At 40.9% G+C, this 231,394-nt stretch overlaps 3 protein-coding genes and 1 long non-coding RNA gene across 7 annotated transcripts; 3 read left to right on the forward strand and 1 right to left on the reverse strand.

Moving 5' to 3' along the window:
* Window positions 1–8,525: 8,525 nt before the first annotated feature.
* On the forward strand, window positions 8,526–17,714 carry DLL4 (delta like canonical Notch ligand 4). 2 transcript variants are annotated; one of them, XM_073211652.1, is made up of 12 exons: window positions 8,526–8,920; window positions 9,024–9,293; window positions 9,817–9,874; window positions 10,671–10,934; window positions 11,342–11,402; window positions 11,489–11,619; window positions 13,103–13,272; window positions 13,435–13,654; window positions 14,816–15,135; window positions 15,301–15,518; window positions 16,003–16,111; window positions 16,638–17,714. In XM_073211652.1, exons 1-12 carry the CDS (start codon window positions 8,855–8,857, stop codon window positions 16,641–16,643), a joined length of 1,893 nt encoding a protein of 630 aa, XP_073067753.1. In that variant the 5' UTR covers window positions 8,526–8,854; the 3' UTR covers window positions 16,644–17,714. The 2 variants fall into 2 exon arrangements, with proteins under 2 accessions (XP_073067753.1, XP_017508297.2); XM_017652808.3 differs by having other exon boundaries at window positions 8,528–8,920; window positions 14,816–15,518.
* Window positions 17,715–20,538: 2,824 nt separating this feature from the next.
* Window positions 20,539–30,286, forward strand: CHAC1 (ChaC glutathione specific gamma-glutamylcyclotransferase 1). The gene is made up of 4 exons (XM_017652809.3): window positions 20,539–20,659; window positions 26,778–28,335; window positions 28,749–28,784; window positions 29,195–30,286. The coding sequence occupies exons 2-4, from the start codon at window positions 27,676–27,678 to the stop codon at window positions 29,594–29,596; spliced, it is 1,098 nt and encodes a 365-aa protein (XP_017508298.3). The 5' UTR covers window positions 20,539–20,659; window positions 26,778–27,675; the 3' UTR covers window positions 29,597–30,286.
* A 14,599-nt stretch (window positions 30,287–44,885) lies between these two features.
* INO80 (INO80 complex ATPase subunit) lies at window positions 44,886–192,399 on the reverse strand. Of its 3 annotated transcripts, none has more exons than XM_073211654.1 (36): window positions 191,832–192,399; window positions 159,347–159,532; window positions 158,922–159,091; window positions 158,758–158,825; window positions 158,030–158,278; window positions 155,881–156,001; window positions 154,548–154,762; window positions 149,408–149,461; window positions 148,384–148,587; window positions 146,071–146,266; window positions 145,072–145,139; window positions 144,158–144,367; window positions 143,577–143,657; window positions 142,639–142,734; window positions 137,549–137,608; window positions 132,704–132,846; window positions 131,496–131,580; window positions 130,369–130,486; window positions 129,335–129,420; window positions 120,623–120,790; window positions 120,251–120,384; window positions 116,960–117,027; window positions 116,188–116,281; window positions 115,263–115,434; window positions 101,493–101,633; window positions 96,208–96,433; window positions 91,961–92,088; window positions 77,345–77,439; window positions 70,834–70,906; window positions 57,361–57,519; window positions 56,613–56,715; window positions 52,696–52,784; window positions 50,432–50,584; window positions 49,967–50,126; window positions 49,041–49,256; window positions 44,886–46,487 (listed from the first exon to the last, which is right to left on the reverse strand). In XM_073211654.1, the coding sequence occupies exons 2-36, from the start codon at window positions 159,487–159,489 to the stop codon at window positions 46,270–46,272; spliced, it is 4,764 nt and encodes a 1,587-aa protein (XP_073067755.1). In that variant the 5' UTR covers window positions 159,490–159,532; window positions 191,832–192,399; the 3' UTR covers window positions 44,886–46,269. The 3 variants fall into 3 exon arrangements, with proteins under 3 accessions (XP_073067755.1, XP_073067756.1, XP_036874796.2); XM_073211655.1 differs by having other exon boundaries at window positions 49,058–49,256; window positions 50,432–50,587; XM_037018901.2 differs by having other exon boundaries at window positions 50,432–50,587.
* Window positions 192,400–192,522: 123 nt separating this feature from the next.
* LOC118972467 (uncharacterized) lies at window positions 192,523–207,039 on the forward strand. The gene is made up of 3 exons (XR_012120660.1): window positions 192,523–192,606; window positions 198,216–198,401; window positions 200,990–207,039. It is a non-coding gene; the product is annotated as an uncharacterized lncRNA (long non-coding RNA).
* The last annotated feature ends 24,355 nt before the right edge of the window (window positions 207,040–231,394 follow it).

Consider the following 231,394-nt stretch of genomic DNA (forward strand, 5'->3'; position numbering starts at 1 on the left):
GGGCCCTGTAACTCTGGACATCTTTTGTTGCTTCCAGGCCTGAGGTTAGATGAGATCTTTATCCTTTTCCCAGCAAGTCTGAGTTGCCAGGCAGGGCCTCAGGTTTCTGAGGGAAAAAGGAGGATGGGGGAGGACTGGTTGGGAGGGTGGCACGGCCAAAGCGGCCCCCACTCTCAGGGTAAAAATCAGGAAGCTCTGATGCTGGCCATGTTTACAGGACTCCAACTGAAAAGCAGGAGAGAGCAGCTACCCATAACAAAAACGTGGGGCCTGTCCCAGCGGGTCACCAGGGGTCTGGCATTCTTCAGTGCCCAGCCATCTAGGGGCAGGACCCAGGCATCAATGCATGCATGGCTACCAGCCACAGATGTAGAAAGTCTAGCTGCCTCTGGCCTCCCCTTTGCACCTCCTTGCTCCAGACCACTCTGCATACCACTGCCAGATGGCAGCTGAACAGCATCCTCTGCTCAAGAACCCACAGGTTCCCTAATGCCTATTAATCAAGTCCAAATTCATCTGGTGGATCTCCATACCCTAGCTATCTAGCCTCACAACAAGCACCCCACATGACCGAGTCATCTCCAGTTCTACCTACTTCATTTCCCCTCGGATCCTTTTCCTCTCTCCATTCCCTTACTAGGAATGCCCTCTCTTCTCTTTATCTAAGTTCTGCTCTTTTCTCCAGGCCCGGTGTAATCCCCCTCCCCCACACAGCCTCCTTTGACCTTTGGGGCCCTAGTCCCTGTCTCAACCCTGATTCCAAAGGTCACCACATGCCTTTTTCATGGGCCTTACCTTCATCTCCACGTCCCACAGACACCCATCAGGAGCTGAATTTAAAGTTCCTTTTGGCCTCACTGACCTTAGCTGAGTGGTAGGCACATGGTAGGTCTCATCCACAACTGGCTGGCCAAGGGGACCAAACCTTGCGTACAACATGTGTGCATACAGAGGCTCTGGAAAAACTGACGGGCATGCACAGGACTGCACCTCAGAGGGTATGCATCTTTTGCCTACATTCTTTTTGATGGCAGTTTGATGGACCATCCCAAGTCTCCCCAGCTTTCTCCTTACCTGGAGTTGGGCTGTGGAAATGGGGGTAGGGGATCAAGCAACTCAGGAGAGGAGGGGAAGCCAGAGATGGGGAACTGGCCACAGGGCAAAACAAGGATCTTGGTGGCAGAATGACTCCAACAAGGGCAGTCAGTGTTCATGCTGCCCAAACAGGACTTGTGAGATCGGGATGAGTGGAGAGGGTTGACAGCCTATCTATTTCTAAATTTATAGAGTTAGTGATGGCTGTTACTGAAAGCCCTGGTTTTGGAGACACTGTGTATTCACCATTGCCTGGAAATTCTCTATGAGCTCCCAGACCTGAAACCCAGCCTGCCCTGTGCTGCAAAGTTCCCGTAGCTGGACAGCTCCGTAGGGCTTGTTTTTCTGAGAGTGGCAGCCAGAGGGCTGGGGGCAGGAGAGGCAGTGACATTCGCTCACAGTGGTCTAGTGTTGTCCAAAATACTCCTTTGGGCAGAGAGGAAGCCCATGTCGCCTCGTACCTCCCAGGCCTCCCTGGGGACAGTCTAGACAGAAGGAGAATTATTTAGGCTGGAGGTTCATTACTATCACAGGCAAGGCAAGTTACTCATTAGCAAGCCTCAACATGGAATTCTCATCAACTCCAAGGGAGAGTTCAACCTGGATTAACAACAGAGATAAAGAGGATAGACACTGTCACAGGAAGTTCTCCCATATGTCTAACCTCAATCCTTCCTGCCACAACTGAAGCCCATTTTCTCTCAGTCTGGTTGTGGTGGGAGAAGGAGACAGCTGGTCACCATCTTCTGCTTAAGACCCATCACCTACTTAACCACTGCAGTCAGATTTCTCCTCAGCCTTCTCCGGGGAACAGTGATCTGCCTGCTCAGGCAGCTGTTCACAGACTTGGCACCTGTCCCCGATTTCTGTGTATGAGAGTATTTGAGACAAAGCACTTCCTGGTTCAGGCCTGACCTTCCTTTGCAGAGAGGCTGCAGGAGACCATGGCCTCTCTGAGTAACCCTCACTCCCAGGTTCCTGCAGCAGCAGAGAAAGGGAGGTGTACCCCATCCCCCTATCTCTTGCCTGCTTCTAGTCCTGGTGGCAGCTGGGATCAGAGATCAGAGGTTGTGTGGAGAAAGAAGGAGAGGTCAGAGTTTCTTCCAGATGAGCTGTTGTTCAGCAGAGGAAGATGAAGGACACACAAGGACCAAAGGACACCAAGAGGTCAGGGATAATACTGGACCTTGATGCTATTGGAAGGCTGGAGCTAGAAGAAAGGAATGAACACTGAGCAGGTGGATGGAGCTAGGGAGAGAGTGCCACCTCTCAAAGCTTACAGAGAAGAGAGGTTTTGGGGACAGGTGAGCTGTACTCTGGGGAGGGGGCAAGAGGAGAGTGGAGGCTGGCACTGACAGGTCGGGGCGAGTGGGTGAGGAGGCTTCTACAGGCGAAGACAACCTGTGGAGTAGGGAAGCTGGTCCGAGATCTGGGGTGGAAGGGGTGCTGGACCTTTGCCTTCAGCTCAGGCTCTGCTCCCTTATCCCACTCTAACCTTCAGCACAAGTTGGCAGAAGGTTCCCTTTGGACCACATCACTCTCCACAGTGCCACTGTCCTATGCCCTGTTCTCCAGCTCTGTAAGCCCTCTCTCAGAGTCCTCTGTGCTCTGAGGGACCCAGGCAGGAGGCAAGTGCAGGCTGGGGCCAGGCCTGCAGCCTGAGGGTCACCATGCAGGGGCCTCCCTGAGCCTCCCCTCCTTTCCCCTGTGCCTCTCTGCTCCCTTGCTCGGGTGGGGACAGGAAGGAGCTAGGGAAGGGGAAGCCAGGGGCTCTGGGAAAGTTGCTGTGGAGGCTGCCCAACCCCGGACTCCTCCGTCGCTGGAAATACCCGCTGCGTGGCTCCTGGCCCTAGCTTTCCAGGCATCCCCTGAGTTTGGCAAATGAAGCTGGGGCAACTGCCGGGTCACCACTAGTGAGAGCCCTGCCTCCAGCCAGGAGGCCCCACCCTGCCCCTCTTCTCTTTCCTTCTTTCCTCCTGACCAGCATGCAGGAGGCCTGGGGGGAGCTCCCTTCATACACAGTGAAAAGGGGCTTCTCAGGACAGGGCCCTCAGCTTCTCCTCTCTTGGGCCCATTGTCTCTGCAGGCCAAAGCTGTTCTCATCAAAAAGGAGGGCCTGAAAACAAAAATAAGAAATAGACCCATAAATACTGACAACAGAGTGTTGGTTACCATTGGGAGGGGTATGGAGGGATGGGTGAAATAGACGAAGGGGATGAAGAAGCACAAACTGCAAATTATAAAATAAGTTACTCATAGGAATTGAAGTACAACATAGAGAATATAACCAATAATACTGCAATATCTTGGTATGGTAATAGGGTAACTACACTTATGTGGCAAGCATCTGGTAATGTATATAATTATCAATTCACTATGTAATACATCTGAAACCAATATAATATTGTACATCAACTTTATTCCAAAAAGACAGAAAGAAACAGGGCCTGGTCAACACCAGTTAACCCAGCTCCAGCCACCACCTTCCCTGGTCTTCTGAGAAGGCAAGGGGAGACAGAGAATGGGGCTGGCCTAGGCCCCCAGTGTAGGACCTGAATCTGGCAGAGAGAAGGTGGGAGAGCTCCTGGTCTCATGAGCAGAGCAGAGACTCTGATTCAAGTTCAATGGTCTCACCCACTGGGGCATCCTTTCCTTGAGACATCTGGGTCAGTGGTCATGAACCGTCAGTTAGCGGACAGTCCAGCCGAATCTGTGTGCCCTCTTGATCACATGAGGAGAGCGGAGTCCTCTGAGCTGCCAGGAGCCTCAATGACCAGGATGGTTCAGCAGTTGGCTTCTCCTTCTGCCTACACGCCTCTGCTCTGAGACACCACCGTGAAGGAAGAGGGGTGCCAGTGGAGACCTACACTTGGCCCTGGCTGGAGGACATCTCTGAAAGGTTAAGGCCATGGGCAATGACTGGTGCTTTCAAGCCTTCATCCTTTCTCCAAACCCGTTCTTGGAGCTTCAGTCTTCCTCTAGTCAAGAACTTTGTCAGGTCCTCTTCCTGCAAAAGCCATCAGAACAGAGGTTTGCACAGGGTCCATCTTCTTTCCATGCCCCACTTTACTTCCTTCTCTTTTTCCCACCCTCTGCTCTTCTTGCCTCATTCTTTAAAACTATTTGCCTTTGGCTCTCCTTTTTCCTTCCTCTCTTCCTGGAACCCATTTGCTGTCAGGGATCTTCCCTTTACTCCAAGTCTGCCCCTGACTGTGACCTGAGGGAAAGAAAATTAATATTTATTGGGCTCTGCAAATGCATAATCAGATATAGTCCCTTAGTCATCCTCCCAGATCACTATCGTTATTATCCCCATTGCACAGATAAGAAAACTGAGGCATAGAATTAAAGTTAAATTATAAGCCCAAGAACTCATGGTTGGGAAGTGCCAAAAGCTACCACCTCTAAGTTACACTGTTCACCAGATTCAGAGTTTGGGGAGAGGCCCCATTCCATCTTGTCCCTCCCCAACCCTGTCCTGTAGATTCTTCAGAACTCAGCCTCTCTCAGTGCCCATTCTCAAGGTCCTATTCATTCCTCCTTTTCACTGGTGCTTTTACATCTTATCACCAGCCACTGCATCCTGTTCACCCTAGTGACGTGCCCAAATGAGACCTCAAGGCCACCACCAAGTCTAACATCTCCCTCTCTCTTCCACCAGCCTCAGGCCTGTCCTATGGGGACTCCACTCTGTCCCACGGGAAAGACCCGGAGCTGGCAGTTTCTTGTAGGGACTCGAGAGAGAGGTGAATGCGGCCCCGCGGGGCGCCGCCTGCAGAGCGGGAATCCCGGCCCTAACCGCTGGCGCCCCTCGAGGGGAGGGGCGAGGGCGGAGGTAGTTCTGCGGCGGCATCTGTCTCAGACGGGCGGGAAGCTGCTGCATTAAATTGTAAAATCGATTTATTGACCGGCAGGTGCGAGCAGCGGCAGATGGAGAGTAGCGCTGCCGGGCCGCATCTGCGGGGAGCGGCGGCATCGATCCCGGCCCCCCTCCAAAACCCGTCGGTCCTGGTCCTTTCTCGTCGGCTCGCTCCCCAATTGCGGGGCCAAGGTCTGCGAAACTGCGGCGCCTGAGTGGCTGGGGTAACTCGGCCCCCTCCGCCTTCCCCCTCCTGACCCCAGGGCCTGGAATACGCCCCCAAGGCTGGCAGGCCCTGCCAGCCCCACTGCCCCAGTTGGCACGCGGCGGGCCGGGCTGACGCGTGGCAGGGCCCTGCGGCAGATGAGGCACGCGCTGGCCTCATTTCAATGTGAATGGATCGACTGGAGCAGCCATGTGGCAGCAACAGTTTGCAAATCTCTCCGCCTTCTGTGCAGCTCCCTGGCCGCCGCTCCCTGCACGTGGCCTCTTCTCCGCAGCGACCGCAGCGGCGCCCCTCAAGGCTTAAGCGCCCAGCCCAAGCCAGGGCTGCTCCCCGCCCCTGGTCCTCACGGTCAGCGCTTGGCCCAGCCCCCACCGCGCTGCTACCTAGGTGCAGTTTGCCCGGTGGAGAACGCTGTCCTAGGGGTGGCGGGGTGGGGTGGGCACACCGGTCCCGGAGGCCCCGGAGCAGCCCCGCCGGCTGGGAGGGCGCTTGGTTTACCAAGTCGGGGGAGGCTCCACGCTGCCTCCGCCGCACCCCAGTAGGCCAGGGTCAACCTGGGGGCACGGCTGCAAGACAACCTTGGTACCTCCCGGCTCCAAGTGAGGGTTCTGCCCCCTGGGGGGTTATGTGCAGCGGCCCAGCAGAGAGGAAAACATAAGTAGAAGGCCCCTTGGGCGGAGGCTGTGGGCCTTGAGTGAAGCTAGGCCTTGACTCTGCTCCGGATCCGCGTTGGGCAGTGTTGCGGGTTGCAGGTAGGTCTGTGTGAGGAACCGTGGACCCTCAGAGGGCCCACAGTCAGTCCGCCAGGGCCCTTGCTTGCATCCATGCCTCCTCTCCATGGCTTAGCGTAGCGACTGCAGAAGGGCAGGGGCAGCAGACACCCACGGCCACGTGTGTCCAATCCCCCGGTGATTTGCGGCCTCCGATCGCCTCACAAGCCTTCTGCTCCTGAAAGACCCCAGGACAGTGTTGCGTTCTTCTTCCCAAAAGTCACGAGTGGGAGAAAAAGGGAGGAGTCCCAGCTGTAGAGTCTTCGCATTTCGGTTTCCTGCCCGTAGTGCTCCGCAACCCTGTCCTACTTGGCAAATATGGGCAAAGCTGGACCCCCGCAGACTGGAGTACTAGTGGGTACTCAGGGTCTAGGGCTGCGTCCTATTGGCCATAATGAACTTCTGGGATGGCGCCAGACTCGCAAATAGGTGCTTCATAAATGCCTTTTGGTGGTGAGGAAAATTTAACCCTTACCTCCTCAGTCAGATGATTTCTAGGTCTCCGGGATACCTTGCATTTCGTGTGTCTGAGGATAATGATGATACTTTGTTTAGTCCTTGACTGTTTGCAAAGTGATTTTGGGAACATTAGTCCGGATGTGTATGAGGGTAGACAGTGTCCAGGTCTACCAATATTAAGTCACATGTCTCCTGTGGGACTGGATGTCTCCCTTGAGGGTTAGGCAAGTGACAGCGCCAGAAAAGGAGAGTTTTTACTTCCCCTATGCCAGGACTTGGGGGTGGAAGCAGACAGCACTAGGTAGGGCTGGATGCCAGCCAACTCAGAGGAGAGTGAGAGCACTCTTTGGCAACCTGGGCAGGTTTAGGGATCCTTAGAGAAAGGGTGGAAAGAGGATGGGGAATCCACTTGTTGGGATTGCTGGAAGGCAAGCCCCAGGCTCCTCCTCCCTCAGGTCTGGGGACTCGCTTGCCCATAACCTACATTAACTCTAGAGCGCAGCCTGGGCCCATCTGCCGGCCCCTGCCCCACCTCGGTTCCCCACGCCAACCCGCTCGCGCCAGATGGTGGCTGGGAGGGGTGGCCGTGCGTGGGGGACCCCGGAGCCCGTCTCCTAACCTCCCCCCTCCCCCAACCCACGCTCCCAACCTCTTGTTTCTCATCCTTGCCCCCAGACCTTCACCACCAGCCCCAAGTAAAAAAAAAAATCAGACCATGCTCGGCATAGGCAGGTGTTGGACTCCGCGCCCCCATCCCCCGCAAGCCTCCCGGGGGCCCGGCGGCGTCCCTGCTCCCCCCGCGCCGATCTTATCGCCCGACGACAGCCATCGCTGTGCGGGCGGGCTGACAGCTGAAGCCACAGGGCCCCCGCTACCCTCAGCGTCGCAGAGAGAGAGCTCCCCGGCACCCCGGGGACTGGGAGAAACCGGCCTTCCCCGTTCTAAGGTCTCCGGGGATCACGCAGGGTTCCGGGAAAGCAGCTGCACTGCCGCAGCTCGGAGAAGTGGGGCCACCCGGGGGAACCGCGTAGGCAGGACGGGTGAAGCAGCCTGAAACTCAAAGCGAGTCCGCTCTCTTCCAATTCCACCCCACATCTCCCCTATGAGGAGAGGGCCTGGGCCTGCCCGACCTCAGCCCCTCACCTTGGCTCTCTAGTGGCGTAAACCAGCTCTGGAGCCAGGAGAGTTCCTCTCTGCCCCAAGAGAGCGACGGGATGCGGGCGGGTGCCTGGGGCTGCTGGGGTGGGCACAGAAGCTGGAGCTGAACCCAGGTGAGGGGAGGCGCAGAAGGTGGGGCCAGGTCCTCATTACCATACAGCTGAGGACGCGCCCCCCCTTCTTCCACCTCGGGGACCACGCTCCCTTCCCCCACCGCACGGATCACGCGTCGAGGGGCTGGCACGCACTGAGCCCTAGCTTGGGGCTGAAGGGAATTGGCACGCGCTGAACACGCCCCCTCTCCGCTACTAGGGTGGAGGGAGGGAACCCCTGAGTCTTAGACGCTTGGCCCCGCGCCCTGTCCCGAATGCCCACAGAGAAGTTAATGCACCCGCTGGCTTCCCTGCTGCGCCGGGAACGCCTGGTGGGTGGGCTCCCCAGGCTAGGGGCCGAGGAGGCAAGGGCTCCTGAAGCTCTAGGAAAAAGACCTAGTTCGGAGTTCTTTGGTGTTGCTTTCGCTTTCTGGGCTTAAGTTCTTTTTACCTGTTCGAGGGCTGCAGGTAACCAGCGCCGGCTGTGGACACACCACCCTCAGGGACTCTCCAGAGTCTCCACCCCTACGACCATCCGGGAACCACTCGTTCACCTCCCCCCCGGCCCTCCCCCTGACCTCCAACTGTCGGGGTCTCTGCTGGTAACCCCGCAATTGCGAAGAACTGGTCGCCTCGGCAAGAGCATAGCTGGGGGACCCAGGGGTTGAGAGCGGCACGGAGGGGCGGAGACCTGCGCCTGACTGGCTGGCGGGGACAAGGATGGCGGGGGCGGAGGCCCCCTTCGGGCGGCGCTGGGGCTATAGCTGCTAGAGACCCGGAGGGGAGGGGAGAGTGACCATGGGTCTGAGTGACAGGCGGCGAGGAGAGGAGCCAATATATATAAGGAAGGCTCCCCAGCGCACAGGTTTCAGTAGCGGCGCTGAGCGCAGGCTGGGAATAGGAGGCCAAGGGCCGCAGCTCGAGCCGTCTCAGTGCAGTGTACCGGAGCATTAGCCTGCTTGAAGCCCCGGGATTGGCCCGAGGACACGTCCTGAGCGCGGCCACCGCCCAGCCGCCCTCACCTGGATTATCTACCGCAGCAGTTGGAGCGGAGCTAGAGAGCAGACGAGGCCAGAGGAAAGCCCCGAGCAGAGCCTGACTTTTCAGGGACCCCTCCGCGGGGTGGACGCTCGGGAAAGCGAGGTCCTGAACGGAGCCAGCTTCAGAGCCGGCGGGTGGAGAGACGCCCTAGGGGATGGCAGCCGTGTCCCGTAGCCCCTCTGGCTGGGCGCTACTGCTGCTGGTGGCACTTTGGCAGCAGGTAACGTCCCGCGCCCCTCCGCCCCCTTCCACCGCGCCTCAGCCCCGGGCGTCGACCAGGCTGACCGCTCCCCTCTCTCCTTCCCTCGGTCCCTGTGAAACAGCGCGCCGCCGGCTCGGGAGTCTTCCAGCTACAGCTGCAGGAGTTTGCCAACGAGCGCGGCGTATTGGCTAGTGGGCGGCCGTGCGAATCCGGCTGCCGGACCTTCTTCCGCGTCTGCCTTAAGCACTTTCAGGCTGTCGTCTCTCCCGGACCCTGCACCTTCGGCAGTGTTTCTACTCCTGTGCTGGGCACAAACTCCTTCGCCGTCGGGGATAACAGTAGCGGCGGGGGACGCAACCCTCTCCAACTGCCTTTCAATTTTACCTGGCCGGTGAGCACAGCCTGGGCGCACTGGGAGGTCACGGAAGACGAAAGAAGGGGCCCTCTGGGACCAAAGCTCTCGCCTCAGATTTCCTCGCTTCCCTCAAAAAACAAAACAGAACCACCAAACAAAACCAGGGCTCTCTCTTCTGATCCTTTCTTCCCTATTATCTCCTGGGAGCTCATCTTCGGGAAGGTTTTCACCAGTGTCCTTCTTCCCAGTTCCACGCCCTCACTTCTCCCAGCTCTTGGGATACAATTTTCATCACCAACCACCCCGGCCCGACCCCCACCTCCGAATGGCCCTCGCATACATTCCCCCATATCTTAACCCTCCTCCTGCCTGGGGTTCTCTTCTCGCCTTCCTGGCTCGCGCGCGATGGCGGCACGCAGACCCGTTATGTTGACCCGGGCGCCGTAACTGTATCCTGCAATTTAGATTGATAAACGGGCTGCCGCAAGGCACTCCCGCCCCCGCGCCTACTCATCTCGCTATCTTCTGTCTTACCCCGGCCCCTCCTTTCGCTTCCCAGGGTACCTTCTCACTCATCATCGAAGCTTGGCACGCGCCAGGAGACGACCTGCGGCCAGGTGAGTAGCTCGCTCTGCCGCCACAGGGGGGCGACAGGGCACAGCGCCGAAAGAGTTAACCTGTAAAAGGCGGGGGAAGTGCGGGATGGGAGGTGGGGGGCGGGGGGCAGGACGCTTAGCTAGGCCTGGAGCTGCGACCCGCGCTGGACGCTCGGATTCCGCCCGCTGCCTGGACTCTGAGCACAATTGCGTTTCCTGCGGGTTATTTTTGGCGTGGGAACGCGGGGAGCACAGCGGTGAGAAAGGCCGAAGCTGCCAGCGCCGCTGACGGGCCCCTTCCTGTATTTTACACCTTTCGCGAATTCCGCTCCTTTGGAAAGGGAATAATGGCTTTGGGATGTTGTTCTGACACAGAGGAAAAGGATATTTCAGCAGAACAACAATTCTCACTTTGAAAAGGAAAAAAGCATTACCTATCTCCGAGGGAAGAACCCCTGAATGCGCACCAGAGGACCCCTTGCTTTCAGGGTCCCCCCAGGCCCGGAGAGCTTTTCTTTTTCTTTCCCTTTTATTTTTTCCATTTTGACCTCTTTTCCTCTTCCCCCAGCCTATCTGCTTCCAGAACAGTGGGATATCTTAACATCCTTCTATTGTCCCCTTTTTGAATGGTATCAGGCCCCCTGCACATGCATATGTACAGGGCAGCTAACTAGTGGGACCCTTGTGTTCCTCTGGCCTGTGCTTGCTGGCAGGGTTGGGGGGTGGTCATGTGGATAACTACCTAGTTTGATCCAGCAGTTGCTAGGACTCCTGGGGACTGGCTGCCTTTCCTTGACCTGGACCTCTGCCCCTTTAGAGGCCTTGCCACCAGACGCGCTCATCAGCAAGATCGCCATCCAGGGCTCTCTAGCTGTGGGCCAGAATTGGTTACTGGATGAGCAGACCAGCCCCCTCACAAGGCTGCGCTACTCTTACCGGGTCATCTGCAGTGACAACTACTATGGGGACAGCTGCTCACGCCTGTGCAAGAAGCGCAATGACCACTTCGGCCACTACGTATGCCAGCCAGATGGCAGCCTGTCCTGCCTGCCTGGCTGGACTGGGGAGTACTGCGACCAGCGTAAGCAGCCAAGCTCTCACCTGCCTGAAGGGGGGTCCCCTGAGCAAACACGGAGGTGTCTTTTCGGCCACAGCCTGCCTCCCTTAGCACAGGTCTGGGCTGCCCACTGGTTGGGCCTCAGGACCAGCTGGGAATGCTTACAACAGGCTCAGACTCTACCCTCTCTTTGCTCAGCGCTCATCTCTGTTCTGCCAAAGCCCACAGGACCCCATTACTGCATCCCACCCATTCTGCATTCTCCTCCCCTGGGCCATTGTTGCCCTTTAAGACACCCAGGGCTCCTATGGAAGGCCAAGAGTGGGAAGTGAGCCCAGGAAAGCTGGGGTACCCCTCAGTCCAGGAGAGGGAGAGTGGGGCTTCCGGGTTGTTGGCATTCCACCTTACCCAGGCCTGCTTTTTTTCCTCAGCTGTCTGTCTTTCTGGCTGTCATGAGCAGAATGGCTACTGCAGCAAGCCAGCAGAATGCATGTGAGTAGGCGATGGGAAGTGGAGTAGGGGGAGCTGTCCCTTGGCCAGGCCCTCACTTCATCCTCAGCCTCCTTTTTGTTTAACAGCTGCCGCCCAGGCTGGCAGGGCCGCCTCTGCAATGAATGCATCCCCCACAATGGCTGTCGCCATGGTACCTGCAGCACCCCCTGGCAGTGCACCTGTGAGGAGGGCTGGGGAGGCCTGTTCTGTGACCAAGGTGAGTCAGGGCCAAGAGGGGACAGGAGACGGAAGAGATGGGCAGACGCAGGAACCAGAGTTGTCACCGGGACGCTTCTTACTTGGTGACTGCTGAGTTGGTTTTCGCACTAGAACCTTTAAGAGTCATTGTAATTGGCCTAGAGTACGATAGTGGGTCCTTCTTCCTCAGGTGCTGGGGAGGCAGGGTAGCTGGAGAAGCCAGGAGAGTGACAAGTGAGCAGTCTGGAGGTTACATTCACAAATTCCAGCAAGGCCAGAGAGGGATGCCAAGCTCAGTTCCTCTTTCAACCTTGTAGTTACCTATTAACCCCCTAGGTGTTTGCTTACCTGCCAAGGCTGTTTGAGCAGCTCTCCCCTAAACAGCTGTCCTGTAGGGTGTGCCCACCAGCTGCCCGAGGCTGTGGGTGAGCCGGGCCTCTGGGCAGAGTGACATCTAACCGACTCCTCGGTGTGGGCAGAAACGGCCTCCCTTGTTCTTCCCCAGGGCACTTGCCAGGCAGCTGCCTGAGCCCAGCCGGCTCTTCCTGGTGCCTGTGGGGGCGTGGGGGGGCCTGGTCCCTCTTCTGACTATACAGGGATCTGCCAGTCCTAACCATGGGGGAGGGAGCCTTTTCTCCTTCCTCCTGGTAGCCAGCTGCAGCATGTGCCTCCCATTTTTCAGGGTCAAATGGAGTGGCTGCTACCATGGAGACAGCAGCACAGACCTGGGGAGGATGGGCAGGGGCTTGCCAGGATAGACAGAACTTGCCTAGGCCCTGACTCACTGGCACAGAGACTTCAAATTCAGCCCCTGTGTGTGAGTGTGTGTGTGTATGATTCTTCCCTCTCCCTTACAAAGACACACACACACCTGGTTCCTGCCCATTCTCTTTCCTCTCCCCACATTTGTTCCCGTGACACAGTCATATATTCATCATATGCAAACACAGCCCTTACAGTGCCTGTATTTGCTCTGTCTGGCTCTCTCTCCTAGTCCTCCCCAAATAAGAAAACAAATACTGACATTCAGAATGCCCTCATAACACATTCCCCTTTAACAAAAATGCCTGGTCACTACTTGTGGTGGCTCTCGCCTCCCCTCTGCCATTTCCACCTGTTAAAATATCATCCCGCCTCTCAGGCTTATCTCAGCGGCTCCTTCCCCCAGAATGGAGACTTTCTGACTTCCTCCTCAACACCTGCCTTGCCATCCACTTCTCTTCCTTACTTTTATTCTACTCTTGCTGCCAGTGTTTGTGGGCTGACCTGGCAGGCAGCTGTCCAGTTGTGTTTTTCAACTCCGATTGATTGTACTGGTCAGATGTGGTTCAAGAAGCTTCGATATACATGATTTCACTGGGGAAGAAGGAAGGATATTTGGGTCTGGAAGACTTTGAGTTGGAGCCTCTGGGCCAAACATGGGCAGTGAACTTGCATTACAAGGAGCCTAGATGTAGGGACCATTCTTGGCTCTGCTCAGTGGGTGGTTCCTGTCTCCACAGATCTCAACTACTGCACCCATCACTCCCCGTGCAGGAACGGGGCAACGTGCTCCAACAGTGGGCAGCGGAGCTACACCTGCACCTGTCGCCCAGGCTACACTGGTGTTGACTGTGAGCTGGAGCTCAGCGAGTGTGACAGCAACCCCTGTCGCAATGGAGGCAGCTGTAAGGTGAGGCCCAGGCCAGCGCAGGAAGCTCTAACCAGGCACCCCACCCCAAGTGGCCAGTGGATGCACAGCCATGGACAGTGAGCAGGTAGGGCCTAGCCCCTACCTAGCCCTGCATCTTTTCCCCCAGGGTCTGATTTTGGTCCCTTTCTGGTCTCTCTCCAGGACCAGGACGATGGCTACCGCTGCCTTTGTCCCCCTGGCTACTATGGCCTGCACTGTGAACACAGCACTTTGACCTGTACTGACTCCCCCTGCTTCAATGGGGGCTCCTGCCGGGAGCGCAGCCAGGGGGCCAGCTATGCCTGTGAATGCCCCCCCAACTTTACTGGCTCCAACTGTGAGAAGAAAGTAGACAGATGTACCAGCAACCCGTGCGCCAATGGTACGTCCTGTTGCCTTGCTAACCTGGTGGACCAGCCCTGGAGCCAGGAGAGCCTTCTGGTGAGGGAGGGTCAGGAGAGAAGAGGCCTCGTTTGTCACTCTGGGCAGGCTGATGCGGGTTCCCATTCTGCTCTGGACAGTGAAGAGCTTTGCTTGCAGTTGGACGGCTTTGGGAGAGGAACAAAGTAGCAGTGGGTACAGGCCTAGGGAGAAGGGATGGTGCACACCCTGCATGGCTTCCATTCCTATTCCCATGTCAGAGCCCTGACCTGGCCGGAGTGGCCTCTGACCCTCCCCAGGAAGTCCTGGGCTGGAGAGAGGGATTTTGGAGGCGTTATATCTCTGCTTGAGGGAGGCTGGCACAGTCAGAGCCCTGCTCGTGAAGACCTCACCTTGCCCCATGGCCACGTGGAGCCCACCAAAAGGCATCCAAAATGAATGGACAGCATCTTTTGGGGCACAAAACATGCTGGCTCTCTTTGTCTCCTTGCTCCCTGGTGACCCCCCATGAGGCAGGCAGAGAGGAATGTGTAGGAGAGAAGTCTAAGGAGCTGGGGAGGGGTTGGAAGTGCTGAGATGGAGCCTGTTTTCTGGCTAATTTAATTACTTAGTTAACTCTTATTAACTTAGTTAAACCTTGGAGCCAAGGTTTCTTCATCACTGAACAGGAAAATATAATACCTGTCCTCTTTCATGTGGTTGTGAAGATTAAATAAAACACTGATAATTACATTTATTTAAGAATTTACTAAATACCAGGCATGTGCTCCTGCCTTCATGCATTATCCTACCTAACCATTAGAGATTTCCCATGGAAGGGAGAGCATTATACTCTAATTTAACAAATGAGGCTTAAGTATAAGGAAAAGCAACAGGTGCCAGATCCCCAGCTAGAGAGAGCCAGCCAAGATTAAAGCCCAGCACATCTGTCCAGTGCTACCGTAAAGCTCTATAAATGCTCGTACTTTCTACCAGTGAGTCACTGAGGCAAGGAAGACTAGAGTCACCCTCAGCTCTGGGTCTCCTGACTCTTCAGTGCCCTTTGTAAATGCTGGCCGTGTTCATGGAGGCAGAAGGACCCGAGCTTGTTCCTGGGCCTCCAGTCCTATGCATCAGGGGGGTTCCCAGGCCACCGCTGACTTGTGCCCGTGTGTAACCACAGGGGGCCAGTGCCTGAATCGAGGTCCTAACCGCTTGTGCCGCTGCCGTCCTGGATTCACGGGCGCCCACTGTGAGCTCCACATTAGTGACTGTGCCCGCAGCCCTTGTGCCCATGGTGGCACTTGCCATGACCTGGAGAATGGGATTGTGTGCACCTGCCCTGCCGGCTTCTCTGGCCGGCACTGTGAGGTGCGGACACCTAGCGATGCCTGTTCATCGGGACCCTGCTTGAATGGGGCCACCTGCTACACTGGCCTCTCCCTGGACAACTTCATCTGCAACTGCCCCTATGGTTTTGTGGGCAGCCGCTGCGAGTTCCCCGTGAGCATGCCGCCCAGCTTCCCCTGGGTGGCTGTCTCCCTGGGCGTGGGGCTGGTGGTAGTACTGGTGTTGCTGGGCATGGTGGCGGTGGCTGTGCGGCAGCTGCGGCTTCGGCGGCCCGACAATGGCAGTAGGGAAGCCATGAACAACTTGTCGGACTTCCAGAAGGACAACCTGATTCCTGCCACCCAGCTCAAGAACACAAACCAGAAAAAGGAGCTGGAAGTGGACTGTGGCCTGGATAAGTCCAACTGCGGCAAACAGCAAAACCACACATTGGACTATAATCTGGCCCCAGGACCCCTGGGGCGAGGCACCATGCCAGGGAAGTATCCCCACAGTGACAAGAGCTTAGGGGAGAAGGCGCCACTGCGGTTACACAGGTGAGCGGCACCTGGAGGCCTAGGGCCTGGACCCCAGAGCAGGTGGGAGGCTGGCACCAGGTTCCTGACTGCTTTTAAGCAAATGGGGTTTTGCTACTGACAGGAGGATCCACCCACAAGATTCCTGCCATGGGACCTCTGGCCCTCCCTTCCACTCATTCATTCATTCATTCACCAATGCAAGTGTCCACCCTGTGTCTCTTGTGACTCCCATCTTTCCACAGCATGGCTTGCCTTTACTAGCAGTGCTGGCTTTTTCTAGACCTGAGGACCCTTTGATAAGGCTGGGGGTCCTGTGGCTCTCTTAGGGGTCTGTTCCTAACTACCCACCCTCCCCCGTTAGCATTCAGCACCCCAGTCCCATTGTCTTCTCCCAGAGCCACCTCTTCCTGCGCCCTTTGGCTCTCCAGGGTCCAGGTTAGCACCCCCCCTCCCCCAAGTCCTCTCCCCACCTCCCTCACTAGCCTGTCTTGTGTTCCCTCAGTGAAAAGCCAGAGTGTCGGATAGCAGCGATATGCTCCCCAAGGGACTCCATGTACCAGTCGGTGTGTTTGATATCAGAGGAGAGGAATGAATGTGTCATTGCCACAGAGGTGAGTGCTGGACTTGCCTTCTCTTCCAGCACGTCTCCTCCTGTGTTTTGGGGATGGCAAGTGGTCTTGTTACTCTTGACCCTGGGGCAGCTCCTGAAGGGTAGTGGGTCAGAACCCATCCTGAGCAGGCCAGGTTCAATGGCCCTCAGCTCCCTGCTGGTCTCATTGCCACAGGGGGTGTGAAACAGGAGCCGTGGTGGTGAGCTGGGCCTGGTCCCTTCCTGCTGTGTTAGTATTGGGCTGGGCAGGTGGCTGTGGCACCTGGCCAGCTCCCAGGTGCTGCTTCCCAGCTGCTGGTGGGTGAGGGTGGTTGCCTGGGGCCCTTCTGTCCCCTTTTCACTGGCTTCCTCCACTGGCCCACCTGAGCTCAGGCTCCCAGGCATGTGCATGTGTTGGGACAGAAGATCAGGGAGGGCTTCCCCACCTTCCCTTCCCTCCACCTACCCCACTGGCTTCTCCCAGGGAGGCCTGGAGGAGAGCTGTATCCCAGGGTAACCTACCTCCCCATTCTCCACATGCTACCCAGGTATAAGGCAGGAGCCTTCCCAGGACATACCAGCTTTGCCCCAGCAGCTGGACCTTCCTTCTGCACTGTTTACATTGCATCCTGGATGGGACATTTTTAATATGCAACGTGCTGCTCTCAGGAGGAAGAGGGAATGGCATGAACTGGATAGACTATGAACTTGCCAAGAGATGCAGTTCCCTTCCACACCTTTGGGTGTTCGTCTGGCATCCTACTGGCAGCCACACCAGCCAGGGGAACAGAGGAGAGGTGCCACTTGGACCTACCTTTCCAGCAGCGGCCTTCAGAGGGCTCCTTTTGGGTTCTGGCCTGTTTTCCAGAGGGCGGGACAGTGGTCCTGTGAGGCCTGGAGCTGCTGTGACCTCCACTGGCATCTGTGTTTCCAAAAGTGCCTTTGGCCCAGGCTCCATGGCGACAGCTGGGTCCAAATCAGAGAGGAGAGAGGAAGCCAGTAAGGGCAGAGCCGTCTGTGGGCCGGGAGACCATTGGGTGTGGCTCTTGGCAGGAGTTTCCCAGCAGGTGAGGTGAGCACCTGAAATGGGAGGAGCACTTTCTGCTCCCTGCCTCCAACTACTGCACATGGGCCGTGCTCACAACACCTCTGTGGCCTCTCCTTGGCCCAGGCCTCTGGGCAAGGATGTTTGCCAAGCCTCCCCTGGCTTCCACCACTTTTGGCCTCACATGCCTCCTGAGGTGAGTCCTTAGTGGGGTCCTGTGAGCAGACAAGTGGAGCATCTGCCTGGGGCACCAGGCCTACCTGGGGAGCTCAGGGCAGTGATGCTGGAAATCCCAGTGAGGGAGAACTCGGGTGCTGTTGCCACCTAGGCCTTCTCCTCCCTTGGGCCCGTTCCTGTGGCCTCGAGCCTGGGCTCTGCCCACACCCACTACTGCCCCAGACCACCCTTGAAGCTGATCTTCAGAAATCAATAATATGAGTTTTTATTTTGTTTTTTTGTAGTTTATTTTGGAGTCTAGTATTTCGATAATTTAAGAATCAGAAGCACTGACCTTTCTACATTTTATAACATTATTTTGTATATAATGTGTATTTATAATGTGGAACAGATGTGTACAGGAGTTTACTACTTCATGGGTCCTGTCTTTGTGATGGCAGAGTGGGAATCCTCTCCCCCTCTGCCCGGCTCCCCTTCTCATGCTGCTGCCCGCTGCCCCACTGGCACCTGTACGTGCATGCAGATTTGGTCTGCTATGCTCCAGGCCCTACCCCCTTGCAGTGCTTGGCAGACCTGGTCCCCCATCCAGCCCCCAGCCTTGGCCAGCCTTCCTTGCCTCGTGGCTTGAGACTGGCTACAGCTGCCTTTCCCACCATTCCCTGGGCAATATTACCCTTTTCTCTCCTCAAGCCTGAAAAAGTTTATGAGTTCCCTGGTCAGCCTGGGGGTTACAGGACTTTTGGGGAAGGACATAATCTGGCCTGTTTTCCTCTTTTCAAAAAGATTCTCATGTCAGAGATAATGACAAGACGTCCTGCCATTGTAGGGTTTTAGATGGACTGGTACCCTACTCTTTCCTCAGCCCCAGCAGGGCACTGGTCTTGTGGGGCTGTGAGTGCATCACCTTGGATCTGTCCTCCCTGCAGCTGGACAAGAGAACTGAGTCCGACATCTGGTCTGCCCAAAGCTGCAGGAGCTTATTGGACTGCAGGGAGGTTGGGGGTGGAGGAGATAGCCTTCCCTGAGTCCAGGTTTCTCTGGCTGAGACACTAATGAGGGAGTTCCCAGTCTCTACTTAATGCCCAGCTTCCTCTAAGGCACAGGATGGTCCCTAAGGTGCCATAGTCCTCTTTCAGCAGCCACAGACATCCCCCATGGACAGCAAATGATGAAAAAATGAGCCATTGACAAAAAAGCTGACCAGACTCTCCCAGCTCTCAGCCTGTCCACAGTAAAGCAAATAGACCCCTTGATGCTTATGGTGGAATCCAAGGATATGCAATGCCACTTGCCCTCTCTCTTCCTCCTTCTCCCAACACATACAAACAGCACACCTGCCCCTGATCTGGGTGCTTATGCCAGACACAGGAGCAGGAGTCCCAGGTTCACCCACACGCACCCGCATGCACACGCTCCTCGCCCTGGTCGTCGTTCCTTGCTCCTCTTGCTGCACACACAGGGTATCAAACAGGAAAACATTCAGGGAACTGTTCCCACAGCCCAAGCCGGCAGCAGGGGGAAGAACAACACGACCTCACTCTTCCTGCCCAAAATGAAACAGGAAAGCAGCTCCCGGGCCCTGGGGGCGGGGGAAACTGGGCTGGGACACGAAGGCAAGATGACGAGGCTCCCATGTGGGGGACAGGTAGGACACCCGCGAGCCTGCACGTCCACACCACCAAGCCGTGCTAGACTGCGTGGGTGGCCAGGCCCTGCAAGAAGGGCCCTGGACAGGAGCTGGCTGGCTTATCCCACTTGTAGGCTCTAATATCCTAGACAGGGAGCTGAGAGAGTCCACCGTGCAGGTTTTCTGGGGAAAGAAGAGATCCATGCATGGACTTGGTCTGGGCAACTCCAAACTGTGCCTCGTGCCAGGCTCCACCTCTAGTGACATGACAGAAGTTGGGCCGGGCACTTGGAGTGTGAACAGGCCACAGTGGAAGCCCTTCTCTTCCCAGGATTTCCTGGCGGTCACTCCCTGAGGGTTCAGCCCCTTCTCACAGGTCAGGAACCCAAAACTTTCCTGCTGGAGTGGCCAAGTGTATAGCAGTCCCAGACTTGGCAGAAACAAGGGCAGATGATCGCTCTAGATTCACTATGAAGTCCTGTCCACGATTTAGTGAACATCCAAATTTAATCTGCCGAGTACTTCAGAAGAGAATTCAGAGGTTAGCAGTTCCTTAAGTGCCTGGATGCAGTGCCCCGCCTAAAGGATAAGTTTTACCTCATGTGACCTCCAGTTCTGAGGACAGCTGCTTTTCCAGGGTCCAGTGGCCAGTAACCACCTGGATATCTCTGCAGGGAGATGAGTCAGGGAGAGGATATGAAGAAGGGAGAAAGGCCTTTATCCTGCTTATTCAGCCAGGGTTCATGCTCCTGCCTTAGAGCCAAGGTCAGACTGGTCAGGTTCAGAAAAAAAGGGACGGTGGCTCCTACCTCCCCCATCCCAGGCAGATAAGGCCACTAGACTAAACTCAGGTAGAACTGACACTCCACCTCTGACAAGCCCCGAGGGCTCTGCCCGCCATGCAGCTCTCCCAGCTTTTCCCCGTGGGTCCGCACGATCAGCAGAGTCAACCCTCCGTCCCACGTGGCCAGCTGCATTCCGGGAAGGGGATGGAAATGATTCACTCAGGGAACTGTGACTGTCCCTTCCCGGGGAGAGGATGCGTCTGGGAGGTCCCAGCGGCCTTCCCCGGGCAGCCGCACCCTCCCTCGCGCCCAGGGCGCACGGCCCTGCCCCGTGGCTCCGCCGGATCTCGGCGGGACAGGAGCCCCGAGCAGCGGCGGAAGAGGCAGGTGCGGCGCGCTGCCCCGGGTCAGCCCTCCACCTGCGGCCGCCGCCGGCGCCCCGGTGGTAGGTCCGCGGCTCCGCAGCTCCCTGCCCCCCCGCGCTCTTTGTTACAGCCCAACTTCCTGTTTGCGGCCTCCCGACCCCGGCTCACTTCCCGGGCCGGGAAGCCGCCGAAGGCCGCGAGTTTCTCGGAGACTCCCCCGTCCGCTCGGCTCCGCCCCCTGCATCTCCGAATCCCACCCCGGCCTGGGAGCCCGCGCGGGGCCGGGGCCGGGGCCGGGGCCGCGGCCGCGGGAAGCCAGCGTTGCCGGCGGGCCAGTAGGCGGGCCGGCCCGGGTCCTGCTCCCCGGCGCCAGAGGGCGCTGCGCGGCGGTCGGGGCGGCGCGCGGAGGGCGGCCTCCGTCCGCCGCCAAGGTTCGGCGCTCAGCCCTGCCGCGTCTTGGAGGGTGCGAGTTTAGTTTTCGTCCTCGTCGCGCAGTGCTGCTTCCAGGCCCTGAGACCCTAAGCCGAAGGACTAAACTGGAGAGAGATCAGCGTGATGCTTTGCCCCAAAGGTACCTCAGGGTGTCCAGAGAAGCAGGGCCCTCCGTTTCCCGTACTCTGAGCTGTCGCAGGCAGCCAGCTCCTTCTCCACCCGGCAGTCCTCGGCTCTCTGCCGCACCACCCGGTCCCCGGAGGGAAGCAGAAAGGCAGGGAACGGGTTTGAACTGGGAGGCTGAAGCTCCCTTCCAGCACCACCTCTCATTGGCTAGTAACCTGGGACAAGTCCATCCACTTCTTCATTCTTTCCACACTGAACATCGTTTATATGCCAAGCATCGGCCATAAAACATGGTCTGTGCCAAGGAGGCTAACCATCTAGTTAATTTATGTTTACCTTCTCAGAGGATGACAATACTTGCACGTTACTATGAGGTTGAAATGAGTTGGTGTATGAAAATATTTGTGTGTAACAACTTCCCCCACTGGTGGTTACTCCTTCTCAAGCTCATGCCAGCAAACCACTCTGTGTAGTTTCCACTCTCCCAGCACTTAGGATGGGGGTGGACTAAAGAGGAGCTTGGAGCCTGGCTCGATAGTCCCAGCAGTAGCCCTAGGACCAAGGAGTGAGCTGAGAGCCCAGCTTTGCCTCTACCATTGCTTCCCTCTGTGCCTTCTTCAAGAACACCCCTAATGCAGGTCAGTCTCCTTTGATGTAGGGAGTAGTGGTAGGAAGACCCTGGCTGTGGAGGGGACAACCAGATCCCAGGTCCTCAAGAGTCCCCCTTCCCCTTGGAGATCTTTCCAAGTGGCTTTTGTCACCTTTTCCCTGGCCTCTGGGACCCTGCACCCTTTAACACTCTGGCCAAGAGAGGGCTCAGCTAGTTCTCTTCATCACCAGAGATCCTCCAAGACTACAATGCAGGGTCCAAAAAGCCATTTGAGGTTACAGCCTTTCTGCCTCCAGTGATCCCTTCCCCATTCAGGCTAGAGGCAAAGCAAGCCCTGGGGTTGGCAGTTGGAGGTGTGCCCCTTGGCTTGTCCAAGGACTGCCATTCCTTACCCACAGAGGCAGACGTCTGGGCCACGAGTCCAGGTCAGTTCAGTTTCACCTCCACCCAGTGACTTGCTTCACTCGGTGCTTCCTCTTCTCTCTCTCTGGTAAAAGAGATCTAAAGGGCGCTGGACTCTCCTTCCCATTTGTAGTGGCCTTGGGGAATGGTGTCTCAGTGGCTTCCATTTAAAGGGCTTCACTTCCTCGGCTCTCAGTGGGCCTCATTGCACCCACAGTCAGGCCTCTTTGGAGAAGTCAGACTTCTCAGCATGGGCTGTTCTCTTCTAAAGCCAGGTCCTACCGCAGTGCAGCACCTCCGTGGGATCTGATACTCAACTCTGACCCCATGGGTCTCCTCTCTGTATGCAGCCCTGTCACTCCACTGAAATGCTCCCCCCAATGGCAGTTGTCAGTCCTGCATCCAGCCACTTACTGAACTACACCTTCCTCTCTCCTTGGAATTGGGAGGCCCCACCATCCCAACCATCTGTTGGAGGTTTGGCCCTGCCCCTTGCAGGTGGGCTAGGCCTGTGATTAGAATAACTGGAACACTGGCCACCCCAGGGTGTCCAGTCAGCCGTGTCTTCCTCCTCCCTGCAAGCTAGAAATGGGCAGGGAGCCAGGTGTTCCCACCATCCCTTGCACCCTTCTAGGACATGAGTGGGTCCTTATAGTCCCTGATTTCTGCACACATACCAAGCAACGTTCCCACCTTGGCCCTGGATTCAGCTGGCATAACCAGCAGGGCAACTGCCCTCTCCTTTTCTCTCCCCCTGCTGATGTGGATTGTACTGAGGGAGTCAGCTACCCCTTCATCCCATTCTTTTGCCAGGGTTGGAACCTGTATCCTTCTTGCACATGGGACAAGGACCTGAAGACACACTTATCTTTCAGAGGGAGGTATAGCCCCCCGGATTGTGGATTAATTAATTAATTTTAGCACCCCTTCACCCTCCCTACGAGCATACACAAGCAACTATCCCATTAGTAGTGGGTTGGGGCTGACTACCACCCACTCTGCCCTCTAACGGCACACTCCCTTAGCACCTATTTGTTGAAACAACCTGTGAATTGCATGACAAGAATGGAGGGTGAAATAGTGGAGATTTCTTCCACTGAATCAAAATAGTGCCACATCGCTTTCCTGACCCACTCAATTCTGCATTGTGTCAGGTTGAGAGGTAGAGTAAAGGAAAACACTCTTCCTGTGCATCACAGCTGCTCTCAAGACCCTATGACAGCATGATTTTACTTCTGATACCAGACATGTGGGTCTTCCACACATCATGCACTTCTGTAACCCCAGTTGGGCGTCCTATAATTTAACTCAATCCTGACACTATTTGCTTGGAGATAGTGTGACATCCCATCGATTAAGGGCTCAGTCCCACAAGACTGCCTCCAACTTCAGATGCCAATTCCAAGTCCAGACGTCTGGGCCATGAGTCTAGGTCAGTTCAGTTTCACCTCCACCCAGTGACTTGCTTCACTTGGTGCTTCTTCTCTCTCTCTGGTAAAAGAGATCTAAAGGGCACTGGACTCTCCTCCCCATTTGCAGTAGCCTTGGGGAATGGTGTCCCAGTGGCTTCCATTTAGAGGGCTTCACTTCCTCGGCTCTCAGTGGGCCTGTTATCTGTGCTTCTAACTGACAAGCTATAGATTTAAGGGTCCCATAATCCCCTCCTTGGGTTTAATTAATTTGCTAGAGTGGATCACACAACTCAGGTAAAAACAAGTTTACTACTAGATTACTGGTTTATTATAAAAGGATGTAATCAGGATCAGCCAAATGGGAAAGATGCGTAGGGTAAGTCATGTGGGAAGGGCACGGAGCTTCCATGCCCCCACCCTCCCAGCACGCCATGTGTTCACCTGGAAGGTCTCAGAAACCCTTCATTATGGGGGCATGACTGATTAAATCATTGGCCCTTAGTGATTTAACTCAATCTCCCCTCTCCACTCCCAGAAAGTTCCAACCCTCTGGTCACATGGTTGGTTCCCCTGGCAACCAGCCCCCACCCTTAGGGACTTTCCAAGTAGTCCTCTCATTAACATAAACTCAGGTGTGGTTGACAGGGGCTTACGAGTAACAAAAGACACTTTTATCAGTCTTACCACTTAGGAAATTCCAACGGTTTTAGGAATTCTGTACCAGGAATAGGATGAAGACCAAATATGATATTTCTAATTACAGATCACAATATCACCGTAGACTATGGCTCTATCCCGTATGAAATGGAAAGTGAAAAGTCTGGACTAAAAATTGTATGGAGCTGTACATTGAGTGCTCCGTGTGCTAGGTGCTGGCTACGGTGTTACTTCTTTCAATTCTCACCAGAACCTATAAATTAGGTACTATTATTCTCTACTTCACAGTTGAGAAAACTGAGGACCAGAGACAGTGTGCCTGGGTCACCTACCTAGAAGGTAAACGGTGGAGATAGACTCAAATCTGGGTAAACTGGGCTTAGAGTCAAGTCTGGAAAGGTTTTTCATCCCTCTGGAACCAGCAGCTTTATAAAGGAACTTCCCATTTAGCATAATAAATTATCATGATTCCCTACCTCCTAAAACACACCATCCTTGTTTCAAATAATTGTGCCCACTAACACCAGGACGTCATTGCAGTGACTGGAATGAGAAATGAGAAGGAACAGATCATAAGGAAATGAGAAGTGATGGCCTAAGGGGAACAATAAGGAAAGATTAGTTTGGGAAAAGTCCCAAAAGGAAGCAGCCATGTGCACATCATGTGCAAGCCATGTGCGACTCTGTAAGGTGGAGGGGCTGCTCTTTCAGGAGCCGGGCACCTCTGCAGGCACATCTGTGGCCCCTTCCTGAGGGGATTTTTGGAGGAAAGATAGGCTGATTGTTGGAGATGTTAAGAGAGGAACCAGCTGAGTGAGGTGATTTACTGCCTGGGAGTGTCCCGGTGAGGGCAGGAGACAGATACTGTTGGCAAGGATATGCAAGGAATGGGAACAGGAAGCAATGTTCCCCAGGAAGATGGCCAAGGCCCCTGGGCCAACTGTTGTGGGGATTCCTATTTTGAGAGGGTCAAGATTGAACTTGTGTCTTGCAGGATTCTTCCTTCTCTGAACCCAGGGTGCCCTGGCCTTTTCCAAGGAAGAGCTTCATTGCTACTTACTTTTGTGCAGAACCTTCCACGAGCCAGCACTGTGTTGGTTCCTCTAGTCCTTCAAAGACAAGTCTGCTTTCTGGGACCTCTCAGGTTTGTGGGAGGTAGGGTGTCAAATGCTAATCTGCATGGAGGCTCTGGGGTTGGACTACTTGCCTTCAGACTAGGCTGCACAGCTTGCCACTGTGTCACTGTGACGAGGTTGCTTAAACTTTCCTGGGCTCTGGTTTGCTCACCTATGAGATGATATTTACCTCACAAAGTAGTGACGTTTATAATTCAAATGGATGAAAAGCACTTAGCAAACTGCCCAGCTCAGTGTAAGCACCCAAGAAAGGACTGTTTTTTGTTGTCAGTGTGGTGGAGAAGACAGACACAAAGGGCGATAACAGTGTGTTTGAAGCAGCACAGGGAGTGCCTAACTCTGTGTGGACCAAGGCTGGTTACCAGTGACCTCACCAAAGACGTTATTAAACCTGGAGCTTTGGTCAGGGTGGGAGAGGGTCTGGGAATGGGCATTTTGAAAATGTCTCCCAAGTGATTCTGATAGGCTGCTTACCCCTCAGCCACCAAAAAAACCATTAATTACTCTTTTAAAAGTTAACTTTTCATTATTAAAAATTACATTTCATAACCCTTGGAAAATAGAGAAAAAAATAACCTATAATCACAATACCCCAGAACATCCATTATTAATATGCATCTTGTTTTTGTTCTTTTAATAGCTTTAATCATAGTGCATGTAACAGTTCATATTTTCCATTTTTGTCCATGGAATCACAGGCATTTTTGTACATTGTTTTCGTAATGGATTTTTATTTTTCAACTTTTTTTTTCCTAAATAAAAGTGGTTTATGTTCTCTTAAAAAAATCTTAGACATCTGAATTGGCACAAAAAAGCAAGTGCAAACCTCATGTATTTCTACTACACAGAGGTATAATCACTGAGTATTTTTTTGTTCTTCCAGATTTTTTTGTTTATGCAAGTGAACACATACAGACTTTTTCAGTTTAAAAAGTTATATTACAATTTTTTATAACCTGCTTTTTCACGTAGTTATACATCATAGATAGGTTTCTATGTCAATAACTACAGGCATACATAATTGTTTCTAATGACTGCGTAGATTTAATTTTATGTCTATAGTAATTCATCTATTGCTAGATATTCAGGTTGTTTTCTTTGTGTCCACACGAATGGGTTTTTCTCCACTATGTGGACTGACCATAATTTACTTAAATATTTAGCTATTTTTTGATATGTAAGTACTTTTTCTTCTTTTGTTTTTTCTCTAATAAATAACGATGCATTGAGAAATCTACAGGCGTATGGCTCTTTATTTTAAATAATGTCCTGGAGTATTGGGTCAAAGGGCAGGGATATTTTACGATTCTTGGTTTGTGTCACCAAGCTGTCTTTTCAAGGGGTTGTTTGTGCCAATTCAGATATTTCCAGCAATGTCTTCGTACCAGTTTCTTGCCTCCCACCCGACTCCCCGAAGGAGGCAGATGGAAGGACGGCATATTCTCCCTAAGAAGCTAGCAGCAAAGGACTTACTCGAATGAAAGCAGACAGGACAGAGAGCAAAGGAGTAGAGGGGGGAGTAAACATGGGAAATGGAGGGAAAGAGAAAGGGCCAGAAACAACCATTTTGCCTGTACTTCTTTTCAGTTGTGAAAGTAATTCATGCTCTTTGTAAAAACTCCAAACTTGTACATAAATGTTTGCATTTAATACTGAAAGCCCTCCTGTAGTGACAGGCTCTGCTAACAGTTTAGGTATATTCTTTCCGATCATTTCTCTGACAAATATTAATGTATAACTTGTTTTGTTTTTAAAGAACTAACTTCAAACTATTCGCACCATATATTGCAACATTCCTACTGGAGAGTGTGTCTTAGACACCTTTGCAAAGACTTTACATGTACAGATAATTTTTAGTTTAGCTGCCTTATTAGAATTTAATAATTAGTAATATTGCTCATTTTTCTCTGCCAGAGGGCTCCCCGGATCTAATCAGCAGTCCCCCTGAGCCAGTTCCGCAGTTCCGGAGGCCGGCCTTCTGTTGCCTCCGTTTCCCTTTTACAGCTGGAAACATATCCGGAGGAGTCCCTTGCCGCTATTTAGGGGGTCAACCCCAGACGGCCTGAAAATCCTGTCTGGACCAGAAGGCCCGGAGGCCAGTAACCAAGGGAGAAGCCGGTAGCTGCTCACAGCCTTGTGGTGGCCTCAGTTGGGCTCTTCTTGCCCGCGACTGCTCCCGGAAACTCTCAGAACCTCGGTGCCTAAGGATTAACCCAACCAACCACTTTTGCAAAGCTCCTGTCCGCGCAGAACTAAACCCATCGCCTCAGGGCAGGGCTGGCCTGTCTTTATGGCCTCTCTCCGCAGGTCCTGCCACCACTGCAAAAGCGACTCGGCTGTTCCAAGAGCTCTCACTGGCCCTTTCCAGAGCGCACCCGGCTCAGGGGATCCCACACCTGGCCTGGAGGCGGAGCCATCACGTGAGGCCCTCAAGCTCCGGGTGCTCTGCTTGACTCAACCTCGCAGCCTCTGTAGAACCCCTTGCCAGCCCCGTGACTCAGTTTCTCCATTTGCTCACGCGGGCGAACAGCGTGAGGCATCTGTGCGGAATGCTGGGGGTGCCTCAGATGGCTTCTCCAGAGGGCGTGGTCCCAGGCGGAGCCCCAGAGACTGACATTTATGCCGCCCAGAGCGCTTGTTCTGGACATGCCCTGCACTGGTCAGGGTCATGAGTACGTGCTGCCTGGGGAGGTAGCGATTCCGCCAGATGCACCAGCAGGACTGCTAGGGAGACACCAGCCTGGGCACCACCTTCCGTGGTTCCTGAAGGGCCCAGGCCATGAAGAAGCTGCTGTTAAGATGACCAGTGCCCATGACCGTGCCCACTGCCCGCCGCCTGACGCAATCCGAGGAGCCCTTGCTGCATGCGGGAGGTAGGGAAACCTCCGGGTGGTTGCATCACTCCTGCCAGGTTTGCTATAGAGGTGGAGCCGAACCAATCAGCGGGTGCACTGGGTCCCGGGCAGGCCTTTCAGTTACTCACTCAGAGGGCGGCGCGGTTAACCGAGCGGTAAAATACGAAGGTGATTGGCCAAAAGGGAACTTTTCCCCGCCCCAATCACCGCGGCAGCTGGCCGGGGAGGGCGGAGCATCCCGGCCGGAGGGTTTAAAGGGCGCCTCCGAAAGGGCAGCGCAGCTGGAGCAACTTAAAGGTGCCAGGCCAGGTGTCCGTGCCCGCGCCGGAGACCAGCCCCGGAGGCCGTCCGGGCCCGTCCCTGTGCCCGGCACCATGAAACAGGAGTCCGCAGCCCAGAACACTCCACCCGCCTCGCCGGCCCCTTCGCTGCCCCCCTCGCCACCCGCGCAGCACCCCCGGGACGATGGCGACCCCCACGCACTGTGGATTTTCGGATACGGCTCTCTGGTGTGGAGGCCCGACTTCGCCTACAGTGACAGCCGAGTGGGCTTCGTGCGCGGCTACAGCCGCCGCTTCTGGCAGGGAGACACCTTCCACCGGGGCAGCGACAAGATGGTAAGCATCCGACCATGTCCCAGGCATTGAGGGGGTGGGAGACAGGATAGTGGACGCTGATGCTCTGGAATGTCCGGGGCTCTCTGGGCAGACGGTGACTCCGTGCTGATGGGGGAAACGTGTAACGTATGTCCGCGTTTTGCGGCTCAAATTTGTGTGCCCAGTGAGTGCTGTGTAATGGCTTGAATCTGTGATCCTTTGAATCACTGTGTTGATGAGTATTTCTGATTAACAGTCTGGGCCACTGCCCTGATCTATTTCTCCTGCATCCATGCATCACTCCCTCCACTTCCCCCTGTATCAGTGGTGCTCTCTGAGGCCTGGGCCAGCAAGGCTGGTAAGGGTTTCCTCTGGTACTGATGGCAGAGCGGACTTCTAATTTGTTTTTATAAAAATCTTTCTTCCCTCCCTAGCCAGGCCGTGTGGTGACCCTCCTTGAAGATCACGAGGTAAGTGCCTGAGTCAGGAGAGAGACCTTGGGGCCCATAGTGGAGGGGTGTAGATGGAGCTCATGGGCCCTTGGCTGTCCTTGACTAGATTATAGATACCTTCTAGCTCTAGCTCAGTGCTCTCCCAAGAATCACTTGCGGATCTTGTTAAAATGCAGGTTTTAATTCAAAAGGGTTACAGTGGGGCCTGAGACACACTTCCCTAATAAGCTTCAGGGGATGCCGCTGGTTCTCAGACCACACTCTGAGTAGGAATCCTGTTAGCTCTGGGGCTAGACCATGTCAACTCTTGGTAAGACAAGGAGAATGAGGGCTTGGTATACTGCTACTAGATGGCTTATAGAGCATGGTCCTAGGGTGGGACCAGCAGAGAGCTGTTACAACTGACCCCTGCTCGTGTTTCCTCCTAGGGCTGCACTTGGGGTGTAGCATACCAGGTTCGAGATGAGCAGGTGAGCGAGGCCCTGAAGTACCTGAACGTGCGGGAGGCAGTGCTTGGTGGCTATGATACAAAGGAGGTCACTTTCTACCCCCAAGAGGCCCCTGATCAACCACTCAAGGCATTGGCCTATGTGGCCACCCCACAGAATCCTGGTTACCTGGGTCCGGCACCGGAGGAAGCCATTGCAACGCAGATCCTGGCCTGCCGTGGCTTTTCTGGCCACAACCTTGAGTACTTGCTGCGTTTGGCAGACTTCATGCAACTCTGTGGGCCTCAGGCACAGGATGATCACCTGGCAGCCATCGTGGATGCTGTGGGCACCATGCTGCCCTGCTTCTGCCCCATGGAGCAGGCTTTGGCACTGGTCTGAGGGGCTGGGCCCCTGCAAGAAGTACTGACATGGACATGGGGGGCAGGACCCCACTCTGACTTGATACAGCTAGAGCCCACAGAGGACTTGATCAGTGACTGGGGGCTTCTCTCTCCTAAGCCCCTGCCTGTCTGCCAGCCTCCAGCTCTCCTGCCTGACACTAACTTACTACTTGAAACTATTTATTGCACCATGTTGGTGTGGTGGGCAGGGTGGGGGGCCTGCCCGGGACATAGGGGCCCTGCTGAGCAGTGTCCCACCCCAGGCACCTATTGCCTGACCAAATCCCCCAGTGCTGCTGCTAACCCCGCACCATCCAGGCCTCCACCCACCAGGGAGCCTCCAAAGACTTGACCTTCTGCCCCTGCCCTCAGACCAACCATTCTCTAGCCCTGAAAATAATGCTTGTGAAAGGTCCGCCTGCTGGTGAGGGGCAGGAAGGAGCACAGAGGGGGTCCTACAAGAACTGTGGCCCTTGTCATATATGCTTATCCCTCAGGTCTCCAGGGCACAGCTGCTTAGGTTGGGCCTGGGTCTCTTACCCATTTGGCTTTATTTCCCTGTCCCTCTGTTACCTTCTGTCACCTTTTGTCTGTCGGTTTATTCCTGGGAAGTGCATCACTGTAGGCCCTGGCACCTTCCCAGTCTGTCCCATACTATTATCCATAAACTGATCTCTTATTATCTGTGCTGGAATGTGGTTCTTTCTTCAGATGGGGATTTGGGGCAAGTGAAGTGCTAAAGCCCTGCAAGGCTCATGAAAAGGGAAGGGGCTCCCTTTTCATCTTCATCCCTCTCTCCCAGGGAGGGGGCAGCTAAGCAGGCAGGGCTACCAGGCTCCACCACTTCCATGGGCACCATTCACAGCTTTGTGCATGCAAAGAATGCCTCCTGAGTGCAGATCTATGCTCCATGTGGATCCACTTAGCAGTCCTGTGAGCAGTGTCCTTGCCATCAACCGGGTGCCCTGTGTCTCCTCCCAGCTGCCCTGAGGAGGCTGACAGGCTCGGAGATCAGACCAGGTCTTCTAGCTGCTACCTCTTCCTGACAGCCAGATTGAACCCCTGACCTCCTGCTTAAAGATCCTGTGGTTAAGGTAGGGTGATGACAAGTTTTAGGACAATCCTGAGTGCAGAGGCCTGCGGCCTGGAGGACCTGGTGGTCCTTTGACTTCTGAGATCCAGGTGCTGTGTTGCCTCCTGGGGCTGTGATGTGAACTGTGCCTTCTCTGTTATCCTGGCCTGCCAGGACTCACCACGGATGGAATGAGTTGCCCTGGTGCCCTCTGGGCTCCCACCTGAGCCTTGCTGCTACTGGCCAGGTAGAGCCTGGAATGAGTGCTCTCCTCTCATCCAAGCTTCCCTGTGGGGCCTAGCCTCCTTCCCTGAATCTACGGGCTTCCTGTGTACCTGCCCTACCAACACTACCCTAATGCTCACCCTCTCTCCCTGGCTGCTGTGTCAGAATGGAAGAGGAAGGCCAGCCCCATGATCTCAGCCTGGTCCTGGGTTCCTCTACTGGAATTGTCCTTCAGTGGGTTCGGACTCTACTGGACTTGCAGAATGTGTGTGGAGCCCAGATGACAGGCTTTAGCACAAGAATCTGGCTCTAACCCAGCTCCTTCCCTCACTGGCCCAGTGACCTCCAGAAAAGCATTAAATTCTCTGAGCATCAGTTTACACTGGGACGCTGGTATGTGTTGCTGTGGCTCTTGTTGTGGCTGGTCCCCTGGATTGGTCTGGCTGTTCCCAGCAGGGTCAGTTTCTACCAAGCTGGACAGCTGTTGTGCCTAGGGAGGATGCCCATGTGTTGGAGGCCTTGTGTCTTGGCCATTGACGGGAGAAGTGTGGAGTCCAGCCACACTGAGTCAGGACAACACTAAAGGCAGTAGACAGGAGCCCTGGGTGGCTGTCTCCGGGGCCTCCTGTGCCAGGGCAGGGCCAGCCAGCCAGTCTTGGTGCTCAGTGCAGAGCTCTGCTCTATACTGGATGGGAGAGGGGAGAGCTGCTTGCCAGCTAGTTGCATATGGATTCTCATTCTTCAAACCATTCATTCAACGAGTATTTACTAAGTTGCTGTATGTCAGGCACTGAACTAGGCACTGGGGATACAGCCATGAAGAGATCTTCCTCCTTAAGGGACTCAGAGCCTAGGAACTCTGAATGACCAATTGGCATGGAATGTGTTATTACTGGAGGAAAATGGGACACTCAACTTAGAAAGGGCTCCTGACCTGGAGGGAGGCTTTCTAGGGGAGGGAATGATGAGGCCATGCCCTGAGCCTGAAAAGCTATCTGGTGAACAGAAGTTGGGAACAGGTTGCATCAGAGGGGAAGCATAGTCAGACCAGCTGGGATAGAGTGGCATGGGCAGCGGACATGAGGCTGGAGGGGTGGCAGGGCCGCATCCCCCTAGCCAGCCTGGTAAACTGTGCTGTGTTGTGGAGGTGGCTTTCCTCCCGGGTCGGGGCTCCTGTGGATTCGGAGAAGGGAAGAGACTGCTTACAAGAGACACTGGCTGCTGTGTCAGAATGGAAGAGGAAGGCCAGAGAGGTGAAGGTGGCGTGGCTGAGGTGTGGCAGTGGGAATGGGCCGGAGGACGGATTGGAGAGCGGCTTAGGGGGTGAGGCAGGCAGGATTTGGTGTGGCTGGTTGCTGAGGAGAGTGAGGCAGAGGGAAGAGGGCCAGGGTTCCTGGAAAGGGTGGGGGTGGATGTCTGTTCTGCATTTGAGTGTTTGAATTGGGGATGCATCCCCACTCAGGAGGCAGCTGGAGATGTGGGTCTAGAACTTAGGGGATAAATACAGGCTTGAGTGAGATTTGGGAGCCATACACACTGAGACAGTGCTTGATGCCCTGGAAGTAGACAGAAAAGAGAATAGGGCCCAGGCCCAACATTGAGGACCCCAGCCCTTGGGGCCTGAGTGAAGCAAGAAGAGTTAAGGACAAGCAGCTGGAGAGGTCGGAGAGCCAGGGTCATGCTGCTTGGTTGTCAAAGAAGGACAGAAGAGTATCCATTGGAAAAAATGCCAGGGGGTCCTCTGTGGCCTCAGAGCAATTTCAGGAACAGTGGCAGGAAGCCACATGGCAGGGCTGAGGAGCGTGGGAGAGAAGGTAGACAGCTCTCAGGAAATCTAGCTGCTAAGTAGGGGTATCAGGCCCCTTTTACCAATTAAAAATTGAGGACCCTGAGAGCTTTTGTCTATGTGGGATATAGCAGTTGACATTTAGTGTATCAGAAATTAAAATTGAGAAGTTTAAAATGTATTTATTAATTAAAATAAAAACATAAAGATAAATTCATTGCATGTTAACATATTTTTAAAGAAAAATGATTCTATTTTCCCAAACAAGCAAAGTTGGTGAAAAGAGTGGCATTATTTTATAGTTTAATGTTGGACTATTAAGTCCATTAAGCAGCAGCTGGGTATCATCTGCTTCTGTATCCAATCTGTTGCAAATACACATATCATATAACTCTGAAAAATTTCACCATATAGTCATAAGGAAATGTGAGTAAAATGGCAAATAATTTCTTCACATTGCTATGAAAATAGTTTTGATCTTGCAGATCCCCTGAGAGGATTCTGGGCCATTTTTGGAGACTCCTGGTAGGGGAGCATTAAGATTTTTTCTTTCCTTAGAGGGATTTAAACGGGGTGATACGTATGTGCCCAACCCTAGGCTGCAGCATTAAATGCAGAATTGGCAGGGACCTCAGAAATCACCCTTCCATCCCTCAGAGGCATCCTTCTGAAGAACCAGGAGTGAGTAGGAAGGATCGGCCAGTTCAATCGCCATTTATTGAGTTTACAGTAGGCCTTGGGGCCTCTGGACCTCCGACTGTGGAGACAGACCCGGAATGCCCCTCACAGCTGGTCTGGAACAAGGGTAACTCCAGTAGCTCAAGGGATAGGGCAGAGGCATCAGGGCTGGAGGGCCCTGAGGACACAGGACTCTACCAGGTAGCGGGGGATTCCAGGTGTGTGGGCATGGGGCCAGCAGAGGAGGTGCACAGACAGTGCCAAGTACCTGTGCGGGGGAAGCCTGAGGGTACTGGGGACGAGGCTGAGAGCTACTTTGGAGTCAGTTCAGGAGGAAGTGCTAGTCTTTATCTTGTAGGGAAGTTGAGTTCTGTGGTGATATTTTTGTTTTTTCATGTGTTTTCCTCCCATGGAGGGTCTTTGTTTTTGCTGTTTTGTTTTGTCTGCCTGTCAAGCAGACTAGTGTTGTGTTCAGGCCTGGGTATAAGGAGGCTAGTGCTGGTGGATTGGAGGCCACAAGACCTGGGAAGCAGCCTTTGCAATGTTCTAGGCAGGTGTTGGTGAGGGCTGAGCTAAAAACCAGGAACTGGAAATGTGGGGACACCCTGAGAACCGGCTGGAAATGGGGGGCAAGCAGAAGGGAGGAGTTGGGGGATCCCAGGGCTTTGCTGAGGGAGACACAGGCAGTGCAGCTGGACACGGGGTAATACCACTCTGGCCTCTGTGCACCCTTCTAGGGCTAGCAGGTTACTAGGGCTCTCCAGGCCACCCCCCACCTGGCCCCAGGAAGATGCACATTCCTCTAGGAATTGTTCCCCTGAAGACAGTGGTGGCACTTATGTCAGCTGTCAGAGGGCAGAAAGCACGGGGACCTAGAATGGGGGAGACCCTGCCTTCCCCGCCAGGCCTGGCTTTAGAAGGGTTGGGTGCTCCAGGGTGTGGTCTAATAACACCCCACGGCCAGGCTGGGGGAGGCAGTGGTCACAGACAGTGTCCCTGAGGGCCACGTTGGAGCCCAAGAGCTAGCCTCTGGCCCCATGGCCAGGGTGGCCACTATATCCTGGTGTGCTCAAGACAGGCCTAGTTTACACCTGTTCTGGAGTAATTTTTACTTGCACTCACAAATCGTCTAGGTTGGACAATAAATTGCATGGTGGCTGTGGTGGGCCAGAGCAGGGTTGCTCTATCAGGGGGCTGCCAGAGGGGGTTGACAGAAGCCCCTGACCATGCTTGTCCTCTGCCCTCCTCACCCTATCCCTGGCCCCTCAACTTCAGCCCAGCAGTCTGGGGAGCCCCCTCCTCTCTGTCCTTCCCTGGCTGCCCTGGGACAGTCTCCACCATGCCTGTCCTTCAAGGTCAGGCCCAGCCCTGCCCTCGCCCTTGGCCTGGGCACTTCCTTAGACATATCCTGAGGGTTCAGCCAAGAGCTGCTCTCTGGTCGCTGACTCTTACCCTCCAGAAGAGAGAGCATACTGTCTGCGCCCCCTCACCCTCTCCCGTGTGCCACCCTTCTCCTTAGTCTGGGGACCCTGCACCCAAACTTGCCCCTCCCACATGCACTGTTCTTCCCACTGGCTCTTCAGTCCCAGCCTCTACTCTGGTCTGGATCCTGCCTCTTGCCCTGGGCCCTCCCTGGCCCAATAAGGTACAGCCTGGAATGAGTGCTCTCCTCTCATCCAAGCTTCCCTGTGGGGCCTGGCTTCCTTCTCTGAATCTACGGACTTCCTGTGTATCTGCCCTATCAACACTACTCTAATGCTCACCCTCTCTCCCTGGACCATTGCCATGACCTCCAAACTGATCCACCTGCCCCAGTTGATGCCTGCCCTAGATATTCATTTACCACTTAATGAAAAATGCAACTCTGGCTACGACCCTCCACACTGACAAACTTCTAGAGCTTTCTGTGGCCTTCAGGATAAACTTCTCTGCAGTCAGGGCTGTTCTCCCCTCCAGCCCCACCTCGCCTCCCCAGCCACTTGCTTGCTGTCTCCTCTCATCTCTTGTGTTTCTGGCCCCAAGTCTTTATTTCCACTGCTTTCCATACCTGACCACTTTACCCAACCCTCTTTTGCCTTCCGAACTCAGTGGCACCATCATGCCTCCAGAAGCTGCCTGACCCTGGCTAGCTGGTGCCCAGCTCCATCCACCTGTTTTGTACCCAGCATGTTCGTTGTATTGGTGTGATCTGCTTGCAGGTCTATCCTCTAAACCGAGCCCTGCTAGGGCAGGACTGTGTATACCCCTGCATGTAGGACGAGCACCCCTCTGGGGCCCCTCAGGAGCTCAGAGGACTGATGGGGTCTGGGGTTTAATGACACATCTTCTGAACACAATGCCACATGTCCCCTTGGAGGAAAGACCCTGTGAAAACCTCATTCATAGCCAAGGAAGAGTACCAAGCGGACTCCCTGGGCTAATATTCAGGCTGAACATATATGCGCACAGCACAGTAACTGGGACTGGAACCACAGCACAGGCTGACCAGCCAGCCCAGGAAGCCTCAGCACGCACCTGACATGGCAACACTGACCCATGCCTGAAGCTACCATCTTGGGCTTCTCTCTTTCTTTTTGTCTGTCTGTCTGTCTCTCTCGGTCTGAGAGGCCAGGCCCTAAACACACACCAGGGAAGGCTGCCTTTTGGCAGGCATATGAGGGTACAGAGGCCATGCCCTTGCAAATCATCCCCATGTTGGGTGCTAAGCTGGAGGGCTGTTTGAGCCTCTCTTGGAGTGGGGCTCCCTGTCCCCACAGGAGGGGAGGGTGACCTTCCTGGGTACAGCGCAGGGTATTGGTGACAGGACAGTAATGTTCCTACCTGTGGCTTCCCTGCACTACAGTCAAAGCCTGCAGCCAGGAACAGCCCTCTCAGGAGGGTGGCAGATGGGGACTATCAGAAGTGCCAGGGGCTCTGGCTGGGAAGGACGGTGAGTGCACAGGGTGAAAGCTGATGACCAACTGCTAAGTGGGTGAGGTGCCTGTGTCATCTGACCACAGGAGTAGGCTCTTACTCATAGGGGTTTCTGCAGGAAGGGAGACACTTGTAGCCTTAAGAGGCATGATGCACCATGAGCAGATGGGAGCTACAACATGCATGCAAACATGCAGGGCGCCTTCTTACCTGTCTTGCATCCCCCATTCTCTTATTCTGAAAGTCTCTTCCCTGCCAGCTGTGGCCTGGACAATCTACCACTCAGAATTCAGGGCTCAGTTGATGTCACGTTCTCTGGGCAGCCTTCCGTGAACCTCCTCTCCCCCACCACCAAGGCCTGGTTTGAGGGCCCTACCACATGTGTCTGACACCTGTGCTTTTTCTCTTGCAGCTTTGAACCCTGTTCCTTATTGGCCTCCCCCACTGACTGAGCCCTTGAGGTGCTTCCCAGCAGCTAGCAGAGCCTGCACACAGTAGGTGGTCACACTGAATTTGTTAAATGAAAACCCACTTACTCAGCAAGAGGCAGGAGCTGGTGAGGGGAGGATGGGGGTGGGGAAGGGTGCTCTGTATTGTCTCCCCAAAGGGGGCTGTGCCGCAGAGGGGGTAGGCTGAGTAGGGGTACAGGGGAAGGGAGAGGATGGACCTACCAAGACCACTCCCCACCCCAAATCCTCCAGGGATCCAGGGTTTCAGTTCCTGCTTTAAGCTGTGTGTCATAGGCAAGGCACTTTTCCTCCATGAGCCTCCATGTATTCAAATGTAAAACGAAGAGCTGTGCCAGAAACCAGTTCTCATCCAGCTCCAGTAGCTCCTCTTCAGGAGCAACACGGGTTTGGGGTCAGAGAGGCTGGGTTTGAGTACTGGGGCTCAATGTACCCTGTGAGTCCTTGGCCAGGATATTAGTATCTGTGACATGCAATTTCATCTTTAAAGTGGGACTGATAATCGTAACTGCTTCTCAGATTCTTGGCATTAGATGTGCTATTAGGTAAAAAATACTCCATACACTTTAAAGCACCATGTGAATGTTGGTTATTATTATTTAACACTGTTATTTTTCACCATACCTAGTTATCAGGTTATCTCTAACCTCACTAGAGTGTAAACTCCATGAGGGTTGGAGCTGACACTTCCTGTTCATTGCTATATCCTTGGTTACCAGAACAGATCCCAGGCCCTCAAAAAATATTTGTTGAACAAATAGATTAATGAGTTGGATGAATGAACTCTACTCATTTGGCAGAGCACTAAAGACACATCAGTTGACTAGGGTGGAGGGAGAAAGGGAAAGGGGCTCGGAGGCGACGTAGGAAGGCAGCATTCCCTGGGCTGCCCTCTGCCCTGTTGGGGATGGTGGGGGAAGGCAAGAGGGGAAATGACAGAAAACTTGGGGCAAGGAGCTGAGGCCACTTCACAATTCTGCCAGGGCTGGGTGCCTTGAAGGTGGCCTTTTCCAACTCTCTCAGCTGCTGGCAAAATGGGGAGAGAGCAGAGGGAGGGCTGGCTGAAGCTAGGCCATTTTGGTTTGTTTACCAACAGCATAGTCCTCCTGGGTTATGACCCAGCAGCGGCAGCCTCTGACCCAGCTCTATATACCTCCTCTGCTGGCCGGACCACACAGACGGCCCCTGGAGGCCAGGGACCACCCACTCATCCCTCTGGCTGAGCCCTGTACTGCTTCCTGACCCCAGAGCTCTATGTCCCCAGGGAGCCAATGGTCAATCAGGGTCCAAACCAAATGCAATCACAGGCTGAACCCAGGCAGACAGTTTCATTGGGACCACATCTGAGGATTTAAGCTGGGGAAATCCTAACTGTTCAGTAGTAGGCCAACCACAGAACTCATCTCCCTTCGATGGCGTATTTGCAGTCATTGTGAATGTTTAGGAAGAGTATTTGCTGATGTTAAGAAAACATTTTACTCACTTTACAGTACTCTCTCAAAGGTACTGTATAATGTTAAGTGAAAACAAAGAGAGCATACAAAATTAGATACATAGAATGAATACAATCATGCCTTTTAAAAGGCACAGAAATATGTCTGGGAGGAATCACCAGAAACTGTCAACACAGTTTGCCTCCCAGGAGGGGAACTGGAGCCCAAGTGATGAGATGTGAGAGGGATTTTTTCTTCTTATGCCCTTTTGTATGTTTTTTATTTTGACCTGTACATTTCTTATTCAAAAGTAATTCAAATACACAATTTAAAAAAATGCACAGGAAAAGGAAAAGTCCTGTGCACAAAGAGGTGCTGGAAATAACCCTCAGAGGTTAGAAGCACCTATTTGGGTGGTGGGCTGTGCAGGGGGGGCTCCCTATTCTACCCTGAAGAAAAACTGGCCCTATGCCCACATAAACCTGAACATCAGCCTTGCAAATTGGAGCAGGGGCCTATCAGTGCTCAGAATCTAATCTGAGGCATAAAAAAAAGACATAGCACTTTAAAATATGTCTGTAATTCCAGTCCATACATATGCCAGAAGTACAGCTTCTCTAAAGTCCCCTCAAAAATATTAAGGTGGGGAAGAAGATTAAGGGGTATTATGATTAGCAGACATAATGTAAGGAGGGCACAGGGAAGGCAGTATAGCACAGAGAAGACAGTAGTGAGTCTACGGCATCTTACTACATTGATGGACAGTTACTGTAATGGGGTTTGTGGTGGGGACTTGATAAGGGGAAATGTAGTAACCACAATGTTGCTCATGTGAAAACCTTCATCAGATTGTGTATCAATTATACCTTACAAAAAAAATTAAGGTGGGGAGAGGAGGGTGTTACCATGTTATAATTTTATCACTTGGACTGAAATAGGGAGTCACACTGTACTTGGATTGTGGGAAGTAGCTTACTTTCTTCTTGCTTTTGAAAGTTATCCTGCATTTTCCTTAAGAACATATACAGTTGACCCTTGAACAACATGGGTATGAACTGTGTGGGTTGTTATATACAGAATTTTTTCAATAAATATAGTATAACCTCACACCAGTTAGAATGGCCACTATCCAAAAGACAAGAAGTAACAAGTGCTGACGAGTATGTGGAGAAAAGGGAACCCTCCTACATTGCTGGCGGGAATGTCAATTCGTGCAGCCACTGTGAAAAGCAGTATGGAGGTTCCTCAAAAAATTAAAAATGGAAATACCATACGACCCAGTAATCCCACTTCTAGGGATTTACCTGAAGAAAACAAAATCCTGGATTTAAAAAGACATAAGAACTCCTATGTTTATCACTACATTATTTACAATAGCCAAGATATGGAAGCAACAAAAGTGTCCATCAATAGATGAATGGATAAAGATGTGGTACATAGATACAATGGAATATTATTCAGCCATAAGAAGAAAACAAATCCTACCATTTACAACAACATGGATGGAGTTCGAGGGTATTCTCAGTGAAATAAGCCAGGCGGAGAAAGACAAGTGCCAAATGACTTCACTCATTTGTGGAGTATAAGAGCAAAGTAAAACTGAAGGAACAAAACAGCAGCAGACTCACAGACTCTAAGAAGGGACTAACAGTTACCAAAGGGAAGGGGGTAGGGGAGACTGGGTGGGGAGGGAGAGAGAAGGGGATTAAGGGGCACTATAATTAGCACTTACAATATAGGCAGGTGACAGGGAAGGCAGTACAGCACAGAGAAAACAAGTAATGACTCTATAGAATCTTAGTATGCTGAAAGTGACTGCAATGGGGTGGGGGAGGACTTGATAATATGGGTGAATGCTGAAACCACAATGTTGTTCATGTGAAACTTTCATCATATTGTATATCAATGATACTTTAATAAAAAAAAGAATTAAAAACAAAACCAAACAGACTAAAAGAAAATCAACAAACTTTAGTGATCTGGTTCAAACCAGAACATGACTGTATAAAACAATTTGCTGATCCAGAAATCAGATATTAGAGCCCAGTGGAGGGCCAGAGGACAGGCTGGATAGGAGGCACGCATTGGAGCTCAATTATTTTATTCCTAGGAGACCCCGCAATTCTTCTTTCAGAGTACTTTTCATTGGTTCAGAAGTTCTGAATTAGGTAAAATTGTTTCCAAACCCCCAAGAATTTGGAAAAGGTTAAGTTACAAGAGGGAGGGCTACCTCACATTGGCACAAGAACACAGAGGGGGCACAGGTACTACTCAAAGCAGACTTAAGAACCAATGTTGGCATCATTTAGTGCTGGGCACACGGTGTCAGATGGCAGTGCACCTGAGCAGCTGATGCTCACATGACCCAGGTCATCAGGAAAGGTTAAGATATGCTGAGTATGTCTGTTTAGGGAGTGACATTTATAACATCTCTTAAAGAGAGTTCTAACCAAGATGAATTCCGGCTTCAAAGGCTTGAATGTCAGTTCTCTGAAAGACTTAGAGATTCTGGATACCAGAGTCTATGCTGCCCTTTCCAAATCCACTGGGCTGAGGGCAAACTGAGACCATCGGGTGCCCTGCCCACACACTGGATTTGACCGCTTCCCCATCCTCGGACGTTTCCAGGCAGTAGTACCACGACTTCATGGTCTGAGGTACAGGAGCCCCTCTTCTCAGTCAAAGGGCCTGACTCAAGTGGCTGTGGGTAAGGCATTCGGAGTGTGCCTGGGCACCCCCCAGGGAGCTCTCAGGGGCCACCAGCTGGACTTGGGGAGCTTCGAATAGCTCCCCGCTGTCTCCTGCAACTTTGGCCCTCTGTGTCCCACTTCCCTTTTCCCTTCAGAGGCTGCTGCAGCCTAATCCCCAGTCTAGGTCAGACGGAGAGATCACCCCAGCCCTTGGGGCCAGGCATTCATTCTTAAGCTGTGGGTTCCCAGAACAACAAAATCCAAAGGGGCAGGACAGCAGAGGCATAGGCCCTTCAGGGGTGCTCACAGAAACACATTCCCCTGCCTTCTGGGAAGGAACTCTTACCTCTCTAAGAGGGAGATAAAAGTTGGGGACCCTCTTCACTCAGGAATGTTTTTCTTGCCCAAGGTGCCAGGGACTGTAGACCAGGGAGTCTGTGAGACCTGTGAATTCCACCTTGAGTTTTGTAACTCCCTCTATTAAGTTCTGCTTTTACCTGGTGTCCTTGTTTTGATAAGTAAGAAAACCTTGAATATAAAAAAAGCAAGATGTTCAGTTTTGGCAGTAGCTAGGAGAAAACCAGAAGCACATCCCCAGTGGCTTGCCATGAAGGGGGAAACTGAAATAAGAGATTGCGCGATGGCAGTTTTAAAAAGGAATGGAGAGCCAGCAAAGTCCCAGGACTTGAAGCAAGGAAGAAATGGCACAGGAAGAAACCTGGTGATAAGGGAGGCACCCAGTTTCCTCATGGGGCCCTCAACACCTGGGAAGCAGGCCTCAGGTATGTCTTCCCTACTCTTCTTTTCTTCTGCCTCCTCACCCAGGGACTGGCATCTCCATAGCCCAGTCCAGGCACTGTCTGCCATAGACACTTCTAGGATGACAAAAGGCTGGGTCATTCCTGTGAGGCTGAAATAGCACAAGTACCTGCCACCTGAGTCCTCAGGATCCTCCAGCGCTGCCTCTCCCCTGGACAGATGCCTTTCTTAGCACCATTTGCTACCATACAGCAAGTACCTGAGCAGTTTCCAGAGTCATAGGCCCTGCTTTCTCTGGACTGGACACTGCCCTCCCTAGGCCCTCCACATCTAAGTGGTATGAATGTGCATCATGGAAGGTGGCTCAATTGGCCAGCTAGCACTGGCCACAGCTGCCTCCCCAAAGTGCATGGCTTCACTACACTCCAGCAGCCTCAGAGAAGCATGGGCGAGCAGCCAGATTTCTCCATGCCCCTAAGAAGGGCCGAGGAGTTAGTTGAGAAAGCTGACTGCCTCTGAGGAGTCTGGTTGACAAAAGACGACATGTGAAGCAGAAAATAGTGAGTCCAGGGGTCACAGACCTTCCAGTAAATGCCAGCAATTAAAGAGGCTACATCTTGGCAGAGGACACACAGGACAGAGGGACAGCAGCAGGTAAGACACCTCTCCTACCTATAGGTGCTACCCAGGGTAGAAGGGCAGAGAAAATCATGAATTGACAGTTTTTAAATGAAAAAAAAACAGAAAACATATATTGGATTGAATTTTCCTGGAAATTCATTTTCTGACATCAGTTTTACATTCTGCTTGGGGCTTCCTGGCTGGGTGGGGGCATACAAGCAGAAATCAGAGTTACTTCTGACTGGCAGGGCTAAAGGGTGCCCTAAGGATTTGTTACTCCAGGTATGGCCTAAAGACTATCAGCATGGCGTTTCAGGTGTCACCCTAGACCTTCTGAAACGGAATCTGCATTTTAAAAAGACCCCATGTGATTTGAGACACATTGATTACCTGAAAAGATGATTTAGAGATTTCAAAAATTTTTTTTCTTACAGTTTAACTCCACACAGAATCTTGACCAGGCAGCAGAAGCAAGGCTCTCCTAATTTGGGGGGCCCATGCCCCTTTTGCTCATCATTCACAATAGCCCTTGGATACACCTGAGGATCTCTGAAACTCCAGGGACCAGCTAAAACCTTCCCATGTTGCTCAACCTCTCTGCTTAGCATTTAAGTGAGCCAAGGAGATCTGTTTCTAATGACAGGTGGTCTGCTGCAAGGGACACAGAGGAGGGTGTGTGTGCTGTACTTGATCAAGAGCCAGCAAAGCAGACCTACAGAGGGAACACTTGGCAGACACCTGGGCAAGGCTGTGCAAAAACACCCAGCTCATTGCCTAGTCCCACTGCCTAACTCCTGCCCAGCCCAATCCTCAGGACCAGACAGATCCAAGCAAATCCAGGGGTGGTTCTCCAGAGTCCTGGGTGCTTCAGCAATCCCTTACGCATGGACAATGTGACAGTAAGCTCAGTGCAGAGCCTGCACTTCCAGGGCTATTCACACAGACCCATAATCTTAAAATTCACTTACCTAGGGCCCCCAGAGCTGGCTCACGTGGCAATGACCTTGGCCACGGGGACAGCTCTGTGATCCAGCCCAGGCCTGCAGTCTAGGACTGGACTTCTAGGCTTCATGGGGGACACTTCTCTCAGGAAGCAGGAGTACTCTGCAACCTTTTTCTGGCTCCCTGGGTTTATAGTTGAGAGCTAGACAAGTCTTCAGAAAGTGGGTAGACAGGGCATGAGTTAGAACTTTGGGACTCGTTAATAAGCTTGAAACCTTCACTTTTAAGACTTAAGTCCCACTAATCTACCATCAGGTAAGGGAGGGACAGGTGAGGAGTGACATTAAGGCTGTGAGTATCCCTCAATATGAAATGTTAGCTGTTTCTTCAGGGATTGGAGTGAAAATGGGTCAAAGGGGAGTATGGTAGCATGTTTGGGAATAGAAGGGACTGGAGGGCTGACCTAAAACTTAAGACACTTTTCAGGAAAGGGCACTAGCCTATCTATATTTGGGTGAAGCTGTACAAGGATATGAGTTGTCAGGTCTCCTAGAGGGGTGGCCACTGGTGACCTTGGCAAGCCAACAGCAGAAATGTCACTGGGGTCTCGCTGAGTAATGAGAACCTGAGTGGACCCATGCTAGTTGGCTTGTTGACCAGAAGCCACAGCAGTTGACGACAACAGAGCATGGTTAATTGGGTAACTGACATGGTTTGTTTTGTGTGAGACCTTGGTCAAGTTCACCAGCAAGAAAAACAGGGCCCAGTATACGTGATAGTACAATTGAGATCAATACCATGAAAAGGCTGACCCTTGTGAACCATGAGCAGCAGCTGCTAAGGAGCTAACCCACGCTGACCAAGGGGGTGCAGGATGAGCCAAGGCTCTAGAGGCTACACAGCCAGCACATTGGGAACAGCATGAGCCCCGCTCAAAGGTGACGCAAGAGCATATCGGTGTTTAAGCTCAATCAGAAAACACCCACTGCAAGTCCAGGCTGGGAACTTGCTCTTTTTCCAACTGATCAGAGAGCTCAGTTTTCAAAACCTGGCTGTCTTTAGAATCCCTACTAACATATTTGACCATTTTCTTTCATGATTCTTTTAAGTACAGCTAACTTTGAGACTACTGAGTTCTTTAACAGTTTTTTAGTATTCCTGCTGGCTTAAATGATCCACATACAGGGTTACTGGAACTGCAAATGGGCTTGTTTTTGGAGTTTACATACACATATTTGTACACACATTATAGTTATGAAAATGAGACCATAAGTTCCTATTATTTGGAGATTTTATCTATTACAATGCCAGGATAATCCCTCACTTTGGTTTTTGGAGAAAGAACATGTCAGTATTAAGATCACCACAGTGTAACTGCCTGACGGTGGACAAAGCCAAGTCGCACATAGCTAAGTCCTGGAGTCCAGGTCCTGAGTCACAGCAAGCGCACACCGTGAAGGCCTTAGACTGGCATGCCAGGCACTTGGTCAAACCTCCTCTGATGGCTGGAGGCAAATTCCTAAACCTAAGAATGCCACTGAGGAAGCACCCACAGAGGACTCCTTGGCCCACCAACCACCTGTTGGTCCTGACACAGAAATGCTTGCTGCCTGTGCTTTCCTTTTATCCTGCCAAACTCCCTGCCAAAGACCCTACTATGTCCCCAGGGAAAGGCAGCTGCAAAGACCACAGACACCCCTATTTACATAAAATTATCTCACTCAATTTTATTTAAGATTTTTTTCTCCAGTTAGTAAAAGAAAGATGTGTCTCTCTTTATACATATGTACAAGTTCAGTTATAAAAATAGACAGCACATTCAAAGAGAAAAAAGGCTTGGCATTTTTCTGATTCCCTCTAAATAGCATCTGTACACAGGAGTCTGGGTCTGGGCAGGGGAATCTTGATGATTTAAATTAAATGATTCCCCTACCACCCCTACTCCAAAAAAAGTTTAAAAAATCAATCTATCTAAACTCAATTCTGTGATTTTCAGGTGTGCAAATTAGAGGCTGACCCACCCAGAAGCACCTGCTCCACAAGGGACATGAGGCCAGGGGCAGGGAGAATAGCTCCCATGCAAATACCACCCCTTTGCCTTTCCTGGAGGGAAGCGAGCTCTGGCTGGTGGGGGCAGGGGCTGGGGGATTGGCGCCGAGCTTGCCCTCTCCTCTCCATCCTCCCCTCCTCATTCCTGCCACCCTTCCTTTCTCAGTGCAATACAGACAGTGCTTACAGCCAAGCGGGGGTGGGGTGAGGGATGAGGGGCAAGGGCAGGGAGACTGTGCATTCAGGAAGGGGAAGGGGAGTCTGTGTGAGGGGCAGTGGGAGGATGTCCTGCCGACTGAGGCAGCTCCTGGTCTCTTCACTGGCTTCTGGGAGTCCTGGGCTGGCAGCCACTGCTACTGTTGCTGGTGGGACCTGAAGGTTCTCTGGTGTGAACCATGCAGGACAGGGGAGGGGGTGCAGGGAGAACAAGGGCCTCCAGGCATGCTTCCTCTAGCCTTCCGCCGTCCTCGCAGCCACCACTCTCTCTTACGCTCGTGCTTTCCTCATGCTGACACTCTGGGCAGGTGGGGTTTGGAGACCTGGGGAGTTACCCAAAGACTGAGGACATATGATTTCCTTCCTTCCCAGCCTGAGAGGAAATCGCAGCTCTAAGACAAGTAAGTCCCCACTGTTGAAGGCTCTTCACAGCACTTGCAGAGCCTTTGCAAGGGACAGGGCCAGAGCAGAAGAGTGGAATGGGGATGGAGACTGTGTGCCTGAGCGTCTAAAGGGGCCTGCATCAGGCCCTTGGCCAGTACGAGGTTTCAGATGTGGCCATAGTCCACGTGAGATGCTTGGGGCCTGATGCCTGTCTCCAGGCCTTCTCCCTACCGGCACCCCAGAGTCCTCCTCTTGAGACACAGGTGATGAAAGTGCTCACACCAACCACTGGCCCTTGCTGCCACTGACCATCTCTGCTCTTTGACCTGGGATGTAAGATGTTGCACTGGGCAAGCCATCCAAAGACCATCTGACCATCTGCAGGCCAGGACTCTAGCCCCTGGTTTGGGTGAAGGAAGCTGGAGGGCCCAGGTGGTTACCGTCCTCCGTGAGGGTTGGTGCCTTTGCCCTGTTTCCGGACCAGGGAGTCTGGGGCTAGGCTGCTGGTCAGGTGGAGACTCTTGGGAGTCCCAGGAACATTATTTCCTTTGCTCAAAGAGGAACTCAAGGGAGAAGAGGCGCTTGAAGGTCCAAAGTCAATAAGGCCAGCAGGCCGAATGAGGGATGTCTGCAGAGGGCTGCTGGCAGAGATTCCTGTGGGGACAGAGAAAGAGAAAAGAAGAGTGTGAGCACCAGCCCTGTCCAAACTGCCTGGGGCCTGACCTTGGTTACTGGTATCTGGGCCAGAAGTGAGGTTGTGGGGAACCCCTCCCTGCCACTCCTTGTCAACTTCTTCTTAGCATATTTGCTTGATCTTCCTAGCAACTGTCTTTCCAGTAAGAGGGATGTTTTTTTTTTTTTTTTTGAGAGGGCATCTCTCATATTTATTGATCAAATGGTTGTTAACAACAATAAAATTCAGTATGGGGGGGTCAATGCTCAATGTACAATCATTAATCCATCTCAAGCCTAATTCTCGTCAGTCTCCAATCTTCTGAAGCATAACAAACAAGTTCTCACATGGTGAATGAATTCTTACATAGTGAATAAATTCTTACATGGTGAACAGTACAAGGGCATTCATCACAGAAACTTTCGGTTTTGATCACGCATTATGAACTATAAACAATCAGGTCAAATATGAATATTCGTTTGATTTTTATACTTGATTTATATGTTGATCCCACATTTCTCCCTTTATTATTATTATTATTTTTATTTTTAATAAAATGCTGAAGTGGTAGGTAGATGCAAGATAAAGGTAGAAAACATAGTTTAGTGCTGTAAGAGGGCAAATGTAGATGATCAGGTGTGTACCTATAGACTAAGTATTAATCCAAGCTAGACAAGGGCAGCAAAACAAGAGGGATATGTTTTTAAGAGAAAAATGATTCCTACCCACCCACTCCACCCTACCTAATCCACAGAGAGTAGGGAAACACCTTGGCACTCAAGGACAGAGCACACATTACACAACATGGGGAAGCCAAGGCTGCAGGATGAGCTGTACTTTAATTAGGCACTACGTATTTTCTTACAAATTCCTTTTTCTTTCTTGGGACACCACTTGTGAATAGCTGCTTACTTCTGAACTTCAGAAGATGTCTTCTACTTCCCAATCCATCTAGCTGGGCACACAAGGCTACCCACTCTATCCTGTATCTATACTCATGAAGTGAGCTTGACTCTCCTTGGGTTGGATGTGGCCACCCCTGATCTTCAAGCCTGGCTTCTTCAAGAATGCAGTTAAAATCTACTACCTTCAGTGATGGCTGCCTGGGCAACAACTCTTTTTTCCTTATACAAGCCAAATCCACTTATATCTGATAACACACTATCTAATATGATGGTTTGGTTTGATTGCTTCTTGTGTACTGATTTTACTTTCTAAAAAAAAATTCCAAGTGCTTGCTGGGCAGACACATGTCTCTTCTCATGCACAGTGGAACTGCAGGTAATCTCTGAATGGTCCTTCCTCATTTTCTATTCCCAGCTGCCAAGCATCAATGATTTTTCTTGTGACATTGTATACCCTCTGTTGTCTCCTTAACCTTTCCTGGTCTGCCCCATCCGCGGGTAGGGCACTGCCATGGCAGCCTTGACTGCTGGTATGATTGTTTTCCCAAGATGAAATGTGTTGGCAAAAGGTGAAGAAACACTGGGATAGGTTATTACACTTCATATTTGTTGAATGAACAAATAAATTAAAGTCAAGATTCCTGCAGTAGGAGAAAGGGGAGGTGAACTCTTACTGAGCACTTTCTGCTCAGTAATGCCTTTACTCACCAAAACAACCTTATGAGCTAAAGACTAAGTCCATGTTTTGAATGGTGAGAAGAGTCTATAGAGGGCCCTCCCTTTCTCATCACTCTCAGATGTTCCAACATTCCACTGACACAATTATCGTCTATATGTCATGCTTACAATAGCCACTTCCCTTCTCAAGCTTTCCAGAGCCCCTTGGCATATAACTGATAAGCTCTTGCCCATCAGGTCTTGCCATGTCTTTTACTCCAACTGCCCCTCCAGCACAGCCTGACTGACCTGCTTGGTGGGTGACCCCCCAGTAAGTATGCCTTGGTTATTGCCAACTCCCTGTTGCCAGTCCAAATCTGCTGTCACCCTTCTTTCTGAATTATAGTCAGGCAACTTTGTCATCAGGTACATGGTTCCTCCTCCTCCTAATCTACAACCACAATTAAGGCCTCCCCTCTTTTTTTACACGAGACATATATATTGCCCTGTATTGCTGTCAAACATATTCCAGATACAGCTTCCCCTTATCATTTCTATTATACACTCATGAGTGGGGTCGGTGTGTTATACTCCTATGCACACAGCAGATGCTCAATACCTAAGTGTGGATCACATAGCTATAAATATTTACTATGCTAGTTTGGAATACTGAAATGTGGGTTGTGAAAAAAAATCAGTTCTCAAAGTAGGAAAAATTCTTACTGTCTAAACTGGTACAGTTCAGAAATTCAGCTCTCACTTTTCACAGTTCTACTTGGAAGGTGGCACTGTACTAAGTCTCAAGGGCAAGGAGAGTCAGGACTGCTCAGCACAGAAGCAGAACCCAATACGGCCTCTGAGGAGCTTCCTGGCCTGGGGGCATCCTACCTGCTCTACCCAGCAGAACACTCAACAGACCCTCCAGAATGTCCGGGACCAGAATGGAGCCTGCAGCTCCCTGGGCCTCTGCACCTTTAGACACGCTGTACCCGTACGCAGCATAGGCGGCTGCGGAGGCTGCTGCAGCTCCTGCTTTGGCTCCTGCCATTGCGGCAGCACTGCCCGCAGTGGACTTGCGGCTCCGGCCTTTCCCTGCTCCTTTGGCTGTGCTTCCTGAACCTTTGGGGCGCCCTCGGCTTCGGGCTGAGTGACCACGTCCTGCAGCTGGCATTTCCTGAATGGAAATTCCTGTGGGAACAAATGGACCAAGAGGGAAAAAAGTCAATCTCTTCATATGTTAACAGAATATTCCCCTGATAGGGAAGGCTGGCTCTCGGTGTTTGTTTTAGGACTCCCAGGGAGGTCTATATCCCCATTTAAGGGCTGGGCCATGGAGTCACAGGTTAGTGAGATTCTAAACAGCAAAAACAGCCTGACTCCTCAAGCTGCTTTCATTCAAAAGAGCAGTTTATTCTCCTGAATTTCTTCTTCAAGCTAGGTCCTTACTAAGTGAACCCCAGGGACTTGCTATCTGTAATTCACCTGCAAATGCCAATGTGCTTGTGCCACAGAGTCAACTTTTACTCCCAAATTTTAAGCCTACACCTCCTCAGAAAACAGCAGTGACTGTGGACCCCACAGAACGAAGTGAGGAAAGGCCCAGAAAAGCTAGCTTTAATTAAAAACTACAAAAATAAGGGTGAAATATGACAGACAGGGATAACGAGAAAACAAAGTTTGAAATCTTCATAAACTTCTAATTTTCCTTTCCCTAAACCTTTTTTCTCACTTTCACTCAAAAAGGCTAATGAAAGAATGAGCCTACAATTCTTTTTGCTCCAGTTCACTCTTCTTTAAAGAAAGTAGAAAATGCCATTATCCTAGAAGGAATCAGGACCTCACTCACCAAAAAACCAAAGCCTGGAGGCCCAAGCTTTTGAGACAGCAGCACCACTTACCATTCACGGTGTCTGAGACGGAGCCTGTTATAGAAGCAGGAGAGTTGGTGGCTCGAGACTGAGGGGCCGAGGAGGCTGGGTCATCCACGATGACCAGCATGTCACTGCTGCTCTCGTCAGGGGGAATGGAGCCAGTATGCAGCTCACTGCTGATGGAGATCTAGACGAGGAAGGGCTGAGATCACCACCGTTCCTAGCGCCCACAGCCCATGGCCCTTGTACCTATGTAAGGAGGTGCTTCTCAGGTCTTGTCATTATTTCCCTCTCCTGCCTGGCTTCATACCTGAGGGTTAGATGCCCTGCTTTGCCTCCAGAAAAACCAACCTGTCCCCATCTGCTTTTCTCCTTATGGATTCCATGTGCAACCCCCTTGTACAAGGCAGGAGAACTCCAGGAGAAGCAAAGAGTACCAGGTCAGGACATAGTCCCCACTGCTGTGATGAAGGCATCTAAAAGGAGCCTCACCTCACTGAAAGGGCTGGGCATGGCTGAGTCCACACTAATGAAGGAGTCATCCCCGTCAGCAGAAAGGTTGGAGTTATCAGCCAAGGGAACAAATGGGATTACCAGGTTTACACCCTCCTTTTTCCTTTTCCCATCCAATTCATCTTCCTTTTTCTTCTGGGGACACAATCAAGAAATATGTTAAAAGCATAAGGACAGGCACCAAAAGAAAAGTGGGGCTGGAGAAGGAAGTTATGACAGAAATTTGGTTCTTTGTAAACTTCTTGGTTTCATTTTTTTCAATTAGCATATTTTTTAGGGAAGAAAAAACTCCTAAGGAATGAGGAAAGGGATGGCGTAGTAAGAGTTTATATATATTCTATCATAAGAACATGGGTTTGAAAGGCAGGCCAGTAACATTGCACCAGAGCTGCATTAAGCCTGAACCTCATGGGACGAGGTACATGGTCAGCTTCTGGCATACCCCAGCTTCTGTACCTTTCAGTGGTTGAGGTGATTCACAAGAGGAAGGGCTAGTGCCTTTAGTATATTTTCCACGCATCTGTTTTCACTCTGCCTTCTTTTACATATACATAAAAAGAACAAAGGTTCTTACCATACCCAGGGAATAGTGGGTTGCTTTTATCATTAGTTCCTCAATTTACACGTAAACACTGAAGGGTTGGAGTGACTGAACTCCTCTAAGCAGTTCTGGAACCAAGTTCAGAAGGGCTTTGTCATAGATTAAGGAGCTGGAATCACAGAATGTACTTGGAAAATTCTGGGAATCATATCTACCCACTGCACCAAACTGCATTTGTATCTGCACGTATATTAGGGTTAATATGGTATACCTATGTGTAGTTTGTATTATCATTGAGTTATTTATCTGAAACTTGTATGCTCAGGGCAGGGATGATATCTGATGCAAACCTCAGTAAACCCTACAATGTCCTGTATGAGAAAACTACTTTTCTTCTTTGATATTGTTTCTGAATGTTAAAGCTATTTTAGTTCTAGACAGTAGTAAGAATGGGTTAGAGATTTGAGGGTAGAATCATGAAAGAGAACTTGAGGAAACAGACAGAATCAGCAGCCCAAGCTAGGAGGAACATGTTCTCTCATTCCTGGATTTTTCAACTTTGTAAATATAGGGAATACCAGGGACATCTTTCATGCTAGAAATAGTTCTGCTTAGCAGAAGGTATAATTGAGGGTGTGGATTTTACAACAGAAATAGCTTGTGTATCTACTGGAAGATGATCATATAATATAGACATGCTTTCAGGCTGCTAAGCATCAAGGCCCTATGGCCAAAGGGACAAAAGGCCCAATACATGCTTGGTTAAGAGGAAGAAGCCGACCTCCACTTAAAAGAGAATCAATTTTAACATGTGATCAGGCAATATGCTTAAGGCACTGCAAGCAGGCTAGGTAAATGAGGCAGGACAATTGTTGGACTTGAGGGCCAGAACCATGGAGATGCCTGAAGCTCAGGCAGCTCTCTTATTCAAGACCTAGGGCCTAACCAGGGCTGGTGAGGATGCAAGGGCAGCACAACCCAAAGGTAAGCCAAACCCACAGAAAAAACCAGGAAGCACTTCCTGGAAGGTAGCAAAATGCATCCAAACCAACAGTCCCTCAGCGTAGTAAGTCTGGGAACCTATTCAGAACGAATGGGCTGACTCCTGAAGCAAGACTAAGTCCTGAAGGACTCACTTCCAATTTACATGGCAATAAAGACCAGGAGTATTACTGATATAATCTTTTGGTAGAAACAGAAACAGCAAGACAGGGAGAAATGTAGGGGAACTACATCCCATTTTGTCACTAGCCTGGTGGACTCAAGGAGGAAATGCCAGAAGGGGAAAAAAAAAAAAACAGCTCGAATTCTCAGCATGAATTAGAGGAGATGAACAGACTGGCCAGTGATTTATTTTTCCAATGGTAGATTTCAGGCTCTGAGAGTCTGTCGAATCTAATTATGTTGGTCACATCCATCTTACCAACATTTAGCCCTATGCTTTGTAATAGACCCAACAAATGTTTTCCATAATTACACATGGCCAAAGGCATGGTGGTTCAGTGTGGGGAGTACAGGTCTACCAAAGCTGCACTTCTTCTGATAAAACATGAGTCAGTCAGCATTGGGCTCAAAACTGCTACTTACTGCACAAAGCTGGAGGTGGAAACTATCTGTAACCAAGATGACAAGCCAGGTACTTTTGGTAAGCATGGCCCTGGCCCCCACAAGTCCTTGCTGACCACCCCAAGCTGGAAGTTACCTTTTCTGCGTACTTTTCCCGCTTGCGCTTGCGCTCTTTGACTCGGTTGGTTTCCTCCTGCTGCCGTTTCTCTTCTTGCCGCAGTCTCACTATCAAGACAATAAAAGAAAAAAGCTGATTAAGTTGCTGTGCCAATCAAAATCCTCACTCTCTGAAATCAAGGTGACCATATCCTTTAATATTTATGTTTCAAGGTATGACTTATATAGGTCTAAGGCAGACAACTGGTGGTTTTCTAAGTTAGAGAGGATTCTTTTTTTTAGGGGTAGTATCATTAATACACAATCACATGAGCAACACTGTGGTTACTAGATTCCCCTCATTATCAAGTCCCCACCACATACCCCATTACAGTCACTGTCCATCAGTGTAAGATGCTATAGAGTCACTACTTGTCTCCTCTGTGCTATACTGCCTTCCCTGTGGCCCCCCTACCTGACGTTATGTGTGCTAATCGTAATGCCCCTTATTCCCCTTCTTCTTCCCTTACCACCCACCCTACCTAGTCCCTTTCCCTTTGGCAACTGTTAGTCTATTCTTAGGTTCTGTGAGTCTAATGCTGTTTTTTTTTTAAATTTTGGTATCATTAATCTACAATTACATGAAGGACATTATGTTTACTAGGCTGCCCCCTTCACCAAGTCCCCCCCACATACCCCTTCATAGTCACTGTCCATCAGCATAGTAAGATGCTGCAGAATCACTACTTGTGTTCTCAATGTTGCACATCCCTCCCTATGCCCCCCCCCACATTATACATGCTAATTGTAATGCCTCCTTTCTTTTTCCCTGCCCTTATCCCTCCCTTTCCACCCATCCTCCCCAGTCCCTTTCCGTTTGGTAACTGTTAGTCCATTCTTGGGTTCTGTGATTCTGCTGCTGCTTTGTTCCTTCAGTTTTTCCTTTGTTCTTATGCTCCATAGATGACTGACATCATTTGGTACTTGTCTTTCTCCGCCTGGCTTATATCACTGAGCTTAATACCCTCTAGCTCCATCTGTGTTGTTGGAAATGATAGGATTTTTCTTCTCATGGCTGAATAATATTCCATTGTGTGTATCTACCACATCTTTATCCATTCGTCTACTGATGGACACTTAGGTTGCTTCCATTTCTTGGCTATTGTAAACAGTGCTGCGATAAACATAGGGGTGGATATGTCTTTTTTAAACTGGGCTCCTATACTCTTAGGGCAAATTCCTAGGAGTGGAATTCCTGGGTCAAATGGTATTTCTATTTTGAGTCTTCTGAAGAACCTCCATACTGCTTTCCACAATAGTTGAACTAGTTTACATTCCCATCAGCAGTGTAGGAGGGTTCCCCTTTCTCCGCATCCTCACCAGCATTTGCTGTTCCTAGTCTTTTCTATGTTGGCCATCCTAACTGGTGTGAGGTAGTATCTCATTGTGGTTTTAATTTGCATTTCTCTGCTGATTAGCAATGTGGAGCATCTTTTCATGTGCCTGCTGGCCATCTGAATTTCTTCTTTGGAGAAGTGTCTGTTCATATCCTCCACCCATTTTTTAATAGGGTTATTTGCTTTTTGGGTGTTGAGGCATGTGAGTTCTTTATATATTTTGGCTGTTAACCCCTTGTCAGATATGTCATTTACAAATATATTTTCCCATACTGTAGTATGCCTTTTTGTTCTGCTGATGGTGTCCTTTGCTGTACATCTTTTTAGCATGATGTAGTCCCATTTGTTCATTTTTTATTTGCTTCTCTTGCCTGAGGAGATGCATTCAGGAAAAAGTTGTTCATGTTTATATTTAAGAGATTTTTACCTATGTTTTCTTCTAAGAGTTTTATGGTTTCACGACTTATATTCAGGCCTTTTATCCATTTTGAGTTTACTTTTGTGTATGGTGTTAGACAATAATCCAGTTTCATTCTCTTACATGTAGCTGTCCAGTTTTGCCAACACTAGCTGTTGAAGAGGCTGTCATTTCCCCATTGTATATCCATGGTTCCTTTATCATATATTGACCATTTATGCTTAGGTTTATATCTGGGCTCTCTAGTCTGTTCCACTGGTCTATGGGTCTGTTCTTGTGCCAGTACCAAATTGTCCTGATTACTGTGGCTTTGTAGTAGAGCTTGGAGTTGGGAAGCGTAATCCCCCCCACTTTATTCTTCCTTCTCAGGATTGCTTTGGCTATTCGGGGTCTTATGTGGTTCCATATGAATTTTAGAACTGTTTGCTCTAGTTCATTGAAGAATGCTGTTGGTATTTTGATAGGGATTGCACTGAATCTGTAGATTGCTTTACGCAGGATGGCCTTTTTGACAATATTAATTCTTCCTATCCATGAGCACGGGATGTGTTTCCATTTATTGGTGTCTTCTTTAATTCATCTCATGGGTGTCTTGTAATTTTCAGAGTATTAAGTTGTTCACTTCCTTGGTTAGGTTTATTCCTAGGTATTTTATTCTTTTTGATGCAATTGTGAATGGAATTGTTTTCGGGATTTCTCTTTCTGCTAGTTAATCATTAGTGTATAGGAATGCAACAGATTTCTGTGTATTAATTTTGTATCCCGCAACTTTACTGAATTCAGATATTAGTTCTAGTAGTTTTGGAGTGGATTCTTCAGGGTTTTTCATGTACAGCATCATGTTATTTGCAAACAGGGACAGTTTATCTTCTTCCTTGCCAATCTGGATGCCTTTTATTCCTTTGTGTTGTCTGATTGCCATGGCTAGGACCTCCAGAACTATGTTGAATAGAAGTGGTGAGAGTGGGCATTCTTGTCTTGTTCCCAATCTTAAAGGGAAGCTTTCAGCTTCTCACTGTTAAGTGTAATGTTAGCTGCGGGTTGTCATATATGGTCTGTATTATGTTGAGGTACTTGCCCTCTATACCCATTTTGTTGAGTGTTTTTATTATGAATGTATGTTGAATTTTGTCAAATGCTTTTCAGGCATCTATGGAGATGATCATGTGGTTTTTGTCCTTTTTGTTGATGTGGTGGATGATACTGATGGATTTTCAAATATTGTACCATCTTTGCATCCCTGGAATAAATCTACTTGATCATGAAGGATGATCTCTTTGACGTATTTTTGAATTCAGTTTGCTAATATTTTGTTGAGTATTTTTGCATCTATGTTCATCAGGGATACCGGTATGTAATTTTCTTTTTTGGTAGGGTCTTTGCCTGGTTTTGGTATTAGAGTGATGCTGGCCTCGTAGAATTGAGTTTGGGAGTATTCCTTCCTCTTCCACTTTTTGGAAAACTTTAAGGAGGATGCGTATTAGGTATTCACTAAATGTCTGATAAAATTCAGGAGTTTTTGGATTCTTAACAGTTTTTGGGTTCAAACCATGATTCAGTTTAATTATCATGGGCCTTTGCTCACCTTGTTCTTTTTCCATTTCTTTTCAGCCTTTTAATTCTCTGCATTATACAAACCAAGTATAGCTGTAGAGTTGTGGAAGGTTTTTAGGTGGTGGCGGCAAACATGAGCACCACAAGAAAGGAGCTTCATTGTATCTTCTGATGTGACGCTGTGGATGTCCTCAGAGGTCACAAGGTAAGCCTGATACCTAGTGTTCTCAAAAGCCGGAAATACATGGGAGAAGGGTTTGTATGTTACAGCAGCATGCTTCTCCAACTTCTCCTTAAAAACATTTCTTTGGGCAGAACAGAGTAAATTCATTACTGTTGAGGAGTCTAGGGATACAACTTCCCTGGTGCTAATTTATTTAAAATAATTACTTTTAAAATACATGAGAGTTTTGCCTTCTACTCCTTGTTTGGGTTTTAATATGAAGTATTGACATAAAAAATGTTTCTCCCCCAAAACAGTCTTTGGCACGTGGTGAAGTATCCCTTCCATTTTCAGACATGTGAGGCCAGAGAAACATCTTTTGCAGGGAGGAGAGAAAGCATTAATAAGAGGTTTAGAGTACATACGTTTTTTCTCCAACTCTTCATCATCTAGAAGAAGACTAACCACCTCCTTGGGTTTCAAGGTATCTGGTTTGAAGTTCCCACCAGAAATCACCATCCGCTGAATCTACACACCAAATCACATCAAAATGTCACCATCAGGCAGGCATCCATTCCCTTATGGTAAATACCAGAAAGAAAGAAGTATCTTTCTCAATCTGCAACTTCAGTAAGACTCCTGGGTTCCCTATTTCTTTCTCATTCACCTGACAGACTCATCCAGATTATTGTTTCAACAGAAAGGAGAATGAGAACTTCTTTGCTTGGGACGGCTAACTGCTAAGGAAAAGATCCAATAGTACTGAATCAAGATGGAAAAAAAACCCAAATCACCATTTCCTTGGAAACTAGCAAATTTGGCATATAATTCAGAGGTTGATTAAGTTGAGAGTACCAGGTGAGAGCTCAAATGTCATTTCTTATTCTCCTGAATGTGAAAGTATGTCACACACACAAGGCCATGCATTTCTACATGAACAACAGCTGAATCTGGACTATAAGCTTCATTCTGGGAGAAAAGGAGTTGGGAATGGCCAGGGCAGGGCAGTCAAGCCTGATACTATATGGGGCCCTGATTTTATTTTCTATTCAGAAGAAACTTTACCCCTTCCTGACCAGCAAAAGGTAAGAGTCTTAGCTGTAGTGCAGTCAGTGTGACTGGACTTTCTATTTTCTCTACCTGTGTACATACTTCCTTTGCCTTGCAGTTTACCTCACTCTTCTCTTTGGCTCGCTGCAGAATGCGTTCTTCAATGGTGCCTTTACAGATGAGCCGATACACAGTAACCTGCTTTGTCTGTCCCAGGCGGTGGGCCCTGTCCATGGCTTGCTGGTCCACAGTGGGGTTCCAGTCGCTATCATAAAAAATCACCTGCACAGCAAGACAAGGATACAGCAAAGACTGAGGCACTCTCGGGGCAAGACCAGAAATTCTGGGAGCAACCTAGACACAGATATGTAATAGTTTGATATCAGATTTTTTCCCTATGATGGCATAGCAGATATCCACTCACAAAACCAAGCCATTCCTTCATTTGCCCTGGGCATTAGAAATATACTCTGGACTTTTTTCAGGGTTTCCATTTAAAAAGATGAAGCAGCAGTTAATATTAATGGTTAACACACAGTGCTTACTATATGCCAGTCATTGTTCTTGGTGCTTTATGTGTATTAATTCATTTAAATCCCACAATCACTATGATATAGGTGCTATTAAGACCCTCAATTTATAGATGAGGAAACAGAGGAATTAAGAGAATTTATCCAAGACCACATAGATTAAGTAAGCAGTGGGCCTAGGACGTAAGGGATGTGAAAGCCTTCTTTTTAACAGTACGCCTACCTTGGTAAGAGGCATGGCTTTCCTGGCATTCTCTGGCTCCCATCAACAGGGTCATTTCCTGTCCCTTGAGTGCCAGGGAAAATGTTTAAAGGGTTCCCTGGAAGCTAATTCTACATTGCTAAACAACAAACACAAACAAACAGAAAATGTACTCCCCTCTCCTCTGCCCTCACAAGTGATTCTAAAACCTGCAGACTCCTGGGTGCTCAGTCCTGAGGCTACTGTCGAATACAGTGGACCTGCTGAAAGCAAGCCAGTTCCAAACAGCCCTCCTCTCTCATGTACCCTCCCCTATATTCAATCTAGTCACCAAATCCAGCCAGTGTTTCTTAAGAAACCTATCTTTTTTAACAGTTCCACTGCCCCTATCCTGGACAAGGCCCCTTACCACGTGACTCATTAACGCTGTTAGACCAGGAGGCCTCCTAGATCTTGTCCCTTTCTTCTTCAGTCTACTTTGGGTACCACTCCATCTCTCTGCTGTTTATGCTGGAACACACCAAGTCCAAACTCCCCTCAACATTCAGACTCTGCTTTACTGAGCCAACTTCATTTCTATTCTTTCCTAACATAAACATGCCCCCTCCCTTTGGTGAGACAGGTTTCCGGGGTTCTTCATTTACATTACGCTGGTTTGCACCACTTTTTGCTCAAGCTGTTTTTCTGACCTATAACCCCTCAACTCTTCTCAATATTGTTTTTTTTAAGGTTTGGTTCAAGCTTCACTGCTTTCAGGAAGGACTTCCTGATTTCTCTTACCTATAATAATGTCTTATTTTTACTATTCTTCATGAATTCCAATGACAAATAATATTGGCTAAACATCTACTGAGCACTTACATGTGTCTGGCACTAGTATGTATACATATATAACTAAATTTTCACAAAAACCCTATGTATTTCTTTCATCTTTTATATTAGGAAGAGCCTGGCCTGTGCTCACAGTCCTAACAGCCTCCCTCCACAACCTGCACTATTAGCAATACTTTGCATTGCCTATACTAGTCAAACTTCCCATTTAATCACTGTCTTCTATGGGTGTGCAATTATTTCATGTGTGCTATTTAAAAAACCTTCCTGTATAGTCTTAATTTGAGAACAGACACCACCTGTCAGTACAAAGAATTCTGTAAATGCTAGGTGATTTATACCAGAATCTCTAAAGGGACTAATCAGAACTAGAGAGAGCCTAAAAATGCGAACTGAATAGTAATTCATCTCTCTTGAAACTGTTTCTTTAGTATGCTATTCCCCTTGCTTAACACTACTCCTAAGTAATTTGTTTTCTCATTTAAAAATGGAGGTAGTTCTTCTGTCACTCTCTGCAGAATTCAGACTTTGGGTGAAGATGGGCCACAGGCATCAGCATTTTCAATGCTCTTGCTCCTATTAAAAAGAACTGCACAGGCTCTTTCTTATGGTGCTTCTTTTGTCTTGCTTTTATATGAGGTATAATCCCTCAATTTTTAGCATAGGTTAGAATCCTTGAGGAGAAAATTACAAACTCTTGTCGAAGAACAAAAATCATCATGAAAGCTTATTGTTAATCAACAGTGTCCACAGACTTAAGGTTTGGACATACAGAATGCTTATCACTTGTAGAGGAGTAGAGTAACCTGACCACAGGATATTTTGGACCTTCAAAAGAACATGCAAAAATTTTGGAAAATCCAGTGTAAACTTTCAGGGAAAACAAAGGAAGAGAAGGTAACATTAATAAAAAGGTCTCGAGACCTCTGATTGGACTAGGGTGGGGGATATTACTTGTCCAACATAGCTAAAATGACTACATTTGTGGAAAATGAGAGCTGATGTCAGACCCAAACGATAGTACCTTCAAGTTGTCCAAGCTTGAGGCAATGGTTCAACGTGAATCTACAATGGGGAGTCCTACATTATCAATCATTTCACAGGTGCTTCCTCAACATTTGCATTTTTTCCTGGAAACCTCAGTGGCAACAAAACCTGACTCAATTTGGGTTCGTTTGAGCTCATAAAAAGTAAGAAAATTAAAGCCTAAGGAGCGAGGTTTGCAATTAAACTTCAAAAAAGCACCCCAAGTCAGAGGCTATAGATCATTTAAATGGATTTAAAAAGGTAGGGAATTTGGAAGAGAGGGAGAATGAAATAAGATTCTATTTAGAAAAGTAGTTACCCATGTAGAAAGAATATGAAATATGTATAAGCCAGTTAAGTAAAAAGAAGAACAAGAGTGAGAGAATTAAAAATCAAGCTAGATGTATGGTTATTGTCTAACTTGATAATAAAATGAATACTGAAAAACTGTAACATGAACTTAGGTGGGACTCAGGTGGGGGGCTAGGGGAGGTACTGGGAGAGGCAATGTTCATCACAGTGGGACAGAGATGACTACCTGTATTTGGTAGTCAGGTTTATGGAACTCAGTGAGACATTGTAGAGAAAAACAAATAATTATAATACTAGAATAACTGACTTAACTAGGAAAGATTAAAGCAAGTCAGTCCACAGAGTATAGCCCAGCAATGACTAAGGGGAAATTCTTATTAATAGTCAGCACCTTCATGAAGTTGTAAACACCAAACTGGGTAGGCATGGCGGGTATGTGTGTGAGAGTTGAGATGGGGTGGAGGCCTAGCCTTAGAGGTCAATGAGAGGGAGTTTCAGGGGATGAGGGAGTGAAATGGAAAACAGGAAAATTTGAGGGGAATGATAGGAAGAAGTTGGACCAACACTTGAAGGGTGGAACTCTTTCCCCATCCCCAAGAGAATGGGTGGAAGTTCAGCAGCCTGGGAAGGCTAAAGGCAGTCTCATGAGACACAGGACTTCGCACATTGCTAGCAAGAGACAAAAAGCTCCTCATTCTCTCTACACGGAAGCATTTAAAACAGGTCTGACACAGAAACAAAACAAACACTACAGTTTATAATGACCCCTGACTAAATTAAATAGTCATATACAAAGAGATCCCTACTACAGGAAGAATACATAAAGAACACCACAGACAGTAAGGAGCAGCTGCCATTAAATCACATGCTAAAATCATGTTTTTACTAACAGAATGGGCTGGACAGAGTTCCACTGTTTACAAATACATGGTTGTATATGCATTCTCAATTATAAGACATTTTTTTTTACTGACATTTTAGGCTGACTAACCTCTTCCTTGTCCATAATGGTTCTGGGGATCTTCCAAAGCCAAATAAATCTCAGGACAAAGGAAAAAAGCCAGGCAAGCAGTTAAACCTATTGTTTCTTTAATAATACACACACAGGGTATAACCTGACCTCACAGAAAACATAACCTAGTAATTCACTTCAACCTTGTGGTCTCATTTTTCTGAGTATTTCAAGAGGTTCTAATTTACAAGTGAGTCCCCAAGCCCTCCCCTCAAAATTAAGTGTAAATTATTTTGGGAACTATGATTTTTTGTTCTGTGGCTGACAGGAGGAGCTCCTTACCCTGGCAGGGCAAACTGCGATGAATGGAGGCCTGATGCATATCTTGCCCCTTAGATCTTATATTTTTCACCATTGAAGTGAACAACTAGGGGTTATTTCCTTAAGAAATCATAGACCAAACCTGGGAAAGGCAGGCTGAGAAGGGGAGAAATATATTTTAATCAAATGAAACTTGCACTAGACCTCCTAAAGTGACTTCATCCAGCCTCATGGTCATAAAATATTGTCTATGACTTGATGGTTCTCCAAAACACATCTTTAGCCCCAGTCTATCTACTGAACTCCAGACCGTGCTGCCTGGGTGACTTTGCCACTTAATGTCTGTTGAGGATCTTGAACTTAACACACCCCAAACCAATCTTGATTTCCCCTCTCAGACCTGTTCTTCCTCACATCTTCATCAGTAATTAGATATCTCCATCATTTCAGTGACTCAGATCAAACACCTTGGAGTTCCCCTTGACACCTCCTGCATGCCCCACATCCAATCTAGCAGCAAACCCCCTTGGTTGTACCTTCAAAATACACACAGATTCCAATTATTTTCCACCACTTCCAGTCCTTGTCGAAGTCACCATCGTCTTATGTCTCACTACTAACTGAACCTCCTACTTCTACCTTTCTCTGTATTGTTTTCCCTACCCCACCTCCAAAGACAAGAGTGGCACATTTAAAAACCCAAGGCAAATCATGTTACTACCCGTTCAAATGGCCTCCCATCTCAAAGTCCTTGCCACAGCTTACTAAGTCCTACACCATCTGTTTCTGCAGCACTCACTTCCCCACCTCCCCCTCATTCTGTTCCACCTCTAACGGGCTCCTTGCTGGTGCTTGATTATGCCAAGCATGTTCTCACCTCAGGGCTTTACACTGACCTCCTCTACATGGAATGATCTTCTTTCTGCTAGATACATGCTTGGCTTGCTTCCTCATTTTTTTCAGATCTTGGCTCAAATGTCACCTTATCAGAGAAGTCATACCAGCCCACATAAAACAGCAACCCCTGATCATGAGTGGGGTTTTGAAGAAAAGACAGCAGTATACCTACCAGGTGGTAAGAAGGTAGAAGAGGTGCCTAGGAGGATGATTTCTGCTGAGGGATCAGTTTATGCATTGGTGGGATACAGGTATGTTTAGGAAACTTTAAATCAATCATTATTTCTGGAACATAAATTTTGAAAGGGGAAGTAGTCTGGCAATTAGGCTGAAAGGGGGATAAAGGCCACAAAATGAAGGGTCTTGTATACCATGCAAAGGAGCAGCATGGTTAATAAAAAAAGGGTATAAGCAAACTAACAGAGCTAGTACGGGGTTGGGGGCTGATACTGGAACCCAAAAGATCAGCCAGGAGAAAGTGATGAATTTTCGACTCACATGAAGAATATGACTAAGTTGAGACTGTACTGAATGCTAAAAAAAACAGAACACAGAACCAAGGGGCAAAGAGAAAGCCAAGTTTCTGCAGATAAGGTACCAGATGAGCCATCATATCAGACAATCCACCACAGAAACTACCACCACCGACAGCCTTCCTTAAGGTGACTGAGGCCCAGGATGTGCACATTAGATACAGCAGTTACCCTGCTATTCCCCCAGCAGTCCTAAGACCCTGGAGCCCCATCTCATCCTGGTAACTACTTGAAGAGATTTAGATGTTGAGGAAGGTACAGCTGAGTTCTATGGTTGTTATTCTACTTAGTGACACTATGGAATCTGTTTTTCATTCGTGAAACCAGGCAGTTCTACAGTGTCGTTCTTAGTAAGAAAGACTGCACAACATTGCTCTAAGTGGAATGTGAAATTCCACTCTTCTACCTAAGAGTGGATACTGAGAAACATGGAATCTAGTTCCACCTCTGCTGCTGTAAGTCTATTAAAGCCAAGTACCCTTGTACTCATTTCTCCATGACCCTCCACAGTTTGCACCCTCCCCATATTTGTGGGGATTTTCATGTTCTGTATTTCTGAGAGGCACCAGAACAGCCACATAAAAATGACATTTTTAGAATCATGCTTTCTGCAAAACAATTTCCCACTTATGCATTTTTATGTCTCAAAATTAGTGAAATTATTATTGAATATATTTGAGTCCTGGGAATAACTCTGAGATTCAAAAGGAATGCTCTTTTCTTCTCTTTTCAGATGCTGAAGTATTCCTCCAAGGAGACTGGGTATGAAAGGATGGTTAATCTGATGGAGTATCTTTCTAATTTAATTTTTAAAATTATCAATTTCAGTGCTCTCCAAGTTTGGGATACACAAGTTTTTTTATGATGGAATAAATATGTAAGAATAATAAAACAATCCTTTCTGATTTGTTCAGTTATAGCTCCTAGCACAAACCTGGTTGGATTGACTGATTTTTTTTCTTTAAGTCTGTTTATTCACTGATGTACTCCAAGTGTTTCGAATAGTATCATATACAAAGTAGGCATTCATGAATTGTTTGCTGACACAAAGTTTAAGAAATTTATTCTAAGAGGATGAATAGAAAAGTTCAAAAGGAAAGCTAAAATATTCCAGGCAAAATGCAACTACTGTCTTTTAAAATAACAAGAGGCGGAAGGTGGAGCCAAGATGGTGGCGTGAGTAGAGCAGCGGACATCTCCTCCCAAAACTATATATATTTTTGAAAATACAACAAATACAACTACTCCTAAAAGAGAGACCAGAAGACACAGGACAACAGCCAGACTACATCTATACCTGTGAGAACCCAGCGCCTTGCGAAGGGGGTAAGATACAAGCCATGGCCGTGGGACCCGAGCGCCCCTCACCCCAGCTCCCTGGCGGGAGGAGAGGAGTCAGAGCAGGGACGGAGAGGGAGGCAGGACTTCTAAACACCCAGCCCTGGCCGTCTGCACTGGGAGCGCAGACACACAGTGAGTGGGGTGCTGGGTACTAAGGAAACGGGACAGTAAAACCTGCGAGTGGGTCCCCGCAGCCAGCGCCCCTAGGACAAAAGAAAAGTGAGTGCCCTTTGAAAATCTTAAAGGGACAGGGGCCTCACAGCTGGATGGAAGCACCCCAGCGCAATCAGCCCAGTAACTGGGAATCCCAGGGAAATCTGGGCGCCCCAACCCCCTGGACGGCAGCACAGCTCGGAGGCCCCTCTTGGTGATAAACAGCCTCCCACCTGTTCACCCTCTGGTGCGACTCCACCACAGCGGCAGTGGCCACACCCACAGCAACTGGGCAGAGCTTCTTCCACAGTGGCCAGGCAACAACCAGAAACGCTATCTGCGCACAGCTGCCCAGCACAAGCTGCTAGGGGTTGCTGTTCTCCCAGGAGAGGAAGGCCACAAACTAGCATGAAGGACATTTTCCCAGCCAGCACACGCACCACCTCTCCACAACTACCTATAATGCCATGAAAAGGCAGAAGAATTTGATCCAGACCAAAATAACAGAGACAACTCCTGAGAAGGAGATAGACCTAACCAATCTTCCTGAAAAAGAATACAAAATAAAAGTCATAACCATGCTGATGGATCTTCAGAGAAATATGCAAGAGCTAAGGGAAGAAGTCCAGAAGGAGATTACAGAAATGAAACAATCTCTGGAAGGACTTAAGAGCAGACTGGATGAGGTGCAAGAGGCCATTAATGGAACAGAAATCAGAGACAGGGAACAGAGAAGCTGACACAGAGAGAGATAAAAGGATCTCCAGGAATGAAACAATATTAAGAGAACTGTGTGACCAATCCAAAAGGAACAATATCCACCTTATAGGGGTACCAGAAGAAGAGAGAGAAAAAGGGATAGAAAGTGTATTTGAAGAAATAATTGCTGAAAACTTTCCCAAACTGGGGGAGGAAATAATCACTCAGACCACGGAAATACACAGAACTCCCAAAAGAAGGGACCCAAGGAGGACACCACCAAGACACATAATTATTAAAATGGGAAAGATCAAGGACAAGGACAGAGTATTAAAGGCAGCCAGAGAGACGAAAAAGGTCACCTACAAAGGAAAACCCATCAGGCTATCATCAGACTTCTCAACAGAAACCTTACAGGCCAGAAGAGAATGGCATGATATCTTTAATGCAATGAAACAGAAGGGCCTTGAACCAAGAATACTGTATCCAGCACGATTATCATTTAAATATGAAGGAGGGATTAAATAATTCCCAGACAATCAAAAGTTGAGGGAATTTGTCTCCCACAAACCACCTCTACAGGGTATTTTAGAGGGACTGCTCTAGATGGGAGCACTTCTAAGACTAAATAGAGGTCACCAGAGAAAATAAAAACACAGCAAAGAAAGCAGACCAACCAAATACTAACTAAAGGCAAAAAATAAAATCAACTACCCACAAAAGTAGTTAAAGGAAACACAAAAGAGCACAGAATAAAACAACCAACATATTAAGAACGGAGGAGGAGGAATAAGAAACAAGAGAAATAAAGAATCAACAGATAGTGTTTATAATAGCTCAATAAGCGAGTTAAGTTAGACAGTGATACTAAAGAAGCTCATCTTGAACCTTTGGTAACCACAAATCCAAAGCCTGCAATGGCAGTAAGTATATATCTTTCAATAATCACCCTAAATGTAAATGGACTGAATGCACCAATCAAAAGACACAGAGTAATAGAATGGATAAAAAAGCAAGGCCCATCTATATGCTGCTTACAAGAGACTCACCTCAAACCCAAAGACATACACAGACTAAAAGTCAAGGGATGGAAAGAGATATTTCTTGTAAACAACAGGGAGAAGAAAGCAGGTGTTGTAGTACTAGTATCAGACAAAACAGACTTCAAAACAAAGAAAGTAACAAGAGATAAAGAAGGACATTATGTAATGATAAAGGGCTCAGTCCAACAAGAGGATATAACCATTATAAATATATATGCACCCAACACAGGAGCACCAGCATATGTGAAACAAATACTAACAGAACTAAAGGAGGAAATAGAATGCAATGCATTCACTTTAGGGGACTTCAACATGCCACTCACTCCAAAGGACAAATCCACCAGACAGAAAATAAGTAAGGACACAGAGGCACTGAACAACACACTAGAACAGATGGACCTAACAGACATCTATAGAACTCTACATCCAAAAGGAAAAGGATGCACATTCTTCTCAAGTGCACATGGAACATTTTCCAGAATAGACCACATACTAGGCCACAAAAAGAGCTTCAGTAAATTCCAAAAGATTGAAATCCTACCAACCAACTTTTCAGACCACAAAGGTATAAAACTAGAAATAAATTGTACAAAGAAAGCAAAAAGGCTCACAAACACATGGAGGCTTAACAACATGCTCCTAAATAATCAATGGACCAATGACCAAATTAAAATGGAGATCCAGCAATATAAGGAAACAAATGACAACAACAACACAAGGCCCCAACTTCTGTGGGACACAGCAAAAGCAGTCTTAAGAGGAAAGTATATAGCAATACAGGCATACTTAAAGAAGGAAGAACAATCCCAAACGAATAGTCTAATGTCGCAATTATTGAAATTGGAAAAAGAAGAACAAATTTGGCCTAAAGTCAGCAGAAGGAGGGACATAATAAAGATCAGAGAAGAAATAAATGAAGTTGAGAAGAATAAAACAATAGAAAAAATCAATGAAACCAAGAGCTGGTTCTTTGAGAAAATAAACAAAATAGATAAGCCTCTAGCCAAACTTATTAAGAGAAAAAGAGAATCAACACACATCAACAGAATCAGAAACGAGAAAGGAAGAATCATGACAGACTCCACATAAATACAAAGAATTATTAGAGAATACTATGAAAACCTATGCTAACAAGCTGGAAAACCTAGGACAACTTCCTAGAAAACTAGAAAAATAAACCTTCCAAGACTGACCAAGGAAAAAACACAAAAATTAAACAAACCAATTACGAGCAAAGAAATTGAAGTGGTAATCAAAAAACTACCCAAGAACAAAACCCCCGGGTCAGATGGATTTACCTCACAATTTTATCAGACATACAGAGAAGACATAATACTCATTCTCCTTCAAGTTTTCCAAAAAATAGAAGAGGAGGGAATACTCCCAAACTCATTCTATGAAGCCAGCATCACCCTAATACCAAAACCAGGCAAAGACCCCACCAAAAAAGAAAACTACAGACCAATATTCCTGATGAACGTACATGCAAAAATACTCAATAAAATAGCAAACCGAATTCAAAATTATATCAAAAGGATCATACACCATGACCAAGTGGGATTCATTCCAGGGATGCAAGGATGGTACAACATTAGAAAATCCATCAACATCATCTACCACATCAACAAAAAGACGGACAAAAACCACATGATCATCTCCATAGATGCTGAAAAAGCATTTGACAAAATTCAACATCCATTCATGATAACAACTCTCAGCAAAATGAGTATAGAGGGCAAGTACCTCAACATAATAAAGGCCATATATGATAAACCACAGCCAACATCATATTGAATAGTGAGAAGCTGAAACCTTTTCCTCTGAGATCGGGAACAAGACAGGGATGCCCACTCTCCCCACTGTTATTCAACATAGTACTGGAGGTCCTAGCCATGGCAATTAGACAAAACAAAGAAATACAAGGAATCCACATTGGTAAAGAAGAAGTTAAACTGTCACTATTTGCAGATGACATGATATTGTACATTAAAAACCCTACAGACTCCATTCCAAAACTACTAGAACTGATATCGGAATACAGCAAACTTGCAGGACAGGATACAAAATTAGCACACAGAAATCTGTAGCTTTCCTATATACTAACAATGAACCAATAGAAAGAGAAATCAGGAAAACAATTCCATTCACAATTACATCAAAAGAATAAAATACCTAGGAATAAACCCAACCAAGGAAGTGAAAGACCTATATCCTGAAAACTGTAAGACACTCTTAAGAGAAATTAAAGGACACTAAGAAATGGAAACTCATCCCATGCTCTTGGCTAGGAAGAATTAATATCGTCAAAATGGTCATCCTGCCCAAAGCAATGTACAGATTTGATGCAATCCCTATCAAATTACCAACAGCATTCTTCAACGAACTAGAAAAAATAGTTCAAAAATTCATACGGAAACACCAAAGACCCTGAATAGCCAAAGCAATCCTGAGAAGGAAGAATAAAGTTGGGGGGATTTCGCTCCCCAACTTCAAGCTCTACTACAAGGCCACAGTAATCAAGACAATTTGGTACTGGCACAAAAACAGAGCCACAGACCAGTGGAACAGAATAGAGACTCCAGACATTAACCCAAACATATATGGTCAATTAATATATGATAAAGGAGCCATGGACATACAATGGGCAAATGACAGTCTCTTCAACAGATGGTGCTGGCAAAACTGGACAGCTACATGTAAGAGAATGAAACTGGATCTCTGTCTAACCCCATACACAAAAGTAAATTCGAAATGGATCAAAGACCTGAATGTAAGTCATGAAACCATAAAACTCTTAGAAAAAAACATAGGCAATAATCTCTTGGACATAAACATTAGCGACTTCTTCATGAACATATCTCCCTGGGCAAGAGAAACAAAAGCAAACATGAACAAGTGGGACTACATCAAGCTGAAAAGTTTCTGTACAGCAAAGGACACCATCAATAGAACAAAAAGGTATCCTACAGTATGGGAGAATATATTCATAAATGACAGATCCGATAAAGGGTTGACATCCAAAATATATAAAGAGTTCATGCACTTCAATGAACAAAAAGCAAATAATCCAATTAAAAAACAGGCAGAGGTGCTGAACAGACAGTTCTCCAAAGAAGAAATTCAGATGGCCAACAGACATATGAAAAGATGCTCCACATTGCTAGTTATGAGAGAAATGCAAATTAAAACCACAATGAGATATCACCTCACACCAGTAAGGATGGCTACCATCCAAAAGACAAACAACAACAAATGCTGGCGATGTTGTAGAGAAAGGGGAACCCTCCTACACTGCTAGTGGGAATGTAAATTAGTTCAACCACTATGGAAAGCAGTATGGAGGTTCCTCAAAAAGCTCAAAATAGAAATATCATTTGACCCAGGAATTCCACTTTTAAGAATTTACCCTAAGAATGCAGCAGTCCAGTTTGAAAAAGACAGATGCACCCCTATGTTTATCGCAGCACTATTTACAATAGCCAAGAAATGGAAGCAACCTAAGTGTCCATCAGTAGATGAATAGATAAAGATGTACATATACACAATGGAATATTATTCAGCCATAAGAAAAGAAATCCTACCATTTGCAACAACATGGATGGAGCTCAAGGGTATATGCTCAGTGAAATAAGCCAGGCAGAGAAAGACAAATACGAAATGATGTCACTCATATGTAGAGTATAAGAACAAAGAAAAAACTGAAGGAACAAAACAGCAGCAGAAACACAGAACCAAGAATGGACTAACAGTTACTAAAGGGAAAGGGACTGGGGAGGATGGGTGGAGAGGGCTAGGGCAGGGAAAAAGAAAAGGGATATTATGATTAGCAAGTATAATATGGGCGGGGCATGGGGAGGGCTGTGCAACACAGAGAAGACAAGTAATGATTCTACAACATCTTATTACGCTGATGGACAGTGACTGTAATGGGTTTTGTGGCGGGGACTTAGTGAAAGGGGGACCCTAGAAAACATAATGTGCTTCATGTAATTGTAGATTAATGATAACAACAAAAAGAACCCCAAAACAAATAAACAAAAACACAACAGGAGGCAGGAATTTACCCTAAGAATACAGGATCCCAGATTCAAAAGGACATATGCATCCCAATGTTTATTGCAGCACTATTTACAACAGCCAAGAAATGGAAGCAACCTAAGTGTCCATCAGTAGATGAATGGTAAAGAAGATGTGCTACATATGCACAAAGGAATATTATTCGGCGACAAGAAGAAAACGGATGGAGCTAGAGGGTATTATGCTCAGTGAAATAAGCCAGGTGGAGAAAGACCAGTACCATATGATTTCACCCATCTATGGAGTATAACAACAAAGCAAAAACTGAATCAACAAAACAGCAGCAGACTCACAGAACCAAGAATGGAGTAACAGTTACCAAAAGTAAAGGGACTGGAGAGGGTGGGTGGGAAGGGAAGGATAAGAGGATTAAGGGGCATTACGATTAGCACACATAATATAGGGGGGGCACGGGTAAGGAAGTATAGCAGAGAAGTTTACTATGCTGATGGACAGTGACCATAATGGGGTATATGGTGGGGACTTGATAATAGGGGCAATGTAGTAACCACAATGTTGCTCATGTGAAGTCTGAGCATAAAATTGTATATCAATGATACCTTAATAAAAAAAAAATAAAATAACAAGAGGCAAAGAAATAAAATGTCACACATGGGAACGGTATATTTACAGCAGAAAACCTGCATATCTGGTATACTGTTGTGCCCTCCTTACTTACTGTATCTGCAGCAGTGAGATTGATACCCAGTCCTCCAGCTCGTGTGCTTAGCAGGAACACAAAGATGTCATTCCTGCAGAAAAAAGGGATATATTAAGAGTAAAAATTGAAAAATAAAAATATCATGTGGCAAAAAAGAGGGATCTCTGAATACAGAACAATGTCTACAGCCAGAAAGAGTTTTTGGTGGTTACCCAGGCCTGATGCACACTCCTTTGATGCATTGTACAAAGATGCCGGATTGCTAAATTCAAGCCACAGTTGTCGTCTTCCAATTTGCAGATATGCTTTTGCTGTCTACTAATACTGACTGATAGGCAATATAATTATCAACATTAGCAAATAACAGAAAAAATATGTTATCATGGAAGCAGAGACCTCTCTTTCTATATAATAGTCATAATTTTAACAAGTCAACCCACTCCTAGTTCATATCGAAGAGACAAATCAGCTTTTCCTGGTGTTTCTCTCTAGGAATCGTAACTTCCAATAGTTTGGAAACTGATTATTTTAATTCCAAAGCACTCACTCTTAGATGAAGAACTATAGTTCTAGAAAAATGACCTAAGGTCAGGACTAAGACTCAGGTCCTAACTTTGATTTATTAAATTGAACTTAGGATCAATCTATAAAGACAGAGTTAGTTGAAAAACTTTGATGAATACCAAGAGAAGCCCTTACACAGAAACAATCCAGTACAGTCTTCTCAGTGTCCCTTTACATCCTACATCTTTTTAAGGAAACCTAGAACTATAAATAAACCCGTAGGTGCCACTGTCACTCATTCAAGCAACAAATATTTACTGAATTATCTTCTAGGAATAAAGCCTATGCCAGATCACAAAGAGCAGGCTTTGACTATAAGATTTATCTATGTTACACACATACAATTAGGAGATCAGTCTGAACCCAGTTCTTGAAGATAATACATTTTAAGATTATTTTGCGCTTTTATGATTCTGGCATCTGAGGTTATTTTCCAGAACATTTCTAAAGGAAAAGGGCTGCATATACTGGTGAGCAAACTTCACAGTCCTCTAAATTAAGCTACTAATCCATTTTCTTCATGACTAAAATGAGGAATACAACTGGAAGTTCATATAGATCAGTGTTATTCAAACTGCAGGCAACACCTATCAATTATTTGGTGGATTTGGACCTCAATGAAGAAATAAGGCAGACTAGAAAACATTATAATACATCACAAATCAAAAGGATCAGTATTGTTTTGTGAAATTTCAGATATGGCATATAGGTAATAAATCCCAATGTAAAATGGATTTTATTCTGTGGGTTCCAGTAAAAAAAAAAAAAAGGCAACACTGACATGGGGGTGCTCTCATCCCTGGATGCTGTTCTTCCTGGTGGAGTCACTTGCTGAAGGTCTCCTTTCTGGACTGTAAAATGTGGATGCTCTGAAAGCTGGAGTGACTAACTGATGAGACATCAACAGCAAACATGAATGTCAGTGAAGGAACTCTTTTGAAATAAGCATCCTGGTTAATTACTAAACTGAGTCGGTCCTAGTAGAAAACTGTCCATTATTTGCATTCAATTAAATATAACTTTCCTAGAGGCAGTCATGGATAACAGCATGTTTGGAGGCTTCTTATAGGGCATGATTCCAAAAGCTCTGTACTTTGACAAAAGTTCTACTCATTAATCCTTGAATTTTACCATGAAGTTTAAACATTTTTATTTATTTAATTTACATCATGTTATCTTTTGTGGTTAAATCATACAGGGCAAACCAAGATATTAAAAGTCATCTGTCAACTTACATTTTCCCATATATATGGGATGACATAAATGGAAGCTTGCTATCTTACAGCCCATAGGAGAATATTTAAACCAAAAAAAAGCCTTCAAATAAGAATTGATTGAGCTCTCCAAAGCGGAACGAGTTTCCATAGAGTGAATCCTTCCAACTCTGGCCCTGAGAAGATTGCTCTTCCCTGTATCTCTCTCTCCTGGTTTGTTGGGTACAGAGGCAAGGAAGGGGCAAAGTCTTCTCTCAGATACCTGTGTGAGAGCTGACAGAGTCGCCCAATTGCCAGTATTGTTTTGCTAATTCCTAAAGATGTTTGCAGCCTGCGTTTGGGGTGGAGGGCAGGGGAACAGGTCTGGGACACAGAGAAGTAGAAGCAATTGGGAACTACAATAGAAGAAAGGGGAGGGAAGATGGGTAATTGCCAGTCTGGAAAGCCAGAGAGAGAAGTCCCTAGATGGGGTAATCACTTACAAACAGTGACTACATACAGAAAAATCAAATGGGGACTACAGACAGAAAAAATACTAGCAAAAGGCAACTAGATGAACCTAAGTAGCAAAACTGAGAAATATATTTGTGAAAAATGTTTTTTTGGGATATTAATTATGTTGAAGAGGACACCTTTTAATGATGAGGTAGATAGTAAGTAGCAAGATTTAGTTGCATTCAATGTAATTTTATCATATTGTAATGGAAAAACAAGGATTACAGAAACCTTGGGTTGTTAAAACAAATCAGGTCCATCCTGGATCATACTATTGAATCATTTATAAACAAAAACATGTAAATCAAACTGCTGAGAAGTTTCTACTTAATAAATCTAGTATTTATAATGTGAATTAATGTTTTGGGGGCTCTGACTAAACAGAAGAATCCCAGAAGGCAATATGATGGTTTGGGTGCCCTCTAGGGGGTTGAAAGGGAATCTCAAATCAAGGTCTTTTGGAAACGGCCTTAGAGACAAGGCTTTGTGGGTGTGGGGCTGTGGGGCAGTAGGGGGAGTTTCTGTGAAGGAGCCTAGCCTATGAAATCATGTAGTAAAAGCCTGTCTAGGTCTCACCCTTACTCTTTAGTTAATGATCCATGAGGCTACTTTGCACCAAAATACGCAAATAGTGCTGGCAGGTACCCTAGCTGACTACAGTAAAGATGTGCTCAATGACTGAAAAAGAGCCAGAATGAAAGATGGCCCTGGAGCTCTACAATACTCCCAACCAAGAAAGAGAAAGCCATACTACACTCACTTTTTCTGTTTTCCAAAGGGTCACTCTGAGTGATCAGATAATAGGGGTGAGGGAAGGGGAGGGGTCCATTTTATAAAGGTCATAGGGTAGGAGGAAGGGAAGCAAAGGCCAAGGCACCCCAGAGCAAAGACCTAGTGAATGGCTTCTAGTATCACGCACTGGTCACATGTTCTGAATGTTGTCCAGTCAGGACATCCTGGCCAAACAGTCTTTACAGTCTTTAGTCTCAGTCAGACTCTTTCCTGGAAGGATCACTCATAAATAAATCTTGTATGAAGGGAATGTAAATGGCTTTTTATAGGAGTTCTTGTTTACTCTGGCTGACCTTTGAGCCACAGAGTTTTCTAGTTGAAACTACAATTTTTTCTTTTGATGTCTTTTCATTAATAATAATGAAAATATTTGGCAAGGCATGCTTCTGATTTCAAAAATACCTGTCTTTTCGGGTAAGATTCCTCAAGGGAGGAACAACTTAAGACAGGCACAGTCGCAGGGGGGCCATCAGGTGAGAAATTGGGGATCAACAGAGGTGAGGCTCAGAACCTCATCCCCCCTGCTTTGAGAGAAATCTTCTGCATCTGTGGATGTTTTATTGCCCTTGTCTAGCTTGAATTAACACATAGTCTACAGGCACACACCTGATCATCTACAATTGCTCTCTTACAACACTAAACTATGTTTTCTACCTTTATCTTGCATCTACCTACCACTTCAGCATTTTATTAAAAATAAAAATAATAATAATAATAAAGGGAGAAATGTGGGATCAACATATAAATCAAGTATAAAAATCAAACGAATATTCATATTTGACCTGATTGTTTATAGTTCATAATGCGTGATCAAAACCGAAAGTTTCTGTGATGAATGCCCTTGTACTGTTCACCATGTAAGAATTTATTCACTATGTAAGAATTCGTTCACCATGTAAGAACTTGTACGTTATGCTTCAGAAGATTGGAGACTGACGAGAGTTAGGCTTGAGATGGATTAATGATTGTGCATTGAGCACTGACCCCCCTATACTGAATTTTATTGTTGTTAACAACCATCTGATCAATAAATATGAGAGATGCCCTCTCAAAAAAAAAAAAAATATCTGTCTTTTCTTTGCATTGGGCTATTGCAGTCATTCAAATTTCTAGGTTGAGAACTTTCTGCCCATTTGGAAGGGTCTACCAAATAAGCTTCCTGTATGCATAGGCACAGTTCAGATACTATGTATGAGAAGTAGATTATTTCTTAGCTATAATCCCAACTCTAATCACCTAGCTCATAATGTAAGCAGCGAAGTCTGTAGACCTTAGTCTGTTTTTTTTTTCATTTTGCCTAATATTAGATAATAGGGTGTTAAATGATGGTTACTGAAATGCTGAATATTAGATAATAGGGTGTTAAATGATGGTTACTGAAATGCTGAATCTAAATAAAACCATTCTCTAAGTAATTCTCAGTTGTAGGGTTTGTAAACTCAAGTAAGGTTTCCCAGGAAAACTGTAAAATAAGATACTTACTAAGCAGAGCTAGGACAATTTAGGCCAAGTTTTTCACAACCACTGTGGTACTGCGATTGCCCAGCAACTCTTTCACAAGTTAAATTAAGAATTTTAATAGTAATAAATGGGCTACATCTACTGATTTTTTTTAAACTAAAAGGTCACTGTAAAATATACTGGGCCCTGAATCTCACAGTCTAGTTTTGTGGGAATTGTGTTAGCTAGAAGAACAGCTGTAGCTCTACAACTCAAGCCCAAATCATTAGAAGTCAACAGACTATACCCTGGTTGGATTCTAAATCAGTAGAATTTTCTACAAAGCAATGTGATAATATCTTCACTCAGTAATTTTTCTTATTTGTATCTATAGTAAGAAAATAATTTAAAATGGACATTTTAACAGTAGAAAAGTGGTATATATACCCAGTGTAATGGAATATTTATCATTAAAAATAATCATTACAAAGACTTTGTGAAGATGTCTATGACACAATGTTTAGTGGAAGAAATCAGGATACACAATCTTATTTACAGTATAGTTTCAGTGTATAAATATAACCACACACACACACTATAAACACTAGAGGGATACAACTAAGAGCTGGAGATCTTAAGTTGGAGTAGGTATGGACATAGTAAAATATGTTACATTTGATTTCAGAATCAAGAAGAGATAGTCAGCTGGTAAGTTTTTTGGGCTTGGGAGGGAGCACAATATGGTGGGCTAGAAAGTACTCTATGTTTATTATATACCAATTTAGATAATCAATTTAAGAATCTGCCAATAGCTTCTGCTGAGATGCTAGGTTAGGCCATCTGCATGGTTGCTCCAAGGTAACAAAGTGAAACTGGTCCAAAGCAGATCTTCCCTTCCATTGTTGGTCACAGCCCCTGAATTCAGATGTAGTTTCAACTTAGGGGTTATTGGCCTGAGTATACACTGTGAACCAGAACTTCAGGATGTATCTTACCCATGCTCTACTGTAAATGATCATGCAACAGGAAAAATTTTCAATCACAGAGGGCAGTCTATGTTGAACTATGGATTTGTTTTAGGCTAAACTGTTTTACATCTTGAGTAAATGATACTTAAAACTAAAATGAAACCAAAAATTGTGACCTAATTTCAAATGGCTATGTGCTTAATTTTCTTCCCAGGAATTCGAAAGTTAAATATTAACAGACTATACAAGTAAAGGCCAGAAATTCAGAATTGTTCTGAATAACAGAACATTAAGATCTACTCTACTCTCTCATTCTCCATGTCTAAGGAAGAAAACTAATGGTGGAGTTCAGCACTACTAACGGAGCTTGGCTTTCTCCTTGGGAGAGGAGCAGTAACCAGACTCTGCTTATTAAAACCTGCACTTAGGATAATTATGGCTCTGTAAGCCATCAGCATCCAGCGGGCGGTATTTGAAATTCCATAGGCTCATTATCAGGTGGGAGAAGTACTGTAACTGAGAGCTGCAAGCTGAACGGAATGCACACTACTGTAATTTGTCATATTGCATTGTACTACCACAAGGTTAGAGGGAAGGCAGGAAAACGGAAGGTGTTTTCTTTAAAAAAATTTATACAAAATGGAACAGGTAAGCAAAAACAAACTAAAATCAGCTTTAAGTCAACACCAAGAGATAGCCACTGTTAACATTTGGGCATAAAGCTTTATGGACTTATTTCTAAATAAGCGGTGATTTTGGTCCATACTCAGAAATCCTTTTCCTTATTGCCAAAAAAATAGGGACTAATTTGGTAAGAAAGCATATTTTGAACACAAAAATTACCAAGTATTTATTCTCTCTCTCTCTCTCTCTCTCTCTCTCTCTCTCTCTCTCTCTCACTAAGATCTGAACCACTTCTAGGCAGCTTTAGCTACCTCTTAAAATGGCAGGAACTATATCATAACCACCTAATAACATGAGATACACCAGCATTACTTTTAATCTCAAGCACAGAGGAAAATCAACAAGAATTTTTGTAATTCCTATTAGCGTTACCTGTTCTGAAAATCAGCAACCATGTCCCGCCTTTCTGAAATCTTGGATGAGCCATCAAGCCTCATGTAGGTATGTTTCCTGTAAACCATATATTCCTGCCAATTAAAGTAAAAAAAAATAGTAAGTCTGATGCAATTACTATATATTCTAATTCCCATAAACATGTACCTTCTACTTTCTATCTCATCCACACTGGGATTAAGTTACTGCATCCAGACTGAGGAGAAAACAGTCTCAAAAGTATAGGAATTTAATTTGTAAATGAGCTTGTGCGTGAAAATGAAGGGAAACCTGAAGATTACAACCACTCTCAATTTCAATTTAGAAACTAATTTTATTCTTATAGATTCTTACAGGTTTAATGAAAAACAAAAAAACAAAGCCAAGTAAAATGACCAAATAAAAATGGCTTTTCAGTCACCAAATGTCTCTCACAGCTATGGAATATCCAGTTTTCTTTCAGTAACACTCACCCTAATGTTTCTCTCTAGCAAACTTGCTGACCGAAGTTCTTGAATTTACAACCTAAGCTTCCTTCTCCTAGCACAGCAAGAATTGCTGTTAATGGAGGCCTAAGCATCAGAGTGGAACATAAGACAAGGTAACTTTCCATTGCAAAGACAGTTCCTGACATAATCTGTAAGAGGAATTACAACTTTTAAAGAATGGACAAGAGACTTCAAAAGATGCAATGGATATGTGTCTTCATACTTCAAAGCTGCAATTTCTCTTTAGATGATGTCCAAATGAGCAAGGCTTTCCTTCTTACCCCTGATTATACAGATTATACTTCAGAAAGTCCACTTGTAGAGAATCTATTATTAAAACTCAACATAGTTGCCTATTTATAAGAAACACAATGAAACAGTTAATTTCAGTTCTAAAATAACTATTCTCTATTGAAAAAGACTAATAATAATTTCTACATTTGGAAGATGTTTGTGTTAATTTTCTGTGGCCTGAAAATTAAATGTATGTTTTATTGCAATACTCTTGTAGCTCTTTTGTCTGGCTGGGTATTTCAGCACACAAGGTTGCTACAGTTTGGTATAGCTGCTGCAGTGTATGTGGCAGCCTACACTTAGAGCAAAAGAGTGCCAAAAGCCCTTCAAAAATCCTCTGTCTCTGGGAAGTGAAGCTGGTCAACAAACTAGACAAGCTCATCAAGGCACACATCTTCATTGTGTTCTACATATATATATATATATATATATATATATATTTTTTTATCATTTCTTTCTGTCTTCAGGTGGTTAAAGGCTTTGATAATTAAAAAGGGGCAGAAAATATTCAAAGTGAGTTTCAAGTTCACATTTAGTGGCATAACTCTACAATGAGACTAGGTTAATGGCAGAAGAGTAGGGAGTGGTTTGGATAAGGAGGACTTAAGGAAAGATGAAAAAATGGCATGATGATGGTCTGTAGAGGCTCACTATACCTTGACAGCTAATCCAATCAGGGGCTGCTGCCATTCAGAACAACAAAATGATTAGATTACACCCAGATTTGGCAAGTTTGGACTTGAACCAATCATGAGCTTCCTGCACAGGTAATCTAGAATCTTTTGCCTTTTAAAACAAAAACTTTTAACCTCAGTGACAACACTGATGCATGAATCTTCTCGTAGATCTTGCTGTTCACATCAGTTATATATTAAGGTCAGCACACATAGATATTAATCCTAGACCATAATCAAACCAATGCTGATTACAGAAAGCCTGTTACTGAGGCAACAGAAGCAAATCTTTTCCTTTTACTGCTTTAAGCTTTTGCTCTGCCACCCAGGGGAGTAGTGGGATTTCAGAAGGCTTAGATGAGTTTAGATCCTATTTCAATAAATAGCTTCAAAACAAGTAAATGGACATGGAAAAAGCAATTAAAAAGCAGAATAGGGGAATATCTATATTCTCATACCACAGAAACACATCTAAAAGATAAAGACTGAGATAAAGCAATTCAATATTCCTTTTGTTCACAAATTATGCCAAAGCTCTTTCTTTTAGATGCCTCTCTAAAATTCTAGGCTGTTAGAATAATTTAATCAAACATTCTCCTGGAAAGAAATGTCTAATTTCTTTCAACCATTAATTTTAGTAACTATGCTGACTTCCATTCTTAATCCAGTTTTCTTATGATTCTAAAAACATCTGATTTAGTATAAAATTCAATCCTATTCTGTTCAAATAAAAACAGAAATTCTATTTGATAGTACTCATGTAAGTATTAAAAACGTATTCTAAAAACCTCTAAAAAAACCTCCCTCTAGCTCCACTTAATTAATCTCTACATCCAAAGGTTTTCTAAGATTCATCTTAAAAGCATTGCTGAATACATTCTTTTCAAAGCTAACAGCTCTGACCTGGTTATTTAGAAACTATTCTCTGAGTTTTGAAGTTAGGTAACTTTTTTTTTTCTCTCTAATTTTGTTACCATTAATCTACAATCATATAAAGAACATCATGTTTACTAGGCTCTCCCCTACCACAAGCCCCGCCCCCCCAAACCCCATTACAGTCACTGTCCATCAGCATAGTAAGATGTTGTAGAATCACTACTTGTCTTCTGTGTTGAACAGCCCTCCCCTTTCCCCCACACCCCACATTATACATGCTAATCATAATACCTCCTTTCCTCTTCCCTGCCCTTATCCTTCCCTACCCTCCCATTCTCCCCAGTCTCTTTCCCTTTGGTAACAGTCCATTCTTGGGTTCTGTGATTCTGCTGCTGTTTTGTTCCTTCAGTTTTTGCTTTCCACAGATGAGTGAAATCATTTGGTATTTCTCTTTCTCCGCTTGGCTTATTTCACTGAGCATAATACCGTCTAGCTCCATCCATGTTGTTGCAAATGGTAGGATTTGTTTTCTTCTTATGGCTGAATAATATTCCATTGTGTATATGTACCACATCTTCTTTATCCATTCATCTACTGATGGACACTTAGGTTGCTTCCATTTCTTGGCTACTATAAATAGTGCTGTGATAAACAAAGGGGTGCATCGTCTTTTTCAAACTGGGCTGCTGCATTCTTAGGGTAAATCCCTAGGAGTGGAATTCCTGGGTCAAATTGTAGGTCTATTTTGAGAATTTTGAGGAACTTCCATACTGCTTTCCACAATGGTTGAACTAATTTACATTCCCACTAGCAGTGTAGGAGGGTTCCCCTTTCTCCACAACCTCACCAACATTTGTTGTTATTTGTCTTTTGGATGGTAGCCATCCTTACTGGTGTGAGGTGATATCTCATTGTGGTTTTAATTTGCATTTCTCTGATAACTAGCGATGTGGAGCATCTTTTCATGTGTCTGTTGGCCATTTGAATTTCTTCTTTGGAGAACTATCTGTTCAGCTCCTCTGCCCATTTTTTTTTTTTGAGAGGGCATCTCTCATATTTATTGATCAAATGGTTGTTAACAACAATAAAATTCTGTATAGGGGACTCAATGCTCAATGTACAATCATTAATCCACCCCAAGCCTAATTCTCATCAGTCTCCAATCTTCTGAAGCATAACGAACAAGTTCTTACATGGTGAACAAGTTCTTACATGGTGAACAGTACAAGGGCAGTCATCACAGAAACTTTCAGTTTTGATCACACATTATGAACTATAAACAATCGGGTCAGATATGAATATTTGTTTGATTTTTATACTTGATTTATATGTGAATCCCACATTTCTCCCTTATTATTATTATTATTATTTTTAAATAAAATGCTGAAGTGGTAGGTAGATGCAAGACAAAGGTAGAAAACATAGTTTAGTGCTGTAAGAGAGCAAATTTAGATATCAGGTATGTGCCTGTAGACTAAGTATTAATCCAAGCTAGACAAGGGCAATAAAACATCCACGGATGCAGAAGATTTCTCTCAAAACAGGGTGGGTGAGGTCCTAAGCCTCACCTCTGTTGATCCCCAATTTCTCACCTGATAGCCCCCCTGCAACTGTGCCTGTTTTAGGTTGTTCCTCCCTTGAGGAATTGTACCCATCTCTGGCTAACCAGTCATCTTCCGGGACCGTACAGGGAAATGTAAAGTTGGTAAGTGAGAGAGAGGCCATATTGTTTGAAAAGGTTAGCTTTTTACTTCTTTGCAGATTTATGCCCTGTGGCTTTTATGCCCAGTATTTGTCTTGAGGTATCTTTACCACTTGGAAGAATTATGATACTCGGTAAATTCGATATGAGGCACGAATTCTATTTAAGGGTTGTAATTAGGAAGGAAGAAGAAAAGCTATAGGAGTAGCCGACAGAAGATAACATGGGAAGACTGATTACTTCTTTGACATATCTTCTTGTAGAGTAACTTAAGCATGTATAGGTTTTAAACTACTAATTAAATTGTGTACACACATTAACATAATAGGAATACAGTTACATAACCAAAGCAGACCTATAATTACCAGCCATCTCCAGTGAAACCAAGAAAACCAGTTAGGCACCCTAGGCATTTGTGAAAACTTATCTATGATATGGTGGATATTGTCCAACTGAACTTGAACAGTCTGAGAGAAAACAGACAAATTAAAACAACCCATTCCTGGGGACTCTTCACATCCCATATGTTCTTTTCACAGTAGATAGTCTGTAGTCATAAGATTTCGGAGCGCTACAACTTGCACTTTTCCTAATTCTTGGTTGAGTTCCAACAGTATAGATCCAGTCAAATTTGTTGTTTTACTGTATGCACAGGCCAGCTTAGATATCTCCTTCTTCATTCCAACGGCAAGTCCAGGAACCGGTGGGATGAATGAGCTACAACTGCAGCATCGCCTGGATCTTTGTTGAGGTTTTTTTGATGATCATCTTCTGGTATGTCTCTTCCAGAGAGTGCTGATCTTGGAAGTTCTTCATATTGTATCTTAGTTCATTTTCTGGGTAGCCAAATTAGGCTTCGATCCTCTGTATAAACACAAACAGATCCTTTGCCCACACTTTGATATGCCCTTTATACCATTGTGTAGAACTCATTGGAGGTCACCACACAGGAACTGCTTTTTTTTTTTTTAAGAGAAAGGAATATTATCAGAAAAATGTACCTCCATAGCTGATCATCTAACACCCTTTAAGTGATCAAAATTAAGGATATTTAAAGCATACATTCATCGTTGATTTACAGTTAGTTTTATCCTATCAGGGAGTAATCCCCCTTTTCTTTCTTTCTTTTTTTTTTATCATTAATCTACACTTACATGAAGAATATTAGGTTTACTAGCTCTCCCCTATAGCAGGTCCCCCCTATAAACCACTTTACAGTCACTGTCCATCAGCATAGCAAAAAGTTGTAGAATCACTACTTGTCTTCTCTGTGTGATACAGCTATCCCCTTTCTCCCTCCCCACCATGCATGCTAATCTTAATACCCCCTTTCTTCTCCCCCACTTATCCCTCCGTACCTACCCATCCTCCCCAGTCCCTTTCCTTTTGGTACCTGTTAGTCCATTCTTGGGTTCTGTGATTCCGCTGCTGTTTTGTTTCTTCAGTTTTTCCTTTGTTCTTATACTCCACAGATGAGTGAAATCATTTGGTATTTCTCTTTCTCCGCCTGGCTTATTTCACTGAGCATAATACCCTCCAGCTTCATCCATGTTGCTGCAAATGGTAGGATCTGCCCTCTTCTTATGGCTGAGTAGTATTCCATTGTGTATATGTACCACATCTTCTTCATCCATTCATCTACTGATGGACATTTAGGTTGCTTCCAATTCTTGGCTATAGTAAATAGTGCTGTGATAAACATGGGGGGTGCATCTGTCTTTCTGAAACTTGATTGCTGCGTTCTTAGGGTAAATTCCTAGGAGTGGAATTCCTGGGTCAAATGGTAAGTCTGTTTTGAGCATTTTGATGAACCTCCATACTGCTTTCCACAATGGTTGAACTAATTTACATTCCCACCAGCAGTGTAGGAGGGTTCCCCTTTCTCCACAACCTCGCCAACATTTGTTGTTGTTTGTCTTTTGGATGGCAGCCATCCTTACTGGTGCGAGGTGATACCTCATTGTAGTTTTAATTTGCATTTCTCTGATAATTAGCGATGTGGAGCATCTTTTCATGTGTCTGTTGGCCATCTGTATTTCTTTTTTGGAGAACTGTCTGTTCAGTTCCTCTGCCCATTTTTTAACTGGATTATTTGCTTTTTGTTTGTTGAGGTGCGTGAGCTCTTTATATATTTTGGATGTCAACTCTTTATTGGATCTGTCATTTACGAATATATTCTCCCATACTGTAGGGTGCCTTTTTGTTCTATTGATGGTGTCTTTTGCTGTACAGAAGCTTTTCAGCTTGATACAGTCCCACTTGTTCATGTTTGCTTTTGTTTTCCTTGCCTGAGGAGATATGTTCATGAAGAAGTTGCTAATGTTTATGTCCAAGAGATTTCTGCCTGTGTTTTTTTCTAAGAGTTTTATGGTTTCATGACTTACATTCAGGTCTTTGATCCATTTCGAATTTACTTTTGTGTATGGGGGTAGACAGGGATCCAGTTTCATTCTCTTCCATGTAGCTGTCCAGTTTTACTAGCACCATCTGTTGAAGAGACTGTCATTTCCCCATTGTATGTCCATGGCTCCTTTCTCAAATATTAATTGACCATATATGTTTGGGTTAATGTCTGGAGTCTCTAATCTGTTCCACTGGTCTGTGGCTCTGTTCTTGTCCCGGTACCAAATTGTCTTGATTACTGTGGCTTTGTAGTAGAGATTGAAGTTGGGGAGTGAGATCCCCCCCACTTTATTCTTCTTTCTCAGGACTGCTTTGGCTATTCAAGGTCTTTGGTGTTTCCATATGCATTTTTTGAACTATTTGTTCCAGTTTGTTGAAGAATGTTATTGGTAATTTGATAGGGATTGCATCAAATCTGTATATTGCTTTGGGCAGGATGGCCATTTTGATGATATTATTTCTTTCTAGCCAAGAGCATGGGATGAGTTTCCATTTGTTAGTGTCCTCTTTAATTTCTCTTAAGAGTATCTTGTAGATTTCAGGGTATAAGTCTTTCACTTCCTTGGTTAGGTTTATTCCTAGGTATTTTATTCTTTCTGATGCAATTGTGAATGAAATTGTTTTCCTGATTTCTCTTTCTAATAGTTCATTGTTAGTGTATAGGAAAGTCACAGATTTCTATATGTTAATTTTGTATCCTGCAACTTTGCTGTATTCTGATATCAGTTCTAGTAGTTTTGGAATGGAGTCTGTAGGATTTTTTATGTACAATATCATGTCATCTGCAAATAGTGACAGTTTAACTTCTTCTTTACCAATGTGGATTCCTTGTATTCTTTGTTTTGTCTAATTGCCATGGCTAGGACCTCCAGTACTATGTTAAATAACAGTGGGGAGAGTGGGCATCCCTGTCTTGCTCCCGATCTCAGAGGAAAAGCTTTCAGCTTCTTGCTGTTCAGTATGATGTTCGCTGTGGGTTTATAATATATGGCCTTTATTATGTTGAGGTACTTGCTTTCTATACCCATTTTGCTGAGAGTTTTTATTATGAATGGATGTTGAATTTTGTCAAATGCTTTTCCAGCATCTATGGAGATGATCATGTGGTTTTTGTCTTTCTTTTTGTTTATGTGGTGGATGATGGTGACGGATTTTCAAATGTTGTACCATCCTTGCTTCCCTGAAGTTAGGCATCTTTTAAAGATGGCACAACATTCCTAGTCATCCCTGAACTTTCTGTAATTCAATCCCATGTCTGAAAACACTGCTGGATGATTTTCACTTACTATGTGGTTTGTAGGGATTGTCATGCTTACCACTTTTGTGCATTCAAGAGGGCTTATGGTATAGAAAGATCAACCATTACACTAAGGGTATCTCTTATCCAAGTAAACATTTGTTATTTAGGGAAGACTTAGAAAACTTGATCTACCAATATAATTAAATTTCCTGGAACCTTATAAAGCAAGAATCCCTTTTGCTCCACTTAAAGCAGCAAAGATAAAGAGTAGCCAAGTGTATATCTTTTTTCCCTTCCTTCAGTATCCCTTTAATTAAACAAATATGAATACCAGTACTCTCATGTGGATTCTTGTGGCTCAGTAACTGCTAACCAAAGTAAGTTCCAATACTGATTGAACTAATAAAATTAAAATTGTGCCTTTTCACAGTGAGGAAGTCTTGAGACCTATACTACAGTTCTAGTAGATACTATTTTTAAAACTTAAGAAGCCAAAGGAGTTATGGACAAGATGTACTCTTGGCATTTGAGTAGTGATTCTCAACCAGGATTAAAAATCCATGTGCCTGGAACCACCCCAGAGATTCTGAGTCTGTAGGTTGGGGTGAGGGCAGGAACTTGTTTTTTTTTTTGGTATCATTAATATATAATCACATGAGCAACATTGTGGTTACTAGATTCCCCCCATTATCAAGTTCCCACCACATACCCCATTATAGTCAGTGTCCATAAGCGTAATAAGATGCTTGTCTTCTCTGTGCTATACTGCCCTCCCCGTGTCCCCCCCCCCCACATTGTGTGTGCTAATAATAATTATTTTTAAAAAACTCAAAGATGATTGCAATATCCTGCGTCTGCAGCTGAGAATAAGTACTACAGGGGAGAGATAGGGCAAGGTCCATTAGAAACTTGCTCTTTCAGCCTGGCCAGCAGATGAGCAACACCTGAAGTTTGTTAGAAATGCAGAATTGAGGAGCAAACCCCATCTAGTGAATAGAATTTGCATTTTAACATCTGTGTGTTATAAGTACATTTAAGTTTGAGAAACACTATTGTAGAACCTATGTTTATGCTATTTTTAAAACACTGGAATGCTTTTTTTCAAGCAAAATCTTATATGGAACTCGATAGTAGGAATAGATAAAAAGCCTTACTATTCTGGTTGATGAAGAAGGATAGGGAGTCCAGAGCCCCACCTGCTTAATCTCTACCTAGGTCTCCCATCCTCTAGCCCACCCATCAGTTTGAAAATTACTGTCTTAGAATACAAGTTGAGAAGATAGGTCAGTTGTGGATCAGTGGCATGCAAACAGAGGTATCAGCATAACTCAGTACCAGTTTCAGCAAGTATCTTTCACTCCTTTCAAGATTACTAAAGAAAAGCAAATATTAACACACCCAAAGATGCTTACAAAAGGATTAGGTTCATCTGAAGTAGCAGTGATGATGATGGCTATCATTTCCTGAACATTTACTAAGTGACAATCACTATTGTAAGAATTTACCTGGTTTTGCTTACCTAATGCTCACTACAGTCTTTAAGGTAGGTGTTACTGTCACTTCTATTTTACAGGTGTTAAAAAGTCTCTGAAGTGATATAGACAGTCGATAATGGAGCTAGGATTGGGACTCAAGTAAAAGACTGTCTCTAGAGCCTTTCTTTGGCTTACTCCCTCTGCTGTTCCCACATGGAACAGAAGCTCATCATCCCTAGGGGAAAAAAAAGGCGTGGGGAGAAGCCCCATAAAGTTCTTAATATATTCTGTCCATAACCCCCATCTATCATCGTCATAAAGAAGGGTAACTGAGCACTTGAAAAAGGCAAATGTTTATATATCCCTAACAAGAACCTTCCATTCTGAGTATTTTTTTTTTTATTTCAAAGTTGTCTCTGATACTCATTTTAACCCAATTTTACTTTCATAAAACAATTTGGAGGAAAGACTCAGTATAATCCACAAATCTGAAGAACTGGTATAACTATATTTTCTTGAACATGCTCCTTTCTGTCTCTGAGGTATATCACCATCAAAAAGTAAGGCTCCTCTTAATATTTATTACAACCTCTGTTGTCCAAGCAAATTACAAGCTGCTGACTTGGCAAGTAACACAGCCCAGTTAGGCAGTCATTCTCCCCCTTTCTAAAACAAGCCCTCTGGAGTAAGACCCAAGCATCACCAATCTTGTGTGTAGGTCTACTATAATCTGCCTCCACCCTACTTGTGTTATTCTCTTTTCTACTATACCATAAGCTCCAGTCACATGGAACTGCTCTCCTCCAAAATCTTGTACCTTCCCATCTCTGTGCTTTTCTACATCTAGCTTCCTTAGTAAAGAATGCCCTTGCCCTTTGTGGGTAAAACTGTAATATTTCCAGAATATCTTGCCTGGCTTCAGTACATCTGCATATTAATAGATGTTTATAGGTGGAAAGAAGTATGGCTTTAGTGCATTTGCATCATTCCTCAGGGGTGGAGAGAAGTTCATCGCCATATCAATGGGTAATTACCTGGGCAACAGAGGGCTTATCTGTACCCGAGAGGAGAAAGGAGGGCCGGTTTTGCTTCCGTGGAATAGGAAAGAGAAAAGGGCCCAGACTGCAGTTTGTAAGCAATAAATGGATTTTAAACTTTATTTTTCCCTTTGACTGATTTTAGTTTTTAGAGGTATTTTGCCCCGGGATTTCCTCTCCACGGACTTACTCCCTTGATGGTTGAAATTTACTGAAGTTTAGTTCAGATGTCACTTTCTATGTGAAGCCTTCCTTAAGGGACCCATTTAGTAATAAATGGATCCGTCTTGCTATTGTCAACTATGTTTATGCTTCATTTTTGGCATCAGTTGTCAGAGTATACTTCATAATTGTGTGTGTGTGTGATACATACCCTTCACTAGATACAGTCTTTGAAGTCAAAGACCACATTTAATTGATATTTACATCTGCCTTGCACAATGCCTCGCTCACAGGTGGCATGAAAAAGAAATAAACTAAATAGAATAAATAGAGTGGTTGTAAGCTGACGCATTTTTTCCTATCATTCCTATGATCTAATAAAAATGCTAGTTAATACAGCATTAGGCTCACAGACACTGAGAAGTGACTCCCAAGGGGGAGAGGAGTGACCAGGGTTGGGGGCAGCAGGAGAAGGGGGACTCTTGAACCACTGTGATGTACATTTGATAAAATTAAAAAAAAAAAAAAAAAAGCTAGTTAACAGCAATTCCAATTTGCTTTTCACTCCATAAAGTAGTTTTAGATTCCCCAGCTTCCCAGTATATTCAGGATCACAGCTCCCAAAGGTAACTTGGAGTTCTAAGAGAAGCCAGCTAGCTCATAAATGATATAATGTCTGTTCAGGTGAATCCTTCATCAGCAGGTACTTGCTGACTTGGCAAGTAACACTTGCCAGTATCTCAGATGTCATTAGCTATGGATTATCTGGATTAAATTTTGCATTGCACTATTTTCATATATTGGTGCAGTTCAGATTTGTCTGGTTTTCAGTACTTTTATCGTATTCCATACAGCACTGGCTGACCCCTTCCAAGTACTTTCGCACTGCATAGAAAATACTTAAGTTTATTTTCTTAAACTACAGACCCAACTGTTTGATTTAACAGGAATGAACCTCAAAAGAGATGATGGAGAGATAATGTAAGTCATCTGTAGTAAGTTAAAAGCTCTCTGCAACTACCACACAATAATAAGGGGCAGGAGGTGTCCCAAACTAGGGTAAAAATGGTGGTGGTAGGAAAAGTTTTGTCTGGTATCAGCTGACACCACCATCACAACTGCAGAGGGGCCATGTCTGTTTCCACAGTACCTCCACCAGTCAAGACGTAACAGGAGACTCAGCTAACATGAAGTAAATCAACAACATAACATTCAGTGATCTACTATATCCTCCCCTATTTATGTCCTTAACTTCTGCCCATGGCACCCTAAAAATTACTGGCCCTGAAAATTAAGCAAGTCTTCTTTTTGATAAAACATTTGACATATTCACAAGAAATTTAAATTAAAGCCATATCTTTGCCTAAGAGAAAGACGCTGTCAATCACTTTTAGAAAATACTGAGCAAATACTAAGCACTCAAAACTAGTATTTCTCACAAAATGAAAACCCAACCATGTATGTGAATTTTTACTGTCTTTTAGTTCTTCTGAATCCCAGAAACAGACAAACAGATAGTCAATGTTAAGGAAAAGAAAAACTCCAAAAGGCTGTTGGATGCAAGAGATGCTGCATGCTCTACAAGTTATACAATGGAGCTTCAATGCCACCTTGAGTTTCTAGCTCCTATTCTACTGGTAACTTTCTTTCCCTCTTTGATACACAGGGTACAAGACGTCAAGGGAAAAAGAGAATCCTGAAAAAATGTTTTTTAAAATCCAAAACATAAACAAACACAACATCTTAAGAATGAAAAGCAAGGCGAGGGTCAAGGTTTTTTTTTTTTTTTTTTTTTTAAAGAAAAGGTCATGTGTACTCAAGGAAAAGCATCTATACAGAAGCATCTTTCTATAACATTATCTGTAGGGTTCAGGCACCAGGTCATGTTTTAAACCTGAAACATGGCTCCAGTGACTGTTTACAGTGAAAGCTCCCGTTACAAAAGTGACTGAAAACTTTTTGAGAAGGTAAAGAGATGTAGACCTAATTCTGCACTACCCAAGATTCCCAATACATTTATGCTTCACTAAATGATCAGACATATAATAAACATGGTAGGCTTTAAACTAACTTTATGAGAGCTAACCTCCTAGAATACAGTTCAAGTAAATAATAATAAGTAGATACAAAAATGAACTTTCAGGAAATTTAATGTTGAAGGAAAAAGAATAGCATAGCATTAAGGAAACCAGAGAATGGTTTCATTTTAGTTTCTCTGTAAAACATACAAACCAGCTGCAATAATTTCTGGCTTTAGCATCCTAGATGAGTGTTATACATATGGCTAAGGAATGTTAGCACTTGTGGAATTCAGGTTTTAAATCTCTTTTCCCTAATTTAGAATTCCCCATAGAGAGATGCAATTACATTTAGAGAAGATTCTCCAGCTGCCACGTTTACTAAGCCTACTTACAAAGTCCACATCACCCCACCCCTCCATAAGATCTGATGGATTCAAGAGAGATAGGAAATAACCCTGGATGGGTTAAGGTTTACAGCATTCATCCTGAACAAAATTCATTATCACACTTTGAATTATTACTTTTGGTAATATTTATGAGTATTTGCTTATAATTACATAGAAGTATGCAATATACAGAATAAGGAACTAAAATGTAGGACTGTATCAGACTTAAACCACACAGACTCACCTTCATCTACCAGAATTGGTTCTATGTTGGTGGCTCATCCAGTTTCCCTTAGGAACTTCCCCTTAATATGAACAAACTTTTAAGGCTCTATAATGTACTGATACAGCCTTGGAAAAGAAATATCACTTCCCTAACAAAATCCTTAGAATACTACCTTTTTCTATAATTCTGAGCATTGCAAATCACTACTTCATCTGTAATTCCCTGACTCTTCCAGACAAAGCAAGTGTACTTATTAGAATCCCACTGAACAGTGTCGACTGTTGCATCATTTGGTCTGAACAATGTTAAACATGTAAGTAGTCCTTTTATTTTGAATTACTGCTATTAGGATCTTTAACATAATCAAGATTTACATCAAAGACAATGGCTTAATTACCTCTTTTATAGTCACTTATAAGCATTTTTCTATTAGTTAGAAAGAGGTGACCTATTCATAACACAAATTAGAAAGTTTAGCCTGTGAATAGCATTCAAGGGGATAAACATTATATTAAACATAAGACTTAGTGATTACATTGACCTTGAATATCATTTGTAATGTCTCTTGATAAAACAGGTTGCTGATTATTAAAAAGAGTCCACCACTGAATTTAGATAAACTCACTGCATAATTTAGCAAGCCAACCTTGGCTCCCACAGAACCTAAATTCTTCCCTATTACTACCCTTCAATTCCTGCTGTACTGATACAATCTCTACTCCCTCATTCCTAGATAGGACTAATCATGGTCCAATTTCATTTATTTATTACCAACTCCTTCTTTGAGTAGCAGGGTTAGACTATGTAGCCTTAGATTTATAAAGCTTATGAAAAAACATGAGAATATTTACACCCTACTGACATCCAGGTGCTTTAGTCTCTCAGTAGCTTTCCAACTTTCTTGTACTAAAGAATTATTACTCTGGTCATTTTTGACTATCTGTCCTCACTTTCACTCTGTTTCTATATCCATGACTTCCTTTCCCTCAAGTAATATGCCACTCACTACTCAAACAACGAGAAAGTAGTGAGAACATCAACATAAAAGGAACTAAAGTAGCAAGGCTGCCCTGCACCAGGATGAATGCTGTAAACCTTACCCACGGCTGTATCTTTCACGGTAATCCAGTGGTTGTCAACTCTGGATAATAGAATCGCCTCAGGAGCTTTTAAATATCCTGATGACTAGGCTTCATCAAAACTTATTAAATAAGAATCTCTGGGGATGGGACCAGACATCAGTATTTGTTAAAGCTCCCCCAGGAGACTCTCAAGTTGAGAACCACTACATTAACTCAGGTTGAATAGCTGCTCTTGGGTTTTTTATATGAAGAACTAATCCCAAATCTTGTTTTCCACACAGAATTTCAGAGGACTTTTCAAGAAATTCCTAGGCTCTGATCTACTTTAAAATTAGGGAATTTCTTCCATAGTAAAGGAGGGGAGTAGGTGGTGCTCTACTTCATAGGTATAGGGAGAGAGACAAAAGTTCTTTGCATACTCTCACATCTGCCAGGAGCTGCTTTTTCTCCCTTTATAGACAGTAAACTCACAAAAATATGAGTCTGGGGTTCCTATTAAGCATTCCTGCAAGTCAAGGTGTCCTAGATCCGCCAAGGTTCCTTCTCCTACCTCCAGCAGGTCTATCATCCTGGTCATCTGGGAGTAGATAAGGACCCTATGTCCTTGAGACTTGAGTCGAGTCAGCAGGACATCAAGGGCATACAGCTTTCCACTGTCAGTGATGAGGCTCTCCTTGCCTAGGGAGAAGAAAAGCAGGGAGGGCAAAACTGTATTTAACTGAAGTAGCAAAATCACTCACTGCAAAGCTGTATGCAGCCAAAATTACTACAGTTAGGATGCTTGTCATCATGAAAGGAAATTCTATAGAGAAATAAGTCCACCCTGTTAAATCATGATCCAGGAAGAAATACCCTGAAAGAGGGAGGTATAGGTTCCCTTCCAACTGACAGTTCCCCATCAGACAGCAGCTAAAGCGTTTGAAAGCTTCCTTGCTGTACATCCTTACACAGTGGATAGAAGGCACACACAGACACCTAAGAGTGATGTCCACATCATATTTGCTGTATGTAATCTAAGAAATCTGTTTTTTCTTTGTTCATCCTATCTCTAGATACCTGTTTCTCTTGGTTCTGTGGTTAAATGGTTTGCCTCCTGAAAACATGAGAATGCAGAGTAACAAGGACTGTTCCTGCCTATCCCTGGAGCCACTTAAACATCAAGAAATGCAAATAAACATACCCACTCTTGCCTTTTTTAAAAAAACAAAACTCTCTCTCCTGGACGATTTCAAACAGGCTGGCTGGTAAATGTCATTATCCTAAACAGTAATTTAATAAAGGCGTAGGCTTGTTCAGCTTCTCAGAAAGACTGACTATGGGTTTCTGTGAAATGGAAGCTGCTTTTACTTGTGCTTTCTCCTTTCTCTTTCCATTAAAAAAAAAAAAGGCATTTCAGCCAGAATTAACTCACAATTTTTCATCCTATCCATTCAGTATCATTCAACTCCCATCATATTTCAGGAAGCAGAGTTTCCTGTTTCCAGACTGGTCCATAAACATGCCCTGAACAACTGCTGCTATTAAGAAGGGGAGAGATGAGGTTTAAGGGACTGGGAGATTTAAAAGTATATAGGGAAGTAGCTATGGGACACAAAAAGGGAAAGGCTAGAGATATTACATAGATAACAGATGGCTAAAAGTAAAAAAGAAAATTGTTAGAAAAACATACTGTCTTATCTCGGTTTCAGGGTTTGAACCTATGGTTTTTTCCCCCTGAACTGCAAAGGCTTACTGAGAGGAATCCAATAGTTCTCAACAGTTATTTCTCTGTGTTTGCCAGTATTTGCCAAGTGTACAATTATTGTATAAACTGAAGAAGAACGGATGTGCTGACAGCACCATAACAAATCATCAGCCCCTCTGTTTTTGCTACAAAGCCACAGGTCCTGATGTTTATTTACTTCTCTGCACTGCAGCCTGCCTTTTCCCACCTTCGGAACGCTGCCAGGCCACATCTCTCCCTTTACCACCCCCTCCCTGATGCTGTGGCACACACCTTTGTTCAGCCTCTTTGTTTGGTCCTGTTTAGATTATTGAAATGCTCTTCTTTTTGTTGGTCTCCTTACCAACACAATCAAATGACTGCAGCTGGGACAGAATCAACTGCTAAGTCCTCTCCCTGGCACCAGACAAGGAGGCCTGTATAAATTCCAAGTCTGATCAGGCAGCAACGCTTTCATAACAACTTCAAGGTTTTCTTCTTGTCACAATTACCCTTCTACTTTAATTGGATTCCCTGGGGTCCCTCAATTTTAATAGCTCCTAAACATCCCCCACAGAGCTACCAACCAACTTTAGACAGTAAGTTTCTTTCTTTTCTCATTAAAAGCACAGGAAGGTAAGAAAAAAAAGAAGCCCATATATTTTTCAGTCACTCACTGAGAGTGGGCAAGCTAAGCTCATCAGATTTCTACAGCCTGCGTATCTTCTCTCTCCATTCATAGATACTCCCTCAACGCAAACATTTAAGCATATACAAATATGTCTCGTATCTGAATTTTGAAAAGCTTTATCTAAAAATCATGATGTGATGGTTTTCACACATTCCTGCTTCCAACATCTACTTTACATTGTTAATCAGAATGCATGAACTGATGCTAAGATTAAGAAAGCTCAGAGATGAAGATGTATGTATACTTACAGGGATAGACCTGTGATGCGCCTGAAAGAAGCACTACATAGTACCTGTTGTTAGCTTGTTAATGTGTAGGTGAGGAAGGTGAAAGTGGATGGAATGGATTTCTTTGGATTGCCCTGAAGAAAAAGGCCTAAGAAGAAAGACTTCAGCAATAATCTTCAAACACTTTAAGCAATCAACAGTATTTCTGCTTCTCTGGTGAGCATGCTAGACAGAGGAAGTCAGCCTCCAGGATTTGTCCTTAGGAAGGTATGCAAAAAAAACCCAAAAAACCAGGTTTTCTTTCTCTGCATACACTGGTGTGTAGGCTCTGTATACTTCTGGGCCTGGCATCCATTACCCCAATTTTCAGTAGATACCAAAGTTGCACTGGACAAGAGCACACCACCTGTTGCTAAGCAGGGCTTAGAACCAAGAAGAGAGAAATTCTCCAGAAATTAAACTGATTCTGCCAAGTCAAACCCATGCCCAGCTCTTTCTGTAAAAAAGGAGCTCAGAAAATGCTGACCAGACCTATCCTACTTTCTTACAATATTCCCTACAATCCTATGGTACAATCTTACAGTTTTACTTAGATACAAGTTCTTACTGATTGCAGTATAAAATCCTGCTCAGAGACAAAATGAATATATCCCATGGCAGTAAAATTAGGATAACATGAAATTATCTCCTTTTTCCAAGGACAGGAGACTTATGCAGGGATTGTAGATCTTTTTCCTGGTAAAACATGGAGACGCATTCAAGGTGTGTGCAATCTAGACTTTGGTCAGTCTCTCAAGCAGTATGATGGAACTAACCCTTCCCCAGGAAACAGAAAATATAAAAGCAAGTATAGAGGAAAGAGGGATAAAAAGCAGATTCCAGTGACACCCCCACCCCAACCCCTCACTGCCCTGCACCAGCCAGTCTACAAAGTACAATGGGGTCAGTGAGGAGCTGGTTGGTTCTCACAGTAAACAGCCAGTGAGGCTGTTGCTTTTTATCGATGCAAAAAGAACTCAGACACTTCCTGCTATTTAAACAAGGCCCATTTTTCTTTCAAAGAACAGGAAAAGCCACAAGAGATTCCCACAGAGCCAGCAATAAGCCTTCTACTCCTGTACTGGAAATTTAGGAGCTAGAATGAAGAAGGGAGAGAAGAAGTAAGGTGTCTTGCTTCTTTCAATACCTGTGCTCATCTTCTGCCTGGGATTCGTGGCCTCCATGCCTGCTAGATTTTATTCCTTTATTCCTTCTACTACTACTAAGGCCTGCTTTTTTTACACTTGAGCTTTCCTTTTGCTTTCCAACAATATACCTTCACTCACTGCTTTCATGTGTTCTAAATCAGCTATGAGGCCATATATAAATAATATTGCTCTTATATATGCATAATGGCATCTTCCAGTTCAAAGCACCCTGAAGTTACTATCAGGTTGACCAAAGTCCCTTAACACTTGACAAAAAGTTAACACTAAACCTGGAATGAACATAATCGAAGTATCAGAGATTTTGCACAACCCAAAATAACACAGTAGTTAAGTTACCACTCCAGCTTGCCAGCAGGTGTAAAAGCAAAGAACATAAGCTTATGAACCCTGTGTTTGGTTTCCTTAAAAGTAGTCTCATTAAAGCAAAGATGAAAACCCAGTTTCCTTTCAACCCTTGACCTTGACCCTAGGAGGTCTGGGAATCTGCTAGTATTTTGGCACAAAACATACTGTTTTTCTTTTGGTTATCATTCAGATCTCTAGTGCTTCGTGCAGGACACTGTTTATGCTACTTAGATGGGTCTTTCTATGAGTGACGACATTCTCATTCATTCCATTGGCAATGGCACAAGACAGCTGCACTCACCCGACCTGGAGCTTTCTGACCAAGTTTATTTCTATGCCACGCACCCCCACCTCCTTCCCCTTTTAAAGACAGGCATTCTTTTCTCAGCAATAAGCTTGCCAAAGGAGAATACTTAAGCAACAAATAAAAAATACACTTCTCTCTCAAGTCACAAATTACTTAAGTATTCTTATCTGTATTCTTACTTGTAAGTTACCAAGGACAAAAGGAAACAGAAACCCCAAAGAACTCTGAATTCCAAATACCTAAAACAGCCACATGGAGTATACTCTCTGGTCCCTTGCCAAAGCTAGGAACATATCCCAAAAGAATGTAAGACTCACCTGGAATCCTGATGAAAGACCAGCCATTCTGAGGCCTGATGCTACACAGTCCTCCAGTTGGCTCCGGGAAGAACTGAGATCGCCGATTTAGCCAGTGTGCCGCCAGTTCAGGGGCCCCATTCAACAAACACTGCTTGGCTGCTAGACTCCCTCCTTCCTTCAGCACTCGTTGCTCATGTTCTGCACTTGGGTCATTGCAGTAAGAATCCAATGGCATTGCAGTGACCTGCAGTGAAAAATTCGTACGAGATGATTCTTTCACACTTCATATTCATGAAGCCTTCTGAACCTCAACTTTGAAATCAGACCAATGTGGGTAATTCTTAAGGCTAGTGATTTTAACTTCCCCGTTCTGACAAATTAAGCTGTTCCTAATAACCGACATAGTGAGCTTTCCCAGGTAAAAGCCCAACCTCTTACATGAGCCTGCAACAAACTAAGGATCCAAAGAGTGCTTGAGTGTGCGGACAAACTGGAATACTAGGTCAGGAATAATGCTATCACAGATGTATATATATATGATCAGTCTGCCACCTCCCTTCATGCTAGGTAGTGCTTTCAGTAGAATTCTTTTAGCTATACACAGGATGGTGAGGCAAAGGGAACTGGAGCTAGTCAGTCATCATTAAAGAACTAAAAAGTACTTGCCCGGTACATTTAAAACTATCTTTAACACATCTATGGCAAAGCTCTATGGGGGTAAAGAAAGCAACTGCTAAAGAGTAGTAGATTCATTTCTTGGCTAGGGCAGAGGCCATACACAGATTCTTACCTCACCACAAGGTACAACACTCAAAAACTTCCCCCCAATGGAATAGAAAGCTCCTGCCAATTTAGAAACTTAGGCTTTATCCTCCTTTAGCAATCTGGGTGTCCCACTCTATTAAGCAGCTGTGTACTCTGATACAATCTGTCAAATCATTTGACAAGGAGCTTGAGTTACTTTTAGTTAAAATCTGGAAGCTATGCAGCAGACTCACGGACTCCAAGAAGGGACTAGTGGTTACCAAAGGGGAGGGTTGGGGAGGATGGGTGGGGAGGGAGAAGGGAATTAAGGGGCACTATAGCTCATAATCACAATATAGGTGGGTCACAGGGAAGGCAGTACAGCATGGAGAAGACAAGCTGTGACTCTACATTATCTTACTATGCTGATGGATAGTGACTACAATGGTGGGGGGGTAAGTACTTGACAATATGGGTGAATGTTGAAACCATAATGTTGTTCACATGAAACCTTCATAAGATTATATATCAATACTTTAATAAAAATAAATTTGGAGGCTGTGGCTATCTGCAAGCCCAGGTTGGTAAAAATGCTTAAGTCCCATTATAAGCAGTACCTTGTTCAGAACAACCTTGGAGCTAAACCAAGAGATAGGGTAGATGGCTATAAGGAGAAAGGGCAGAGGTGTTGGGAGATATCTGAAAATAAAACCCTGCTGTTCCTAGTTAAGTCTATTGTTTCTGTTATTTCTTGGAAGTTAGACATTTAGGAATATCTATCTTGCTATTAACTTTTCCATTTTCATGCCCATTTTTAAGGCAATGGTTGTCAAGTTTTGGTATGCCTAAGAACTTTCTTAGGAACTTACCTCAAATGCAGATATTGATCTAGGTTTTTGAGAGTATCCCTGCATCTCAGGCCATGCCTTGAGAAATACTGCCTGGGGTACATTAACAGCTTGCTGACTACAGGGCTGCAGGTGCCTCTTGCTGGGGAGTAGAGGATACCAAAACCAGAAAAAGAGCACCATTTACGAATAACCACAGATTCCACTACTCTGACTTGCAGCTGAACTGAGTTTGTTAGAGAGCAGTGCCATCTACGGTCCAGATGCAAAGCTACAGAGGGTCACAGCAAGCTGGGCCCCAGGAGCTCCAAAACCCAGGCAGACTCACATACAAACATGTTTACCTACACAGTACCAGGAGCAGGTTTTGGTAATTTCTTATCACCTTTACCACCGAAAGTAGTTTGCTCTCTTGCCTCCAAGTTAACTCATTTTTCCTACTAGAGGCTGTGCACAGGCATATAAAAACCGAAATACAGAGCAGATGGATAAAAACTGGGTTTCTCCCTGCTGTGGCTTGTTCTGACAGTAGCCCAGTAGATACTAGACTAGAGCTGACATCTACCATATAAGGTATGAGTCCCAGAACCTCACCATCAAAGGTGGCTATATACTGTCATAAAAATGGTTTAAGAAGCAATGGTCTGGTCTGGACTATAGTAGTATGACCAGTTCTATGCATCTCAAACATGAACCGTCTTGCATGAGTAAAGCACACTTAATCTTTTCTTATGATAGACTCATACTGACCAATTTTTATACTCAAAGATAACTGCTCTGATTTTTTTCTTTGTTTATTCTGTGGAAAAGAAGAACTTATACTGGAGTTATATATAAAGTCTCTGGTCCTCTCAAGATGAAAAATCAAAAGCTAGAAACTGCATGAAGGATAGGGGAAGAACAGTGACAAGAGAAAAATGTTTTTCCTGCCTAGAACTCATTTCTAGGCACTCCTATAGTTCAAAAACAAAACAACTTCTTTCAGTTGTAAACTTTCACCTATTTTCCAATTTCATTTTGCTGATCTCCGTCCAAATCTAGGATTGAAAGCTGGGAGGTTTGCAAGGCACAGCTCCTAGTGGAATATTTTTTAATGTTTTGATAAGCTTCTTTGGCAGGAGCCCTGGATCAAGATACATGCAGAATCATAGAATGTCATATTGTAAGTACGTAAGCAGTGAACTCATGAGATACAAAAGGAGGCAATTAAGTCAATTTCTGCTTAAACTGTGCTTTCCAAGTCAGCTCTTAGACAGCATCCACCAGTTCTAACACCAAGTGGCCTTCCTGATTGCTCAGAAGCAGGGGGAGATGAAGCATGATATACCATTCTTCCCTCCCCCAAATGGAAATGCATATGCTCTTCAGTCTCATATGAGCTAACCCCGGTTTCTTGCTCCATTAAATTCCTAAACTACAACTATAGTATCGTCACGGGCTGTCTTATCAAGCATTCTGCGCGTCCTTCCTGAGGGCATGTACATTCCTGTTCTAGCTCTAGGAAGCGTGACCACTCCAAGCGCTTCAGTTTTTTGGTAAGATGTATTCCCAGGGTCTTAGTTTATTAACTGCAAAATTTCCTCAGCCAAAGAGAAAATGGCTCCTGTGATTCCTTCCTTAGTGGCATAGTTCTTCCTGAACTGACCCAAAAGTTTTCATAGCATGTGCCAGGAAAATTAATTTGTGTTGACTCAAGGCCAGGGTTGAGATTCAGAGGAAATTAGTTTCTTCCCACCACAGATGGGTTAGAAATCACCATTATCTCATGAAAGGTGGTCTGATGAGAAAAGAGGTTTTAAGTATATAAAAAATTTAGACATATTTAAAACTCTTGTGTCTGTCCTTATAACCATGGTGTAATCAGTCCCATTTTCAGGTTTAGCACATGCTATGTGAAAAACCATGGGGAGAGGGACTGAGTAGGAAAGGAGGGTGAAGGGGAGGAGCCCTTCAGGCAAACGATAAAAGTTTTCTCCTGTCCCCTGCTACCACACACCTTTATGCTATCAGAGTCTTCTTCAAGCTACATTTATTATTCTTTACGGAAACTTAAATATTTTTATTCAGGGAAATAGTTTTAGACTTTGGGTTCTGTAGAAAACAACACTCAAGTAGTACAAATATAATACAGTTCAAGGCAGTTCTCTTTTTATTGTCTCTATAAAACACTGGGAATATAAGATGTAAAAATCTCTTAACATCCCTCTCTCAGAAATATGGCCTTTTGATCTGTACATCAGACTGAGAGAATGAGAACGAAATAAATCACACAACTATGAAGCCTGAAGATTGCTCCCTAAGGAAGCACTTGACTTTAGATGATTCCTAGATAAAGTTGCATTTCTCAGCATTAACTTAAGCTTCAAAAACCATGAATGCTTTAGAAGAACTAGACACATACAAAAGTCACATACTTTCTCGAGAGCCAACACAAATTAAAGTTGATAGTAGCCAGGGAATCAAGTCCATGTAGCACAGGATCAGCAGAAAGAAATTTAGGCAGGTGGGAGTCAATGGGGTTGAGTATTAGCACCTCATTTCTTTTCATCACCTTTCTTTCGACCCTCTGCCAGACTCTGATCTTTGATAATAAAGGATGCAAGCCAATATGAATGGTAAAAATTCCACTAAGGAAGAAATATAACTGTGAAAACAGTAGTCTTGCTACTGCAGTCAATGGAGAATACAAGGTAAAAACACAGATGGATAAGAAATATCAGCCTCTTAGAATATTTTGGCTAACTTAAAGTTGCCCCTTACAGCAGAAGGAAACAACCTGGGAAGACAGAAACTTGTTCTTTGCTCTAATCACAGAATTTGGCCATATCTCTACTCTGCCTCTCTCCTTTCATACACTCCTTCATGGTTTTAAGAAAGTTTTTGTCTGGTTCTGATTGATAAAGACACAAAAGAGAATAAAGGATGTAAGCAACATAAACAACTGCAGTGTGCCAAGGGGAGCCTTTGCAATGATGCTGTTGACAATCACCAGAGTGCCCTGTTTTGACAAACTGGGTATTAGGAAGGATCTAACAGCTGTTCAAAGTTGAAACCACAAAGAAACTACCCCCAATCTGCAAACAAGATTATGACTGCAGAATGTTGAATATGGCACAACAGTTGCTTTTCAGAAGGAACATAGTTGTAAACCACAGTCCAGACAGGGCTGCTGAGGAAAGTGAAAGAAAGCCAACTAGGGAATTTCTTGATGCTGGAGTATTGCTCCCTTTTGTTATCTGGAGACTGTACTGCAGTGATTAGTCCAGATCAAATCTCCCTCCCAATCTGGCCCCCTCCTCTGAAAAACCCTCAAAAACCTCAATGCAGGTGACAATTGGTTCCCTCTCCTTTTCGAATAGTCTACTGTCCCTGACCCGGTTGTTGGGTGATAATCTACCTGACAGATGGCTTGCTCCCATGGTAGATGAAAGCCCCTAACTAAATAAGAGGGACTACAGGGGCGAGATGCGGTCAGGGCAAGAAGCCACTGCTATCTACCATACAACTGTTCTCAAACCAACCCAATTCAAAGCAAGAAGTGCTTTCTTAGGAAAGCCAGGACCATGGATTATCTTCCTAAATACTGAGGATTTATACGCTTCTCAAAGCCCAAACAGCTTAAAACAGTTCTGTTTAAGAAATGGATCCCTTCAAGGTTGATTTACTTCTCAAATACCATCTATTTTGTCTCTTCCCTTCTGTGGCACTTACTCGTGGACTGGCCACACACAAAAAAGATGGCAGCTCAGTAAGCAGGCAGCAACGAAGCGAGGAAGTAGCTGATCTCCGCTGATGGATGACCTGGTCTGAGTAGCCACTTACGGCTTTACAGTGGCTGCTGAAAACCAGAGACTAAAAAACAAAAATGCAAATTAGTGCCACTGACAATTATGTTTAATGTAAGCAAACATGTCACATATCAAACATTTGACTTAAAGACATTCTTCCTAGCAAATATTAGGTCTAACAAATAATTAACCACTACTTAGAATCTAATGTGTAATACAGTGAAGAATTCCAATGTCATTTCCAATTCTCTCTCTGGAAGACATACTGTTATTTGTAAATAGTCACAGCATAAGTTTCATTAGACAAACACTATGTGTATATATGGGGGAGTCTGGTTCATTTATTATACCATGGACACAAACTCATGTCTTGAGCTAAAAACCATGCCTCAGTGGCCAACAGTATTTTAAGTCAGATCTGCTTAGCATCATGTGTATATACTAACAAAGTAGTGTGGTTCTATCAAGGTTAGCAGTTTTAATTTACTTGGCAATATCAATGCAAATTGTCAGAAACAGGAAACAATGATCTCTTTAGTTCCCCTATCTGATTACCATTTAAAATTATTCATTTATATTACTGTAACATTTAAACAGACTCAGAGCTCATGTTAGAGCTTCAGTTTACAGTCATTCACATGAAAGATTTGAATGTATGGACTGTTCACACACAAGAACCTGTCAGTAGGACTTCAGCTCTACACTGCAGCTGTAGTTCTTTCTTTGGTGCAATCTTAGACATTTTATCTTTTGATCTTCATTCTTGACTTGTTTACTATTTGTTTTACTGGTTTCTTAAATAAGGCAGGTTGATAACCTAAATAGCCATATGGACAAAGATGAATGCACAATAGAGTCAAACTGTACATTGTCCTAGGGTCAAGAACACAAACTGCAAGAACAGTAGTAACCAGGACCCTCTGCAGAGAACAGTTGTAATCCCAGGACCAAAAGCTTCCACTACCAAATATCTTCAAGGCTTCTTCCTTTGTTCAGTACTTCTCCTGAAGAGGATAGGTTCTTCAGGATCATAGCTTGAGAGAAGCCATCTCAAGTTGCCTACTAGGACATGTGTATCATAATCTGCTTCCATGAACCAATCAGCAACTTCTACATAATGGTCATGAACAAACTGAAAGGCTTTAACTGGCTCCAGAAGAATTGGGTGGTCTTCGGTGGTTTCTACTCACACAATACAGAAGTCTTCACAATTCTTTATCATAATGCTGGGCCTATATAGCTTTGACACACATTTGACCTTTTTCTCTAGATGTTATTATCCAGAAAAGAATTTTAACTTCCTGGTAGATATTTTCAGCATTACTGTATTCTCATCTTTATGTTAGCTAGCATCTGCGTTGAAGTTCACCTACCTCTCACGTTTACATTCATAATCATCTGAATGCTAGTGTGAGGACCACTATGAAGATAATTAGACTAGGTATTACCTGTTCTTTCAACACTGAATACTAAATAGCTAAGAATATTACCAAAAGTATCTATTGCTAATGCACAGATGAAGGTAAAAAAAATGTAGTCAATTTTCTTGTTTTCCAAAAGTGCACTTCTGATTAGCAGCAGCAGCTCCCCTTGCCCCTCCTGCAGGGTGAGAGAAGGGATAACACAAGTCTAACAACAGCTCATGTCATCCAGCTATAGGAGTAATTTAGGGCTGCTGGCTTGTGGGTACAAGGCTACCCCGGTGGCGGAGGTAGCTGCAGTAGCTGACCTAAGAATTTCGAATTCTTTACTAACTTCTAAAGAGCAGTATCTAAACAATGTTGCTGTCTGGGATCTCAGTCAACCTCATTTTAAGTATTCTCAAATGACAAAATCCAAGAGAAGCCTGTTTCTTATTTCATTCCTAGAATATAAAGGTGAAAAATAAAAGAATGAACATTTCCTCAAATTACTTTTTCAACACTGCAGTTATTAAGAAGAAAGGGATACAACATTCACTGTCATTTTAGTACAGTATGTTATTTGCAATACTTTTCTGGAAAAAGTCTAATAATACTTCTATTTCCAGGGCTGGTCATTCCTATATTAGATGTTCACTTGTCTTGTATGAGCTAGGTTAAGATCTCACTGGGAATAACTATGTCAAGGTGATTTGTAGCTTTCTGATTACAGATTTAAAAAAAAAAACACCTCACTAGCTTAAAATGCTCAACACAAACAGCCTTAACTTTAGAAAAACCCTGACTATTCCCACTATGTATTAGTGAATCTATATTTTTCCAGATTTTTTAGTAACATTGGTTCCATTAAGTCTTCCATAGAACAGGTTGTCCTTGGTACAACACTACCCACGTTCCCTTCACATAATGACATGGACTGCTAGACACTGCTAGTTACAGAAGAATTTAATGCTTAATACAGAAGAACCCAAAGGACACCTTAAACACCATTGTGTAGGATGTCTTGGCAGGGTAGGGACAGAACAGAAGGTTCATTACTTCTTTAATCTACTCCAGCCTAAAACAAATTAGAAAAAAGAAAGAGAGTGTTACACTATGAGAGATGTGATTGTTATAATCGGGTCACAGGTTTTGCTACTCTGTTGTCTCTCATGCTCTTGAATGTCTTGTTACTATGTGGGCACTGGCATCTGTGTGTGTCTTGCTGCCAGCACCACACTATGTGCACAGTAGTGAAGTTAGGCTTTTGTAGTCTTTTAGCACCATGCAAAAGCCTCAAGTGAAAATAACCACAGCAAGATGGTAGGCCACACAGCTATACACTTCTTGTCACAGTGTAGCACATAAAACACACAGATGTTTTCCCCTCAGATACAAACTTACCCATTTAACAAAGGGCCATACTTAGCTCTTCTTGGTTAAAATTAGAATAATGCTTATTAGTCACATTAGGTTTTCATGACTTAGAAATTTTCTACTTTAATTCTTAAAGAATATATCAAACTTAAATGTAGAAAAGTTCTCATTTCTACTTTAATTCTTAAGTAATATATCAAACTTAAATGTAGAAAAAAGTTCTCACTTTAAATAAAGTTTATAGATCAACTGCTAGACTAAGATTCTATTTTCACAAATAGTTTAAGTGATCAAAGAAGGTGAAAATAAAATACAGAAAAACCCTTAACACAGTGGCTTCCCAGAGCTTTCCATAGCTTTCCATGAGGGGTATAGTCAGCTCTCATCTCAGAAAATGACAACAGATACGATGCTGTAGTTACAAATTAACATAAAGCAGAAGTTTTGAAAACTTCCTGTTTGTGGGATTCTTCATCAATAGCCAGTCAAAGCTAATCATTTAACAGAGAACTGTGTTTAAAACTTAAACACATACCACACTCTCTTCAAAACAGTTATATTTAGATCCTTTTGATTTATTTTAGTTTAAATTGCAAAATCTGAAATGCCCCCAAGTTCTATGAGCTAGCTAGTGGCTCACTAGAGCTGTAGTGTTTATAAAGCTTTCACTACATGGCACCTAAGTAGACCATTACTATGACAACAGTTTCACTGAGGTTAAGATAGGAGATGGAATCAGTACCACTAGAGCTTTTCCCATGGCTACCTGAAGGTAGAATATTTCTATGCAACCTTTCCTAAGCTGAAACTTAGGAAAGTTACAAACTTTCCTAAGTGAACTGAAGAAACAATTACCATTAATTTATATGGAAAAATTTTGAGCATTTCAACGTTCAAACAATAAGCTCTCTTAGGCTTTTCTGATATCTTAGGACACATCTTGCTAACAGATGCACAAAATAGATCGAGATAAAGCACACATGCTCACAGACATGGTTCAAAGCTATGGCAGCTTGAAGCTGAGATGCAGAATGCAGTTCCCTGGGAAGGAGCTTGGTGGGGCCCTCTCCTGCTTGGGTTCACGCTGCTTCTGTATCAACTCACTGCAAAATAAATGCTGAACGCTATTCTCACTTTTCACCTTTCTTTGTAAAAGTGAAAACCCTCTTTGGATTTCTTTCAGTTAGTGGAAGTAGGTACTAATGTAGATCTTTTGTAAAAGCAAAGTGGCATCACGCAAACTTTCAAAAAGAGGGGGATACCTGTACTCTGTTTCTGCTAATCATCTTTAACATGACATTTAACTGGACATGGTATAAAATCTGTTCTGCCTCCCCAAAAGATGACTAAGTGGTTATTTCCTACAGATACACTTCTTGTCACAGTGTAGCACAGAATTTTGTCTTATTCTTCTAAGCAAAACAAGATTAAAATGAAAAAAGAAAGATTTCTATGTGTGAGACTTACATTCTTTAACCCCTGGCAAAACCATACAAGAAAGTTCTGACCAGAGTCCACAGTGGGGGTGTGTGAGAATGAATTCATGAAAGTCTTGAATGAAATATTATTCCTTCTTGAAATTCTCACCAGTAGAGCAGGGTGGAGCATAAGGGAATTAAGTATAACACAGGGAACCATGTTGGCTTTTACTCCACAAGCATCACAGAGAAGGAAATATCAGACAAGCATTCACGTCAAGTAAGAGAAGAGATTTTAAAAAGCCTTCAACTTGTTCAAAACACCCCTGTCATCTGATCTGTGTCATCAGCCAGAGGTCTTGGATCCTTGATGTTTCTGTATCATTCCAAAACCAGTTTATGAAAATGATACTTCCTTGAAGTCTATAATACAGAATTCAAATCAGTATACTACATGAGAGTAAGGATTTTATAGTCACATTGGGAGGAAAAAGAGCTTGTTGTCCAGATTCCTTCACATTCATGGCAGGGAAGGAAGAGAAGAGAATTGGGTAGACTGCTGAATATGACTCAGAGAGGATGTGTTCTGAGACGCCTTACCACGAAAAAGACAACATGTAGCTAACTAAGTCAATGCTCATTACTTTTCCTCAGACAGGAAGTTGTATTTAGGGGACAGGCTGGTGGAACAGTACCTACTACTCTTTATAAAACAAATGAAGGTAGAGAAGAGATCAGAATGAAGGATCTTCTACATTAAGAGGACAAAGCTGAATATGGGAAAATTAATTCAAAGCTAATTTGGTAACTACAAAAGAATTTTCTTTGAAATTACTGTTTGAGTAGTACAAAACTCCTAAGAATTTTAGCTTTTCTCCTTGTCTCATCTCTCAGGTCTGTCGATATAAAGGTAAGAATAACCCCAAACTTCACTTTTAAGAATGACCTTAAACATGGAATCTGGATTCAATTCAAATGTTCTTCCATCAAAACTCTGACACATAATTGCTTAATTGCATATTAAAACAAGGCTATTCCACTTCCTACTATTACAAGAGAAAGCAAAACAAAGAATCGGAGAAACAGCCACTCTTCAGCATATATATTTACAAATAATCTAGGTTAAATCATCAGAACTATGTTGGCAAATCAAAATTCAAGATACAATAGAACAGAGCTTGGAATAAAACATTTTGCTCATAAAGAACTAGGGCTTATGAGCAATGAATTCCTGTTGAAGATGAAAGCCAGATATTACACCATATTACTATATTTTCCAGCTGACATTTTCTATGGCTAACAGAACTGTGAAAAGATGGGTGACATGGAGAGCAGGGAGACATACCTACATCCTTTCCAACTTAAGAACTTTCATGGTATCAGTTAGAATCCATTGCCAAAATCTCCAAACAGGGAATAACAAAACAAGCTTTATAATGAAGTAACTAATGTAAAGGCATCAGCCCAGCAATTAGGGGCTGTGGTTATTTTAAGGTTATTTCCACAAATTCTTTGATACCTCTCTCTTCAAAGGGTAGGACCTAATTCGCCTCCCCTTGATTGAGGGCTAGACTTAATGACTCCCAAAACCAGGTCCTGAAAGGCATCATGGCTCCTCCTTGCTCTTTCCTGTGAATCACACATCCGGGGAGGCGTCAGAGGGAAGCAAGTACTAGGTCATGAGGACACTCAAGCAGCCCCAAGGAACTGAGTGAGGCCTCTAGCCAACAGCCTGCACCAACTTGCCAGGCATGTGAGTGAGCTGATCCTACAGCTCAAGTCACTCTTTCAGATAACAATAACCCTAGCTGGTTACCTTGACTGCAACTTTGCAAGATGTTCTGAGCCAGAACCACCTACCTAAAACTGCTCCCAAGTTCATGACCAACAGAAACTGTGAGATTATTATAAGCTGTTAGGTCTTGAATAATATTTTACATAGGTATAGATAACTAGTACAGAGAGAGGCTAACATTCACAATTGACCCTTTTTCCAATTACTCTTCAGATTTCTATACATTAGCTGCTCTCTGCTAGTATTCTCAGCTTGCAAGAAATGCTTTCTATGTGTGAGACTTACATTCTTTAACCCCTGGCAAAACCATACAAGAAAGTTCTGACCAGAGCCCACAGTGGGAGTGTGTGAGAATGAATTCATGGAAGTCTTGAATGAAATATTATTCCTTCTTGAAATTCTCACCAGTAGAGCAGGGTGGAGCATAAGGGAATTAAGTATAACACAGGGAACCATGTTGGCTTTTACTCCACAAGCATCACAGAGAAGGAAATATCAGACAAGCATTCACATCAAGTAAGAGATTTTAAAAAGCCTTGAATGAAATAATATTCTCTTGAACTCTGGGTTTTCAGCTCAAATGCAGGACAAAAATAACTGACATACGATAAAAATCAATGAATGATCAAACAAGTTACCAATCTTACCCATGTTCCCCAACAGACAAAGAAAAATTAGAACACTTCACAAAATTCTATTTTAAATACTAAGTAAGACTATTATAATTTAATTTTAGACTGGAGGACACTCCCTCAGATGAGAATGCACACAAGTTCCAAAGGGAAAACCAACACTAATACAATCCACTAGCACTCACTAAGTCACTCAGCAAACATTTATTTAACCTTGTAAGTGTAAGGCACCAACACTCCCTAAATAAGAGGAACTATATAAAATGTCCAAACACCTAAGTTGTTTTCTCACTTGGAAGGAAAAGGAATGAAGGGGAAAAAAATGAAACAACTGCTTAATAGCACTTTTTTTTCATGTTAAGCTTAGTTTCAGTTTCTCCGGATACTGTAAAACATTCTTCGGGGTAGAGAAGTAAACTTTCTATCACAGACCTCCTACCAGCATTCACTAGAGTTTTCTACCATATAAAAAAGGATGTTAACCACTTTTGCATCCCCATCAATTATCTCTCTTATGTATTCAATTTCCCTTTGCTTCCTTCTTGCTTTTCAATCTTCAAATCTGAGTCTCCTCTCTTACAAACTCAACTTTGATTTAAACCCAACTGCCCCTCCTGAAATACCTTCCTATTCTTTTTAACTGACATGTTGCACTTCATTACCCACTCTCTGGAAGTCCTAACCAGAATCTTTTCCCCTCCAAATCCCTGAATTGGGTATTCTCTGTTCTATATGCACTCCTAACATCAAAGAGCTCCTTATATCATTCCTAACTGTTCACTTTAAACTTGATAAACAATTTACCATTCTCTCTGGATCCTCTCTTGAACTCTGGGTTTTGGAAGTGATTCCTCCACTGCCAATGCCCATACATACCCAAATCCATCAGGGTCCCATGACCCTTTTGGCTATATGGTTGGGGATTGTCTACTGCTTTATGGTCTTTCCACTACTACCATTTCCTGGGTCCTTAGGACTTAGTACTTGGAACTTTTGATTAACATCCTCAACATGGACCCCTGTGTCCCAGCTTTCCTAATGTCACACTCTGAGACTGAACTTCATCAAATACCAATGGCAGAGATTCCCATTGATGTGCTAAATGACTAAGTAATTTAGCGGCCTTTCTAAAGCCAGCAATCACATTATTCCTTTCCATGGCTTGATAGTAGCCACCAAAACTTTATTCCCCCAGGACTACAACTGTAGCATCTGCTGAAGAAAACAAGCCAAAAAAGGTTGACTCCTGGTTTAATATCTAAACCCTAACAGACTGGCTTTGAAAGATTCCCACAACTTATCTTTCTGGCCCTTTTCCTCACTATTGTCCTTTACTTTGGTTTAAATCTTTAACCTAGAATATCTTTCCTTCTATTCAGTTCCCTACCATCAAGATCTTACTTAGACAATACCAGTTCTATGAGGACTTTGTCATTTCAACCAAAAATGATCTCCCATTCTGAACTTTACCACTATCATTTTACCTATTCTGGTAGTTAATTATGTCTTCCTTCAATTCTCATCTTGAATCAATTTTAAAGTCTTTTTAAGTTTGTATGTGTATTTTTGCTAGATGCATGAATGGTTTTTCAAATCAGAAAACAGGAACCATGACTGTTAACACACCTTGCCCGGAGTACATACTGGTTCATGACAAGATTGTAAGCAACACTAATTACATGAGCTTTCTCTCTGCAGGAATAGACTGACACTGGGAAGAGGCTATTCTGAAGGTAGCCTGGACCAGGAGAAAAAAGGAGCACTACAAAACCCCCAACTATTAAGCCAAGGTCACATTATAACATTAGAGATTCATCAATCAATAAACTCTTCTGATACACAAATCAATATGCCATTTATTCAATCCCATTGGGCCTTGGAATGAAACTGAAAATGGCATGTGAGAGAAAGAGAGAAAGGGTGTGTGTGTGTGTGTGGGAAAAAAGTACTCTCTCTAGTAAACACTAGGTCATCCCCCCATCGCCATTTTATATTATGCTTCTTTTACTGTCCAAATCAGTGGTCACCAAAGAAAGCACAGGCAAGCTTCAGAATGTACATAACGTTATAATTATAAATTTAAATAATACATATATATAGGCAGAATGAATTAAGAATGTTTTAAATAACAGGAACACATAATCAAAAAACATTTGGGACCACTGGCCAGCACTATCTACATTAAAGTAAGATTAAAAGCTGATTCTAAAATTTACATGAAAATGAAAAGCCCAAGAACAGTCACATTAACACTTACGAAAAACAAAGTTAGAGGACCCATACTACCACTTATCAGGGATTATGAAGCCACAGTTAGTAAGATAGAATGGTACCAGTTCAAAAACAGACAGATGGACTAATGGAACCAAAGAATCCAGAAGCACATTTATACATATACAGCCCCTTGCTTGATAAAAGTGATGCCATTGTGCAGTAAAGATGGTTCGTTCAATAAACAGAGCTGGGTCAAAGGGATATGGATATCTATATGTGAAAAAAAATAACAACACTTAACACAGACAAAACCCGCAATTCCTTATTGATGTGAACACGAAAGGTAAATTCAAAAAAACTTTTGGAGAAAAACATGGAGGATTATCTTCATGATCTTGGTACAGGCAAAGATTACTTTAACAGGGCTCAAAAAATGCTAATGATTCAATAAGATACCACAGAGCATGAAAAAGTAAGCTACAGAATACACGACATCTGCAATACATAAAGAATACAAATCACTGAGAAAAATAGAGAGAGCCTAATAGAAATATAAGCAAAGGTCTTGAGTGAGCATTTCATAAAGGAGGTTCTCCAAATGGCCAATAAATTAGAAAAGGTATTCCATATCATTATTCAAAAAAGAAATGTCATTTAAAGCCACAATGAGATACTACCACACAGATGGGCTAAAATGAACAAACATCATCATATTCTTGCAAGGATATGGAGCAACTAGAACCTCTAATACACTGATAATGGGAGTGAGAATTGGTGCAAATGCTTAGAAAATTGTTTGGCATTATCTATTAAAGATGACCATACACATACCCCATGACCCAGCAATTTGACTACTAGGTATATACTGCACAAAATGCATGTGAGTTTTCAATAAAAGTTGTGTATAGTAATGGTCACAGCAGCACTAGTTGTAATAACAAAAATTAGAAACCACTCAAATATTTGAATACAGTAATTCTTGAGAGGAGGGCATTGGAGGGGAACAGTGAACGTAAATGGGCACAAAGGTGCTTCTGGAGTTATCAAGCTCCATGTACATTTATGATTTTCACACTTCCCTATATGCACATTAATATCTCTAGAAGGAAAGACAAGGCAACAAGAGAAAAGGCTTAAAACTTTATTACACCTACTACTTCTCCCTGTCTAAAATGTTATGTACAAAACGAAAGTTAATGGTCTTTTCAGAATCAAGTCAGTTGTTTCTTAGAATCATGAGTTCAAATAGTCACTAATTAATTTCATTAGAAAAAAAATTTTTAAACCTCCCTAATAACTCAGGGTACTAGTTGTTATTTCCAAGTTTTCTTCCTACCCCCTCAAGCTTTAAAGATGGAACCCAAATTTATACATTGGTCCTTTGCTAATCTCTCAAGTCTTTCCTGAGTTTCTAATGTACCACATGAATTACAGCAAATAACTCTCAGATCACATTTTCAGGATATTTGCTGAAAATAGTCAGTAAGCATAGTTACAAGTCTGTTTTCTGTAAAAATAAAAAAACTTTTCTGATTCCACAATAGTACGATCCCTACTAAAGCAAAGGGGTCTTCCAAAGGATTTGTAAATTGTATTAATGCCAGAAGTCTTTTTGTAGACCTAAATGGCAACAAAGTCGTATCAGGAATGAACGGCATGAAGCATACAAAGGATTAATTTATCCCACACAAAGCAACCAACAAAAAGAACCCAAGACTGCATTTAAGGTCAGTTGGCAAATTCAAACATTAGCCAACAGATAATCATTACATTTAAGGCTCTGCACTGTTATCCATATTTGATGAGTTACCATTTTTTTAAAAAGACTCATTTTTGTTAATTAAAAAACAAAAAACAAAAAACTGGCAGGATCAGAGCAGACCCTGAAATTTGAAAGTGTGGTTTTGATATATATATGTTAAAATATCATGTATCTTAAGTTTTAACATTTAACTTAATACTCTAAATTAATTAATTTTGGAAATCTGTTTTGGAAATCTAAACTATTTTGCTCAAGTTGGAATCAGTTGGCTCTTTCAAAAAAAAAATTACTTAACTTTATTTATACTATTCTTTGAATACCAAGGATGTAACTGATACATACCAGAGTATACTAAGACAGAAATGGACCTTGATTGTTGTATCAGGATATCTCTGCAATGAAATGTGCATACTGCTCTCTGAGTGACTTCGGGTCTTCCCTTTTATATTCATGAAGTTTGAGACTATTCTTTAAGTCCCAAACTGTCTAAGTTTCTTTCGTTTCTTACTATCATAAAGGATGATCCTACATAAAGAATCACTACATAGTGACTCTATTTATCTAGTCTTCTCGCTGTTCTAATATTGTGCAGTTATGCTGTATTTTTCAAGTCATGACTAGTGAAGGTCATGAAATAATTTTTTAGTAGGTTCCAACTAACATTAAATAAAAAAAAAAGACATTAGGATGCACAATATATGAGGGTATGTATTGTTTGTGAATATTTTGTCTTAAAAAATTTATTTATGTGTATGTAATATTTGGCATGTCTGCATACTTACCAGGTGGTGACGTAAAATATTCTTGACTTGAGTCATGGTCACACTTCAAAAGCTACAGATACAATGGGCTTCATTATATTTTTATCAACTGTTACACAAGAAGGTTCAACAAAATAGTTCTTTATTCAGAACCTAGGCTAACCTTTAAGGCTAGACTTCATGTAAAGATTATTCTGCTTAGTTGAAAGCAAAGATTCCTTAGTACAGATAGATCAGAAAAACTGGAAAAATACAGTGACTGATTGGCATTTCAATATATGTATGTTGGAGATAAGGATGATGAGATCAAAACCAGACCAGTGTCTCTACACAGACATGATTAGCTTTCAGCTACTTATGTACTCACTAGCTCAGTAACTCAGTGTATTCTAAGTCACTGCAAGAGCAAATGGCTATCCACAACACAAAATACAATCAGAGAGGAAATGGAAATGAATCTAACTTCAATTAAATAAACTTTCAGATTTCACCACCAATTTCTCATAAAGCATATTGCCTACATCTCAATTACTCAGGAAATTCATTAATTGAAATAAGGACCTCACTGAGCAGATGCTCTGAATTCACTACTGTATTTTCAGAAAACAGAAGAATTCAAGTAAGTGATACACATCTTTGAGTGCTAAGTAAGATGCAGGTGTCTATATATATATAATAAACACTTGGGAGAACGGTACTTTCATACTGAAAGTAAAACTATTAAAAATTTGTAACTGTAGTAATAATATACATTACCAAATGTAAGGGAATTGTTCTACAGGAAGTTAAGGAACTCTTCAGCAGATATAACAGTATTTCACTAATAGGAAGTAACCCTGCCATCACTGACTACATTATTCCCAACAGGCTGGAACCCAATTTTATTCTCCTTTTGCATTACTGATCTTTTTTCCAAAATCCCAAAAAGTACACGGCACAGTCTTGAGAAAACAACTGGGAAGAGAAAAGAGAAGGAAATCGTATGGGTTCCTCAGTGCAGGGGGCAAATAACAGATCCAGCCAAAGAACATCCTGCATTTGATAGCAGTTAACCGTAAGACTAATGACCCAATACATTTTCTATAGGATATAAGGAAAATGTCCTCCTTTCTAAACTTTTAATCTAGTTGAAGGACCGTAACATACAAACATACACATCTCTTCTCAAAACTCTCCCATTACCCATTTCATTCAGAATAAAATCCAAATCCCTAGCAGTAACCTATGAGGCCCCATATGATCTGGACCTACATGTTTAACCTAATTTCCTGTCACTTTCCCCCTCACCTACTCTACAATGGCCAACAGCTAACATCATTACTTTACATGGAAATGCAATTTAAAATCACAATGATACAACATTACAAATTCCAAAAATTGAACTGACAATACCAGATATAGGTAAGAATGATGAACAACAGCATATCTCTCACATTACTGGTTAGAGTGTAAATTTTATAAAACCATTTTGGAAAAATGTTTGACAGTGGCTACTAAATCTAAACACACATATATCTGATAATATAGCAATCCTGCTCTTGGATATAAACCTCAAAGAAATTAGTGCTTATACTCATCAAAAGACATGTACAAGAATGTGCACTGTACTTTTATTCATATCCACCAACAATAGAACAGAATAAATCGTGATCTGTTCAGACAATGGAACACTTCATAGCATTAAAAAAGAATGCTAAACAAAGATATACAATGATGCATGCAAAAGGGACGAATAAATCAAACATACTACACTTGTGGTTTTAATGTATTCTGTGCATCTGAATTAAAAAGGAGTTTAAAAAAATGCTGTAATGCAACATGGATTAATCTCATAGACGTAACATGGAGGGAAAGAAGTCAGATACAAAAGAGTACATACTGGATACTTCCATTTACATAAAGTTCAAAAATTGGCAAAAATAATGCATGATACATTATTAATAGAAGTAGAATAGTGATTTGCTGGCTTATTCTAAACTAGAGATATTAAATGGGAAGGAGCATAAAGGAGACTTCACAGTGCTGGAAATATTCTATAGTTTAACCTATGTAGTTGTTACACAAGTGTATACACACATATAAATTCAGAGTTGTACATTTAAGATCTGTGCACTTTACAGTAATGTATGTAATGCATATATATGTAATTCACACATGCACACACAAAATGTCTATGAAGTTATATATAGTTAAGTTATAACTCAATAAATACCCTGCTCCTAGAGGAGAAGTTTTTGGCTCCATCAGGCCATCATTTACTTTATTATTTTTACTGACCCAAAAAAAAGGGAAGGGAGTACTACATGAGTAACTGATGCTGAAATAATTGCTTACCTTTAACAAAGGGCAGCTGCAAAGGTTGGGAAAGGAGAGTGGAAAATTAACCCCAAGAAGGAAATCCTTGTTTCTCAGATATCTCTGCTGGCTCTCTCCCTCTGGCTCTCCCCAGGAGCGCAGCTGGTGGAGCCTGTAGGAGGCTTTCAGAGACAGGAAAAGAGCTAACCATCTGAAACAAACCACAGCAGACATGCTTATTCAGTGCTCCATGGAGGTTTGAGGGTAGTTCACAGCAGAAAGGAACCTTGTCTTTCATTAATGTCTCGAGCATCTTTGAAACAGTTCTTTCCTACTTTCAGATAAAGCTGTTTCATACCTTTTGTTCTACATATTCTATCTTTGGCATGACTTGATTTGCTACTATGAAAACTAAAATCCTCTGTAAAGCGCCTCTCAGAATTAAGGAATATTTAGTTCTATCCCAAAACTCTATCATAAAATATCCTCTAATATATTACGGAGGTAGTTTTCCTAATGAGGTCATTCTTTATTACATAAACACGAAATAATAAGTGAAAGCCATTATTCCAAAGAAAAACAACACAGAACTAAGTTTACCAGACCACTTAAGGCAGGCAGTAATACAATCACTATTAACTAAAGTAATCATCAGCCACAATTTACCCTGTAAAAGCAAATAAAAAACAGCAGACTAACTAAAAATAAAGATCTGAAGACTTACTGATAGCTTTTGGGAGAAGAACCTAAATAGTTTTTATTTAAGGCATATCATAAAGCATCACAGAATTATTAAATGATTAAAAGAAAATTATGATTCCCTTACAAAAATTTTTATTCTTAACATTAGAAAAAGAATGAGACTAAGATGACATAATATAAAATATTTAATTTTGCAACATTCAACCTTTGTCCCCTTTTTATTCCCAACTGCTCTCTCATTAAACATGAGCAAACTTCTCACCTGGCCAAAAGTCCCTGAAGCATGAGGTTTGCCATTTCAGCTGGAGATACATCAATAAAACGAAGGAAGGAAAAACAGCTTTCTTCATTAATACCTGTAATATTGAAGGACAAAGTTAAATCCAACAGAAAGCCAAGAGACAATAGCCAAAGCCTGAACTGCTGAATTTTGACTAAGAATCAAGAGATATTCTAAAGGTTCCAATCCAGCCACTTTGATGAAAGTGGTGTCATTATTTTTTGTACTACAATCACAAGTAGAAGCAGGAGACCAGAGACATAGCATGTATGGGTCACAATAGACTTGGCCATTTAGCTACCTTTGGGGTTTTTGGATCCTTGCTTACCTGCCTTCCTCTTTATCATGCCATGAAAAAGAAAAGGACAGAGGTGAAAGATTCTGAACCCTTGCTTTAATACCTTGCACAATGCTCAAAGTTGAGCTTCTTTTCCTTAGACTAAGGAGTGAACTAAGTCACATTAGTAAGAGTCTTCTACCATCTATGTCAAGTTTTAAGGGTGTAAAAAATTAAGAGGCAGGTATAAAATGAAGATGGAAGGTCAATGTGATTTTTTTTTTGCTTCCTTTTATATCCACAAATCATAACATCTATAGATGATGACAATTAATTTACTTAAACCTTATCAAGACTGTATAAATATAGGCATAGCATCAAAACCCTCTACAAGTTCCAAATCAGTCACTCAGCAAAACAAAGAGCATTCTGGTAAATCCTTGGCACACTTTCCTTCCCAAAGATCAAAACACGTACCTTTTCTGTGAAAGAGAGACTGTTGTATATAGTCTGGTGCAAATGGAGAAAGAAGAACTCTTAACCACCTATAAAGTAAGTAAATAAAATAAATCTAAACCCAAATGTAAATACTGGTTAGTTAACTAGACTGGAGGTTCCAAACTAAAGAAAATCTTCTAGGTCTGAAGATGTTTCTATTTTTAAAAAGTTTGCTGTCATATTACTGGGCAAAAATCATGGCAAAAATGTTAGAAAATACTAAGTACTTACTAAAGGCATAAGAAGATAACACAAGTTCAAACAATTCTAGCACAGTAAGTTATCATTTACTGTATTAAACAAAAAGCACTACAGTTCTGGTCTGTTTCCCCCACCCATCTTGTTTAGTAGTAGTCTGGAGCTACCACAGACAAAGAATTCTTAAAATTAAACTGAAGAAACATGTCTTAATTTCAGTTTCATTAGGCTAAATATCATTGATGATTATTTTGGTAATACTGTCTATAGTGTATCTCTACAGAAGGGGCTTTCTAAAGCCATGGTTCTCAAATGTGGATGTGCATAAGAATCCTTTGGGAGCTTGTTAAAAAGTCCAGAAATCAGGGTCACTGTCACTCACAGGTATTAGAATGGATTTACACACTTATTTTCTGAATGAAAGTGGTCTCTAGCATGTTGCCATTGACCAACCACCTCACCTTTACCAGATCTGTCATGATGACTCTGGGAAGAAGAGAGGTTTGATTAATTTGAAACCCAATCCATTCTCCCGTAAGTGTAAAATAAGCCATCACAAAGTGATTTCACTACTAGGAGAGATATATTTGTTGATCTCTCTTGATATAAGTACGTATTTGCACTCTCCCCACTGTTATTTAACATAGTACTGGAGGTCCTAGCCATGGCAATTAGACAAAACAAAGAAATACAAGGAATCCAGATTGGTAAAGAAGAAGTTAAACTGTCACTATTTGCAGATGACATGATATTGTACATAAAAAACCCTAAAGACTCCACTCCAAAACTACTAGAACAGTCATCGGAATACAGCAAAGTTGCAGGATACAAAATTAACACACAGAAATCTGTGGCTTTCCTATACACTAACAATGAACCATTAGCAAGAGAAATCAGGAAAACAATTCCATTCACAATTGCATCAAAAAGAATAAAATACCTAGAAATAAACCTAACCAAAGAAGTGAAAGACCTATACCCTGAAAACTGTAAGACACCCTTAAGAGAAATTAAAGAGGATACTAACAAATGGAAACTCATCCCATGCTCTTGGCTAGGAAGGATTAATATCCTCAAAATGGCCATCCTGCCCAAAGCAATATACAGATCTGATGCAATCCCTATCAAATTACTAACAACATTCTTCAACGAACTGGAACAAATAGTTCAAAAATGCATATGGAAACACCAAAGACCCTGAATACGAAAAGCAATCCTGAGAAAGAAGAATAAAGTCGGGGGAATCTCACTCCCCAACTTCAAGCTCTACTACAAAACCACAGTAATCAAGACAATTTGGTACTGGGACAAGAACAGAGCCACAGACCAGTGGAACAGATTAGAGACTCCAGACATTAACCCAAACATATATGGTCAATTAATATTTGAGAAAGGAGCCATGGACATACAATGGGGAAATGACAGTCTCTTCAACAGATGGTGCTGGCAAAACTGGACAGCTACATGTAGAAGAATAAAACTAGACTATTGTCTAACCCCATATACAAAAGTAAATTCAAAATGGATCAAAGACCTGAATGTAAGTCATGAAACCATAACTCTTAGAAAAAAACACAGGCAGAAATCTCTTGGACAAAAACATTAGCGACTTCTTCATGAACATATCTCCCCAGGCAAGGAAAACAAAAGCAAAAATGAACAAGTGGGACTATATCAAGCTGAAAAGCTTCTGTACAGCAAAGGACACCATCAATAGAACAAAAAGGTACCCTACAGTATGGGAGAATATATTCATAAATGACAGATCCGATAAAGGGTTGACATCCAAAATATATAAAGAGCTCACGCACCTCAACAAACAAAAAGCAAATAATCCAATTAAAATTTAAAAATGGGCAGAGCAGCTGAACAGACAGTTCTCCAAAGAAGAAATTCAGATGGCCAACAGACACATGAAAAGATGCTCCACATCGCTAGTTATCAGAGAAATGCAAATTAAAACCACAATAAGATATCACCTCACACCAGTAAGGATTGCCACCATCCAAAAGACAAACAACAAATGCTGTTGAGGATGCAGAGAAAGGGGAACCCTCCTACACTGCTAGTGGGAATGTAAATTAGTTCAACCATTGTGGAAAGCAGTATGGAGGTTCCTCAAAATGCTCAAAATAGACTTACCATTTGACCAGGAATTCCACTTCTAGGAATTTACCCTAAGAATGCAGTAGTCCAGTTTGAGAAAGACAGATGCACCCCTATGTTTATCGCAGCACTATTTACAATAGCCAAGAAATGGAAGCAACCTAAGTGTCCATCAGTAGATGAATGGATAAAGAAGATGTGGTACATATACACAATGGAATATTATTCAGCCATAAGAAGAAAACAAATCCCACCATTTGCAACAACATGGATGGAGCTCGAGGGTATTATGCTCAGTGAAATAAGCCAAGTGGAGAAAGACAAATACCAAATGATTTCACTCATCTGTGGAGTATAAGAACGAAGGAAAAACTGAAGGAACAAAACAGCAGCAGAATCACAGAACCCAAGAATGGACTAACAGTTAAAAAAGGGAAAGAGACTGGGGAGAATGGGAGGGTAGAGAGGGATAAGGGCAGGGAAGAAGAAGGGGGGTATTATGATTAGCATGTATAATGTGGGAGGGGAGGAATGGGGAGGGCTGTGCAACACAGAGAGGACAAGTAGTGATTCTACAACATCTTACTATGTGAATGGACAGTGACTGTAATGGGGTTTGTTGGGGGGACTTGGTATAGGGGAGAGCCTAGTAAACATAATGTTCTTCATGTAATTGTGAATTAATGATAACAAACAAACAAACAAAAAACTAAAACCCCACATATGTGAACATTCCTCATTCAGAAAGGCAACTGTAAGTGGCTAGGGCTTAAGATTATCCAGTTAAACCTTTCACAGTGTGCATACTCCTACTACAAGATCCCTCAACAAAGAGTCATCCATCATTTGCTTAAATACCTCATTGTTAAGGAGCTCACACACTCTCCACTAAATTTATCTATTAAGACAAAAAGCCCCCAATCCAAAAAACACTCTTAAGAGCAAACAGATATAATATCTGCTCACCTGTCTCGTGAATGGTTGAAGACCCTGATCTGTCCATGACGGTAGATAAACTTTGAAATCTGGTATGGCTTTAGGGAAATATGAAATGGAGACCAAGTTTCTTGTCGTTCAAATAACTCTGGGTGATTACACACCTATGAGGAAGGGAAATGATAAGACGACACTGTCACATGCAGACATCACTCAATGAAGTAATGGAGGAATCCCAAACCCCGAGTTTTTACCTTTGTGAATATATACTTCCCCATTTTCATCTCTTTTTTAACAGCCTTTGTTTATTTGGCATTAAGGTTAGTGCCTTTTTCTTGAAATTGTTTAAGAAAGACAACTGACATTTCCCTAAATGACAAAGGAGCTGACCTAAGCTCTTACCTTCCTAAACTGCATGACCAGATTCATGAGGCTGCTGGTGGTGGTCTGTGCTTGCTGGGTAGAGCCCATAGAAGACTGCAATAAATCCTCAATAGAAATTTTGTTCTTTAGGGCCTGATATAGCAGCTTTTGTCGACTGGTCAGTTGGCAATACATTAGAATTTCGATCTAAAAATCAATTAACATTTATATTTTGAAAAACACTTTGTAAGAAAATTTATTAACGTGATGGGTCTAGTAACCATAATGTCATTCATGTAATTGTAGATTAATGATACCAAGATAAAAGAAATAAAAATTTATTATCAGCATAAAGTTGAAAACACATACAAACCAGATTATGACTGAAAAACAATTTTATACATATTTCTAGAAACTCACAATCTTTATAAACCTGTGATATAATTATTCTGAACAATGTTTTTCCTTGGCCCTCTTCCCTTGTCACTCACTCTACATGCTGTTCCTGAACAATCTTTTCCATTTCCAATAGCACTACCTACCATCCATCAGAGTGACTTATAAAAATTTATACCCAAACACCTCCAGCCCCTTATTTTCAACTATCTACTATAGCAGTTCTACTCAGTCTCCAGCAATTGCATTATGTGACATACCAGGAAAAGAAGTTTTCCACACAACTTACTGAATTGAATAATAGCATTACCATTCACTCAGTTTTCCAAAGAGAAACTTCAGGCAGCTATGATTTTTCTTTCTCTCTCATACCCCATGTTATATTATTCCCTCCTGTTAGGGTGGAGGCACCGGAGAGGGGGGTGAGCACATCAGACACTGATGACGTGCCAAAGTCCCCGGCTGCTGCCCCTTCCCAACCTGAAAAATGTCCCTTAGGCTAGCCAATCCTTGTGCCACTGTAAATCTAAGCTCTGCCTCCCTCTATCTTCTTTAAAGACTTACTGCCTGCCCTGCTGAGCGCAACTTCTCCAGCCTGTCCCAGTGCAGACTGGTGAACCTCGCCCAGGTCAAATAAACTGCCTGGCCCTTTGTTGCCTCTCGTTGCCTGCTTATTTCGGTTAGAATTTATCTTACATTTGGTGCTGAAAAACCCAGGAAGGAGCATGAGCGCGGGGCCCCAACCGGCCATCGGCAGCCCTGCCCCCTCCTTCTCTGACCCAGGACCTCAGCCTGCTCTCCGCTGCGTAGACTATTTTCCAGTGAGTCCCTCAGTTTCCCCCAGTCTGTTTCCCTTCCTAACTCCATTTCACCTGGTCCGTCCAAAATCGTAGCTACGTCCAGGTTGGGGCATCCAGCCCCTGGGCATCCGGTCCATCCACTGCGGGCATCCGGGACACCCGCCCCGGGCCCTGTGGTGTGGGAGATATCCCTCACCCAGGCTCCCAGGCTGTCTCCCCTGACTTGGCGTGCTTGGGACGCTGAGTGTTCCTCTCAGCGGGATTAGTTAGGGAGTGGCACAGACATGAGGAACCAGCCCTCGAAAGCAGAGGCTCAGACCCCGCTGCGGTGTCTCATTGCTAATTTGGCTGCTCTGTATTTGTCCCAGGAAGTTGGCAAATGGAAGCTGGTCTTCCTTTGCTCTCAGGCCTGGCCTCAGTATCCCTTGGACAACCAATCTTGCTGGCCCCCTGAGGGAACTTCCAATTTTCGCCTCCTCACCAATTTCACTAATTATTGCCACCAGAGCGGAGAGTGGGGTGAAATCCCGTAAGTGCAGGCTTTTTGGACTTTGTGCTCCCGCCCAGACCTTTATGTTAAGTCTTCAACAACTCAGGTTCTCCTGGCCCGATCTCCAGTTAAGGATTGTCAGCCTCTTACTCTGCCTGGTCCTTCTTCCTTTTCAGATCTGCGGGAGAATCTTGGTCTCCCACCTCTCTCAGTTCGCTACCCCCACTCCTCTCCGCCACCATCTTTCTTTGTCCTCCCCTGTATTGCTGCCATCTTAAAGTACTACATTCTCAACCATGCCGTCTTCCTGCTTCTCTCCTCTTCCGGTGGCTGCACCACCCCCTCCCCCTCTCCTTCCGCCTTCACTGCCCTCTTCCCCCACCGGAACACGCTTCTCCAGCCCTCCGGTTCTGGAAGCCAAGGACAAGACTCCTCTCAGCACAGACCTGCCTCCTTTCTCTCCCGAACCTACACCCCTCCCCACACCTGCCGTTTTGTAAGTGGTCTGGCGTGGTTTTTGAGAGTAGGTGAGCTAGGTGTAGCAAGTGAACATCTTAGTGACTGTGTATTGCAGTGCGTGTGTCTGCCTGCAGCCTAAAAATTTTTGTAGTAACCTAGAATCTTAAAGTTTTGCTAAGTTAAGTAGACATATGTTGTGCTTAGACACTATGCTGTAAAGCACATGGTGTCAGGAATTATAGTGTGTTCATGAATTTGTTAATCTAAAGAATGCTAGTGCAATAGTTTACAATAGCCCACTTCTCAGTGTTCACTGAAAATTAAAGTTCCTAATGGTTTTGAGGTCTAATTAAAGCTATTTAAAGAAGAAAACATCTCTACTTGCTAAAAAGATGTGGGTTTTAATGAGAAAGTATAAAGAATGGAAATTCGTTTTGTTGAGAGTAAAAGAAGGCAATTGTTCTAAAGTACAGCTATTTATTTAAGAGGGAGAACACTGAATGTAAAAGGAAAGTTGTAGAAAGCTTGTGGAAGAATTTAATATAATCATGCAAAAAAAAGTAAAGCAAATGAGTCTCCATATCAAGTACATAGCACAGCAAAATTAGAATTTTGTTTTCAGTTAAAAAGGAAGTCTTCTTAACTGTTAGTCTGCTCTTAATATTAAAAGATTGCAAAGAGTTCTCTAATTGTTTAATCAAAACAGTTTCTCATGCTTAAAGTCTCAATGAGTTGTCTGAATATTTAAGATAATGAGATCTTAATATGAAAAAACTAAAAGCTAAGGTTTGCTAATAACTGTGTAACCTTCTGTGTTTGCCTTTAAAATCTTTTGTTATTCTAGTTAAATAGATAAGTATTGTTTCATAGTAACCTATGATTCTATTTAGACAAATGCCTTAAAAAAAAAACTTTAACAGCTTCCCAAAATCAAATTCAAAAAGGTGCTTTTACCTCTAGCTAACTCTGATATTTTCCAGAGGGCCCCTGGAACATGTCGGAGGAATTTCTTCTCATTAGAGAAAGTATTTAGTCAATTTAGTTTTTTTCTCATTAGAGAAAGTATTTAGCCGGTTTGGCTTATTTATCTGATATAAAATTACCTGCTTAATTACCTAGAAAGCACTGTCGAAGAAAATAATGCTAAACTTTGTTACTGAATGTTTTGTGTTAAAGAAATATCCGAATTTCCTTATGTCAACTGTCTTACAGTAAGCTCTCATCAGATCTTTAACCATTGTCATTTGTAAATCTTTTGTCATTTATAGTCACTGTTATTACTCCTAAACTAGTAAAGAACTAGATTTCACCAGAACAAGTATTAGTTACATAAGACATAGTTAAAAAGGCAGAAGAGGGACCCCAAACTTCACTCCTTGACCTGGTAACCATGGCCTTTAAAGTCTTTAATACCCGTGATAAAGAACATGAGAAGAGGACAGTGTCCCAAACCCGAGCCTTCACGGCGGCCCTGTGGCCAGTAGGACAGGGGTCTCATCACACCAAAGACCGGTCTGGAGCTCGTGAGCCTCCGAGACCCTGCTTCTGGTGTGGCCAAGAAGGCCACTGGGCAAAGAAATGCCCCAACCGGACCAACAAGCCGACTAAACCCTGCCCAGTTTGCGGTAAGAGAGGTCATTGGAAAGTAGAGTGCCCAGTTGGGGAAAGTCATCCCCCCGTGGCAGAGTCGCCTGGGAGGCAGGCCCCCCTGAGGGACTCCCCTCTGGACGTGCTGGGCCTACTCGAAGACTGAAGATGCCTATACTCGAACACCCCATCACCCTTGCCGAGCCCAGGGCCACACTGTGGGTAGCGGGTAAGTCCATCTCCTTTTTAGTAGACATGGAGGCTGCCTACTCTGTTTTACCTTCCTTTCACTGGCATTTACATCCTTCCCAGGTCTCGGTCGTGGGTGTCAAGGGAACCCCCTCTAAGCCTCTAGAGACAGGTCTGGTAGCCTACACGTTTGAGAGCCATCCTCTTACCCACTCACTTCTAGTCATCCCGTCCTGTCCCATCCCTTTGTTAGGGAGAAATCTCCTCTCCAAGCTTAGTGCCTTTATCTCCCTGCCTCTTAGTCATCCCCAACCGAGCTCACTCATCATCTTAGCCAATATAAGTTGTAGCCCTGAGTCCTCCACAGACCCTCCTGTACCATTGACTGGCATTAACCCGATAGTCTGAGACACCTCTACTCCTGTAGTATCGAGCCATCATGCTCCAGTCCTCATCCACCTCAAAGACCCATCCTCCTCTCCTTCTAGACCCCAATTTCCTATTTCCCAAGCCCATCACAAGGGCATCCTACCTATCATCAACCATCTCCTTTCCCAAAGGCTTCTAGTACCAACTAATCCTCCCTGTAACACTCCAATCCTTCTAGTCAAGAAGCCATCAGGGGCCTACCAGCTTGTTCAAGACCTGCAGATAATCAATGAAGCTGTAGTCCCTCTTCACCCGGTCATCCCTAACCCTTATACTCTCTTATCTCAAGTTCCCCTGGACACCTCTCCTACCTACCTTACTTCTCACTCCTAAGAAAGATACCCCCTTGTCCCAATGTTCATCTTTCCATTCTTTCGTCCAGGCTTCCTGCTACAAACAAGCCTCAGTCTGTCTCTCATCATCCAGACTGCAGTACTAGACGGGGCAAAGCCTGAGTGATCATGCTAGACATATCTGTCCTGGGAGACAAAGACAACATATCTGCTAGAACCTCCGGCCATCAATAGAGAGGTCGGACAGTAGAAGTGCACAAGATCATGTGGGTACATCAGTACTTGCCCCTTCCCTCCAAGCCGCCTCTGGCCTCCCACCAGCCTCAACGCTACCCATGCTGCCCCTCTTCAGCCGGAAGTAGTCAGATCGAGTTGGCGCCCATTATAACCAAAAGGCTGGAATGTGAGGCTGGAGGCACTGAAGGGAGGGGTGAGCACGTCGGACACTGATGACATGCCAAAGTCCCTGGCTGCTGCCCCCTCCCAACCTGAAAATTGTGCCTTAGGTTAGCCAATCCTTGCACCGCTATAAATCTAAGCTCTGCCTCCCCCTACCTTCTTTAAAAACTCGCTGCCTGCCCTGCTGAGTGTGACTTCTCCAGCCTGTCCCGGTGCAGACTGGTGAACCTCGCCCGGGATTGTGCTCAAACAAACTGCCTGGCCCTTTGTTGCTTCTTGTCGCCTGCTGATTTTGGTTAGAATTTATTTTACACCTATGTCTCTCAATTCACCCTGGAATCACCGCTAACCACCTCTTCTGACTATTCCCACTGCCTTACTGCAGATCTCATCATATCTAATCTAAACTGCTATTATTTCGGGGTCTTCCTGCCTCATGACTCTCTTGGTTCTAACTAATTTTCCATACAACTCTTATAAGGTAATTCAACTTCTGAAAAACCTTCTTATTACTATATATTACTGCCTATCATAAAATATTAAAAATTCTCCCACAAGCAGAGGTCTCCCATAATCTAACCCAATCGACTGCCCTGTCTCCTCCTCACATATCCTTCTGTATACCTCAGCAACAATGGTCTGACTAGGGTTTGCTAAACGTGTTGCATATTTCAATGTTGCTCTACCTTCGTTCACACTGCTAATTGCCCAGTACCCACTTCCCATCGTATTTTCCTAGTAAATGCAAACTCATTACAGACCTAGCTCACATGTCATCTCTGCTTTGAAGCTTTCTCTAACCTTTCCTAACAGAACTACTGCCTCATTTATGTTCCCAATATACTCCACACAATCACTGTACCTCTTCTGACACAGTATTACAGTTATTCATGTATTCATCTCTCTTGGAAAGCTGAATGGAACCTGGAGACCGCATCTTTATGTACCAGTGGCTGGCAAGCAATAAGAACTAATAAACAAATATATTTAATAACAGATTAAAAACATTACTGATGACAGCATAGAGAAGACAAGTAATGACTCTATAGCATCTTACTATGCTGATGGACAGTGACTGCAATGGAATGGTGGAGGGACTTGATAATATGGGTGAATGCTGAAACCACAATGTTGCTCATGTGAAACCTTAAGATTTTGTATCAACGGCAAAGGACATCATCAACAAAACAAAAAGGCATCCTACAGTATGGGAGAATATATTTGTAAATGACATATCCGACAAGGGTTAACATCCAAAATATATAAAGAACTTATACACCTCAGCGCCCAAAAAGCAAATAACCCAATTAACAAAGGGGCAGAAGATATGAAGAGACGGTTCTCCAAAGAAGAAATTCAGATGGCCAACTGACACATGAAAAAATGCTCCACATCACTAATCATCAGGGAAATGCAAATTAAAACCACAATGAGATATCACCTCACACCAGTAATGATGGCCAGGATCGAAAAGACTAAGAACAACAAATATTAGTGAGGATGCGGAGAAAGGGGAACCCTTGTACACTGCTGGCGGGAATGTAAGCTAGTTCAACCATTGTGGAAAGCAATATGGAGGTTCCTCAAAAAACTAAAAATAGAAATACCATATGACCCCAGAATCCCACTCCTTGGAATATACCCAAAGAATACAACTTCTCAGATTCAAAAAGACTTATGCACCCCTAGGTTCATCGCAGCACTTTTTACAATAGCCAAGATATGGAAGCAACCTAAGTGTCCATCAGTAGATGAATGGATAAAGAAGATGTGGTACATATACACAATGGAATACTATTCAACCATAAGAAAGAAAGAAATCCTACCATTTGCAACAGCATGGATGGAGCTGGAAGACATTATGCTCAGTGAAATAAGCCAGGCGGAGAAAAACAAATGCCAAATGATTTCCCTCATTTGTGGAGTTTAACAATGAGGCAAAACTGAAGGAACAAAATGGCAGCAGACTCAGAGACTCCAAGAATGAACTAGTGGTTACCAAAGGGGAGGGGTGTGGGAGGATGGGTGGGGAAGGAGGGAGAAGGGGATTGAGGGGTATTATGTTTACTACACATGGTGTGGGGGATCACAGGGAAAACAGTGTATCACAGAGAAGGGACACAGTGGATCTCTGGCAACTTGCACTGACGGATAGTGACTGCTTTGGGGTATGGGTGGGGACTTGACAATATGGGTAAATGTAGTAACCACATTGTTTTTTCATGTTAAACCTTCATAGGAGTGTATATCAATCATACCTTAATAAAAAATTTTACAAAAAAGATTGTATATCAATTATACCTTAATAATAAAAAAAATTACTGATGTTTAAGAAAGTTATACCATCACAGTGATTAAGAGTCATACTACACCTTCTGATCACCTCCCTTTTGACCGCTAACAGAAATTATAAAACTGTTGTTTTCAAGCCATTTATATATATATATAAAAACATTAAGGATCCATTTTTTTATAGAGTATTTTGCATCTATCAGGTTTATCTGTGTGACACTGCTATTTAGTTAAAATCAGCCATTAGGATTTTTAAAAAAGGAATAAAACAAAGGTATGCTTCTATTCCTCTCTTTGAAGGTGCACATTCTCACCACAGTCTTCAAGAGTTCTAATTTCAAAATGATCCAGTCTTCTGGCTGTGATAGAGACAACCTGACATTATCAAGAACCTGGAAAGATGCCTTTTAGGCAGAGAGCAGAATTGTGGGAAATAGCTGTAATTCATGGAAGATGGGATAAAACTCCAAAGGGAGAAAAAAGAAGAATGGAAAATATGGGGAAGAATTCCAGAAGGTAACAGAAAATTAAAGAAGACTGGTAAGGATCCAAAAAGATGTTTATAAAGCAAGATTAATGGTTTTGTATGAGAAAAACATTACAACCCAAAGCACATTAAACTTTTAAATCTAACTCTCAGTCTGCAGAAATACAGGAGATAGAGGAACATATTTAAAAACACCACAATAATGGAATTAGCAAAATCTAGTATGTGGAAAAGTCTACAAGACTAATTAAGTCAGTTTTTTCATTAAGAACCACAAAGGAAAAAGAAGGGAGGGATTAAAAAACACTTAAGAGAAATATCACCCAAATGCTATATATGTATATGTACATTGTCTGGATTCTGATTTTTAAAAATCTAACTCTTTAACAGAGAGAGAGAGAGAGAGAGAGAGAGAGAGAGAGAGATACACAAAGATAACAGGGGACATCTGAGCACCGACTGGATATATGCTACTAGAATGGAATAACTTTTTTTTTTTGTAGGGGTGATGATATGGTTATATATTGTAAAAAGGATCAAACCTTTTAGAGATACGTATGAAAATATTCATAAATGAAATAAAAGACATCTGGGATTTGTTTTGCAATAATCTAGAAGGGTGGGGATATAGCCATAAATTATCAGTGAAACTGTAAGGTGGTTACAAGAAGGTTCATTATACTTTCTTTCTACTTTGGTAATGTTTCAAATTCTCCGTAATGAGAATAAAACAAAAAGAAGAAAAAATATTACATGCCTTGATTATCTCACTTATATATAGTCTTCTTTCTTCCACTCAAGTTTAAAGGTCTTCTCTCAATCAAGCTACCTACCTTCAACTAAACATTTCCTAAGGAACTTTTTTTTTAATCCTGAAATCTTACATTGGTCCCTATTAAGGCTTAAACTCACAAGGTCTTCTTTCCTTACCTTGTCAGACAATTCATTTTCCACATCTTTCTTGATTCTCCTAAGCATAAATGGCTTCAAGATCATGTGTAAGCGAGAGAGTTGATCTGAAATTCCAAGACGGCCCCCAACAAATAATTAATTAATTTAATACAAACAAAAGAATTACGATTATCTCTCAACTGTTCACCTATTGGCTTAATGATTCTCTTAGAAAAGACTAAACACAATCTTTTTCCCATGTAGGAAACCAAGGAGTCTGAATTTTCCATAGCATCTTACTGTAGTCAATTGGGCAAATGTGCTTTGTTCTCTCTCATTTACTCAGTTCAACATAACCACTTTATTTTTATTAGAATTCACCTATAATGTGTTTTACAATCATTTTTTCAATAGAAAGATTTTCAAATACATTTAATGAAAGCTATCTGGGATGCCTAGTGTTACCAAAAAATCATTTTGTCAAAATATGTTGGCAATTAACAACTTGTAGCATAAGAAATTACTTAAGACCTTTTCTAACAGTTAGAAGTCACTTCATGTCTATAAACACCTCCTAACTTTCTTAAAACGTATCATTCAACAAGGTTCAAAGTACTGATGAACAAAGTTTAAAATGTTCAAACAAACAAATCCTAATATAGATAGAAAATAACAAAAACCATCCTTCTCTAGTTTTCTGTTTTTGTCACAGGAGAAAAGCCTTACCCCATTTCAGAAAGAATATAATTCTGATATGAATTTTTCAGGATCTACATGTAAAATGAGGACTTTATAAACCAAAATGTGGTACTTTATGAACTCTGCCTATTCTGCCTTAATTAAATAGTCAACATGAGAGCACCATCTCAACTAGTCCTCTTCCAACTCTTTTAAACATAAACAAAGCATATATTTGTTTTATGAGAAAAAATCTCCCCAGGTCCTCCTTATATATAAGAAACATACATATATGTACCAGAAGAAAAATTCTTCACATATAAGAAAATACACAATTATGTGTGTGCTTACACTGATAGGTAGGAAGAAGAAAATTAGTTCTTAAAAGTACTCACTCTCATCAATGGCAGATTTGTTTTCGGCATGGCTCTCAATGTCCTTGGAAAACCATTCATTAAATTCCTCATGTGAATCAAATAATGTTGGCATAATAAAATGCAGCAGAGCCCAGAGCTGGAAACAAAAGAAAAGTGAAATAGCTGTAGGGCAATAAAATTACAGTGTGTGAGGATATAACTCCAAACTCCAAAAGAGTTTGAAGATAGAGTAAAAGTTTCAGGGGTGTGTGTGTCTATGTCCAGGTGCATGTATATTTACTTTACGAGCCAGCAGGAGAGATGGGGTGACTGTGTAAGCATATGCCTAGTCAGGCAACACTAATTTTATAAGGTGCTGTAGCAAACTGTGATTCTTTTTCAATTAATTTCGGATTGAAAGTCTGAAAGTGCAAGCCCTGCTCAGATTTTGCAGTGGAATAGTTTTAAAGATCTTATATATACAATGAAAAATCCACTTAACAATTGAATACATTCTAAGGTATCATAACTTGCTAATAACAACTCTGGATCAGGGGTCAGCAAATTACGGCCTGTAGGACCAAGTCTGGTCTACCATCTGTTTTTATAAATGAAATTTATTCGCACATAGACACATCTATTCATTTATGTATCACTCATGGCAGCTTTCACATTACAATGGCAAGGCTGAGTAGTTGTGACTGCAAGTATAGCTTATAAAATCTAAAATAATTACTATTTGGCTCTTTACAGAAAGTATTCTGCCCCAGTTCTTTCATAAAGATAACTGATCATCTCAGTGTTAGCGCCTCATCTTTAGCTTCTCTCAGTGTTAAACAGTATTTTCTTTTCATGCCAGCATAAAAACATCAGATGGGTACCATTAATATGGTCACCTATTTATAACATAAATATGAAGGAATAAAGTACTTAGTTTGCCTAAGTACATTAGTAGGAATGATGGCAAAAACAAACGAAGAACAGAGACAACAAACACCACTTTGGGCAAAAGTGATGATCATGTTTTTACTTCACGTGGGGATTACAATTTGTACACAGCAATAACACTCCAGAGGTGGGCATGGGTAAAGAATTCAATTCTGTGTTAAAACCAACCACTGTGTTTAATACAGACACAAAACTGAGGCCTTCACTAGTGCCCTTACCTCGGCCATGGTGTTCTGAATGGGTGTTCCAGTTAACAAAAGCCGGTTCCGACACTGGAACTGCAAGAGGATCTTCCAACGAACGCTGTTCAATAAGATGAATTACAAATTCAAAGTTAGCAATAAATTTTTCTTCACACTATTGAGATCCCATATTTCTAAAAATGGCTTTCCAAAAATATAAATACTCAAAATCAAGTACATGTACACAGTTGAAAAATATTATTCAAAAAACTGAGGACAGGAAATTTCAGAGGAATTGGCTCCTCTATACTGAAAACATGGTATTAGGGTTTAGGAAAAATAGCCCTCAAACAGGCATAGTAGGATTCTTTCTGGCTTGATAAACTCATCTACTGTCTTTGGTCAGTTTTGTTGACACAAACCATTTAATTATAAGGTACTTCTCTCTACAGTGGAAAACTTAAAAGATATTAATCTGTGTGCTTCCAGTGTGAGTTTGGAGGGAGCAATGGAGACAAGGGAAGGGTGTGAGAAGAGGTGCATTTGCACTGCTTCTGGCCACAAACTACTCCTCCAAAAGAGTGCAAAATGAAGTAATGCTCTTCAGAGTATGGGAAGTTCCAAAGAAAATACCATCCTGCCAGTTAACGTGGACCTCAGAGAAAGTCCTATGGCCTCAACCAAGAGTTAATAAAAATACATCAAACCCAAGTTTAATATCACTGAGCAACATTTTACAGCCAAACGCTCATTTACTATTCAGTTTGGGACCTTACAAGTATTAGAACATTTTAAACATGTAACATGTAACTTCTAATAAAAGCATTCTTGGCAGTCTAATAATCATCCAGGGACTAGGACAACCTGCACGAAAGAGACAGAACCCACAATCCACATGATCTAACTCTAGTTCCTACTAAGCCCTTCTGTTTAAATAATTCCTCAAGAAGGGCAGACACTCCTTCCTCCACAAAAAATTTCCTTGAAGAACAAAGATCCATCAAAACGTCATAATGCTTGAGCAGAGAGAGAAGTAGAGAAAAATCCTTATATCTACATATTAATACTTCTGTTCCATGAAAAATGCAAAGGAAAATTTTACCTTCTGATCAGATACATAACGCATGCAGAGCTCATTACCATGTCATGTTCTGAAACCTCTCTGATCTTTTTTCACACATACGTGTAAATACCATTCAGCAATATATCCTCAGAACTGAGTTTGGTTTCTACATAAATGTTACCTGGAACTACTCTTGAGTGCCTGAGCCTCGTCCAATACCATGTACTGCCATTTCACACGCTGGAAATACTTTACATCCTGCACCACCAATTGGTAGCTGGTGATAACCACGTGGAAAGGGGCATCTTGAGTATAGAGGGTCTTCTGTAAATATGAGAGAGACGGGTGAAAAAAAAAAAGATACCCAATAACCCATAATAAGATTATGAATAAAGGACTGTATTTTCTAAGGCCAAAAAATTTAAGATACTCTAAAGACATGCTTCTCCCATAAGGTAGTATGTAGTGAATTAAACCACAGCTGGCTTTTTTTTTTTAAATCAGTGTCATTAATATACAATTTTATGTTGGTTTCAAATGTACACCACAGCGGTTCAACAGTCCCTGTGATCAACTTACACTATGACTACAAATCATTGTGCTTTATCCCCCTTCCCTCCCCACTGCATCCATTGTAACCCCTTCCCCCCTTTGGTAACTACTACTCACTGCTCAGTGTTTAAGAGTTTACTGCCATTTTGTTCCTTCTATTTTGCTTTATTTTCACATATTCCACAAATAAGTGAAATCATATAGAATTTGTCTTTCTCTTCCTGGCTTATTTCACTGAGCATCTAGCTCCAGTCTTGTTGTTACAAATGGCATGATTTTTCTTTTCATGGCTGAATAATATTCCATTGTGTATATGTACCACATCTTTATCCATTCATCTATTGATGGACACTTAGGTTGCTTCCATATCTTGCCTATGGCAAATAGTGTGGTGATAAACATACAGGTGCATTTATCTTTTTGAATCAGATTTTGTTTTATTCTGGTAAATTCCTATAAGTAGATTACTGGGTCAAATGGTATTTCTATTTTTAGCTTTTTGCGGAACCTCCATACTGCTTTCCAGAGCAGTTACACCGATTTACATATCCACCAACAGGTAGGAGAGGTCCTATTTCTCCCATCCTTGCCAGCATTTATTGTTTCTTGTCTTTTGGATAGTGGCCACTCTGATAATGAGGTCATGTCTCATGGTGGTTTTAATTTGCATTTCCCTGATGATTAGTGATGTGGAGCATCTTTTCATGTGCCTGTTGGCCTTTAGAACTGTCTGTTCAGGTCCTCTGCCCATTTCATAATTGGTTATTTGTTTTTTGGGTGTTGAGGCGTACGAGTTCTTCATGTATCTGGATGTTAACCCCTTATCAGATGAGTCATTTATGAATATACTATCCTGCACTGTAGGATGCCTTTTTGTTCTGCTGATGGTGTCCTTTGCTGTACAGAAGCTTTTTAGTTTGATGTACTCTCATGGTTCATTTTTTTTAAATCTAAGTATCATTGATATACAATCTTATGATGTTTTCAAATACATCACTTGTTCATTTTTTATGTTGTTTCCCTTGTCTAAAGAGATGTGTCCAGGAAAAAGTTGCTCATGTTTTTATATTCAAGATATTTTGCCTATATTTTCTTCTAAGAGTTTTATGGTTTCATGATTTACATTCAGGTCTTTGATCCATTTTGAGTTTACTTTTGTGTATGGAGTTAGACAATCCAGTTTCATTCTCTTGCATGTACCTGTCCAATTTTGCTAACTCCAGTTATTGAAGACGCTGTCTTTTCTACATTGTATATTCATGGCTCCTTTATATTAATTGACCATAGATGCATGGGTTTATATCTGGGCTCTCTATTCTATTCCACTGCACCAGTACCAAATTGTTTTGATTACTGTGGCTTTGTAATAGAGCTTTAAGACAGGGAGTATAATATCACCAGCTTTGTTCTTTCTCAGGAATGCTTTGGCTATTTGGGGACTTCTGTGGTTCCACATGATTTTTAGAACTATTTGTTCTAGTTCATTGAAGAGTGCTGTTAGTATTTTGATACGGACTGCACTGAATCTGTAAATTGCTCTGGGCAGGATGACCATTTTGACACTATGAATTCTTTCTATCCATGAGCATGGGATAGATTTCCATTTATTGGTATCTTCTTTCTTTCTCTCATGGTTCTTCTTGTAGTTTTCAGAGTATACGTCTTTCACCTCCTTGGTTAGGTTTATTCCTAGGTATTTTATTCTTTTTGACACAATTGTAAATGGAGTTGTTTTCCTGATTTCTCTTTCTGCTAGTTCATTGTTAGTATATATGAATGTGATGGGATTTGTTTATTAATTTTGTACCCTGCAATTTCACTGTATTCAGTTATTAGTTCCAGTAGTTTTTTGGTGGATTCTTCAGGGTTTTCTATGTATAATATCATGTCATCTGCAAATAGTGACTGTTTAACTTCTTCCTTACCAATTTGGATGCCTTTTACCTCTTTTTGTTGTCTGATTGCTGTGGTTAACCCTCCAGTACCACGTTGAATAAAAGTGGTTAGAGTGGGCATCCTTGTCTTGTTCCTGATCTCAGAGGAAAAGCTTTCAGCCTTTAGCTGTTAAGTACAATGTTGGCTATGGGTTTGTCATATATGGCCTTAATATATTGAGGTATGTACCCAACCATAGCTGTTTTTAAAGTAGTTGCCTTAATAGAAAACTATGTTAAAAACTAGTCTTCACAGTGATTGCTGTGGGGTGGGAAGGACTTAATAATATGGGTGAATGTTGAAACCACATGTGAAATGTTGCTCATGTGAAACCTTTTTAAGTTTATATATCAATGATACCTTAATTTTTTCTAAAAATAGATTTAAAAATTAAAAACTAGTCTTCACCTTATTTATTTATTTCTGGTATAATTAATCTATAATTACATGAGGAAAATTATGTAACAAACCCCATTACAGTCACTGTCCATCAGTGTAGTAAGATGCTGCAGAATCATTACTTGTCTTCTCTGTGTTGCACAGCCCTCCCCTTGCCCACCCCCCAACATTATACATGCTATTTGTAATGCCCCCTTCCCTCCCCTCCTCATCCCTCCCTTTCCACCCATCCTCCCCAGTCCCTTTCCCTTTGGTAACTGTTAGTCCATTCTTGGGTTCTGTGATTCTGCTGCAGTTTTGTTCCTTCAGTTTTTTCTTTGTTCTTATACTCTACATATGAGTGACATCATTTGGTATTTGTCTTTCTCTGCCTGGCTTATGTCACTAAGCATAATACCCTCTAGCTCCATCCATGTTATTGCAAATGGTAGGATTTGTTTTCTTCTTATGGCTGAATAATATTCCATTGTGTATATGTACCACATCTTCTTTATCCATTCATCTACTGATGGACACTTAGGTTGCTTCCATTTCTTGGCTATTGTAAATAGTGCTGCGATAAACATAGGGGTGCATCTGTCTTTTTCAAACTGGGCTGCTGCACTCTTAGGGTAAATTCCTAGAAGTGGGATTCCTGGGTCAAATGGTATTTCTATTTTGAACTTTTTGAGGAACCTCCATACTGCTTTCCACAATGGTTGAACTAGTTTACTTCCCACCAGCAGTGTAGGAGGGTTCCACTTTCTCTGCATCCTCAACAGCATTTGTTGTTTTTCTTTTGGATGGTGGCAATCCTTACTGGTGTGAGGTGATATCTCATTGTGGTTTTAATTTGCATTTCTCTGATGACGAGAGATGTGGAGCATCTTTTCATGTGTCTGTTGACCATATGAATTTCTTCTTTGGAGAACTATCTTTTCAGCTCCTCTACCCATTTTTTAATTGGATTTTTTGCTTTTTGTTTGTTGAGGTGTCTGAGCTCTTTATATATTTTGGATGTCAAGCCCTTAGTGGATATGTCATTTATGAATATATTCATTCTCCCATACTGTAGGATGCCTTTTTGTTCTATTGGTGGTGTTCTTTGCTGTATAAAAGCTTTTCAGCTTGATATAGTCACACTTGTTCATTTTTGCTTTTGTTTCCCTTGCCCGGGGAGATATGTTCATGAAGAAGTCGCTCATGTTTATGTCCAAGAGATTTTTCCCTATGTTTTTTTCTAAGAGTTTTATGGTTTCATGACTTACATTCAGGTCTTTGTTCCATTTCGAATTTACTTTTGTGTATGGGGTTAGACAATGTTCCAGTTTCATTCTTACATGTAGCTGTCCAGTTCTGCCAACACCACTGGTTGAAGAGGCTGTCATTTCCCCACTGTATGTCCATGGCTCCTTTATCATATATTAATTGACCATATATGTTTGGGTTAATATCTGGACTCTCTATTCTGTTCCACTAGTCTGTGGCTCTGTTCTTGTGCCAGTACCAAATTGTCTTGATTACTGTGGCTTTGTAGTAGAGCTTGAAGTTGGGGAGTAAGATCTCCTGCACTTTATCTTCCTTCTCAGGATTGCTTTGGCTATTCGAGGTCTTTGTGGTTCCATATGAATTTTAAAACTATTTGTTCCAGTTCATTGAAGAATGCTGTTGGTATTTTGATAGGGATTGCATTGAATTTGTAGATTGCTTTAGGCAGGATGGCCATTTTGACAATATTAATTCTTCCTAGCCAAGAGCATGGAATGAGTTTCCATTTGTTAGTGTCCTCTTTAATTTCTCTTAAGAGTGTCTTGTAGTTTTCAGGGTATAGGTCTTTCACTTCCTTGGTTAGGTTTAATCCCAGGTATTTAATTTTTTTTGATGCAATTGTGAATGGAATCGTTTTCTGTCTTCAGCTTATTAAAGAAAAAAATTTTACTTAGACCTGGACCTCAAGTCCAGCTCTTTGTCTATAACATGAAAAGCACTCTAAAGGGAAAAAAAAAAGTGCACTTGCCTAGTCCAGAAATATGGTAAGATTTTATACATCAGAAATAATTTAAATCAACTAGAGGAGAATGAGAATGAGTGCATATTTTTGTGTGCATGCATGTGTATATGTATATATATATTTATATATGTATAGTAAGCTAAAAGTCACCTGACTCCAGAACCTCCTGATGACTTTTCTATCATGAGGATTTCCCCAGTATGGTAGCACCTGCAAAAGAGAACCAACACGATTATTTCCTATGGATAATCTTAAAAGTATCATCACAAATATGTTATTAAAAATGATTTTACAAGAACCTAATAGAACAAATAGAGGAGTTCCTCTTCTATCATTCATTGCCAGACTAGGTGCTGGACTAGCACTCCTCCTGCTGTCCAAATTAAAACACAAATACCAAACATTTGTTTGGAGGCATGAGAGCTACTGAGCCAGTGAAGAATTATATAATCAAGAATCAGAAAGAAATGAAGCCCAGAAAGGGAAGTCTGGCACCTGTTACATGATCTCCCTGAAGATGCTGACCCTTCCCAAAAGTTCTAGTTGAGAGGGTACTGCATCTCTTTAGAAAACAACAACAACAACAAAACACTGCTCAATGTCTGAAAAAGATGCAGTGCCCACAGAAAGAAAACCATAGTTCAAGGAGAAGGGATCCTAATAACCACATACCTCCTTGGCCTTAAGCTGGGAATCAAAGGACATATACACGCTGGTTGTAAAGTTAAAGTATACAGTAAAAGTATACAGTCCTGCCTCAACAGGTACTGAACCTCAGCTTTCAATCACCTTAGTTCCTGACTAGTTTAAGGACACTCTGGATTATTAGTGTCCCAGAAAAAAAGAAACTACTAGTGGCAAAAACAAAACAAGACAAAACCCAAAACACTTATAAATCCTCTGCCTGGAAGAAGAAAACAATATGCAGACACACAGTTCTCTCTAGAAAGACCAGACCACATGACTGAAAACCAACATGAACAACATAAACAAACCCATAGGAGATCCAGATAATGAAAATATCAGAAACAAACTTTTTTAAAAACCCTAACTTGTTCATGGAATTAAAAGACAATATAGAGAGTTTCAGTGGTATACCAGAAATAATTAAAGAACCAAAGGGAATTTTACAACTGAAAAATATAATCAGTAACTAAAATTAAGAATTCAGTGATGGGTTTAATGACAGACTAGAAACAGCAGAAAAGAAAAATAGTGAATTAGATGACTGACCCAAAGAAATACCTGTTAGAGAAACAAAACCCAAAATTAGGCACTTTTTCTGTAATGTCTTCTAGATGTGGTTTTCTTTCCTTTTATCCTTATGGGCTAGACTCACAGTGTCTTTTGAATCCATAGCTTAATATCTTTTGTTGTTTTGGAAAAGCTCAGCAATATGTTAGTACAGATATGCAGGAAGGAATGAAGATCATTGAAAACTGTGAACATGTGAGTAATATGAAGAAATCTAAGTTTAAAATGCATGAATAATAATAATGTCTTATGGGATTTAAAAGATAAAATACATACAAAACAACATGTTAAATCTAGAGAAGGGAATATAGTTAAAGTATACTAGGGCCCTTATAGTGTCTGGAAAGGAGTAACAGAATTAATTTATTTTACTTTTTAAAAAGCCAAGGATACATGTTATAGTCTCCTGGGTATCTACTGAAGAATAAAATGAATATGTAATTAGCAAGCTAAGGGTGGGGTGGGAAGAGTAATAAGATCTAATCAATCCAATAGGTCACAAGAAAGGAGAGAAAAAGAAAGTTGAACAGAAAAGAAATAGAAAGCAAACAGCACGGCAGCAGAGATTTAAACTCCATATATTAATAATTAATTAAGAGTAAGCATAAATACTTCAAATAAAAGGCAAGAAATACACCTTAAATGTTAAATGTAAAAGGAATAAAAAGATCCATGTAAAAACTAACCAAAAGAATGCCAATCTATTCAATACGGTAGAAAACACATTTTAAGAAGTCTTCAAGAGGAGAATTTCATAACAATAAAAGGTTCAATTTGCCATGAAGATACAATACTTATAAATTTGTATCATCTCACAGCTTCAAAATACATAAAGCAAAGATGGACAGAAAACAGAAATAGATAAATCTGTAAATGCAGTAAATTTTAACACATTTCTTTCAATTAGTAATAGGATAAGATAGACAAAAAATCAGTAAAGATAGAGAGGGACTGAACAAGTTAACAAACTTGACCTAACCAAAACACTGTACTCACCAACTGCAGAATACCTATTATTTTCAAACATATTGAGAACATTTATAAAAACAGACCATATGCTGGGTCATAAAAGGAAATTTCAACAAATTTCAAAGGATTTAAAATAATAAAAAGCATCTTTTCTTTTCATAGTAGATTTAAACTATTAATTAGTAACAAAAAGATACTTAGAAAGTCATTCTTTGTTTGAAAACTAAGAACCACACCTTTAATAACCCATGGATAAAATAAGAACTTGCAGTAGAAGCTAGAAATTATTTTGAATTGAAAGATAATGAAAATGTGACACATTGAACGTTTGCATGGCTACAGTCATGCTTAGAAAGCAATTATACTCTTAAAACACACTACCTAGTAAACATAATGTTCTTTGTGTAATTGTAGATTACTGATACCAAAGAAAAAAAAACACACTAGAAAAAACTGAAAATCAATCTAAGCTCCACCTCAATATACTAGAGAAAATTCATTTAAAAAGTAGGCAAGAATAATTTTAAAAAGCAAAAATAAATGAAATAGAAAATATAACAGAATAGCCTGTTTCAGGAATGAAAAGCAGTATGTTGACTATACAAAAAATATAAATTAGATTTTATAGGAAAAAGGAGGAAGTCAGAGGCACTGATCATACTAGAACCATAAAATGACTGTTAACTCTGAAACCTGCCCAATGAACTTTCAGTTATTACTATCATAGATGTAAGTATCTTTTGAGTATAATCTAACTGTAGACTTGGGCACTCTACATCTAACTGTGTGCTGTAGGGAAGTGAGCACACTGCTGACATTTAAAGGCATAATGGCAATAGAAACAATGAATCGGTAAAGCAGAGGTCATTAAACCTTTTTTGTAAGTAGCCAGATAGTAAATATTTTCATTGTAGGCCATGCAGTCTCTGACACAAAATCTCAACTCTGCTGTTATAATGGGAATGGAGCCATAAATAATACATGCACAAAAGAACATGCTGCACTCTAATATATGTATTTTAAATTTCATGTTATGAAATATTATTCCTTTTAATCAACAATTTAAAAATGTAAAAACCATCCTTAGCTCACAAGATGTACAAAAAAACAGGTTGTAGATTTCTCAGAAAGTCAAATACGGAATGTCTTATCAATGCCAATCCTAGATATATCCAAAAAAGAACTGAAAACAGGACAGATTTTAAAACAAAAACTTGTATATGAATGCTCACAGCAGTATTACTAACAATAGAGAAAAGGTAGAAATAACCCAGTTGAATGGGTTAACAAAGTATGGTATATTCAGATAATGAAATAACTGTCATAGAAGGGAATGAAGTGTTGATACGTGCTACAACATGGATGAACCCTGAAAATATTTAATGCGAAGTGGAAAGAAAAAGTCAGACATAAAAGGCCATGTACTGTGATTACAGTTGTATGAAATATCCCAAATAAGCAAACACATAAAGACAGAAAGCAGTTTTATGGTAGCCAAAGGCTGGACAGAAAGGGGAATAGGGAGTGACTGCTTAAATGGGGAGGTTTCTATTTAGGATGATGAAATAATTCTGCAACCAGACAGCAATTATAGTTGTACCACACTGTAAGCCTATTTAATGCCACTGTAGTGTACACTTTAAATTGGTGCATTTTGTTATGTGTATTTTATCACAATTTTTTAAAATTGGGCAAACAAGTAGCAAATGGAATTGGTCCACAGGTCATATTTTACTGACCCCTAAAGTAGAGAATCCAAAGGAAGCTCAACATGCAAACAAAAGCTCAGTTTCAGGTGTAGGTATAAAGTTTAAAGAGCGGGGCTAATGACATCAGTAGTGCTACATTGCCATCTACAGGCCAGTGAAGGAAATACTGAAAACTTAGTAGTTCGGTGGAAAATTTTAAGACAATTTTTCAACTTTCTGTCTTCAACTTTAAGACAGTACAATTTAACATGTACTGAAAACAACAACAAAAGCAAAAAAAAAGATTGGGAGATCCATATTCCATATAGCAAACAACTCCAGATAAAATTTTCAACAAACTGCCTTAGACCTATCTTATCTTTTCCATAGAAAGTTAAAAGTGAGTCAGCCAAGTTAAAAGCTATACCTAATGTGCCTTGTAAACAGTTTATCTACATTATTTCAGCCACAAACATGCCCAAAGTGGAGTACCCCAGACACGTCTCTATTCCTTACAAAGCATAAGCCAGAAAAACACCTGCCTCCTACCTCCATCCTATCCTTTGCTGAAGTGCATGGAATGCATGATTATAGAGATCCAAGAATCACAGAGTTCATGTCCATAACTCTTGATACATAATCTCCATAAAAGCCTCCTCACCATGCAACTTCATTATCATTATGTCCCTTCAGGAACAGAACACATACTTAACTCATTTCCCTCTTTTACCTGCAAACAATATAATAAATTCTACTTACTCTTTTTTACTCTGATAACTTTCCTAATTAAACCTCTGTTTAACCTTGTCCATGTCTTACCAACTTGATGTAACCTATTTCCCTGTTGATCACATCTTACCTCAGACATTATAATTTGGACCAACACTAAAGGTCTGGCTTTAGAGTATCAAGAAAATGGATATTTTGTGAATACATTGGGGCGGCAGGGGAGGGGAAGGGAGGAATGGCACAACCATTCCATAAAAGACAGGATGTGTATCTTGTTGAAATGATTTGCCAAGATCTACATTAAACCATAAAGGGAGGTATTTTCTATTATGGCAGTTTGACCAAAAGTGTCGATTCTCGTGGCTGACACAGCAAATCATTCAAACTGGACTTTGGCCTTCTCACTTCTGAAATGTGAGGATATAATATGCTCTCTTATTGCTCCTATTTGTAACTTATAGGGTATGTATGCAAGGTATTTTGGGGAAAAAGCAAGAAATTAAAAACTGTTACGAGCAATTAAATAAGGATAACAGCAAAAGAGAAGTCAGAAAGTTTATTTTAAAGAACAACAGAACTTTATATTGGATTAATTTTTACCTTAAATTTAGGAACAAATCTAGTAAACTCCTGGTGCCAATTGTTAAGCGTAGAAGCAGGTGAAATTATTAAGAAAGGTCCCCAAATGTTCTCTCTCTGAAACAAAAAAACTGGGTCAGCCAACTGCAAGAAAACTGAAGATATTTCATTTAGAAGTATGACAAAGAAGTTTAAGAACAGGAAATCCATTATAACAGGAGAAATGGTGTCTATTTCCCATATCTGCACACGCAATAATAATATTCTAAGCTAATAATAACACAGGCAAGGAACTGCTCACACACACCTTGAGAAAAAAATACTAAGCAATTATTCCCTTCCCCTACCTCTTACAAGTCCTACTTTATATCCTTTACACTGTACTTATGACATACTGACTTGTATGTGTTGCTTTCTCCTTTACCAGATGAGCATAATTTTACTATATAATTGGCATAGAGCTTTTGTTTTCTCAAAATGCTTTTAAACATATTTTCTCATTTAATCTCACAAAAATCCCTGTAAGGTAGATGTTATCCCCACTTTGCAGAAGTGGATACTAAACCTCAGAGAGTTAAAGTGAAGTCAGGTCAACAGAGGTTAAGTGAGTTGCTGAAGTTTACATTGCTAGGAAGCATGAAGTTGAAATGTGAACCCAGATTTTTGGATCTAACTAAATACATATAGTGCGTTTGTCACTGTGCTGGTGGCTCTCCACAGAAGTGCGGAGTGTGTGCGGGGAGCGGGGTTCAAACCGCTCAAGCTCAAAAATTGTCCTAATCTCCCAATCACATTTTACCACACTGTCATTCTCTAAAGGCCTTGAAGGCAAGGAGCAAGTCCTACTCTACTGTCTTGGTATGCCACAGAGCCCAGCAGAGTACTTGATAATGGCTAATTCTCAATAGAAAATGACCCTAGGATCTAGAGAGGAATACAGAAAGACTCCAACTACCCACCTCAGCCAGATGGGCCAGGAGGGCAATGCTCTGGACTGTTTTACCAAGGCCCATTTCATCTGCAAGAATGCCATTAATACCCTGGAAAAAAGATACATACATGGTCAAAACCTCTCGCATTCTATCACAGCATTCAACCTACTGTCCCAAACAACTTAATACCCAAAATGTCAAACTTGTTCAAACAAAGGTGACTAGAAATACCCATCTTAATAAGCACTATTACCCATTGCAATAACGATTCCTTTTGCCAGCGCCACAGCTACAGTTGTGAATTATAATATATGAAGACAATCAGGCCAAAGCCAGTTTCTCAGCTAATCTAATCCAGCATCAAAGCAAACAATCAGGTTTACTAAGACCACCTAATACAAAGTATATATATAAATGATATAAATGTTCTTTCCAATAAAATCTCAGGTTAAAAATAGAGACATCTTTCTGACTCTTCAAAAGATAAAAGTTTTTTTAAAAGGGATACAATCTAAGCCACTGTTTATTTCATAATGCACTGAACCAAATGACTTCAGGAAAACATCAGATAACAAACAGAGTGGGTATGACGTATTTCCAAAATTCACCTGTTCATAGAGATTTGCCAACCAATTCATGCCTTTCAGTTGATAACCTTTTAATTTGCCATTAAAAATAGTGGGCTGTGGAATATCTTCACCAGCCCGGATAGATGGGTTTGCTAGGCTGTAACTCTCCCCAAAACCAGTGCCCGACTTATTTGCTGCCCGTAGGGCAGCTGCTCGGCTCTCCTTTGCATCTTCATCAAATGACCTTGTCTAGAAAATAAAAATGTATTAGAAGAAAAAGATTATAATGTAATATAATATATATGTATCATACATAAAGCATAATATACTAAAGTATATTACTAATACTATATCAAGACTATGCTTTTGATAGATAGATACTAAGCCATATTACATGATCACTTTATCAATGAATTCATTAAAAATTTGATATAAAATTTGTTGACTAATTGGAGTTGGTGGGAAGAAGGTCAAGCCTGTGTCTATTTTTTACTTGAACCCTATCAAAGTTACAGAGGCTCCTTTGTAGTATGTTAAACTGTTTTCTTTAATTCAATCTAACTGTAGTTTCTGATTTCATTAAATATCATTCTATGATGAATAACCAAGTTATTACTAAAGTGAAAGGTACTAACTTAGTTTTCTTAAACTCTCTTACTTAACAAGCAAGCATGTAGTCTTTCTCACTGAACAACCCTGATGCATTTCATATTGTATTACCCATAATTACTCAAGAGGACCAAAATAAAAAAGCAAACTGTCTGAGATTCAATCAATACCCTTCTAAAGCTTAATCAAGTAAATGCTTGTTTTCCACCCTACTTCAAGTATTCCTACTGTTCTAATGTAAATAGAGACAAAGCCACCACCAAACTGCAGTCACATTCACATACAAAGGTTGGAGGGTATTTCCAGGACTCATTATAATTTATCTTTTCATTTTTAAAACTCACCCGAGCTTGATGAATATGGTAAGCATTTTCAGCATTCTTCAGGGCCTGGACTTTGAAATGGTTGCTATCTGAAAAGGAAAACTTGTAGATTATCACATCTCATTAAATTATCTTCGAGATGCAATTCACACTAACATATGTAGATCCCTGACTCTCCCTTTCAATTTATCCCTAGGATTAGAAGGTGAAGGAGCAGAAAGGTTCAAATTACTTGGCAGAGGTAAGGACCTGAAAGTGGCACTGAAGGCAGAGGGCTACCATGGTCTCCAGGAGCCAAAGCCAGCTCACTAAAACCACCAGGAAACTAAGCTCCAGTCTACTAATCCTGGGTTTCCTGCATGAAGCAACATCAAAGCCAGGAAAAGCAAGGCAATAAGGATTCCAAATTGTGATACATTTATGCAGGGTGAAACTATTTAAAAAGAAAGAAAGAAAAAAAGACATGTGTAATCCCCAAAATACTCTGAAGCACTCTCACTCTTTTTTCTTAGCTCAACAAGATCTTCATGACTATCCTGTGTGCAATTCTTCTCAAACTTCACCCAAGTTCCTTCTTCCCCTATGGTCACAAAAAATACCAAAACTGAACAATCTCTTTCTCATGCTTGACTTGCATCACCAAGAATCTTGTTATGTGAGAGATGACTTTCTCTGCTGAGACATGTTCACTGAATTCTTCTGATTCAGTACCTTCTATTTCTAATAAAAAAATCAAAATGTATAAAATATTCCCAATCTTGCAAAATCATATAACCATACCCTTTTCTCTTAAAATTCTTTTATAAAAGTTACTTTATATGCTTGTTTTATATGTTACTTTATAAAAGTTTCTTTACATGCTTGTTTTATAGAAACAGTCACACTTTCCCTGCTCAATAACCATTTAGTGATTAACATTACTTATTAATCAGGACAAACCTTGCAAGAATAATGCATATAACCCCAGATATGAAAAAATGGAGAGTGCCCACTTCCTCTAACTCCTGACTCAAGACTCACCATAATCCTCCTGTGTGATGTTAACTACCACTCCGCCACCAATGTCAATTTGTCTCTGGGTAGAACTATCTTCCAGTTTCCTTAAGATTTCTTCTTGGATCCCATCATGACCCATATCTCGCTTGCGACTCATGAAATGGGCATACAACTCTGTCTGGGTAATTAAGAAGTTCAGTTTTCGCTGCTGCCTCTTGGCCTAAATGGGAAAGAGGTTGAAAGTGAAAACTGAGCTGTATCATCAATCACATACAAGGGGGAATCAATAGAATTCATTAAACTTATATGTAGTTTACATATAATTCCTTTACAGATTCTTTACCTTTCTTTAGAAAGACAAAAATTGCTAATGAACAATTTTATTATAACCAAGTCAGTGGTACTAAAAGGAATAACCTTCATATATAGTCTGATACTGACCTGTTTTGCTCTCCTTTACAATATAAAATCTTTGTTTTTGTTAGGCTTTTGTCTAAAATGCTTATTTCTTTACCATATTACTTTTCTACAGTGGCACTGTTACACCAACCACCAAATTCAAATGACACATTTTATTCATAACCTGGGCAGTAGACACATGTGTATAGCCTTTTTGTTTTTGAAAATATAAATGTGTCAAGCTCTTTTTTAATCACCAAAGTCAAAGTGATTAGAAACTATAAATTATTCTGAAAGTCAATGGAAGCAGTATCTGAGAATAAGAAGCCAATCAAAGGAGGAAACTGCTCACAAAAAACAACCTATAGTTCACTTGTGATAATAATAGCCACAAAATATGAATATAGACCACATACACACAGAGAAATTTTTTAAATGAGAAAGCTAAATTCAAGATGCCTCTGAAATTACCTCATAAGGAAAATAACCACTGTTAATAAATAATTCTTCAAGATAAACAATAAAGTAAATAACCCCCATCATACTCTGAAGCATCTAAAAGACAAATTACATGGAATACAGAACATACAACAAATACCAAAAATACTTGACTTATCCTTGATCCACTTCCCCAAAAGAAGATCAATAAAATAAGGGACATGACAAAGGAAGGGCATAAGTGCCAAAGTATGCTATATAAAACTGTACTTTCTCCTTAAGATTTTTATAGCACTTACACTAGATTCAAATTAGAAGAAAATCTGAGAGTTTGAGAAAAAACTGAATCATTTTTCATAATACTTATTCATGTTCCAAAGCTATTGTACTGTCAAGGAAACCTTTCCAAATTAAAAGAAAAAAAAAAGTAACAACTCCTTTCACCTTAAAGAAGTTAAAAAAAAAAACCCAAACCTACTACATGTCTAAATGAACAAGGTAAACTAAAGGAACAAAAAAGATCCATCAAAAATAGTTTTATTTCTAAAGTTTAGAGCAAAAGACACATAAATCAATATAGCCACAGATGAAATTTTCATCAGTTATCAATAAAATCCAATACCTAACAAATCTTGATCATAAGCCAAGCTACTTGCAAAACTTCAAGATCTGTGATTCTCAAATGCCTCTAAAACTCAGTTAAGTATTCCTGATAGCATCAAATGTTTACTAACTCAATAATATGTTTACATTGTATGCAAAGTTTCGAGTTACCCAGGGTACTTAAGAGACCTGGGCAAAATCCATATTCATCCTCAAAGGCATGATAAAGGAGAAAGACCAAGAACTCAAAAGAGGATCCACAGCTCCACTATGGCAGGAGTACTACATATACCTGAATGAAAAACATCATTCAATTCTTGAATTCCTTCCTTTCTCTAGACCTCAACTTTCCTTCCACTCATCTCATTTACCAATGGTGTTGCAATGCCTTTGTCCTCTTATTCTGTCCTCTTACTTCCCTGAACAATATAGTCAGCCTACATCACCAACATCAGGCCTAGAAGAGTACAGGCTGCAAGTTATAACAGGAAAGCGGGGCTGGAGGATAGGTCTCAGAAAACTGGGCTCGTTGTCCATTATTCCTATTCTAAATTTGGTAACCAGCCCTGCTCTTCCAACGAACTGAAACCACGGCCAGCACCTGGAACCAAGACAAGCTAAGCTGTAAACTGTTTTTTTTTCTTTCGTTTATTCTTTTCCTTTTTTGGGGGGGTTTCTAGAAATATACAGAGGTTAATAAGGCTACAAAAAATAGAGGAAATTCGCATAGAAGAATGGAGGTGAAAGCCAGGGATAAGACCTTACTAAAAGAATAAAAACAGAATTGTTTATTGGACTAAAATCACATTGGTTAGACTTATAATTTATGAAGTGCAAACCAATCTCTTCCTATGGCTGCAGCAATTAGGATTTTCATACTTTTACATTATTGCCCACCTCCCGCATTTCCTCGTCCAACTTCCGCTGCTCCAAGGCTTCCTTCTCTGCACGCTTGCGATGTTCCTTCTCCACTTTCTCATACTTCTTCCAGTACAGAAGCATCTCCTTGGTGAGGCGGCGGGCACGAGGCAAGGTCTCCTTACAGTTCTTTTGGGCCTGCAAGGCAGCTCGACGCACCTCCTTCATGCACTGGTGGGCGAGCTGCAGACAACATGATCACAATGGAGGAGAACCCGAGACAAGGGCCATTTCTCCCTGAGCTGTAAACCACAGAACTCCCCAATCTTTTCAGTGCACTCAGTCCTTCCAAGGCCCTGACCTCTTTCTCACCTGATCTGACTAATGTCTCTGTACAGTATGGCGACCCAGTTGTATACTTGAGATAATATCAGGGATGAGGAATCTATCTATATATTGTCATAGAAGATGAAAATAAAAGAGTATAATGACCTGAGATGTACTGAGAAGTTAGAGTGTTATCACACACACTAATAATAATAGCTATTAATGCTTATTATATGTTAGGCATCATTCTAAGCTTACCATACATTAAACTAATTTATTCTTCACAAAGACCCTATGAAGTTGGTACCATCACCTTCCTCATTTTATAGATGGAAAAACCAAGGATGAATGACTAACTAGCCCAGGGAAAGACAACTAGTAACATTACCTCGTCTGATCCTCACAACTCTCCAATGAAGCTGTGTTACTTCCCTGTAAGGGAAGGTATCAATATAATCATTTCTTAGATAAAAAGACTGAGTGCAGGTATATTCAGTGATCTGCCCAAGGAATTAGAGCAGGCTATTGGATTATCCAAAAAGGTCCTAATACCAGAAATATGAGGAAGAGCAATTTTACTTACAAAATAGATTGAGAACAGTTAGAAACTCTCTTGGGCACTACTGGATTCATTATCAACAGGTCACAGGAGACAAGTACAGCAAGCATGGATCCAAAGAATAAGAACATATTCCAGTAAAACATAAAAATGGGAACTATAAAACAACCATTTTACCTTTCGGCTATTGGTGAGAAACAGGTTACGAGCGGAAGCTTTCTGCTTGTTGGCCTAAAATATTTAAAACAGTTATTTCATTTAGGATTCCTTTTTTGAAATAAGATTGTGTAGACTAACAATGTCTTTTATTCAACTCCTTAGAGGTCAAAAAAGTAAAATGCCAAGCAAAGCATATTCAAAATACATTACTTTGAAAAGTTATCCAAATGTACTGACTCAGAACCACCCATAAGGCTATTAGCATTAAGAATAAGCTAGTGCTGTGGCTGCCTTAGAGTCTTCGTATACTTCTGGGAAGAATTTAAGTTATATTTAAAGCTTGAAGCAGACTAGGAAAATGTAACATACCCCAATCTTAGCACTACCTTGGCTAAAACACTACTTTCCAGAGCCGATGTGCAAAGCTGAGATAGCAGAGCACTCAGATACCAGAAATCATTATGAGAAAGGTAAACTAGCCCCCAGGTTTGTGATTCTAGCCCTACCTCCAGTCAGGGCAAACCTGCCTCCATTATTACTCAATTCTGCTACCACTTAAGCCTCATCTTCTCCAACAAAAAATTTCAAGGCAGACCTAACACAAGATGACTCAGCAGCCCACGACCTAGTCTCAAGCTGCTTATTAGGTATTACTTCACTTAAAAAGAAAAAAAAAAACAACTCAATAAAGAAGCCTGATTTCCTGTGATGGCCAATTTGACAATTAAGAAGAACAGAGGAGGAGAAAAGGCAGAGGTGAGTGGCTCTCTAATAAAAAGCTCTCCCACTGTTTCTGAAGAAATAATGGGCTCAAAGTTACACAGAGGACCTGAAATCCATTTCAATAATAGTTCCACCTCAGACTCTCTGTTTAAGGGAATTTTTAGGCCTTTTATCAAAAACTCTCTTCCTAATTCTAAAGCAGCAATTGTCACTTTACAGACAAGAATCTCAAATATTCCCACTGAATTCCTTATCATCAGAAGGACATCATCTGAAGCCTCTTAACTGGGTACAAAGCAGGTTTCCCCATAACTTCTCCCATTAAGAACATTCATACATAAACACTCTCCAGAAATATTTAATTGCTATGGGAGAAAACTGGTAATTGTACAATAGATAAGCACCACCACACCAACAGATCAAAGCTAATTATCACCAATATTGGGACAGATTTGTCATGTGCCTCCTGACTGATATACTGAGAAGGAGATGCCACCCCTCTGGTAATGCTCTCAAAACTGTATCACCTAAATCTAATCATGAGGAAGCATCATACAAACCCAAATTCAGAAAAATTCTACAGAATAACAGACCTATACTCCTTAAAAACAACGTCCTGAAAGATGATGCTGAAGAACTGTTTCAGATTAAAGGAATTTAAGAGATGTGACAACTGAATCCAACATATAGTCTTAGATTGGATCCTGGACTGAATCAGGGGAAAAAAAGTGCTACACAGGACATTTTTGTGACAACTGATAAAATCTGAATATGGTCTGTGAATCAGATAATAATTTTTGTAACTGTGATTATACATGAGAGGATATTCTTTTTCTTAGGAAATACCCACTGAATGATTAGGAGTAAGTTCAGCACAGTCTCAAACTAACCCTCAAAATGGGTGAGGAAAAAGTACTCATTTATGTAGTAACAAAACCAAACAAGGCAAACAATTGCTAAATGTAAGTAAATGATACATGGCAGTTCATTGCATTATTTGTCATGTAGTTTCTAGAACTTTTTGTTTTGAACTAATTTTAGACTTACCGAAAAGTTACAAAAAATAGTAGTTCCCTTACATCTCTCCCGCTGCTTTGCCTAATTTTAACATCTTATATAATGAGTACAATTATTAAAAGAGGGTATTAACACTGGTAAAATACCATTAACTAAAATACAGGATCTTATGTGTATATCAACAATTTTTCCACTAATAACCTTTTACTGTTCCAGAATCCTATATAGAATTCTGCCTTGTATTCAGTTGCCTTTCTCCTTACTCTCTTCACATAAAGTTCATGATGTCAAAATTTATATTATCAGTGATGCTTACTTTGACAATTTGGTTAAGGTGCTTTCTGTCAGTTTTCACTACGATAGTTACTATCTTTCCCTTTGTGCTAATATGTACACTGGCATAGATCGAGTCTATAAAAATTCTGTTCTCCTCTAACTTTTGCCTTCTAATTTTAGCATTCACCAACAGAGCCAGTCTGCAACAATTACTGTGTTTGAGTAATGAGGACTCTCTATTTCCTTCTTTCTTCCTACACTTATTATATTAGAATTATGTAAGGAAGAGTTGTTTCTTCTACCTCACCTATTTGTTTAATTACTTACTTATAACAGTATTGATTTATAAATGCTTTTATTCTCTGGATTAAAATCCAGTATTATATGTTGTTATTCAAATTATTCGAACTTCTGCCATGAGGAGCTCCTTCAGGTTGGCTCCTGTGTTCCTTTGGTAAGCACCCCCCACACACAACACCCCCAATCTTCTTTCAAGCACTTCCTTATTTTCTAGTATAAGATTTTTAAGGCTCATCTTGTATCTTCCCAGCTGAGTTCTGGAATAAACTATTTCTCCAAGAAGCTCTGGTCCCTTTTATTAGAGAATAAAAAGTATTCATAATTCAAGATCAGGACACTAGGTATTCTCATTGTTACTGGGGTGCCACTGCTTCTAGGCCCTCTCAGAGAACAGAGCTAGAAAAAAATACACATACATACACACAAATCCATCTATACACACCCAACTATATTTCAGTATCCATCTGTGTGTGTATGTGTGTGTGTGTGTGTATAAAAACCATGAATTTATAGTGATATGTCTGATTCCATCAAACTTCACAGGCTTCATTTTAGCTGTCCTCTTTTCCTTATAACTTCTTGTCCAACAGTAAGGCTATCATCTACAGTGTAGTTATTTACTTATTTGTTCAACCCTAGTACACATAAAGTTTCAAAATTGCTAACCCATTCCTCTGAGAAACACTTTTTACAGTATCAATCATGGCATTTATGTACAGCTTTTTTGGTTTTTAGCCTTACACATCCAATCAAAAAGCAGTCTTCCTCAGTTGGTTAAGTGAATTCTTTTACTTCCCCTGCTACTTCATTTCTAATACAGTTAATTTCATTTGTTTCTGTTTTTATTCCATTTTGTCCACACATCTCCCCAATCTCCCTCTTTACTCACATCCTGGTTTTAATTATTTGGTTTATTTTAGGGGGGGTATGTCAAACATTACTATGGTTTTGAAAGTAGGTCCTTACCAAAAAAATGTACTCAAAGACCCACTCATCCCTGCTCACCCGCTCCCATTCCATCTTTCTATTCCTTTCCCACCTACCCTCTATGAGGAATCAATCATTTTCATTTCTGCTTTATTCTTCTTGAATTTCTTTTGCACAAATGAGCAGATATTTTTATATTTCCCTGAACTCCCCTTTTCTTACATGAAGGGTATCATAGATACTTGTTTTTTGCTTTATCACTTAACAGTATATCCTAGAAATGACTCCATTTCCAGTCCCAGAGATCTTCCTCACTCTTAAATGGCAGCATAACAATACAGTGTGTAGATCTACCATAGTTCTAATTTGAGTCCCAATATGGATATTTAGGTTGTTCCCACTATTTTGTAATTACAAATAATGCTGCAGTGAATAATCTTGATGATATTTTTGTATTATTGGAGGTTTAGCTTTAGGGTAGATTCATAAAAGTGAAAGGTAACTGCATGTAGATTATCGTGTATTGCCAACTTTCCCTCCAGAAGAGCTTCCCACCAGCAATGTATGACAGGCCCATATCCCCACAGCCACCTTAACAGAATGTGTTGTCATACTTAAGTTTTGCGATTCTTATAGGTGACAAATAGTGTCTAGGTGTTGAGACTTAGAATCTTTCTAATGTTTGAGGGCCATTTTTAAATCTTCGTGAATGACCTGTTCATATAATTTTCCCATTTGTCTACTGAATCTATGGTCCTTTGTCTCTCAGTATTTAAGAGTTCTAAAGGAATGGTCTTTTGACTGTGGTATACAGCATAAATGTTTGTTTGTCAGTTGTCATGCAAAAATTTATTTTTTTATGTAGTCAAATATATTACTATTTTCTTTTATTGCATCTGGATATTGAGCCATAGTCAGAAACTCTTTTCCTACACAAAGGTTAAATAGGAATGCAGTCATTTTCCTCTAGTATTTGTAAGGTTTCATTTTTTTACATTGAGATCCCTAAACCATTTGGCACGTATGTGAGATACAGATCTAATTTTACCTTTTTCAAAATGGGTACCTAGCTGTCCCAGCACCACTTAATAAAAAGTCCACTAGTCTACTCTATCCACTGGTCTATTTGCCAATTCATGTGCTAGCAGCACACTTCTAACTGTAGAGGTTTCACTGTATGTTTTAATGTTTGGTGGGGCTTTTTCAGTGTTCCCCTAGCATTCCTGCATACTGACTTTTTTCATACTGAATTTAGTATCAATTTTTCTAAATTCATACTGAATTTAGTATCAATTTTTCTAAATTCATACTGAATTTAGTATCAACTTTTCTAAATTATATTCTTATTAGGACAGCCCTCAATTTATAATGTAGCTTAGCCAGGTAAAATGCAAGCAACTGGTGAATCTGAGTAAAAGGTACATGGACATTCCGTGCACTATCCTGTAACTTTTAAGTTATCAAAACCAAATTAAAAGAGCCAAATAATGCTTATACATTGTTTCTTTTTAATCATTCACATTTTCTTCTAATGCCTGTAATTATTCACTAACATCCAAATGTTTAAAAATTCTCTAAGAAACATATCTCCACCATTTTATTTTAATTTTCTCTATCGGTTTTTGCTGTCAAATCTCTACTGCTATGTGTAAGAAAACTGTGTTCCTTCCTCAAAGAGGTTTCCCTCCATTTTTATTTTGGCCAGAGAGCACCACATAACAGTTAACTGTCTTGTGAATTTTGATCAAATTCCAGAAAATTAGTTAACTGAAGAGAGAACTATTCAGCATTCTCTTAATTCCAATAGATTAGTTTCCCTTCTGAACTCTGTGAAGATATCTTGCTCTCGCAAGTCCTCTGTAGCAAGCAGGAGAAAACATTCCCTCCTCGTTGTTTACTGAAGGCACTCACTTACCTTTGGTAGTTCCTTTTTCACGATGCTAAGCCATACTTTCCTACGACGAGCATTAAGCTGCTCTATGGATAAGTGCTTCTTTTTGGTGCCAGGAGGGGGTGCATCATGAGAGAACTTGGCAAAGACTTTGGTCTGGTGGTGGTGACAATGAGGAGATTCTTCAGAGGAAAGTTCTTCATCCCTTCGCCGTTTTTTCTTTACCTTTTTCAACTTGGCTGCAAAGGGCACAGACTCTCAGAAAGTTGCATTTCTTCCCTTCCAAAAGACAGTAACAAAGCCACCTCATCACTTTAAGAAAACGTAAGGTTCTGTCCTCATTCCACCTGGGGCTGGCAATGTTTATCCCTTTATCTATTCAGGCCCATGAATATTCCAAGAGGAAGATCTTACTACTTTGGAAAAGAACACTGGGTGTGGGGGGGAAACACTGGATACTCTCTCTGTTTACATTAGAGAGAAATACAGATTAAAACCTATGAACTGAATTTCTTTTGAACTCAACAACTGGAAAGAAGGCTTATGAATTATCATTGGCTCAAGTAATGATCAAAAGGAAAAAAACATTTCTAATTGGTGGCAATGTAAGGAGAACAAAGAGAAGTAAAAGAGAAAGAAAAAATGCATTAACTGATATGACAATGAGACCTGAAAAGAGAAAAACCGTACAAGGAACAAAAACCCTTTGAGGGGAAGGGTATGGAGAAAAGAGAAAATACAGAGATAAACAAAGAGGATGTAGGAAAAAGAAGGGAAGAAGGGTGAAAAGAGTCTTTCTGAATAAAGTTCATACCTTCAGGGTAATAAAATCTGCCTTGTACAGATAATTTAAAACTTTCCCTTCCTATTTCCTTCCTGATTTCCAGCTGCTTAGAGCTCAGTAAGAGAGGAAAGAACATTTCCTGGCAAACATGCAAACAAACATTACACAAGACCATCAGGAGGTGATCTATTTTAAATTACCACATATACCAACAATTATAACTTATTCCAAACACTTCAGGTTATTCTTCATACTTCCCTGCGCATAACTACCTTCTTTGTCTCCCAGAATATTTTCAACATTTGCAGAGAGTGTAGAAAAAAAAGGAATAAACTAATTGGCTTAAACATTTGGCTAGGAATTTGTTACGTTTTTGTAATTCTAAAAATGATCATAAACCAAATATAAAATAAAGTTAATAATTACTATAAATTAGATAGGGAGACTGGGATTTTTCAGATAAAGCAGATTTCTATTACAGGGATTATGTTTAAAGTCCAAATGTACCAGCAGGCCACATACAATCTGGAAACTAAGTATAAGTAAATGTAGAAGGCAGCTCAACATGCTCACCTTTAAGTTTTTTTTCCTCCTTGAATTTCTTTTTTTTGGGTCCAAGTAGGTGCCGCTGTTGCTCATAGAAAGGGTCATATGTAGAGAGCAGGCCTGCACTGTAGTACTGGTATTGCTGCAACTGAAGCAGGCAGACAGTGATGCTTAGAAGGGCCTGTCTCTGTGTTCTATAGCACTGCCTTCAAATCATCTTTACTACAGAAAGCTGAGCCAGAAAAAAACCACAATTCCTAAATACAGTACTCTTCCCACAAACAGACCAATAATGATTTAGTACATCAAAATGAATTATTTCTTTAACTTCAAAACAAAATAGGTTCATAGGCTATGCACATAACAAGTTGCTGGAAAAAACTTAAGAAAGGAACATGTGTATTTAGGCCTGATATATATTTGAGAGATGCAGTTCATTGCAGAGAAGTCTCCTCTTGGAATTAGTAAGAAATAAGCCATATTTCTATTACCAGTAAGTCCTCAGATTTACTAAGTTTCTGCTGCCTGCTATTCTGGCTTTTGGTCTTACATTTGATTCAAATAGTCACCAGCCATCCCAATTCTCCAATCCAAGTCTTTTCTCTCATCTCCCATTGAAAGAGTCTGATAATATTATGGATAGTGCCTATGTTGCCAGATTCTACATGAATGATTGACTTTTTTCTGTCCATGGAATAGTTAATCCTTTCAAATGAAAGAGTCTGATAATATTATGGATAGTGCCTATGTTGCCAGATTCTACATGAATGACTGACTTTTTTCTGTCCATGGAATAGTTAATCCTTTCAAATATTTCATTTAAATTGACCCACAAAACTCACATTAATTTGTCTCACTTATTACTAATGGATAAATATGAATATAAGTTAAAATTAGGCAGTCCCTGTTGAATCTTTTTCCTAGATTACAGCCAGGTGAGTTGTCCAAAAACTGAAATTAGGATAGAAGAGTGACATGGAGAACTATACAAGATCCTCTGTGAAAGGTCAGAATTAAATGAGCACTCACTGAGCTATATACTTCAAATCTGTGGATATTCTCTTGGGTATATTTTACTTCAATTAACAAAACACTAAATATTTAGAGCACCAAGAGCCTTAGCACTGTACTTAAAAGAACGCTTTGCCTACATTACAACAGTCAAATATCTTACTATTTATCACTTCTGCAGGTTTATATCCTTTAGAATAGTATTCAAAGCTTTCTGAACTAACTTTGGACTTTAACTAATTGCTGGGGTTTTAGGTCTTCAAATATGCTATTGCTCATTATGTACAAAGTACCATAAATAGAAGTCTTTGGTAACAGCATTCAAATAGCCACTTAAAACTATCATTAATCTAATGTTAGTATGTGGAGAAAGGGTGTTTTCCCAATATAGGAACACTTGAAGGGGCAACTGTACTGAAAAGCAACCGACGGGATTTAGAATGGTACAGCTATTCTAGAAAACAACCTGGCAGTTTCTCAAAAGGGTAAGCATGGTGCCACCAAATGACCCAACGATTCCTATTCTAGGTATATACCCAAGAGAAATGAAAACTTTACTCTGCACCAAAAACTTGTACACACATCTTCATGGCAGCATTATTCATAATAACCAAAAAGTAGAAACAATCCATCTAGTTCATCAACTTATGCATGGATAAATAAAATGTAGTATATCTACACAATGGACTATTATTTGGCAATAAAAAGCAACAGTACTGATGCATACTGTCATGAATGAAAACATGCTAAGTGAGAGAAACCAGACACAGAAGACAACATGTTGTTCCATTTGTGTGAACTATCTAACACAGGCACATTTAAAGAGACAAATGGTGGTCTAGTGGCTAGCTGCATGAGACTGAGGGGAATGGAGGGAATGAGGGCAACAGCTAAGGGGAATGGGAATTCTTTTTAGGATGAGAAAGTGTTCTGGAATTAGATAGTGATGACAGTTATACAACTCCATGAATATACTAAAAACACTGACCATCCACTTTAAAAGGCTGAACTTTTTTGGCATGTGAAATGTAGTTCAATAAAGCTAGTATTAAAACAACCACTATAACCATCTAAATATACAATTAAAATGATATATCTTCAATGAATATAAACCAAAAGGTAAATACCCAGTGTGAAGTTCTGAGATTTCCCTTTAAACTCTTACCTCTTTGTCTTTACTATACTTATTCTGGTGAAGTTTCTTATATTTGTGTAGCCGCAACATGTTATGAAGTTCTTCTCTGCTGAGATTGAGTTCTTCTCCTCCTCCTCCTCCTCCTCCTCCTCCTCCTTCTTCTTCTTCTGCTTCTGCTTCTTCGTCGTCTTCTTCTTCTTCTTCCTCTTCTCCTTCTTCTTCTTCATTGTCTTCACTCTGAGAATCTGCCTCACTGGACTCATCACTTAGCAGAATGCTCTGAAAAAAAAGGGAGGAAATGCAAATGGAACCTCTGCTATGAAGCAATTCCTTTCATAATGCAATTGTAAACAATGACAAAAACAGCTGGAGGACAGTCTTTCCAGTTTCTTTATACTATTCTTTACCAATTCAACTGAAAACCAAAAGGATACCAATTAAACCTAATGAATGAACTCATCAGTGACTGATGAAAAGCATAATAATCCTCAGTACAATGTGAGCCAGTGAGAACAAGGGCCTTATCTGATACATTTTTATACTCCCTCACTCTGCACAGTGCTTTACACTTAAAATGCTCCTAAAATGAACTTCATTGGGTCCTCTAGATTCTCCTCTATAATCTCTTCTAAAAGCCATACCTAGAATAAAAGATTCAGGTCTAGAAATATACACCAATGTGCCAGGATGAGTCAGTAACTTCCCTCTTATTTTATAAATTTAGTAGGCTATTTGAACTGTAAAACATTTTGCCTTACCTTCAACCACCTTCTGCTTTTCTTCAATTTAGAGAAGTTGTATAAATTCCCTTTGTCACACTTTGATTCTGTGCAAAGAAACAAAGAATTAAAAAAAAAAAAATGAAAGGACAACTGCTCTAAGAGAACTGACAGTCCAAAAAGGGATCTCCAACATCACTGACCTGATTGTAGGACTCCATTTAGCGAGTATGCGTTCAACATTCCAGAATTACTTGCTCTGGAAGTTTCACCAAGCAATGAATTTGGAGTTTCTTGTTTAACTTGTATTAAGGGATCCCCAGACTGGGGCAATAAAGGATTACTGTCATCCAATCCATCTTCGCTTTCATCACTATAAATTGAAGAATGGTGAATCTACAATCACAGCTGACCCAGCAAAACATTACAATTTATGGTTAGTAGACTGAACTACAGAGAAATCGATCTTTTGAGTAAGTTGAGTGTGTTATATTTGAAAGTTTTGAAAGAAGAAAAAAAAAATCAGATGTACCAAAAACTGTAAAATACTTTTAACTCTAAAATCTACAGGGATAATGAGAATCAGAAATCTGGTTAGACATTATATTGGGAAGACAGAACAGCATACCTAGAAATATTCCTGTTGAAGACAGCTGATGTTTGTCGCAGGAAGTGGTCCAACCGGAGGGCCCTCTCCAGGTACTGAAGATAGAGGGGCTTTGCCAGCTCAGTGCAGCCGCCATCGTCCCCGGCACCCAACTCTGAGGCCATAGAACAAATCTGTCGTCATGCACAAGGGTCTCTGACTGCACAGCTGCAAAATGGAGATAAGTAGTCAAAGATGACATACTTTCCACAAGCTCACTGTTGTATACCTCACAGAGGAGCATTTGTTCTCAGCATCACCTTCAAACAGCTGCTCTCTTTTTCCTTTTGTATTTACATTTGTACCTATGTGTGAGGTATTCCGGTAACAAGGGAACAGATACATTGGCAGAGTATTTTACAACCCCTTGTAAACATGCCATAAAGTATAGATTTAGAAATTATTTAGAAAATTGGGGCAAAAAGAATAAAAATGAGGGTGAGAAATATAGGTATAACCTAAGCATTCTCTTTGCTACCTCATGTTGTTAAAGACAACATTAAAATCAGAATGTCTTTACTAGAAAAACATTAGTATAACAATTTTCCATATTTATGTAACATCTTCTGCCTTATACTTTACCTTTAAAAAGTTAAGGAATTAAGTCAGGATTAAATAATGAGAAAACACAGCAATTAGCCCACAATCTAACATACAGTGAGTACTCAATAAGTGGTAATTTTTTTAAAAACTCATATTATCTAACAAAATAAGGTATAAGCTTTAAAAGACACCCATAACATCTTTATCTTGAGTTGTCCTCTTTTTATTGTAGTTTTTTAAAGTTTCCTAATAAAATCTTTCTACTCAGGGGAATGTTAAAAAATTCTTCCCCAATATAGATTCAACACAATCCCTATCAAAATCCCAGCAAACTTGCTTTGTTTCAGAAGCTGACAAGCTGATTCTTAAATCTACATGGAAACACAAAGAAACAGAGTAGCCAAAATGATTTCGTAAAAGAACAGAGTTGAATGACTTACACACCCTGATTTTTAAAACATTAGAAAGCTACTGATTTTAAAACATTATAAAGCTATTACTATCAGGACACTGTGGTACTGGTGTAAGGATGACCACATACTAACAGAATAGACCTAAGGATCCAGAAATAAACCCTTACATTTAGTCAATTTTCAACAAACGTGTCAAGGAACCTTCAACAGAGGAAAGAACGGTCTTTTCAACAAACTGTGCTGACAAATTGGATATCCACATACAAAAAGATAAATTTAAACCCTTATTTCTCACCCTGCACAAAAATTTAACTAAAAATAGGTCAAAGACCTCAGCGTAAAACCCCAAACTGTTAAACTTCTATGGGACACAACATAAGAGAAAATCTTATGACCTTGGTTAAGCAAAAGGTCTTTAGATTTGGTATCAAAAGCACAATCTATTTAAAAGTCTGATAAATCAGACTAGACTGTCAAAATTTAAAGTTCTGCACTTCAAAAGATACCACTAAAAATATGAAGACAAGTCACAGACTAGGAGAAAATATCTGCTAATTCACCTATCTGATAATGGACTTGTATTCACAATACATAAAGAACTCTTACAACTCAGTAAGAAGACAAGTGATTTAAAAAATGGGCAAAAAAGGTGGAGCCAGGATGGCGGCGTGAGTAGAGCAGTGGAAATCTCCTCCCAAAACCACATATATCTATGAAAATATAACAAACACAACTCTTCCTAAAATAGACACCAGAGGACACAGGACAACATCCAGACCACATCCACACCTGCGAGAACCCAGCGCCTTGCGAAGGGGGTAAGATACAAGTCCCGGCCTGGCTGGACCCGAGCACACCTCCCCCCAGCCCCTGGCGGGTGGAGAGGAGTCAGAGGGGAGGGAAAGAGAGCCCAGGACTGCTGAACACCCAGCCCCAGGATTCCGGACCAGAGCGCAGACACAGTGCATGCGTGGGGTCCTGGATACAAGGGAAACGGCAGCAGGACCGGTGAGCGGGTGCCTGAGGCTGACGCCGGAGAACAAAGAAATGGGAGCGGTTTTTTTTTTTATGGCGAGTGCTTTTTGGAAGCCTTAAAGGGACAGGGACCCCAATACTAGGGAAACAGGGCAGCAAGACCTGTGAGCAGGTGCCTGAGACCAGAGCCTGAGAACAAAGAAAATCAACCATTTTCCCCTTTTTTTTTTGGCGAGTGCTTTTTGGAAACCTTAAAGGGACAGGGACCCCAATACTAGGGAAACAGGGCAGCAAGACCGGTGAGCGGGTGCTTGAGGACAAAGAAAATCACACGTTTTTCCCTTTTTTCTTGGTGAGTGCTTTTTGGAAGCCTTAAAGGAACAGGGACCCCAATACTAGAGAAACAGGGCAGCAAGACCGGTGAGCAGGTGCCTGAGACCGGCGCCTGAGGACAAAGAAAACCACGTGTTTTTACCTTTTTTTTTGGCGAGTGCTTTTTGGAAGCCTTAAAGGGACAGGGACCGCAATAATAGGGAAAAAGGGCAGCAAGACCACTGAGCGGGTGCCTGAAACCAGCGCCTGAGGACAAAGAAAATCGCACGTTTTTCCCTTTTTTTTTTGGTGAGCGCTTTTTGGAAGCCTTAAAGGGACAGGGATCCCAATACTAGGGGAACAGGGCAGCAAGACTGGTGAGCAGGTGCCTGAGACCGGCGCCTGAGGACAAAGAAAATCGCGCGTTTTTCCTTTTTTTTTTCTCTTCTGTTGCTGCTGTTGTTGTTTTGGTTTGGAGAGTGCTTTTTGGAAGTCTTAAAGGGGCAGGACAGGACACTTAGCCCAGAGGCAGGGAATCTGGGGATCTCTGGGCACCCTAGCCCCCTGGGCAACAGGGAGCACAGAGGCCCCTTACGGAGATAAATAGCCTCCCGGCCGCTCCCCCTACAATGGGGCTCCACCATTTTGGAGGAGCACCCCAGCCAGGCCACGCCCACAGCAACAGCAGAGATAAAATCCAAACCAACTGGGCAGGTAGCTGAAGCCCTGTCTGCGCACAGCTGCCAAGCATAAGCCACTAGAGGTCACTATTCTCCCAGGAGAGGAAGGCCACAAAACAACAAGAAGGAAAGCTCTCCCAGCTGTCACTCGTACCAGCTCTGCAAACTATCTCTATCACCATGAAAAAGCAAAACTACAGGCAGACAAAGATCACAGACACAACACCTGAGAAGGAGACAGACCTAACCAGTCTTCCTGAAAAAGAATTCAAAATAAAAATCATGAACATACTGACAGAGATGCAGAGAAAAATGCAACAGCAATGGGATGAGATGCAGAGAAAAATGCAAGAGCAATGGGATGAAGTCTGGAGGGAGATCACAGATGTCAGGAAGGAGATCACAGAAGTGAAACAAACCCTGGAAGGATTTATAAGCATACTGGATAAGATGCAAGAGGCCATTGAAGGAATAGAAACCAGAGAACAGGAACGCAAAGAAGCTGACATAGAGAGAGATAAAAGGATCTCCAGGAACGAAACAACACTAAGAGAATTATGTGACCAATCCAAAAGGAATAACATTCGTATTATAGGGGTACCAGAAGAGGAAGAAAGAGGAAAAGGGATAGAAAGTGTCTTTGAAGAAATAATTGCTGAAAACTTCCCCAAACTGGGGGAGGAAATAATCAAACAGACCACGGAAATACACAGAACCCCCAACAGAAAGGATCCAAGGAGGACAACACCAAGACACATAATAATTAAAATGGCAAGGATCAAGGACAAGAAAGGAGTTTTAAAGGCAGCTAGAGAGAAAAAGGTCACCTATAAAGGAAAACCCATCAGGCTAACATCAGACGTCTCGACAGAAACCCTACAGGCCAGAAGAGAATGGCATGATATATTTAATGCAATGAAACAGAAGGGCCTTGAACCAAGGATACTGTATCCAGCACGACTATCATTTAAATATGATGGTGGGATTAAACAATTCCCAGACAAGCAAAAGTTGAGGGAATTTGCTTCCCACAAACCACCTCTACAGGGCATCAAACAGGGACTGCTCTAGATGGGAGCACTCCTAAAAAGAGAACAGAACAAAACACACACCATATGAAGAATGGAGGAGGAGGAGTAAGAAGGGAGAGAAGAAAAGAATCTCCAGACAGTGTATGTAACAGCTCAATAAGCGAGCTAAGTTAGGCAGTAACATACTAAAGAAGCTAACCTTGAACCTTTGGTAACCACGAGTCTAAAGCCTGCAATGGCAATAAGTACATATCTCTCAATAGTCACCCAAAATGTAAATGGACTTAATGCACCAATCAAAAGACAGAGAGTAATAGAATGGATAAAAAAAGCAAGACCCATCTATATGCTGCTTACAAGAAACTCACCTCAAGCCCAAAGACAGGCACAGACTAAAAGCCAAGGGATGGAAAAACATATTTCAACCAAACAACAGTGAAAAGAAAGCAGGGGTTGCAGTACTAATATCAGACAAAATAGACTTCAAAACAAAGAAAGTAACAAGAGATAAAGAAGGACACTACATAATGATAAAGGGCTCAGTCCAACAAGAGGATATAACCATTCTAAATATATATGCACCCAACACAGGAGCACCAGCATTTGTGAAACAAATACTAACAGAACTAAAGAGGGAAATAGACTGCAATGCATTCATTTCAGGAGACTTCAACACACCACTCACCCCAAAGGATAGATCCACCAGGCAGAAAATAAGTAAGGACACAGAGGCACTGAACAACACACTAGAACAGATGGACCTAATAGACACTTACAGAACTCTACATCCAAAAGCAACAGGATATACATTCTTCTCAAGTGCACATGGAACATTCTCCAGAATAGACCACATACTAGCTCACAAAAAGAACCTCAGTAAATTCCAAAAGATTGAAATTCTACAAACCAATTTCTCAGACCACAAAGGTATTAAACTAGAAAGAAATTCTACAAAGAAAACAAAAAGGCTCACAAACACATGGAGGCTTAACAACATGCTTCTAAATAATCAATGGATCAATGAACAAATCAAAATAGAGATCAAGGAATATATAGAAACAAATGACAACAACACAAAGCCCCAACTTCTGTGGGATGCAGCGAAAGCAGTCTTAAGAGGAAAGTATATAGCGATCCAGGCACACTTGAAGAAGGAAGAACAATCCCAAATGAATAGTCTACCATCACAATTATCGAAACTGGAAAAAGAAGAACAAATGAGGCCTAAAGTCAGCAGAAGGAGGGACATAATAAAGATCAGAGAAGAAATAAACAAAATTGAGAAGAATAAAACAATAGCAAAAATCAATGAAACCAAGAGCTGGTTCTTTGAGAAAATAAACAAAATAGATAAGCCTCTAGCCAAACTTATTAAGAGAAAAAGAGAATCAACACAAATCAACAGAATCAGAAATGAGAATGGAAAAATCACGACAGACTCCACAGAAATACAAAGAATTATTAAAGACTACTATGAAAACCTATATGCCAACAAGCTGGAAAACCTAGAAGAAATGGACAACTTCCTAGAAAAATACAACCTCCCAAGACTGACCAAGGAAGAAACACAAAAGTTAAACAAACCAGTTACGAGCAAAGAAATTGAATTAGTAATCAAAAAACTACCCAAGAACAAAACCCCGGGGCTGGACAGATTTACCTCGGAATTTTATCAGACACACAGAGAAGACATAATACCCATTCTCCTTAAAGTATTCCAAAAAATAGAAGAGGAGGGAATACTCCCAAACTCATTCTATGAAGCCAACATCACCCTAATACCAAAACCAGGCAAAGACCCAACCAAAAAAGAAAATTACAGACCAATATCCCTGATGAATGTAGATGCAAAAATACTCAATAAAATATTAGCAAACAGAATTCAACAGTATATCAAAAGGATCATACACCATGACCAAGTGGGATTCATCCCAGGGATGCAAGGATGGTACAACATTCGAAAGTCCATCAATATCATCCACCACATCAACAAAAAGAAAGACAAAAACCACATGATCATCTCCATAGATGCTGAAAAAGCATTTGACAAAATTCAACATCCATTCATGATAAAAACTCTCAGCAAAATGGGAATAGAGGGCAAGTAACTCAACATAATAGAGGCCATATATCATAAACCCACATCCAGCATTATACTGAACAGCGAGAAGCTGAAAGCTTTTCCTCTGAGATCGGGAACCAGACAGGGATGCCCACTCTCCCCACTGTTATTTAACATAGTACTGGAGGTCCTAGCCATGGCAATCAGACAAAACAAAGAAATACAAGGAATCCAGATTGGTAAAGAAGAAGTTAAACTGTCATTATTTGCAGATGATATGATACTGTACATAAAAAACCCTAAAGACTCCACTCCAAAACTACTAGAACTGATATCAGAATACAGCAAAGTTGCAGGATACAAAATTAACACACAGAAATCTGTAGCTTTCCTATACACTAACAATGAACCAATAGAAAGAGAAATCAGGAAAACAATTCCATTCACAATTGCATAAAAAGAATAAAATACCTAGGAATAAACCTAACCAAAGTGAAACACCTATACCCTGAAAACTACAAGTCACTCTTAAGAGAAATTAAAGGGGACACTAACTAATGGAAACTCATCCCATGTTCATGCTTAGGAAGAATTAATATCGTCAAAATGGCCATCCTGCCCAAAGCAATATACAGATTTGATGCAATCCCTATCAAATTACCAGCAACATTCTTCAATGAACTGGAACAAATAATTTAAAAATTCATATGGAAACACCAAAGACCCCGAATAGCCAAAGGAATCCTGAAAAAGAAGAATAAAGTAGGGGGGATCTCACTCCCCAACTACAGGCTCTACTACAAAGCCATAGTAATCAAGACAATTTGGTACTGGCACAAGAACAGAGCCACAGACCAGTGGAACAGATTAGAGACTCCAGAAATTAACCCAAACATATATGGTCAATTAATATTTGATAAAGGAGCCATGGACATACAATGGCAAAATGACAGTCTCTTCAACAGATGGTGCTGGTAAAACTGGACAACTACATGTAGGAAAATGAAACTGGACCATTGTCTAACCCCATATACAAAGGTAAACTCAAAATGGATCAAAGACCTGAATGTAAGTCATGAAACCATTAAACTCTTGGAAAAAAACATAGGCAAAAACCTCTTAGACATAAACATGAGTGACCTCTTCTTGAACATATCTCCCTGGGCAAGGAAAACAACAGCAAAAATGAGCAAGTGGGATTACATTAAGCTGAAAAGCTTCTGTACAGCGAAAGACACCATCAATAGAACAAAAAGGAACCCTACAGTATGGGAGAATATATTTGAAAATGACAGATCCAATAAAGGCTTGACGTCCAGAATATATAAAGAGCTCACACACCTCAACAAACAAAAAACAAATAACCCAATTAAAAAATGGGCAGAGGAACTGAACAGACAGTTCTCTAAAAAAGAAATACAGATGGCCAAAAGACACATGAAAAGATGCTCCACATCGCTAATTATCAGAGAAATGCAAATTAAAACTACAATGAGGTATCACCTCACACCAGTAAGGATAGCTGCCATCCAAAAGACAAACAACAACAAATGTTGGCGAGGCTGTGGAGAAAGGGGAACCCTCCTACACTGCTGGTGGGAATGTAAATTAGTTCAACCATTGTGGAAAGCAGTATGGAGGTTCATCAAAATGCTCAAAACAGACCTACCATTTGACCCAGGAATTCCACTCCTAGGAATTTACCCTAAGAACGCAGCAACCAAGTTTGAAAAAGACAGATGTACCCCTATGTGTATCACAGCACTATTTACAATAGCCTAGATATGGAAGCAACCTAAATGTCCATCGGTTGATGAATGGAAAAAGAAGATGTGGTACATATACACAATGGAATACTACTCAGCCATAAGAAGAGGGAAAATCCTACCATTTGCAGCAACATGGATGGAGCTGGAAAATATTACGCTCAGTGAAATAAGCCAAGCGGAGAAAGAAATACCAAATGATTTCACTCATCTTAGGAGTATAAGAACAAAGGAAAAACTGAAGGAACAAAACAGCAGCGGAATTACAGAATCCAAAAATGGACTAACAGGTACCAAAGGGAAAGGTACTGGGGAGGATGGGTGGGCCGGGAGGGATAAGGGAGGGGGAAGAAGAAAGGGGGTATTAAGATTAGCATGCATGGGGAGGGAGGGAGAATGGGGAGGGAGGGCTGTACAACACAGAGAGGACTAGTAGTGATTCTACAACATTTTGCTATGCTGATGGACAGTGACTGTAATGTGGTTTTTAGGGGGTACTTGGTATAGGGGAGAGCATAGTAAACAGTATTCTTCATGTAAGTGTAGATTAAAGATTAAAAAAAAAAGGAAAAAAAAGAAAGAAAGAAAGAAAAGGGGGATTACTCCTTGACAGGATAAAACTATTGGTAAATCAAAGATGAATGCATGCTTTAAATATCCTTAATTTTGATCACTTAAAGGGTGTCAGATGATCGGCTAGGGAGGTACTCTTTTCTGATAATATTCCTTTCTCTTAAAAAAAAAAAAAAAAAAAAGCAGTTCCTGTGTGCTGACCTCCAATGAGTTCTACACAGTGGTATAGAGGGCATGTCAAAGTGTGGGCAAAGGGTCTGTTTGTTTTTACGCAGAAGATCAAGGACTAGCTTGGCTACCCAGAAAATGAACTAAGATACAATATGAGGAGGAGCTTCCGGCATCAGCACTCTCTGGAGGACTCATCCCAGGGGATGGTCATCAAAATGCCTCCACAGGGATCCGGGCGATGCTGCAGTTGTGGCTGCATTCATCCCATCGTTTCCTGGACTTGCCACTGGAATGAGGAAGGAGATGTCTAGGCTGGCATGTGCATACAGTGAGACAACGAATTTGAGTGGATCTGTACTGCTGGAACTCAACCAGGAGTTGGGAGGGGTACAAGTTGTAGCGCTCCAAAACCTTACAACTATAGACTGTCTACGGTTAAAAGAACATATGGGATGTGAACAGATCCCAGAACTGGGCTGCTTTAATTTGTCTGATTTCTCGCAGACTGTTCAAGTACAGTTGGACAATATCCATCATATCATAGACAAATTCTCACAAATGCCTAGGGTGCGTAACTAGTTTTCTTGGCTACACTGGAGATGGCTGGTAATTATAGATTTGCTTAGTTTATGTCACCGTATTCCTATTATGTTAATATGTGTGCACAAGTTAGTTAGTAGTTTAAAATCTGCTTAAGGTACTCTACAAGAAGATATGTCAAAAAGAAATAATCAATCCTCCCATGTTTTCTTCCATATGCTACCTCTATAGCTTTTCTTCTTCCTTCCTAATTACAACCCTTAAATAGAATTCGTGCCTCATATTGAATTTACCAAGCATCATAATTCCTCCAGGTGGTAAAGACAAGTGCTGGGTATAGAAGCCACAGGGCATAAATCTGCAAAGAAGTAAAAAGCTAACCTTTTCAAACAATATGGCTTCTCTCTCACTTACCAACTTTACATCTCCCTGTATGGCCCTGGAAGATGACTGGTTAGCCAGAGACGGGTAAGATTCCTCAAGGGAGGAACAACCTAAGACAGGCACAGTCACACGGGGGCCATCAGGTGAGGATCAACAGAGGTGAGGCTTAGAACCTCACCCACCCCCCCTGTTTTGAGAGAAATCTTCTGCATCCGTGGATGTTTTAATGCCCTTGTCTAGCTTGGATTAACACATAGTCTACAGGCACACACCTGATCATCTACAATTGCTCTCTTACAACACTAAACTATGTTTTCTACCTTTATCTTGCATCTACCTACCACTTCAGCAGTTTATTAAAAATAAAAAAAATAATAATAATAAAGGGAGAAATGTGGGATCCACATATAAATCAAGTATAAAAATCAAACAAATATTCATATTTGACCTGATTGTTTATAGTTCATAATGCGTGATCAAAACCGAAAGTTTCTGTGATGAATGAATGCCCTTGTACTGTTCACCATGTAAGAACTTATTCACTATGTAAGAATTCGTTCACCATGTAAGAACTTGTTCGTTATGCTTCAGAAGATCGGAGAAGGCTTGAGATTGAAGAATTAGGCTTGAGATGGATTAATGATTGTGCACTGAGCATTGACCCCCCTATACAGAAGTTTATTGTTGTTAACAACCATTTGATCAATAAATATGAGAGATGCCCTCTCAAAAAAAAAAATGGGCAAAAGACTTTGAACAGACATTTCAACAAAAAAGATATACAAATGGCTAACAGACACATGAAGATGCTCAATACCAAAAATGCAAATAGAACTACAGCAAGATACCACCTAACACTCACTAGAATGGCTGTGATAATGCATAATAACAATTGCTGGGGAAGATGTGGAGAAAGTGAGATCCTTAACATTGCTGGTGGAAATGTAAAATATTATAGCCACTGTAGAAAACAGTCTGGCAGTTTCTCAAAAATCTGAATATAAAGTAGCCATATGGCCTAGCACTTCCCACTCCTAGTTATCTACTCAGAAAAAATGCCACATGTCCATCGAAAGCTCTTTATGTGACAGCAGTGCTGTTCATAACAACAGCCAAAAAGTAAAACCATCCAAATGTCGATCAACTGATGAATGCATAAACAAAATGTATTCCAAACAATGGAATACTATCCAGCAATAAAAAGAAATGAACAATTGACACATGCAGCAACATGAATGGACCTCAAAAACATTATGTTACGTAAAAGAAGCCAGACACAAAAGACATATGCATGTCCATTTATATAAAATATCTAGAAAAGGAAATCTATAGAGACAAATAGTAAATTAGTGATATACTGGGGGTGCAAAGAGGGATTGATTATCAACAGATACAAGAGATTTTTAGGGTAGCTGGAAATGCTCTAAACCCACATTGTGGTGGTGGTTGCACAATTCTGTAAATTTGCTTTAAAAAAAATCACTGAATTATATATATATACACACACACAGATACATACATATAAAATAGAGTGTATAAAATTGTTGCTTGGCTCCCTTCTAAAGTTTTATTTCAAATAATTGATTTCATGCTCTATTTATTTTGGCTGATAATGAAAATGGTCCTAATTGAGGAAGTATGAAGGTATGACTACACAATAATACTACATGATTAGTCTGATTCTCCCAGAATCATCTTTGCAGCATATCAGCTGAAATGACAACCATAATGCAGTCCCTTAAGGCTAAAAGAGGAGGTGCTATAAGCACAAAGTTCTTGGCATGTCTCTGCAAGAAGTCTTACCATGGTATATGGAAAGTCAAGGAGTATTTTTGAAGTATTTAATTAAATTTGTTTTATTGAGGTAAAATATACATAACATAAAATTTACTATTTTTATTCACCTTTAAGTGTACAGTTCAGTGGCATTAAGTACATTAATACTGTTGTGCCAACCATCCATCCTCAATTACTTCTGTAATCACCTTTAAGACTGATGGCCTCTCTATTCAACACAGACGCCTTGGCTAGTCTGTTAAAAGCTACTACTCAAATACACCTACACTTTCATCACCTGAACTTGTCTTTCTCTCATTCTCTACAAGAAAACTGCAGGGCCATGCTAACCTGACCTACCAGCTGTAATCCAGCTTCAACACAACACATGACATTTCTCAACAACTTTTTAACCCATCTCTTATCAATTGTTTCTCATTCTCTACAAGGACTATTTCAAACATTTTTCCTATTCCTCAAAATTCTGAACTCATTCCCCCTCATGTCAGAGGGCTTGAGGAGGAGCAAATCATTTCATTCTTTTTTACTGCTCCTTAGCTCACTGTTTTTCCCTTATGCTTTGTGGTATTTGAGTCACAAATACAAGTAGTTACATTTGTAACTCTTCAGTCAAGGAGATTCTGCATTCTGGTGCAAAGGTATGACCACTTCATTATCTACCTTGGGTCATGCCCATTCACACTTTAAAGTACATATTATATTATTATAAGTCATTTTAAAGATGTTTTCCCAATATATTACAATTAGGTCTATCATATTACTTTTTACATTTTTATATATACATAAACATATAAAATATTACCTATAAATTTCATTTCAGGAAAGAAAAGGGGATATTAAAATATTTTTTAATAAAAAGGGAGAGTGGTGTCTGAAAGGCTGAAAAGAACTACACTCTCTAATAAATCACTGTTAATCAGAATGGATAAACAGACCACAATATTAATATTGCTGACCAACTCTTGCTTCTGGATACTCTTGATAACTCTGACAACTTCTCAAACTATTTCCTCTTTACCTTCTTGACTGAAATTTCTTTGTTCTAAATGTGAAGTCCACCAAAGTTCTGTCATCCATCCTTACCCCTTAGAAAATATCATCCACTACCAGGACTTCTATTTAACACTGCAATATGGCTCAATCTCTGGCCTCCACTTTACAAAGTCTACAATCCACATTCTACATGCTTTTCGGATATTCCACCCTTGATACATCACTAGGCCCCACAAACTTGTAACTTCTCATCTGCTACTATACCAGCTAATTTATCTGTCTTTCCTATATACACAACAGTTATTCAGACTCAAAGTCTGTGAATCATTTTTTACATTCCCCTCTACTTTCTTCATAGCCAGTCTCAACATCTAAATGATGATTTTAGGGGATGATATCTAGAATCTGTCCTTTCTGTCCTATTACTAACATTCTCATGTATGTTCTTTTTCTTATCTTAACCTAGAATAAATACTGTTTCCTTAATTGGCTTTCCACGTCCAGGTTTTTCTCACTCTTATCCATCCTTGTAGCTACTGCCAGATTCCTATTCCCAAAGCATCACTCTGATTATGTTGTTACCCCTCAACTTGATAAAGCCTAAATTCCTCAGCCTGAAATTCAAAGACTTTTATCACCCGGCTTCAAGTTACCTTTCCAATTTAATCTTTTACTATCCTACAATCCAAATTAAGAATATCCTGAAAATGTCTTTTAAGTCCCTGTCAGACCCACTCCCAATTCAAGTTTTTAAAATATAAATTTTTAAAATTAATCTGACCACAAGCTCATATTGCCATTTCAAAGAATGTTAGAACTATTACATATATGTTGTCAGAGCACTTCACTATTGATTGGCCTGGTCTATATCTTTAACTCTGGCTCTTTAACCTGGTTATTCTGCAATTGGACTCTCATCATACACTTCAGCTCCCCTAACTACAGCTTGATATCCATGGTAATGTGTTTGCTTCCAAATCATACTCACTTAGATCAGACCTCCCTAGCCCTGTCCATGTGTGATCCTCGACTGACTGCTTTGCACTCTCTAGTTATGCTATACTGTTACGGATACTGCCTTGCCTCTGTCCTATGAAAAACGTCCTGTAGGAAAAAGTATTTCCAAGTTGAAATAAAATCCTTCAAAGACAAAATGAAATATGCTGTTTCAGGAAATACTTTTAGATTATTCCTCACTAAAACTATTCTCTTCTCTGAACTTCTAAATGGTTATTTACAGAAACCATGGACTAATATTATCTTATACACATGCATACTTTATCTCCTCACTAAACTATAAACTATTTGAGCATAGAGTCCCTAACTCATCTTTTTGCTTCTGATATTTATAAATGAACACATTAATTTGCTTTTGATGCAGTCTTAAATGTCAAGGCTACAAAATTCTAGTTTTAATGTTACATTCTATATAAAGATGTATGGTCTATATGTAGTCATATTCTATATGGTCTATATGTAGTCAATGACCACACGACTGACTCCCATCCTGGGCACATGACTTGGGAACAAGTTTAAATAAATCAAAAGATACAAAAGTCAGGTAACAGAAACTTAGGGAGAATAGGTCCAATCATTCATAATCCACCCTTGCTGAACAAGGACAGGAGAAAGCATGAAGTGATTATTTTTCAAGCAATCTTCCATAAAAATTGTCTCTCAGACAAGCTTTAGATAAATATTGGGAGGTAAGAGATCAAAGTATTAATTCTAGAGAAGAACCTGAAGGACACATGCACCAATTGCTAAATGCACAAATTGATAAAAGGATATAGTATTTTTATCTTCCTCCAAATGAAAAGCCTAACAATGACACCTACTTGGAGAGAAAGCCACCCTATCTCTGTATGGAAATGAGATAAGAGGCATTGTTAAAATGGTAGTCTGGTCTAAGGGGATATGGTTTAAAAAAAATTTTAAGGGGGACAGGGAGGATCTGATTCTTATTTCCCAACAGCTATGAGTATGATATATATTGACCACCTCATAAAATACTGCAATTATAATGGTGGCCAATAAGTATTTGCCCTAAGATCTACACATTTAGACTGTCTATACTTTATTTTCACTGCCGATTTCTGCCCAAAATTGGTTTCAGACCAACCATTTAGAGAAGCATTTCCGAAAGTTTGCTTCTCTGAATACCAGTTCAAGATACTAACAAATGTCCGTTAATATAAAAAATATTAAGGCATTAAAATTAGACTTAAGATTTTTAAATATTCAATATGCTATGTGCTCTTTGTCTTTCTCCAAGAGGAATCCCAAACTTATTTGACCATTGTTTGGCAAAATACCTATCAAAATATCTCTGAGAAGATCAGACTGGGAATCCCTGATTTAGTCAGATAATCTAAAAGGAGTTCAATCATATCTGCCTTTAGGAAATTATTCCTAAATTTAACAAGACCATTACAGAAGGTTGAATAAAGGTACAGCTCTTACCAGAACTATATAGCTTTAAAACATTTAAAGGAGTAAAGACAGTCTGTAGCAGGATATAGGCTGTGGCTTATACAAAAGGCCAACCATTAAGGGAATAAAATAACTGAATTTCCCACTTCTGCTCCCATGTAACTCAGTCATTCTGTAGCCCAAACCAATTATGACTGAGTGTAATCTACTGAATTGGATCCACAGGTTACACTGATAATTTTCAGGGTTATGGAACAAATAGCAGGATCAGATCCAGCCAAATAAATGAACTCCACAATACTTTATAAATGAAAAAAAAGAAAAAGAAGTAAGATGTTATTTTCACACAAACACTAGAGTAACATTTCAGTGTAGAAAAAGGAATTTCCTTCAGAGAATTCAGTTTAATAGAGGTTAAGACTTGAACATGAGCAACTACAATAAAAAGCAAACATGGGAAGTCACTAAAGAGATGTACAGCCAAAGTGCCCTAGGAGTTCAAGAACGAATGATTACTTATGGATGCTAGATCATGTTAAATGTTATATAAGAAATTTGTAACTCCTACTGACACATTATTCACAGATACCTGTATCTTTGATGAGAAAACAGCAGGTTAAGATATGGAAGATCCTCTATGTATGTTATGACCAAAAGAATAGAAAAATGAAAGTCTGATGAATGTGATCATATAAAATTAAATGCTTCCAACATCCTACAAAGAAAATCCCAGGCCAAATGGCTCCACTGGTGAATCTCATCACACATTCAAAGTAGAATTAATATTAATCCTTCACAAACTCTCCCAAATATAAAAGAACACTTGTCATCTCACTCTATGAGGAAGGCATTATAAATTCCAAAACCAAGGAAAGACTTCACAAGAAAACTAAATTAATGTCCCTTATAATACAAAAACAAAAACCCTAAGTAAAATATTAATAACTGAATCTAGTAACATAAAAAGGATTATACACCATTACCAAGTAGTATGTATCCTAGGAATGCAAGGGTTGTGTAACATTGGCAAATCAATGGATGTACTATACACCACATTAATAGAGGAAAAGATAGCACCCTCTCAATCATCTCAATAGACACAGAAAAATGTGACAAACCATTTCAAAGTAAAAACTGCCAACAAACTAGGAAAAGAACTCCTTCAACCTGATAAAAATTACCTACAAAAAACTCACAGCTAATACCATACGGTGAAAGACAAAATGCTATCCCTCTTAAGATCAGGAACAAAACAAGGCTGTCCACTTTCACAACTTCTATGCAAGACTGTACTGAAAGAGTGCTAGCCAGGGCAATTAGGGGTGAGGGGAAACAAAGGCATCCAGACTGGAAAGAAAGTAAAACCATCTCTATTTATAGGCAACATCCTTTTATATATAGATAGATAATCCTAAAAAATGCACTAAAATATTATTAGAATAAACAAGCTCAATAATCTTGTTGGGTACAAACCAATATACAAAAATCAATTATATCTTTACACACTAGAAATGAACAACCTGAAAATGAAATCAAGAAAATGACTTCATCTACAAGCACATCAAGAATAACAAAATGCTAAGGAATAAATCTAAACAAAGAACTGCAAGACTTACATATTGAAAACAACAAGATATTGTTGAAAGAAATTAAAGAATTAAATGAAAAGACATCCCATGGTTCATCAATCAAATGATTTTTAAGATTTTAAATTTCAGACTGCATCTTAAAATTAAAATGTAATACCTAGCTGGCTTTTTTGCAGTAACAGAAGGACTGACCCTAAAATCCATATGGAAATGCAAGGTACCTAGGATAGCCAAAACAATCCTGAAAAGGAAGAACAAAGTTGAAGGACTTCTACTTCCGATTTCAAAACCTACTATATATAGCTTTGGTAGTTAACATGTGTGGTACTGACGTAAGGCTAAACATAGAGATCAAAAGAAAAGTACCAAAAGTCCAGAAATAAACCCTTATATTTAGAGTCAAATGACTTTCAACAAGGGTGTCAAGAAAATTCAATGGGGAAATTAACAGCCTTTTCAGCAAATGGTACTGTGACAACTGGCCAGTCATATCCTGTAAGAATGAAGTTGGTTGGACTTCTTCCTTATATTACACACAAAACTTAACTCAGAAGAGATCACAGATCTAAATTTAAGAGCTAAAACTATAAAACGATGAGAAAATAGGTTAAGTCTTTAAAACCTTGGATAATGCAATGGTTTCTTAGGTATTATACCAATAGCAAAAGGAACAAAAGGAAAAACAAATAAATTGAACTTCATCAAAATTAACTTTAATGTTGTAAAGAGTATTATCAAGAAACTGAAAACCCACAAATGGGAGAAAATATTTGCAAATCATATACCTGATAAGTGACTGATATACAGAATATGTTTTCTAAAACTTTAAAAAACTCAGTAATAAAAAGTCACCAAATTTTTAAATGCACAAAGGATATGAACAGACATTTCTCCACAAAAGATATACCAATGGCTAATAAGCATATGAAAAGATGCTTTATCATCATTTGTCATCAGGGACATGCAAATCAAAACCACAATGAGGTACTACTTAGCACCCACTAGGATGCTAATAACAGGATTATAATAATAATAAAAAAAGATAGTAAGTGCTGACAAGGGCAGGGAGAAATTGGAATCCCCATATACTGCTGGTGGGATTGTAAAATGGTGCCATCATTCTAGAAAAGTCTGTAGTTCCTCAAATGGTTAAACACAAAGTTACGAAATGACCCAACAAGGCCACTTCTAGTTATACCCAAGAGACTGAAAACACAGGTCCACAAAAAAACTTAGAGATCTTCATAGCAGTATTCACAATAGCCAAAAGGTAGGAACAACTCAGAAGTCCATCAACTGATGAATGTATAAATAAAATGAGGTATATCCATACAATGGAGCATTATTTTGCAATAGAAAGGAATGGAATACTGATAGATGCTACAGCAAGGATGAACCTTGAAAATATGATGCTCAGTAAAGAATCTGGTCAACAAAAGCCTCATATTCTATAATTCCATTTATATGAAATATTCAGAAAAGGCAACTCCACAGAAACAGAAAATAGTTTAATGGTTGCACAGTAGTGGGGATTGAGAGTGGGGAGGAAAATGGGGAGTGTCCACTAACGGGCAAGGGTTTCTTTTTGGGTTGATGAAAAATGTTCTAAATTTAGACTGGTGATTATGCAACTCTGTAAATACCGTTAAACCAAAGAATATAGAAAAACCATATATACTTTAAATGGGTCATTTTATAGACTGAGAAATTACATTTCATTAAACATGTTAAAAACATAACATTTCTGCACACACAAAAAAAGTTAAAAAGTAAATGATAAATTGTGAAAAATATTTGCAACACTTTACAAACTTAAATTTCATTTAGAGTTCTCATAAAATTCTAGCAGTAGTATAATACCTCTAGTACACAGAAACCCCCAATAACTTTTTTCTTTTATTTTGGTATCATTAATATACAATCACATGAGCAACATTGTGGTTACTAGATTCCCATTATCAATTCCCCACCACATACCCCATTACAGTCACTGTCCATCAGCATAGTAAGATGCTATAAAGTAACTAAGGTAACTACTTGTCTTCTCTGTGCTCTACTGCCTACCTCGTGCCCCCCCATGTTATATGTGCTAATCGTAATGCCCCTTTTCCCCTTCTCCCTCCCTTCCCACCCTCCCCAGTCCCTTTCCCTTTGGCAACTGTTAGTCCATTCTTGGGTTCTGTGAGTCTGCTGCTATGCTTCAGTTTTTGCTTTGTTCTTATGCTCCACAAATGAGGGAAATCATTTGGTATTTGTCTTTCTCTGCCTGACTTATCTCATCGAGCATAATACCCTCTAGCTCCATTCATGTTGTTGCAAATGGTAGGATTTCTTTCTTATTGATGAATAATATTCCATTGTGTATATGTACCACATCTTCTTTATCCATTCATTCATCTACTGATGGACACTTAGGTTGCTTCCTTGTCTTGGCTATTGTAAATAGTGCTGTAATAAACATAGGGGTGCATATGTCTTTTCCAAACTGGGATCCTGAATTCTTAGGGTAAATTCCTAGGAGTGGAATTCCTGGGTCAAATGAAATTTCTATTTTTAGATTTTTGAGGAACCTCCATACTGCTTTCCACAATGGTTGAACTAGTTTACATTCCTACCAGCAGTGGAGGAGGGTTCCCCTTTCTCTGCATCCTCACCAGCATTTGTTGTGCCTAGTCTTTTCTATGTTGGCCGTCCTAACTGCTGTGAGGTGATATCTCACTGTCGTTTTAATTTGCATTTCCCTGATAATTAGTGATGTGGAGCATCTTTTCATGTGCCTGTTGGCCATCTGAATTTCTTTGGAGAAGTGTCTGTTCATACCCTCTGCCCATTTTTTAATAGGGTTATTTGCTTTTTGGGTGTTGAGGCATGTGAGTTCTTTATGTATTTTGGATGTTAACCCCTTGTCAGATTACTGTAGTATGCCTTTTTGTTCTGCTGATGGTGTCGTTTGCTGTACAGAAGCTTTTTTAGCATGATGTAGTAGCATTTGCTCATTTTTTGTTTCCCTTGTCCATGGAGATGCATTCAGGAAGAAGTCGCTCATGTTTATATTTAAGAGATTTTTGCCTATGTTTTCTTCTAAGAGTTTTATGGTTTCATGACTTACATTCCGGTCTTTGATGATCCATTTTGAGTTTACTTTTGTGTATGGGGTTAGACAATAATCCAGTTTCATTCTCTTGCATGTAGCTGTCCAGTTTTGCCAACACCAGTTCTTGAAGAGGCTGTCATTTCTTCATTGTATATCCATGGCTCCTTTATTGTATATTAATTTACCAAATATGCTTGGGTTTATATCTGGGCTCTCTAGCCTGTTCCATTGGTCTATGAGTCTAATTTTCTGTTTAAAGAGACTGTTACTATTATCCCACTAACAGGTAAGGAACCCAAAGGCTCATAAATTAAGTAAATTGCTCAAGTCATATAGTTTAATAGGGAATGTGGATTTGAATCCAGATATCTGACCCCTGAGCATTGACCTTTATCTGCCACACTGTAAGCCTAGAAAATGTCTGGAAAGTTACATCTCAAACAACTGAAGGTGTTTATTTCTGGGAATCGTACTAAGAGAGACCTCTTCTTTCTATTTTTTTATTTCATTATTTTTCAAAATTCTTACCATGGATGTTATGTTACCATGTTATTTTTCAAATGCAAATAACATGTATTAAATTAATATGTATTAAAATGCACAGGTATTAAATAGTTTGATGAGTTTTGACATACGCATATACCTTTAAAATTCACATTCCCATCAAGATATATCAAGAATAGCTCATTACACCCCAGAAAGTTCTCTTTGGTTTGTGCTTCTTCCCAGTCAATTCCTTCCACTTCTTGCCCTAGACGTAATCACTGTTCTGATTTCTATCACAGAGAATAATTTTGTATGCTCTGGAAATTTACAGAAAGAGAATCGTACTTCATGTACATTTTCTTGTCCAGATTCTTTTTTTTTTTTTTTTGCATGTTTTGAGATTCATCCATGCTAGTCCATGTATCAGTAGTTCACTCCTTTTTGTTACTGAATTGCATTCCATTATAAGAATGAATATATCTACAATTTGTCTATTTATTCACCTATTAATGGATATTTGGGTTTTCATTTCTCTTTGGGTAAATTCCTGGGAATGGAATTGCTAGGTTATAGTGAGGAATATATTAAGCCTTGTAAGAAACAACAAAACAATTTTCCAAATTGTTTTACTATTTTACACTAACACCAACAATGAATAAGAATCCTAGTTGCTTCCCAATTTTGCCAAAACTTAGTATTATAATGATATCTCATTGTGGTTTTAATTTGTATATCCCTGATGTCTGATGAAGTTGAGTACCTTTACACACGCTTATTGGCCATTTGTGTAACTTCCTTTGTGAAATGTCGAAGGTTTTTTAACCACATTTGAAAAAATTGTGGTCTTTTTATTATTGAGTTATAGGAATCCTTTATATACAATAGATATAATTCCTTTGTCAGACAGACATATTATTACTACTACTACTACTACTACTGCTGCTGCTACTACTACTACTACTGCTACTACTACTGCTACTACTACTACTACTACTACTACTACTACATGTTCACAGACTGGAATATTCATTATTATTAAGACATCAATTCTCTCCTACTTTATCTATAGATTCCCAATCAAATCCCAAAAAGGTTTTTGAAGAAACTTACACACTGAGGCTGAAATCATATGGAAATGCAAAGGACCTAGAATAGTCCAAACAAGTTTGAAAAAGATGAACAAAGCTGAAGTTCACACTATCTGATTTCAGGGCTTACTAAAAGTTATAGTAATCCAGATAGTACTGCAATGACATAAGAATAGCCAAATAAGCCAATGGTACAGAAAAGAGTGCAGAATGAGTCCCACACTTACATCGCTATACTGATTCTTGACAAAGGCACTAAAACAATCCAACAGGGAAAGAAAAGTTTTTCATCAAAGGGTGCTAGAACAACCAGAGATCTATATGAGGTGGTGGAGGAGTGGAAGTGAACCTCAAACCCCAACCTTACACCATATACAAAAATGAAGTGAGAGAAGAATCAATCACAGACTTAAATGTAACCTAAAATGATAAAGTTTTTGAAAGAAAACGAAAGAACATATCTTCATGACCTTGGAGTAGGTAAAAATTTCTCAGGATGCAGAAAGTACTAACCATGAAAGAAAATATTGGTAAACTAACTTCACCAAAATTTTAAATTCCTACATAAACAATTTTTTAAGGTATCCTTGATATACAATCTCACAAAGGTTTTACATGAGCAACATTGTAGGTTACTACATTTACCCATATTATCAAGTCCCCCCCCAACACCCCATTGCAGTCACTATCCATCAGTGTAGTAAGATGCTATAGAATCATTACTTGTCTTCTCTGTGCTGTACTGCCTTCCCTGTGACTCTCCTATATTAAACATAAACAAATTTTAAAATATTTTTTGCTTGGTTTCACTCTATCAGTTTGCCAAGAGATTTAAAATCCGTCTGCACAGGGCATTAACAAATAATAAGCCATCAGGGTAAGTGGTTGTCTTTGCAACTCCACACCAAAGGTGCACATTTCCCCAAACAGAAATGTCATAATGTTACCGGGATTCTCACAGAAGTGGGATGGGTTCCAAGGCCACCCAAGCTTACTCTAGAAGATCTTTGTATACTTCCTCTTTCACAGTTCAGATTAGGAGTCAATTTCCAGCCATGGCCTTAAAACTATTTTTTGTGCTCCTCCAATACCAGTATAAGGTAAAATACTTTTCTTTTTTAGTTTTAGTATGCTAAAAGCTCCCATACTATATGCTGTGCTTAACTAGCATCTCTTAGTAATAAAATAAACAAGGGTGTCTTCCCTAACTGTCCAATATTTTACAGGAAGCAACAATTTATTGTATACTTAAATAGACAAACTAAAGAATCCCCATTTCTCTTAGTTCTCTTAGTTGGATATATATCATTATAATTACTCTTTACCCTAAGTCTTTCTATATTACCTTATTATATGTTATTAAGCTGTTTAATAAGAAACTATATGCAATACCACAATTGGAAGTTTTAGTACCACATACTTCCCTCTGGTTCACAATGTGGATGTTTGTACTAATGCACAAAGTATATGAAAACTGTTTTTCTTTGATTCCTTTTCCTAAAATTCACAAATAATCAAAATTGATTAATCTGGCAAAACATCAAAAATACAGAGGGAAAAATAATTCCAATACCAAATACACAATTTGACAAAATATAAATACTGATTAGAGACTTCATGAAATTCTCATTTAAATCATTTTTTTCCTAACCATTGAAATTTATTTGTAATAATCCACTCAGTTGAAATAAAAGTTACTGGTAACTTCTATATTTTGCTAAATCTAAGCTACTAAAATATCTGTTAATAATTCTGCAAAAAATAACTGGGGAAAAAAGTTTTTCATGAGTATTTTAAAAAAGAGTAAGAATATTAGGTTTCATAGGGCATTCCTTTCCTGCCCACAATAACCATATAACATCCAAAACAAATAAGTTTGATGGCACTGCTGAAAATTTTTTCTTCATTCACTGAAATGTTTCAGTTAATCCTAAACATAAAAAAAAATTTTTCAAAGCCAGCCTCAGATAGAAGTAAAAACCCTAGCTCAAGTGTAAGGCACTTGTGTGTTCTAAGAGCTTTAATAATTACTAGCTCATTTAATCCCCAGAGTAATTCATCTTATTTTAGCTAAATTAAATAACCTCTCCAAGCTAGAACTAGAACTCAGATCTACTATCAGTGACTCCAAAGTCCAATTATTTACCAGCCAACACTGCTATGATATAACAAAAAGAAAGAAGCCTCATGACTAAGGTGACCGTACTTCCTAGCGGGTTTGCCCAAGACAGTTCAGGTTATGCCTGCTGTTCCAAGCATAATTACTAATAGTACTTCTTTCACTTTCAAAAGTATCCACATTTATACAATAAATTTTTGGCCAACCTATACATAGCAAATAAGAGGTAAATAAATCACAAAGTGCTCTATAAATATTCTAGTTGAACCAAAACTTCCCATCCAGACCATCTAATATTCACTAAGGGACTACTAAACACATAACAGACACTGAACTAAACATGAGAAGGAAAAGATGTTGCCCTCAAACTGATCAACTAAAGGGATCACTACTAGAGCATGGGAACAGCCCAGCAATTTAACAAACCCAGAGTTCGCTCAAAGCACAAAGTTTCAGAGAAAAATGACACCTGCATTTTAAATGGAATGAAGAACTCCTGGCTAAAAAAGGATGGCCCTTTCATAAATTTCTGAACAGTAAAGAGAAAATATTTTGGCCTATCTCACAGGAATATTGTGAGAAAGAAAAAAAATGCCTATCCACATTTTCCCTTCCCTAATTTTCTTCCTTAACAAAACTGAAATATTATAACATAATGGAGATGTTACCAAGGATCAAAAATAATAATAATAAACCCCACGATTATAATGCATTTGCTTTTTCTAGGAAAATATCATTTAAACTTCCAAGAGGATTATCTTCACCAAGACAGGGAATAAAAACATCAAAATAATAAAAGAAATAGCCTTACTAGCACAACTACCTCGGGGAAGTTCTATAGTACACACTATAGATTTGATCAAACAAGTTTAGTCCCTCTTTATTAAGCATTTAGGGTCTAAATAATACTAAATAAAAAAACCCAAAAGGGATGAAATGTTTCCTGAGGTAGCTGGTGGACCTTTCACATGGTAGTTTAAAATAAAATTTTTTCAAATTAGGGCTATGTTAGAGGTCCCTAGGCTATACTGCATATGTCTTTTGTGAAAAACACCAATCTGAAATAATAACAATTTATCAAATTAAAATTTATAAACAAAGTTAAAGATCCCTCTTACCAAAGAACCAGTGACTTTCAAAGCTAGATCCATGAAAAGGCATACCCTTTTCAGGGAATGAGAGCTGCGAAAAAGATGCTCCTGTAAAGAGATAAAGAACTAAGTTCACAGCCCAAAAAATCTTGAGCAACAACTCAGTTCATTCCTCAGCAAACGGAAGAAGAATTAGCTTATTTTATAGTTACTTGTGAAAAACAGAGATCACACACACACAGAGAGCTGGGAAAATTTAATAATCAGCTCCATCCTACATTATTACATGAATGATGGTGAGAGGTTATTATTGGGAATATTAAGTAAGACATATTCCATTAACAGCCAATATTCCAAAACTCAGATTTGCCTTTAGTTTTCCCATTCTAAAGTCAGTTTTCATTTTGGGAGTGAACACACTTACTGGTGTGGGTGGTAACAGAAGCTGTGTACTACAACTGTGTTCTCCAAAGGAAGCCCTGAGAAATCAAAGTTCAGGTAATTCATCCTAGGCACAAACCATCTGCAAATAAGCATGAGTTGAATTAGATACTAAATAGATCTTGCTTTTTAATCATTAGATATTTCAGTCCCTTGGATGTGTGATTTTATTAACACCAAATGTATAATTACTTTTTCTTTTCACTATACAGTCTACACAGTCAATCTGAACAGGGCAGATATGTTTATACTAAAATAGGTGCTCAGTAAACACTTGTTAGACTTTTACCTCTAAGAAGTTTGCGGGTAAGGAAGCAGACTCCATTACAAAAATTTCCAAGTAGAGATCCAAATTTTTTGATTTTACTGTATCAAATGCTACTGTATTAAAGTAGGCTATACACAGACATTCTATTGAGAGCTATGTGCCATGCATTTTACAAGCATACACACTTTATATACGCATTAACTCATTTAATCCTTTTATGACACAGATATACAATTAAAACCTCCATTTTATAGATAAAAGAGCTTAAGTAATCGACCCAAGGTCATGTAGCCAGAAATGGAAGAGCCAGGACTGGAATCCAACAATTCTAACTCCAAAGTCCTACATACTTAACTATCCCAATACTGTCTGAAGGATCTCCAGCAAACCAGAGGCTCCGAGAGCACAAAACCATACTAATGGAGTATTGCAAGCAGTATATCATGGATTCAATTATTTATTTAGATGAATATAGGCTCATAAGTATGATCTTTTGTGTGTACTCCAATTTCTGCTTTATTTTGCTTCTCAAATCATTGCAGTTTTGGCCATTGGGAGCTTTCAGTTGCCTCCTATGCTCCTTAATATATCCTCATCAATGTGGGTTACGGTGTTGTGGTGGTAGCTGTTTGTTAGAGCACTTTCTTACTTTCTGGCACGAAAAGATACTCTAGGCTCACCGTGTATACTTCCTGCCCCCAGTCCTATAATCAGCCGATTTGCCAAGGAGCTCTAGTTCATGTTACTCTATTATGATATTAGAATCCAAGAATCTGGATACTAGGTATGCTCCTGGGATTCTTTAAACCTTCTCAGCTGACAGAGCACAGAAATACATGTGTGTATATAAACTCAAGTATGTACTCATATCTATAAATATTTAAGTATGTACCTAGCTGTATGTGTATTAAACTAAACGTGAGTTCATACTGTCTCCAAATGTAATCCATTAGTACATGGATCATTCTAGACTTCTCCCCTTGTCAGTAAATTTCCAGTCTAACAGTGAGAAGCCTGTCTCCCACCATCCATTTACTTAATTGTTCAACTTCAGTACACTATATATCAGTATCAGAATTAACCTGTACCCCCTGGGACACTATCAATTAGACTACAGTGCTTATGTGTAGTTCCTTTTATCTTAGATTCTACTCATTTCCAAGGTTAATGAGGTCAGCAATCCCCTCCCTTTCTTAGCAGGTTGTTTCACACATTTGTAATATAATAGATTATCTTGTCACCATCTACATTCCTTCCTGGGATCCCTCAACCTCCATTAAGAAGTTTACTCTTTGTGCTACAAAGCCCTATGGATTTTGACAAATGCATCATATTATGTCCCGTATCCACCATTTCAGTATCCAATAAAATACTTTTATCCAGCAGTATTTTAACTGAATTAAATGGCACTACAATTCTCTATGGAAGCAGTATGGTTAGATAGGAGGAACTGAAGTTAAAAGCTGTGACTTTACACAGACTCCAAGAAGGGACTAGTGGTTACCAAAGGGGAAGGGTGGGGGAGGACTGGTGGGTGGGGAGGGAGAAGGAGATTGAGGGGTATTATGATTGGCACACGTGGTGTGTAGGGTGTCACAGGGAAGACAGTGTAGCACAGAGAAGGCAAATAGTGACTCTGTGGCATCTTACTATGCTGACAGACAGTGACTTCAATGGGGTATGGGGGGGATTCGACAATATGGCTGAATGCAGTAACCACATTATTTTTCATGTGAAACCTCCCTAAGAGTGTTTATCAATAAAAAAAAAAAAGCTGTGAGTTTAATGTTGACAAGGCACAGATAGACGTTAGGACTACCAGCTATCCATCCTCTCAAGAACCCAACAGCCTCATTGTAAAATGAGGGGGTTCAATTAGATGATGATAATATATAGTATTTATTGTATATGATCTAGCATTTTTAAATGCCTGGAATAGGATGGGAAATTTCAACCTGAGTTCACTCTGCCATCTTTATTTTATCTCTGCATTCCAATGCCTTGCTCAATAATTCCTGATTGATAAAAAATACATATATAATAATATACAGCATTTATTATTCACTTAACTATGCCAGGGATGGTGCTAAGCACTTCAAGTGGATTCTCATTTATTTCTAACAAATCTCTATATAAAGTAGATACTAGTATCATCCCTATTTAAAAGATGTAACTAGGACTTAATATTATTAACTTGCACAAGACCTAGCCAGAGTTGTAGAGCCAAGAGTCTAGAGCATGAATTGGGACATGGTCTGCATGTTAAATGCAGCCATTGCCCATTTTTGTAAATTCTTACAGGTAAGAATGGTTTTTAACATGTTTAAATAATTGGAGGGAAAAAAATCACTCTTTCATGACAGATGAAAATTATATGAAATTAAAACTGTGCCCATAAATAAAGTTTTATTATAACATAGCCTCACTCATGTATTTACATATTGACTATGTCTGCTTTCACATTATAACAGCAGAGTTGAGCACTTGCAACAAAGGAAACAGGACCAGCAAAGCTTGATTTATCTGAACCTTTACAGAAAAACTTTCATTAAGTCCTATTCTAGAGCCTAGCTTACTACTATATTCTAAGAGTGACTCTAAAAAAGGCAAAAGAATGACATCTTGGACAGATATATTTTAGAGTCTGAACTAAAACGTTTAATGTTGCAAAATACCATCTCTTTGAGTTATAGTCTTAAATATAAAGATATTTCTATTAACATCTGGTATTCATTATGTAATAACACAAAGGTTAATGCATTGTAATTATTTCTTTATTGATGTATTTTACCCTGCTTTATCAAAAGAGATCTGAGATATTTTCTACTTGTAATAAGGTTTCTGATTTCAATACTTAATAAACTAAAACTCTAGATTAAACTGATTAAACTGTCAAAGTAAAATGGTACTTACAATAATAACTAACACATATTGAAAGTACTATGTGCAGGTACCATTCTAAGCATTTCTAGGTACTCACAATTATCCTCTATGAAATAGGTACTATTATTATCCTAATTTAACAGATAAAGAAACAGGCTTAAAGAGCTTAAAGAGCTTCCCAGAGGCCACACAGTTAAGTGGGAGAGCTAAAATTTGAACTCAGGTCATCTGGCTCTAGGATCTAAAAGGGTTTCAGCTATGCTACACTGCTACTAGATTACAATCCTTCTATTAAGGCAAATTAAGGCCTTTAAACAAATGAATAAAATGTCTACATTTATTTTTCTAAAAAAACAAAATCTAACTACTAGTAATTCGTACCACCTCAAAAGAAACATTTAGGTTTATATTCTTAATGGTAGAGTTTGCATAATTGTGTTCATCTTTGCAGAGCTCTTCTGTACTCTGCATACATACACATACAATTGGATTAATTTGCTTGTACACCCTAGAGTCTACCACAGTCCCGTAAGCCAAGAAATGAGGATCAAAAAGCTTCACTAGGTATTCAATAAATATTTACTGAGTGAATAAATGAACAGAAAAAGTTAATTTCATAAACCATTAGGTACAAATATCATTAAATGGTTTGTTGACCTGGAGTGCACTAGGGCTGGATCACAAAAGTCTCTGGCTTTGTAACCCTTAAACTGTGTCTGGTCTGTTCTTGAGCTTTAACCACCTTCCACGCTAGTAAGTTTTATAAACAAATCACTCATTATACACCCATCAAACAATATTCATCTTTGAAGCTAGCTCTAACTTTCCAGGATTATTATTAATGATTTTCCTAATTCAATACACCTTAAACATCATTGTCCATCTCAGTCTTCAGCAATCCATTGCAGAGTCAAATTTCTTTCATCTTCTTAAAAAAGCCTCAGCACTTATACTGCCATTTTCTGGAAATCTTCCTCCTGCTTAATTTATTCTTCCTTGAGGTGCAACAGTTGGAATACATTTAACATCTTATGAGCAGACCCATGTTTTGTACTAAGATAATGCAGTCCATTTTTAAACTTTATTTTTCATACCTCCCTCAGGAATGACTAACATTTTGTTGGCCATAAAGGCAACATTCTCAGGGATAAACTGACCACTTGGCCTAGCATTCTTTATATTATACTGATGTTCATTAGCTGTTTTTGTGTTCGTGTACAGACACAAAAGATTTATCCACAGTTTATCCTACTTGGCTACTACCTTCCTACACAGAAAAACTAGCTGTCACATACAACTCAGAGGTAACCTTATTTGTTATTTTAGAAGAAACAAGAATAGGTCTAATATTACCAAAAGGTGAACTCTATACTTGAAGACCTTGAGAAAACCCTATATGCCATACATGCTGGTCCTTCCTAGTACATAAAAAATAGTTTCCCCTCTTTCAAATCAAAATTAAAATGTACCTCATAATCTCTGGTGTTTATTTCTTCAAAGACAAAAATAACATTGATCAGTACGCTGTCAGTTAATATGTCAATATCAGAAGTGAAAATTATTATCCCTTTTACAGATAAGAACTGAAACTCAAAAAAGTGGGACTCAAACTCAAAATTTTTTAAGTCAAAAACAGTATCTTTCCATTATACCAAAGCTTTTCCCGTAAGAAGTCATATTTGCATTCTTGTGAGCATAAATTTAAATATCAATAATCCTACTTCTTGTTATGGAAACCACTGGTTTGCCACATATAAATAACTTAGCTATGTGTCCAGGACTCCCTAGGGCAGAGGATCCATTAAACTAGGATCCATGAACTTGGATTGGAAAAAATTTATTCTTATTTTCACCAACCTATAATTAAATTAATTATCATTTCCTTCAATTCTGAATGTAAACACCACACCACAGCAGTATTAGTAAGACTATATCCCTGGTTATTATTTAATTCAATAAGAAAGAAATTTCCTGCATTTAAATTTTTTTAATATGTGACATTTTTAGACACTTCTAAAGATTTAAAAATCATATTCTAAGAAAGGGTTCAAAAAAAAAGAAGGGGTTCACAGGCTTCTTTAGACTACAAAGGGGTCCAGATGTGTAAAAAATATTAAGAACCCTGCTCCGGAGACCCTCAGGTTATCTGTCAATCCTTAATCCTTGATAGTTAAGGTATATAAAGGCATGTCACACAATTTACTCATAATCCTCTAGTCTGTTAAAATTACGGATAGCATTTAGTCCCCTTGATTTTTTTTTTATTTGTCAACTACATTTTCCTTTACTGAGCTCTTACTTCTAACCTAACAATGGAAATCTCTATTATGAATTTATTAAGCCCAGGTATTAAGTTTCTTTGTGATCAACTTTTCAACCCTAATCAAACCTTATTAGCAAGTCAATCCAATGCTTCTGCAACTGAATTTCTGACTTAATATACAGCCATGCATTATAATTAGCACACATCATATAGGTAGGTCACGGGGAAGGCAGTAAAGCACAAAGAGAAGGAGTGACTCTATAGCATCTTACTACTCTGATGGACAGTGATTGCAATGGGCGGGAGGGACTTGATAATATGGGTGAATGTTGAAGCCACTATGTAGCTCATGTGAAACCTTCATACGATTGTATATCGATGATACCTTAATAAAAATACATACATATATATATATATATATATATACATACATACACACACACACACACAACCATGGTCCAAGTATTTGTGCCCTGCCGTCCGCCATTCATATGTTGAAATCCTCACCCAAAAATAATGGGGGTGTATTACGTTGAACCAGAGCCCTCCTGATTAGGCTTAGTGCCCATAAAAGGTGTTTAGTATGTATTACCAACTATGCTCTTCTCATCCTCTGCATGCTACAGCCTATCACATAAAATTCTTATGCTTAGCAATCTACTTTAATACTTGTTATCAACTTCACTTAATTTTCCTACACAAACTCAAGAGTTTGTTACAATCCTGTCCCACTCTGACCACTCTAAAATCCACTGCATCCCAGCCTTTTATTTTGTATTAACTTGTATGTTGACATGTTAAATCCCCAAGTCAGTTTTAATCTTCTGTGGATAGGAGAGGTGTCCCATTATTCCTTCCCTAGTCCTATGTCTACACAAGTAAATAGCAAGTCAAAAGTTGTTACATGATACCTTTCCTTGGTAACACTATGACAAACTTTCATTAAGTGAAATTGTAACACCACAGTTCATGGTCTGATGCTTAGACTTAATCACATTTCCACCTTAATGTATTCAAAAATGTTTTTATTAGTCATAAACTTTTCTAATATTTGTGCTCTTTACAGTTATTTCCTATTAAAGACACAGACCTATAAAAATTGGTTTGAATTCTTTCAAACAAAATGTGGAGGAAAAAGACATAGTAAATTAAAATGGAATTTAATTCTTAAAAACACAGATATATTTTAGAATAGGTATGCAACTTTTACCATAAATAACCTAAACTCAAATTACCGTTTTATAGCAAGAGCTTGAGAATTTCAAGCATAAACCACCAGCAGCATTGAATGTTATTTAGCAATAAAAAGGAACAGTCCTAATATATGCTAACAACATGGATAAACTTTGAAAACATGTTAAGTAAAAGACAACAGTCACAAAAGGACACATATTGTATAATTCCGCTTATATGAAATGTCCAGAATAGGCAAATCTACAAAAATTGAAAACATGTTAATGGCTGCTAGAGGATGTGGAAAGAGATCTTTTTGGGGTGAACGTACAATTCTGAGTATGTTAAAAAACAAAACTGTACACTTTAGGAGTTTTTTGGTATGTGAATTATATCTCAACAAAGCTGTTACTTATAAATAAAAAACTGCCACTAGTAAATCACAATGAAAACTTCCTTTGGAAAGGAATCATGAAAGTCACTGATTGGACGAGGTCAGCCTCCTAATTCCCTCTCCTATTCCTACCAACAAGTACAAAACATGAGAACTAGACAGTGTATGACTCAAGGAAAAATTCGGGAACAGTTAACTAAAACAGTAAGTGCCTTCTTAGGTTCTATCACTCCTAAACTGCAGGGGGCTTCCACCCTTGGTGATCACGGAAGTAGTAGTTTTCATCAGCGAGCTCAAGAAGGAATGTCAAAATAGGATGACACTTACGTAGACTCCCTAAAAGACCATTAGAGATGTCACCTACAGAATCCTAAGTCTATGCACGTGTTAGGCTGCCCCCACTCAACACCAACAAGCAGCAAGTACCATTCATCCATATACCAACTTGCTCGCCATAAATTGACACACTATCAAGCCCTTAGATCTCATTTGTTTAAAAGGACAGATAAGGCCCTCATCGGGTTCCCACTCGAGCCCAAACAGCCCCCGCCCTGCCCCATTCCACCCCCAAACCCACACACGTGTTAGACCGACACCGCCCCACCGGGTCCCACGTGCACCTGGTCTAACACATTCCCCACGTGTGGGCGCCCCACGGGCTTCCTCAGCTGGCTGAGGTCACCGGATGACCCCGAGGTATGAGAGGGGAAGGATGAGGCCCAGGTCTCGTAAGCCCCAACCCTGTAGAGTGTCCACACCCATTCTCCCTACTAACCCCAACAAATCCAAGGGCCGGGGGCGACGTCCCCTTTAAGACGCGGCCCAGTAGTCGCCCGCTGAAAGGGGCGCTACGGGGCCTACACCTTCCCCACCTCCGTTCACCCGCCTACGTCTAGTTGCCTCACCTCGGGCCGCCGGGCCCCGCCGCCGCGGCGGCGGCGGAGGGGGGGCGGGGTGCGGGCGGGGTCCGGAGGGGGAGGTCGCCCCGCCGACCGTGGAGCCGCGGTTCGCTCTCTGAGACCGTGGGACGGTGACTGCGTTGGGCGTGGACGCTCCTAGCTCGCTCCCTCGGCGGCTCCTGGGACCCCAAGATGGCGGCGGCGCTGAGGCGGCTGCGGGCGCTGGGCCGGCGGCGGCGGCGGCCACTTTCACTCACTGAGAGGAGCGGAGCAGGGACACGGGGAGCCATGGCGGGGGGGAGGAGAGGCGCCATAGCCAGGCCAGAACAATCGAGCCGCTACACAGCTGGCTTACCCCCCGCCCCGCCCACGTTCACAGCTCGTCGCCAGTCTGTGGTCGCCCGCAGTGCAGCTGCCGTCTGCCTCGTGCAGCTCGCACCCCGCCGCTGCTGCCTGACACCCAACGCAGACCGGGGTTCGGGGGGAGACCTTGATCCATGCCATCTGAGTGCAGATTGGTCGGGGCTGGGACTGGCGAAGATTGCCGAAAGGCGGCGGGGAGGAGGATAAGGATGTCATCGCTAGAGTGAGCAAGCAGATCTCGCGGGAGCAAATGTCGCGAGACCTTACCAGGCTGCAACCGCCGAAATAAAAAAAATCCCGTTACTTTTCCCGGAAGTAACGTCAATCGAAACCGCCCAGGATCCTGGGAATATTGCTTTCGGCGGGCCGCAGATGCGAGGATGTTTGTGATTAGTTTGTTAGGGGCTACCGAACACTGGTGAGGCCAAGATTGGCTAGAATGTGATATTTTATCCTGTTTCTGGCCCCTTTGGGCGGGTGTGTACATCGTGGGGGAAGTGCCTGCTGTGTGGAGCCACTCGTACCGCTGTTTGGGGCTCCCCTTTAGACTCAAGGACCAAGACCGCGATGCTGTAGCATAGTAAGACGATGTCTAAGTAGAGGCTTTAGGATTGAAGGACTTGGGAACACGCATATCTGCCATCGGAAATGTCTCCCTGATGTCTCAACCACCCAATGAGCCTCAGAAAAGGAAATAATTAGTATGTCTGTGCCAACTCCGTAGGTTGAGCCTCTGCTACTCAGCGTTTCCTAAAGCTAATGCAACTCAGTGACCAGGGTCTGTCATGAGAAGTACCCAGTTTAGAACCTAACTACAGATAAGAATTAGAACTTACTGAAAGTTAACTATGCTATTTCAATTTCCTCACGTCTCAAGATTTAATTCATTTCAAGCTGGCCCTTGACATTTCAACACAACAGCATTTACTTAAAATCATTAGCCTTGTGAAAAATTCACTGGACTCTAAAAAGAATTTTGCTTGAAGACAAAAGTATATGACTGTAAGAAAAAAGGGGACTTATGAAGACACAAGTATCTGCTCATTTGTGGGAAAAATAGAAAGGATAAACCAGAAATTTAAGTGATTTATGTCTTATATGAGAAAGGTGGGAAGAAAGGGACGGAATGTGAATAAGATAGGATTGGCAAGGAAGAGGCAAATATTTTTGTATAGGACTGACTCTTAGAACCATAGTAGTATTTCACATACCCCAAAAAATAAATAACTAAAACTAACAAAAGATAATATTTGAGTAACACTTAGCTGACTGAAGCATAGGCCAAAGGAACAGAATAAAGGGAGAAAAGTCAATAAGCTAGAGAGGACTAAGTTGTAGAGTCCTTTAAAGTTCAAATGTAAATTGTCATACTCATAGAAATGACCACAAACATCCTAGCTTAAAGTAACATTGTTTTACAGTTCTGTAGGTCTGAAGTTTGACACAAGTCTCAAACTGGGCTAAAATCAAGGTGTTGTCAGGGCTGCCTTACTTTCTGGAGACCATAGGGAAGAATTAATTTCCTTTTCCAGCTTCCAGAGATGGCTTGCATTCTTTGGCTCCTGGCTGCTGTCCTCCATCTTCAAAGTACTAGTGGCAGGTTGGGTCCTTCTCACATCATATCTGACCAATTCTTACTGTTTTTGAAAATAATCCTTTTGATTACATCAGGCTCACCCAGATAATAGGAAATCTCTCTATTTTAAAATCAACTGAGTAGCCACCTTAAATCCACCTGCAACTTAATTCCCCTTTGCCATGTGACTTAACATATTCACAGGTCTGTGTACATCCTTGGAAGGAGAGCATTATTCTGCTCCCCCCATCTGTCCTAAAACTTCTGATGTATGTTATAACTCATCATCTTTCATCTCTTTCACACTAGAGTCCAGTTTTTTCCAATCTCTAATAAAGTCTTGTGTTCTTGGTTCTGTTTCTCCAAAAGGAGAAGTCTCTTCGGCTTTCTTTAAATATTGTTCACACTCATTAAATATGTAGCATTTTATTAGGGTAATGTTTAAAATACATTAGGAAATACAATATACAAAATATTACTTAATGATCATTTTAAGATAACTGATCAACTTAGGATATATATTTTATTTCCAATAATAAAGCAATAAACAAAAAAACCATGTTGTGAAGGGGGAGGTGACCCCAAAATGAATATAAACACTAAGAAATGAACTTACCTGTATTACAAATGAGTAACATAGCCACTGTGCAGTGGGAGGGGAAGAAACAGACTCACCTAAGTAACTGAGGGAAACAGTAAGTATATTGACTGGATACCTAAAAATAAAACCAGTTGAATTTAAGTAAATGCTGTGATCTATATACTACTATGTTTCTAAATGGTGGGGCTGAGTGGGTGGTGGGGGTGGGGATGCAGGTTAGCAATTTGAAAATTTGACACTACTATGTATCTGCTAGAATTAAACAAATATATTGCATTTCACAAGCTGGGTTTCTCACTGTTGGAGAAAAAATTATTAAGGAAAGAGGGAAAGCTAAAACGAAGCCTGTGGTGTTGGATTGGATTCTGAAGTATCAATATAAACTTAATGGCTTTTAATGTATGTATATTAGTTACAGATATACAGATTGTATGTATGGATTGATACATACATATTCTTAGGTCTATCTGCTGAAGAGTGTGAGTCAGTAGAGAATACCTAGTACCCAGAACTTGATTTCTAAAACACAATTCTCCAAGGAGAACCTTGGAGAAATAATTGATTCCTGGGCTGAGGCAGGAAAAATACGAAAAGGAGCCTGGAATATCTTGTACTGCCAGAAAACAATGCTCAAAAAAGGATGTCACAAGAACACAGGAGCCAACCAGAAAGAATTCCTAGTGGCCAAAGCAACAAAATATTAATAGCATAGCATTATGATCCATAGGCCCATAGATATTTAGTTTTATATTCATGCATTTTTACTGATATAAGTAAATAATTGGTTATTTAAGTGAATAGGGGAAGGGACAGCTCTTATACTTTCAATAAATACAGAAAGAGGGGTAACAAAAATCATCAGGGAAAAACCAAAATAATGTGCAGACAAGATACACTGATGGATGCTAAATTAGTGGGTAAAATTTTGAGAAACAGAATTTGTATAGATTCAACAGTTTCACCCAAGATACATTGTAGCACAATGGGAAAGACAGTAACATAATGGCGAAACTAAGCAGAAACCATCTTAACCAAGTGATCAAGGTAAACATCAGACATACAGTATGCTGTAGTAAGTTTCCTATGTATGTAAAAGTTGCTTCAGCCCTAAGGGTCTAAAACTGGACCAGTGGGTTCTGATAGATGGTCACTGCCCATACCATGGGCTTGAAAAGGGGAAGAAGAGATTTCTAAAAAAGGTGGGGTGCTCCTCTGAGTAGCCAAAACAATAAAAGTGTGTCAAATGGAAAAACAAACCCACAAAAGCACTAGAAGAAAGCATAGATTATTTTTTTTTCACCTTGGAGTGAAGGATCCCTTCTAAGTCTGCTATAAACTCCAAAACTCATAAAGGAAAAAGCTGCTAAATATAACAAACAATACAACCCAACCCAAAAATCACCACAAATCACATTTAAAAAACCAACTTCTTTAATATACAAAGAAGTTACATATTTTACATACCACATTTTAAAATTAACAGCAGTATAATTTCCTGTCTCTGGGAGAAACAGATGTAAGCACTATAGAAGAGAAAACAATTTGTTCACATTTGTTCAATAAGTATTTACTGACTACTTTATGTATGTAAGGCATGGTTCTCGGCACTGGAGATGTGGCTCTGAAAAAAAAAAAGAAAAATGCCAAAGGTTAATAAACACATGAAAAGATTCTCAACTTCATTTATAATCAAATAAACACAATTTTTTAAAAAATTGGAATATTATTTTTCACTTACCAAATTGGCAAAGATTAAGCTCAGTACAGGCAAATCTGAGGAAATATAGACACCGCTATACACTAATGAAGAAGTCTAAATTGGTAGCATCTTTTTAGAGAACTTTCATTTCTTTCTTTAATGTATCTGATTTGCTTGAGTTTTTTTTACAAGTATCTATTATTACTTTCTATAATTTGAAAAAAGATTATATAGTAGTCCCCCCATATCAGTTAAGTTACCTGAGGTCAACTGCAGTCTGGAAGCAGATGATCCTCCTTCTGACATCCTCAGAAGGTAAATAGTAGCCCAACACTAGGCTACAGTGCCTACATCATTCATCTCACTTCATCTCATCATGTAGGCATTTTATCATGACACACCTTCCCAAGATGAAGGGTGGGTCCAGTACAATAAGATATTTTGAGAGAGAGAAACCACACTTACCTAACTTTTATTATGGTATATTGTTATAATTGTCCTACTTTACTGTTAGTTTTTATTGTCAATCTCTTACTGTATCTAATTTATAAATTAAATTTTATCATAGGTATGCATGTTTAGGAAAAAACAATATATAGAGAGTTTGGTACTATTCATGGTTTCAGGCATCCACTGGGGGTCTTGGGACATATCCTCCATGAATAAAAGGGGTCTACTATACTTAAAAATGAAATCATAAAATACACCTATCCTTTTTTAAGGGCCTTTGAAGCTTTCTGGTTTGACAAGTGTGAAGTTACGGGAAGACATTTTGTTTTTCTACAGAGGCGCATTCTTGGCTTAAGTGATGAAAAGTAATTCTAGCTTTGTATTTTTATCTTTCACTCTTTCATTCAGCAAACATATACTGAGCTAATGCCAAGCAGTGTGCTAACCACTATTTAGCCTGTTGAGAGAGACATCAGATTAAATAATCACAGTATAATATGACAAGTGCAACAAAAGATGTATGTACAAAGTACTTTGGAAAGGAGACATTGGTAACTGCCAACAGACGCAGAGAAGACTTTTCTGAAGAGAGATATTTGAGCCAATTCATGAAAGACAAGGAGTCTCTTTTTTGCCATAGGCATACCACCCAAGAAACAAACGGAAATGGAAAGAACTACCTCGACATCAAAGTCATCAGAGAGGTAGTTTAAACAGGGCCTTTACCAGTTGAATTACAAATGTGGTGAAATTAAGAAGAGAACCATTGAGAGTTGTAGAAGGAGGATGCTGATGTGGAAGACACCTGGGCCTAGAAAATGAAGGCTGAGCATGAACATGAGATCGTCATCAATATCTCCATCAAGAAATTTAAGACTTTAGTGCCCCAGATCTCAGGATCCTCACATAAAAACATAATTACAGGAACATTTCAGACTGACATTGCTGCTAATAAAATACCAGGCTAGTATCTCAAGGAATGGGCACACACTGATGAGCTTGGAATATCAGTCTGTATTTTTCTTTTCTTGTAATATCCTTTTCAGGTTTTTATCTCAGGGTAAAGTTGGCCTTACAGAATGACTTGGAAGTGTCTTTTTTATTGTACGAATGAGTGGTGTAGTTATTTTTTAAGGCTGTATTTGTTAGAGTTATATACTGAAATATTTACAGGGGAAATGACCACAGAAAAAACTGTGGCCCAGCTTACACCCACACCAGTAAAAGCTGAATGGGGAGCCTAGACTTTCAGCCTTTGCAGCCTATCACAAGGTGCCCCAACACCCTGGTAGGGTGGCATCAGAGAAGCCAAGAAGGAAGCCAGGACTTTCATCACATCTGGGGATAACAAGGACTGTACTCCATGGCATCAGTGGAGATTATGTGTCAATCTGGAACTCCAACTGTAGTGTTGGCTTATGTTGTCTTTTTTTAAAAAGTGAGGTCCATACAATAAAATGCACAAATCTTAGTGTGCAGCTCGACTAATTTTGGTATATGTATACACTCATGTAACCTTCACTAATTTTTTTCCCCTTCACCTATTTCACCTATTTCCCCTGTTCTTCACCCACCTTCCCAATGGTAACCATGTCTGTTCTCTGTGTTTCTGAGTCTCTTTCTGTTTTGTTTGTTCATTTGTTTGTTTTATTTATTTATTTTTCTCTAAGGGAATCTCATTTATTTATTTTTCTCTTATAGGGCACACTAACTCAAAATGTGGTCTTCGTATTTTTTTTTAAATTTCTGCCCAACATCAATGGAGTGAAGCTAAAGGAACAAAGCAACAAAAACAAAAAACAAACTAAAATAATCCCCAAACCAAAAACAACTGCCTTTGAAAGCTCCAAGCCATGGAGGATGTGAATGCTAGAATTTACTTCTCAGGTAAAATGTACTCCTAGACAGCTCTCCTAAGCCCCGTAGTTAAACAAATGTACAGTAAGTGCACAATCATTACTTGTGGGTTAAATACATTTATATTTTAGCCTGAAAAGCCAAGAATCCAGATGGCAATATAAATTGCTGAGTGTTTATTTTAATCAGTATCACAATTCTTCAGAGTTGTTGCTGCTTTGGGAAAATATTTCCTTCCTTTGTATGGTTTTAATTTTTTTGTATGCATGTGGTGAGGTAGTGTTACTTTTGTTCAGTCTGAGGAATAGGCTAAAACTGGTTCTAGCAGGAATTACTGAGGTTCTTTATAGAATTTTTATAAAATAACTATTCTGCAACATGAATAAACAGGTTATAGTGTCCGACTAATGTGCTTATGTAAATTGCTTGGACAAAGCGTTTACGATGTATTGCTAAAGCCGTTTTGTGGCTAATATACTGAAGATGGACAGCCAATCTACTGGCCAAAACACACTAAGTAAGACAAACAGAGCAGTGAGTATGAAATCCACTACAGAAGATTATGGAATTCTTAGAGCAGCGGGGAATAAGCTGTCCCTCTGCACAGCTGGGACTTTACGCCCGTCTTCCCAAGCAGTTTTCATATTCTAGGCAGATCGTTTAATACCTAGTAACTGTTTGAGGTAACCTTGCTCTAGGGGTGGGACAAATAGCTTGTGCCAGGGCTAATTCCTTAAATTTGGATTCAGACACTGTACTGCTGGCTAACCACATATCCTTTCAGAAAGCACTGCATTTCTAAATATGCCTAGACTTAGGTAGTCTTGTCCTTTAGAAATACCTTATTAACTGAGTCAACCTGTGGCTCACAAGTGAAGAGGAGCCAAGACAGAAGCCTCTGGGAAGGTCCAGCAACATGACATGATGCTTTAAGAGAGACTGTAAATAGATCAGGACTGGACTTGATACTTCTCAAAGTTTAAAGGACTACTGATGCCTGTAATTACAGTATTAATTAAAACCAAATTATCTGTATGTACTGATATTGGATTATTATGTTCAGATGTAAAGTTCCTATTGGGTAAGAGGGTAAGCCATATCCAGTGACTTTTGGCTTTTTTCAGAAGGCAGACCTTGCAATTGTCAAACATGCTATACAGTGGCTCACTTTCAACTGGGAAAACAAAGAATAGGGAGAGAGAAATTAAACTAAACTATTTTTTTTCCTCATGAGTTAAGATGTTCTGCCTAGAACCTGTGTACGAGCATATTAATACTGTCTAATCTTGAGCTTGCTACTTGAAAGTAGCTACCATTTTATAATAACTTTTATTTACCACTGTTCTTTATAATGACATCTATATTATCTGGCAAAAAAAAAAATGTGCTTTACCCCACAAAGAACTTTTTTAAATTTAGGTATAATTTACATAACAATAAAACGTACAGATTTTAAGAGTGGAGTTCAATAGGTTTTTGACAAATTTATACATCTGTGTTGCCAATACCAGTCAAGGTAAAGAACATTTCCATCAGTCCAGATAGTATCTTCATGCCTTTCTCCTCTCAACACCTCCTATCCCCCAACCCAGGAAATCACTCTTCTGATGTTTTTCTACCGCAAGTTAATTTGGTCTGGTAGTAGTAATTTGTCTTCACTTAATAGTGACATTTGGAGATCATGCAATGAAGATAATTCCTGGTGTTGAATTGCTTTCTCATATTATTTTCTCACTTCCTTTGATTTGATGTCTCTTGAGGTCTCTGGCCAGCTGCCAGCTGCAGTCCAACACTACCTGCTCATCCTCCATATTATACATTTTCCCCAATGGCAGCACCTGGACACTGTCCTAGGAGTAGGTCCTGATCTCAGTTGACCTTTTTCTATGAGGTCTTATCTTTTCCCCAAATGTAGGCAGTCTGTTCTTCTGTCTTCAGGTTGCTTTTCAGAATTAGTTCTATTTGTTGTATTTTCGTGTTTTATGTGATTTTGGGGGGAGGTTTCTGCATCACTTCTCATGCCACCATGTTTTCCCAACCCCCCTCATTTGTTTTAATTTTTTAGATTTCACATGTAAGTGAAATTATATAGTACTTGTCTTTCTCTGACTTATTTCACTTAACATAATACCCTCTAGTTTCACCCATGTTGTCGCAAATGACAAGATTTCACTATTTTTTATGGCTGAGTAACATGCCATGGTATATATGGACCACATCTTTATTTATCCATCTACCAATGGACACTTAGGTCATCTTTTTTCATTTACTTGAAGATCCTGGTTCTTGGTGATTCTCCATTGAAACCTGGACATTTTCATACCATGTCTTTATATAGAATTGTGGTTCTTACTTAAACCTATTTTAGTTGGCTTTCTCTGACATTGCACTGAAGAGGGGATGCCAACATGTTACCAGCAGGTAGAGGTAGAAATCCAGGCTTCTCATTTGGTTTTCATTGATGTTTGAATGTTAAAAGTGGCTCCTCATTATTGCTGGCTATTGGGTATAATAATCTAGCACTATGTCCTGTGAAGCACAAATGGCTTTCATTTTGATAAAGTCCAATTAATACATATTTTTTCTTTTTTTACTTGTGCTTTTGGTGCAATATGTAGGCAACCATTGCTTAATCCAAGGTCACAAAGATCAACTCAATTACAAAAGCAAATCAATAGAAGAAAAGTAGCCTTTTCAACAAATGGTGCTAAAGTAACACACATAGGCTGAAAAATGAACCTTGACCTAAGTTCACACCACATAAAGAATGATCTCAGGAGCCAAGATGGCTGCGTGAGTAGAGCAGTGGAAATCTTCTCCCAAAAGCACATGTATTTTTGAAAATACAACAAAGTCAACTCTTCCTAAAAGAGAGACCAGAAGACACAGGACAACATCCAGACCACATGCACACCAGCGAGAACCCAGCGCCTCGTGAAGGGGGTAAGATACAAGCCCCGGCCTGGTGAGACCCAGGCGCCCCACACCCCAGCTCCAGGCGGGAGGAGAGGAGTCGGAGCGGGGAAGGAGAGAGAGCCCAGGACTGCTAAATAGCCAGCCCCAGCCATCCACACCAGAGAGCAGACACAGTGCATGCGTAGGGTCCTGGATACTAGGGAAACAGGACAGTAAGAGCTGTGAGCGGATCCCTGCAGCCGGAGCCCCGGGGACAAAGAAAAGCGAGTGCTTTTTGGAAGTCTTAAAGGGACAGGGACCCCACAGCTGGATGGAAGTGTCCTGGGACACTTAGCCCAGCAGCAGGGAATCTGGGGAACTCTGGGCACTCTAACCCCCTGGGCAGCAGGAAGCACAGAGGCCCCTCATGGAGATAAATAGCCTCCTGGCCGTTCCCCCTCCAATGCGGCTCCACCATATTGGAGCAGAGGCCCAAGGCAGGCCACACCCAACCCACAGCAACAGCAGAGATAAACTCCATAGCAGCCAGGCAAGAATCAGAAGCCCCGTCTGCGCGCACCTGCCCAGCACAAGCCACTAGAGGTCTCTGTTATCCCAGTAGAGGAAGGCCACAAACCAACAAGAAGGGAAGTTCTTCCAGCCGTCACTCGTGCCAGCTCTGCAAACTATCTCTATGACCATGAAAAGGCAAAATTTCAGGTAGACCAAGATAACAGAGACAACACCTGAGAAGGATACAGACCTAACCAGTCTTCCTAAAAAAGAATTCAAAATAAAAATCATAAACATGCTGATAGAGACGCAGAGAAATATATAAGAGCTACTGGTTGAAGTCTGGAGGGAGAGTACAGATACCTGGAGGGAGATTACAGATGTTTGGAAGGAGATTACAGAAGTGAAACAAACTCTGGAAGGATTTATAAGGAGAATGGATAAGATGCAAGAGGCCATTGATGGAATAGAAACCAGAGAACAGGAATGCATAGAACCTGACACAGAGAGAGATCAAAGGATCTCCAGGAATGAAACAATATTAAGAGAACTGTGTGACCAATCCAAAAGGAACAATATCCGTATTATAGGGGTACCAGAAGAAGAAGAGAGAGAAAAAGGGATAGAAAGACTCTTTGAAGAAATAACTGCTGAAAACTTCCCCAAACTGGGGGAGGAAATAATCGAACAGACCACGGAAATACACAGAACTCCCAACAGAAAGGACACAAGGAGGACTACACCAAGACACATAATAATTAAAATGGCAAAGATCAAGGACAAGGAAAGAGTTTTAAAGGCAGCTAGAGAGAAAAAGGTCACCTATAAAGGGAAACCCATCAGGCTATCATCAGACTTCTCAACAGAAACCTTACAGGCCAGAAGAGAATGGTATGATATATCTAATGCAATGAAACAGAAGGGCCTTGAACCAAGGATACTGTATCCAGCATGATTATCATTTAAATATGAAAGAGAGATTAAACAATTCCCAGACAAGCAAAAGTTGAGGGAATTTGCCTCCCACAAACCACCTCTACAGAGCATTTTAGAGGGACTGTTCTAGACAGGAGCACTCCTAAGACTAAACAGATGTCACCAGAGAAAATAAAATCACAGCAAAGAAAGCAGACCAACCAAATACTAACTAAAGGCAAAAAGTAAAGTCAACTACCCACTAAAAGCAGTTAAAGGAAACATGAAAGAGCACAGAATAAAACAACCGATGTATAAAGAATGGAGGAGGAGGAATAAGAACGGAGAGAAGAAAAAAATCTTCAGACAGTGTATATAACAGCTCAATAAGCGAGCTAAGTTAGGCAGTAAGATATTAAAGAAGCTAACCTTGAACCTTTGGTAACCACGAATCTAAAGCCTGCAATGGCAATAAGTACATATCTTTCAATAGTCACCCTAAATGTAAATGGACTGAATGCACCAATCAAAAGACACAGAGTAATAGAATGGATAAAAAAGCAAGACCCATCTATATGCTCCTTACAAGAAACTCACCTCAAACTCAAAGACATGCACAGACTAAAAGTCAAGGGATGGAAAAACATATTTCAGGCAAACAACAGAGAGAAGAAAGCAGGGGTTGCAGTACTAGTACCAGACAAATTGGACTTCAAAACAAAGAAAGTAACAAGAGATGAAGAAGGACATTGCATAATGAAAAACAGCTCAGTTCAATAAAAGGATATAACCATTGTAAATATATATGCACCCAACACAGGAGCACCAGCATATGTGAAACAAATACTAACAGAACTAAAGGGGAAATAGAGTACAATGCATTCATTTTAGGAGACGTCAACATGCCACTCACCCCAAAGGATAGATCCACAGGGCAGAAAATAAGTAAGGACATGGAGGCACTGAACAACACACTAGAACAGATGGACCTAATAGACATCTATAGAGCTCTACATCCAAAAGCAACAGGATATACATTCTTCTAAAGTGCACATAGAACATTCTCCAGAATAGACCATGTACCAGCTCATAAAAAGAGCCTCAGTAAATTCCAAAAGATTGAAATCCTACCAACCAACTTTTCAGACCACAAAGGTATAAAACTAGAAATAAATTCTACAAAGAAAGCAAAAAGGCTCACAAACACATGGAGGCTTAACAACATGCTCCAAAATAATCAATGGATCAAAAAACAAATTAAAATAGAGATCAAGGTATATATGGAAACAAATGACAACAAACAACACAAAGCCCCAACTTCTATGGGACGCAGCGAAAGCAGTCTTAAGAGGAAAGTATATAGTGATCCAGGCACACTTAAAGAAGGAAGAACAATCCCAAATGAATAGTCTAACGTCACAATTATCGAAACTGGAAAAAGAAGAACAAATGAGGCCTAAAGTCAGCAGAAGGAGGGACATAATAAAGATCAGAGAAGAAATAAACAAAATTGAGAAGAATAAAACCATAGCAAAAATCAATGAAACCAAGAGCTGGTTCTTTGAGAAAATAAACAAAATAGATAAGCCTCTAGCCAAACATATTAAGAGAAAAAGAGAATCAACACAAATCAACAGAATCAGAAATGAGAATGGAAAAATCACGACAGACTCCACAGAAATACAAAGAATTATTAAAGACTACTATGAAAACCTATATGCCAACAAGCTGGAAAACCTAGAAGAAATGGACAACTTCCTAGAAAAATACGACCTTCCAAGACTGACCAAGGAAGAAACACAAAAGTTAAACAAACCAATTACAAGCAAAGAAATTGAAACGGTAATCAAAAAACCACCCAAGAACAAAATCCCCGGGCCAGACGGATTTACCTCAGAATATTATCAGACACACAGAGAAGACATAATACCCATTCTCCTTAAAGTATTCCAAAAAATAGAAGAGGAGGGAATACTCCCAAACTCATTCTATGAAGCCAACATCACCCTAATACCAAAACCAGGCAAAGACCCCACCAAAAAAGAAAATTACAGACCAATATCCCTGATGAATGTAGATGCAAAAATACTTCATAAAATATTAGCTAACCGAATTCAAAAGTATATCAAAAGGATCATACACCATGACCAAGTGGGATTCATCACAGGGATGCAAGGATAGTACAACATTCGAAAATCCATCAACATCATCCACCACATCAACAAAAAAGAAAGACAAAAACCACACGATCATCTCCATAGATGCTGAAAAAGCATTTGACAAAATTCACATCCATTCATGATAAAAACTCTCAGCAAAATGGGAATAGAGGGCAAGTACCTCAACATAATAAAGGCCATATATCATAAACCCACAGCCAACATTATACTGAACAGCGAGAAGCTGAAAGCTTTTCCTCTGAGATCAGGAACTAGACAGGGATGCCCACTCTCCCCACTGCTATTTAACATAGTACTGGAGGTCCTAGCCATGGCAATCAGACAAAACAAAGAAATACAAGGAATCCAGATTGGTAAAGAAGAAGTTAAACTGTCACTATTTGCAGATGACATGATACTGTACATAAAAAACCCTAAGGACTCCACACCAAAACTTCAAGAACTGATATCGGAATACAGCAAAGTTGCAGGATACAAAATTAGCACACAGAAATCTGTGGCTTTCCTATACACAAACAATGAACCAATAGAAAGAGAAATCAGGAACACAACTCCATTCACAATTGCATCAAAAAGAATAAAATACCTAGGAGTAAATCTAACCAAAGAAGTGAATGACCTATACTCTGAAAACTATAAGTCACTCTTAAGAGAAATTAAAGGGGACACTAACAAATAGAAACTCATCCCATGCTCGTGGATAGGAAGAATCAATATTGTCAAAATGGCCATCCTGCCCAAAGCAATATACAGATTTGATGCAATCCCTATAAAATTACCAGCAACATTCTTCAATGAACTGGAACAAATAATTTAAAAATTCATATGGAAACACCAAAGACCCCGAATAGCCAAAGCAATCCTGAAAAAGAAGAATAAAGTAGGGGAGATCTCACTCCCCAACTTCAGGCTCTACTACAAAGCCATAGTAATCAAGACAATTTGGTACTGGCACAAGAACAAAGCCACAGACCAGTGGAACAGATTAGAGACTCCAGACATTAACCCAAACATATATGGTCAATTAATATTTGATAAAGGAGCCATGGACATACAATGGGGAAATGACAGTCTCTTCAACAGATGGTGCTGGCAAAACTGGATAGCGACATGTAGGAGAATGAAACTGGACCATTGTCGAACTCCATATACAAAAGTCAATTCAAAATGGATCAAAACCTGAATGTAAGTCATGAAACCATTAAACTCTTGGAAAAAAACATAGGCAAAAACCTCTTAGACATAAACATGAGTGACCTCTTCTTGAACATATCTCCCCAGGCAAGGAAAACAACAACAAAAATGAACAAGAGGGACTATATTAGCTGAAAAGCTTCTGTACAGCAAAAGACACCATCAATAGAACAAAAAGGAACCCTACAGTATGGGAGAATATATTTGTAAATAACGATCTGATAAAGGCTTGACGTCCAGAATATATAAAGAGCTCAGATGCCTCAACAAACAAAAATCAAATAATCCAATTAAGAAATGGTCAGAAGAACTGAGCAGACAGTTCCCAAAAAAGAAATTCAGGTGGCCAGCAGACACATGAAAAGATGCACCACATCGGTAATTATCAGAGAAATGCAAATTAAAACCACAATGAGATATCACCTCACACCAGTAAGGATGGCTATCATCCAAAAAACAAACAACAATAAATGTTGGCAAGGTTGTGGAAAAAGGGGAACCCTCCTACACTTCTGGTGGGAATGAAAATTAGTTCAACCATTGTGGAAAGCAGTATGGAGGTTCCTCAAAATGCTCAAAATAGACTTACCATTTGACCCAGGAATTCCACTCCTAGGAATTTACCCTAAGAATGCAGCACTCCAGTTTTAAAAAGACAGATGCACCCCTATGTTTAACGCAGCACGATTTACAATAGCCAAGAATTGGAAGCAACCTAAGTGTCCATCAGTATATGAATGGATAAAGAAGATGTGGTACATATATACAATGGAGTATTATTGAGCCATAAGAAGAAAACAAATCCTACCATTTGCAACAACATGGATGGAGCTAGAGAGTATTATGCTCAGTGAAATAAGCCAAGTGGAGAAAGAGAAATACCAAATGATTTCACTCATCTTAGGAGTATAAGAACAAAGGAAAAACTGAAGGAACAAAACAGCAACAGAATCACAGAACCCAAGAATGGACTAACAGGTACCAAAGGGAAAGGGACTGGGGAGGATGGGTGGGTAGGGAGGCATAAGGGGGGGAGAAGAAAAGGGGTATTATGATTAGCATGCATAATGTGGGGGTTGGGAGAAAGGGGAGGGTTGTGCAACCCAGAGAAGACAAGTAGTGATTCTACAATATTTTGCTATGCTGATGGACAGTGACTGTAATGGGGTTTGTGGGGGGGACTTGTGGTAGGGGAGAGCCTAGTAAACATGATGTTCTTCATGTGATTGTAGATTAATGATAACAAGAAAAAAAGAGAAAGAAAAGGGGGATTACTCCCTGATAGGATAAAACTGCAAATCAATGATTAATGCATGCTTCACATATCCTTAATTTTAATCTTTTAAAGTGTGTCAGATGATCAGCTATGGAAGTACATTTTTCTGATAATATTCCTTTCCCTTAAAAAAAAAAGCAGTTCCTGTGTGGTGATCTGCAATAAGTTCTTCACAATGGTATAAAGGGCACATCAAATTGTGGGCAAAGGGTTTGTTTGTGTTTATACAGAGGATCAAAGCCTAATTTGGCTACCCAGAAAACGAATTACAATACGATATGAAGAAGAACTTCCAACATCATCATTCTCTGGAAGAGGCATTCCGGAAGATGATCATCAAAAAACTTCAACAAAGATCCTGGCGCTGTTGCAGTTGTAGCTGCATTCATCCCACCAGTTCCTGGACTTGCCATTGGAATAAAGAAGGAGATATCTAAGCTGGCCTGTGCATACAGTAAAACAACACATTTGACTGGATCTATACTGTTGGAACTCAACCAAGAATTAGGAGAAGTGCAAGTTGCAGTGCTCCAAAATCGTGCGACTATAGACTATTTACTGTTAAAAGAACATATGGGATGTGAACAGTTCCCAGGAATGTGTTGTTTTAATTTGTCTGATTTTTCTCAAACTATTCAAATTCAGTTAGACAATATCCATCATATCACTGATAAGTTTTCACAAATGCCTAGGGTACCTAACAGGTTTTCTTGGTTTCACTGGATATGGCTGGTAATTGTAGGTCTGCTTTTGTTATGTAGCTGTATTCCTATTATGTTAATGTCTGCATGCAATTTAATGAGTAGTTTAAAACCTATACATGCTTAAGTTACTCTACAAGAAGATATGTCAAAGAAATAATCAATCCTCCCATGTTTTCTTCCATATGCTACCTCTATAGCTTTTCTTCTTCCTTCCTAATTACAACCCTTAAATAGAATTCGTGCCTCATATCGAATTTACCGAGTATCATAATTCCTCCAAGTGGTAAAGATACCTCGAGACAAATGCTGGGCATAGAAGCCACAGGGCATAAATCTGCAAAGAAGTAAAAAGCTAACCTTTTCAAACAATATGGCTTCTCTCTCACTTACCAACTTTACATCTCCCTGTATGGCCCCGGAAGATGACTGGTTAGCCAGAGATGGGTAAGATTCCTCAAGGGAGGAACAACCTAAGACAGGCACAGTCGCAGGGGGGCCATCAGGTGAGAAATTGGGGATCAACAGAGGGGAGGCTTAGAACCTCACCCCCCCCTGTTTTGAGAGAAATCTTCTGTATCCGTGGATGTGTTGTTGCCCTTGTCTAGCTTGGATTAATACTTAGTCTATAGGCACAGACCTGATCATCTACATTTTCCCTCTTACAGCACTAAATTATGTTTTCTACCTTTATCTTGCATCTACCTACCACTTCAGCATTTTATTAAAAACATAATAATAATAAGGGAGAAATGTGGAATTCACATATAAATCAAGTATAAAAATCAAACGAATAATCATATCTGACTTGATTGTTTATAGTTCATGATGCGTGATCAAAACAGTTTCTGTGATGACTGCCCTTGCACTCTTCACCATGTAAGAACTTATTCACTGTGTAAGAACTTGTTCACCATGTAAGAACTTGTTCGTTATGCTTCAGAAGATTGGAGACTGTTGAGAACTAGGCTTGGGGTTGATTAATGATTGTGCATTGAGACCCCTATACAGAATTTTATTGTTGTTAACAACCATTTGATCAATAAATATGGGAAATGCCCTCTCAAAAAAAAAAAAGAATATAATACATGACCAAATAGGACTTAAGAGTTGGTTTAATATTAAGAAATCTATTAATATTATATCCTGTATTATTAAATCTAAGGGAAAATTTATGATATAAGTGCTGAAAATACATTAAACAAAATTCAACACCTATCATTTTTTAAAAACCACAAGAATATAGGAATTGAGAAATAAACAATTTTATTATTGTGAAAAAAAGAATGAAAGAATGATCTCAACATGGATTAAATCTAAATTGTAAAACTATGAAACTTTTATGAAAAAATATAGCAGAAAATCTTTAGAATGTAGGACTTGGCAAAGAGTTTTTATCCTTGAAACCAAAAGCATTATATGCAGAAAAATAAACTGATAAATTTCACTTCATCAACATGAAAATTTTTCCTCTGTGAAAGACCTTGTTAAGAGGATGAAAAGACAAGCTACAGACTGGAAGAAAATATTTGCAAACCACATATCTGACAAAGAATATTCTATTTCTAGAATATATAAAAACTTCTCAAAACTCAACAATAACCTTTTGCCTTATCTCACCCATGAAAGCAAGATGGATTGCCAACTATTCTACTGAAACCATTCTCAAATAGCCAGCCAAGGTCCTCACTCTTGATGCCTCTGCTCAAACTGGCAGAACCAATTTGAAAATAAAGCTTCAGTAAGTGCCACCAGTGTTTGCATCAGTATGCAAAGGATATAGGTTTCCTCAGGTTGAACTACGTGCTCTTCCTTGAATGGTCCATCCAAGACATCTGCCAGACCAAAGAAACAATGCCAGCTCTTTGTACATTAAGAAACAACAGCAAACTCAACAGTAAAAAGGAAGCAATCGAAAAGCAAACAAGCTAAAGACAAGAGACATTTCAACAAAGAAGAAACACTGCTGGCCAATAAACACATGACAAGACATTCACTGCCATCAGCCAAGGGAAATGCAAAACAAATCACAATGAGATACCACCTTACTCTACTCCCACTGCCCAAAATAAAAATACACACAGTGTATTTTTACTGTGTTACTGAGGATTTGGAGAAACTGGATTACTCATACATTACTGCTGGGAATACAAAATGGTATAGTCACTTTGGAAAACAATCTGGCAGTTTCTTAAAACACTAAACATGTAACTACCATACGACCCAGGAGCTGTACTCCTGAGCATTTATCCCAGAGAAATAAAGGCTTATGTTCACAGAAAAACCTGTACACAACTGTTTATAGCAGCTTTATTCATGGTAGTGAATAACTGGAAACAACCCAGATGTCTTTCAACAGGTGAATGGTTAAACAAACTGGGAGTTCGATTCCGTGGAACACTACTCAGCAAGAGGGAACTACTGATGTATGCAACAACCTAGATAAATCTCCAGAGAACTATGCTGAGTGAAAAAAGCCAATCCAAAAGATTATATACTATATGTTTCTATTTATGTAACTTTTTTGAAATGACAATAGAAATGGATAACATTACGGCTTACCAGGGTTAAGGAGGTAGTAGGAGTGGGAGAGAAATGGGTTGGCTATAAATTATGGACAACATTAAGTCCTTCTGGTGATGGAAATGTTCTGTATCTTAACTGTATCAATGTCAGTATCTTGATTTCGATATTGTGCTATAATTTTGCAAGATAGTGCCAATGGGGCAAATTAGGCAAAGGGTAATAGGATCTCTCTGTAGTATTCCTTATGACTACGTGCAACTCTACAATTATCTCAAAATAAAAGTGTAATTTAAAAATAACTTACCTATATTCTTCAAAAAAATGTCAATGTCATAAAAATAAACTTTCAGGAACACCATCCAGAATAAAGAACACTAAAAAGATATGACAACCGAAGGCGAAACATTTTTATGTTTCCTTGGATTTTCTTTTGCTATCAAGGATATTATTAAGACAATTGGCAAAATTTGAACAAAGTCTATAGATTATAAAATGGCAGTGTATCACTCTCAGCTCCTAATTTTGTTAAATGTATTCTGGTTATATGAAAGAATTTCTTATTATTTCTAAGTAATATATATGGAAATATTCAGGAGCAATGGGGTGTCATGTGTGCAACTTGACATGAGCCAGAAAAAAAATGTAGAATGAAAGAGAAAGAATAAAACAAATGGGCATTTGGAGAAGTTCCATGAAGGATATCCAGGAATTCTTTGTACTATTCTTGAAACTTTTCTGTAATCTGAATTATGTCACAATAAAAAACACTCAAACCAAGAAACATAAACTATTGTATAACCATACAATGAGATTCTATTCTTCAACAAAAAGGAACAAACAGCATGGATAAATCTCAAAAACATTATGCTGAGTGAAAAAAGCTTTATACAAAAAAAGTACATGTTGTATGAAATGTTTATATGAAGTTCTAGGATAAGCAAAACTAATCTATGATGAAAAAAATCAGAGCAGAGGTTACTTCCAGAAGGTGGGAGCGATGTTTCTGAGAAAAGGCATGAGGGAACTTTCTGGATTGATGTTCAGGAACTTCTGAATCTTAACAGAGGTTTTGGGTGGCATAATTGTGTACATTTATCATAACTAATTGAATGGTACATTTATTATTCTACATAATGTGAATTTTACCTAAAAAAACATGCTGGACACTACTTAATATTATGAGCTCAAGTGTTTGGAGCTAAGTTGTCTCTAAGTTACTCTGACAAGCATCAAAAAATAAGATAGCAATTATAGAATCTAGTTGATGGATGTAGTGTTTACTGTAAAATCACTTTTGTTTAACATTTTTATGGTAGGATACCAGGAAAAAAATCACTGGAATCAAATGGCATACATTCAGGATTTTTGAAAAATTCTAGGGTTCAACTGCACACAAATTACAATAATATTCAACTCTGTTTCTAGTCCAAGATTTTGATGAATTGCTACATACTTCCAATTCATGAGAAGGGCTCCAGAAGTGACCTTGTTAACTCAGACCAGTAAGTTTCATTTTCCATCCTTAGCACTGATTTTTCAAGCTCTGTTCAAATTCTCACTCTTCCATGAAACTTTTCTTGATTCCCCCTTTTCTCTTGTTAACGCTAGTCAAATGGTATCTACACCTTTCTTATGCAAAGATCATCTTCTTACATGAACTGCTTCCTTCTTGTTCCATTCCCTGCCTCAGACATCCCTAGGCCCTGAGACCCTGCTACCTGCAGATTCTGCCCCACAGCCCCAAACTAATGAGGACTTCAACTGGCACAATTTCTGTTTCTTTTCCTCTAGTGAGGGTGTAGTGTGCTGTGTCTGGCCAGGTATGAACAGTCTTGGATGTCCGCGGGAACACGGAATTGAGGCTTCCTTCCTGTTTGCCCCTCCAGAGTGCACAGTCAGCCTAGACAAAGACCTCCGCTGTGGATCCCTGGTTCTCACAGCAGTTTCCCTCCTGGGTCGCAGCATGGCTCTGGAGCCTGTTTTTCAGTTGAAGCTCTCATCCCTTACAAAACTTCTAACCACTATTTTCTGCAATGTGGCTTGTATCGACTTGTATGGTTCTCTTTATTCTACTTGTTGGCCAGTTTCTGCTGATGAGAAGTCCTGCAACCATGTCCTAACCTCTCACTTAGGGACTTCAGAGATTGACCCCAAAATTATGTTCTTTGGACTCAATGATGGGGCTTCATCTCAGCTTCCTCACTTCATTCTGGTCTCCCCCATCTAATGTCCTTACTAGAAGGTCCTAGCATGTGAATCTGAGGGCCATGTCTTCACAATAATTATTTCCACACATTTAGATTTTCCAGTTATAAGAGCCTCAAACATAAAAGCTATGTCTAATTTATTTCTCACAATATTTAGTACATTGTTTTCACAGAGTAGATAAATAGCAGACTGGTCAAAATATATAACAAATGGAAGAGTTCTGTCAATATTTTTATAAATTGCTGGTGAAAAAATTCTCATTCCCAGTCAAATTGGACAAGTTGGTATGCCCAAATATACTCTGTGCTTTCTGGGATGGCACCTATTTTTTTTTTTAAGGATTTTCTTTCTTTTTATTTTCCATTCTTTTTTTTTTTTTTTTTTGAGGGCATCTCTCATATTTATTGATCAAATGGTTGTTAACAACCATAAAATTCTGTATAGGGGGGTCAATACTCAATGCACAATCATTAATCCATCTCAAGCCTAACTCTCGTCAGTCTCCAATCTTCTGAAGCATAACGAACAAGTTCTTACATAGTGAACAAATTCTTACATAGTGAAATAGTTCTTACATGGTGAACAGTACAAGGGCATTCATCACAGAAACTTTCGGTTCTGATCACGCATTATAAACTATAAACAATCAGGTCAAATATGAATATTCGTTTGATTTTTATACTTGATTTATATGTGGATCCCACATTTCTCCCTTTATTATTATTATTATTTTTATTTTTAATAAACTGCTGAAGTGGTAGGTAGATGCAAGATAAAGGTAGAAAACATAGTTTAGTGTTGTAAGAGAGCAATTGTAGATGATCAGGTGTGTGCCTGTAGACTATGTGCTAATCCGAGCTAGACAAGGGCAATAAAACATCCATGGATGCAGAAGCTTTCTCTCAACACAGGGGATGGGGGGTGAGGTTCTAAGCTTCACCACTGTTGTTCCCCAATTTCTCACCTGATGGCCCCCCTGCGACTGTGCCTGTCTTAGGTTGTTCCTCCCTTGAGGAATCTTACCCATCTCTGGCTAACCAGTCATCTTCCAGGGCCATACAGGGAGATATAAAGTTGGTAAGTGAGAGAGAAGCCATATTGTTTGAAAAGGTTAGCTTTTTACTTCTTTGCAGATTTATGCCCTGTGGCTTCTATGCCCAGCACTTGTCTCGAGGTATCTTTACCACCTGGAGGAATTATGATACTCGGTAAATTCGATATGAGGCATGAATTCTATTTAAGGGTTGTAATTAGGAAGGAAGAAGAAAAGCTATAGAGGTAGCATATGGAAGAAAACACGGGAGGATTGATTATTTCTTTGACATATCTTCTTGTAGAGTACCTTAAGTATGTATAGGTTTTAAACTACTAACTAACTTGTGCACACATATTAACATAATAGGAATATGGGGATGGCACCTATTTTTTAACTTCATATATTCTCAGAATTCACCCTAACATCACTGAGTGGCAGTCTCTCAGAGTGGGACCACAAGTCTGTTGCTTGTGGTGGGTTGGAGCTTTTGTTAACATTCGGCTCAGATTCTACCATGAAGTCACCTATTCCAGAGGCCCCCTCACTTTAGGTGCCATCTGGGGAGCACCTCAACGGCAGATTCCTTGAGCCTAGCCCCACAAAGTGATTCAGAAGGGCTTGAGAGGAGCCCCAGAAATATGCATTATAATTAGCAAACAGTGGTCGTGATGTTGGCAGCCCTGGAACAGACCTTGGAAAACATTGACTTCAGAAATAATCTTTTCACCAGTAGAAATTCCTGTTGTTCACTCCCGACCGGCATCATCACAGATACAATAGAATAAATAAATGTAGTAGATATAAAAAATGGAATACCATACAGCAATGAAAATGAATGAGCCATAGACACACATAACATATAGCAACAACAAAATATTATTGAATAAAAAAAAGCCAGATCCAAAATAATATGTTCTATGATTTCATGTATATAAAATTCAAAAATAACTCTCATGAACATAAACATGAACAACTTCTTCATGAACATATCTCCCCAGGCAATGAAGACAAAAGCAAAAATGAACAAATGGGACTACATCAAGCTGAAAAGCTTCTGTACAACAAAGGACACCATCAGTAGAACAAAAAGATATCCTACAGTATGGGAGAATATATTCATAAATGACATATCCACTAAGGGGTTGACATCCAAAATATACAAAGAGCTCACACACCTCAACAAACAAAAAGCCAATAATCCACTTAAAAAATGGGCAGAGGATCTGAACAGACACTTCTCCAAAGAAGAAATTCAGATGGCCAACAGACACATGAAAAGATGCTCCACATCGCATGTCATCAGAGAAATGCAAATTAAAACCACAATGAAATATGACCTCACACCAGTAAGGATCGCCATCATAGAAAAGACAAACAACAATATATGTTGGTGAGGTTGTGGAGAAAGGGGAACTCTCCTACACTGCTGGTGGGAATGTAAGTAGTTCAAACATTGTGGAAAGCTGTATGGAGGTTCTTCAAAAAGCTCAAAATAGAAATACCATTTGACCCAGGAATTCCACTTCTAGGAATTTACCCAAAGAATGCAGGAGCCCAGTTTGAAAAAGACAGATGCACCATTCGCAACAACATGGATGGAGCTAGAGGGTATTATGCTCAGTGAAATAAGCCAGGTGGAGAAAGACAAGTACCAAATGATCTCACTCATATGTGGAGTATAAGAACAAAAGAAAACTGAAGGAACAAAACAGCAGCAGAAGCACAGAACCCAAGAATGGACTAATAGTTACCAAAGGGAAAGGGACTGAGGAGGATGGGTGGGAAGGGAGGGATAGGGGCGGGAAGAAAAGAAAGGGGGCATTACGATTAGCATGTATAGTGTTGGGGGGGCATGGGAAGGGCTGTGCAACACAGAGAAGACAAGTAGTGATTCTACAGCATCTTACTATGTTGGACAGTGACTGTGAACTTGGTGACAAGTAGTGATTTTACAGCATCTTACTATGTTGATGGACAGTGACTGTGAACGGGGATCTGGGGGGGGGACGTGGAGACAGGGGGAGCCTAGTAAACATAATGTCCTCCATGTAATTGTAGATTAATGATACCAAAATAAATAAATAAATAAATAAAAAAGACAGATGCACCCTTATGTTTATCACAGCACTATTTACAATAGCCAAGGAATGGAAGCAACCTAAGTGTCCATCAGTAGATGAGGATAAAGAAGATGTGGTACATATACAAAATGGAATATTATTCAACCATAATAAGAAAACAAATCCTACCATTTGCAACAACATGGATGGAGCTAGAGGGTATTATGCTCAGTGAAATAAGCCAGGTGGAGAAAGACAAGTATCAAATGATTTCACTCATATGTGGAGTATAAGAACAAAGAAAAAAACTGAAGGAACAAAATAGCAGCAAACTCAACAGAACCCAACAATGGACTAACAGTTACCAAAGGGAAAGGGATTGGTGAGGATGGGTGGGAAGGGAGGGATGAGTGGGGGAAAAAAGAAAGGGGGCATTATGATTAGTATGGATAGTGAGGGGGCTGGGGAGGGCTGAGCAACACAGACAAGAGAAGTAGTGATTCTACAGCATCCTACTACACTGATGGACAGTGACTGTAATGGGGTTTGTGGGGGGGACTTGGTGATTGGGGGAGTCTAGTAAACATAATGTTCCTCATGTAATTGTAGCTTGTAATTGTAGATAAATGATACCAAAATAAAAATAATAAAAAATAAAATAAAATAATAAAAAAACTAACAGGACTTCTCTTCAAGTGATAAGAAAAAGAAGAAAACAAATCCTACCATTTGCAACAATATGGATGGAGCTAGAGGGTATTATGCTCAGTGAAATAAGCCAGATAGAGAAAGACAAGAACCAAATGATTTCCCTCATTTGTGGAGCATAAGAACAAAGCAAAAACTGAAGGAACAAAACAGCAGCAGACTCACAAAATCCAAGAATAGACTAACAGTTACCAAAGGGAAAGGGACCGGGGAGGACGGGTGGGAAGGGAGGGAGAAGGAGAATAAGGGGAATTAGAATTAGCACACATAATGTAGTGGGGAGCATGGGGAAGGCAGTATAGCACAGAAAAGACAAGTAGTGACTCTATAGCATCTTACTACGCTGATGGACAGTGACTTTAATGGGTTATGTGGTGGGGAGTTGATAATGGGGGGAATCTAGTAACCACAATGTTGCTCATGTAACTTTATATTAATGATACCAAAATAAAATAAATAAATGAAAAATAAAGTTCAAAAACAGGCAAAGCTACTTGCCTGTTAGGGTATTCATAGGTGGATGATAACACGATAAAAAAAAGCAAGGACACAACTGCCATAAAAGTCAGGTTAATGGACATTTCTGGAGGTAGGAAGGCGTAAGGGAGTTGTCATGGAAAATGGATACAAGATAAGATTCCACGGTACTGGCAATGTTCTAGTTCTTGAACTGAGTGTTCACTTTATATTTTTCTTTAAGTGGTGCATTTCATTATTTAAACTTCTATGTATATTTCACAATAAAAAAGTTTAAAAAATTCCCTGTCATTGCTCATTTGTTCCTCTAAGCCTTCCTTGAAAGTTTCCAGTTACCACTCTCACCTGGAAATCACTATAAATTAATTTCGAAATTGAGATTTCACAAGATGCTAGATCAAAATGCTTTACTGATAGCCCAATCTAAAATATCTAACACTCCTCTTCTTCTCTTGTTCCTGGAATTCATAATAAAAAAAACCCCCAGAATACCATTCACGCCAATCTGGCAAGGTCCACTATTTATAATTCATCACTTCTGTCAGACTTCCTTCATCCTTTAGAGGCTTACACATTTTTTTCTCTTTAAATGTTTATTCCACTACTTTATTTAATGTTGAGATCATAGTTGAAAGATGGTGATTTCCAGAAACATTTTTGGAAATTTATTTATTTATTCCTCATTCTTCCCTAATTCCCATTATGTATTCAGCACCTGCAGTATAGATGGAGATGAATGAAAATAATGATGATGTGTTGTTGAGATTACAGACAAATTATAAAAATAGAGTATTTAGACAAGTCATATAATGAGAAGCCCTACTAACGGACAATGCTTTGATTTCCCTGTTGTTTTTTAAACATTAGCAATGAGTCATACAATATTACTGGTGTTTGCCTTTCATTATGACTGGGCCTTTTTTTTCTTACTGAAGGGAGATTTTCAATGTACATTCAGCTTTTTTTCAGTCTCCTGCCTGACTTTAACTTCCTGATTCATCCTTGGTTATCATGTTTCGTCTAATCTCATTTACAATATATCACTCCAAAGACCACTTCCTTTCCTATGGTTATAACTCATTAATATGCTGTTTTCCAAAATATTATCATTGTGAGTTTTCCTCATCTAATTCCAACTGCATTTCTGAAAACATGGTTTCTCTTACACATCCAGGCATTTCATAGATGGCAGGGCACAGGGAAGAAACGTAAATCTTCACAATATAATTTCCTGCCTCTGGGAGAAATCACACGACTGTGGTAATCACTACAGGTACCTTCTTATGATGTATCTCCTGAAATTATCTGGTGTACCCCTAGATCAGTCAGATCTAACCAGGAAAACAGAAAGGACTAAGTATTTTAAACAGGGAATTTAGTGCAGGAAATTACTTACAGAGCTGATGGAGGAAGTGAGAAACCAACAGTTGTTGGTGAGCAGTCCAGAGATTATCAACAGAAGGATGACTTTACTACCCCTAGGCTGGAAAAACAGTGAAAACTAATATTACTGGGGCCAGGGTCACACTACAGAAGCTGAAACCATGGCAAGCCTGGCAGGCCGATAATGGAGCCAGGGAAGAGATGCCAGTGTTGGAGATACCACCCATAGCAGAAGAGAGTGTTTGTGAGTGTATGTGCGTGTGTGCAAAAATCCTGGCTTCTGCCTCCCTCTACTCTTCTACCAGTGCTTCCCACTAGTTGGAACCAGCTGAAAAACAGCAGAAGCAGGGGAACAGAGGAAGAGAAAGAAATGGAGGGACTTGGGAGAAAAGGAAAGTCAGAGAAATCATAATACTTGTCTCCAAATAGTCAAAAGAGAGAAAATGGATTTATTCTCCATGGCACCACAGGAGGATTAACAGATAGAAAATTCAGTAAAATGAGTTTCAACTCAAAAGAAGGAAGAATATTTAAATAAACAGAAGTATCTAAAAAAGGGAACAGTTTGCCTTGAAAAGTGGCAATCTTGGAGTCCATAATTCTGTAAACATTCTCAAGTATTACAAACAGGATGTTTTCCTACAAGTTTTAGTAGTATCTTTAACAGCCACAGAAAAACATTGATAGAATCTAGGTAGTGGAACCATTTGCAACAACATGGATGGAGCTGAAGGACATTATGCTCAGTGAAACAAACCAGGTGGAGAAAGACAAGTGCCAAATGATTTCCCTCATTTGTGGAGTATAACAATGAAGCAAAACTGAAGGAACAAAATAGCAGCAGACTCAGAGACTCCACGAATGAACTAGTGGTTACCAAAGGGGAGAGGTGTGGGAGGGCGGGTGGGGAGGGCGGGAGAAGGGGATTGAGGGGTATTATGTTTAGTACACACGGCGTGGGGGATCACAGGGAAAAAAGTGTAGCCCAGAGAAGGCACGTTGTGGATCTGTGGCATCTTACTACACTGATGGGCAGTGACTGACTGCATTGGGGTATGGGTGGGGATCTGATAATATGGGTAAATGTAGTAACCACATTGTTTTTTCATGTGAAACCTTCATAAGAGTGTATATCAATAATACCATCATAAAAAATTAAAAAAGAAAAAAGAATCTAGATAGTGGATATACGGATGTTCACAGCAAAATCTTTTGACTTTTTGTAAGTTTCTATAATACAGTGTTAGAAAAACATCACTGAAGTCAAGACATCCAGGCCCACAAAGTGGGATCATCTGTTCATAAGAGTATATGTCATCTGCTACTGGACAACAAATTACCCCAAAATTTAACAGCTTAAAGCAGCAAACATTTATTATCTTATAGTTTCTGAGGTCAGGAATCCAGGATCAGTTCAGCTGGGTAATAATGGTTCAGAATTTTTCATGAAGTTATGTCAAGCTGTTAGCTGGGGCTGCAGTCATCTGACAGCTTGACTGGGGTGGATGTACTTCCAAAGTCACTCATACAGCTGTTGGCAGGACATAGTCCCACACCGGCTTTTGCTTGGAGTTCCCAGCTGTTTGCCAGGTTGATCTCTCCATAGGGCTGCCTAAGTGTTCTCCCCACAGGGCGGCTTCCTTGCCTCTGGGCAAGTGATCCGAGAAAGAGAGAGAGAGAGAGAGAGAGAGAGAGAGAGAGAGAGAGAGAGAGAGAGAGAGAGAGAGAGAGAGAGAGAGAGAGAGATCACCCAAGAAGGAAGCTACAACACTAGACGTTACAATGAAAATAAGTTACATGTCAAGATTCTGGGAGGATGGCAGCAGTGCAGTGGTTGTGGTGGCAGAGTTTTTTGATCTTATGGAATTCCCACACAACAGCAGAATAATGAGATAGCAAAACACAAAACCCTTGAATGATATTTACAACAAGACATGGTGACAAAATATCCATAAGCCTAAAATTACAAGCAGGTGTAGACAAACCATCAAGAGCTGTTGGCATTCATGTAAGAAAAAAACAAAAGGAAACAATGGGACATCTGACAGACCTACGAAGAAACCCCTAAAAGAGCCAACAGGTATTCACCAGACAGTGTTAAGGGCCAATTTGAGAACAGTGGCTGAAACCAAAAAGGTTTTTCCTACTCCAATAGCAAATGAGTGTAAAGATCTTACAGTATGAAGATCTACATAGGCTGGAGCAGTCTGCACCATGTATTCTAGAAATAACAAACCATGGCTCTCTTCTGGGAAAAGGTCCCACTGGGGAAAAACTTCTGGAAATGGAGTTTAAACTGAGCAGTGAAGGAACAACGAAAAAGAAGAAAACAGAAGTTCCAAATAAAAGTAGGGTAGGGAAAGAGAGCCAGAAAATTGCAGAAAGCAAACCACCATAATTTTAACACTATACAATAACAAGAAGAGGGGGAGCTCTGTGAAGTTAAAAAAAAACCAACTGAACCAAGTCTCCTTGCAAAATTTTAGGAAAACTATTTTCATGTAAATATGGACAATAGGAAAGCATGCCACTCAAATCTCATACAAGTTTATTATAAGAAAAAAGAGTACCAAAAAATAAAAAAGAGAAAGAAAAAGAAAACAAGGAACAGAAAAACATTTAAGGAAATCATGCCAGAAAGACATATTAAAGAAATTGATCAACACTCTAATGTACTATTGCATAGCAAGTTAAAAGGCATTAAAAATATTATACAAGATATGAAAGAACAAAAAATTAGAAATATTCAGAAATGGGGTGACAGAACCAAGAAAGAATTAGAAATATAATTTTTAAAAATCATTTGAAAAATAAAGACTAAACTAGAAGCAACAAGAGAACAAATAAACATGAGTAATGAATTAAGAAAAAGATAATTGTTCTTTAAACAAAAAAGAATTGAAGAAAGTAAAAGGATATGAGATAAAGTGACAAATACTAAAGACAGGAAAAGAAAATCCAACACATGGATAATAAAAGTCTTTAAAGAACAAAAAGCAAGAAAAGAGAATAAATACTAAGAATATAATTAAGAAAGTGTTCCTAAAATTTAAAAAACAAATGAGTTTAAAATTACATATTGAAAAAGCATACTGTGTATCTGAAAATGGTGATCCAGAATGACCAACACCAAGGTATAATCTAATAAAATTATGTGGATATAAAGAAAAAGAAAGAAAACATTTTGGGCATCCAGGAAGAAGGCCACATGACATAAAATTTGAAATAATATTAGATTAGTATATTTAGACTTCAATAGCGACACTTTGTGCCAGAAGAAAATGGAATAACATAATTAAGAATACAAGGAATGAAAATATGAATCAAGGATTATATATCTAGCAAACTGACCTTAAATATAAAAGGCACAGGTAAATTTTTTTCATTGTGCAAGAACTCAGGGAATATTGCTCCAATGAGCCTCTACTAATGATTGTACTGGAAGAAGAGCTTCAGACAACCAAATGACTAGAGAGTCATTGACATAAGCACTAGTGGTAAATATTATATGGTTCTTTTTGAACCAAAGCTAAATAAAATGAAAGGAGATAGATTATAGTATGTAACAACTACATGATCTGACAATGTAAATATACAATTATTAATAAGTACAAGGAGAATGGGGATAATATAAGCAAAAACATTTATTTGTAATATGATTTCAGTAATCATAATTTGGCGGTGGTGGTAATGGTACTGTATCATTCTCATGTAACTTGTACATGAGTAAAGTAGATAAGGCAAATGAGTAGTTATAGGATATTCTAATTCTCACACCCCCTGTGTCCTTAAGAAACAGAATCTTTATGTGGAAAAGAGATACAGTTGAAATACGATTGTCAGGAAGACCCTTACTTTTGGATACAAGCTGGGGACCATGATTAAGTTGGGCCATAAGGAGGATCTTCTGAGAGTTCTGGCAAAGTTGTAGTGCATGACCTGGGTGGCTCCCATAAGAGTGTTCACTGTATTTTACTAAGCTATAAAAATGTGCTTCTCCTAAAAGTAATTATTTATCTAAATTATTGGCTAAAGAAATGCTTGAATTAATTTGTGGTTGATGAATGCAGTTCAAATAGTGCAGTTCCTCAAAGAGTCAAACATATAGCTACCCTATGACCCAGCAATTCCACTCCTAGGTGTATATACACTCAAGAGAAGTGAAAATGGGTCCACATGAAAACTTGTACACAAATGTTTACAGCAGCATCATTCATAATAGCCAAAAAGTGGAAACAATACAAATGTCCATCAACTAATGAATAGATAAATAAAATGTAGTAAGTCTATAGAATACAATGTTTTTTAAAATTAAACTATCACTGATATACAATCTTATGATGGTTTCACATAAACAACATAGTAGTTTCAACATATAGAATACAATGTTATTCAGCAATAAAAAGGAATGATGTACTGATACATGCTCCATCATGTATTATTCTTGGAAATAGTATGCTAAGCAAAAGAAGCCAGTCAAAATACCACAATGTATAAGATTCCATTTGTATGAAGGTGGTTGCTTAGGTCTGGGGAGAGGTGGGAGATTTGAAGAATGAAAACGAATGGGTATGGAGACAAAAAAATGTTCTAAAATTAGACTGTAATAATGGTTGCATAGCCCTGAGAACATACTAAAAACCTCAACTGTATACTTTAAATACAATAAATTGCATGGTTTACCAATTATATCTTAGTAAAGTTGTTAAAAATAGTTCATGGATCATATATTCATAAGTATTCTTCAAACCACAAGTGAGTTACCTTCTGATTTACATAATACTATTTTAATTATCTTCATATTTGCTCCTTATAGGTATCTATGTGGTTCTCTTTATCCTTACCCTTCTTTTAGAATGTGATTGTCATCCCTTTTTTCTTGTACTCTGTACTCAAACCCTGATAAATATGGTACACGTCCATGACTTCAAAGGCCATTCATGGTGATATCTTCCAAATCTCTCTACCTCAGATCTTTGTCTTGCTCCATGTCCTCATATATGCCTATCATACACCCACTTGAAAATTCCTGAAGTCAATTTGTTTTTGAAGCACTATTCCTCAAACTGCCCTCTCAGTTCATTCTGTCTCTAAATGGCACCAGCTTTCAAATACAGGTGTAAAGCAGAAACTAGGAATCAACCAAGATTTCTCCCACTCCTTTACCACCCATATTTAATTGGTCATTTGGACCAGTCTACTTCTTAAATATCTTTCCTATGTGTTTTCCTCTTGAGCCTACCAACTTCCATATCCCTATCAAATTCAAGCATTCTCCATCTCCCGCCTGAATCAATACAGGAGTATTTGGACAAATCTCCCTCATACTATTCTTGCCCCTTTCCATTCCATCCTCCAATTTAAAACAATCTAAAACTCTAAAATCTCCTTTTCTGATCATCTTGTTCATAGTTCTTCCTATAGTCTATAGAATAAAACCTAGGCTCAAAAAGGCATATCCATCAACTCTCCTGGCCTTTGACTGTGTAGTTAAGTTTCTGCTGGGAATCAGCTTTTCCCCACTGCTGACAGTGTTGTTGGTAGGACAATAAATCAAGGTGCCCTAGATGGATGGGGCCATGATATAAAATCAGTTGTACTCTCTCCATATTTTGAATCCTGAGTCAAATTATACAGGGATAGAAAAAAAAATGTATTGGGACTCACTTACTGACAGACCATTGAGTAGTTCCTGCTGTCTAGAGCTCTGCAGCTGTCCTTGATCCTGTTTCCTAGCCTGGGTTTCCAGCTTTCCCGTTTATTCTGTGAGCCACTCATCTTCCCAATAAATTCTCTTTTTGTTTACATTTAGCCAAGTCTGTTCTTTTGCGTAAGCCCCAAAAATCCATAACAGACACGTGAACTCTATTTCCCAGCCATACCTCTCACCATCACACCCTATATGTTTTCCGCTCTTGCAATAGTGAACTCCTTGTAGTTCTCTTACCCAAAATGCACCCTTTGCCCTACCTCTTAAGAAGCCCAATGACGCACATCTCAGTTCCAGGGCAAGTCCTACCTCCTTTCAAGGCTATTCTGCCTCCCCCTCCTCCTCTCCTCAACAGTGTATTGGTACACTTTGAACATAACTGTTATTTCAATTGTAATATTTTGAACGTGTCTCCCACTGGATCCTAAATTCTTTGAGAGTCAGGACTGTGTCTTTTTAATAGCTGATTTCCCAAGCCAGCCCAGTGCCTGGCTCCAAAAAGGGACTTCAAATGTTTGCTAATCAATGCACAAATGAAGCTACCACGTGAGACACTGCAGTAAAGCAGTTTTACAGCCCCGGCTCAGTGTTCTTCACAGGCAAGTATGAGGAGTATGTGCTACTCATACATAAGGTTTTCGCTTACATTTTACTTGTTTTAAATCCATCTTCTCAGAAAGAAGACTGAGGAAGAGTTTCCTTTTCTCTATCAAGATTTGGCTATTTGAGTGGCTTCTTATAAAGTAAACTATGGATGGTATCCCAACAAGTTACACAACAACCAAGAGAACTTCTTTCTCTTATTTCCCTCATTCCTGGAATTTGCCATTTTGGCTCTTCCTAAGGAATGTTTTTGTTAGAATTTGTTTTCATTACAAAGTTTTTATTTAAAACATTCAGAGTTAACCATCAGGTGGCTTTCAAGTAATAAACAGTAAAGTACTCTGGGGAATTTGAGAACTTCAGAATGTGGAAGTATCTCATACAAATGAGGCTACTATTGCAAATAGGCTTAAGTTATTGGCTCTTCTGGTTTGCGTCACAATGCCTTTCATCAACTGTTCCATATCTGCCAGTCAATGGTCTAGTTCACTGAGGAAAAAGTAGGGAAAATATTAAAATATTAATAGTAGATACATCTTGGGAAGAGTACTCAGGTTGGAAAAAGATGGGGAAAGGAGATATTCATTTTCATTATAAGCCCTTCTGTACATTTATTTTATAACCATGTGCACATATTACTCTTTCTTTTTAAATTTTGTTTAAATTTTATCTATTAACAACACATGTTTGCTGCTTCTTTATTGATATAATTTAACAAAATGTTGTGACCCTGATGATTATTTCTCCTATAGACCAGTGGCTTCCAAATGTTTTTAAAGTAAATTTTATTGAGGCATAATTTACATACAGTAAAATGAATGTACGATTCAATGACTTTTGACAAATGTGTACTCTCATGTAACAACCATAGTCAAAATATAGAACATTCGTGCCCTTGTCTAGCTTGGATTAATACTTAGTCTACAGGCACAGACCTGATCATCTACATTTGCCCTCTTACAGCACTAAATTATGTTTTCTACCTTTATCTTGCATCTACCTACCACTTCAGCATTTTATTTTAAAAAAAAGGGAGAAATGTGGGATTCACATATAAATCAAGTATAAAAATCAAATGAATAATCATATCTGACTTGATTTATAGTTCATGATGCATGATCAAAACCGAAAGTTTCTGTGATGTGACTGCCCTTGCACTGCTCACCATGTAAGAACTTATTTACTTTGTAAGAACTTGTTCACCATGTAAGAACTTGTTCGTTATGCTTCAGAAGATTGGAGACTGTTGAGAATTAGGCTTGGGGTTGATTAATGGTTGTGCATTGAGTCCCCTATACAGAATTTTATTGTTGCTAACAACCATTTGATCAATAAATATGAGAGATGCCCTCTCAAAAAAAAAAAATAGAACATTCGTATCACCTGAAAAATTTGCCTGTGCCTCTTTGCAGTCAATCCCCAACTCCTGTCCCTAGCCTCAGGCAAACTCTGATTTGCTTTCTGTCACATTTGTTTTTACTGAAGTTTCATATAATAGAATCATGCAGTATGTACTCTTTTGCATCTGGCTTCTTTAGCTCTGCAAACTTTTTTGAGAGTTGGCCATGAGTTTGTCGCTTTCTATTGCTGAGCACTAGTCCACTGTATGAATATACTACTTTATCTATTCACCTGTTGTCGGAAATTTGGATTCCAGGTAAGGACTATTAAGATAAGGCAGTCATATACACAATGGAATATTATTCAGCCATAAGAAGAAAACAAATCCTACCATTTGCAACAACATGGATGGAGCTAGAGGGTATTATGCTCAGGGAAATAAGCCAGGCAGAGAAAGACAGGTACCAAATGATTTCACTCATTTGTGGAGCATAGGAACAAAGCAAAAACTGAAGGAACAAAACAGCAGCAGACTCACAGAACCCAAGAATGGACTAAGAGTTGCCAAAGGGAAAGGAACTGGAGAGGGTGGGTGGGAAGGGAGGGAGAAGGGGAATAAGGGGCATTATGATTAGCACACATAATGTGGGGGGGGGCATGGGGAAGGCAGCAGAGCACAGAGAAGACAAGAAATTACCTTAGTTACTCTATAGCATCTTACTACGCTGATGGACAGTGACTATAATGGGGTATGTGGTGGGGACCTAATAATGGGGGGACTCTAGTAACCACAATGTTGCTCATGTGATTTTATATTAATAATACAAAAAAAGAGAATAAAACAATCATGAGCATTGTGTCCAACTCTTTGTGTAGATCTATGCTTTCATTACGCTTGGAATAAATCCCTAGGCATGGATTATGGGGATAAGGATACAATAAAATGGATTATTATCAACTTCTAAATTTTGGTAATTTTATAGGAAACTGTTTTCTAAAATGGTTGTGCATTTTATAATTCTGGTTGCTCCGCATCTTACAACACTTGCTATTGTCAGTCTTTCCTTTAACTTTAAAAAGAAATCAACTTTATTGATGCATAAATACCGAGGAGTTGAACTTCTGGGTCATTGGTCAATGAATATTGAACTTTGAAGAAATAGCCAGAACTTTTTCCAAGTGGTGCACCATTTTACATTCTCATCGACAGTATATGAGAGTTCTGGTTGCTCTACATTCTCATCTATATTTGGTGGTGTTGGTCTTTTTAATTTTAGCCACTACAGTCAGTGTGTAGTAGTATCTCACTGAGTTTTAATTTACATTCTCTGATAATGAATAATACTGAACATCATTTCATGTGCTCACTGGCTGTTCTTCTATTGTCTTTTGTGACATTTATATTCAAATCGTTTGCCATTTTTAAATTGGATTGTCTTATTGAGCTTTAAGACTTCTTTATATATACTGGATACAAATCCTTTGTCAGAATATATGAATGAGAAAGGTTTTCTACCAGTCCATGGCTTGCATCTTCATTTTCTTTGAAGTGTCTTTCAAAGAGCTGAACTTTAAAATTTTGATGATATCTAATTCATAGTTTTTTTTTCTTTAGGTTTTTGCTTTTTATATCATTATACATAACAAATTTTTGTCTTTCTTAGTGTCGTGAAGATTTTTTCCTACATTTCCTTTGAAATTTTTTATAGTTTTGTCTTTTACATTTACATACATTTTGAGTAAATTTTTTGTATGGTGTGAAGTAAGGACTGGCTTCACTGCACATGTGCTTATTGGCCATTCATACATCTTGTTCAGACAAATATCTATTCAAACCATAGCCTACTTTTTTTAAACAGATTATTTGTTGTTTTGTTAATTTTAAGAGTTCTCCATGTATTCTGGACATAAATCCTTTACCTGTATGATTTGCAAATACAGTCTCCCATTCTTCAGGTTGCCTTTTTACTCTTTTAATAGTATCTTCTGATACACAAATTTAAAACTTTTTCACAAAGTCTAATTTGTCTATTTTTTTCTTTTGCTGCCTGCACTTTTGGTATCAGCAATAGTTGTTTTTTTTTTTAAAGACCTTCATTAGGTACAGGATGTCTCCTGCTAATCCTAGTTTATTGAGTTCTTTTTTAACCATGAAGATGTACAATTTTGTGAACATTTTTTTCAGTTAACCATTGAGTTGATCATACTGGAATAAACTCCACTTGGTCATGATGTATTACACTTTTATGTAATTTTTAGATTCTATTTCCTAATATTCTTAAGGATTTTTGCATTTATGTTCATGAGGGATATTGGTCTATAATTCTCTTTTCTTGCAATTTACCTGGTTTTGGTATCAGGGTAATGTTGGCCTCATAAAATGAGCTGGGAAGTGAACCCCTCTTTTTTATTTCCTGGAAGGATTGGTAATATTGCTTCTTTAGAAATTCACCAATAAAACTGTCTGGGTACAAAATTTGCTTTAGGTAAGGTTTTAAATTGTGAATATGTTTTAATTGATTTGGGGCTATTCAAGTTTTCTGTTTCTTTTTAAATCAACTTTGGTAATTTGTGTTTCCAAGAGTTTACCCATTTCAACCAAGTTGTTCAATTTGTGGGCACAGAATTGTTCATAGTAGTCCCTTGTTATCCTTTTCATATATATAGGATCTGTAATGCTAATCTCTCTTTCATTCTTGGTATTGGTAATTTGTGGGGGGTTTTTCTTGGTCAGTGTGGTTAAAGGTTTATCAATTTTATTGATTTTTTCAAAAATCAGGTTTTGGTTTTATTTATTTCCTCTGTCCACTTCAAATTTTATTGATTTCTACTCTTATCATTTTTCATTTCATCCTTCTACTGACCTGAAGTTTAATTTACTCTAGTTTTTCTAGCTTAAGGTGGAAGTTAAGATCACTGGTTTTAGGTCATTCTTGTTTTATTGTATAAATACTTTCAGATATAAATTTCCTCTATGCTTATCTTAAACTTTTTTACTGCAACCAAGAGTAAAGCATACATACATCAGGCATACAACTGAGAAAAAAAGTTTCACAGAATACTTTCCCTTACTATGCATAGTGCACTATGATATTTTTCTGTTTTACTCCATTGTTTAAGAATTGCTGTTCATGACTGACTAAATTGATGCATAGTCTAGACAATTTTTGGGAGCATTTAATGTTATTTTAAGATCTGGTTGGTGATTATGCCCTGATTACAATGTGACAGCTCTTCCTGTTTGAAGAGGTCTATTAAATTGTAGAGTCATTGGCTCAAATCCCACAATATGTGGAATAGAATGTATAAAACTTTGTCTTAGGGTGAACCTAGCAACTTAGCTAAGATTCTTGTTTCATGTAACAATAAAACGTCATCTTCCATGATATCCTTAATGAGAGTTCTGAAGACATTTCAAAGAGAACTTTTATGAGTATATAACTTTGATTTTATGTTAGGGTTTCCACGATTAAATATCTTAATAATATTGATCTTACTTAGATACCAAGAACATTACCAGGATTCAAATATTCTCAATATTTATGTTCCATTAATATTCATAGTATCTAATACAGGTAAGCTATAAAAAATGACAGGAAATCTTTAGATTTATGGATGAAGAAGTTAGAATTTTGAAAATCAGAAGTATGCCATGCCTCTCTAGAAAAAAATCCAATGCTCTCAATGGTATATTATTATGTCAAAAATTGGTGGTGGGAATATAATTGACTACATTTTTGGAAAGTAACATAGCCAGAGCTGTAAAAAAAATTGTAGAAATGATTCAAAACATGGAGAAAGCTTTGAAAAAGCACAAAATAAGAAATTGGAAACAACCTAAATATACCAAAATACAGTTAAATAAACTACTATACCCTCTCAGAAATTCTATTATACAGTCATTAAAAATCTTTGCAAATGTTGTATCACAGTATAGGAAACATAAAGCAGGATATATACATATATGTATGATTACAACTATTTAGAGGAAAAACCTATGCATAAGCACTAGAATTAACAAAAATGTTTCCTGCTTTTTCTGTTAAAGAAACAAGAGTAAAGTTTTTATGTATTTCCCAAATTCTATTTAATAGCATATCAATTTTTAAAAGGAAACATCTATTAAAAGTGTTGGCTGTTAGGTAAATACATGATATAACAAGTACAATAAGTATGTTTATGATATGGTTGTGACTATGCTTTATGTGTGTAAAGAGAGGAAAAATGAGAGAGAGAAAACTTAAAAATGCCAAAATGATAGGAAGGGTTGTATAATGTGGGATAATATTTAAGAGGTTTTTAAATTTATTTTGTAAATTTTCTGTAAGGTATTTATTTATGATAAGTATACTGGGTTTCATACTTTTTCATAAGTATAACTGGCTAACCAACCCCAGACCCTCTAATTTGCCCCAGGCCTCACTTCCACTTACTGTTGGGACTTGCCTTGTGTCCAAACAATGAGAGGCCTATAGAGCATTGAAATTCTATTGTGTTATGACTTCTCAAGCCCACAGTCAAACTGGAGGCAAAGATGCTGCAGTGATCTTTTTCACCCTCTATTTGAAAAAACATCGAATGGACCAAAAAAACAAGTAACACTGGTCCTGTTTCCAATGTTGTATTTTTGTTCAGGTTAGTCATTTAACTCTGTTTCCTAATTCCCAAACTAAAAGGATCCGATCACTTGAAAGAATCTCTAATTATAGGTCATGACAGAAAGGTCAGACCTAAGTAGGACAGACACAGGAAATTAGTGTAGACTGAAGCAAGACCCCCAGAGCTTGGGAAAGCAGGCATTATGGTTTATGAACTCTCAACTAGCAAAATACAAAGTAAAGAATCAGCAATGGGTTGGGCCAGGAAGCCAGGATTCCAAAAATTCTGGGCAAAATTTAGACAAGAAATCTGAATAACGGCACAGAGCACTAGCAACAGGGTTTGAATAAGCCAGGGATTTTTTACAGTCTGTCTGGCAAAGGACAGACCTTCATGGTAGGGTCCGGCCATACACATGGAATTCAGATAAGTACTGTAGGCTAGAATGAGGATGTGGAGAAAAATGCAGTTCAAGGTTTATGAGGGTTTCACTGAGAAAATACTGTGATGAAACCCCAAAAGTTCTTTTAGTTCTGGTAAAGTACTTCTCAAATGACACTGCCAAATAGAACTTTCTGAAATGATGGAAATGTTCTATATTTGTGGTGTTCAATACAGTAGACACTGAGCACATACGAAATAAGGCAAGTGCAACTGAGGAACTGGATTTTTAATTTTATTCCACTTTAATTGATTTA

This window comes from Manis javanica, chromosome 8 (assembly GCF_040802235.1).
Source record: "Manis javanica isolate MJ-LG chromosome 8, MJ_LKY, whole genome shotgun sequence".
Classification (NCBI taxonomy): Eukaryota; Metazoa; Chordata; class Mammalia; order Pholidota; family Manidae; genus Manis; species Manis javanica.

What these genes read in the sequence shown, in the direction of transcription:
- INO80 (XM_037018901.2), bottom strand. Translation starts at nt 159,489, where the DNA reads ATGGCCTCAGAGTTGGGTGCCGGGGACGATGGCGGCTGCACTGAGCTG. An exon ending in TGGACGAGGAAATGCGGGAG is followed by an intron (nt 146,267 to 148,383) that starts GTGGGCAATAAT and finishes TTTCCCATTTAG; the next exon opens with GCCAAGAGGCAGCAGCGAAA. An exon ending in TCAGGAGGTTCTGGAGTCAG is followed by an intron (nt 132,847 to 137,548) that starts GTGACTTTTAGC and finishes TCATATTTACAG; the next exon opens with AAGACCCTCTATACTCAAGA.
- DLL4 (XM_017652808.3), top strand. Translation starts at nt 8,855, where the DNA reads ATGGCAGCCGTGTCCCGTAGCCCCTCTGGCTGGGCGCTACTGCTGCTG. An exon ending in AGGCCTGTTCTGTGACCAAG is followed by an intron (nt 11,620 to 13,102) that starts GTGAGTCAGGGC and finishes CTGTCTCCACAG; the next exon opens with ATCTCAACTACTGCACCCAT. An exon ending in GCGCCACTGCGGTTACACAG is followed by an intron (nt 15,519 to 16,002) that starts GTGAGCGGCACC and finishes GTGTTCCCTCAG; the next exon opens with TGAAAAGCCAGAGTGTCGGA.
- CHAC1 (XM_017652809.3), top strand. Translation starts at nt 27,676, where the DNA reads ATGACCGTGCCCACTGCCCGCCGCCTGACGCAATCCGAGGAGCCCTTG. An exon ending in ACCGGGGCAGCGACAAGATG is followed by an intron (nt 28,336 to 28,748) that starts GTAAGCATCCGA and finishes TTCCCTCCCTAG; the next exon opens with CCAGGCCGTGTGGTGACCCT. An exon ending in CCCTCCTTGAAGATCACGAG is followed by an intron (nt 28,785 to 29,194) that starts GTAAGTGCCTGA and finishes GTTTCCTCCTAG; the next exon opens with GGCTGCACTTGGGGTGTAGC.